This window comes from Schistocerca cancellata, chromosome 1 (genome assembly GCF_023864275.1).
Source record: "Schistocerca cancellata isolate TAMUIC-IGC-003103 chromosome 1, iqSchCanc2.1, whole genome shotgun sequence".
Classification (NCBI taxonomy): Eukaryota; Metazoa; Arthropoda; class Insecta; order Orthoptera; family Acrididae; genus Schistocerca; species Schistocerca cancellata.
In genome coordinates, this window is record NC_064626.1 from 301,145,506 (window position 1) to 301,404,731 (window position 259,226).

General features: G+C 39.0%; 2 protein-coding genes across 3 annotated transcripts; one reads left to right on the forward strand and one right to left on the reverse strand.

Moving 5' to 3' along the window:
* Positions 1–15,101: 15,101 nt before the first annotated feature.
* On the reverse strand, positions 15,102–15,539 carry LOC126172040 (NADH dehydrogenase [ubiquinone] 1 beta subcomplex subunit 11, mitochondrial). The gene has a single exon (XM_049920850.1). It carries the CDS (start codon positions 15,537–15,539, stop codon positions 15,102–15,104), a length of 438 nt encoding a protein of 145 aa, XP_049776807.1.
* Positions 15,540–86,934: 71,395 nt separating this feature from the next.
* LOC126172228 (FACT complex subunit spt16) lies at positions 86,935–241,961 on the forward strand. Of its 2 annotated transcripts, XM_049920862.1 has the most exons (23): positions 86,935–87,193; positions 94,903–95,007; positions 104,811–104,972; positions 118,631–118,783; positions 126,695–126,841; positions 126,985–127,251; positions 140,703–140,851; positions 142,024–142,210; positions 142,631–142,798; positions 145,104–145,305; positions 160,279–160,477; positions 160,715–160,953; positions 167,443–167,585; positions 173,086–173,268; positions 173,480–173,611; positions 192,015–192,184; positions 196,827–197,010; positions 213,239–213,314; positions 213,426–213,615; positions 228,441–228,515; positions 237,200–237,244; positions 238,854–239,072; positions 241,301–241,961. In XM_049920862.1, the coding sequence occupies exons 1-23, from the start codon at positions 87,125–87,127 to the stop codon at positions 241,305–241,307; spliced, it is 3,471 nt and encodes a 1,156-aa protein (XP_049776819.1). In that variant the 5' UTR covers positions 86,935–87,124; the 3' UTR covers positions 241,308–241,961. The 2 variants fall into 2 exon arrangements, with proteins under 2 accessions (XP_049776819.1, XP_049776820.1); XM_049920863.1 differs by lacking the exon at positions 237,200–237,244 and having other exon boundaries at positions 86,936–87,193.
* The last annotated feature ends 17,265 nt before the right edge of the window (positions 241,962–259,226 follow it).

The following is a 259,226-nucleotide window of genomic DNA, read 5'->3' on the forward strand; positions in this document are numbered from 1 at the left end:
GCTGTTATTCTCTCTATCTCAGTCTGTCTGAACAGTAATAATGTTAGCATGTTCAAAGAACAGTAACTGGGCCGTGTCTAAAAAAATTTAAGTGTTACCAGTTATATTCCTAACCATGCCACTTTTCATAATGGGTTTACATTATATTTTAAAGCTTTATTTAAAATCACCATTTCACAGTTTTAAAAACAGTGCCAGTCAAATAAGCAACACTTACAAAAAAAATTTAAAAGTACATTCACCATTCAAGCACTGTGACGGAGTAGGTTCCTGTTGTCTACATAATTTACTAACTTTTGGAAATTTGTCGTAAGGTCTTATGGGACCAAACTGCTGAGGTCATCGGTCCCTAAGTTTACACAGTATTTAATTTAACTCAAACTAACTTACACTAAGGACGACACACACACTCATGCTCGAGGGAAGACTCGAACATCCGATGGGGGGAGCCGCACGGACTGTGATGACGCCTCAGACTGTGTGGCTACCCCACGTGGCAAATTTCTTAGAATGTCTTAACCATACAGATATGCTTATTAAATGTACTTAATCTTGAATAAGCTATTTGTCATTATTTTATCAAATTTTTCACATGCTCTCACCTGGTGTGCAAAACAATGGATAGATTTATACCAGCCATCACATGTATTTGGTTTTATAAAGCTGGGAGCTGTGTTTCAGTGTATCACAACTTTATGCTATTGAGAGTGTCCCATTATTCCATGTGAATAGCTTCAAATTTTCATTTTTAAATGTTTTTTAGTTTTGTAACCACAGTGTATTTTATTTTGTGATTGACTGCTTTTACAATGACTGAAAATGACCACGTGTTGAAACTGCAAGTGCAGTACATAATATTTTAACAGCCGAAAGTGATGTGACATTATTTTAAAAAGAACTCCACCCAACAATTTCCATCCCTCCCAATGTCACCTTCAGTGGGCACCATTCCACACTGGCTCCAACAACAATGCATTACTGCTAGAGCCTGTGCATTCGCCACCCCTCCTTCTCACAATTCTAGCTGGCAGATCAGCTGCCTCACTCCGAGCTACTAGCCATCCACCCCAAACCTCTCCCTGCCTCCTGCCTCTCTCTCCCTTTACCCATCCCACTCTATCTCACCTGTCAAAATGCAGCACTGACATTGTGTGCATTGAGCACCATGTTGTGGCATTGGAATTTGTATGTATGTGTGAGTGCACGTTTACATTTTCTGTGTGTATTTCACTCTAGCTCCAAAAAGGATTACGCCAAAAGCTTGCGAAACCTTTTTTCTTTTGTGTGTAGCTGTTGATAACTCATCGATTCTGTTTTTCAGTGAGTGATCTCTTTTACTCTTAAAATACTTTCATTCTAACAGAACAAAATTATTGATACATTAAAGTATTTTTGTGGGCTGGCTCGTGAACCAAAATCTTTACATTTCATAGGCAATGTGCTTACAAACTCAGCTATACAATCATGTCTCATGTACCATCACAAAGCATTAATCTCCTAGTATCTCCCTCTCCTACTCTTCCAAAATCTGCACTACCTCTTTTGCTGAAAAAGCACTTTTGTGAGGAAGTATAAAAGGCTTTTCCACAGTGCAGATGTAGTAGAATGCTGCAGATATGAAACTTGAATCATGGTCTGCACTGGAGTACTCTGTTGATGTGAGAGTTGGTGCAAAAGGCAAATAAAATACTTTTAATCTGTGATGAAGCTTAATGAGAGTGTAAACTCTGCTGCAAAGTGAAAGAATCATTCTGAAGACAGAGATGCTATTTCACATTTATGTGTCCTTAAGATTTTATTTACTGTCAATAGACAACTACTTTCATTCGTAAATATAAAATAACAATTTTTATTTATTTATTTATTTTTTACTTAAAAATACATTTTGTTGGTAGACTGCTCAGTTTCAGTTTCATGTGGTAAAGAATGACAGTTTAACTTATTTATTTACTATTCAAATTCTAGAAATGCTATCACCTGCATTGGCAAGGCTGTTGGTCATTAAGGAAACAAACCACACTTAGAAAGAAACGAGGGTGTATTTGTTCAATAATAGAAGTACACTTATTTGTCACCAAAGGTTGTCTTCAAAACCTATGATATGGGACAAGTTAATATTTGTGAACAAGACTAATGAATTAGTATTAACTTTTTAGTTGCTTTTCTTTACTCCATAGTTTTCACCCTGCCCTTTGGAGATGCAACCAAATCTCACACAATAAAGACACACTGATGGTTACATAACAATGAAAACTGCAAAAAAGAAGAAAGGTAAATGGAATTTTCAATAAAACAGTTGCTGTCAAATGGATTGCCATCTTGTAATGTGGTCTTTTTCTCCCCAATACAAGTTGTTGTTGTTGTGGTCTTCAGTCCTGAGACTGGTTTGATGCAGCTCTCCATGCTACCCTATCCTGTGCAAGTTTCTTCATCTCCCAGTACCTACTGCAACCTACATCCTTCTGAATCTGCTTAGTGTATTCTACAGCATGTGATCGTTGTGTCACCAAAGTGACTACTTCCAACAATTTAAAAGACAAAATAATACACAAAAAGCTTCATTTGTACAGGAATGGAGGGCTATGCACCACACTACAAAAGAAAATGAAATAATTCAAATAACAATATTATGTAAAGGGAAGTTCCCACTCACCATACAGCAAAGATGCTGAGTCGCAGATAGGCACAACAAAAAGACTGTCAGAAATAAGCTTTCGGCCAGCAAGGCCTTCATAAAAAATAGACCCCCCCCCACACACACACACAAACGCAACTCACATGCACATGACTGCAGTCTCTGGCAACTGAAGCCACACTGCAAGCAGCAGCACCAGTGCATGATGGGAGTGGAGTGGCGACTGAATGGGGGTAAGGAGGAGGCTGGGGTGGGGAGGGGGAGGGATAGTAGGGTGGGAGTGGGGGACAGTGAAGTGCTGCTGGGGAGTGCACAAGGATGATGTGGAGAGACAGTAGGTAGCTATGTGCAGTCAGGAGGTTAAACGGAAGGCAAGGGAGAGGTTGGGAGGGGGGGGGGGGGGATGGGTAATGGAAAAGGAGAGAAGTAAAATGACTGGGTGTGATGGTGGAATGAGGGCTGTGTAGTGCTGGAATGGGAACATGGAAGGAGCTGGATGAGTGAGGTCAATGACTAACAAAGGCTGAGGCCAGGAAAGTTAGGGTAACGTAGGACATATTGCAGGGAAAGTTCCCACCTCTGCAGTTCAGAAAAGCTGGTGTTGGTGGGAAGGAGCCATATGACACAGACTGTGAAGCAGTCATTAAAATGAAGGGTGTCGTGCTGGGCAGTGTGCTCAGCAATAGGGTAGTCCACTTGCTTCTTCACCATAGATTGTCAATGGCCATTCGCATGGACAGACAGTTTGTTGTTGTCATGCCCACATAAAATACAGCACAGTGGTTGCAACTTAGCTTGTAGATCACATGACTGGTTTCACAGGTAGCCCTGCCTTTGATGGGACAGGTGATGTTTGTGACCAGACTGGAGTAGATAGTGGTGGGAGGATGTATGGAACAGATCTTGCATCTATGTCTATTACATGGATATGAGCTATGAGATAAGGGGTAGGAGTAGGGGTTGTGTAGAGGTGGACAAGTATATTGTGTAGGTTCAGTGGATGGTGGAGTATCACTGTGGGAGCGGCGGGAAGGATAGCGGGGTGGGACACTTCTCACTTCAGGGCACAACAAAAGGTAGTTGAAAGCCAGGCGGAGAATGTAATTCAGTTTGGTGGTAGTGAGATATGAGGGGACTGTTCCTCTGTGGCTGGATGGTAAGAACTTGGAAGGTGGTGGGAGACTGGAAAGATAAGGCACTGTAGATTTGTTTTTGCACAAGGTTGGGAGGATAATTACGGTCTGTGAAGGCTTCAGTAAGGCCCTCGGTATATTTCAAGAGGGACCACTCGTCAGTGCAGAAGCGACGACCATACATATATGTACATGTATGGAAGGGAATTCTTGGCATGGAACATGTGGCAGCTGTCAAAGTGGAGATATTGCTAGTGGTTAGTGGGTCTGATATGAACAGAGGTACTGATGTAGCCATCTTTGAGGTGGAGGTTAGCACCTAGGAAGGTGGCTTGTTGGGTTGAGTAGGACCACCAGGTGAAGCAATGGGGGAGCAGCTGTTGAGGTTTTGAAGGAATGTGGATAGGATATATTTACCCTTGATTCAGATTGCGAAGATGTCTTAAACGAATCTGAATCAGATCGGGTGTTAAAGATTCTTAGTGTTTAGGAAGTATTCCTCTAGAGGCCCATGAATAGGTTAGTGTAGGATGATGTCATGCAGGTGCCCATAGCCAGGCCCCAGATTTGTTTGTAGGTAATATCTTCAAAGGAGAAGTAATTGTGGGTGAGGATATAGTTTCTCATGGTGACTAGGAAGAAGGTTGTCGAGCATTTGGAAAGGTAGTTTCTCATGGTGACTAGGAAGAAGGTTGTCGAGCATTGGGAAAGGTAGTGTTCAATAGCAGTAAGGCATGGGCAAAAGGAATGATAGTGCAAAGGGAGGTTGCACCAACTGTGATTTGGTAAAGGGACAGGGACTGTGGAGGGATGGTGGAGGAAATGGTTGGTATCTTTTATATAGGAGGGTAGGCACCAGGTAATAGGTTGAAAGTGTTGGTCTATGAGAGCAGAGATTCTCTTAGTGGGTGCACAGTAACCAGCCACAATGGGGCATCCTGGGTGGTTGAGTTTATGGACTTTAGGAAGCATGTGGAAGGTAGGAGTGCGGGGAGTGGTAGGAGTGAGCAGAGAGGTGGACTCTGGGGAGGTGATCTGGAATGGGCCTGAGGACTTGGGGAATGAGGGGAGATCCCGTTGGATCTCTGGAATGGGGTCATTGTGGCAAGGTTTGTTGTTGGATGTATCTGACAGCTAGTGGAGTCCTTCTGCCAGGTAATCCTTGCAGTTCAAAACAAAACTGGTAGGGCCTTTGTTCACAGGTAAGGTTATAAAGTCAGGATCAGGTTTTAGACGGTGGACTGCAAGTCTTTCTGCAGATGTAAAGTTAGTTTCCATGTTGAAAGATTCAGGGAATGATGATGAGGCAACATTTGAGATTAAGAAATTCTGGAAAGTTAGGAGGAGGTGATTTGGGGAGGATGTGGGGTGGATCACGGTTGGATGGAGGAGTCAAATGAGTCAGACAGGATTCAACATGGGTCTTTGGTTGAATCTGATTGGTAGGGTTGATGGCAAAAAAGTGTTTGCATTGTAGGGACCAGGAGAAGGAGAGAAGGTCTTTAACAAGTTCTGCACAATTGAATTTGGGATTGGGGCAAAGGAGGAAGCCTTTGGAAAGGACTGATATTTCTGTGGGGCTAAGACTTCTGGACGAAAGGTTCATGACTGTGTTTCAGGTCTGTTTAGATTCTGGATTCTGTGTGGTGGTGGGAGCGAGTTTTGGAGGGTAGAGTAAATGTAGCAGGTCTGCAAGACGTGTTTGACAGTTATGGGGGGATGTGGGGGAGGTTTGGAGACTGTTATAGAGGAGGTGGGCAGTGGTACTCCAAGGTGGGAGTAGGAAGTGAGCAGGGTGAAGAGTTTTTTGAGGTGGCATTGTGCTTATTGCTCCATTTCCTGGAGGGCAAGAGTTTCAGTGTGTGTTACGGATTCCAGGAATTTGGGATTGCATAGCAGGAGAATTTTGTGGATGGTGAGAAGGTACTGCAAGGAGGTTTGGGCTTGTTTGATATGGTTTTGCAGGACTATGCTGGTGAAGTCTAAGGATTGGCGGTATCTGAACAGATGGAGGTCATTGTGAAAGGAGGGGTGGCAGTTGGAGATGGGTAATTTAATGGTAAGGCCATTTGGGGGGCTTCCATGAGGCAAACAACAAAGCAGGACAGTATGAGGGATTGGGTTCTGGCTAGGGATAAGGAAACTTTTCTGTACTGATGCAAATGGTAGGAGCAAGGATCCATGGTGTTGGAAAAAAATGTGAAAAATTACATAAATAATGTAGAATTACATCCAAAAAATTCACAAAAATACACCCAAATATGTGGGAAAAATCACAAAGAGGATGAAATGGGGGAAACTCCTAGCCTCAACCTTTGTTAGTCATTGTCCCCACCCACCCATCCAGCCCCTTCTCTGTTCCCATTCCAGCACCAAACAGCTCTCATGTCACCATCGCACCCAGTCTTTTTACATGTGTTGTCATCTATTTTTGATGAAGGCCTTGCTGGCCAAAAGCTTATTTGTGACAGTCTTTTTTTTGTGCCTATCTCCGACTCAGCATCTCCGCTATATGGTGAGTGGCAACTTTCCTTTTCATAATATTGTTACATTCCGTCCTAGATTTTCCAGTGTTTGATTATTCAAATAACATTGTTATTTCACAACAGATTTCAAGATACAGGAATAATACAACTTTCTAGCAGCGAGACTCAGGAAGGAAGAAGACAATTACCATATTCCATTATTTTAACAAAAAAAAGATCAGAATGACTTTCACAGACAAAATATGTGCAAAGATGACATTTATCACCAGCGATACAATCTAAATTGCAAAAACTACAGTTCTGATTAAGGTAGGATATATTATCTAAAAAACATGTGAGAAAGTGCATATGTAAAGCTGAATGCTGAAAGTTTCTTTGTTTACATAGAGATGAGAACTCTGAATCAATATAATGTATTATATAGACATTCTTAGATGCCAAAGTTCTGCTCCCTTTGCTCTCTCTATGATTGTTGGTTTCGGATGATAGAACAGACAGGGATGGCACTTAAGACCTGCACTTGTGAACCCTTGCTCAACAAAGATAGCAAGAACTCATATAAGTCAACTTTTGTGAAACATCTCAAAATAGTGACACACATTCTGCCTTTTTTATCCTTACTTAACGAGGAAATTTTGCATATAGTTGACAAGGGCTGCAAAATGAACCTTTTAGAAGAATCTGAAATACATAAACATTCACACCTAAATTCAAACAATTTCTTAATGATCAACCTGCATTAAAAACACACTATTTTGATTGCATATCATTTCTTATAAAATGTGAAAACTAAACCATTCCTTTTCTACATTAGAACTACGTGCAAAGTTTTTTTAAAATGTATTGTATATCATTTCTTTATATACCTTGGCGTGTACATTTCTGGACATATCATGGCACTATCCTTCTATGAAGGAGATATTGAAATCTTCTGAACCAATACTTAGTAAGTTTCTGTAATATACTTCTTATACTTCACATAAATGTACAACCAAGGTGTAAAGATTTATAATATCCCTAATTTTGTAGGCTTCTGAAGATGGCAAATTAATTTGTCAAAACCAGTAAGGCACAATAAAAATACATTTGCATCTGACAACTGAATTTTATTGTGGAAAAAATGTGGATAAGTTACTGACTGTGTGAAAACATGAAATATCTACCACCATAAGTATTTTGTTGATAACTTTTTTATGCATATAGGCATAGTAACTGCAGCTTGAAAGCATAGTTCCTCCTGTGATAAATGGGTTACTATCAACTGTCCCTAATTTGAAAATTTTAGCAGTGTACATAAATTTAACATTTGAAATGAAAAAGACTTAACTTACTAAGGCACGGTAATGGATAAATTATGTAGTGATAAAATATTAACAACTTCTTTAATAAATTAAAGATGCTAATTGACAATAAGACCAACTGAAAATATGGAATTGAGTAACAATATGACCTGGATATATTGCTACTCACCATGTGGAGGAAGCAAACAGTGGCAGATAGGCGCACTTAAAACTAGGTTTTTGGATGAATTAGCTTTCTACAAACTCCTCTACACATGCCTGCACATGGCCACTGTCGGCTGTGTAGTCTATTCCACTCAAAGTGTTATTCAACTTGTGTTGTCGAGTAGATATGCCTACTGTCAAAAATTTGTGGATACTGCAAAATCTGTACAGAGATCACACCACTGTTTACAGTGACAGAAACCAACATTAAAACCAAGGAGTAATGTGATACAGTCAACTGTGACTACTGGCATGACACACAAAGGAGTTTACAAACTGGTCTGTGTGCGAAGATACTTCAGAACTAAATTGTAGTCACTGCATCGTACAAAAATGATTGACAGGCTATGCAAAGTCAATAACTTAGAGGTGAGGCCTGATTTGAGGGATATGTTATATCTATTTGAAGCTAATGAAGGTTTCTCCCAACTCCCTCTACTGATTTGGTGATGCGGTAGATGGACTGCTGTTTCATATTTTTCTCCATGTTTAAGAGGCAGGGTTCAACACAAACTCATGCACACCTTTTTGTCAGCAAGTCAACTAATGAGTAAATGGGTGTTGTCCCCAGTCCCACATCCTCCATAAAGTCGTACACATCTCACACTCTCTGATTTTAACCAGATTGGTCCAATGGAGGGCAATGTTTAGGAGCAACAATTTGATGTACCGGACAAGATGAAAAGGAAAGATGATTTGACTTTTAACATCTCATCAACAACATCATTAGAAACAGAGTGCATGCTCAGATCATCAAAGGAAATCAGCACTGTCCTTTCAAAGTATTTACTTTAAGGAGTTCAAAGAAATCGTGAAAAACATAAATTTCGATGGCCAGATGGGGATTTGGACTGCCATCTTCTTGAATACGAGTCCAGTACCTTACTACTGAGACAGCTCACTCAGTGGCTGTGAAATAATGGATCAAGAGCGCAAGGATTTATAAAAAGATTGCTCATTGCAGTATAAATACATTGTTATTAATGTTAAAGTAATGACTTTATTGAGGTGGAGTTCAACTACACATGCAGTTTGAACAATCAACATTACTTAAAAACTTTTGACCATATTTTGCACTTACTTTAATACACTCACTTCAAAAAGAGGTAAAGGAAGTAAGGCTGGGTTTAATATCCTGTCACCATAAAGACCATTAGAGGCAGAGCACAAGCTTGGATAGCACCAAGGATGGTGATGGAAATCTGCCATGCCCTTTCAAAGGAACCATCTTAACTCTTGCCTGGAGTGATTTAGGGAAATCATGGAAAACTTAAAGCTGGATGGCCAGATGTGTGTTTGAACTGTTGTCTTCCAGAATGCGAATCCAGTATGCTAACCATTGTGCCACCTTGCTCAGGTAAATGGTCAGATTGTAATCCTATTTTCACTAAAAAAATTATTTTTGTACATTTGTCAGCAGATTCTTATTAATTATAAAACATCACAAATATTATTCATGAGACATAAAATAACTAAGCAATTAACTACCTAATAGTAGACAGTTATGTGAAGCTTGCTTCCTTTGGCTGCATCAACACTAACACTTGCATGATTCTATACTGCAGGAGCTTGATTTAATTGCTAGACTTGTATTCAGGGACATTTATGTTTAATTCCATATCCAACCATCCACATTTATATTTTCAATGGTTTCTCTAAATTAATAAGACAAATGTGAGGATGGTTCTCCAAAAAAGGATTCAGCCAAATTGAAGCTTTAGCTGTGTCTCTAATGAACATGTGCACCATGGAGCACTAAACTTTACTCTCACTTCTTTTCTTCAGTTGAATTTAGGTAGCAAAATCAAACATGATCAGAAATTGGTTGTTCCATATTTTGGCTGATGAAAGACGACTAACAAAGTAACCACAGAGCTTTTAAATTGATAAAGTTTATGTAAAATATAGAAAAGGTTGGTGTTATTTTGTTAAAAACTAGTATGTGAGAAACTCTGAAGGTATCGTACTGCTATGGAAAGTAGCATTTCATCAATGCACGTCTTAGCACAATACCTAGCTGTAAAAGTGGCCAAAGCACTTGCTGCAGGTGAGCACCTTTCAAATTTAATATATTCTATAAAAATGATTCACATAATAGTGAAACAAAGACTATTTTTTTCTCCTCAACGCATATTCACTTACTATCAGGATATGATTCTTCTATTTAGAGCTAGTCCCCTTATGTACTTAAGTTTATGTACGTTGTTAAAGCGATAGTGTTTACCTAGGAACTGAAGCAGAAAAATATCTTTATTTTATTTATTTTCATTCATGAATATGTGAAGTAGCAAATCTGTATCACTGGTATCAGTCTGCTGCATTTATTTGTTCACTCACAATGTTCCACAACTTCATAATTAAGGAGAACCTTCAGGGATGAGAAATGCGTAAAATTATACCTTGATGTCAGTTGTGGATTTTTTAATAGCAAGAGCTATCAGAATTGTGCAAGGATATAACAGTTACAAGACTACATGCAAAATAGGCCTCATCTGAGCCCTGTAGATACCAAACTGTTTGCAATGGATGATGATTTATGGAAATGTATCACTGCACAAAAAGGAAGTTTTTCAGATTGGTTGTTGTCTCTCCAAACCATTGCAGTCTTACTGTTTCCTCAAATGTTTTATTATTATTACACCTATATAACAGTACTTTACTTCACCACAATGATCTTCCATACTTCATCACCAAAGCTGTAATAACTACTTGGATCTCAAAAAATGTTCTCTCTTCAACCCCACATTTGAGAATAATCTTTCCAATCCATTTGCAACTTAACATGTGATATATTTTCCTATACTACATTGATAATTCATACTAAATGGACAAGTTAACCCTTCTACGTAGAAGATCAGTATCATGTCATCTAGCACTCATTTTAATGTGTATCTATTGTTAATATACTATTTCTGGGGAATTATGCAAATTCTTGGGTAGGATGACAATCCGTGGAATACTTACGCCGTATCTGGCAAGTATTTCCTCTTAAGTCACCTTGCCTGCCATTACATGCTGAAGATGCACAACATCCCTCAATATGACTCACCACATGCACAATACAAATAAAACCAATGCACATTTATGTTAAACATATTTTGTTATTTTATACTTCATAAACTATTTTTTTGCGAGTATCATTCGTCAGTCAGAAGACATAGAGACACACCTCAGTCCCATGTAGGGATATGTATCACTATACTATATGATAACTGCATCTTGATACTAATCCATAGAAACTGGGTCAGATCAGTGATGGGTATACTGCAGAAGCAAGTGCAACACATCGTTCTCCAGTGGTTAGTAACATATTTGGCCACAGAAAGGCATGTGAAACAGCAAAATTGGATTGAAGTATGGACTAATAAATAAAGACTGTACAGGTAACATCAAAAAGAACACTGACGAAAAATTCGTACAGACGAGACAGTATACTGTGATACATCTAGAGGAACTGCATCTTTCAGTGCACAATCCATCATAGACTCATCCCAGTTGAGCTGGAGGTGCAGAATGGAGGCAGAATAAATTGATGACATTCCTATATTATGATTCGTATCTAATAAACTGAAAAGTGATAAAACCATACGTGTATTTACCGTTGTAAGGATACAGATACTGAAGTACACATTTGGTTCCTGGCCCATTACATTTAAAAAATTTTACTTTTTGGGGTTATTTTACAAGTTTGAAAGTCACCTCCAATGGATGTTGCAGTGGTATTGATCTATTAGCACATCCCTTGTAAAATGGGACAGCCAATATGCAGTTACCAGCTCCTGCAAGTCAACCTGTCTAGAAGAATCACAAAGAAGAAATATGTGTTATGTGAGCTTCTGTGTAGTGACATCATAATACAAATGGCTTACTGAACTTGCTAGAGAAGCAATACTAATTGAGTTCTTGAGTTGGTAAAAGCTCTTGGGGCTCAATTCGTGTACTTCTTGTAATTGCTGTTGTGGTTAATAAATACAACAGTCATGTTAACGGTGGTGAAAACCATTGCCTCTTGAATAATCATGCTGAATTTTCAAAGTGTTGGGGTATTTAAATGCTGTAGTAAAATCTTCAACCTTCATATATTCGTTCTCTTAGTACTACAGTTCCATACAAAGTTTGATTCAATGAATAATATTAATGTTCTAGTCAGTTAAACCACATAAACCTACCTCTATGTGAGGATAATGAGTTTCCTCCTATCAGACTGTCTATGGACTGACTGCAGCATAAATGTTCATATTTCTACGTAGATCTGACTTACTGCACAAGCCACATCATTATTTTCCAGGAGCACAAATACTATGGTGTTGAATCACAGGATAACTAGTTTACTTCATGTTTATCTTTGCAAGTAACAGTGTTTTTCTTTTTTTTCCAAGTTACATTTATAGTTTACTTCATGTTCATCTGATTGCAAATGAGCAGCCTAAGAACCATCACTTCCGTGCATTAAAATTGTGACACCAGGAGGGATAGCACATAAATTTTCTTAATATGCATATGCAGTATAGTAGGAATAAAACATTATTAAAATTTTAGGTGATTTGAATCTGTGCTGGGTGTAAAATTTAGTGCACTGAGCCACCATATCTGGCTGTAGCAAAGGCTGTAAGCCATCTGGGCATCAGACAGAGCTTGGAGAGCAGACATGGGTCTGATGTTCCATGCTGCTTAAACTCTATGCCAAGGCATGGCTAGCAAGTGGAGCCTGTCACTTTCCTGGCAACAAGTGAACAGATGTTATCAAATGAATGAGAGATCTTGAAAATGGGCTGGGCAGGGCAACAGCCGAACACCATCCATATTGAGAGAGGTTGTGACATGTGGTCTTGTCTATTGCTGAGAGATAACAGCATCAAGATCTCCACGAAAGTGCATAGACACTGGCCTTGCAACCATAAGAAAATGTTCAAGCATGATTTCAGCCAAAATCTCTGACAGTGCTCATGCGCTTTAGCTTAGGTGGCTTCGTAGGCTACTTTGAGTCTGTTTCCTGGCTTGATAGATCACAAGTGTCCTGTATCAATCAGGCAGTCTCTACTTCACCTACCCCACTGTGCTTTGTTGTAAACAACTATTGTATGCACTCTGTATAGTTCAAGCAGATGGCATAGAGTTAGTTATTTCTTGAGTTCTAGTGCCTCCTCACTGGAATCAAAAACTGTATGTTATTGATCAGATTATAGCTTACATTAACCAACATTTTCTATCTGATTCAGATGATGACAGTTTTCTTTGAATACAAAATTAAATGTGTCCACCCTAAAACCTTGTAAACAACTGTTTAAGAAAGAATGCACACTTAAAAAAATATATCGGCTCATTTATGAACTGTTTTAGTAACTACTAGTTACAACACAAAAATTAAAGCAGTGCATGTGTGATTTAACATGTTGACTGCCGCACACATAGTGACAGATGTTCCACTGCCAGGCTATGCACACAACATTAGGTAGCTATAAAGATCTGCTGTTGCCACCTTTGGGTACACATAATCAGGCTTGAGGATTTGTTGTGGCTGCCTCGTGACAATGAACATGTTAACAAATCTAAGTTCAGTACAAATGATTCCTAAAAATGGGCAATATAAAGCTATACTTCACTGACACTAGTAATAGTCTCAGCGACTGCTGCTGTGAACGGCACTGAAGAGTAGCAGCATCAATGTCGTTTACTCCAATCAGAAAGTTCTGCTGCTGAGTGCGACGGAAACAAAAACTGCAGTGGAACAAAATAGATTGTAAACTGAAGTACTGATATTCCCCACATTCCCTTGGGTAATACAACTGAAATACACAAAAAGATTCATGCCTTACAGTCTGCTTTCTCTCTCTGCTTACCCTAACAGTCTTCTATGTGACTAGACAAAAACAGTCATCCTTCCCAACAGCAACTGTGTTTTAACAATAATACTTTGATCTCCAGACTCTGCACTATGCAGACAAATATTTAGAGCATTCTGGTGTCAACTATATTACAAGAATTAGCCTACACGCAACGAAAATCTGGGACTGTGCCAATTTTTCAAATGATAAGTTATCGTACATAACTAGATAGAAGTAATTAAAATAGGTAATTACCATGGAAAAGCACTTTTTTTTTCCAGGCCAGAGCTGCTGTTTAGTCACACATCATTGGTGGAATATTGGAAATTTGTAGATGAAAATTCAGCTGAAGGGCGATACTGGATCCCACAAGCTGGTCAGGCCAATGAATGTGAATGCCAAATAAACGTTTTGGTAACAGACTGACCTACAGTGTAGCCTAATTTTTAAACTTGCACCATACTTAATGCAATTTTCGTCATAAAAACTAAAGCTGCAAGATATATTCAGAAAATGTTTATTAGGTAACAGACAATGCATATTCATAAATTATTAGAAATGCACAAGGGTGAGCCCCACAACATACTTTTATCATATATTCCACACTATTTCATTTTGATGTCCTTTAGTTAAGCAAACTTAAATAACTAAATACCATAATCGAAAAAAGGCAAGAAGCAGCTTAATATCCTGCTGATGTAACATTAGACATGTTTCATAGCCTTAAACAAAACATTGTCATCTGCTCAAAGTGATTTGTAGAAATTACAGAAAGCCTAAACCACAATAACTGTACAGAGCCCAAAAACCAACAAAAGGGTACAAACAAGAGAAAAAATTCGCTTCCTGGTGTTTCCATAACTTAGCATACCTGAATAACTCTTTGTATGGCTGTGTCCATAATATTGAGCTGGGACTTCGAAATTAAATGCATAAAAGAAGTCATTATTAGGCTACTCAAATGTTTGTGTTACTGAATCAATGACAAGTTTACAAACAATATGCGTATTTTGTTTGAAACTGTAAAGTTTACGTGAGTAACAAATTATAAAATATTATCAGAGACAATATACTATCATGCTACTGCTGCTGAATATGCTGGTAGGCCTATTTAAAAATCTCCACGAGTCTCACTTGAAAATGGATGGCATAAACTGATGAATACCCGTAGTTAGAAGCACTCAAAATTTCAGCTGCAGTTATAAACATTTCAGGGTGCTAGTTTACTGGTTCCACTAGGTCATCGTATAGTACACTTTGAGGTATGAAAATTATGTTAGCATTTAAACACACAAAGTACTGCTGTTTTACGAGAGACATTACTCAAATTCCAAATACTATTTTATTTCAATCAAAATCTTCATATGAATATTATCGACACAGTGAACAATTATATAAACATTCGTTACAGAATACGTGTTAATTTTCACTAATCACACCACATCGACAGCAACTATTACATGTTTGACGTCCATGCAATAACTTCTTATTTCTGCACTTGCGTCCAAACATCCTGTTCATATTATAATTTCTGTATCACCTAATTCTTCGTCTGTAGGAAGAATAACCTTGTCAGGATCTATCAAATTTGGATCGATGTGAGGTAGACCCAGTGCTTCTCGCCTTCGGAGTTCCAAAAACGCTTCTCTCTGTGCCCAGTCACGGTTCTGGTAATCCGGACTATACGCCCATATGAAAGAGCCTACAACGAGGCACAATGTAACAGAAAAAAACATTGTCGAATGCATTGCGTTTCTGTCCTCTTCCTTATCCTTCATATCGAAACCATAGCTAATCCAGTTCTTTTCTTCTCGTTTGGGGTGTAACTGCTCCACTGGTTCAGACACAGTAGCAGTTTCTCTGTTATTTTTTGAAGTAGAAATCAAGCGAGTTTGTCCATAAATATTGGACATAAGCCTCCGATAGTTGTACACCCGGCCCAAAGCAGACGCCATAGCGAAACTGCGAAATTTCTTCTTCGTCAACGATAAGTGTAGCAGTTGCTGCGTATAATATATACGATGGACTGGGTTTACACTAGCAAGTCGCTTGCAGAAGTTATTGCTGCAGAAGTTATTGCTGCAAGTTATTGCTAGCCACTTGCAGCTGTGTTTACACAGCAGCACGAGAATTAAGCAAGATACTTCCGCAAGTTCTTCGGCAAGAAACTTGCGTCAACAACTTGCTGATACTGTTTACATATGCTTTCAGTACCACTACGTGTCAGCCGAAATGTAAAATGACAAATAGGCAGGTGAGATATGCTGCAGCTCTTGTAATTGTAATGCAAAACGTGAAAAAGAAAAAGAGTAGATGATGAGAAGATCGCAAAATGGTGCCTATAATAACCTTTTGCAAGAACTTAGTATCGAGAGCATGAATGCTTTTGAAAACTTTTGCAGAATGTCCTCAAATGATCTGGAGTATTTGTTGATGTTAATAGCGCCCGTCATATCCAAACGAGACACAAACTTCCGTACTGCTATTTCAGCAAAGGAACGTTTGCTAGACACTCTACGATTTATAGCTACCGGTGAGCTACGAATAAAATAGGCATTTCATTTATTTATGTGAAACATACAACCAAAAAATGTTTGAATTTTGAAATCTCTTCTTTGTAGGAGACTCATACAAGTCCCTAATGTACTTGTTTCATATTCACATCAGCACGATTGCTCTGATCGTACCCAATGTATGTAGAGCCATTCTTAACATCTTGAAAAGGGAAAAATTATTTGAAGGTATGTGAAAACACAACAATGAAATTAAATGTTTATGAAATAAACTGCATTTTACAGAATGATATGCTTATAAAAATGTTTTTTTTTCTAATGCTCTTAAAATGGAAAGTATCAAGCTAATTAAATAGAACATGTAATCATTACACACCGTCTTTTTCTAGACTCCTGAAACAACAAGCGAGTGGATGCACGTGGTAAAGGGGTTGTGTCTTCAAGTTATGCTACTGTCTCTGTACTTCTTTCACAGATGTGTCGAATATCGACGAGATTTCGTTTAATGCGCTCATCTTCTTCACTCTATCCTTAAAGCCTCGGTTATGCACGTTCCATATTTTGTGGTAGCTCTCCAGGGCCTCAATAAAATGTTCTGTATCCTGCTTCATCCATTCCCGTTCCTCCTCCATTTCTGCAATTTGTTTGCATAAAATACGTAAGATGCTTGCTTAAAATTAAGCCACCACATTAAGTAAAATGTTAAATATGAGTGTTATGCAGACGACATACTATAACTTGCGCTTCCTACTTGCAGGAAATAGAACTAAATCCTAAAAGCTGCAAGTTACTTGCAGATACTTATTGCGTGTTGTTCACACTGGAAGTGTAAAACGTCCAGAAAGTCACTTCCGCAATAAATTGCTACGGTCGCAAGTCGACTTGGCGATATGTTTACACTCGCAAATCGCGCTGCAAGTTCCTCCACGCAAGTAAATTGCTGCGATAACTTGCTAGTATAAACCGAGCATTACACAAGAATATTCCACACAATGCGGTGCAAATCAACGCGCGAACTTGTTTAAATACTTTGAATCTGCCCTCCAAGGATAACAGTTATTGAAATTGCACCAAATACTGACCACAGCAAAACAAATTTTATCAAAAATTTAACCAGCAGCAGATTCCCCTGCTGACAACCATTATAGTGATATTAATTAAGAATGATTTTAGGTATTATCACATAATTGGAGCATATCTCAAAGATACAGACATTAACATTTCATTATAGTGGACCAGAATGGTTATGGAAGTACATCTATGCCTGTACCACATCAATGTATAATTTCAGTATTCTTATGGATAACTATATCAAAATACACTGAACAGATAAAGAAACTGGTACATCCTCTTAATATCGTGTAGGGGCCCTGCGAGCACGCAAAAATGCCGCAACACGACTTGGCATAGACTCGACTAATGTCTGAACTAGTGCTGTAGGGAACCAACACCATGAATCCTGCAGGGCTGCCCATAAATCCGTAAGAGTACGAGAAGGAGGTGATCTCTTCGAACAGTACGTTGCAAGGCATCTCAGATATGCTCAATAATGTTCACGTCTGGCGAGTTTGGTGGGCTGCAGAAGTGTTTAAACTCAGAAGAGTGTTCCCAGAGCCTTTCTGTAGCAATTCTGGACGTGTGGGGTGTCGCATTCTCCTGCTGGAATTGCCCAACTCTGTACCTAAGGCATTAGATTGAATCCCATTTAACGCCCTGCTCGCTAAGCTAAAATAATATGATATTGTAGGATCTGTTCTTCGAACTGTCGAATCCTACCTAAATGAGAAATGAAGGATTATATCCGTTGTAACAGCGACCGGAACAGTCGCGGGGTTGAAGTGACGGAAAACGAGGCGGGACGCGCCGAGCGGCCCGCAAATAACAACATACCGGGGAGGACGGACACGACCAACTAAGGACTTTACGACAACAACAAGAACGAAACAACAGAGTCAAGAAAACCTAACTAGACAACCACGTCCACTCGTAAACAAAACACGAAAGTAAAGAAGCTGTCTGGGGCGAGGCAATAAGTCCTGAGACGCAGGCAGGGTAGACTGGATGGCTGAGCGAGGAGCAGGCGCTTAAGTACTCTATCGGGGACGCCGCTATTGGCCGCTGCAACCACGTGTTCCACTGTGGGACCCTCACTCTAAAGGCGGGCCAGGAGACGCGCACCGCCACACCTTACAGCGCGATGGTGCAGAGACCTTTAGGGGTCTTCGACGTCCATGACGTCTGGCGGGGATCCAAATTCCACGGCGCGCGGTACCAGATCCCTCCCCCCTGAAACTTGCGCGTAGGGCCAGAAACGCCCCAGACAGTGCCAAGGTGGGCGGCAGTGGGAAGAGGGGGCGGAGTCATCAACCAGTATTGGCAGGGAGGAAGGGACGTCCAAGGTATCCATGACAGCCCATCCAGAGTCCAGGGCGGGGGGAGGGAGCCGCCAGTCCACCTGGAGGTGGAGAGGGACGGCGGCTTGCACTCAGGGAGACAGCAACCAGGGGCAGGGACAGTGACTTGAGGACCACATCCGTACCTGAAGGATGTACGGAAAGAGGTAGGGAAAAAGGTGGGTAAAGAGGCGGCAGCGCGAGTCCCGTGGGGGCACGCGGGCGGAGCTGATTATGATGGCGGTGCTCCAACCCTTTCAGCGTCTGCACCGACGACACACGCCGCCCATGGGCCGCGACGACTGTTGTGGGTGTCCAACCAGCCTTGCACCCGTACTCGTGGGCCCACACGGCCTTGCCAGGGGAATACCACTGCGAGGGCTGGGAGGGGGGCTGGAAGGAGGATGGCATCAGCAAATGGAGCAGGGTCGCAGCCCATGAAGGAGCTCTGCCGGACTGCATCCATCAATTGGCGTAGTGCGATAGGTGCTCAAAAACAGGGTGAGGGCCGACATGGTTGGAAATATGTCGACCGCCTTAGTCAACTGTTGTTTAAAATTACGGACAAGCCTCCCTCCCACGCAATTGGATGAAGGGTGGAAAGGGGGGCTATGGATATGTTTGATACCGTTGGCCTGACAGAAGTTGCGGAAGGAGGACGCTGTGAGTTGGGGACCATTATCAGAGACCAATGTGTGTGGCAGACCCTTGATGGCTAGAACCTGGGCCAGGGCTGTGAGTGTAGCCTTTGTGGTGGTGGATGCCATTCGGACAAGATATGGGTATTTGGAGTAGGCTTCAACGACGAGTAACCACATGAACCCCAAAAACGGACTCGCAAAATCGATATGGATGCGATCCCAGGGCCAGTGAGGCACAGGCCAGGGTGCAAATGACTGAGGGGTCTCGCCTGCTGAAAACGATGCCCAGAGCTGGAGACATTGAGCCGTCCACTCTAGAAGGTGAGAGTGGGGACCGAAAAGTGTCACCAAGGGTTTATGGTCCGTCTGGGGAGTGAACTTTGCCCCAAAGAGATAGGTGTGAAATTTTTGGATAGCGAACACGATCGCCAGAGCCTCCTTTTCAATCTGGGAGTAGTTTCGTTGTGCTGGGGTCAACGTCTTAGAAGCATAAGCGATGGGCTGTTTGGAGCCTTTGGCATCCTGGTATGCATGGATGGTCCCAATGCCGTATGCTAACGCATCAAGCGCTACAACCAATGGGCAGTTCAGAGAACAGGGAGTAAGGCAAGGGGTGGACTTCAGCATCGCCTTTGAATGGAGAAAAGCCTGGTCACAGGTAGGAGTCCAATCAAAATGTACCCCTTTGCGGCACAAGTGATTGAGGGGTTGAGCAACGGAGGCAGCCTGGGGGCAAGAACTTTAAGTAATAAGTAACCTTGCCCAAAAATACCTGGATTTGAGATAAGTCTTTGGGACGAGGAAGAGCCTCAATGGCCATGACATTATGACCTGAAGGGCGAATGCCATCTTTGCTAAGCCAGTGGCCTAAGTATTCCACTTCCGGTTGAAAAAAACAACACTTGTACAGCCGACAGCGTATACCAGCAGACTGCAGAGAGTGAAATAAGGCGCTGAGGTTTTGGAAATGTTCCTGGCGGGAACGCCCACTGACCATGGAATGGGGTAAGTGTCAACGAGGGACTGAGCATTGACTGTAGTGCGGACGTCCCCACACAGCCGAAGGGACCCATTGCATTTCCGTATGACCACCAGTGGTGTCACCCATGCACTGTAAGTTACAGGCTCCAGCAAGCCAGCGGCCTGGAGACGATCACGTTCCTGCTTGACCGCTGGTCGTATGGCCGCCGGAAGGGACCGGGCCCGGAAAAAGCAAGGCTGTGCATCCAGCCGTAGGGTGATGTGCTCCTGAAAGCTGGAAGCACATCCGAGATCCGGTGCAAACAACGACGCAAAAGTGGAGCACAGATCGTCCAAGTCCTGAAAGGGAACAGCCATGGAAACGACCGAAACTTCGTCGGAAATTGAAAAGCCAAACAGTTGAAACACATCCAGGCAAAAAATATTCGAAGCCGTCAGATGGTTGACGACAAAGAGGGTAAGGAGCGGGGAACACACTTGTACGTCACCTGTACGATGAACTGCCTGCGAAGGGGAATGAAACCGTCTCCGTAGGCGACCAAATGGTGAGAGGGATGCGATAACACAGGAGAGCCTAGCTGGGTATATGTCGCCATATTAATCAGGGAGACGGTGGCCCCAGTGTCAACCTGCAAACTGACATCCTCAGTGAAAATGCAGAGCGTGAGGAAAAGCTTCCACGGTGACGAGTCATCCTGTGGGACGACCAATTGCAGAGCAAGAACTGTATCTTGAAGCCCAGGAGGGGCAGGACTGGAGCGAGTCGAGCAACTATGACAAACCGATCGGATGTGGCCCTCCTTGTTACACAGCGTGCACGTTTTCCAGTGGAGGGGACAATCAGCCCGCGAATGTGCAGTAAAGCACTGTGGGCAAGATGGAAGTGGCCCGCGCGACTGGCGACAAGGGGCGACTGAAGGCGCCGATGCCATAGAGACATCTGACAACGAGGAGTCCCGACGACGCTGGCCTCTGTCCGTCGGGCCACGTCGACGTCGCGAGGGCGGAACCCACCGTGACGCCGCGATCGCCGCCACCTACGGTCGCGCCATAACACTATCGTTAGCCGTTTGAGCAATTTCAAAGGAGTGGGCAATGCGGAGAATCTCTTCCAAGGAGGGGTTGTCGAGTTGCAACGCCGCAGTACGGACCTCAGGATCGGGAGCCAGCTGAACCATCACATCCTGAATCAAGCAGTCTGCATCCGAAGCCTTACAGTGCTGATCTGTGCACGGAAAATCGCATCGATGGCTGAGACCCTGCAAGTCCATTACCCAGGAACGATACGATTGACCAGGCTGTTTATGGTACTGGTGGAATTCCAGCCGAGAGGCGACCACATGGTAGCGTTGGGAATAATATTTTGTCAGAAAATGGCAGATCTCCTGGAAAGAGAGAGCCACAGGATCGGACAATGGTGCCAACTTGCGGAGAAGAAAGAACGTGTCCGGGGAGGCCCAAGACAAAAGCAACGACCACTGCAAGGAGTCGTCCGTGACTTGAAAGGCCATGAAATGTTGTTTCAGCCGATGTAAGTAGGCTTCCCAGTCCTCGTTAGCGTCATTAAAGGGTGGAAACGACGGCGGAGTGGAAAAGCATCGGACACCGGAGGACTCTAAAGCTGTTGTGGTAACACATCCCGGGCATCGACTTTGTCCGTTGGCAACTACAGCGACTTTTGTAAGACTTCTAACTGGAGCTGCTGCCACTGCATGAGCTGCTGCTGTTGCTCCAGCAGACAGACCAACTTCGCCCCCATACCAACAACGATCACCGTTTACCTCGTCGCCAAAATGTTGTAACAACGACCGGAACAGTCGCTGGGTTGAAGTGACGGAAAACGTGGCGGGACCCGAGGAGCGGCCCGCGAACAACAACACAACGGGAGAGGACGGACACGACCAATGAAGGACCTTACAACAACAACAAGAACGAAACAACAGAGCCAAGAAAACCTAACTAGACAATCACGTCCACTCGTAAACAAAACACGAAAGTAAATACGCTGTCTAAGGCGAGGCGATATGTCCTGAGACGTACACAAGGTAGACTGGCTAGCTGAGCGAGAGGCAGGCGCTTAAGTACTCTATCGGGGACGCCGCTATTGGCCGCTGCAACCACATGTCCCACTGTGGCGCCGTCACTCTAAATGCGGGCCAGGAGGCGCGCACCGCCACAGCTTACAGTGCGATGGTGCAGAGACCTCTAGGGGTCTTCGACGTCCATGATGTCTGGCAGGGATTCAAATTCCGCGGCGCGCGGTACCAGAATATCACTGCAAGAAGCAGACTTAGGTAAAAAGAAGTTACAACACGCTGTGTCACAGAAATCCATGACAGAGCATCTTTTATTCCTGATTTTCGTTGACAACATAGGTTCCAATGGGCACACCTTGCAGTTCAGAGATGATACATTCTTGTTCTCAAGAGGAGAGATTGTTGTTCTGGAAGTTCAACAAGCAGAAGTAGTAACAGTGAAGCCAAGATCTAGTGTATCATGAACAAGACGAAAATTAATGAATATGAAACACAGAGGAAGATACGCGGCCTCAGTGATAGTGGAACATTGGGTGACACAGCAGCTGTTAAACTTCTGGGATTTTTAATTGATACCAAGTTAACCTGGCAACAGAGCCCTGAACATGATGTTCTAAATTAACAGTGTACTATATAATGTCCCACACCCTCGTCTGTTAAGGGCTATTACTGTGGGGCCATTTTTAAAGCTGCAAGAATGTGCTTCTGTTGGAAAAGAAAGCAATGAGGATCATTACCTCAAGCAAAAAAACTGACCACTGTATACCAATTTTTTCCAGATTAGGAGTTCCGAGTGTTTTCAGCCAGTAGCTGTTCAACTGTCTCATTCCCATAAACATGCATCATGTGACTTAGAGAAAAAGAAATCCAGGTCATCGACACTGCACTCATAATAAAGACAGTATAGACACTCCAAGATGTAGATTAACAAAGACACAAAACGGTTTCCCAATGGTGGCCCTAAAAATATTTACTATACTACCTAAGGATATCCAGTCCTTACCAACAAAAAAATGGTTCAAATGGCTCTGAACACTATGGGACTTAACTGCTGTGGTCATCAGTCCCCTAGAACTTAGAACTACTTAAACCTAACTAACCTAAGTACATCACACACATCCATGCCCGAGGCAGGATTCGAACCTGCGACTGTAGCAGTCGCGCGGTTCCATACTGAGCACCTAGAACCGCAAGACCACCGCGGCCGGCCCTTACCAACAAAGCAATTTAGAACTAACATTATATAAATGGTAGGTGTTGATAAAATTAAACATTTTTAGTTTACTAAGTATTGGAAAAAAAACTTGATGCAATATTATATCTATTACATATGCAACACCTAGTTTGACACCTTGGTAACATTTTGTACAAGTTTTATTGTCATGCAATTATTATCAGAGGAGTAATAAAAGTTTTCCTAAAACGTAATTTTGCCAACTCTTAGCCCATTCTGTGAGGTTAGAGTACGTGACTTGGGGCAAGAGTATGCAGTGTGTACTTTGACTCCTAGCTGGACAAAACGAAAAGGATTACATATGAATGTAACATTCCTTGTTCTTCCTCCAGTGAAAAAAATTCTGCGAGGGAGAGAGAGTGTGGGGCCTCTGCATGGGAACCCAGCACAAAAAATAGTGTAATTGCGTTGAGTTTACAACAAAATAACGCCAGCCCTCTAACCCCAAGCAGCGACCAAAGTATGTGTATCTTATAAAAGGGTAGACACCATGCCTAGGTTGGAGGCATGTATCAGAATTGGAGGGTAAAAAAGAAATAGTCGACCACACCTAGTAAGCAATAAGAGCATAAGCTTATGGAAAATAGAGACAGCAGCAGAAGGAGAAATCAGCTATGTAAACAGGTCGTCTCCCTGTTGCAGCTCCATACATGGTGGAGGGGGAATCAAGTCAACATGCAGAACTGTTTCCAGACTTCGAGTTTCCATCAATGGCACCGCAACATGAGTCTGCAAAGACTAAAGGGTTTCCACTCTGTCCTCTGCATACAGCACTCGTCAAGTCTCATATATCTGCGAAACGAGGGTTACTACGCTTTCAGCTATCTAATTCGATTACTTTCATGCTTGTCCTGACCGAAATGCATGCATGTTGATCATCAGAAAGAGGGAAATTCGCAATATTTTTTTAGTAGGTTGATGAACATTGCCCACATACTATACTACACTAACCTGTTTGTGTTAACGATATGAGCATACACATTTCGAAAAAAAAGTGGAGAAAAGGTCTTAAAATCAGTAAAATTGCAAAAATTGACGGAGAAAACGTAAAAAATTGAGGAAGAATACGATCAAATGCGGAAAAGTGAGGAAGAATGAAAGAGCACTTACATGTCTGCTTGATGCATGAAAATTCTTGTAGATGGGAACATATGTGTGACAGCTAGAGGAATAGAATAAAAAGTTTACAGGGAAGCGCTGGGAACCAGGGAAACAGAAATTGATCGAGGACAGCGATAGCACAGCTGGAATAGACCTGGATGACCACCGAATGTAAAGTAATAAATTTATATACGTCGGATCACAAGCCCAGCTGTGACACCAAAATTATCAGCAACCACCTTATAGATTTTTATAAAGTGTCTGGACATGTGACTTTGACAAACTTTACATCCTCCTTAGCTAAAGAGCATTGGATAACCGGCTTTGGGACTGCAATATGCAGGTACAGAGTGGATCAGATGTTTCACTCTGTGCAAGACTTCTTAAGCGTTTTAAACTCTAACAAACAGTATTTACAATGTGCCTCTCTGTAGCCCCTATCAGTCACAACTATGTGGTGTCAGCTAACAAATACCTTACTCAACAGTTGCTGCATGGTTTTTAACAACATTCTGCTGTATGTCTGTTGTGGTAATAGTGATACATGTAAGTTGACTGCTGTCTTTGATGTTTTCCTGGAAAAGAGAACCACCTGCCTCTAAATTAACGTGGATCTGATTAAAGGATGATATAAAGTAGATGGGGTAATCGGTTGAGGGAGGTTGTAAAGAGGTAGACTGATGCATTCTAGAGAGATGGAGTGTTATGGCATGCCATTTATTGGACATTTGACCTTTTTTTCCATTGTTCTCTCAGGCTGTAACAGTTGTATGGTATAACCTGTGTTCAACTCATACACAACTGCGTGTTCTGGCTGTCTACCTTTAATCGTTAATAGGAAACTTCACCATTTTGCATTCAGCAGAGGAATTCCAATGCATGTGTGATGAACCATTTTCACCAAACTGATGGAATACCTATTTCGGCACCCTCCTCTGGGTGAACGAAGATGCATGGGAGGTACTTCATATCCCTGCCACATCTCGGACACAAATTGAGTCTTCATTTTGATAAGTGCAGTGATTCTAAGTCAGTGACAGGGGTTAGTGACATACTGAAATCCATGAGTATATATTTGCTTGACAGTGGTGTGTGGAAGAGAAATGTTCTGTTAGTGTTGTAATGGGATGGCCGGAGCGAGTGACGTTGTCGGGGTTGTAAGGCGTGGCTGGGTAGAAGAAGGTGGTTGTTTTTAGCAATCTTCCTCTTTATTGTTGGTTCTCCTAATACATTTTCCGGTAGATCAGCCCCACCGGTCGTGTCGTGGTGGAGACGAGCTGATGTTCGCAGTCCGGGGAACGCGACGCCATCTCGGTCAGCGGCTGCGCAGGCGGTAGGAGGTTTGCGACACGAGACGCGGCCCAGCTCACAGACGCGGCGGCTCGTGACGACGCCAGGAGTCGCCGATGCAGCAGCGGGCAAAGCCCCCCGTCGACCGGTCCTCGGAGACAGTGTCAATGATGACGACGACGTGACAGCGACCGAACGCCTAGTCGGTCGAACCGCATGCTGACGCCCACCTCTGATGCCCTTAAATAGTTCAGACCGCTGCTGAATCCGCCGGTTACGCGGCACTGTGTTTATTAGAACGTTCTCGATGAGTTGGCTAACGCAACCGCGCCACACGCGCCCCGCGCCTGCTTAATTCTGCTAATGCTGCGTTCTGATGGCTGCCGCACACGTACACACATACCGACGCTCGTTGCAAAACTGTGTCACCTGCATAATGCGCTGGCCGGCCTTCGTCCGCCGTTTGCCCTGAGGCTGGCGCATCGCGCAGTGAAACACACTAAATCACAATTTCGCACCGTATTTCCTAAAAATAACCCCTTGTCCTCTACAATTCCTCCCTCGTACGAAAAGAATTCGTCCCTGAATTCAAGCAAAAAGTCAAAACAACTACAGTTCACTTCACAAACACCACAAAATGCGATTTATTCACTATTTACACTGTGTTCATTCACTTCTATCCTCAATCTAATCTTGGTCCATAAACATTACTCAGTGTTCTGCTGCAGTGCCTCACAACTGTTCAGTGATTTTGTCTGGACCCTTAGGTTAAAGGTGGGAAGGGGCGGGATTTGGGCTACCTTCCTCTTGAGCCGATAGTACACTAATCCTACGACAAAGATAAAAATACAGGTGGCGGTGGTTGATGAGCCTATAACTAGTAAGCGTTGCTTATGCTCATTACGGTACTCATGCAGTTGTTGAAAAAGATGTTCCATAGTTATATGTTCATCCTGAGCTGCTAGCATCTGTTCCAAAGAGGCGAGCAAAGTCGGGTCTAATGTGCTATTCAAAAGAGTGAGATTTTCTTTCGTGACGAATTGCATCGGTTGGTCTGGTACATAGATCAATGTGCGTGTTATGTTCATGATTGTAGCTCCAGTAATCAAGGCTGGTAAACAGAAAGTTGGCCCTGAAATGTCACACTGTGTGCCGTTAATTAACAGTCCCTGCCCCTGCAATTCTATTCTTTGTGTACTCCCTTGCTTACCCTGCTCATAACAAACGCAAATAACGACTGTGTTTTCCATTGCTGAAAATACCCTATGTGGACCCACTTGCTGAAAGAACTGCACCGTGCCTACTATGACTTCCTTAGGGCAATCCACGACTGTTTCTTGAGTGGACCGATGACTTCAGCAGTTTGGTGGACATAGTACTTACCACAAATTTCCAATTCATGACCTACTTCACAAAATATGTACCTACAAAAAAAGTCATCTCATGAACTTTCCTCAAAAATAAAACAGTACTATGTCTGGTAAAGATAAAGAAAAATGTACATCACAAATTACCACAAGACACAAGAAATTTCATTATATCTACAAATTATCGTCCTAAATAAAAAAAATGAGTGCCTTAGATCCTCAAAACCAAGTCTACTCTGCTATACCAAGATCTCAAAAGAAAAGTTCTAAACTCATCAAATCAGATAACAGTGTTACATTTCAATCAGACACTTCTCTAGTAAACTCAGAATAATACGATCTGAATACAAATTGTTCACAGATGGCTCACCATTGCAAATTGTAATAGTGCAAATATAGATGGAAAAAATGTCTGTTTCCACTATATTATCTCCTTGCCAGACTATGCTTAGAAAATACGCAGAAGTTTTCTTCACGCAACACAAATCATAGATCGTAACTATTCATTAAAATTCCCTATTAAGTAGATTGACAGTAAGAGATACATTAACAGTTACACAGATTAGTTGAAGAGTATGAAACAATGCTGAAAGTTAAAGTAAGAAAGTGCACATCAACAGCTGGGGCACCTATGCTCGCCACTACATTTGTTTACCAAAGAACAGTAAACCCCCTAGGGTACCATTGTTTGTACACTTTGATGTTCGATACATGATGAAGACCTCATGATTTATGTGTGTATATGGTTTGAAGTTCCATAGTATTTGCATGTGCAATTCCCTGTATGCGAGAAGGACCTTCATACACCAAGAAAAACTTGTTCCATAAGACCTTACTTTATGAGATAAACAATGTGATTTCAGTAACAATTTCTGACGTACTTGTAAACTCTTGATGTTCACTAGTGGAGTCTGTAGCTTATTCCTTTCCTCTGCGGCTTTCTTAATGTATTCCAATGCTAAATTCATTATTTCACAGTGTCTTAAACCTTATTGTGTAAGGAAGGCTACACACTGTTTTACGTGATCTGGTAGTGGTTTATTCTTTAATACAAGGAGTGGAGGCAAAGCTGTAGAATCATTCGGTAGTATGTTAATGATGTATTGAAAATCAGATAGGTGTAAATCCCAGTTTCCGTTTTGACGATAGGAATACGGCCTGCAACCTAATCCTTTCATAATACGTTCTGAAGGGTTACAAGACGGCATAAAACGTGATATAAATGTTGATTTATTTCTTGTATGGCTCAAAGTTTTTAGCCATGTATTAGAACGAAATTGTGGGCCATTATCAGAAATTACTTTGTCAGCGTGCCCCACTTCTTTCAAAAAATTCTTTACGAATGCAAGAGAAACAGATTTTGCAGTAGCTTTCTGTAAAGATGTAAATAGCACAAATTCAGAGTAAGCTCAACAGCTAAAAAAAAAAAAAAAAAAAAAAAACAAATGAATGACCATGTTTAGATTTCTTAACCGGGCTGGAAATGTCAATATAAGCTAACTGTCTTAGTTCCACAGGAATGATCGGAAATAGTCGTGTTCAGTGCGAATTTGTATGATTTTTACCTTTTGACACAGTTTGCATTTTGTCAAGACAGTACCAATTCCCTATTCCATATTGTTGAAGTAACATGTATCCCATAATTTCTGAAAACATTTCCTAGCACCAAAGAGTGCATAACTGAGATATGTGTACCAAATGAATTTGTTGATGAGTTTGCCTGGCAAGCATAATACCCAAATAAGACTGTCAGGACATCTACATCTGAATAAAATGTTATTACATATAAGGTAGAACTGTCTTATCCCAATATATTTTTTTTGCCATTTCTCCTTTATGTCTTTCCAGATTGGATCCTTCTCCAGTTAATGAGCAATATCACATAACATAGACAAAATAAAAAAAATGCATATATTACAAACTGAAATTATATTCTCTGCAATCTTCCTCATTACTCTGAACTAAACCAACAGGTGTATCAGTAATAATGTTTTCTGAACCCAGAATGTAAATCACAGTGAAACTGAATTCCTGAAGGAACAAAGCCCAACATGATGAATGATCATGATTTAGTTTAGCTGTCATAAGAAACTGAAATGCTCAATGACCAGTGTATACCTTGATATGTTTGCAGAAAGTAACGAAATTTATAAAATGCCCAAAATTTGGCTAATGGTTCAATCTCAGCGACAGAATAGTTACATTCAGCTTTGGTTAAGACTCGACTTGTAAAACTTTTACTGTATAAGAATACAATTTTCTACAATTTCTTGAAACAAGTAGACACCAAGACCAGCTTTTGAACTATCTGCCGAAAGATAAAAATCAAGAGATAAATCAGGATGTGATAATATGGGTGCAGTTTTCAGATCATCGTATTTGGTCTGGGTGACATCACCCCAGTCCCAAACTGTATTCTTACCTGTCAGTTGACACAGTCTAAGTGTAAATAAGGTCTCTAAGCTGATCGAACGTCGATAAAAATTCACAGCACCTAATAATCCTCTAAGCTATCGTTTTTTTATAGACACAGGCAATCCTCCAATAGCTTTCAGTTCTTCTGGATCGAGTAATATACCTTTCGTAGAAACAATGTGGCCAAGAAATTTAATTTGTGTTTTACCAAATTCTGATTTTTGTAAATTGGCTGTAATACCATGCTCAAGAAATGTCTGTAATAGTTCGCTCAGTGGCCGATTGTGTTCTGCCCACGAATTTTGCACAACAAAAATCTCGCCAACATATGCTAGGTGGTGATCCCGTCTTTTAAATGCTTAGGTAAGATAGTATTCACACCTCAATAAGTGCGGCAGATGAAAATTGAGAACAAATGATAATTTTCGAAATTGGTAGCAGTTTCCAAAATAGGGAAAGACCACATGTTTCCTACATTCAAGATGTAATTCGATTTGCCAAAAACTATATCGTAAATCAAGAGAAGACATTACCTTTACACCATGAAATTTCTGTAATAATTCGTCTAGTGTTTGTGGTCGATCTGTTTCTTGTTGTATTATAGTGCTGATCCATCTGGAATCGAAAACAAGTCTAATAGAATCGTCTTTCTTTTCAACAACATGTAATGGGCTGTTGTATGAACTCACAGCATGCTTAATTATTCCCTGAACTAGCATCGATTGTATTTCCTCCTTAATCTTTTCTGTGTATGTCAACGGAATAACGTAAGGTAGCACAAAAAATTTATTATCTCCCTTAACCTTTTATTCACAAAGAAAATTTTGTAAAGTTCCTACCTTGTGGGATAAAACTTCAGAATATCACTAAAATTTCTAATCAGTCATGTGTGTCTGCATCAGAATCTACTTCATCTCCAAATACTTTCTCTTTAATTAACTGTTCTGTGGCAATAGATTGTTCAGCTTCACAATGAAATGTTGTAATACCGTCCATGCAATTGTCAGACAGATTCAGTGATTGGTGTGCCTCAAGTGGCAAGAGAAAAATCAAACAATTCAAATCTTCATCTTCCTTTGTCAACCGACTCTGAAATTTACTTGTAACATTACTTCACCATTGCGAAATTTAACATCGCTTTGTATTCACGTAGGAATTCTACACTGAAAATTGCTTCTGTTGACAAAAGACGAACTATCAGAAAATTCGCAGAAAACTTGTGTCCCTGACAAATGAAAACTAACAAAGTTTGATTAAGTACATCTACACTCTTTCCTTGAATCACTCACACTAATTTAATTCCTAATAGAGGCAAATTTGGACAAACAGGGTTACCAGGATCAAGAAAGCGAGACGTTTGCTATGGAAATATTTATAATAGGATGTAAAAATGTATTTTCACAGTCGTTATTTTCTTGTAACAAAGTGTCTCTAATGTCATCAGAAACTACAAAATTAATATGGCCCATTTGCAGGCTGTCAGCAACTGCAAACTGTTCATGTGCAGGCGTGGCTATTAGATATTGTTGTGTCGTCTCGTTTGGTCTGGAGTTGAAGCGTGGGTTGGACAGTCTTACTTCTGCAGTTGCACCACACTCAAACTCTGAATTTCTAGTATCGCGGAAATTTTGGTTTAATCTGTCATCATAATTATTTCGTCTTGCGCAACTATTGTTAATATTATTGTTCTGTAGGCTCGTTCTCTGATTTCTACAACCTGAGCACCAAGTTCGGAATCAAAATTTATGCGGTCACGCCAATTTCGATTTACTCTGTCATTACCATTACGTCTGAAATTGTCTACATTGCTAACACGACTATGTTCATGCGATATCTGTTCCCTCATTGATAATTCCTACGGTCAAGAGAATCATTTCTGGAACGTCTTTAATCTGTACTGTACGGTTTATGCCTCATTCACTATGTGATCAAAAGTATCTGGGAACCCCCAAAAACATACGTTTTTCATATTAAGTGCATTGTGCTGCCACCTACCGACAGGTACTCCATATCAGCGGCCTCAGTAGCCATTAGACATTATGAGAGAGCAGAAAGGGGCACTCCGCAGAACTCACAGACTTCGAACGTGGTCAGGTGATTGGGTGTTACTTGTGTTATACGTCTGTAAGAGAGATTTCCATTCTCCTAAACAACCCTAGGTCCATTGTTTCCGACGTGATAGTCAAGTGCAAACGTGAAGGGACACATACAGCACAAAAGCGTACAGGCGGACCTCGTCTGTTGACTGACAGAGACCGCCGACAGTTGAAGAAGGTCGTAATGTGTAATAGGCAGACATCTATCCAGACCATCACACAGGAATTCCAGACTGCATCAGGATCCACTGTAAGTAATATGACAGGCGGGAAGTGAGAAAACTTGGCTTTCATAGTCGAGCAGCTACTCGTAAGCCACACATCACGCCGGTAAATGCCAAAAGACGCCTCGCTTGGTGTAAGGAGCATAAACATTGGAGGATTGAACAATGGAAAAACGTTGTGTGGAGTGACGAATCACGTTATACAACGTGGCGATCAGATGGCAGGGTGTAGGTACAGCGAATGACCGGTGAATGTCATCTGCCAGCGTGTGTAGTGCCAACAGTAAAATTCGGAGGCTATGGTGTTATGGTGTGACCGTGTTTTTCATGGAGAAGGCTTGCGCCTCTTGTTATTTTGCTTGGCACTATCCGAGCACAGGCCTACATTGATGTTTTAAGCACCTTCTTGCTTCCCACTGTTGAAGAACAAATCGGGGATGACGACTGCATGTTTTAACACGATAAGGCACCTGTTCATAATGCACGGTCTGTGGTGGAGTGGTGACACGACAATAACATCCCTGTAATGTACTGGACTGCATAGAGTCCTGACCTGAATCCTGTAGAGCACCTTTGGGATGTTTTGAAACGCCGATTTCGTGCCAGGTCTCACTGACCGACATTGATACCTCTCCTTAGAGTAGCACTCCCTGAAGAATGGGCTGCTATTCCCCAAGAAACTTTTCAGCACCTGAATGAACGTATGCCTGCGAGAATGGAAGCTGTCATCAAGGTTAAGGGTGGGCAACACCATACTGAATTCCAGCATTACCGATGGAGTTCGCCACGAACTTGTAAGTAATTTTCAACCAGATGTCTGGAAACGTTTGATCACATAGTGTATCATGCCTGTTTTCGTCATGTCTATCAAGGTATCGTCACGAGAATTCCACTTGCGTTTTCGGTTAACCTGCTGACAGTAATTTTCCCAATACTGATTACTATTGTCTCTTTACGTTTTATCATTATTGTCAAATTCAAGTTCTTGCGAAAGAGTCTGAAAAGTTTCCAAGTGATTCTTACAACGTCCTGCCAAAGCTATGTGGCGCAATCAAAGAGGTAATTGAGTCAGTCAAATGCGGATTAATTCCGACAGACTGTACGGATTAGTTAAATATCTGTTCATGAGCATCAACTTTTCAAAGTAATACACTGTAGTTGAAATATTCGATTACTCATAATTTCGCATCATGGTAAAGTAATGTGCGGTCTTGAGATGTTTCAGATCAATAAGTGGACAAGAATGCGTCATAAAAATCACTGTACGTTTGACATTCAAGTGCAATCGATCTCATTCTTGTCGCAGGTACTCCTTCGAGATTCAAATGCAAATGAATTCAAGTTTGTGACGGATCGGCCATGGTACTGCTAAACAATAGTCAAATTGCTGTAACTACTCCTTAGAGTGAATTTCATTGCTAGCGTTGCGAAAAATCTTAAATTTCCTTACTATGAGAAAGTGTTTGTAAACAAAACCATCGTTTTTCTGAACTGATAAGGTTTCTCTCATACTGTAACTTACATTCCAGTCATTTTGTTCACGAAGGAATTGATTAGCATTTCCAGAATTAGTGCGTTATTGTGATTTCCAAAGTAATAATTATTGAACCTATGGTATTGTTATCACAACCGGTCTTTTCTTCGATATTGGCAAGTTGTATCTGTATCAGTCCTACATCACGTTTAGTTTGCTGATTACTCGTCACCTGCCCTTCTTTAAAACGTTGCAGAGACTGAAATTCTTTGGTATCAGTGAACAGAGCCGGCTGAGTATCATCTGACCTATTGTCTCAATAATTGTTAGCTTGCATCACTCTGTCGGACAATTCTTCGACACGTTTTGCAACAGTCATCAGCTGATTTTGGGTATTTGAAACTTTGGTGTTAGTCTGTAACTCTAATGACTCGAACTTTCATATTAATTCAACTATTTGCAATTTCTGTTGTGACATCTGTTGTCTCAATTCAACAATATCAACAGACTCCACATGATCAAGTCTGGACTCAAGATTATTAATATCAGACTTGAGTTCCTCACATACCTTCTGAGATTTCCTCGAATTTAAGATTTAAGTTATCATTAATCTCATCCTGAAACAATTTGAAGTTCTCTTCCTGTTTACTACTAGATTCCTTGATCTTGTCACGAAGTTCGTCATTAAATTTTTTAATTTTATCATATAATTCTCTTATTTCATTATTGAATTTGCTAAACTATTCATTATTGAATTTTCTCATCTCATCAGTTTGAGCTAGTATTAATTGTGAAACGTTATTGTTGAAAGAGGAGAAGACAAAATTACTTTGTTCTGTAGAAGTAAAGCAATACTCAAATATCTCATAACAAAATTGGACCGTTTTATATTATTTTCAAACTCTGAATTGTGTGTAGTTTCCTACAGTTCGTCACGCATGACTGGCAAATAATAGCCTGCACTCTGATTATTCACTGTATTGTACGAAAGATCCCTGACTTTATTATGCTGAGAAGAATTTTCTACAGTGTGTCTCAAATTTTCTGACACTTCATTTGAGGCTACCTCTACAGTCTTGCCCAATCCTGCTCGTGCTCCTGTTTTCATTGTTGTTGTAACAATAAAGAAAATAATACAAAATGCAAAACAACTATCTTATAGAAAACTGTAAACTTCACTGTTACAAAATAAATTCTAAGCTAGAAAATTGCTGAAATAAAAAGTTTTGAATTAATGTGAAGTAGTGTGCAGGCAACAAAAATACTATGCAACAACTACTGACCAAGTGCAGTTGCATAAAACTTTGTGAATGCAGTAGCAAGACGAAGCAACACTGATTGCGAAATCGTTCAACGAAACTAAATCCTGGCAGACAGGTCGACAGGTGAAACTGATTCATAATTATTTTATTTTATAACTCATGTATATTTGTAATTATTGTTTGTCCTGCTGCAAGACATATGTGACGTTGCATTTTTGACAGTAAAAGAATTCTGATTGAGAAACAAAAGAAACAGAAATAAATTACTCTTCTGGCAATTCATAAAGAAATCAGCTCTTAAGTATGTGACTGTGAGTTTTAAAATATTATCTAACAACTGTTCCGTAATGTTCCTGTATGCAACGAACAACTTACCTCATCTTGCCGCTGCAACTGCGTGATCAGCAACATGCGAAAAACATCTCAAAAGCAATACTGCGATCTATGTAGAGTGCAATGGATGGTCATAATAATCGCAGCTACTACCATATATTTTTTTATGCAGATACTGAATGGTTTGGCGCGGTGCGATCAACTAGCCTTAAATGGCGTAAAAAATGAAATAAACCATGAAAGACTTTAATTTACTATACTCGCAAAACAGATTATTTAAACACTGACAAACTTAACACATCCTTTAATTATTCCACAATGTCTATACTCAATAAACACGTTTATGGCCACAACAAAGATATGAATATTACTCTCAATGTATGCATACACAAATTGGACAAAATCCCTCGAGAGCACAAGCAAGCAATAACTACGTCAACAAGAAGACACGTTACCAAAAATTCCTCAATTAATACCAAAGTCTCCTCCGGCGCTAGTAGCGCAATCACGGCAGGCAACGACCTCTAATGTCATGTGGCTTCTCTCCACAGCATGCTGTGTCCGACAACTTCCGAATCCTCTCAACAACTGTTTGCTCAATACTACTCGCGATAATAATATCTCAAACTCAGAGTTTGTGTATGCACACTAGCAGAATCATTGGTCAACTTTGCAAAGAAGTATTGATGTCCAACTTTCAACTCAATGTAAGAAAACTTTTGTGTAATTTTAATACATTCAGTTTATGTGTGTTTCCCATCATTGATCTGATTATGAAGAAGAACGTGGCACTCTAACATGGAAATAAAGCGTTTCTCTATCCATATCCACATATCATATTCTTTTCCTCTATGTTTCCTGAAAGTTAGCCGTACATCTTTGGTAAAACTTGCAGGGTAATGTCCTGACATCTGTATTACATAAGATGATATGCTAATTACCAGCCCAAAAACTTCTATCAGTCCAGACGGTCTGATTCACCATCCACTACCTACTGCCATCTTCCCACTGACTGCATCAACATAGTCACAGTCGATCAAAATATACACAGATGGTTCCAAAACAAATGAGAGGACTGGCTTCATATACTTCTGCAGGAAAACAATATCTTGTGCCACAGAAGCTACACCATCAACAATAACTACATCTCCGCCAAATGGAGAGAGGAGAACTACAGCAGAAGAAGCAATATCAAGTGTTGTGGATAAGTGGAAAATAGTGCCTCCTCTCTATCTACATGATTTTTAGTGGAACGCAGCAAGATGAAGAAGCCCATAAAATAGCTAGTGAAAAAGATATTATAGCTCCTAACCAAACTGTTCATTCTAAAGATAATAACAATTCTGATCTTAAAATTTGCTTCCTGAATATTCAAGGAGTAAAAGACAAAGAATGTATTGTAAATAATTTGGGACTAGAAAACAAATTTGATATTTTTTGTCTGAGTGAACATTGGGCAACAGAGAGTGAGCTTACAGCCATCAAATTTGATAACTATAAAATATCAAATGGTTACTGTAGAAAAGTGCATAAAAGTGGTGGTGTGGCATTGTATACTAACCAGTCACTCAGTCACTCCATCAATAGTTTGGATCTAGACTATTTGTGTGATAAACAGAACTATGAAGGAACTGGTATAGTTAGTGACAATTTTAAGTTAGTGATAATAGCCTTATACAGATCACCTAATCGTAACATTAGTGTATTTTTAGAAAAACTGGACATGCTGTTACATGTATTTAGAAAGACTAAATGGTTACATTATGACATTGTAATAGGTGGAGATTTGAATGCAGATTATGATGTAACAGCCAAAGATAATGTCACTGATCTCAAAATTCTTCTAAGACAGTACAATCTGCACTTTATCAATAATAGACCCACAAGAGATGAAGTATGTCGTGTCAATATCTTTGTTAGTTTCAATACTACAGAAGAATCATGTGATGTGACAGTATTTTCATTCTCAGAGCATGATTCTGTATCATTAAATTACATAATCAGGTTCCATGTTGATAGGAGTAACATTGATAAGCATGTGCCAAAAATGGTAATCACTAGATCGGTGGCAAATGATATAATTGACAGTTTTCGTAAGTCCCTTACTAACAGAGACTGGTTTGGCCAATGAACTGGTGACACAAATTATAGCTTATGTAAAGATCTATCAGCAAAACTAATATTTGAAAGGTTTTTCAAAGCATTTTTGACACACTTTAATGACTGCATTCTGATAAAGAAACGCAAAATAATCGACAAAGGTTCCAAAGGCAAGGGTATAAACAAACAAAACCCATGGTATACTGCACAACTAACAAATCTGAAAAACCAAGTTATGTTGTTGCATAGTATACATAAAAATTTGAAGACCAACCATGCCAGATCAGCTTATGTTCAATGTAGGAATAAGTACAAAAAAGCCATTGTGGAAGCCAAAAGCACACACAACTTCAGCAGTATTGAGAATTCCATGAATAAAGGCAAAGCTGCATGGAAACTTATAAATAGAGTTACTAGAGATAAAAGAAGTAAAAAGAAAAACAGTATATGCCCTCAGAAAGTCAATGATTTCTTTATTAAGTGAGTACAAGAAATAGGAAATGCTATCACCAAACCTGTTATTAGCCCATCTGAGATTCTTTCAAAAAATGTCTGTAAACAACTGGTAAATAAAAGAAAGTTTACCTTCTCTGAGGTCCCACCTAGTCTCATCCTAAAAATAGTTAAACATCTGAAATCATCTGAGAGCGTAGACATATATGACATTTTTTGTAACATTCTAAAAAAGTAATAGATTGTATTGTGTATTCTTTAACATAAGTGTATACAGGGTGTTACAAAAAGGTACGGCCAAACTTTCAGGAAACATTCCTCACACACAAATAAAAAAAAGATGTTATGTGGATATGTGTCCAGAAACGCTTAATTTCCATGTTAGAGCTCATTTTCGTTTCATCAGTATGTACTTTACTTCCTCGATTCACCGCCAGTTGGCTCAATTGAAGGAAGGTAATGTTGACTTCGGTGCTTGTGTTGACATGCGACTCATTGCTCTACAGTACTAGCATCAAGCACATCAGTACGTAGCATCAACAGGTTAGTGTTCATCACGAACGTGGTTTTGCAGTCAGTGCAATGTTTACCCCAGATCACGTAAGAAACAAATTGCCCCATCGCTTGGTCTAGCAGACTACCTTTGTCAGGCAACAGCCACCAGGCGGCAATAGCGTCACACCCTTAATTGTGGAATCAACCACTAGCTGGCACTCCGTTCTGTGAAATATATGGCAACATTGGCCGAACGCGTGCAGCTTTCACTATTTGGCGTTTGTGAAGTACAACTGTTGCTGACATACTAGTAGTAGTGGATCGAGTCGTCAAGCCGAGGGCCTGCGATTATATCAACTGTGGAAGGAGTAGACGAACAAATACTGAATTGAAAATGTTCAGATGTCCCGTCAAAGATAAAGAAAGGTTATGAGAGTGGATTTTAAATTCAGGTAAATCAATAAATTAGTTACGAGTAAGAATTAGTAAAGAGCCCTAAGGATTCGATCCTATCTAAATTTTGTCGATCTTATATTCTGATATAACGTGGCAGCCCTTCCTGTACAAGAATCGTATTATATAATTTTTAAATGAAATCTTTGCTGCGATTTGAACTTTTTTAAACTGTTTATTCACTTCACTATCGTAATTTTAGCTGTAGAGGCATTTCTGTGTGCAATGTGAAAACTGAAACCAATATAAGATATGGATAACAAAACGCAATCATATTGTGGGAACATTTGGTGAACAATTTAAGAAGCATTACCTTACAAGACCTTTCCCTTGGTACTTGAAAATGGCTCTAGAGCTGAAATCGCAACAGTGAAATAATTAATAATAGCCGTCATCTAACTGCTAGGTCATCGGTCCCTCTAAATCCTGATATATACTAGAGCGAACGAAGTGAACGAGTGTAAAAGCTCGTTTACACTGCTGCAAATGAGTATTCATAGATAATTCGCCAATGTTCAATGCCATTCGTTTATACGTGTCAACAAGCGTTTATACTGGAATGAAGGGAGGAGAATAGAAGAGAACGAGCATAGCATGCAAACTATAGATGCTGCCTATTTTAATTTTTTTTTAATCTGTGCGCTAATAATCCTCACACAGCTTTCACTTGAAAACAGCACTACTTATAGTTACAGGTCTGCGCGAGTGCGGATATCCCCAGTAATAACTGCGTTGCAGATAAAAGCATACGTCTGTTGCGAATATTTGCGGGTTATCTTTAAACTGTACAAAGTAATTTTTTAACATAATTATGATTTGCCGTCTGTGGCTCTTCAAAGTTGACTCCGCCGAAATATGCTCGAAAAACACGCTTTCACTTGTATATTACCGCGTTTGCAGCCCCCTTTCAACAAAAATCCAAAATTCATCGTTTTGTGCCGCTCTTATATCATTTACGATAAGTTACATGCAAAGTAAAAGAATTTAAATTAGAAATGACTGTCACTGAAATATGTCCAGCCTTAATTCGCATCGTAACTGAGTGCTGGTAACGCCAAAGGAGAGACGACGCAAGCTTCTTTTGATGCTTTGCTCAAAAACCGACAACCAGCTGAACACTAACGAACACTGCCGAATGCGTACCGAAAAAGACTGAATGTTATTGTCTCGCAGTGGTGAATGGAATTGAACACTACAGAGTCAGCATTTCATCACGCAAAACACTTGCAAACATTGATGTCATGCTTTCGCTACTTAATTGTTTCTCACTGTGAAAAGCTAAGCACCAAAGGGGAAACAACATTATAGGCAATGTTTGTTTTAATTACGAAGCAAGCAATGTCACGCAGAAGAGGTTGGAAATCAAGTGTTTCTTAACTTTTGCAGGAACTTCAGAGGCACTGTGGGCACCGAAAAAAAACGGTTCAAATGGCTCTGAGCACTAAGGGACTCAACTTCTGAGGTCATTAGTCCCCTAGAACTTAGAACTACTTAAACCTAACTAACCTAAGAACATCACACACATCCATGCCCGAGGTAGGATTCGAACCTGTGACCGTAGCGGTCTCGCGGTTCCAGACTGCAGCGCCTAGAACTGCACGGCCACTTCGGCCGTCCGTGGGCACCGAGTAAAGTTTATGAACCAAACACGGCTGAATGTCGTTTGCTCAAATTCGTCTACACATATGAGAATGCAGTTTTTCCTGTTTTAGTTCGCTCAGTGTTGACCAGGCTTAAAACACCGTAGGACCACATTCCCAGAATTAATCATAATATTTAAAGTCCAAAAAAGATTGCACATAAAGATCCCTCTTAGCAAATATTTATTGAAAGATTCCTTTCTATCATGCTAATGTAGACTGAGCTACTAAATGTGTTAATGGTATATACATATATCGTATTTTTCTGATAGATAGTTATTGTTACAGGCAATGTCAAACTGCTGGATATGGACCCAGAAAAACTCCACAATAGAGTCCTGTGTGATGTCCATTTTGATGAAAAGTCATTCATGAACAGTACGAGACAACGGGTTATACACACAGCAGTTCCTGCAAAATTTACATCTGACACTGGTTCTTCAGCAGTATGTGAGGGAACTAGTGATAAGAATAGTTTGTCATCACCTGAACTGAAACTGAACATTCCAAGGAGAACATACAGTGCAGCTAGTCACCTTCTGGTAGAAACAAATGCAACACCACAAAAGTGTGAACCATTTCCAGACCTGAAAGAAATCATAGAAATGCCTGCGAGACAAGTTAAAAGAAAACTCTGTATGCTATGTCATGATGATGAGGATACTCCTGGAAAGCAAAAACTGAAACAGAAAATACATAATATGAACCGATCACTGAAAAACAAAACTTTCTACTTGTCAAAAGTTAAGAGTAGATTATTGCATTATAGGAGCTCAAATAATATTGCCCATGTGTTAAGCAGTTTCTGCTTCCCATCTGATTACTCCAGGGCACTGTCTGCAATGCATTACAAGAGCAAAAAACGTCCGAGGTCTTCTATCGAGAAAAATCTCTCTCTGATGTTGTTTTACAAATCTCCTCCAGCATATACATTTTTGCGAAAATTGGGTATCGTATTACCTGGACTGTCCACAATTAGACGATGGATTGGCGTCACAAAATTTTTACCAGGGTTTAACAAAAACCTTTTTAGTCAACTTAGCAAGAAATTTGAGGCACAAACTTATTTAGAAAAGGCATGTGTAGTATCTTTTGATGAGATGACGATAATGCGTCATCTGGAATATGCAAAAGATCTTGATTTAGTAGAAGGTCTAGAAGATTTGGGTGATAGGGGAAGGAAATCACTTCCTGCAAATTTTGCACTTGTTTTTACGATTAGAGGCATCTACAGTAACTGGAAATCGCCTGTTTCATATTTTTTGTCAAATTAAGGAATAAAACATGCGGATTTATTGGGATTCTTACAGGAACTAATTATTTTATTGCAAAATGCAAACCTAGAGTAAAAATTAGTCGTTTGTGATCAGGGAGCTAGTAATCGAAGTGTCGTGAAGCATTTACATGTTACGCCTGAAAAACCTTATTTTATTGTAAATGGACAGAAATTGTTTTATATTTATGATGTCCCACATTTATTCAAAAGCATACGAAACAATCTGATTAGTGGCGACTTCATTTTCAACAATGCTGTTGTTTCATTTGAAGATGTCAGGAAAACATATGACATTGATAAGAAGAACAAAAAAAGCAGAATGTTGGTAAAACTCACTGACAGTCATTTGCAACCTGATTCATTCCAGAAAATGAATGTAAAAATGGCAGTCCAGGTCCTCAGCCACTCTGTTGCTGCAGCTATCAGAACTTGTGTAGCGACTAAAGAATTGCAGAGTGATACAGCAGAGAGCACAGCTACTTTTGTAGAATTTATGAACAATTTGTTTGACGTTTTGAACAGCAGGACAGCATTTTCCGCTAATCCATATAGGTGTGCATTATCAGAACAATGCCTAGTAGTAATGGAAACGCTACAGAATGCAAAGGATGTCTTAAGTACCATATATAAAACTGAAAAAAAGACAGTTAAAATAACGACACCACCATGCATTACGGGTTTAATCCAGACTGTGAATGCTATTGCTCAGTTTTTTCTTGAGGAACAAACTGTCGGCATTAAATTTTTACTGACCAGCAGATTGAATCAAAATGCTATTGAGAATTTATTTTCTGTGTACCGTCAGAAAGGAGGCTACAACCGTAATCCAACAGTTAGAACACTAAGGTGCTTGTTCCGAACAAGCACTATTAACTCACTAATGAAGCCTTCTGACGCTTCAAATTGTGAGAATTCCGAACATCCCTTGTTGCTCTACGGATGAAGAAGGGAATATCATCGAGGCTGACGAGTATTTGTCTTCCTCACGGCAGGACCTTTCCTCTGAACAGTGTTCAGTAGCATATTTTGCTGGCTACATAGCACACATATGCATCGAAAGGTAAGGCTGTTTGAGATGTAAGGAGACACTTACTTGTAGCAGTGAGCTTCAAGAGAAGAGGGAATTATTTATTCTCCATAAAAATATGTTGTTGTTGTTGTTGTGGTTTTCAGTCCTGAGACTGGTTTGATGCAGCTCTCCATGCTACTCTATCCTGTGCAAGCTTCTTCATCTCCCAGTATCTACAGCATCCTACATCCTTCTGAATCTGCTTAGTGTATTCATCTCTGGGTCTCCCCCTACGATTTTTACCCTCCACGCTGCCCTCCAATACTAAATTGGTGATCCCTTGATGCCTCAGAACATGTCCTACCAACCGATCCCTTCTTCTGGTCAAGTTGTGCCACAAACTTCTCTTCTCCCCAATCCTATTCAATACTTCCTCATTAGTTACGTGATCTACCCATCTAATCTTCAGCATTCTTCTGTAGCACCACATTTCGAAAGCTTCTATTCTCTTCTTGTCCAAACTATTTACCGTCCATGTTTCGCTTCCATACATGGCTACACTCCATACAAATACTTTCAGAAATGACTTCCTGACACTTAAATCTATACTCGATGTTAACAAATTTCTCTTCTTCAGAAACGCTTTCCTTGCCATTGCCAGTCTACATTTTATATCCTCTCTACTTCGACCATCATCAGTTATTTTGCTCCCCAAATAGCAAAACTCATTTACTACTTTAAGTGTCTCATTTCCTAATCTAATACCCTCGACATCACCCGACTTAATTCGACTACATTCCATTATCCTCGTTTTGCTTTTGTTGATGTTCATCTTATATCCTCCTTTCAAGACACTGTCCATTCCGTTCAACTGCTCTTCCAAGTCCTTTGCTGTCTCTGACAGAATTACAATGTCATCGGCGAACCTCAAAGTTTTTATTTCTTCTCCATGGATTTTAATACCTACTCCGAATTTTTCTTTGGTTTCCTTTACTGCTTGCTCAATATCCAGATTGAATAACATCGGGGAGAGGCTACAACCCTGTCTTACTCCCTTCCCAACCACTGCTTCCCTTTCATGTCCCTCGACTCTTATAACTGCCATCTGGTTTCTGTACGAATTGTAAATAGCCTTTCGCTCCCTGTATTTTACCCCTGCCAGCTTTAGAATTGGAAAGAGAGTATTCCAGTCAACATTGTCAAAAGCTTTCTCTAAGTCTACAAATGCTAGAAACGTAGGTTTGCCTTTCCTTAATCTTTCTTCTAAGATAAGTCGTAAGGTCAGTATTGCCTCACGTGTTCCAGTATTTCTACGGAATCCAAACTGATCTTCCCCGAGGTCGGCTTCTACTAGTTTTTCCATTCGTCTGTAAAGAATTCGTGTTAGTATTTTGCAGCTGTGGCTTATTAAACTGATTGTTCGGTAATTTTCACATCTGTCAACACCTGCTTTCTTTGGGATTGGAATTATTATATTCTTCTTGAAGTCTGAGGGTATTTCGCCTGTTTCATACATCTTGCTCACCAGATGGTAGAGTTTCGTCAGGACTGGCTCTCCCAAGGCCGTCAGTAGTTCCAATGGAATGTTGTCTACTCCGGGGGCCTTGTTTCGACTCAGGTCTTTCAGTGCTCTGTCAAACTCTTCACGCAGTATCGTATCTCCCATTTCATCTTCATCTACATCCTCTTCCATTTCCATAATATTGTCCTCAAGTACATCGCCCTTGTATAGACCCTCTATATTCTCCTTCCACCTTTCTGCCTTCTCTTCTTTGCTGAGAACTGGGTTTCCATCTGAGCTCTTGATGTTCATACAAGTGGTTCTCTTATCTCCAAAGGTCTCTTTAATTTTCCTGTAGGCAGTATCTATCTTACCCCCATTGAGATAAGCATCTACATCCTTGCATTTGTCCTCTAGCCATTCCTGCTTAGCCATTTTGCACTTCCTGTCGATCTCATTTTTGAGACGTTTGTAATCCTTTTTGCCTGCTTCATTTACAGCATTTTTATATTTTCTCCTTTCATGAATTAAATTCAATATTTCTTCTGTTACCCGAGGATTTCTACTAGCCCTCGTCTTTTTACCTACTTGATCCTCTGCTGCCTTCACTACTTCATCCCTCAAAGCTACCCATTCTTATTCTACTGTATTTCTTTCCCCCAATCCTGTCAATTGTTCCCTTATGGTCTTCCTGAAACTCTGTACAACCTCTGGTTCTTTCAGTTTATCCAGGTCCCATCTCCTTAAATTCCCACCTTTTTGCAGTTTGTCTTGCCTCTCAACAGATACCCCTCTGTTGTGGTTGTACCTACGGTACGGCTATCTGTATCGCTGAGGCACGCAAGCCTCCCCACCAACGGCAAGGTCCATGGTTCATGGGGGGAGGATAAAAAAAAAATATACAACTGGGAATTTTTGTCATTCTTCAGTGGGACTCAGTGCTCCAAATGTTGAGTTTAGCAACATTATTGAAATGTCTTTACAGGCATATGAGTCCTGTTTTTTACAGTTTATTTATAAGAGAAATATAAAGTTTAGGATTGTTAATTACATCAAATCAAAACTTGAAAAATTTCACTGGTTGGACGATGAGGAATGTGGAGAACAAAGACTTTTCATTTTGAATCATCTTGTGAAATGTAAATTGTATTACAGTTGCAGAACAATGTTCAAAGACAAGTGTAGTAGAACTGTCTCAAAACTGAAAATTATAAAAAAATATTTGGTTTATTCATAATGTATTTAAGTATCAAATAAAGATTCTCCATTAGGCTGCACAAATATGTTTCATTGCCTTTCCTTCATCACTCTACCACGTTTAACTAGAAAGAAGTAATGTGTTAAATCTGAGCAAAACAGTACTGATTCTGACAATAGTAGATGTGCTGACCGCAAAGTTAAGATGTTTACCATCACAGATTTTTTTTTACTCACGATATTTAAAGTTTCACAATATTTATTTTTTTCGAAGATATCGTTGTTAAGTGCGTAGATGAAATTATATTCGTTTACAACTAACAGTAATCAAATGCAAAATGTGGTTATACTTAAGAACGCCTACAGAAATACTTAGAAAGGAAGCAAAATCTGTTTCTTAAACTTATTTACAGTCTCAATGTGAAAAACAGTAACTCACGAGAAATATTTGTGTGTTACTTTTCATTTATTTCATTTCGCATATGATTATGAGAAGTATCCCTACAGTAGAAATAAACTTGGTTTGTAGAATTACAGGAGCTAATCTACATTCTTCGATTGAAAACTCGGGAAAAACCATAGCCGATCATGGTCTACAGTCAGCTGTGTGACGAAAGCATTTCGCGCGCAATGCTCTAGCCGAACACAAATCAGCGTCATTCACGTCACCGAAGATACAGCGTTGCCAATTCCGCGACATGGATAGGTCAGTTAGCATTGTAGCGTCGCCTGCGACATGGGTCAATCTGTTTCTTACGTGATCTGGGTGTTTACAAATGCAGAGTTGGCAGATGCCCATTTGATGTATGGATTAGCACGGGGCAATAGCCGTGGCGCGGTACGTTTGTATCGAGACAGATTTCCAGGACGAAGGTGTCCCGACAGGAAGACGTTCGAAGCAATTGATCGGCGTCTTAGGGAGCACGGAACGTTCCAGCCTATGACTCGCGACTGGGGAAGACCTAGAACGACGAGGACACCTGCAATGGACGAGGCAATTCTTCGAGCAGTTGACAATAACCCTAATGTCAGCGTCAGAGAAGTTGCTGCTGTACAAGGTAACGTTGATCACGTCACTGTATGGAGAGTGCTACGGGAGAACCAGTTGTTTCCGTACCATGTACAGGCACTATCAGCAGCTGATTGGCCTCCACGGGTACACTTCTGCGAATGGTTCATCGAACAATGTGTCAATCCTCATTTCAGTGCAAATGTTCTCTTTACGGATGAGGCTTCATTCCAACGTGATCAAATTGTAAATTTTCACAATCAACATGTGTGGGCTGACGAGAACCCGCACGCAATTGTGCAATCACGTCATAAACACAGATTTTCGGTGAACGTTTGGGCAGGCATTGTTGGTGATGTCTTGATTGGGCCCCATGTTCTTCCACCTACGCTCAATGGAGCATGTTATCATGATATCATATGGGATACTCTACCTGTGCTGCTAGAACATGTGCCTTTACAAGTACGACAGAACATGTGGTTCATGCACGATGGAGCTCCTGCACATTTCAGTCAAAGTGTTCATACGCTTCTCAACAACAGATTCGGTGACCGATGGATTGGTAGCGGTGGACCAAGTCCATGGCCTCCACGTTCTCCTTACCTCAACCCTCTTGACTTTCATTTATGGGGGCATTTGAAAGCTCTTGTCTACGCAACCCCGGTACCAAATGTAGAGACTCTTCGTACTCGTATTGTGGACGGCTGTGATACAATACGCCATTCTCCAGGGCTGCATCAGCGCATCAGGGATTCCATGCGACGGAGGGTGGATGCATGTATCCTTCCTAACGGAGGACATTTTGAACATTTCCTGTAACAAAGTGTTTGAAGTCACGCTGGTACATTCTGTTGCTGTGTGTTTCCATTCCATGATTAATGTGATTTGAAGATAAATAATAAAATGAGCTCTAACATGGAAAGTAAGCGTTTCCGGACACATGTCCACATAACATATTTTCTTTCTTTGTGTGTGAGGAATGTTTCCTGAAAGTTTGGCCCTACCTTTTTGTAACACCCTGTATATGAGTGACATTTTCCTAATGAGCTAAAAGTGTCTAGGGTAGTCCCAATATATAAAAAAGGAGATACTGACTCACCTTTAAGTTACAGACCAATTTCCTATCCTGAAGTTGCACAATCCTAAAGTGTTTGAATGTGTAATATACTAACAAGTATCTGTGAAATTTGAAAATGCAGGAATAATTAGCGAATCACAGTATGGTTTTAGGAAAAACTTGTCAACTGTTGATGCTAGACTCAGTAGTCAAATACATACATCAAGTGTTTGAGGCTAAAGAATTTGCTCAAGTCACCTTTTGTGATCTACATAAGGCTTTTGACTGTGCAGAGCATAAAATACTCATAGAGAAAAGGAGTACTATGGCATTCGAGGTAACAACCTTAAACTATTAAAATAATACCTACAGGATCGCAAGCAAGCTGTTTGTGTAGGCAAAGAAAAGTCCAGTACTGAATTAGTTAAAATAAATGTACCACAGGCATCTGTACTGGGGCCTATTATACTCCTAATAACGATTAATGATCTGCCATCATTCATCAAAACCATGACAATACTACATGCAGATGATATAATTTTCCTTCATTGTAGTAATGATTTCAGTAGCCTCAAAGCTTGTGTCGCAGAGACAATGGCTGAAGCATCCTATTGGTTTAAAGCAAATGGCTTTCTACTGAATGATAACAAAATGCAGCAGATGGTTTTTAGTCTAAAAGACAAGCCTCAATCAGATGACCCTAGTTGTGCTAAGTTTTGGGGGGTATATATAGATGAAAAATTATCCTGGGGTCAACATGTGCAATATATTAGTGGTAAATTGTCTAAAATGATGTATTTCCTATAGCGACTTATGGACTGTCTACCTCAAAATTATGTTAGAACGTAGTATTTTGCATTTTTCCAAAGCCTCCTAACATATGGTATTATTTTATGAGGGAATTCCAGGTCAGTGGATCACGTCCTAATACTGCAAAAGAAAACCATTAGGATAATTACGGGTTCTCCATATAAAGCACATAGCAAACCATTGTTTGATGAACAAAAAATCATGACTGTAATAAACCTATATATTTACTATGTTTTACTCCACACAAAATAGAAGTTACTGGAAGCAAAACGTAGAGAAAATATGCATTTCTACAACACGAGAAGGAGCAGAAGCATTTATACTCCTTACCACAGACTGTAAAAGTCACTTAACAGCTATGAACTGTTGGGGTACAAATTATTTAATTAGCTTCCACAATATGTACAAGAACTACCAGAACAAGCATTCAAAAAAGAACTGTACGAATGGCTAGTTGCTCATCCATTTTATGACAAAAATGATTATTCCTAATGTAATCTAATTTTATAGTATTGATGATATGCCTCTTGTTTTCTTTGAATTAACAGTTATATTGTATTATATGACAGTCGTTGTCTATTGATGTAATGGTCGAATGACAATAAAATTACTATTATTATTATTATGTTTAAGCTCCCAGCAGCCAGCATCATCACTGCCAAAGTTCTTGCAATTAAGGAGGCACTTAGAAATGTGACAAATCTGTTAAACGACACCCTTATTATCACACATTCAAAGAATCCACTGGAAAACATAGAGAACCTGCAATGGGTCTCCAAAACTAACCTCCATGAGCTTGGTGTCCTTAAGTTAATCTACCAGTGAGAATACCAACGTAAACATATCCGATTACTGTAAATCAAGGGCCATTCTGGTATTTCACACATTGAGTTGGAGGATCGGCGAAACACTGATTAATGGCGAACTTTATATCACTTGCCTGCTGCATGCAGATTTCATTGCTGGTGTAAAGAAGCAAGACTTTCACGAATGGTTGCAGGTGTTTCAACTGTTTCAACAACCGAAAGGAAAACATTATGCAACAATACTGCCGAGCGTTCTGCAGAAAACTTGATTTTTCACTGATAAGGCTATCAAGCCGTCACACTACTACTACAACAGGTATCCGATTTGGTCATGGTTGTTTTTCTTCACATATTTAGAGGATGAAATTTCAGCCGTTTTCGAACTGTGAAGTGCATTCAGATGGGAATGCAGACCTCACCCGTGTGATACTTGGATGTTCATATTATGACGCAAGCTTCTCATGTCCTTGATTAGAGCAGGAATTCCCCTACCTAAGTCTGTAACAGGCCTCTTTTGGCATCTCCCCACGGCGGATTATGTCAGTCCTGCCCAGTTTATTCAAGAAACGATATACAGTCATCAATCAGGTGCAAAAAATTTAACTTCAGAAAATATGACACATGGACGGTCTTCAACAATCGGTGGTCAGCAAGAGGGATTTCAGTGAGGTGGTCTTGATGTTGTCGATACAGTCGTCACGGGAATTCATAAGTTAAAGATACTCAAATGCGATTTCAACAGGGTGCACACATTGGAACCAGCGTTGATGCCAACTGTGTTCTTCAAATGTGTGGAGCATTGGAGCATTGGATCCAACATTGACCCCAAGGCTGGCACGACTCCATTGCCTGCCGGTATTTCGATCAAATATTAAAGGATGTAGGGCCAATATAGATACGCCAACCACACATTGGCGCCAACATTGTTTGTTTTCTGTCGTTTCGAAAACGAATTCGTTTGTTTATTCATTCGTTCGTTGTAGTCTCAGGAACAATGGAATAATATTGTTCACGCGTAAAACCGCAAATGCATCGACCCGATCAGTGCGTCAGACATGTTTACATTGGCTTTATGCCAACAGTCGTCAAACTGTGGCCTGCGGGCCACATGCAGACCGAATCAGGTATTCATGTGGCCCACGGTCCTCAGCTGTATTTTATAATAATACGCATCTAGCAACTAACAGCCGAATGAAAAGACGTTAACTAAGTTCTAGAAGTATCTAAGAACGTAGTTTTCCTGCTCATTGTAAGTCTTTAATTTTAATTGATGTTGTTAAATTCGGCCATGAGCTAATTAAGAGAATTGGCTGCTTATGTCAGAGGCAGAGAGGTATGTAGCATAGTGTGTAGGTACATGATGAAAGGCCCCCAGGATATCGTTAAGTTAAAAATTTATTGAAAACAAAAAATGAAACACCGATCGACCATAAGAGTCGGCGAAGACATTAATTATGAATGCACGGTAAGTCAAAGACAAATGAAAAAACTCATCATTAATTTTCTTTGTACCTGATTTTGTTTCTGACTCTCTTGTATGTAGAAGTTCTGTTAAGAAATGCCATTCGGAATAAGACGGGCTACGAGCATTTTGTATCAGACATGTTTCGAAATAAGAAAAAATTTGATACCAATATTTAGTATTTATTTTTTCAAGTGAAGTGAAACCAAGTAAGGAGGATTTTCTTATTTACGACATGCAATGATGTACTTGAAATCCGTTGCCTGCAACTACAATTGAAATGTAAGAGAAGAAGTCTGATAGCCTAAAATTCGTACAAGCACAGAACAATTCGTCAGGCCGTTATAGAGTCACAACTTCACAGTAGTAGTAGGGAAACAGTGCCATCGACCCACATTGTTGGTTGCCTACATACAGGACCAAGACTGCATTCAGTGAGAAACCTATTGTTCTCTTTTCACTGACAGGTACTTAACCTATTATTCTGCTAAGAAGATTAGGACCCCCGGGGATAATCCATCCTTTTGATTGACAAGTTATGAGCCCCTGGGGATAATCATTCCTTTTGATTGACATCTCCTTAACCTATTGTTCCCCCATTCCTCCCGTCTCCTCCTCCCCCTCCATATGCTACTCCCCAATCCTACTGGAACCCCTCGCTGACACAAGCTCACTTCTGATATCAATTTGACTGACTAATTAATTACAACGATAGCTTAATTGCACTCCCAATCTGGGAAACCCCCACCCCTCATCCTCCCCCACCCTCCCCCTCCCGGAAATTGGCGGGAGAAAGACTGTTGATTGACCATTTGGATGGAAATCGATTGCAGTGTATGGAATACTGTTTAAACAAATTTAGACAGTGTGTAAAATAGAGTTTCTTCTGAACAATTTGTGGGATACAAGGTGGTGTTTGTAATGTAGTTTAGTTATTTAGTCAAAGAATTTGTCGGAAAATAGACTGCACTGTTATGGAATACTGTTTATTTAAACAGTTTGTGGCTGACAAGGCGGTGTGGTATATTTAAACGATTGCGGCGCTTTTTTATTCTGATCACGCATGGAACTCTGAATGGGCTCATTGCTGCTAGAATCAGGGATGTTAAAGCTCTTATTTTCTATTTTCTTCACTTTTCGAAGCACACTGGTGTCTGAGCACAGAGGGAAAATCAGAAAAATTATGTATTTAAAAGTTCATGACATATCGGAAAAGACCACCGATTTCTGCAGACGGACAAATTACGAGAATTGCAGCGGCAAACTATTTTGTATAGATCGAGAAACATACATACATATTACACTGACAGTTAAACCCTACAAAAGGGATCTGCAGATCATGACTGGAATGAAGTGTGATATAAAAAAAATGTGTGTGAAATCTTATGGGACTTAACTGCTAAGGTCAGTCCCTGAGATTACACACTACATAACCTAAATAATCCTAAGGACAAACACACACACCCATGCCCGAGGGAGGACTTGTACCTCTGCTGGGACCAGCCACACAGTCCATGACTGTAGCGAAGTGTGGTATAGCAGCCACTATTTGAGACCTCCCGTGTTTGTGTCTATCGTCAGGACGCCGCAACGAATGTCAAAACAGCACAGTGTCCTAATTTGATTAAAGATCACATTACTAAATACCATCGACCGTGCACTGTAACTGGCCTCCTTTGATCTCGCAATCCTCAAACAAAGCGTCAAGTGGCGGCGTTATGTTGAGTGGCAAATTATAGACTCACTTCATGTCTCTGTCTCTCTCAAGAGCCCACTCCCTGTTTCTCTGTGTGAACCCAACGTCTCCAAGCGCGAAGATGGAGATTTTCAACTCTCCTCCTGATGCATAACGCTAGAGACAAAGGAGAAGCTGTCGCAATTTCTTTATCAAAAGTAGAGTGAAATAATCCATTTGCACTACGCTGCCAACTTAATTTGGAAACTGTAGTAAGGTCTTAGGGGACCAAACTGCTGAGGTCATCGGTCCCTAAGCCTACTCATACTTAATCTAACTTAAATACACTTATACCAAGGACAACACACACACCCATGCCCGAGGGAGGACTCGAACCACAGACAGGGCGAACCGCGCAGACCATGAGAAGATGTCTCAGACCGCGCGACTACCCAGCGCGGCCAACTTAATTGTTTAACAATTTACAGGAATCAAATAGATGACTTAACACACTCACTCAATGAGGAAGTATTGAATAGGATTGGGGAGAAGAGATGTTTGTGGCACAACTTGACCAGAAGAAGGGATCGGTTGGGAGGACATGTTCTGAGGCATCAAGGGATCACCAATTTAGTATTGGAGGGCAGCGTGGAGGGTAAAAATCGTAGAGGGAGACCAAGAGATGAATACACTAAGCAGATTCAGAAGGATGAAGGTTGCAGTAGGTACTGGGAGATGAAGAAGCTTGCACAGGATAGAGTAGCATGGAGAGCTGCATCAAACCAGTCTCAGGACTGAAGACCACAACAACAACAACAACACACTCACCTACACCTTACAATGATCCTTCTTCAAAATAAAACATTTTTCAACGTTTGAGTATCACATGCAAACATAATGCAAACAAAGTAATGAAATTTCCGTTACAAATAGATCATAGTGCTAAATATATCCGAGGCCTTGTACATACTAACGTTTGGGAACACCGTCCTCCACCTCAACGTCTCCACTAAACATATCTGGTAAAAAACAATATCCTGTCTGTCAAACAAACTAGCGATCACGAAGCGCTCCGTCCGCCGACTGCAGGGTAGCCCGCACGCACCGCCCAGGAGAGAGAGACCCGCACCCGCGCCCGCCATGCCCGCCCGTACCGAACGGAAGCGTGTGAGCACTATAACTATCGGAAACACAATTGGGTTTTTAAAAGTACTATAGATTTCGTAAACTGGTTCTCTCCACTACATTTGGAAGGAGGGCGGAAGGTTCTGCTCCGTGACAGAGTAGACAAAACACCAAATACAACTGCAAGTCAGAGTCCACTGCAATGTACTGACAAGCACTAAACACGACACACTCAAACCATGATTCAGTCCATACTAATAAGTTTCATGGCTAGATGTCAGAGATCGCTATCAATCGGGAATACGACGCCGCGGATTTTTTTTTTTTTTTTAAGCAGTATAGAACTCCTGAATTAGTTCTCTTCCCTACATTCGGAAGGAGGAAGCCCTATTGCATGATAGGATAGAGACAACAGCAAATATCACTGCAAGACAGAGTCAACTGTGATATGTTGAGAATCGCTAAACATCACATACTTAAACCATGACCCAGTTCGTTGCAGTAGCTGTCGTAGGCATACGTCGAAGATCGCTGGAACAATTGCACATCCCGCGCACTCACCTCCCAGACGTCCACACACAGCGCGCCAGGCCGCACGGAGTGGCCGCGCGGTTAGAGGCGCCATGTTACTAATAGTGCAGCCCTTCCCCCCAGAGAGAGTCCTCCCTCGGGCATGGGTGTGTGTGTTGTCCTTAGCGTTATGTTAGTTTAAGTAGTGTGTAGGTCTAGGGACTGATGACCTCATTAGTTTTGTCCCTTAGGAAATCACACACACACACACACACACACACACACACACACAGCGCGCCTTACCCCTCAAACACCGCCGGCGCCAACGTTCAGAGGCCGGAGGAAACTAGAGCCACGGCTGGAGCCACAGTCATGGACGCCAGAGTGCACCACTCCTCGCCACGGAGGGCAAACGGAGACGATTGGAGCGGTAGGAATTCGGATGTTATCAATACGTCCAGTGCAAACACTCATCATTTTGAATCTTCTCTCACGCAACACGCACACACACATGTCCGGTTCTGTCGAGCTCACCCAGCACACTGGTCACTTCACCAGCCCTCAATGCCGTTGGCAAGATCAGATAGCTCGGCGCATTCTTTGTAGCCACCAAAGGTTGAGCTAATCCGTTATTTCCGTTTGCCAACTCTATGTGAGCGTCACTGCAGCCAGCCGCGGTGCATTACGAAATAAACTGCTGCAGCTAAGACGTATAAAGTAGTTCTAAGCAATTCCACGATGACCCGCTTTACCCAATCCGAGGCAGCGATCTTGTTGACCATACACCTCGAATTTCTCACGCGAAATCTAGCTTCCTCCTGTTTATACGAGTTATTTTCGAAGATAGAAGAAATCGGACAATACACACGTTTTCACATCGCTAAAGCATCGATACTTGTTGTGAAAATCCTGTACAGGACTATGGCATACGCTACATTCCCTCTAAGTATTCTTTCGTCAGGTAGAAAAATATTTTTTTCTTATCTGTCATGTCCTGCATCACAGGACTAGAAAATTAAATTCCTTTTTGACCTGTGATGGAGTGCTAAGATCTACCAATGTTACAGGACGCCTTCTCACTTTCGGACTCTCCATTAAGGTAACAGTACAGAGGAGTTGTAAACATAAGATACTATGTATCACTTTATAAATTCGATAATACATCTGATTTTATTGCGATGATCGTCTCTCTCTGTGTGGATGAGAGATTCAAATATTGTTAAAAGCTATCATCGCAACGCAAATTCATCAAGTTGAGAATCATATCCATGGTGCCCTAGCCATCGTGTACACCCGCTAGGTGGCATGTGATTGATATCAAATTGGTATGCCAATTAATTAAATCGATCATGAAAGTCACTTTGAACGGCGAGTAATTTTTCGTTTTCAGTAGTCGGGTTATACTCACCAGGTTGATAAAATGGGAATCCCTGGAGGGAAGACGGTGATCTTTTCGAGAAACACTATTGAGAACCGACATCGGAAGCTGACCACAGGAGGACTCTACAGCTGACAACTTACGTTTCACATAAGGATCGCGCTATTAGAAACATGATGACAACTACTATGTTACCATCACCCTGCATAAAAAGCGGTCTTGGTTCTATAGCCCCACACAAGAGTCTCTAATAGCGTTATGGTAGAAATGATGTCTGCGACTTGGAATCAAATCTATCCAGTCAACCCCATGCTTGTATTGGATCCTATGGAGATGTCTTTTAATGATTACAGCCACTGGTGAATCATATTCATACCAGTCTCCTATCTCGAAAGGAGTCACTTTTTTCAAACCTATCTGCTGCAGAAAAACTCCAACGTGACTTTAGACAGTCACTCTGCAACTTGTAACTAACTGTTCGTCAGCCACTGCCCTGACCTCCCTGCAACTCCGTCCATCTGATCATCCCAGTTTAAGTCGGAACTGAACACAGTTCGGAGAGCGCTATACCTACCATCTGCACACCGTGGAGAAACAGGTTGAGCTGCGTTAATGCGCAGGACCGTCTTTTTTGACCATACCATGGAAATGGGGATATTTTATCGTAGCTCCGCCAGCGTTGTACGACTTGTAAGGCCAGCGCTAAAACGAAGCTTTCTCCTGCAACACCAAATAGTATATAAGACAGTGTGGGAACTGAAAGAAATATGAGGATTTTGCTACTGCATTGCTATGCATCTCCAAACAATTTATAGGCACTATAGCCCAAAGGAGAACTACATTCCTGTGAGTGCATTCACGTCCGTCACCCAAACTTTCTCTCTATCGCCGTTATTTTGTACTACCCAACAGAGAAAAACTACGAACTATAAAATCTCCGCTAACTCCATCCGACAACTCAGTAAGATTTTATCATGTCCCTGTCTTCCGTTTCTGTGCTGGCATCGAGCATATGTGGTGATCCTATCAAATACACAGGTATTGATCCACTCAGTGATCAAAGTCGCTTGCACAGACCAGTGTAAATTTTCTTCATCTGTACTGTAGCAGAGCCATACACCACAGACAATCAGTCGGAAGAGAGTGTCCCTTTTTTGTTGTTTGATACATTGTTATTTTTTCTGCTGTAACATGTCCAAGCAGCATACGATACTGCTTTTAGATTGCCATATATTTTGATTTTTTCCGTCACGCCTTCGAAACCTGTGTCAGATTCTAAACTGACATTAATAAATTTCGATCCACTGGCTGGGACTGAAAGCTGGACATCGCATAGTGTAAATTATGCTGCTTCCACAACACACACACAGGGTGATTTTAAGTAAAAGACAGTCACAACACATGGAAACTGGAAGAGTTTTGATGCATTGCGGAGAGTTTTCAAAATACCGCTGTCTGAAGGTGACTGGCAGCCTCTACATCTAAACTCACGTTTCACTGTTACAAGATAGCAGATGCCTCGGTGTTCTGTTTAGATTAATTCCTCATATTGCAGTCATGTACCCAATCAATGTTTAGGAGCTGGCCATCCGTGGAAGGTGTTGCCGCCTTCCACGACTCTTTCTCCATTTCAAACAAGCGATGTCAGTCAATTATTATGCGGTAATCAATGGTGTACCAGTGAACAGTTGGGATGGAAAAAGACACCGTCGATATACTGTAATAAGCACCTCTGTTGATAGTGTGGTCAACTTTAGCAATTTTACCGTAATTTTAACGCTGACTAACGAAGCGACAACATACTTCCCAATTTCTGTATCATCACTAAAACCACCTGTCCACTACTTTGCGAGTACCACTGCGAATGCAGATAGATAACTATGCAATATGTCCATTCGTTGTTAATTCTCGACCATATACACTCCTGGAAATGGAAAAAAGAACACATTGACACCGGTGTGTCAGACCCACCATACTTGCTCCGGACACTGCGAGAGGGCTGTACAAGCAATGACCACACGCACGGCACTGCGGACACACCAGGAACCGCGGTGTTGGCCGTCAAATGGCGCTAGCTGCGCAGCATTTGTGCACCGCCGCCGTCAGTGTCAGCCAGTTTGCCGTGGCATACGGAGCTCCATCGCAGTCTTTAACACTGGTAGCATGCCGCGACAGCGTGGACGTGAACCGTATGTGCAGTTGACGGACTTTGAGCGAGGGCGTATAGTGGGCATGCGGGAGGCCGGGTGGACGTACCGCCGAATTGCTCAACACGTGGGGCGTGAGGTCTCCACAGTACATCGATGTTGTCGCCAGTGGTCGGCGGAAGGTGCACGTGCCCGTCGACCTGGGACCGGACCGCAGCGACGCACGGATGCACGCCAAGACTGTAGGATCCTACGCAGTGCCGTAGGGGACCGCACTGCCACTTCCCAGCAAATTAGGGACACTGTTGCTCCTGGGGTATCGGCGAGGACCATTCGCAACCGTCTCCATGAAGCTGGGCTACGGTCCCGCACACCGTTAGGCCGTCTTCCGCTCACGCCCCAACATCGTGCAGCCCGCCTCCAGTGGTGTCGCGACAGGCGTGAATGGAGGGACGAATGGAGACGTGTCGTCTTCAGCGATGAGAGTCGCTTCTGCCTTGGTGCCAATGATGGTCGTATGCGTGTTTGGCGCCGTGCAGGTGAGCGCCACAATCAGGACTGCATACGACCGAGGCACACAGGGCCAACACCCGGCATCATGGTGTGGGGAGCGATCTCCTACACTGGCCGTACACCACTGGTGATCGTCGAGGGGACACTGAATAGTGCACGGTACATCCAAACCGTCATCGAACCCATCGTTCTACCATTCCTAGACCGGCAAGGGAACTTGCTGTTCCAACAGGACAATGCACGTCCGCATGTATCCCGTGCCACCCAACGTGCTCTAGAAGGTGTAAGTCAACTACCCTGGCCAGCAAGATCTCTGGATCTGTCCCCCATTGAGCATGTTTGGGACTGGATGAAGCGTCGTCTCACGCGGTCTGCACGTCCAGCACGAACGCTGGTCCAACTGAGGCGCCAGGTGGAAATGGCATGGCAAGCCGTTCCACAGGACTACATCCAGCATCTCTACGATCGTCTCCATGGGAGAATAGCAGCCTGCATTGCTGCGAAAGGTGGATATACACTGTACTAGTGCCGACATTGTGCATGCTCTGTTGCCTGTGTCTATGTGCCTGTGGTTCTGTCAGTGTGATCATGTGATGTATCTGACCCCAGGAATGTGTCAATAAAGTTTCCCCTTCCTGGGACAATGAATTCACGGTGTTCTTATTTCAATTTCCAGGAGTGTATACCAAAGTATACCAGACAGCTTTGTACTTATTTCTATCACTTCAACCATAGGGCGTAATTTACGATTACAATTGCTGGTCTTTCCATATATGGATGAGAGGCTCATTCTTAGGATAACGTTAGAGGTTGAAAGATCTCTTCGCATTGTCTTTGACCAACCCTCCCTGCTACAATGTCACCGATTTACTCTACAGCTGACCAGATGTAGACTGCTACATTCTACGTCTCATGAAGGAGCAGAGCGAGCCGAGTCCGTAACTGCTGTTTCGCACCAATCTTACTCACGGCACCCATCCAAGTGATTTCTCTAGGTGCATACATGTCGAGGAGGTTAGCATCTCTTATCGGTGTATAGTACATATGAAAGTGTTGTGATGATATAAAAGACAATTAAGAAGAAGAAATGTGCTGGAACTCAAGATGGACGGCGTTTGAAGCATTTTACGTAAATCAACTGCCCTATCAATTCTAAAGTATTGTTCTAGTGTGTGGGGTCAGTACCAAGAAGGTATTGGTAAGAGAGAACATAATCACATGCATTCCTAACGCTACAAGGGTTTGCACTTAAAACAGGCTACAACATTACAGCCGTGCGGCTTCCGACCTATTAGTCGCGCTGAATACAACACTGTTAATATTACAATCAGTTTAATAAGCCACAGCTGCAAAATACTAACACGAATTCTTTACAGACGAATGGAAAAACTAGTAGAAGCCGACCTCGGGAAAGATCAGTTTGGATTCCGTAGAAATACTGGAACACGTGAGGCAATACTGACCTTACGACTTATCTTAGAAGAAAGATTAAGGAAAGGCAAACCTACGTTTCTAGCATTTGTAGACTTAGAGAAAGCTTTTGACAATGTTGACTGGAATACTCTCTTTCTAATTCTAAAGCTGGCAGGGGTAAAATACAGGGAGCGAAAGGCTATTTACAATTTGTATAGAAACCAGATGGCAGTTATAAGAGTCGAGGGACATGAAAGGGAAGCAGTTGTTGGGAAGGGAGTAAGACAGGGTTGTAGCCTCTCCCTGATGTTATTCAATCTGTATATTGAGCAAGCAGTAAAGGAAACAAAAGAAAAATTCGGAGTAGGTATTAAAATCCATGGAGAAGAAATAAAAACTTTGAGGTTCGCCGATGACATTGTAATTCTGTCAGAGACAGCAAAGGACTTGGAAGAGCAGTTGAATGGAATGGATAGCGTCTTGAAAGGAGGATATAAGATGAACATCAACAAAAGCAAAACGAGGATGATGGAATGTAGTCGGATTAACGGGTGCTGAGGGAATTAGATTAGGAAATGAGACACTTAAAGTAGTAAAGGAGTTTTGCTATTTGGGGAGCAAAATAACTGATGATGGTCGAAGTAGAGAGGATACAAAATGTAGACTGGCAATGGCAAGGAAAGTGTTTCTGAAGAAGAGAAATTTGTTAACATCGAGTATAGATTTGAGTGTCAGGAAGTCATTTCTGAAAGTATTTGTATGGAGTGTAGCCATGTATGGAAGTGAAACATGGACGATAAATAGTTTGGACAAGAAGAGAATAGAAGCTTTCGAAATGTGGTGCTACAGAATAATGCTGAAGATTAGATGGGTAGATTACATAACTAATGAGTAAGTATTGAATAGGATTGGGGAGAAGAGAAGTTTGTGGCACAACTTGACCAGAAGAAGGGATCTGTTGGTAGGACATGTTCTGAGGCATCAAGGGATCACCAGTTTAGTATTGGAAGGCAGCGTGGAGGGTAAAAATCGTAGAGAGAGACCGAGAGATGAATACACTAAGCAGATTCAGAAGGATGTAGGATGCAGTAGGTACTGGGAGACGAAGGAGCTTGCACAGGATAGAGTAGCATGGAGAGCTGCATCAAACCAGTCTTCGGACTGAAGACCACAACAACAACAACAATATTACAATGTACCAACTACATCCCTAGTTCATGACATTCATTCTCCACGCAAGTTTCTCTACGATAAACTATGGTCACAAACTGTAATGTGATAAAACTACTACCTTGCTCACCAAAGGAAATATCGACTCTTTGTAGCACAAACACTACTTAGGTTTTCAGAGGTGTATGACACCATCTGCTTACGAAGTTCTTGCCCGATTATGGTTCGGAAATTATGATCCCTATAAAAAGATCATTGACAGCCGAAAATGCATACGAAGAAACAGTGACATCTTAGGAGGAAAGAAACACTACGATCAGTAGCCAGAGAAGGTGTAACAATCTTACCCAGTTTACCACCCCTGGTAACCTGTCTCTTGCACACAGAATTCATGGTCTGATGTTTGGCTTTATTGCTCATGTGCGGGATAATATTACCGTTTCGCCTTGACGTCATGTCTCTAGAATGTCTTCTCTCTCAATTATTAAGATGTGTATATGTAGCATCAGTCTACTCTCCTCCGCCAGAACACGCAATTTTATTGATTTTGCTCAGTACTCTTTTAATAGTATTTTTCTCAAATTTTATATATTCTCAGTCAGTTTTCGTATATTTGCTAGGTTTGGCAGGGTAGTGCAAATGGACTATTTCACTCTGTCTTTGATATCGATATTGCGTCAGATTTTCCTTTGTCTCCAGTATCAGGCAACCAGAGGATAGATGAAAACCTCCATCTTCGCGCTTGGGGACGTTGGGTTCACAGCGAGAAGCAAGGAGTGGACTCTTGAGAAAGACAGAGACATGAAGTGAGTTTACTTGACGCTTTCTTTGGGGGTTGCGAGATCAAAGGAGGCCAGTTACAGTCCGCGGTCGATGGTATTTAGTAATGTGATCTTTAATGAAATTAGGACACTATGCTGTTTTGACATACGTTACGGCGTCCTGACGATAGACACAAACACGGGAGATCTCAAATGGTGGCTACTATACCACACTTCATTCCAATCATGATCTGTAGAACCCTTTTGCAGGGTTTAACAAATGTATGTATGTTTCTCGATCTGTACAAAATACGAGGGTGAGTCAAAAGAAAATCTTAAATATTTTTAAAAATATTATTTATTGCGCAGAAGTGGTACAAAGCTGTATCACTTTTCAACATAATCTCCCTCAAGCTCAGGGCAAGTCCTCCAGCGCTTGCAAAGTGCATGAATTGCTTTAGAAAAAAATTCATGCGCAGTGTGGCGTACCTCTTCATCAGAACGGAACTTCTTTCCTCCCATTGCCTCTTTGAGTGGTCCAAACATATGGAAATCACTTGGGGCAAGGTATGGTGAGTATGGTGGATGAGGAAGACACCCAAAATGCAGGTCTGTGATTGTTGCAACTGTTGTATGGGCAGTGTGGGGCCTTGCATTGTCATGTTGCAAAACGACACCTGATGACAGCAATCCACGTCATTTTGATGTGATTGCAGGACACAGATATTTTTTTAGGAGATCTGTTTATGATGCACTGGTGACAGTGGTTCCTCTAGGCATGTAATGCTCCAAAATGACGTCTTTTTCGTCCCAAAGAGAGTCAGCATAACCTTCCCTGTTGATAGTTCTGTTCGAAACTTCTTTGGTATGGTGATGAGGAATGACGCCATTCCTTGCTCGCTCTCTTCATTTGCAGTTGGTGGAAGTGAACCCAGGTTTCGTTCCCAGTAACGATTCTTGCAAGAACGACATCACCTTCTCGTTCATAGCGCCGAAGAAGTTCTTCACTAGCATCAACACGTTGTTCTCTCATTTCAGGAGTCAGCTGCTGTGGCACCCATCTTGCACACACTTTGTGAAACTGGAGCACATCAAGCACAATGTGGTGTGCTGAGCCATGACTAATCTGTAAACAGGCTGCAATGTCATTCAGTGTCACTCGGCGGTTTTCCTTGACTATGGCTTCAACTGCTGCAATGTTCTGTGGAGTCACAACACGTTGTGCCTAACCTGGATGAGGAGCATCTTCCACTGAAGTCACACCATTTGCGAACATCCTATTCCATTCATAGACTTGTTGCTGCAACAAACATGCATCACCATACTGACCCTTCATTAGTCAATGAATTTCAATAGATTTCACACCTTCACTACGCAAAAACTTAATAACAGAACGCTGTTCTTCCCTGGTGCAAGTCGCAAGTGGGGCGGCCATCTTAATACTGATACTGCGACGGAATGTATGCATCAGCACTATGCTGCCACCTACAGGCCGTTCTGCATGCTGTTTGTAACACACTTACCAACTTTCAGGATAACGGTGCGAAATTTTGATTTGTTATTACAAATTTAAGGTTTTCATTTGACTCACCCTTGTAATTCTCATAACCTTTCCGTCTCCAGAAATCGGCGATGTGTTCCGATATATGAGATGAACTTTTAGATACAGTACATAATTGCTCTGATTTTGCCGTATGTGTTCAGACACCAGTGTGCTTCGAAAAGTGAAGAAAATAAAAGATAAGAGCTTTAACATCCCTGATTCCAGCACCAAATATAAACTAAGCCCATTCAGTGTTCCATGCGCAATCAGAATAAAAAAGTGCTGCAATTGTTAAAGTATTCCAGGCTGCCTTGTCTGCGAAAAATTGTTTAAATAAACAATATTCCATACAGCGCAGTCAATTTTCTGACAAATTCTTTAACCAAATAAGTAAACTACAATACAAACTCCACCCTGTATCCCAAAAATTGTTTAAAAAAACAATATTTTACACATTGTTTAAATTTTTAAACTATATCCCATATGCAATTGATTTCACCCTAATTCTGTAAGTAAATAAATAAACTATAATCTTATCACTGCCATAAATAAATGAACAATATTCCATATATTGTCTAAATTGTTTAAACAATATTCTGTACCATCAGGTTATCTTCCATTCAGAAGGCTGTTGCATGCAGCGACTGTTATATTGAATTGTAAATAATGGTTTTCATCTATCAGTCATCCTTTTTAATTTTTTTTTAAAATTTTGTTGGCAGATCTAGATTTCATTGATTTCATTGAATGAACTGTGGATGAAGCCCAACCAACAGGCACTACTAGCACTGATCTAAAATGATAGTGCATTAAGAATGGCTTATTTCTAGTTGAAATCTAGATCTGCCAATAAAATTTTTAAAAAAATTTAAAAAGGACGACTGATAGCTGAAATCCATTATTTACAATTCAATATTCCATACAGTGCAATCGATTTCTGTCCAAATGGCCAATCAACACAGTCTTTTTCCCAACAATTTCTGGGAGGGGGAGGTCTAGGGGAGGGGGAGGGGAGGGGGTTTCCCAGAGGGGGTATTTAATTAACTTAATGATGTAATTAATTAGTCAACCACATTGATACAAAAGTCTGCTTGTATCGGCGAGGGAGGGGGGCTTCCAGAGAGATGGGTAAGTAGCAGATGGAGGGGGATTAAGAGGGGGAGGGATGGAGGAACAACAGGTTAAGGACCTGCCAGTCAAATGGGAGGATTATACCCAGGGGGTCATAACTTGTCAATCAAAAGGATGGATTATCCCCAGGGGTTCTTAATCCTCTTAGCAGAACATTAGGTTAAGGACCTGTCAATAAAAAGAAAAGAAAAGATTTGTCCATGAATGCATACTTGCCTCTGAATGAAGGCAACCCGCAATGTGGGAGAATGGCGCTGTTGCCATACTACTCAGTGACTGAGAGTGGCTGTAACCTGAAACAGAAAACAGTCAACATGAAGTGTTAGAAATGTTGCCGACTTTTAAAGATCTTTTCTTGGTCAGCGGTCATCTTACTGTACCCTCAGTACAGCAACTCTACTGCAGGCTCATAACACCACAATTTGTATATGTTACCAATTTATGATAAGGTCAGTATGCATCTGGCCTAAAGTGTCGACCCACTTTGTCTGTATTGGCTATTGAGCAAAAGAGTTTGACGTCCACTGCTCTACACGAATTTGACTCAATGTTGACTTCATTGTGTGGGTGTCATCCCATAAATATTAGCCAGCTCTAGCGTCAGCATTGATGGATGGAGTGTTACACAGAAGAGTGTCTACAGATTCTGTGAAGGTATATTCATCGTTGTTCTTGTCATATTCTTTTCAGTTGCAACTACACGAAGTTTAACCACAATCTGTGTAATTTAATATGTCGATGTTGTACATATGATACTGTATAAAAATTCTGTCAGTATTCATTTATCTTTCTAAATGCTTAATGCCAAATGCGAATTAATAAAAAGATCTATATTTTTGTCCTAGGTTGTTGTACTTTTATCCATAAAGATACGCGCCCGTTAAGTATGTGATGTTGTACAAAGAGCGAAGTGCCAAGGCAAGTTCGGTACCTTGCAACAGAACCACAAGGAAACATAGTTTCTGCCAGAAGCATCGACAAATGAGAGACGGTGGCTTTGACAGGCCCTGAGAAGTTTCCATACGCCTCCATGTCAGCTTGCTTACTTAAAAGCCAGCAGAATTCTGCACAGCCCACTCAGTAATTATCATCAAAGATTACAGCATTTTCTCTTTACCGAGCCAGCAGTGTGATAGTTGTGTTCGACAGAACTCTCCATAAAAGTTTATCTACAGTTGTATCTATAAGAAGAGACTAGAAACATGTTCTGAATAAAGTGATGTGTTAATGTTCAGTAACAGTAATAAATACTCAGGACTTGCCCGTGGACAAGGATTGCAATGAAGTTAAGTATTTCACCTTGTTCATGTTTTAATAAAGTGATCTAACATTTTATATGCTCTTAAGTCTTCAAAATTTTCCTCTTGATTTTCGGCGTATTGCTGCAGCAACTGCTTCTGACCTACGTCTGCCGACTGCTTTTGCAATACATGCGCCATCGGTAGCCTCCTAGTTTGAAAGAAATTTCCCACCCAGTGGCGCTTCACTATTTTTTGCATTGTCATGCCCATCCATGCGGACTGATGTTGTGCTGTTGAATACAGAGAATAATAATGCATATATGGTGATTCTTCACTACCTACAGCAGGAAGTTCCCTCTCTACTGCACCAAGGTCAATGGAACATAGTTCTCACAAAGCAGTTCGTCTGTCTCATAGTACTCAGCAGGGCACGGATGCTCTGACTGAGCAAATGACCTCTCATTGCAGTGTTTATGCAGAACATCACTTGGCTCTGTTGAAACGCTTTTTGAATGGCCATGTTTGTCAGGGACATTGCAATGCGTCGATATTGATTTTGCAGGTCCATTCTGAAACACATGATGGAAGTTAGTAGTAAACGCATACAATAAACGTCCTTTTGTTGTCCCCATGATATCCACCACTACTGCAAGTACAGTACTGGCTTTGTCGTCTTTTTTAAATGTTTTCCTGAGGTTATTGTCTCAGTTAATCGACTACAATTCATGTCAGCCAATTTCCAGCAGTTTTGTCCCGGCAGTGGCATACACCTAGTGACTACTGCTCTTTTTCATCCTTAGTCTAATGGTGAAGCTAAAGAGTTTGTTCGAATGTTCAAAAGTCACATCGAGAAACTATGTTCCTGCCACAGATAGGAGCAAACATTAAAAATTTTTCTTTCCTCCTACTACTCTTTTACATGTGATGGGAATTCGCCAGCAGAATTATTACAAAGGCGTTGCCACCATACCCCATTGCGTCTTGTGCAACTGCATGAAAGCAATTCGTTTCGCCAGGTCAGAGAAAATTTCAGGTGCAGAAAGAAGTCTTCCTTGAATTTTTGCCAAGGAGCAGTGTTGGGAGAGTGGTGTCATAACATAAGCCTTAGGATATTATTCTTACATTGTACAAGGATCCGCTGGACTACATCAGCATCACAAAAACCAACTGTGGCACTGTTATGAGTTTGTCAACGATTCTACTGCAGAATTTTTGCCTACAGATCCAGGAAGCCACTTGGGTCTACAACAGCTGTCATCTCCACTTTTCTGTTAGTTCTGGCAGGCACCAGACAGGGTGGTGCTAGTGGAGGTTGATGTCACACCACCACTGCCTAGGTCGTCTCTGCATCTCCGCTAGTTGTGGCCAGCACCATCCAAAGTGCTGGAAATCAAAGCCGTGCCACCACAGCTGCTGCAATCTTTGATAACGTTGGCTACATTGGTGCCCATTCTGCAACCTGTGCTGACTTCTGTGGAGCCGTCATCCCCGCTCCCCCCCCTCCCCGCAGACAGCTATCACGCTACTCCAGAAGATCCTCCGGTTGTCCCCCAACCACTGTGTCTATGTCTCTGAATGCTGGAGTGCACCCTGTTGCTGGTTCATAGGACAGTGTTCATGGTCGCTCACAAAGAGGATCAAAGTGGAAACTGGGGTACGGACAGGGAACTGCTATAATACTTCAAAACTACGAAAAGTCTTTTTAGAGCCAAACTTAAAGAATTCTGGAATATACACATGTGGTCTCATTAAGTTCAGTTATCTGGAAAAAAATAAACATATTTCGATGTAAGTCATTTCTTGTGACTGCTGTTGAAGACGTCGCATGCTGTCACCTTGCGTAGTGTCAGGAACACGTTGCAGTGAGGTAGGTAGTGCCTGGGCTGGAACAGGAGTTGGGCGTCGATCTCACGGCACCCAGCGCTGCGTCTGCATGGCTGCAAGCACCTCTGCCTGGCTCCGCTGGTGCCTCTTCATCTTGGGTTGTTCAGCCTGTTTTGACAGCTCCTCAGCAGTTAGTGAAATAACAGCAGCTTTACATTTCTATTTATTAGTGAGCGTTTTGCTGTAGGGAGAAGGCACCAAATGGTTCTGTAGAGATTTGTCACTTCATTTTCTAGGACAACTCTTGTTACACTTGTTGTGACTCTGCATAACCAGTTCGTCGCAGAGTTTGCTCTGCCTTTCGATTATGAACAGCCATAATTATGTCACTAATAAGTATTTGGTGAGTGTCTGTTTATCGGTGACTGACCTTTGACACACGCCATTCTAGTAACATTCGTCCCAGCGACTGTTTATGCCTCCGTTTATGCGTCTGTCGCTCATGTGAAATTCAAAATAGTGCTTGTGCATAACTACTATCCACCCTAAAAGTATTGACTATGGTATCTTCTCTTTTATGCCATTGGCCATACACTTTGGCTGTATCTGTTTTAAAGTTAGTTCACAGTTTTTAATGTTCACACTTTGTACACGAATATTACTGCACATTCTCTTAAAACTCTCACTATAAACCTCTGTGCTGATACTGACATTATTGTTGGAGGACGTTTATTGCCTACTAAACGTTCAGTATCGCACATTCCCTTTATCACCGTTCATAAACAGTCACAATTTTGTTCCTTCATTGTTTAACAGCTCATTTACGTGTCCATAGTAACGAGTATTTACATTTTCAGTTGTACTTATGTGTAGACTGTCTTTATTTGCATTGACATTTTCATATGTATCTACATTCTGAGATGATGGCTATACAGCCTTCCATAGCAAATTTTTGTCTCGAAGAGATCCTTATGACATTATGTGCAGACTATGACTTGACTTTATAATAGCATTTACATTTTATCTAAAATCTGAGCTCTCGCTTCGTAAATTTATTTCTCGTTTCTTTAGGACCACAGTACATGATCTCTCCAGAAAAACAAATCTCAAATATCGGTTCTAAAAATATGAAAAAAAACCAACTTTAATAAATGCTTCAAATAAGAAGCAGGCATTCCACAAAGGCACAAGTTCGGCTCTAATAATAAAATATTAATATCTCAATACAGGCTCTGGGAGCAAACAAGTTAGCTTGTGGTGTCCCGAAACTCTTTTCTTATTACTTCAAGAAGCTGTTTCCTACTATACTATGTCATATGACATTGAACTCATATTTGTCAATAACGAAATCAATCAATTCACTACACATTTAGCACAAACACTACAAGATATAAAATAACATCTTACTGTTTTAAAGTTTTTTCTAACATAGCTTTTAGTTTTTATGCAAGAATCTACTATGTTATTGCAAAATTTTAATAATTAAAACATTAAAACATCATAAGACTCCATTCCCTCTACAGGATATACTGACTGGTTTCTCTTTTAAGCAAAGTTATTCACTTACATTGTTTAGTGAAATAATTATTCAAGAATTTAAATACATACTAGACACAAATACCATATACATAAGAAATAAAAAACACTTATTGCTACTACATGCAAATACTAAGCTAATATTTATAAACAGTTCTCACTGGGTGTATTTTTTCAGATCCTTGTAATGATAGAGACCATACCAAATCCATGCTCTGTTTTTTCATATCACGTCTAGTAGTGCATCACTATTCATTACTTGGTCTGGCATAAATCGCCGGAAAAATGAATCTGAGCCAATGAAGGCTTTCAATTGCTTTTTAGTACACGGTCAGGGAAATTACTATATTGCAACCATTTTGTTAGTGTCAAGTACTATCCCATTGGGTGAAATAATGTGACCTAAGAATTTTATTCTATCACTGCCAAACTTGGATTTTTCTATTATACAATTTATATAGGCATGTGATCTCCCTTAATACATGCATACATAAGTTTTCATTCATAACAAAATGCTTGCTGTGACCGCTTTGTCCAATTATTGTCAGTCATTATCTACCCAGTGTTTAGCTTGCGAAGCATGAGCATGCAGCTCAAATGTCCATTACCATCCCAGCTCACTTTCACATGTTAAATATTAAGTCAGAGTGCCCACGTCCTGCGTTCACATAGTCTTCACTGCAAAAATTCGTGGAGCTCCTGTTCAGTGGCGTGATCATTTGTAAAATCTTCGATGTGGTGACAATTGGTTTTGATATCAGTGGTCAGAGGAATGTACTTCACATCATCACTCGCTCTTATTCAATGGGGCACCATTCGTACATTCGACATCCTTGACAAGGTAAGTTTTCTTTTTGCCACTTCTACGGCATTTTCAAGCACAGAAAATTCATGTTTTTACGACATTGCCTTGCACAGAAAATACATGTTACACGAAGTTTTCTCATTTTTATTTCATCAGGTGCACGCTCATATAACTCACAGGCACATTTAACACTTGCAGGCAGGTTTCGTATGTTTTTGTGCTTTGATTTTAAACGTCTTTCATACCGTTGCCTTATACAAAATTTTTGTAGTGTCCTTTCCACATACTATACACACAACAAAAAACTACAAAAATAAACTTATCTTGTTCATTTACTGACATGCCATTACCATTGCTTATATACATTATACTCTGATTGTCATTTTGTTTTATTAACTTTTGTTAAATTATGATTTTGTTACATTGTTCAATTCCAATTATACTAGGACACTCTTTACTCTCCCTTGATTTTACATTCGTTACAGAACAATTAATACAGTAATAGATTCTTTATTATTTTCTTTATGGTATAAATTGACATACATTTCATTCCAATTCACAGTGACTTCTTGTTGGAGCATACTTATCAATTTCAAAGAATTAAAGAAGTAAACAACAGTAGCTACAACAGATTCTAAACGCTGATCAAATAACTATGTGTGTCCTCAGCTCTCTAGCATTCTCCTGTATCGATCTACACACTACAGGGTTGAGGAAATTTCATGGAAAGGCATTTATGTGCTCAGTTATGTCTCGTTACTATACTTAATTGTGATCCCCAGAACAAAATAGTTTGTTGTTTATAAACACAACGCAAACGTGATGATACCAATTGTATCGAATACTTATTCAGTGTTTAAAGGGCAGATCAGTATTTATTTGTTATGTTCAATGTATAAAGGATAACAATTTCATATGCTGCGGTATACAGAGTTGTGTCATCAATACTATATGTTATGTACAATGTGCGTAAATAATGTTTATATGTGTAGCAAATGTGTATAAAAATTTCAGTGTAAAGCAGGTGCTTGACGCTTTTTGGTTAGTCACCACTCACATTAGTTGGCTTTCGACCCCTTGATTATTTGATAGTGCTCCACCTTAGTTCAGCATCATGATATGCAACATACAGCAACTGTATTCTTCTACAGATATTTTCACAGTATCACACTCACACATATCAGAAACTTACAACTATATTTACTTGTGGTGCGGTCCTTTCTAATGTTTATATGGTACCTAACACTCGACAAGCGTTTATTTTTCTTCACTTTAGAACATGTAGATGCATCGTTCCCTGGAAGAAAAAAGCTAAATACTAACTTAAACTAAATCTTCATACATAAGTGGACAATTGCTCGATGGTCACTAATACCTCATTCATACATTGAAAGGTGGCTACACTGAGTCACAGCGCCAGAGATTGCGCCAAAGATTATTATTCCGCCACCTCCACTGGTGCAGTAGTAGTTCAGAGGATGTCGAGTGAAGTTGTTGTTCTGTTGGACGAGAGAGTAGCTGCTGTTCGGTTGGTGTAATGTATAGATGGAAGATGTTTCAATTATCACAGTGTATTTGAGAAAGGAGATGGGCTTTGATTTATGATGCTGGTGTAATGGAAAATTTTTGTCAATATATAATGAGGTAAAATGGTATTATAGATTTCTTTAATGACAATGCCTCTTGGTCACAGGTACAGTCAACAAAGCATCTGGCTCGTGTTGATGTATTAGACTTGTAATTCTGGTTTCAATGTGCAATTATAGTATTTCTGGTTTTTCAATTAGTTCATTGTAAATGGTGTTTAAAATATTTTGTCGTTTTGAGAAAGAACCAAGCCAGATACATGTACGTTGAGTCACACTACCACACACAAAACAGAATTCGCTTTTCCATATTGTTAAAATAACAAGTCGTTCGAAGAATATGATAACATTTTCGTTGACCAAAATGTGCGTAGCTGAAATGAATGTACCAAATGAGCTTATTAACAAAATCGTCTGGAATGCAAAGTACCCATAGCTTGTCATCAACAGTGTAGCGTTTGAAGAGTATGTTGTTTCTAACCAGGTAATAATGCCGAATCTGAGTGTGTGTCTTTTCATGCCATTTACTTTTGATGTCTTTCCAAATCGGATCTTTATCTTGTTCATGAGCAATGTCCTTTAAAGATGTGGTGATGAAGTTTTCAAAGGCGACTTTCTGAATGTAAAGAATACTGAAATTTTTCTCAATGTTGCCTTCTGTGTTACTTTTCTCAAGCCCAGCCGGTGCGCGTGACAGCGCGTCCGCAACAATGTTCTCCTTGCCGGGAATGTAGACTATTGTGAAGCGGAATTCTTGCAGAAACAATGCCCAACGTTTTAACCTGTCATGATTTAATTTTGAAGACATAAGAAATTGTAATGCACGATGATCACTGTATACTTTTACGTGCTTACCAGAAAGAAAGAAACGGAATTTGTTAAATGCCCAAACGATAGCTAAAGCTTCTAATTCACTAACGGAATAATTTTTTTCAGATTTTGTTAGCACTCGGCTAGCAAAAGCAATGGTTTTCTGAACAGTACTGTCATTTTCTATGGCTTCTTGAAATAAATGGGCACCAAGACCGACATTAGAAGAATCCGTGCTAAGGCAGAAATCTTGTGACAGATCTGCATGAGCTAGTATTGGCGCGTGAAGTAACACTTCTTTCAAAGAATTGAATTCCAACTGTGCTTGTTCGTCCCAGTTCCAAATAGTATTTTTTCCAGTGAGAGAACAAAGTTTTAGTGTAACAAGAATTTGCATATTCAGAAAACGACGGTAAAAATTTACAAGACTAGAAAACTGCGGACTTGTCTTTTTGTGGATGGAACTGGAATGGCTCTGATTGCTTCTAACTTTTCAGGATCTGGCTGAATGCCTTCAGAAGAAATAATATGTCCCAAAAACTTCACCTTTGTCCTACCGAATTCAGACTTTTCCAAGTTAACTGTAATTCCAGATTCTGCAAAAATATGTAACACGCTGTTGAGGATGTGATTGTGTTGTTCCCATGAGGCTCCACTATCAGAATATCGTCCACAAATAAGGTGATGTGACGTTTTAAGAACTCAGGTAATATGGAATTTAGCCCGCGAATGAATGCTGCCGAAGAAATGTTCAAACCAAAAGGAAGCTTCCGAAACTGATAACAAACGCCGAAACAAAGAAAAGCTGTGTATTTTCTACATTCTAGATGAAGTTCGATCTGATAAAAGCTGGATCTGAGATCAATGGAAGAAAACACTTTTACACCATTAAAATTTTGAAGAAGTTCTTCCATCGTCTGCGGCCTGTCTGTTTCAGGAACAATGATAGTATTGATTTGTCTCGAATCTAAGACAAGCCTGATCGATCCATTTTTCTTCTCAACGACATGTAACGGATTGTTGTATGAGCTTACTGCAGGCTCAATAATGCCCTCGTCAAGCATGGATTGTATTTCTGTTCTAACACGGTCCCTATAATGTGCTGGAATTACGTATGGTCTAACACAAAATTTAGTATGCTCATGAACACGAAATTGGTATTGAAATCCCTTGATTGTTCCTGTTTGGTGAGTAAAAACTATGGAATGTGCTTGTAAAATCTCAAAAAGGTCCTGCCTATCAGTGTCATTACAGTTCTCAATTGTTTGAAATTTATTCTGAATTAACTCATTAGTTTCAAATATGCTGTCGATATCATCCCTGTCAGTACTTGCAGAGTGATTGTTAGTGTCTAGTTCCGTAGAAAATTCCGAACTGTTGTCTAACAGAAGGTAAAGCCGATTAATTTCCTCGTCATGGTTTGAGAGCCAGTCTTCAAATTTCAAAGCTATTGACTTACCTTCTTTCTCGAAACTTATTTCAGCATCGTGAAAGCTTAAGATTGCTTTGTATTCATTCAAAAAGTCTACTCCCAGTATAATTTCCGTCGACAATAATGGAACAATAAGAAAGTTCATAGAGAAGCTGTGGCTTTGACAAAAGTATGCTAAGTTGGTTTGTTGGCGTACATCTATACTTTTTCCAAAGATTGCACCTTGTAATTTAATCTTACGTAACGGAAGTGTGGGGCAATCGTTCGATTTGTTGCACTTGCTAAAAGCTGTTTCACTAATTACTGAAATGGGACTGCCAGAGTCAAGTACTGCCGTAAATTTTACGTCATTTACAGTAATGTGAATCACAGGATATGCAATGTTGTTAAGTTTTACGTCGTGTTCCTGGAGTAAGATGTCCCTAATGTCTTCCATTTTTACGTAATTACTAGCTACGGCAGCTGCGTCGTCAGTTTCATAAGTACGTTTTGTGGCTGCCAGTGGTGTGAGTCATTGCCTATTGTCTCTTTGTTGGCACGCGTCGTTATTGGGATTTGGAGACCTAACTTCTACAAATTCACCGTGACGAGAGGGCCCTGCCCAGTTTAAATCCCACCAATTCTGATGCAGTTCAGGTCTGTCGTTACGATCATATCGTCTGTCGTCATGTCGGTAGCTTCCATAGTTTCTTTCTTGTCGGTCACATGGTGGAGAATTTCTCCCTGAGTCGTAACTGCGCGCTGGACCGTTGCGTCTAAAGTTATTCTGTCTCCCTTGATAATAATTATTTTGGTTCCCATATTGTCTGTTTCTCTGATTGTCTCTGTGATAGTCATTACTGCGGAGAGGTGATCTTCCCCTGTAATTATTACTACTCTGCCAACGGTTGTCGTACGTGTGGTGTCTGTTTTGGTCACGATTTACGTTGTAAGAATAGCCTTGTTGTGTCCATTTATTATTTCTGTCATCGCAGAATTGTGACAGATGTGACCTGTAATTGTTGTACTTCTGTTTTCGCATTCCGCGATTGTCAGTGTCAATTTCCAGTTCTTGTAACAGTCCCTGAAAAGCTTCTATGTCGTCTTTGCAACGTCCTGCTAAAATAATATGTCGTAAATGTTCAGGCAGTTTGATTAAGCAAATGCGGATGAGTTCTGAGGGGCTGTATGGGTTTGAAAGATACTGATTCTTATGCAACATGTCTTCAAAATATTTCATAAGACTGGAAAATTCAGATTGTTCGAAACGTTTCATCATTATGTTGCTATGTTTTACTCGGTCTTGTGTAGCTTGAGACCAATACGCTAAGAGGAAGGCATGATAAAATTCTCCTTCACTGTGACAATCGTGAATGACCGATCGCATTCTTACAGCTGTTTCATTCTCCAAGTAGCCACACATAAATTCTAACCTGTGCTCCAATGACCAGTTGGGAGGAAACCAATGAGAAAATTGATGAATCCATGCTTGTGGATGAATGTCGTTGTCAGAATTCTTAAATGTTTTGAATTTACGTGTAGTAATGAACAGCTTATAGTCGAAATCATCGTGTCGGCGAGTCGCACATCGCTCATTGTTACTTCGTTTCGGCGGTTCCATCTCAAAATCCAATGCGCCTTGCCAATTTCTTTCATAATTTCCCAAGTGTCCTGTGTTATTATTTTGTGGTTGTTCCGTATTTCTATGTCCCTCTTCCCGTACTGGAGCGCGAGTGTCCTCTGAAATATGTAATTCTTGTATTACCTGCGTCAACTGATCTTGTACTTCCCGGATTTCTCTTTTGTACTGTGTATTGATTTGATTTTGATTTTGTTTGAATTTTCTAATTTGTTCATACTCTTCTGTGTCAGTGAAGGCTACGGGTCTTGTGTCATTCAGATCATCATCTACCTTTGTAGATAAGTTAGTTACCTGATGAAAGTTCAGCTACTTTCTCCGATAGTGAACACATTTCCTCAGTGTGTTTTTCTGAACCAAGTTTCAGAGTGTCCATTTGTGTTGAAATCGAATCTACTGTGTCCTTTAAGTTTTCCTGAGTTTTTGCAAGTTGCGTAACCGAATCGGTAGATGCAACTGAGTCAATTTTAGCCCACAAGGTCTCATGATTTTTATGAACAATGGTTTGCAGTTCTTTTATGGCTGCTTCGTGATTGTGTAATGCATTTTCATGCCACGAAAAAATAGGTTGAAAATGCTCACAAATTTGTGTTTTTACGTCATTACAGACTTTTTGACATTTCGATTCAATGTTATGTAACTCAGTAGTTAAATCTTCACGTGTCTGTTCAAGTGTGGTGTCTAACTTCCGAAGATTTTGTTCCATTGTGTCTAACTTTTGAAGCTTTTGCTGTGTTTGTCTCTGATTTTGTTACATTGTGTCTAACTTTTGAAGATTTTGTTCCATTGTGTCTAACTTTTGAAGCTTTTGCTGTGTTTGTCTCTAATTTTGTTCCATTGTGTCTAACTTTTGAAGATTTTTTCCCATTTGTCTCTGATTTTATTCCATTTGTTGCATTAATTGCAATAATAATGTATTAGTGTCTGGAATCTGTTTCTCTATGCTTTTTGGCAGTGCATTTTCACCGGCAACATTCACATTTTGACAAGCAGAAAATGTGTCTTGATTCATTTGAGAAAACGGTGAGGACCCAAAACCTAAGTCTACAGTATTTGCAATATTGTGTTCTGTCATTTCGGATTCCTGAGGCGAGCTGTTGCCGACCGATCGATCGATAATGCTTCAATGTTCACTACCTGTTTCACTGTCTACACCATTATTTGCCGTCCGCTCCATTTCCCTATGCACAATTACCAAATTACTACTTCGAATGTCTGTTAATTCACTACACAGTGGTGCTGATAAGCTACGCTCGTCGTCACTATTATTTCTCAGTTTACTTTGAAGCCTAGTGTTACGTTTTTCACACGCCATTATTGTCACAATATTTCACATGATAACACAGAAAAGCACAATTTGAAGAGCAAAAATAAGAGAACACATTAACATAGCACTGAAAATAATATCTAGTTAATTGCAAGCGCAGCTGCGAAATACTTGGTGCAAATCTACATGCATGCCACAACTGTTTTACTGTACAAGAATGAAAAACTACAACTACAAAGGAAATTCTCTCTACAATTACGCGCTAGCAATAAACAAAGGCTGCACTAATTGCACGAACTACAAGAAGAAATCAGAAGATTCCAGTGAGGTATCCTCGGCTAAGGGTCGACATATGAAACGTCCCCTTAGAACAATTATACATGACTGTGCTTAAACTGACACACAATATTTTTAGCGCAACGCAATCTGACTTTCAGAAATCCCTAGAAAAGAATGGCCCTGACTAACATTAACCTATGCGTTTCACAAATCGCTTACCTCACAAAAATCTTGGATACTCGAACTACTGCAATATAGCGAGCGCCACTACTGCCAGCTAAATAAAAGATTCAAACTACTGAAGGCACTAACTACTGATAGGCATAGTTAGCAAAGGAAAGATTTTGATAGAGAACAAACAATGTATTTACCTTAATATTCATAATTGACATCCAGTCTTACAAATTTCAAAACTCCGCCATCTCTCTCCCCACATCCACCACTGCTGGCGGCTCACCTCCAACTGCGCAACGCTACGCGCTGTTCACATCCAGCTGCCCAACACTACAATGGCAGACAACAATGCAAACTAGCCACAGACTGCACACAGCACAGCCAGTGATTTTCATACAGAGAGCGCTACGTGGCGGCGGCATTACCAATATAAGAACCTAAACAGCCTACTTACAATGACATATAAGAAAAAACACAGACAAAAATTTTCCTTGTCAACTAACAACATAAATTCAGGACTATGATTTTCCAACATTCTAAATCAAATATTATCATACATATGTACAACTTTAGAAGGTATACCTACGTTGATCGTATCTGATAAAGCAAGTGTTGGTCAAGCTCGTGCCCCAACTCCCTCCAAGGGTACAGAATGAGGGCCTACCATGACTGGTTCAAGTTTTCCGGTGTTGCGGTGGCATCGATCTCTGGGTTAGGTGTAACATCCACTATGTGGACTGTTGGTGTTCGATTACACCAATTAATATCCTGTGAGGCTCTCGATTGAAATTCTCTTTACCTCTGCGCGTTATTCGTCAAGTGTGTGTTACTTTGCTGGCCGAATTCCGCTGTCTGTGGGTTATTTGGTTGTCTGTTATTGTTTTGCGTTTGCCAAACGATCGACTGATTATTGCGGGTAGCTTGTGTCTGTACATATTGTACAGGCTGGCCATACGCTACTCGTCCATTGTAATTGTTTTTGCTAAATTTTTGCCCATTTCTTTTATATCCACCTTTGAATTTACGGCTTTCTCCATCGTCATTGTGATTACCGTTACCATTACCATAGGTCTGTGTGGGGTAAGACTGCATCCGTGTTGTGGGCAGGAAGACGGATCTTTAGAATTTTCAGTAGATCTACTTGAGATACCGGCTTTGTCCAGTATCTGGTTTTCTTCAAACAAATTTTAAAATAGCCTCTTCAGCTTCCATACTTGCTACTGAACGCAGCTGGGTTGTATACTTCACGTCCGAACCTGTCTTGTATGGCCTCAGACCAATACTTATCCAGAAATGCTCTCTCAAACTGTTGATAATAGTGGCAACGTTCGGCCATTTCCGTAGCCCATAGCAGAACGTCACCCTGTGTGTATCCAACAACAAATCTAATTTTCTAGGCTTCGGTCCAGGTATGAGGTGAAACATTTCGAAATGCTCTGATAAAGACCACATGGTGTGTTCTTTTCCCTTCAGAAGTAAATATCGGGAATTGTCGATGCCTAAGTAATCCCTCATCTGCAAGTAATGTTGACAAACACGCCACGCCATCGGTGACAGGCGTTTTTATGATCGCTCGTGGTGCAGCTCTTGGCAACTGCACTTGCTCGACAGGTACAACTGCCGGCAAGTGTTGTTGCATTGTGCAACCTTCGCTGTTTTCCTGCGACGGACTAAACCCTATTGTGGGTAACCAGTGAAGGTATCTAACTTCTCTAAAAACATGGATTTGTTTTCTGTCATATGTTGTTCCTCTGCTTCCTTTAAACCCGAATCTAATTTAGATAGAAGTTCACTTCCATTCTCTTTTAGAGCTTCTTCTACAGTATCTATATAATTTTGCATTCTGACATTACCTTTTCAGCAAGGGTACTCCCCTTATCCAGCATCTCGGCTTCAGCTTTTTCAGTTATTTCCTTTACATCTGCACATATCTCTCTGTTTTTTGGCAAATTCTGAGTATAACCTTAACTGATTTACTCTTGGACTCAACTTGTGTATTTCTGTAGGTAGGTTTCTGCATACGTCTTGCAGATCACTGACTGCATTCGTCACATTTTTTACTGACGCATTCACTTTGGATTGCGTCTCCTGAATTTGAGAATATGCTTCACTAAGGTTTTGTAACTCACCTGCTAGTTGTTCCTGTTTATAGCCTACGGATATTACTTTTTCCTTTAACATATTTATACTGCTTGTCAGTAACTATTTCTTGTTTTAGTTGTTTACCGAGCTCTGTCACTTTCGGTATAATTCGTAAGATAATTCAGTGCATATAGTTTAGCTCACCTCACTGAACTGTTGACTAATACTATTCTTGAAATCGTTAAATGCCTGATTTTGCTGTGTAAGCTGTTGTCCTATGTATTCCTGATGTTTTGTGAACCACTGTGTAAACTGTTGTCCTATGTTTTGCTGATGTCTGCTGTGTGAACTGTTGTATAATTATTTGCATGAGTAATGTCAAATTGTATGTCTCGCCAATATTAACATTGCTTTCATGAACTGTTTCCTGTTCTTGTGTTCACGACGTCATGAGCAAATAATCAAAGGAATTTTCGCTGTCGCGTGCTTCAGTGTCACTATTTGAAAAAAATTTCCCCAGGGAGATCTGAGAAATTGTCTCATCGATCGTCATAAAAGTGACATCATGATTAGTTATGTTTCCAATGTCATCATTTTTTAATGGTGGAACGCCAACCTGGTTGTTTTGGTACCCATCGGCCAGTTCACAAGTCAGCGCATTACGTTCAACTGTTGCCAAGCCCAGATTTCCGACATCTTGGCATATTACATTTTGCAATGAGTTTTCAACAACGGCCATTTCCTTTGACTCCATTGTGAACAGTGTTTAACAAAATTATGAAAAAAAGATTTTCAAAAACTAAATTTTGTATGTATTGGTACTTTTTAGTTAAAGAAGTTTTAAATGCATATTCATTAATGAACTTGATTACTTTCTGCTACAGTCTTATAGAATTTGAATGAATTATTTTGCAGTTTAAAGTTGACTTTACAAAAATGTTAGTCTTTCTTATAGAAATGCACTTCCATAAAGGATATTAATTGGCATGAAAAGAGATTATCTAGTGTGAGAGAGATGGCGCCAAGTGCGGCCATATAATCATACAGCATAGCAGCTTCCTATCTTTGTCACTGAAATAAGCATTCCCGGCGCGCTTTTTTTGTAGGTAGAATTTAATTTTGACTTGCTCCTTCAAGTTTTTATTGGTCCTAATCTCACAGACATGTAACAAACGCAACAAAGGTCTTATTGGTTTCTTGTAACAATAAAATTGATCATTTAACTCAAAAAAATTTTTATCTGAACAACTGAAAGGTCTGTTCATATTCCGCTTGGCGCCGTCCTTTGAATGTTCACAATTGAATAGTGTCTGGAGGGGGAGAGAATAGGGGGCATGCATAAAATAGAATACATAATAAAAACTGATTATAAGTTACTGTTTAAATAATTAAAAAAAGAAATTTTGAAAGAATAATGGAAAGAAATTGGGAAGTATTCATATCTTGAGTGAACTTTAGCTGGCATTAATATCAACAGACCTTCAATATTCAGTACGTTATTAGATTAACATATGTAAATGTTTGTATGTCCTTTTCTATTACCGCTATTGTGCAGGGAGATTGGTATGACAATACTGGTTCTGGATCACCCCTCTGCTGCTCTCGCAAATTCTTCTTCTTTTACTTCGATCCTCTTGATGCAGGAGTCTCAGCACAGGCAAAACGATGAACAGCTTTAATGTACCGTTTGGATACATGTTTTTTAACAGTATTGAAGCGACAGAACACGAAATACATCCTTCTGCTATCACTTATAGAGACGAACAGGTCAATAATAATCAATATAAGAGTGTATCTCTCCTTGTTTTGTTGAATAAAAAAGAAAAAATAATATGATTCCTTACAGGTACCACCTCTATATGTTATGTTTAGCTCTTGACTATCCCAGGATGCTCAGAAAATACATATATATAATTGGTTAGTAATTGAGTGAGATTCTTCTGTTGCTCTAGGGTTAAATATTCAGATCCCTTAATTTTGGAGCTAATCAGTTGTAACTTGGCAGGTAATTACTGTTCTGTGTCTGAGTAATAATATTCTCACTCATATAGTTCATGTGTGATATGCAATACCTTCAACCACGCATATTTTGCTTGGATCCTCGGGCGATATTTATTGTGGATTTCTTTTGTCCAAACCATTTCCGGAGGTACTCTCCTACTCTCATTCTCAGTGCTTAGTTCCCCAGTTGAGAGATCAATTTTTTCTTTCATATGCCACAAGAGTACACAACCAAATATGCAGGGTACCACAAGACCCTTAATATCCACTTGTACTTGATGTTTTATAAGTTATGACTGAGCACCAGTAGCATCGGTCGCTTTACAGTTGCTAAATGGAAAAGTCGGTGTTTTGTTACCTTGACTTTTCTTTTTTTAAGGATTGCATACCTATAATATTCAATGAGGCTCCTGTATCAAGAATTAAATTTACTGATGTATTTCTACCTCAGCCACCACTTGTTTCAATTTAGTGTTGAGTTGATTACATTTATGGTGTTCGATGAACAAATCCTGTTGTATTCCGACATCCACGTTGTAGCGCAACATACTAATTTCGTTTTCTGTGTAACAGCTGCCATTCTCACTCTGTTTCACTGCCAACAATGGAGAACAAATTGCGAGCATCTACAGTTTGTTTGATGCAAGGCTTCCTGCTGGTCGTCATCCCTTACCTCAGTGATCAGCGCATTATGATTTCGATTATATTATGGGTGCAGTCTGTTTTCTCCCGATTGTGCAGAATTATTGCTTTCAGTTCTTGTTATATTCTGGTTGTTAGGTGGTGGTATTTGTTTTCACTCCCACAGATGTGGTTATGCACCTTACCCTTGAATATGTGTTTTCTTACCTTTGCAATTGCAATTATAATTTGCATGATATCAGCCACCATGCCTATGCTTCCTGTTGTACGGGGATAGGTCATTCCCGTTCAGTGACCCATTGTTGTTATGGTTGTATCATTGCCTCTATGGTTACCATTATTATTACAGTTTGGTGAATTATGCCCATTTTCATGTCTGGACTGTGATTTACGACTATTTTCATGACGACTTTTTTGTTAGACATCCTAGTGTATTAGACTGGTTGAGTCTAACAATGACATAAAGTTTTCTAGGTCATATTCTGGTACATTAATTAATTTACCTTCATGTTATTCGAAGCAGGCTCATCCCAGTAACAGGTTGCATTTAAATACTTTTCAAAATATTTTTGCATGCTTCCTTGTTTTGGATTGTATGCTTTGGACTACAGACTTGTTTTCTCTGCCACTCTTGTGTACAAGACGACCAATATTTCATGAGAAACGCTTTCTCAGACTGCTCACAAGTACAACAGTTATAAGCAGTTTCCATTCTCCATAGGGCTGTGTCACCCTTTTTATGCGAAATAATAAATTGGATCTTTGATCCTTCCATCCATATCAATGGTAAAATGTTTCTGAATCATCTTATAAATATCACCATGTGAACTAACAATTTTTCGTCTGTGAACATCTGGAGTTGGCGATGCTTAATTAGGTTGTCCTCCAATCTTATGTCTGTTATGTTTGGCGCTGCTCCTACCATCTGTAATTTTTCTTTTGGAAATTTGTGGTAAGGTCTTATGGACCCAAACTGCTGAGGTCATCGGTCCCTAAGCTTACACACTATTTAATCTAACTTAAACTATCTTACGCTGAAGATGACACACACACCCATGCCCGAGGGAGGACTCGAACATCCAACGGGGGGAGCCGTGCAGACTGTGACAAGATGACTCAGACCGTGTGGCCTACCATCTGTGTTTGGTGTTCTGGAGTATTACTAAAATTACTCACGTCAGATGCATATGGTACTCAGGTGTGCCAACCACATGGCGAATATCTTCGATATTCCCACTGTTGCCTACTCATGCTTCGCCATTGACTTTGTCTAATGCATCTTTTACTACAGTGTCAACACGCTCATTTGTTTCACTATCCTTCCTTTCTGACCATAAAGTCATCTATTGTTCTACCGTTTTAGCCTGAGTTGCAAGATGCTGCTCAATTTTGTTATTAGCATCTAGCTGGAGGTTTGCTATTTTATCAGATAACTGCTGTATCTGATCTTCTGTTACCTCTTGTGCGGAATGTAGTGTCTGTAGATCCTGTGACAGGCTCTATGTTTTCATAGGCCTGTTTCATTTCTTTCACTTTGTTACTTATCTTTTCTAAATCACTTCTTGTCCGATTGGCCAAAGCTTCAGCACTTACAGTTAATTAAGTTACCTATTATGCTCTTCTAGTTTGAGTGCAAGTTGCCTATTGTACTCTTCTTGTTTAGGTGCGAGTTGTCTATCGCATTCTGCTCGCTTGAGTGCAAGCTGTCTATTTTTCTCTTCTTGCTTAAGTGCAAGCAGTCTGGCACATTAATCTAATTTGCGTAAACCTCTGAAAATGGATGTGGTACTGGTGAACACAATGGTACTCTATCTACTCTCTCAGAATAGGATTCTGTTTCTATTCTAGTAGGTGTTGTTTGCCCTAAACTTTCTGATGCTTGGTTATAGGATTCTATTTCATGAGCTATTTGACTTGAACCTCCTGCTTCCGGCTGTTTATTTTCCATATCAGTATCTATGTCATGAACACTTTCTCTTTCAGATAGTGCTGAACTCTCTCTGCTTTCCATTTTCCCTTGTTTCTTTACCGTAATGGACAACGTCAGCTTACAAATACTCCTCCTAATAACTCAGAGTTGATACAAGATTACAGTAAGACATAAAAATGCACAATAACACTACATGAAATTATTTTCAGATTCTTGTTTTCGCGTAATTTCAATCGTTCAACTAATTATTATGCACCACAAGTCATCAAGTGTGCTTTCTTCACTGCATGAAACGCGAAAGCAAAAGTCATGCACTGCAGACCTTACCTGATTTACTTTCTTCAATATTTGGTATCCTGACTGAGCACAGGATTCTTCTCAGAGTCAGATTTTACATTATTTTCTTCCATCATTGTAAATATTTTGTCATCTTATTCTCACACATATATGTATAGGAGAAATTGTGGTTGTATTTAATACAGGCAATATCAAATACATACCCCAGTATACTATAATAAATTCTACAAATTGATAGAAATTTTTATATTGAGATTGTTATATGTTCAGGCCCCATGCTATAGGGAGCCAGTTTATGTCATCTCTGCATTTAAATATTACTTTTTCTATAAAGTGATATTTGAAAATTGTTAATTTTTGTTGTAGATTGTCTTTAAAAATCGTAATGAAAAATTTCTGTCTATTTTTGTTTGGCCACAATAATGTAGTTGCGAATGAATATTATTATTTGCTGGCTAAGCTCAGTTACATTGGATTTAGTGTGCTACATATCACAATTTTTATGTTAGGTGGAGAGAGGCATAATGATTTGCATTGCCCTGCTTAGAACTTATTTAGCATCTGAAACGAAATTGAATGCGAGAGAAATACTTAATTGTTGTATTAGTTAATGCTTCCATTGACTTTATATAACAAAACTCTTTACTGTTCACAAAAACATTATAAATTCCTGTGTAAGTGCAGGCCAAGTGTCAAAATTCAGTAAGAAAATGTTTAGAAATTGTACCGTTCAGCTTCTCTGTTGTTCTGAAAGTGAAACAACTAAATTGAAATCGTTGCTGGACTTTCACCTTTTGCACAATTAGTTTAAATTCATATTTTTCGTGTAATGGCTGCATCTGGCGCTCGTCAGTGATGATGCCTGAACAGCTAAAAATGATAAATGCTGAAAAATCTTAATGAATTTATTTACAGTACTTAAATAATTCCAACAAGTGCTCTGTAATCATATATTGAAATATTTAACACACACACACACACACACACACACACACACACACACACACACATACCTGATTACTCAAACGTTCGACCACTAACATCGAAAGCAAATAATACAGAGAGCGAAATCTGTAATGGCGCTCTTTTTTTAATAACAAAAAATTAACAAAATCTCAGATATTATTATCATGTAACTCTAAGATACATCTTTTCTAACATATACTTTTTCTTTGATGCTTACGTTAATCACAAAAACAGTTTTTGGTAAACAAAATACACATTACATTTTCAACACACAATGATTCTCAGCGTTTTGTGAATGTTTGTTAGAAAAAGGTTTTTGTTATTGTTCGTTATTCATCGTTTGTAAGTCCATATTGTACTGCCATCAGCTTTTATTCCATTCACTGTCTCCTAAACTACATTTGCATTCCATCCTTCCCTAACCATAGTCACATTGCATGGCACTACACTATGGTAGTGCCGAGGTGGTGGTTTGGGGTGGGGGAAGGAATGTGGTGTTATCCGAAGAGGGAGGTGCCAAGGTGGGATTGGTACTTCACAATGGAATGACAAGGAAATAAGGTCACTGCCAGGAGCAACGACTAATAAGAGACAGTGGCTTAGACACGTCCAGAATAGTTTCCATAGGCCACCACATCCGCTCACTTACTTACATCCGAGCAGCAATCATTGCAAATGATAAATGGTATCATCTCACTGCTGAGCCAGAACTGTGACCGTTATGTTAGATAGAACTCCGCGTAAATGTTTATCATCAATTGTACTCTGTGAGAAGAGACTGGCATCATATTTTTATCAAGCGATACTTTAAGCCAGGTTCACACATGCAACTGAAGTGATGCCACAGCTTGTGGCTTTCTGTAGGGTATTGTGAGCTACTGTTCACACAGAACGCCACAAATTCTACATTGCACATCTTTCAGCATGGTGACAACTGAAATAATATGGGTGGCTATTAATGTTATAGTGGAGCTCATGGCTTTAGAGCTGTAAAATGTTAGACCCAATAACAGAAATGGCGCAGGGATAAATCAGGGGCCACAAACACACATATATATAAGAAATAACACTCGAAAACAAAAATGTTGTCAGTACTGGCAAACTAACCAAAAGTTGGCATGTAAATATCATCTGCAGGCTCGTCCCTCTTCCAGGATATTAGAACCTGCGAAGGTGTACCTGCTAACCACTGTGCACTATTTTGACTTTTTTCGGTATCAAAACGGAAACATACTGAAATAGATCGGAGTACAGCTGTGGAATGGAAAAAGAAGTGTTTCTTCAGCTGCACCACTGAAACTGGTCGTACACATATGCAATTTCCTTGCAAATGCAGCATGTAACTAGCTGTGGCGAAACTTTTGTTGTGAGTGTGAACCCAGGTTTAATGTTCAGAGTCAATAATAAATACTCAGGACATTCCTGCGGACATGGATTGTAACAAAGATAAGTATTTCATCTATTTCATGTTACAATAAAGTGATGTGGTCTAATATTTTACATGTTGTTGTATCAACAGGAGTAGTCGGGTTCATACAAGCAACGAAACTATCGCCATAGTTAGTGGCATACTGGAGTTGTAATGCAGTGGCGTGTGAAAATTCCTAGTTTTTAGTGGTGCACCTTAAGAGACGCAACTTTATTCATGCCACAAGAAAGTCAACTTGTTTGTACTTTGTTGCTACACTTTGTTTCCACCATTGCTCCACGGTGGTAATATTTCGAAACACGAGCATTCTGTCGTAGCCATCTTGGAGAAATTGCTGTTGTACTTCATTCGATTTCATTGTGTTTTATTTTTGTTACTGAGGGAAGTGCAAACAGTTGTCGCCAGTTACACTTTCGCACTTTCTGAAACTCAATAACAGCAGTGTGTGTGTGCGTGTGTGTGTGTGTGTGTGTGTGTGTGTGTGTGCGTGCGTAAATCAATGACGTATCTCACAATCTGAAAATATCTTTGAATGAATAAATAAATAAACTTAATAGATGTAGCCAAACAAACCAGTTGTATTAACTTCATGGTGTGCGAGATTAGCGTTGTATAAATGGTGGATTACATGCAGGAAATAGCTCCCGAGTGTGACGCGGCAGCTGTTAAACTAAAAATTAGTTATTCGAAATGCCTACACCAAAGAATAAATTTTGGAAGAGTGACGTGTCTGTAGATGATATTTCTATGCCAACATTCGGTTAATTTGTCACTGCAGACAGTATTTTCATCTCCGAGTGTTATGCCATTTATAAATGTGTTTGTGGCCCCTGATTTATCACTCTGCGTAATCTATTTTCGGATTCAACATTTAGGTTTCGTCTTCCTTGTATTTAACTCTTGTCATAGGTGTAATACCATCAACTGCAATATAACGTTCATACCCGCCCACGTGATTTGAATTGATGCCATAGTCAAAGCTGTGCAACAACGTAGAATTTGGAGCTTCCTTTGTGAACGGTGGCCCACGATGCTACTACAGAAAGCCACAAACTGTGGCACCACATTAATTGTGTCTGGGTACTCTGCTTAAAGCTAAGAACCTACCACGAGTGTTTTTCGTAGGCTACATCAAAGAACACAAAGAGATGCAACCTGAAATTCTCCGTTTCTAGAGTTGTTTATAACAATAATGAAAAAACACCTGCAAAGTACACTGTGTATTCGAGCTATTCTGTTTCATGTAGCTAATGTTGATGATTAATTCTGTACAGAATTAGTAAATAAAGTTTACAGTTGTTCTACCAAAAAGGATTATTTCGATACTAAAAGAAAAACTTTGTGAACTGTTGAAAATACTATAGTGCGTCGCGTACCGGTAGACAATTGATACTTCGGATATCCACAGATTTTATTTGTCAACCTCGCATCAGAGTTCAGACCAATGGAAAGCGCTTAGTTTGGAAAACTCCGCCAAAGCCATTTTGACTTAATGTTGACCAATAGTAGTGTGTGCGTTTGTTGTAGTCACATGTTGAAGCTTCGGAGATAATGTTTTTGATGACGTAGATTTCATTATATAAAATAAACACCACAATAAACTTTTCGTTTGTTATTGCATATAAACATGGCGAATATTACATTGGATAAAGAAGCGTTTTACAGGCGCATGAAACGACTTTATGCTGCTTGGAAGGTTTGTTTTTTATAGTATAACAAATATGTTAGCAAAAATATTATTCTCTGTATGTATTTTTTCCTTATTGCCTGAGTTTTGTTATATTCTGGTGGACTGTATGATTTGTTCATGTGTGTAGATTTATGTACTATTAGTATGTAGTCTACCAGAAACTAGTTACGCACATAACTATACTTTTAGTTCTTTGAAGATGGCATCTGTTTGACTTATGGCAAAAGTTAGTGTTATTAAAGGCGTACCATAGTACTGTTAATGTAGCCTGCAGAAGATTTTTTTTGAAATGATTAACTTCGCAATGGCTTGTTCAGAATGTAGTATGAATAAATAAATCTTAAGGATGTTAGTTTATCGTATCTTTAACTCTTATGTAGTTAAGCTGAGTGTGATTTGCTTACTTATAACGAGGAATAGAAAATAATTGAGACTTGCACGTAAGGAATTATTTTGGGCATTCATTTCTAGTCTCAGTAAGTCTATACGTAAATTATGCGCGGAACTTTCGAAAATCCTCGCCTCTTTATCTGTATTACTTTATGATTCATTAAATAAGCTACATAACACATACAAATTCAGTGATTGAATTATATTTCAATCTGAGGAGACATTGCTTTAACCATGTTTGTTTCCAAGTTTTCTTATGGTTTGTGTCATGTAGTCATATCACAATAATAGCAGGGCATCGTATCTTCCATCTCTCTTGTGGAGTTCATTTTCAAATTGGTGCTTTCTATCCATTCTCTATGGCTGAGCCATAATAGCTGGTGCATTTCTCTTGCATTTGTTGTGTAGCTGCCTTCCCATAATTTCTCTTATTGTATTATTCTGTACGTGATCCATCTTCAAAATTCTACAACTTCATCTTTAAATTAGATGATTTGCTTCTAGGCTAATGCTTTAGCTACACCGCTTTCCCAGAAAACAGTTGAGTTGCCTTATTGCTCTTTACCCTTGACTGATTGTGTTACTTATATTAACTGCACTTCTGTGATTAGATGACGTAGGTGTTTGAAGTACAGTAGCCTATATGAATTTGTCATATATTTTTTTGATTGTTCGATGTCTATTTTTCTTTTTTGTTATTTCTCGTACTGCTATATATTCCATTTCCTATATGTAAATTTTCAGTCTCTATAACTTGAATGTCAGTGGAGAACAAGGTGTCAAAATTTTATCTTCTGTCAGTGTTCCCATGCCATGGAACTTTTTCACCATCTCTTAAGGGCATTCTGTATGTGGATTTTAAATTAGTTAAGCCCTATAGAGCACTCTTATTTCAGGCCTTCAAAGACCAGAATGACTCGGAAAGTAAGTTTACTACTTTAACCTTTTTAGTGTAGAATATACGGGTCATTCCATGTCAATTCAACCAATTTGAGAAAATGTTCCAGCTGATAGTCTCAGATTTGGCTGAAATTTAGCACACCAATGCTACCAAGCGTGGAACACTCATGTACAAAAATTTTAAGTTCCCCTGCCAATTAGTTCCAGAATTATGGCTTGTGAAAGAATGTGGCGTGACCCGGAAATTGCAACCTGCACCTGGCAATCTATCTTCAAGCCCAACTTAAGGTTTTAATAACTTTGTTACTATTCCACACAGTCCAGTGAAATTTTTACAACCCAGTAACATCCACTTAGAGAACTCACTCTATGAATCAAAACACCAACATATTTCCGAGGGAAAATAAAAAATTCCAAAATGTGATTAAAAAAATGTAATATGTTAAAAGGTATGTATTGTAGGAGCCCCGTATGCCAAATATAATTCACTCAAAAAGGGTATAATTTTTTTGTGGTAAGCTTGATGTGGCCTAAACACACACAGAACTTATCTTGCCCATATCAGTCACACAAACAGAATTACATGCACACGAAAATACAAAAATTTGAAAAATTACTTGAAAAACATCGATTTTCGATGTGTGGTAGCACAAAAGGGACAAGTGATATCAAAGCCAAATTTCAAACACTGCATAAGTAGACCATAATGAGACATATCTCAAAATTTCAGCATGTTATTGCAAGACATTTGTATATGATGGAAGTTGACAGATGTATTTGGTGATGTAAAAACATATATCGTAAACTGTTCTGCCTCTTCTTATCCTTTCCCACAACTGTTTAATCACTAAGCAACAACATATAGATAGATGAACACAACCTATCATTAATGTTTACTGCACCTTAACTGCTAAAAACCAGTCGATTGTGCTTCGAACAGAAGTTCTCCCACACTTTAGCTGCTGTATTCTGTACATTGAGTGGCAAATTGTACTGTTTTCATGACACTGTGGTAGGAACTGTTACTGTCATAAGAATATGTTTAAAAGTATTTCAACAACTGTCTGCCAAACGTGACCTATAAAATGATCTTGCTGGTCCTGCTGGAGCCATGAAGTTCACAAATACATCACCTTCTGCTTCACAGCACTCTGCAACACATCCTAAGTACCATTTGTCATCATAAACAGCAATAACATAGCAACCTGCTTGTATGTTGCTGCTTTTGCTTCTGAATCCTGAGTCAGACACACTGTGAAGACACATATTGTGCATGAACCTGTAGTTATAACCTGACAGTCTGCCCATCTGCACATTGTCAGAGTCCACTGGAGAGAAGTGGTGATGGCTCCTTGTGCCGGCAACAATTTTAACATGTTCTAGTCTGCAAGATATTCTGCAGATTTTGGCCCTTCTCAAATGCCCTGTTCCACTACAATTCATGCTATCAGAGAGGGATTTCACCTACAGTGTCAAAGTCTGCACTGTGCATTGCTGTTTAGGTTGTTGCTTATGTATTGTCCTTCACTAGCTTGATTTGTTTTGAGAACCCAGGACACACAACCTACATTAGACTTGTTTTTTGTTACATCGCTTAAAAGTGTTTGTTGTGTGAAACTAAGGAAAAAACAATGAATGTAACACAAACTATTCCACAGCATAATAGAACAGAACATCTAGGGGGGGAAAATCCACAGAAACAGATTTAGCCACAATGGCAAAGGTTATTTTGCAGAGGTGTAGATTCTGTTTCATAGTATCCAACATTCCCATTCTGTACCATTGCGTCATCTTTGTCGTCTCAGTCCTTAGGTTAGTTGATGAAACTTCATTCCTGTTAGTGGCTGTACCGTATGTGTGAGCAGTCTTGTTTCTCAAAATTTCTGTAGAGATAGGAAGATAGCAAATTTGGAGGAGAAGTTTGGTTCCTTTCAGGTAGAACTAGATAAGGCGAAACAAGATCTGGAAAGGTTAAGGGGGGGGGGGAGAAGGGGAAAGGAGATGGGAAGTGACAAAAGGCTACAAAAGAAATAGGAATAGAACTTTCTGAGACAGTTTTGTTGTTAAAGTGGAAAACAGATTTGATGTATTGTCACAGTTGGAAACTGATGAGCACAACAAACTATCAAAAAGTGTTTGAGAAGTAAGAAGTCAGAAAAAGTTGTGAAGAAAAAGAAAATCTTGTTGTTAGGTAGTTGACTTGGCAGAGGTGGTGGCTAGCTGTTGCAGGGTGAACTAGGGTCCGGCGATAGAAGATATAGGTTCACTTGCAAAGACTTCACAAAGGAAGACACCATGGTAACAGTGGGTGGGGCAGGCAGCAGCATAGACAGGGACACTAATTATTCAGTTGAGGATGACCTTGTAAAGATAGCTTCAGCAATCAGACATACTGGTGTTCGGTTTGTGTCTTTTGTGAGTTGCCATGATAAGCTTCATTTAAACTCTTCTTATGATGCTGACATTTGGTTTGTGGAGCACTCAACTGCGCGGTTATCAGCGCCCGTACAAATTCCCAACCTTTGCTCAGTCCAATCTTGCCACTTTCATGAATGAGGATGAAATGATGAGGACAACACACACACCCAGTCATCACGAGGCAGGTGAAAATCCCTGACCCCGTGCTTGGGAAGCGAGAACGCGACCGCGAGGCCACGAGCTGTGGAATTAAACTCTATGTGGGGCATTACCTTCACCTCAGTAGAAACCAGGGGGTGGGAGGGCTGTCTGGGTTAATAGAAATATCTTAAGGGGGCCACTATCACATGTGGTAAAGTATCATTTGTTATAAGTGACAGAAAAACAGTTTTAGTAGGGTAGGGGGGCAGAAACAAAAGATATTCAGAGACAGATTGAAAATGACATTCACATTGGGGGAAAAAAAAGGGCAGCTAGAGAGCATATTTTAATATTCACAGTTCATGCACACAGTCCCTAACTGAAACTGGGTAGGTTCAGAAATTGACAGAAAAATTAGGTTCATTCAGTTGTAATTCAGCCAGTGCACAAAATCCTTATTACATCAGAATATCTGAGAAGTGAGGGGAAGATTAATGAGTTGCTTATTTGTGTTCAAGAATTAAGAGGTGAGCAAACTAGTTGATATAATCTACCTCTCTGAACATCATGCGACCACCAGTATTGTTATGTTAAATGCTACAGCATTTAAGCTAGCCTCTTACTTCTGTAGAGAAAATAGGAGGAGTTGCAACATTTGTCCAGAACTGTTTTAATTTTAAGAATACTGATATTGATAAACTCTGCTCAGAGCAGCATTTAGAAGGTTGTGCTACAGAAGTAGTATTTCATAATAAGTCTTTTATAATAGTAGATATATACACAGCATCTTCAGGGAACTTTAATTTCTTCATAAAATATTATGAACCTCTGTTGTCCCATAAGTTATTTTTACATTGTTATAATCACCAAAATGTTAGCCCAAAAACTATAGCTGATCTACAGTGGAACAAGAAATGCAAACACCTGAACAACACTCCCAGATCAATCACGATCAATATCTGCAGGCTATATCTGGCCGAAAAAAAACATAAAGGTGAGAAGTACTGGTTAGAATTTAAAATCAGGCTTCTTCACAAAAAGAAAGGCCTGCTTAACATGAAACTTAAGAACTCACACCTAGAATTAGCTAATTATTTTAACAATTATATCTTGCTTATAATGCCATGTGAAACCACTATTCTTGTAATATGATATATGAAGATCAACCGTAATCAGTTTAAAAAAAATTGAAATAGAGAAGCTACTACACAGTTAAAAGAATAGTAAAAATGGCACACACAAATTTTACAAGAATCAGCACTTAGATGATACGTTCCCAGACAGAGAAAACAACCCACTAAACAAAGGGCTGAAGTATAATGTACTACCTGAAATAAGCACCAAAACTATAAAAGTTATTGTTATTGCACCAAAATTAAAAAGTTTTCAGTTGAAACTTCCAGGCTGGGAGGCCAGAAGCTTCAACTGAAGACAACCCTGGCCCTGAGAGCCAACATAAATTATAAAAGTTATTATTATTGAAAAAAAAAATGCTGCAAATATAGCAAAGTTAGGCAGTAACGGAAAGACAGCTATAGCTCAGAAGGCTATGAAAGTCATAAACAATCAACTAACCAAACAAGAAGCAAGTTATGATGCTCACGAAGGGGACAGAAAAACACTTAAGATATAAACAGAAAGTTAATTAATTATAAAGCCATAATTATTAGGGCGGACAAAGGCAACACATTATGTATATTTAAAGAAGAAAAATACATAAGGAAAACATCAGATTTCTTTATTGAAAATGGCATTACTGAAAAATACAAAAAGACCTCACAAAACCATTTCAGACAAAAGTCAAATTGCTAATGAAAAAATATTTCTTGCTAACTGACCGGGAGAAGAAATATAGCTACATTTAAGAATCCTAGGGCACCATAGCTAAGAACGCAACTGAAGATAAACAAAGAGGTTGTTGTGTTCATCCAATTGTGAACTCAAGAAACAGCTCAGGTTATAAAATTACAAACTAACTTAACCAGACACTCACCTATACATATACATACACAAACAACTACTCCATCAGAAACAGTCAGCAGCTAACAGAAGAAATCAAAAACATCGTCTCCCATTCAGCCCCTAATATTATTTGACATCACAAACCTATACACTAAACACTCAAACCTCATAAAACTCCAGAAACTATAAATGGCAGAAATTATTGAGTTCATGGACCTTCTTGAACTAGTACTAAACTACAACAGTTTTACAATTAATAATAAAATGTACATGCATTGTAGAAGTTACAATTGCTAACACGTTATATCAACCACCTTGAGCAAAAAATTGCTGTAAACCAAGTTGAACGGATAACATTATTTACTGAAAACATTATCTTCATGATACATTGCTCCTGTTGGGTGTTGACACGAATGATATTAAAAACGTGCTAGATACATTCAATAAACAGGAGAGAAATATAGACGCTGCAGTGTAATATGAAAACAGTGATAGCATCAATTTCCTAAGACATTAACATCAGTAAAGGAGGCAAGTCACACACTTCCAGAGATTACAGAAAGACAACAGCATCATATACCATTATACACAGCTCATCTTGCTACCCCACAACACACAGGCATGCTGCATACAGAGCTTTAGTCAACAGAACCAGCAGTATACAATGGATAAATATGCAAAGCTCAATGAGTTGAGTACAATCGAACAAATTGCTACAGCAAATGGCTAATATGACACACTAATTGACAGCGTCACATGAAAAAGGAAAAACTGTATAAAACCAACTTCCACATAGAAAGTGAAAAAGAAAGTCACTGCTTTCATTCCTTTCAAATGCAAAGTCTCCTGCAAAATAGCAAATATCGTCAGACCTTACAACATTAACATTGTCTTCACAACACACAACAAACAGCTATGAACGCTGAGGACACAAGTTAACAAAAATACAGATAAATACTCACAAAGCCTACTACATTAACAACTATAACAAATCAGCAGTAGCCACCCACTTCAGAAACACAGACCACCCATTCCATGATGTTGCGCATGATCTCCATGTATTCCACAAAATGAACAAGGGCAACAAATGGACTTATATGAAGATAACTTGAAAGTAATGGCATTAAACTAATGTTTCATCTTCACTGTACACTGCTGGTTTAGCAATAGAAACTATTGTATCTTAGCATTTAAGAGTCTTTGGATTGATGTAAGCAAATAATAGTGAAAGTGTTAAGTTGTGATGTCCTTGTTACTGTGCTCTGTATGCCAGACAATGAAATTGCCAACAAAAATGTAAGGAACAGCCCTTACAAAATGACTAATCTTGCTTATCACATGACTTACACACTGTAACATATTGATTATCCTGAACAGGCATGTTTTTCAACACACAACATTAGTGGCACACACAGCAAAGGAAACTAACTGCACTACTATTTAATTACAATGTAAAAGTTACTGTAAATGCACCTGATTGTGGCAGCATGCTGCCGAAACATGTTGTGCCAATAAAATATAAGTAACAAGTGACTGTTCCAGTATATATTGCAACACAGTCACATTTTCTTGTCAGAGGTAATGGTGATGTATGCTGAACCTGATTGTGTTCTAACTCACAGATCTGCATTGGGAGTTGAATTGATTAAAACTGATGCACAAAAAATGAATTCCTTTCTCTCACAGAAATTATCACATATTGAAAGAGTAACTGGTCAATAAAAAGTACTTTTAAGTTAATCGGTGAAATTAATACTCAGTTCTTAATCTGAGATCTAGTTCGAGAGTCAGAACTGTCTATTTTCTGTATCTTGGTTCCTGATCACGTATTTGATAAGTAATACTTGCATGTGTCGTACAGGTATTGCAGTTGATGTGAGTATGTCTTTGTTGATTTCTAACAGGATTCTGATAATGGGATTGATGAAGTGTACAAGAAGATGGATGCTCTTGTGTCAGCTGTGGGTGTGGATGAAGAAATTGTGTACAGCAAGTCAACAGCAATACAGGTAAGGACTATATAAAGTTAAGAATTCCTCTCAAGTAATAAAAATTACTATTTGGAATAGAGCAAATGGAAACATAAAAGTTAAGTCTAATAAATTCTAGGATGTTGCTTAGCCAGCCTAGAAATAGGAAATGCGCTTGTGTTTTAAAGGCATGGAGGAGGTAGGTACAGGTAAGTACTTGGTTTTAATGACTTACAAAAGCTGAAACTCTAAAACTTTAGATCATCCTAATTCAATCTGACACTTGATGGGAGCAACTGACTGAGACAACCTATACTGCTAGGTTAGGGTCCCAGGGGGTTATAAGATACTCCAGAAGGTGATATGCGAATTTTGGAAAATTAGTTCAGGAATTCACAGCCTTACTATAACAGTTGCTTATTAGTATCCAGTCCGAAGGTAACACTGTTTATTGGAATATATTCTTATCAAATTTTGGTGGGTTGTCTATAAACAACAACGTACAGCGGGAGGTCACACAGGGATGGGATCGATTTTTTTGAAACCACATACAATGTGCTTTAAGTTAGGATTCCATGTCTCTCATCCTTCAGCCAGTCACTCTGGTGGCCCCTCATCTGTGGGTAATCAGTAAAAACAGAATTACAGAGTTTCTTATCAGGGCTGTTAGTGATAGTTTCCAGGCTCTAGTGCATCATGAGAAATTCTTTTTCTTGTCGATTACCCACAAATGATAGATCACCAGAGTGAATGGCTGCAGTGTGTGTTGCCTGGAACCGTCACCCTGCAGGTCCGGGGATTAGAATAGGCCCGAGGTATTCCTGCCTGTCGTAAGAGGCGACTAAAAGGAGCCCCTCCCCCTCAAGTGGGTAGTTAGCGCCTGCGTCCGAAGACGGACGGTTCCACGACCTATATTTGCGGTCATTTTGGTTTTTCACTTCTTCTCGTTTCTTCCTTCCTTTTGTTGGTTCCTTACTTTGTTCTTCTCCATCTCACTGTCTTCCTTACTCTTTCCCTTGCCTTCTTCTCCTTGCCCCCTGGTCTCCGCCTCGGCGTTTGAGACTCTGTCCTCTCTCTCCCCCTCTCTCTTCTTTTTCCTCTTCTTCCTTCCTCCCTGTGTGCGCCTGAAGGCCGACCCACGCGTTCGCACGCGTAGCCGGTGAGAGGGTAACGCGTAATTCCCCACCCTGGGTAGACAAGTAAGGCACGCACATACCCCCTGGTAAAGGCCAGGCCCAGGGAGGGGTGATTGCCTGAGCTGTTACCTTCTGACCATGCTGATTGGTCCCTCCGTCTGTTTCTCGGGAGGTGTGACCTGAGGTGTAAACATTCACCTAAAGCGGGAGTGCCCTCTGAGAGGGTCCCCACAAGGAAGGAGTGCGCCATCGGAGACGCTGGCAATCATGGGGGATTCCTCCGCAATGGATTACTCTTCTTCTCTCTCGACTTCTGCCCATAAATGGAAACTTGACCAGCCACCAGTGACAAAAGTACTACCGCCTGCCCCACTGTTCCTCGTAGTTTCTCGATCTGAGGACGGCAAGGATTTTTCCTCTGTCAACCCTTTCGTTATCCAGAAGGGCGTAGATGCCATAGCCGGAGCTGTCAAGTCGTGTACCAGGTTGCGTAATGGTACCTTCTTACTAGAAACTGAGAGCGCCTTTCAGGCACAAAAACTGCTTCGGGCCACACTCCTGTACACGTTCCCTGTCCGGGTGGAGGCTCACCGCACTTTGAATTCGTCTCGTGGTGTGGTATATACTCGATCACTCGACGGATTGGCTGACAAGGAGATTCAGTCTTTCCTTGCTGAGAAAGGCGTGACGGCTGTCCATAGGGTCATGAAAAAGGTCAACAATGACCTTGTACCGACCCGGACACTTTTGTTGACCTTTGATAGTGTTCAGCTGCCGTCGCGTATCAAAGCGGACTACGAGGTTATTTCTGTTCGCCCCTATGTCCTGACACCTGCGCGCTGCTACCAGTGTCAGCGTTTTAATCACACTCGCCAGTCTTGTCCCAATGCGGCTAAATGTGTCACTTGTGGCAGGGATGCCCATGAGGGTGACTGTTCACCTCCGTCTCCTCGTTGTGTGAACTGTCAGGGTGACCATGCAGCGTCCTCCCACGACTGTCCCATCTACAAGGAAGAACGCTGTATCCAAGAAATTCGGGTCAAAGAGAAAGTGTCCACCTCGGCTGCTCGCAAGCTATTTGCTAGTAGGAAGCCCACGCTGCTCCCAGTGGGAAAATACAGTACTGTCCTCGCCTCTCCTTGGACTGCCAGGGAGGTGGCGACACAGACATGCGATCTGACCTTCAGCACCACGGTCGTCCGTTCGGCCACTGCTAAGATGGCGCGGTCGACGTCTCCTCTTCCTCCCGTCACTCCTCAGACACAAGCACCTTCATCAGCTTCTGCTAAGACGAAGACCCAGAAGTCAGATGCACGGGCCTTCAAGAAGGAACCGTCCCGTGCAGACTTCCTACGTACCTCGAACTCCCAGCCATCGACCAGTACTTCCACTAAACGACCTTCCAAGAAGGCTCATAGGAAGCACAGTTCTCCTTCCCCGCCGCGGCACATTTCTTCTCCTGTGCCACCCAGCGGTTGCCGCCCCAGGCCGTCATCTGTTCCGCCTGGCCGCGCCACTGGTAGCCGAACATCTGGCCATCCACCGGCGGAGGAAGTTCCTCCTCCCGGCCATCTTCACGAGATAGCCGATGAACCTATAGTACCAATGGATGATGACTGTCCGCCTACTGATAGCGGCGGCAGTGCTCGCTCGAAGCCTGTCCCTCAGCGGCCTTCGAGGTGCCCCTTCTTTCATCTTCCTTTTCCTATCACGATGGCACTTATTCACTGAAATATTCGCAGCATTTGCTCCAACCGAGAGGACTTGAAGTTGCTGCTCCGCTTGCACCGTCCGCTCGTCGTAGCCCTCCAGAAAACGAAGCTACGCCCATGCGATCACATTGCCTTGGCACACTACACCTCTGTGAGTTTTGACCTACCCCCTGTGGTAGGTATTCCGGCTCATTGAGGGGTTATGTTGCTGGTCCCGGATGATATTTACTACGATCCCATCACATTGCACACCAGCCTGCAGGCAGTTGCCATCCGAATTACTCTCCCCATTTTTACATTTTCCATTTGTACCGTTTACACTCCATAGTCGTCTGCCGTTACCAGGGCAGACATGATGCAAATTATTGCTCAGCTACCTGCACCATTTTTGTTAAATGGAGACTTCAATGCCCACCATCCCCTTTGGGGCTCTCCAGCATCTTGCCCGAGGGGCTCTTGTTAGCAGACCTTTTCAACCAGCTCAATCATGTCTGCCTCAATACTGGCGCCCCTACTTTTCTTTCGGACACATCTCACACCTATTCCCATTTAGACCTCTCTATATGTACTACCCAACTTGCACGCCAGTTTGAGTGGTATGCCCTTTCTGATACATATTCGAGCGACCACTTCCTGTGTGTCATCCATCTCCTGCATCATACCCCCTCTCCGTGCTCAACTAGTTGGAACATCTCCAAAGCAGACTGGGGGCTCTTCTCTTCCAGGGCGACCTTTCAGGATCAAACCTTCACAAGCTGTGATAGTCAGGTCGCACACCTCACGGAAGTCATTCTCACTGCTGCTGAATATTCCATCCCTCATACTACTTCTTCTCCATGTCGCGTACCGGTCCCCTGGTGGACCGCAGCATGTAGAGACGCTTTACGTGCTCGTCGACGTGCTTTACGCACCTTTAAACGCCACCCTACAGTGGCGAATTGTATCACTTATAAACGATTACGTGCGCAGTGCCGTCGTATTATTAAAGAAAGCAAGAAAGCCAGCTGGGCTGCTTTCACAAGCACCTTCAACAGTTTTACTCTTTCTTCTGTTGTCTGGGGTAGCCTGCGCCGGCTATCTGGCACTAAGGTCCACTCACCAGTTTCTGGCTTGACAGTCGCGAATGGCGTCCTTGTGGCCCCTGAGGATGTCTCCAATGCCTTCGGCCGCTTTTTCGCAGAGGTTTCGAGCTCCGCTCATTACCACCCTGCCTTCCTCCCCAGAAAAGAGGCAGAGGAGGCTAGGCCACCAAACTTCCGCTCCTTGAATCGTGAAAGTTATAATGCCCCTTTCACCATGCGGGAACTTGAAAATGCACTTGCCCGGTCACGGTCCTCCGCTCCAGGGCTTGATTCTATTCATATTCAGACGCTGAAGAACCTTTCTGCTGCGGGTAAAGGTTTCCTTCTTCGTACTTATATACGCATCTGGATTGAGGGACATGTTCCCGTATGCTGGCGCGAGTCTATTGTTGTACCGATTCCTATGCCGGGGAAGGACAAGCACTTGCCTTCCAGTTATCGACCCATCTCGCTTACCAGCTGTGTCTGTAAGGTGATGGAGCGAATGGTTAACTCTCGTTTGGTTTGGCTGCTCGAATCTCGACGCCTACTTACCAATGTACAATGTGGATTTCGTAGGCGCCGCTCTGCTGTTGACCATCTGGTTACCTTGTCGACCTTCATTATGAATAACTTCTTGCGGAAGTGCCCGACTGCGGCTGTGTTCTTTGATTTGGAGAAGGCTTACGACACCTGTTGGAGGGCGGGCATTCTCCGCACCATGCATACATGGGGCCTTCGCGGTCGCCTCCCTCTTTTTATTCGTTCCTTTTTAATGGATCGACAGTTCAGGGTACGTGTGGGTTCTGTCCTGTCAGACACCTTTCGTCAGGAGAATGGGGTGCCACAGGGCTCAGTTTTGAGCGTCGCTCTCTTCGCCATAGCGATCAATCCAATAATGGATTGCCTCCCAGCTGATGTATCAGGCTCCCTTTTCGTGGACGATTTTACCATCTATTGCAGCGCGCAGCGTTCTCTTGACCATCTTTACTCCTGGAGTGTCGCCAATGGCTTCCGTTTTTCTGCCGAGAAGACGGTCTGTATTAACTTCTGGTGCTACAAAGAGTTTCTCCCACCGTCCTTACGACTCGGTCCCATTGCTCTCCCATTTGTGGAGACAACAAAATTTTTAGGTCTTACATTTGACAGGAAACTTAGCTGGTCTCCACATGTCATATTTGGCTGCCCGTTGTACCCGTTCTCTTAATGTCCTCCGTGTTCTCAGTGGTATGTCGTGGGGAACGGATCGAACCGTCCTACTTCGCCTATATCGGTCGATCGTCCGCTCAAAGCTGGATTATGGGAGCTTCGTATACTCCTCTGCACGGCCGTCCATCTTACGCCGCCTCAACTCCATACAACATCGGGGTTTACGTCTTGCGATCGGAGCATTTTATACTAGTCCCGTCGAGAGTCTTTATGCTGAAGCTGGTGAATTGCCACTGACCTACCGGCGCGATATACTGCTTTGTCGGTATGCCTGTCGGCTACTGTCAATGCCCGACCACCCGTCTTATCGTTCCTTTTTTGACGACTCTCTCGATCGTCAATATGGGCTGTATGTCTCTGCCCTGCTACCCCCTGGAGTTCACTTTCGTCGCCTCCTTCAACACCTTGATTTTTCACTCCCTGCGGCCAAGGCTGCGGTCCTCCAGCCTCGGACAACTTCTTATTGTGTCCCTTCATCAGATTGTAGTAGGGTCATTTGTCGGCGCATTTTATCGCTGTGGCATGCCGATTGGGCTACACTTACGGACAACAAGCTTCAGGCCTTGAAACCTCTTCCCGCGGCTTGGACGTCCTCCTCATGCCCTTCTCGGCGGGAGGAGGTAGTTTTGGCCCGGTACGAATTGGACACTGCCGGTTCAGCCATTGCCATCTGCTGATGGCTGCGCCGGCGCCGTTCTGCTCATGTGGGCAATTGCTGACGGTCCGCCACATTTTAACGTCCTGTCCGGATTTTACTACACTGCATCTTGATCTTGGCCTGCCATGTACTCTCGATGCCATTTTAGCGGATGACCCAGGAGCAGCTGCTCGTGTTCTTCGTTTTATCAACTTTACACACCTGTCTAAGGACATTTGATTATGCCTTTTTTTTAATCCTATGCCTGTCAATCTTTTATCGTGTTTTCCCTTTTAGTTGCTGTTTTAAACTTGTGCCTCGCGGTGCATTCCTAACGTAGTCTGGGCGCTAATGACCATTGAAGTTGGGCGCCCTAAAACCACAAAAAAACCTGGAACCGTGACAAGTCGATCCAACAACTGGGGGACCTCCCTTTGTAAGCTGATAGCCAACCCACCAAAGTTGATCAGAGTATTACCTTAATAGTATCACCTTGGTCGGGATCCTATTAATCAGCTCTAAGACAGGGATATGAATTTCAGGAAGTTATATTATCACCCTCTGTAGTACCTTACAGCCTCCTCCATCCTCTTATTTGTGTTAGCTGTGCTGTTCAAAAGTGTGCCTTCTGATCATTCCTTAGTCCACTGTTGTCAATACGTAAAATATGAACATCGGGAGAAATGCTCGCTTGAACATAAATGCAGATACTAGCCGAGACTGCAGGTGGTGATGTAGGATTTGATCACAAATGACCACCTGTGCAATGCCCTTGATATGTTTCAAATGTTGTTTGTGATCATAACAGCATTCTGTGTAATTGTGGGTATATTATGTCAGAGCTAAGTAATTTCTGATGCGGGCAAATTATTGATGCTTGTATGGTGGGTAGGCTAAGGGGGGTGTTTGGTGTTTGAAGAGGCACCATATTGAAGATTTATACCACATTCAGGGAAAGCAGAAAAAGTCATCTGCTAAGTCACAATGTGGATGTGTGTTGAATGATTTTGACAGATGGTCTTTGAAGAGGATTGTGACGAAAAATAAGAGAATGGCATCTGTAAAGTAACTGCAGAGCTGAATGTTGCACTTGCAAACGCTGTCAGCACCAAAACAACGTGAAGGGAGCTCCATAAGCTGGAAATTATAGGATGAGCTGGAATTCCAGTGGTGCAAACACCTGTAACAGGGAAGCAGGATGCCAAAGCCATAAAACCTGTCTATGGGGTAATGGAAGATAGTCATTTGATTAGGTGCGTCTTGTTACACACTGTTCCCAACTTCGGGCTGAGTTTGTCTGATTTCATTTCAAGCCTACAATGCAGACTGCTTGCTGCCAAGTGTGATCATTTCAAGCCTACAATGCAGACTGCTTGCTGCCTAGTGTGAAACATGATGGGGTGTTCGGTGATGATTTGGGCAACCATTCTGTCGTATTTCATGAGTCCCAGTTTACTGTGCAAGGTTACGTTACTGCCAAGGATTATGTGACCACTTTGGCTGATTGGATCCATCCATGGTCCAGCGTTTGTTCCCCAGTGGCGATAGTGTGATCCAAGACGATGGGACCGAGTGAGGTGGCACAGTGTTTAGCACACTGGACTCTCATTCGGGAGGACGACGGTTCAAATCCACATCTAGCCATCCTGATTTAGGTTTTCCATGATTTCCATGATTGCTTCAGGGAAATGCCGGGGTGGTTCCTTTGAAAGGGCACGGCCAATTTCCTTCCCTAATCCGAGCTTGTGCTCTGTCCCTAATGACCTCGTTGTTGATGTGACATTAAACACTGATCTTCTCCTCTCCTCAGGACGATGGGGCCACTGTTACACAATTTGCATTGTCTTCCAAGACTGGTTTTGTGAGATTGGGAGGAATTGTCTGTCGCATCTCCCCTGGCCTCCGCAGTAACCAGATCTCAAAATCATTGAGTCTGTGTGGTCTACTTTGGAGCGAATGGTGTGTGATCGCTATCCATCTCCCATCATTGTTACCTGAGCTGCCCACTACATTCCAGGAAGAATGATAGAAGATTTCTAATTTTAGATTACATGGTTGGAGATAAAACAGTGATCTATTGAAAATTATCCCTTAAGACTGCAAATAATCATTTATTTGCAGATGATGACTAGTTTCGGGGGTTTATGCTGGTTGTCTTCAGATCTACAGCACCATATGGCGAAAGTCAGTGGTGCATGGAGCGGATGCTTGATGCTATGGTCATTTATTGCTTATAACCACTGTGGGATCACACAGCTGTTCTGTGCACTGCTGACTTCAGTCATATGGTGCCATAGATTTGAAGACGGCCAGCATAAAGGCCGAAACTGTCATCATTTTTAAACACACAATTATTTACCATCTTGACTGTTTCATTGAGTGGTATAAGATTCCTTTGTAAATCATAAAGGATATGTGTTTATCCATTGAAAACTGACTGGAAGCTGTTTTGAATGCCGGCATGTTTTCTACACCATATTAGATGTGGTAATATGTTGTATTTTTGATGTTTCTGTATTTTTGTGCACCCCTTTTATGTGGAGCAGTCTGTAATTTCCCAGATTATATTTTGTTCATTTATCCCTTATCCCTCCCTTCTTTCCCTATTTTTTCTTGTCATTCTACTTCTGCCACAAAGGAGACAAGTTACTTTTCTGCACCTTGTCTCATTGATGTTCTAGGTTTCAGTGTGAATTAACCTTCTTTCCAGCATACTTTTTTTCTATACTTTTCCATACCGTTCTTTTCACCCTAATATGAGTAGACATTATGAATATTTTCCTACAAGCCATTTAGAGAGATAATTTGAAATTGGTGCCTGACATGACTTTATCCTTATTTATTCCTTGATCATGACATGGATTTTTCGTGGATTAGAAACTTTGTAATGTGCTTTATCACAGTGCACCCATAAAAAAACTAAATGCCACCTCCATTCAGCTGGAATTTGCAACCTGTAAGTATAGTCTGTTGAATTGTTGCTCTGGTACTAGCTATGATCACAATTGTAATTCATGTAGCGTTGGAGTGAAGACTATTGAAAATGCAGACAGGACAGGAGCATGTTGTTTACATAAGCCAAATGAAAATACTTGTTCCACTTAATTTCATATTCACACTTTATCCTTAACCAGTGAGTCCCAAAATGATGAAGCTGAGTTACGATTTGTATGTTGTCATCAGTCAAGTGCAGACACTGCAGAATTTATCACAGCAAGAATTTGTTTCACGGTGTCCTTTCATGAATTTAAGGGATAAACTATTTGTTAATATGTGGGTAATGTGATAACAGTATTTGGTATAAACTGTGCACCCAAAACAGCAGATTTTATCTATTAGAACTTAGAGAACACACTAGTCAAGATGATGCTGTGGCATATAATGTAAGAGGAAGTGTTGACCTAACCCCAGACATACTAAAGTGGCTTGTCTGTGGTTTACTTAATAGTTCTGTGATAGTTCTTTCAGGACTACTAATGCCAGCCTTGTTCAGTCCAAGCTGTTGTGCTGTATTTTAAACTTCCACAGATTTTTTTTGTTGTGCATTCAGGCATATTGTTTGGGAAAAAGCGTGTAAGTTTGTCTTCTGCAGGGACAGTGTGTGTAAGTTTAGAGGTGGTAGTACTGAACTAAGCAAGATGGTTTTTACATGATATTTGTTTTTATTTGGTTTCAAATGTTAAGCTGTTGCTTTTGAAATGCTGGATTTAAATGCAAATCTTCAAACAGTTATGCTATAATAAACACTATATGCTTCTGGGCGTCTCTCCCAGCAAAGTGCTAGCAAATTAATGTTAATTTGATAAAATTTCATCATTTGAGGCTAAAGAATTTCCCCAAATGCATGTTTAATATTAAATTCATTGATGAACCTTCTTATTACCAAAAAGATACTTAAAGTAGTAGTGGTGCTACAGAAAAAGAATGTATTAAACAGGTTTCATACTAAGTGCAGAGAAACTTTTGTTTGCAGATTTCAAACTACTTTTTGTATTTGAGTGTGAACTGTTTCATTATTTCATGCAATATTGTCTTCTGTTGTGTTTTAGTTGTAATAACTCTTTGTTTTCTTTTTTTAATTTTGCAGACATGGCTGTTTGGGTATGAGCTTACAGACACCATTATGGTACTTGCTGAAAATGCAATTCATTTCCTGGCAAGCAAGAAAAAGATTGAGTTTTTGCGTAAAGTAGAAAATGGCAAAGATGAAAATAGTGTTCCACCAGTCAAATTGCATACTCGTGACAGAGTAAGTAACGTGAAAAGTTCTATATTTTCTTATGCATAATGTTAGAGCAACATGTTAATCCTCAACTGTGCTCTACAAGCTGGACTTGGTGATCTATTGTAGCCCTGCCAGTACAGTCAACAAATTGAACTCTGGCAGGACCACTGCCTTGCTGTGCATACTCTCTGAACTGCATTTGGGCTACCTGGCAACACTGTTTTCTTTGCTCTACAGATAGTGCTCAGGTCTGCGGTTGGCAACATTCAGCAGGCTGTACAAAATGTATTTAGAGTAATATATCAGTTGCAATGGTCACACTACCTAATGTAAGCAACATCTAACATCCATTGCTGGCATTTGTGATGTGTGGTGAAGAAAGCAATGACGAGGACATGAACTACAGTGATACAAATACACCAAGTGACAAATGTGATGTCAAAGGCATACTGACCACTGACTGGTTCTACAATAACATTGTCTGTCAACGGTAGAGTAGATAAGAGTGAATTTGCATTTACAGGGAACCAGATGTAAAAATTCATTTTACAGATCCTCCGAATCTACTTGAGATCTTCATGTTATCTTTTGATGATATGTTGTTAACAATAATTAATGAGACAAGCAAATATGCTGCACAGTTCACATGTGGACATACTAGAACTACAGTTGTGTTTGCAGAAATGGATTCTATTGAACAATGGAGAATTGTATATTTTGTTTGCAAAGTTCCTCCTACAAGGCATAGTTCAGAAACTAGATATTGAAATATATTACTCAAGGAACAAAATTCATGAAACACAGAATTTTCAAAAAGTAATGTGTATGTATGAGCTGCTTGAAGAAAACCCTTCATTAGATTTGGAAAATAAATCACAAGGGTCATGCTTATTTTCATAATGCAAAATGCTGCTCTCAAAAGCTTTCAGTAGTTAGGTACTTACAGTTGCATCCGTAATTTGATTTGAGCAATGTTTGCAGCAACAAATCAGATTACATTGCGGTACAAAAAAGTGCTGTGGGACTTGGGAATAATTATATAGGTGAGAAAAGATTAATGGTGTACCCAAATGCCAGAGGCAGGTGTGCCACAGGATCAGGTAATACCACAGCAGTGCAGCTTCTTAGTGCAAGAAATGGCCTGGTCAGGGTCAGAAGATGGGCCTTAGCTGCGTAGAGCAGAAATGAGACCAAAGTCATAAGCAGTATGACACACTCAGAGATAAACTTAAAATGACCATTGAATATCATTGTTAGTAGTGTTACATCTTTCGAAAAACACTTGTTGTGGTTTTCAGTCCGAAGACTGGTTTGATGCAGCACTCCATGCTAGTCTCTTCTGTGCAAACCTCATTATCTCTATATAACAGCTATAACCTGCACCCATTTCAACTTGCATAGTGTATTCAAGCCTTGGCCTGCTACAATATTTAACCCCCACATTTCCCTCCATTAACAAATTCACTATCCCTTGATGTTTGAGGGTGTGTCCTATCAACCAATCTTTACTAAAAGAAATGGTTGGCTACAAATTTCTTTTTTCTTCAATATGCTTCAGAACTATTCATTAATTATTTGATCTACCCATCTAATCTCCAACATTCTTTTATAACACCAACTTTCAAATGCTTATATGCTCTTCTTCTCTACGCTGTTTTTAAATCACCTTTCACTTTTGTACAAGGCTACACACTATATAGAAACCTTCAGAAAAGACTACCTATCATATTAATTTATATTTGAAGTTCTAAAATTTCTATTTCAGAAACTCTTTTTTTGCCATTGCCAATATGTGTTTCTGATTTGGTCTGTAGGTTTGGGGTTACTGAGATAGAATAGAAAGAAAATAAGGACATCTGGTCACATGAGTATATCAATGAGTGGATAATATCAACAGCAACAGAAAGTGGTGTAACAGAAGTAAGATCCATCATGAATAGGAAGCTAGGCCAGAGAGAGAGTTACTATGCACTGTACAATGATAAGATTATTCTCATCAAAATTGACAACAAACTTGTGCCAACAATAGTAATAGAAATTATATATGTCTAAGTTGTTACCAAAAGATGAAGATGTAGTATATTATGATATTCAAAGTGTAATTCAGTATTCAAAGGGAGATGAAAGTGTGATAATGATGGATGATTGGAACACAGTAGCAGGGGAGGGAATAGAAGACTTATGGGAGAGTTTTGGCTTGACGGTAGAAATGAGACAGGAGAAAGACCATTCGAGTTCTGCAATTAATATTGGCTAGTACACAGAAAGATTCCAGCTGGACTACAGAAGCTGGATGGACAAAGGTAGACAGAATGAAGGAAACTTGGGTAACAAAGGAAATCCGTGAAAGGAGGAAGTAAAAGATGGTCAGAAAAATAAAGGAATACAATAATTGAAGTCAATTAGGAGTGTAATGAACAGGAAGTGCAGGGAACTCGTGGTGAAATGGTTGCGGGAAAGATGTGAAGAAACCAAAAAGAAATATTTGTTAGTAGGGCTGACTCATTATATAGGAAAATCTGAACACCCTGTGGGAAAATTAAAAGCAAAGCCAGTTATTATTGGTATTAAAAGCAAAGTGTTCAAAATAAAGAGTGCAAGAGGAATTCCATTGTTAAACACAATGAAGAAAAGGTGTAGGTGGAAATAATATGTTAAGGGCACTACGAGAGGGAAGAACTGTATGGTGACATGTTAGAAGAAGAACGGGGAGTCTGAATGGGATTCAATACTGGAGTCAGAGTTTAACAAAGCTTTGCAAAACTTGCAGTTAAATAGAGCAGGAGGCACGGATAACATTCCTTTGGAAGTTCTAAAATTATTGGGGAAAGTCGCAACCAACCAACTGTTCATGTTAGTTTGTAGTACTTGTGAGTCTGTACATGGGGAAAAATATCATCCAAGCAGCCCCAAAGAAGCAAACAGATAATTGCGAGGACTGTCACTCAGTCAGCTCAGCAGCTCATGCGTCCAATTATTGATAAGGTTTATGTACAGAAGAATGGAAAAGAAAATTGAGAATGCTTAAGATTACTTTGTATTTAAGAAAGATAAAAGTACCAGAGAGGCAGTTCCTTTGTTGAATTTGATAATGAAAGCAAAACTTGAGTAAAAGTGAAGACACCTTCATAGGATTTGTTGAACTAGAAAATTGTTCAGCAATGTTTAACAATTGAAGGTACTCAAAATCTCAGAAAAATTAGAGTGAGCTTATAGAAAAAGGCAGGCAAAATACAACTTGTAAAAGAACCAAGAAGGAACAATAAGAGTGGGGACAAGGAACAAAAGTGCCCACATTGAAAAGGCTGTGAAACAAGGAAGAAGTTTTTCTCCCTCTACTTTTAAAGCTCTACATCGAAGAAGCAATGATAGAAATAAAAAAAAAAAATTCTGATTACATTTCTATCCCCAGTGAAAGCAAGGAAGATTGGTGGACAGACTGAATGGGATGAAGAATCTACTGAACACAAAATATGGATTGAAAGTACACCAAAGAAAGCCAAAAGAATTGGGAACCATGAGTTTGAAGAAGTGAAGAAATTGTGCTACCTATGAAGCAATATAACTTGTGCTGGATGTAGCAAGGATTGTGTAAAAAGCAGACTAGCACAGGAAATGAATGAAATCCTGGGCAGATAAAGCTAGTATTCAACATAGGCTTTAATTTGAGGAAGAAATTTTTGAGAATGTATGTTTGGAGCACAACATTTTGTGGTAGCAAAACATGGACTGTGGGTAAACTGGTAAAAAGAGAATCAAAGAATTTGAGATGTGTTGCTGTAGAAAAATGTTGCAAATTAAGTAGCCTGATAAGATAGGGGATGAGGATGTTCTGTGCTAAATCAGCAAAGAAAGGAACATATGGATAACACTGACAAGGAAGGATAGGATGATAGGATGTCTGATAAGACATCAGAGAATAACTTCCGTAGTACTAGAGGGGCCTGTAGTTAATGAAAACTGTAGGAAATGACAGCCATTTGAATATATCCAATAAGTAATTGAGGACATTGTGTGCAAGTGCTGCTCTGACGTGACAGGTATGGCACAGAAGAGTAATTCTTGAACTTTGGTCATTGTTGGCTGTTTTGCTGACCAAATAGCAAAACTCGTCTACTACTTACAGTGTCTCATTTCCCAGTGTAATTGTATCTATGTTACCTGATTTAATTACAGCTGCTCGTTTAACTGTTGTTGGTGTTGTCTCGCCACCTCTTTTCAAGACATTTCATTCAACTGATTTCCAAGTCTTTTGCTGCCTCTTGACAGACTTACAATATCATCTGCAGACTACAAGATTTTTACTTATTCTAAAAGATTTTAATTTATTCTTCCTGAACTGCAGTTCCCTTTCCAAATATATCGTGGTTTCCTTTCTGCTTGCTCCATATACAGACTAACTAACTTCGAGAAGAGACTGTGACCCTGTCTTGCTTTCATCTTAGCTGCTGCATTCTCTTCATGGCCTTTGACTCTTATAACTACAGTGTGGTTTCAGTACAAGTAGTAGGTAATTTTAGCTCTGTATTTTATCCCTACTATATTCAGAACTTCAGTGACTGTATTCCAGTTAACATTGTCAAAATCCTTCTCTGTTTTATTTATTTATTTATTTGTTTATTCATCATATGGTGCACATTGTGATACATTTATATTTATATAACAATAGAGTTAACATAGTTTATATTATGTACCCAACTTAGTTACAAATTGACATCCAAGTATCTGATATACTCCATTGCCTCATTTGTTGGTGCAAGGAAATCGGTAAGGGTCCTTCTTAGGCTAAATTTGGATAGTCTTCCTCTATGGGTCAGGTTGTTTGGTTTTCAACTTAGCACTTACAGTTTGGAAATGATGTAATTCCCCATTTATGGAGGGCATTGGTACTTCTGTCGTAACAATTATGTGTTTAATTTAATGCCATCCGCTCTTTCCATGATTAGTTGAAAGCAGAGAGCTTCTCTGTGACCATGAAACATTTGATATTGTGGACTGTGCTCTTGTCAGCATTATGAACATCAAAATTTTGAGTGTATCAGTTCCTCAGCAGTGATTAGTGCTCCTCTTATTTATGTCAGTTGTCTACAATCTAGGTCAGTGCCTTTGTGTATGGGTAGCTGAGGGTTATTATTGAACTTGTGACACTCCCATTGGGGGAAGGGGTGACTGTGGTAGACACAGGACCCAAGCTATTGCAGCTCCTACTTCTTTTCCTGTGCTGCAAATCTCTCTCCTCCAACTTTACTTTCTTCTCTTACACTCTTGCTCATAGTGGGAGCTGTTGATGTCGAACCAGCTCATTCCTTCCTTAATTGATGTAATATTTGGTCCCTTTCTGTGTTTCACCTCCATTACCCAAATTTTTCTATAATGTGGAGAAACTGGGGAAGAACACCTTAAATAGTGCCTTCTGCATGCAATGTTGAAGGTCACACGTGCACAATATCTGTTTAAGCTCTTACAAACCCTTTAAAGTTAATATGGTAGCCAGTCTGACGTGGTGAGCTCATTATGTACACTTTTGGTTGAGTGTTGTGACAACACAGGGATCACATTACTGATGATTGAGCTACTAGCTCCTTACAAGTGCCATGGACGAGATACCAAACTCTTGGAGCATCAGAACTCCCGGCAACAACCATTGTTCCAGGTGACCTTTACTACGGATAAGTGACACCCATGACGAGAGTCCTTAATCAGACTAGGTGGGATCAGGGCAGGTGTTATGAACATCAAATGTATTTAATTACATGAAAACAGTTACCTTTCTAATCTGGCCATCTTGTTCAGGCAGGTTTAGAAATTTCAATTTAGTGGTCTCCCAGTGCTTAGCCATGCCAAGAGAAACTGCTCCTTGCATTTTATCCCTACTGTCCCAATTAAGGTCGAAGACAGCTACAGAGTAAAGAATGCCTTCTAACAAGAGATCCAGAACAGTAAAAGGGAAAAGGCTAAATATTTAATGGACATTAGTTGTACCGTCAATTACAAAATGGTATGAGAGAATTAGTTAAGGCTACATGTGGCTGTCCCCCAGGGTTCTGTATGTGAAGGGGTCATGGGGCCCACAGCTGTTCATCACAGGCAATGAGGATAGCACCCACTAATGAACAGAGTACTACTCCTGAAATGGGATTGAGGGTGCAGCATAAAAAGAAGCAAACTGCCTAAAAAGCAGTTAAAGCAGAGGAACAGAGAGATGGCAGAGGCAGCAGGCAAAGGGGCAGATCCAGGGTCCCAGTGACCCAGTGTGTGGTAGGAGATGCACCCAACCCCAACCATGCAGCCCCCACCCCGAAGGTTGTTCAAAATGTTATATGTGAGGCTAAAAGCAACTTTCATAGAGAAACAGGGAACCTGTTCAGTTGTCCATGTGTCATCGCCAACATTAGAGACCAAGAATTTGGAGGACCATGCTTAACATGGAAAACTACGAGACGAAATTTGACTAGCATATGACTAACTGTCACTAAGGCTTCACAACTACTGTGTTGATGAACAGACACTGAAATGTCATGGGGTCTACTAGGTCTTTGAAATAGAGCAGTCCTAATTCGTGCCCTGGGTACCAACCAAGGGAGGGTGCGCAAGAAAGCACAGGGAGTACATTCTAAGTAGGGTAGATAGAGGTCCTGACAGAGACCACAGGTACAAAGTAGAATAAACTAGGCAGGCTGCTTTCTTACCATCTTGTTCACGGAAGGTGCAGCTTGCAAGGGTAGGCTCTGGGCTGTCAGTGTTTCCTGGTGGCTGGTGAAAGCAGCGCCTGCCCTTGCAAGCTGTCTTCCATGCCTGTTTGAGATGGCAAGAAAGCAGCCTGTGTAGCTTGTTCTACGTTGTATTTATGGTGTTGCACCATTCCCACCATTAACTACGGTATTAGCTATTATCTTAGAAATCGGTTTTAGCCTTCAGCACTGTTTCTTTTTCTTGTAGATACTTACACATGCAACGAATAACCAATATATTGGTTCAATCTACCTGGCAACATTAGTAGGGGATATTAAGTGAACAACCTTACCAAGTAGCATTTGTTTGTCTAGATGTTTTATATATTGACTGTATTCTCAGAATGGCAGTACCATGACTAAGAACATTGGGTTCACCTGTGAGAATTAATGTAATAGTTTTGTGGTTACAGTTGTAAACTGTGAAACCAGTAGTGTAATTTAAACCAAGTTTTAATAACTGTCACTGGTGTTTTCATTCATCATGACCTTCAGCAGCTGTGGCTGCCATGCATATAAAATTGTATGTGACTGTTAGTGTTATTTGTTTGTGTACTTACTGGCTACATTAACTCAATCGTCTCTGCAGCTGATTTTGAAAATGAAACATATTAGATCTATATTTACTGCATATCTATTTTATTGAAATCACTCATTTTGCTCCATTTCACTTGATGCTCGTTGTCTACTCTTCCATTATTTGTGGTAGTTTATATATTTATCTCCTAATAAAGGGCAATCAATGCAGAAGATAAGAAAGAGGGAGAAAACGGGCAGTATAGTTTATTAAGGGATGCAACCCATTTAAAAGGAGTCATTCCAACTCCGGTAAGGAGAATCTCAGTGTGTTTACAACTGGTCATGCTCTTTCAGTAGTAGTACAGAACTGGTATGTAGATACATGACAGCTGTTGACAACAGATATCAAAGAAATTTCAGAAGATTATTCCTGAAAAGGAGCAAAAGGCTATTTACAATTTGTACAGAAACCAGATGGCAGTTATAAGAGTCGAGGGGCATGAAAGGGAAGCAGTGGTTGGGAAAGGAGTGAGACAGGGTTGTAGACTATCCCCGATGTTATTCAATCCGTATATTGAGCAAGCAGTAAAGGAAACAAAAGAAAAATTCGGAGTAGGTATTAAAATCCATGGAGAAGAAATAAAAAGTTTGAGGTTCACTGATGACATTGTAATTCTGTCAGAGACAGCAAAGGACTTGAAAGAGCAGTTGAACGGAATGGACAGTGTCTTGAAAGGAGGATATAAGATGAACATCAACAAAAGCAAAACGAGGAAGAAAAATTTGTTAACATCGAGTATAGATTTACATGTCAGGAAGTCGTTTCTGAAAGTATTTGTATGGAGTGTAGCCATGTATGGAAGTGAAACGTGGACGATAAATAGTTAAGACAAGAAGAGAATAGAAGCTTTTGGAATGTGGTTCCACAGAAGAATGCAGAAGATTAGATGGGTAGATCACGTAACTAATGAGGAGGTACTGAATAGAATTGGGGAGAAGAGAAGTTTGTGGCACAACTTGACCAGAAGAAGGGATCGGTTGGTAGGACATGTTCTGAGACATCGAGGGATCACCAATTTAGTATTGGAGGGCAGAGTGGAGGGTAAAAATCGAAGAGGGAGTCAAAGAGGTGAATACACTAAGCAGATTCAGAAGGATGTAGGCTGCAGTAGGTACTGGGAGATGAAGAAGCTTGCACAGGATAGAGTGGCATGGAGAGCTGCATCAAACCAGTCTCAGGACTGAAAACCACAACAACAACATTCCTGAAAAGCTAAACAAAACTAAGGGTATTTAAGCAAATAAACAGGATAAATGTTACAGTCATTGATGCTAATGTATCAGTCAGTTATTCGAATAAGCCATTGGCACTTACGAGTGAATCAACTCTAAAGAAAAATTCCTCATTTACAATCTTATGCTAGAAAGAAATTAGGAAAAATTATAACTGTTCTGGAAACCAAATTAATATCCACTGTTCAAAACTACAGAATTCAAATATTCAAGTTGAGGCAGACAGTGGATCTGAAATCTATTGTAAACTCAAAGAAAAGTTACTTTTTATGAAAATCAGAGTTAGAAAAATGGAACTGTATCTCTTACCAGTGATTTGAACTGCTAATAAAATGCAACAGGTGTTTGAAGTTTTGATCTGTATGGCCAGAACAGCTAAGAAATTAGTTATGAAAAAGTTTGTTGTGAGTAGTCTGGATGCGAGGCATGGTAAGATATAATGTTGAAACCAACTGAATGATGCCAGGGAGAAAGAATCTATGTATCAGTTGGTGACAGTGGCAATTAAGTTGAAATTCAGAACATTTTATCTTGTGTGTGTGTGTGTGTGTGTGTGTGTGTGTGTGTGTGTGTGTGTGTGTGTGTGTGTGTTGCACAAAACATTGATCATGATTGGTACTGGCAGGCAAACTTTTGCTGTGGCCAATGATACTGAGCCATTCATTTATCATCATGGTTGTTGTGCATGCAAACCCGCAGCAATAGGATGTCACGTGAATGAATGTAAAGTATGCCAAGGAGTGAATGTGCTTAAAGAAGCATTAATAACCAAATTTAATAGAGAGAAGATTGATCAGGTAAGCAAGTGGTCAAAAATAATCTTGACAGTGATCACAAGAACACTGAGTTTATTAATGCAAGTTGTGATATTTTGATCTGATGTTTCTTGCATTACTTACATATCAAGAGACATTATTTTACCCTAGCTTCCTTCACAGTTTCATTATAAAAGTATCTTAGTTCTTTAAAATATTGTTACATTTTTAATTTCGTTCCTCAAGAGCTCATTTTTTAATTACTACATTAACATGACATACATGTTGTTTCTATGGAAAAGTACAAATCAAATTTATTTGGACATCAGTAAAATCAGTCAGAGATCAATCTGCAACACCAACAGTGTAATCACCCAATAAATGTATTTTAAACTGGAAATTCTAGAGATTCCGATGATACCCTTGTTAAATTAAAGAGCAAAGCTGGTCAATAAAACATACTGAGAGTGACTTGTGGCCGTCCTGATAAAATCAGTTTCAACTATTACTGTTTCTCCAGCAGTCAGTGCCTGCTCCCGCTATCTTTGAAACCACTTTCATTAGAAAGAGCATGTTTTAAACCATATACAAACAATTTAGTTTCTCAATGTGAGCATATATGGCCCCAAGAGTTACAAAATGAAGGTAAAGCGGAAATATGCACTTGCTGGCATTCAAATTGTGACATTAGTTTGTCCTAATGAATAGAAAGTTAGCTTGAATCAGAAAAAAGGAAAAAACCCTTTTTTAGTTTCTTGATTTTTTTTTTCCCAGTTGTAAAGCCTTCAGCTTTGTAAAATTTCATTTTACAAAAAAGTAAAGGACACAAAGAATCCAATAATACAGACAGCATACTGTATTTTGTGCCTTGGTGTACCAGTCGAACATAAAACTCATCTTTCACTTAGTCTTCATCACCATTCGTAGCTGCCTACACATACTAGAGTGATTTCGAAGAAGTGGGCCTTCATTCTCACAGTGGCTTAGCATGCACTCTTTAAATTGCAGATTGCAAACTGCCATACTGAGAAGCTCATGAGACTACCTCCATTTCTGTGTTCACATGTACAGTAACATTTATTTACATTTGGTTTATGTTAGATTTCAGTACATTACATTATGTCAGTTTCATTGCACAGTGTTATATTTCACAAATTCTGCTGTGCGTGACAAATGTTGAAGCAGGAAATGGCACACAGTTTTGTATTGCCGTCCTTACAACAAAACTGAGGAGCTAAACACGTCAACACAGAACTGAAACAAGGCGGGAAATCAGTAGTGCAACAGAAGCTGAAACTGTACTTGAAGCTTGAATGCAGCTGCCATCTGGTGACTCCACTGCTAAGCACTGTCTTCCAACACAGCTACTAGATGGTTCATAGGTCAAACTTACCCAGAAGTCGAGCATAGTGAAGAGTTAATTGGAACATGATAAAGAATGTTTTAGAGAGATGTGAGAAGGCACATGAAAAACCATGTGAGAGAAAGAAATCAAAACAATAAAAAAAAAACAAAAAACAGAAATGCTATTAGGGTGGACTTCATATTTTAGCGGTTTCAGTGGCAGATGACTTGGTATCCAGTGTCAGAAATGAAAGTATGTAAGCAATCAAAGATGTCTTGAAAGATTTGCGTAATTCAAGAGGTCAATCAGAAACACAGCCAGTTAATGAAAATAATGGATTTTTGGAAATGCTGCTTCTTGAGATGTGTAGAGTCATTCAAACTAAAAACAAAGGAGACAACTGAAGATAATTTTGTTTCAGTGGAAACATTGAAAGCCGGAGAAAACTGTTTAAACATGTATAAAAAATTATTTTGCAAAGTATCATTTGCAGTATGTTGAGAGGAAAACAGTTTCACAGTTGTTTGTCTCCACAGGAAAGCTAACGGACAAATACACCTACAGACTTACTATTTGCCTCTTCCTAATGTCCAAGATCTTACTTCACTTACCACTATTTGCATTAGATACATACATACATACATACATACATACATAGAGAGAGAGAGAGAGAGAGAGAGAGAGAGAGAGAGAGAGAGAGAGATTTCAGTCAGGAACAAAACGAGCTGGTCTTAGTAGTTGTTATCCAACACATTGGCCATCTTGTAAGTAGTGAGTGAAAGTATTGAATTAAACAGTGAGAATTAGCTACCATAAAGTGCATTAAAACAAGGAGGCCTTGGGCCTGTGAACAGAATTTGTACATTTATTTCACAAGTATTACCCAGCCCTGTTGAGGCACTTGTCCCACTGCGACAAAAGGGTGTATGACTCTCTCGTAAAATTCTTGTGGCTGCATTATGAACCAGTTCCGAACGTGCCACTCTCTTATTGGCTATCATAGTCTTCTTTCACTCACTAAAAATGGCATAATTATGGGGAGACAGGTGTGGATGGCATGGAAGGTGACTGAGGACTTCCTTTTTGAAAGACTGCAAGACAACCTTGGCTCTATTTGCTGTCACTGAACTGAAGGATCCCACGGGTGGACATGCCCTGGTTATTTTGATTTAATTGCCTTGTGAAAGGCGGTCACTGTTAGTATTGTTGCGCATTCGCTGTTACCCCATTTTGTTGGAAGTTAATAAGCAGGAGCAATTTTGGTCAAAGAAGATGATGAGCATAACATTTCCCACATGTGTGGATGGCCTTGGATTTTTTGAGTGGTGGTAACCCTGCATGCTTTCATTGGAGACGTTCTGACCTGGGTTTGAAGTTATGACACCATGTCTCGTCTCCAGTGACCACTCGTGATGGACTCATCCTTAGCATAGAGCTTCAGATGGTCAAGGGAGAGCATTATTCAACATGCTTCCTGTGCTAGTCGAAGACTGAGGCACCCATTGGGTGCACATTTGAAATTTCAGTCGGTCCTTAATGATGGCATGAACACGTCCTTCGCTAAATTCAACTTTTGTGGCAATGGCTGCTATCATGAAATGCAGTTCTTGAGTTATGGGCATACTACAGTTGGATAATGGCATCAGTAATGCGGTGTGGTATTCCAGCCCATGCATAATTGGCCGACAATATCTGTCCTCTGAATCACTTATCATGCCCTGAATCTTGCAATGGATGTGTAGTCTCTATGCCCTTCCCTGCCATTATTTGATGAATTCCTTTTCCTCGCACTCCTTGCTGTCCAGAAATGCATTACTGATCTTTTTTTATCTCCTTTCGAAGCTTTTAATTCGCTGTTTTCAGCATGACTGAGAGCAGTGGTGCTTGATCAGTTTTCACATGGGTGTGTGCCTGTGTACCATCTTATTGATTCTGTTTCACTCAAAGTCCATATTAACCATCCCAATTGGTACCTAGAGGAATATGTACCAGCTGCTGCTACATCATCATCCAATAGACTTTATCAGCATAATGGGAAGTGAAGAGTAAGACTTGTTCATGCATGTATGTGGATATTACTGTTTTGAGTAAGTATTCCCCAGTTCAAAAGCTGCCCATTTTGCTCACCGTTTGAGATAGTATCAAATGTGATTTCACTTAGGTTTATGACAACAATTGTGATGTTCTGAGTACTAGTTTGATTTAAATTAACTTTTTACATATCACTTCAATTTGTACTATGGTGAGGCAAAATAATATCAATGACACCTAGAAATTCCATCCCCCAGGCACGCATAGGAGCAACAGTATTTAATTTTCCGATATTTTGGCTCTTAACCGTACATCCGTTCAGTCACTGACTCTCCTTGAAGCAACCAAAATATCAGAAAATGAAATGCTGCTATCCTGGATCCATGTTCAAAAGGTGATGGAATGTATTATCAGCCAAGAAAACTTCAATAAAAATCTAGGAATTGTTGAAAAAGTATCTTAAGAGGTGTAACATTATTATAGTCTTGTAACTTTCTATTTGGAGGCTTGTTAAATTTTGGAAAAAGAAGTATCCCCCCCTCTCTCTCTCTCTCTCTCTCTCTCTCTCTCTCTCTCTCTCTTTCTTTTTCTGAAAGAATCCACTACAGCTAATTCAAATCACTTGCCATTTACTCACATTCCAAATAAAAATGAAACTGGAAAATTAATTGCTCTTTCTTCTTGTTATCTTACAGCAAAAGTATGTAATTGTGTTCTTTATTTAGTTTGTGGAAGGAATCGTGTTTGATCTTAATAACTTCTGTAGTCTGTGATTTACAGGTTGTAGTTGATATATTTGTGTGAAATTATATTCAATCAAAAGCTAAATTTATCAGTTATTTGTCAATCTGAAAATAATCTCCAAATGGTGCCTCCAAAAATTTTGTAGAACTCAATTGGGAAAATACTGCATAGAGCTAGTATATGTGGTTTGCTTGCTTAATATTTTATTTATAAATTATCCTGCTGTGTCAAGTCATTACATTTTTCTAATTTATTAATTCTTAGAGTGACGAGGATAAAGCAAATTTTGAGAAGCTAATCAATGCCATAAAAGGTAGTCGAAAAGGAAAGACGCTGGGAGTATTTCCAAAGGAAAACTATCCAGGTCCTTTTATGGATGCATGGAGAAATGCCTTGAAAAAAGAACAGTTTGATACTGTAAGTATTGCTCTTATCAAATTAATTTTTTCTCTCTCTTGTGTTTACAGATTACTGAAATATTGTTGAGAAGATTGTGTATTAATTGTGTGGTTTTGTTTGTTTGTAAATAGATAAGTGTGTATGAGGGGGAGAGGTGAAGTTCGTATTACATGCATTTGGTTATCATGTCTTACCCTCATTTGCTTCTTTGTGCTCCCTTTGAAACTAATAAGTACTGTTGCAATGTGCTTTAAAGAAGTCACATTTAATCCTTTTATTATGTTGTGTTAAGCAAGCATTGCATTGATTGTCAGAAAGTAACACATTAAGATTTCGTAAGAGCGACTATCCTGGAATCCAGTACTACTTAATAAATTAGAATTAATAGCTTCCAGAGGCAACAAAGATTTGATTTTCAAAATTTCACATTATTATTAACAGAACTTAAAAATTTAAAATCCTGTTGTATTCTGCTTATCAAGAGTAAAACACTGTTTTAAAAATTTAACACAATAAGACAACAAATATTACAGCGAGAAACTGTTTGACTTGAGAGAGAGTAATTGACAGCTCGCAGATACCCAGACTTTGTTCATCCAATATTTGAGAATGAGAGCACTTTGCGACTTCAAACTAACTTTACATATAATTTCAAATCTTTATGAAACTTCTCTCGCTTACAACCCCCACAAAATGACAGAATCAGAAAAGTGTTAATGCAAATATTTTTGCTGTTCATGTAGGAAAATTTCAGTATCAGACATGTTTAAATGTATTACTTCATTACTACCAACTCTGTTTGCAACACACTTCTCAAATGGTATTCATGTACAGGATGATTCACGAAGATATGCAAATATTTTAATACATTATTTTACAAATAAAAGTAAACAAAAAAGTTCATATAAACATGGGGCTGCAGATGTTTGGTTGCAGAGTTATGGCTAAAAAAAGATTTTGCTTGAAATTTAGCAACATTGCTAATATGAAGCCATTGCCAAACTGTACGAGGTTAAAGTAAAGCACAATTTCCATTTATTTTGTTGGTATTGGTCTGGTGAATCTAATAAAACATGTCCCAGATGTGTACCTGCAGTAGTTTTCCAGAACATCCAGAGAAGCAAAGATTATTATACAAGTAAATTTGTTTACTTTCCATTAAGAATGTAGAAACGTTTATGTCATTGGTGGCAACCGTTAGTGAGTTAAATACTAATTGGCAGTTACACAAATACATTGTATTTACTGATGAGGCACAGTTTACTTGAGATGGTATAAATCGTTTACATAACGGGCATGCATGGCCTGAAACAAATCCACATGCAGCAGTGCCATGCAATTTCCAGCACCAATTTAGCATAAATGTGTGGTGTGATATAATCAACACTCTCTTTATTGGACCATTCATTTTCCCAGGACGTCTAATTGGCAAGACGTACTTACAATTCCTTCAAGAAGAAATGCCCCGCTTGCTCGAAGATGTTCCACTTGCTATGCGATTGCAAATGTATTTTCAACATGATGACGTGCGTTCACATTTCACCAGCGCCGTTACTACACATTTAAATGAACATTTTCCCCAGAAATGGATTGGTCGTGGTGCTACACGTCTGTGACCACCTAGATTGTCTGATTTAATACCAATAGATTTTTGTGTATGGGGATGGATTAAAGACATAGTTTATGAGGACAGAGTCAATACACGTGAGGTATTACTTGCTTGCATTATGAATGCAATAGACAAAATTGAGAACAACCCTGTGAAACTGAAACAAGCAAAAAAATCTGTTCATACACATGCAGCTAAATGCATTGGACTTGATGGAGACATTTTTGAACATTTATTATGTATGTATTGTGAAACCGTATGTACAATTTCCTTAACACTGAGCTTTTTTTCCTTCTGGTTTAACATGAATTCATGTGTGCTGTGGTATTAATAAAAGCAGATTATCTGACACATTCATACAGTTTCAGTTAACGTTATCACCATTATTTTTCCAAAATGATATTCTTTACAACTTCTATTGAAAACTTTGTGCAATTATCTGGAATTTAAAAAAACAAATTTGGTCAAGTAGTTAATAAATTAAAAATTTTACAAAATTATTTCTTTACTACTCTGGATGTTCTGGAAAACTGCTGCAGTTACACATCTGGGACATGTTTTATTAGATTCACCAGATCAATAACAACAAAATTAATGGAAATCGTGCTTTACTTTAACCTTGTACAGTTTTGCGATGGCTTTATATTAGCGAAGTTGCTAAATTTCAGGCAAAATCTTTTATTAGCTGTAACTCCATAACTAAACATTTGTCAACATATGTTTATATAAACTCTTTTTCTTTAGTTTTACTTATAGAATAACATATTAAAATATTTACATATCTTCATGAATCCCTCTGTATGCCTCTGAATGTACCTGCAAAATTAATCATTGTATGAAACGTTGTTCAGGATATACAATGTCATAGACATTTAGATGTGTGAAAAATAAGCTTCTGCTAAAAATGCTGCACAGTAAAACTCAATCAGGCATGATTTTTTAATTTACTATTTCTTTAGACTATTAACTATAATCACAATACATTTTGCAAACAGTATCTACATATATCACTGAATGTACCTGCAAAATTAAATCATTGTACGACATACAGTTCAAGAGAGATGACATCATAAACATTGTGATAAAAGAAAAAACTTGCTTGTGCTTAAAATGTATTCAGATTACCCCGACTACATTCATCCAGTGTTTCATAATGAGAGCACTCAGCGACTTTCAACAAACTTTAAATATAATTTCAAACCTTTTACCGTATTTACTCAAATCTAAGCCGCACTTTTTTTCCGGTTTTTGTAATCCAAAAAACCGCCTGCGGCTTAGAATCAAGTGCAAAATAAGCGGAAGTTCTGAGAGATGTTGGTAGGTGCCGCCACAGCTAACTTCTGCCGTCGAATATATGTAGCGCTACCAACGAGTTGAGCGCTACACAGGCATGATTTGCAGACACAAAGATAAATACTGGCGCCAAAACCTCTGCGTCAGTAAATAAATTAAAAAAAGGTGGAAGACGAGCTTTTTTCTCCGCCCCGAGTTTCGACCACTGCATTTTCATACATTATCCAAGGAAGTAAATACAAATTCCGTATTGTTCATTTTCGAATGTTGCAGCGTTTCAATGTACTATGAAATTCTGACTGGCAAGACTGTTTGGGATATTTGTCAATATGGCCAACTCTACATTCTGAATTTTTTCCTACCTGTGAGAAGCGGTGGTTGCTAATAGGAACTTTTACGAATTGTGAATCACATGCAGTATTCTCTCAACATAAGAATAATATGAAAATAAACATTTTGCCATGTATTCTTTTGTGTTTGCTGCTATCTCATTTAAATCCTGTCTGCCTAATAAACTACAAAACTAGAGTGAGACAACAGCAAACGCGGAAGAATATACATATCATGCCATGTTTATATTCGTATTCTTCTTATGCCTAATAGTGATACAGTCAGAAATGGACTAGATTTTTAAATCTAAGATGACTCTAATTTCTGTGCAGAATATAATGTACTAAAGAGGCGTCTGCAAAGATTTTCAAACTGAGAAAAATTTTCGCTAAACTCTTGTTCAGAACATCTTCTATCATACGCAGTCTATCATTTGGTTCTTGTTGATCATTATCAAAGAAAGCAGCTGTGTAAGTAACGACAAATAGCAGTCTCTTGCCATTGTTTTGCTAATGACAGGATTCCTCTCTTTTTTTTTTTTAAATTGTGAGTGGCGATAACGCGCACAAAAGCAAGCCATGCCGCGAGCGGCGACAGGTAGTAAACACTCATTATCAGAATGAGACAGACAATGCATGACACAGTACAGTAATGCATTTTTCAGCTTAGAGTGATGTAAACACCTATAAGAAAAAGAACGGCACTTATCAGGTCAAAGAAAAATAAGCAATTAATTCAAACCAGACGAAGCACGTGATAAAGGAAGGGTACCCGTATAAATATGGCTGGAGTGCCTTACGCATAGCAATGGCTACCTGGTAAAGCTTAACTGCTAAGCTTACGACTCGAACCAAACTACTGTAGCTGTATCGTCATTCATTCGACCTAAATTGTGTCTCATATTACAATGGACCAACTTTGTTTCGATTTGGAGGTGCGGCCTAAAACTTTTCTCTCGCCTTGAATTTTGACTCTCAAATTTCAGGTGTGGCTTAGATTCGGGAATTTTTTTTTTTCCTTGATTTCGAGTCTCATTTTTCAGATGCGGCTTAGATTCGAGTGCGGCTTAGATTCGAGTAAATACGGTATATATTTTTTCTTGCTTATGTTTTTAATGTCGTATATTCAATACAGTAACTCATTTGTAAAGCGATCAGATGTTTGAAGCTGTTGTATACTTAGGAATTTGATTCTTTGAAGAGTTGGGGGTTTACAGGTTTTACGCTAATTGTGTTCATACCTCAGAGGGCCTCACTACATCCTTTGTAAACATATGCGTAATGAATACAAGACCCGTGCTGTTGCAGCACTCCTTCTTTTCCATTATTGCAATCTTACACTGTGACTGATATTTTTTTTTTTTTTTTCTTCTTCGCACTCTTTATGTTACAAGATGGTATTCACATCTATCGCTGTGATGTGAAACTGTATGAACCATCCTCCCATGCAATATTTTACACTCCTTTGCCCCATTGCAGTGCTTTAAGTGTTTAAAATTGTGTTACGTATCTTCTCTCCTTGTCCATGACCGTATCTGTACGAATTCCAGACAGAGACTGCTCAGAGGCACAACCCACATCCAACCACCAACTCACTTCAACTGCGGTGAGCATCATCCCGCTTATTCACCATTTTGCCCTGATACAAAGAATGGAAGAAAGAAATGTTACAATATAGGACTACTTCTGATATTTCAAAGCCAAAAATAAGTAAAAATGCTTGGTCTTGGCCCACTTGACAACTAAGTATCAGTGGTATGATTAAGGTTCTGTTGTAGTGAGGGTAAGTGTGCTCTCACCTCTGTCAGTGTTAGTCATTAGCAGCCATCCTGATACACCCATTCATGTTTTGTGTGTGTGAGGGGGGGTGGGGGGGGGGGAACTCAGATTTCCGCTGCCCTGTTGTCAGAGTCCAGCCAGCAGCTAAAAGAAGTACAGGCTGAGTGGCACAGAGCTACCTGTTTACTGTATATTCCAGACTGTCGACACAGACAATCCCTACCTAAAACTAAAGCCGGACACAAGAAAGTATCCAAAGTCAAAACAAATACAGTGTCTTTTGTCATGCTTTCCACTGCCTCCCTTCTTTCTCCACCATTTCCAAACTTTTGCTTGTTGACACCTTTTCTCCTCAAAAGGTGGTGCAAGCAGTAACTGAAATCTTATCTATTCTTTTGACTTCTTTCGGTCACTCACAGTGAGCCATATAGATGTCCTGCAATAAAATTTTAAGCTGCTATCACTTCATGCAGCAGTATGTATTGTTCTTCAGGACACACTGTTCCCTGAAACCCATATCCTCTCCTTTCCAATTATTCTGTGCTGTTGACCTCGAAGAGCATCAGACAAATTCTGTTTGTTGGTATTTGTGTAGGTCTTCAGTGAACAAGTACTGTCCGAATGCATGTAGGGGGTGTGGTTGTTTACGTTTGGTTCTCTCCTGATGTTTATCCTGTGTGACATGTGTGCCCCTCGTGGTAGGGAGAGGGCACACTATGAGATAATTACCTTGCTTAGTCAGCTGGCTTTGCCTTTCCTCTTAATGAAACAGTCGTGCTCCAGCTTCAAGCTATAAGTGGTAAGTATCGGTGTTTCCATACACTTCTGTGCTGTGATCTATAACTACTGATTAACAGTGGTCCCGTACACTTTAACATGATGCATGGAACTTATTAGGCCATTAATTTCTGTGTGTAGCCTCAGCTTTTTTTTTCTGTCTAATGTAGAGTACACATTTATCTCTGAGGTAGTGATTACTTTCTGACTGTTGTCGCCTTGTCAGGCAGACATCCAGCAGAATGTTGTTCATGATGTGCTCTCAAGAAAGCTAGATGGTACATTTTTAACACCACTCTAACTTTTGGTGCTACCCCCAAGGAAATATTAATGGCATCCTGTGGGGTATGTCTGTCACAGTACTAGAGGCCACAGAGTTGATGATTCTGTTTTCCTTGGGATCCAAAAACTCAGGAGAGGTGGACAAAATGTTGCTATAGCTGTTTTAAGATTGCGGGTGAGTGCTCCAGCATCATAATGTCACCCATCAGTAGCTGTAACACTTTAAAATTTTTTATGCGCAAGTGTTTTTTTGCAGTGTCACAAGAAGGAATGCTAGTAATGATGCGTATGTCATAAGCATGCATTGTTCTTTGTAGGTATGGGCCAAATTGCACTGTATTTCTCTCCGACATTTGTCGAATGGTGCCCTGCATATCTGTGGAAGGCGCTGTTTGCATTTATTTTATTGTTTGTGCTAAGCACTTCGATAAACCTCTACATCTGACAACTGCCATCGCAGCCACCACCAAAATTCGAAAAATGCATTACTGTTAGTTTATGAAGTATGTATCCAACCATTTACAGTTTCCTGCAATGTAGACCATTTTTTAAAAGTCCTTAAAGTGTAAAATAGGGATTTTCCTGTAGTAAAGAGTAAGAGGAGAGAGAAATGATAACTGTTTAAATATAACACTATAACACCGTAGTAAAAGATTTTAAATGAGAAGCTTCCTCTTGCTATACAGTCTTAAGTGAGTGCACGTCATTTATTTCCTTCCATCCCTTGTTACCAGGTAGAATTTTAGAGGAGGTCCAAAGAAGAGTGATGCATTTCATCATTAGTTGATTTAGTAGGTGTCAAAGTGTTTATGGAGATACTCATCAAACACTTAGTGGTAGATACTGCATTGTGCATCATGGAGAGGTTTACTGTCAAAATTTTGAGTGTGTACATTCCAAGCAGATTCCAGCAACATACTTCAGCATCACAAATTTATATGATGAAATGTGCAACGTGTTTGAAAGAAATTTAAACTTATACAGTGATGTTCTTTCCACACACCATTCTGAAGGGTGGGAAGTTGTAGTGCTACTTAAAATACTCTGCCCACTCACCTTAAAATGGTTTGCAGGGTGTAGATGTACAAATTCCAAAATTTGTTGTATTTCTTTTCCTCATTATCATAATTTTGTACTGTTCATCATATAAAGAAAGATGATGAGACTTACCAAACAAAAGCGCTGGACAAAATTCTAGCTTTCGCAACCAACAGTTGCCTCGTCAGGAAAGAGGGAAGGAGAAGGAAAGACAAAAGGATATGGGTTTTAAGGGAGAGGGTAAGGAGTCATTCCAATCCCGGGAGCGGAAAGACTTACCTTAGGGGGAAAAAAGGACAGGTATACACTCGCGCGCGCACACACACACACATATCCATCCACACATACACAGACACAAGCAGACATTTGTAAAGTTGCTTTACAAATGTCTGCTTGTGTCTGTGTATGTGTGGATGGATGTGTGTGTGTGTGTGTGTGTGTGTGTGTGTGTGTGTGTGCGCGCGAGTGTATACCTGTCCTTTTTTCCCCCTAAGGTAAGTCTTTCCGCTCCCGGGATTGGAATGACTCCTTACCCTCTCCCTTAAAACCCATATCCTTTTGTCTTTCCTTCTCCTTCCCTCTTTCCTGACGAGGCAACCGTTGGTTGCGAAAGCTAGAATTTTGTGTGTATGTTTGTGTTTGTTTGTGTGTCTATCGACCTGCCAGCGCTTTTGTTTGGTAAGTCTCATCATCTTTCTTTTTAAATATATTTTTCCCACGTGGAATGTTTCCCTCTATTTTATATATATATATATATATCTCAAGCATATATTTGCCATGGAGGAATAAAAATTATTTTAGAAATATTTAATCATCTTGCAGGTTGATGTCAGTGCTGCAGTGGCATATATAATGGCTCCAAAGGAAGACTCAGAACTAGTTACCATGAAGAAGGCTTGTCTTGTGTCAGTTGATGTTTTCAATAAGTACCTGAAAGATCAAATTATGGAAATCATTGATGCTGACAAGGTTTGTATATGCATGCTATTTATTGGAATGTCTTTTATCTTATCATTGACTGCAGTAAATGATATATGCCTGTCAAATAAGTATTGATATTTGGTTTTTTGAAAGTTGTAGAGAGATATTATTGTATTCCTCTTTTCTTTCAGAAAGTGAAGCATTCAAAACTTGCTGAGGGTGTGGAAGCAGCAATTACAGACAAGAAGTATGTCACTGGTGTCGACACTAGTCAAGTGGATATGTGCTATCCTGCCATTATTCAGAGTGGTGGCAATTACAACTTGAAGTTCAGTGTTGTCAGTGATAAAAACACACTGCATTTTGGTGCAATTGTTTGTTCCTTGGGAGCACGGTATCGCAGTTACTGTTCAAATATTGTGCGGACTTTGCTTGTCAATCCAAGTGAAACTGTACAGGTATGTTCTACTGTAGGTGTGAATATTGAAAGCAGAAATGACAGAATGTTTTCATAACTTGTAAATGTTAATTTTAGTGCAGAACAGTTCAAATAGATAAATTTCCTTTATTGACTTTAGTCAGTACCAACAGATATGGAGGAGAAGTGCCTTTTTCTAGATTTTAAGCAAACAGTGTGAAAGTGAACCAGTAGTAGAAGAGAGAACAGACTGGATGACACTGACTGAGGAGAGGTGCCAGCAGAATCATAAAAGAACCTGAGAATACAACAGTGTAATTTCAAATTCTAAGAGCATTTACAGTGCTGACTGTGGGAAAGCTACTCAACCATTATTGATAAATGCGATGGTGTTGGGAGAAAACAATGGTGTGGCCAATAAAATGTAAATAGAAGAAAAAGTTAGTGAGGTTTGTAGATGGTTATCTTAAATATGTAAAATTAAAAATAATGTATTTACTCAGTGGAAAACCCAAGAGGATAGATGGGGCATAAAGCATGAAATGCAAAAAAGGAGAAAATGAAGGAGTAAACTGTACTTGTTAAGGTAAGACTTTCCTCAACCCGAATGGTGCTTTGAACTCTACATGGATTTAGTGGGCAAGGCCTGACTGAAGATAATGTGTGGTTGCTTTCCTGCAACCTTTGAACTGTTCAACGAGTGAGTTATGAGAGGCTGAATGGTGGATGTATAGCAGTTGGGTGAAGAGGTAGATACTGTAACCTAAATAGTCCTTAAATATAATTTTCATTTTTTAAAATTTATACTCTATTATTTTGTCATCATATTAAAACACAGAAAGCAGATTTCACAATAATTACACGTGTAGTTTAGTCTCAATAGGCCTTTCTACTGGAAGGATTGCTGGATAATGACTACATTTTCAACCAATTTTACAACACAATAGAATTTGCATGGAAAGACACAAAACATGATATGTGGAGAGCTATATCGTGCTTGAGGCATTTAATGGTAATTTTCTTCTTCCACATTCTGCATTGCAGTTTTTTTTTCCTGTACTGGTGAGTCACAAATGTAATCATCTTTTGATCATAACATATTCAGTTTTATTTGCTTTGTTATGTTGTCCTTGTTGTCCTCTACTTTGGGCAATCCTCTTATTTTCTTCAGGTATGGTGCCTAAATGTGAGATCATCCATTGGCCTCTCATTACATGTGTACAGATCCCAAGCATTCTGTTCAGCAACACCGCTTAGATGTGCTGTTATAGGAAAATACCCCTTTTTCCTCTTATGAATATTCTGTATAAGGATATACTTTGATTTGCGTGATCTACTCCAATATAATTATTATATATTTGGAACAGCATTGTTGAGGCACTGCAACTTTGTTTCTTCTCCCCGGAGAATTGGCCTACTTGTCTCCATGGCAGAGCTTGGTCATATTGGCAACCAGAGTAACAACATTGTTATGATTCTAGATGAAGATTGATATTCCTGAAACAATAAAAAAAAAATAACATGTAGATTTATTTCCTTGTCTGGGTGGATTTTTACCAGTATTTTTATTTGAACAGGACTCATGTGTTCCTCTTTCCTCCTCCTTCATTTTTTTCTTGTGGAGACAAAATGCAGCTTTTGGGTATTCTGTCCTGACGGATTGTTCCTGAAGCTTCAGTGCCTCTTTTCTTGAGATCTTAAAGAAACTGAGTATTGGTAACCAGTTGTCACAGAAAAATCAGTATGGAACATTTTGCAGCAGGTGATAGGCATATGTAAAATATAACTCCATACACCAGATCCTTGCCCTCATACTTTTTGATGCAGGTTCCAGCTTCCTGATAAGGTTCCAAACATATTAGATTTTACTGATATAACGGAAGTATGACCACAGAAGCAGAAACGGAAACAGATGGCAAAAGCCAGTTTTAGCAGAAGTGGATGCAGAAGTAGAGGTGCAAATATTAAGGAAAAAAATTACAATTCTTTTCAAAATTTATCGTTGTCATATGATATTAAATAAAATGTAGTTTTGCTGCTTTTTCACAATGCAGTCTGTTTCAGTGTTCTTTGCACGAGGGCTATTCAGAAAGTAGGGAACGTTTTGGCATTAAAAAAAAACTAAGTACAAGAAATACGTTTTCTTATATACATATGAAAGAGTGACTGACATACTACTTTTCCACATAGTCACCAAAAACATTGAGGCACTTATCATAGCGGTGGACAAGATTTGAAAAACGTTCATCGTAAAATTCTGCCAGTGAGTCATTCCTGCCAGGAGTTCCGCATCATCATCAAAGCGCTGCGTTACAAGCCACTTCTTGATCTTGGGAAACAAGTGGAAGTCACTTGGTGCAAGATTGGGGCTGAAGAGAGAATTTCCATTTTAGTATGGTTTGCCATGTGAGGTTGGGCATTGTCGTACAAAAACAAAATTTTGGATGTCAGCATTCCTCGGCGTTTGTTTTGTACAGCTCTTCTAAGGCTGTGCAAAGTTTGACAGTATTGGGTAGAATTTATGGTTGCTCCACATTCGAGAAAATCAATAAGAAGCACACCTTGCCTATCCCAAAACACTGTTGCCATCAACTTCCTTGCTGACAAGGTTTGCAAACATTTTCTTGGTTTTTGGGAGGGATCTTGTGTGCCCCCACTCCATGGACTGTAATTTTGTCTCGCAATTGACTTGTTTCACCCAAGTCTCGTCACCGGCTAAGATTCAATCCAGTAATGAATCACCATGTTTGTGGTAGGCCTCCAAAAATGTCAACGTTTGCCCCCATTCGCTGTTCTTTATGGTGCCATGTAAGCATTTTGGGCACCCATCGTGCACAAAATTTGTGGTAGTCTAGCTTTTGAGTGACAATTTCAAACAATGAAGTCTGTGAAACTTGTGAAAAGAAAGCGAAAGCTCCGCTATTGAAGCGACTGATTTCATGAATCGTTTCATCAACTTTAGCGACAAGATCGTCAGTCACAATGCTCAGGTGTCCACTCTTCTCTTCATCATGAATGTTGGTTCGGCCAGTTTTAAACCGAATGCACCATTTCTGGACAGAACATTCACTCATTATGTTGTTTTTGTACACCTCACACAGTTAACGATAAATTTCTATGGGTTTTAGGTTTTTTGCCAACAAAAACCGTATCACAGACCGCATCTCACAACTGGTGGGATTTTCGATTGCAGTGCACGTTTCAAATTGGAGTATCGAAAAAACCAGAAATGCAGAGATGTTCCTGCTGTCATGGATAGATGCCAACTGAGCTGCCGAGCACGCACATACCAAAATATACACGATCGGCGCGCGCCTAGCGGCGTCAGACGGAAACGTTCCCTACTTTCTGAATAGCACTTGTATATGATGGCAACTCCACTGAAAAATTGTTCACTGGCTATGCTACTGGGAGGAGCCGATAAATGCTAACGAGCTAGTGGCAGTAGATAGTACTTGTGTCCACTTGAGTTCCACTACGTTAGTGGATAATCTAGTTGAGAAAGCTTTTTTTTTTTACTCCAGTAGGTTTGATTGTAACATCACCCCAGATTGTCATTTTCGTTAGTTGTAGGCGGGTCTTGCTAACATTCATTCATTCATGAATTCTAACATGAATTCTAATGTTTGTAACGCTGTTTGTAATCGAGATTCTGTGATTAAGGCACAACTTTTTGAAGGCACCTTTTATAGCTAGTAGATATGCAGTCATCTTGAGATGAGTTTGGACCTCTGGCTTTCATCATCAGATTAAGTATTTGGGGCACAGCTTGCTGTGTGATGGTGCTGTTGAAAAATTTTGAGTTGTATTGCAGATCAAAATAAGTCACAATTGTGTGTTTACCATTTTTGGTCAGTTCGCCGAATCTTATGCTTGAATTCATCATGTAATTTTCTCATAACCTTTTATAATTGTTCTGAAGTATCTGTTTTTATGTCGTCTTACTGTAAAGTGCTCACACCTACTTGAATTAGCAATATGACTGATGAAATGCTCGCTTGAGAACTGCTTAAGTTTCTAGTAATTTGTTTGAATGGTTTCGTCATTTCTACAGTTTTTTTCAACATTTATCCAGTCTTTAAGTGGATATAATCATGACTGGATTTGAACATGAGCATAAAATTACCAAATCCTTGAGCTTTGAAAATCATTCATCATATAAAATTTGCTATTCCAGCTGGAAATAGAAGAAATTAAATTAACAGATAGGAATTTCATAAAAACAAAGCACATGATATTTACTCTACAGATATAACATAAAACTGAAATTCATTCATATATATTTAACAATATTTAACATGTTGGGCAGTCTTGGCTGATAGATATAGCAGATTGCTCAAGGCATTCCCTTCGAATTTTTGCCAGCTCGGTTTGTATGACAAAGAGATGATTGAAATGGATTGCAATTTTTTTCAGTTTAGCAAGCCACTCCTATGATTCCACAGCAGCTCTGATACAAAGTTGTATCTGATGTAGTGCACAATTCACATAATCAAAGTCAGACAATTGCAAAGCTTCAGTTATGTTAGATCCATGATGAGAAACAATACAATGCTCTGCTTGGTGATTTTTATCCTATTCTTGAAGTATCATTTCCAATTTTGTCAATATTAGATCACTTGTATGATGATGCCCAGTCCTGACTAAAAGTTTCAAAATTATAGACATCCTATGAAAATTTTTTGAAGTACCAAGAAAAGTCAAACTTAGTAATGAAATTACAGAATATAGGTCAGACCATTTGACATATGTCAGCTGTGGAAAGATATTTTTTCAAATTCTTCAAGTGAAATTTTTGATTTTTCATGCCATCTTATTGTACCTGTTATCGCACAAATACAAAATTTAAAAAAATTATTAAAAAAAAAAATCCACGACCTTTCAACTTAATGTTTGGAAGAGCAACATTCATTACACTGCGGAAGCTGGTACCCACGACAATAAATGATTCATTTCAGCAATCACACGATCCATTTGTTGAGACCTTAGGTGTGAGGAATCCCGATAATAATTTACTTGCAGACTTTGGTGCAGTGTAAAATGTTGTTTAGTGTCTTAGGCCTGAGTAAAAGAAACCTGTAACAACAACGCAATAAAAATAGTAAAATACCCCAAGAAACGAAATACATAAAAAGTAATATAAAAATAAAATTCCAAGTTGTTAAGTAGAGCATGTCAATAATTTGCACATGCCCAGCTAAAGCAACAGTTGTAAAAGAAATATTTCTGAACCAATTTATAAATCATGCTGCAGTTTCTCAGTAGGGTGTTAATTTGTAATATTGGATTTTATTCCTCATATTGCGTACTAGTTTTTGGTAACTTATTTAACATCATTAGTGATTCATTGAGAACTGATGATGGTAAAGAAGTTACCCGGAATCCAATATAGAGAATAAAATGCAATAAATAAATTAACATTCGACTGAGTAAGTGCAATGTGATTGGTGGTATAAACAGTTACATAAGTAGCATTACTTGTCTACAGAAAAATTGAAGATAAAATTCTTAGAAACATTTTTATATAAAGTGCAATAACTCTTTTTAAAGTGCTCGCCTCAGATTGGATGAGGGGTAGGGACATAAAACCAGTTTTAATTTCATGCCGTGCTACCAACATACTCTTGTGCTCAGCTCATGAACCACGATGGTATGTTTATTCCGTGCCACAGACTGTTATATGCTTACATCATTATCACTGCATAGTAATTCAATAAATGCAACAATTGCTATGGCCACGTGTCTGCTTGCTACACACTCCACCCAACGAATTCCCATGTGCACAGCAGCAGGCTCATTGACCCAGTATGCACGCACATAAATGACCTCGTCATGTTGAAAGTTCTGATAAACTTCTGATATAAAAATGTGCGGAACTTCCACAGTTGCACAAGTGGAAGCAGAGGTCTGTCACATCAGTATTAGGTATCCATATCCGGCACCTTCATACCAGAACTTATATCCATATTGAATTATTTTTTGTGAAATATATTACATTATGAATATGTTTGAAATTATTTGAACGTAATGTACTCTTTTAAAAGTGAGTTATTTACCTTTATGAACTGAACTGTTTGCATTCATGCCATCCAAAATATAGCACCAATGACTAATCGGTTGAATCATGTCACTCATGCGGTGCCAGTGTTATGAAACTCTCATTGAGCATGGATAAAAATCTTACGTTTTTTTCAGCTCTATTATTTTGATCCAGTTTATCATTGATGTAAACATGAAGATTGTTCAGTTCATTCCCTTGATGTGACAATGGAGACAAGTTCATTATGGCTGTCAATTTCTTCTTGCCAGTACATCTGTCTACCCAGGACCACAATGTACCCACTGAGAAGAGGACAACTAAGAAAATCCACATTTCATTTTCAGTGCAGTCTCCCAATATCTCCCTCACGCTCACCCCCACCCCCCCTCTTCCCCCAAGGGACCGACAGCTCCCGTTCTTGGTGTCCTTATTTACGTCAGCCCGGCTATCCTCTTGACTTTGTTCTATCTTGCAGTTTTGTTTTGCTTGCTTTTTGCCCTCTTTTTTGGCTTTTCTGTTTTGGTCCCCTTAGGTGTTTGATCTCCATTTCTAAATTTGAAATCTGTAGTGTTAGCCGGATGGGGAAGAACTCCCTCCTTAGCATCTTTGGTGTGGGTTGCTCTCCTCCTCCTCCTCCTCCTCCTCCTTTCCCTCTCCCTTTACCCCCTTCTCCGCCACAGCCCATTCGCCTCCTTGCCAGGTCACAAGCTCGGTAGCCAGTCCATGTGGTGGGTCTGTTACGTACTTATATGGTTGAGCTCCCTCACACCACATGGATGACATTGCTGGTCGTGAGAGTCCAGGTTAGACATAAAGAAACCGAAGGGAAGTCATGTCACTGGGTCATGGTCAGCACTGATGAGGATGGGATGGCATCCATAAAAGCTGGGTCTGATTCACAGAGAGGAGGAGGGAGGGAGGAGATGTTATCAGTAAGGGAATAGGTGGGACCGCAATTGGAATGGATATTACAGTCACCTACCAGAACATCAATGTCTTTCCTCTTGCTCTGCAATTTGTCTTGCTCTTCAAGAAATGCGCTTCAGTGATGATCACTCTTCAACATTTCTTGGTTATCAAGCATTCTGTCGGAACCGTGACGCTACCAAGATAGCATCTGGAGGGATCTGAACTTTGGTTCACACAGATCTCATTAGTGACTGGATCTCTGTTTGTACCAACCCGGAAGCAATAGCAGTATGAGTGCGAACGTCCAGCATTCACCATTTGCAATGTCTACCTCCCTCCAGGTAGCCCACTTCCTTATGTTGAACTGCCTACCTTAATACAGAAACTCCCATCCCTGCAATCCCCTCTTCGGGGACTTCAGTGCGCACCACCGTCTGTGGGGGGAGTGCCGTTTTGATGGGTAGGAGCTTTCTAATTGACCAGCTTATTACAGAATTTGATTTGTGTCTCCTCAGTGACAGTTCCCGCTCCCACTTTGGTGCTGCTCATGGCACCTTTCCTGCTATTGATCTCGTGATCTTCTCCCCTGCTCTTGTGGCTTCAATAAATTAGCCATCCCGTGATGATCTTTGTAACAATGACCACTTTCCAGTGATTCTATCGTTCCCCTGCCATCATCAGGTAAACAGGTCCCCATGTTGGGGATTCCGCAGAGCCAGTTGGCCTTTATGTATACGACTGCTGTGCACTTTGACACCTCTCTGTCGGATTGTATTGATGCAGTCATGCAAGACATCTCTGACACTATTCTTCATGCTGCTGGCACTGCTATCCCCCTATCCGCAGATTGCCTTTGTTGTCTGGCCCTGTGGCGGACCAAGGACATAGCAGTCGCTATCCAGGACCACCGATGGGCGTTCCAATGATTTAAATGACACCCTTCACAGACCAGCCTTATCACTTTTAAGCATCTCCATGCTAAGGCTCGCTGCCTTATTAAGCAGAGTATAAAGGAATGCTGGGAATGCAATGGGGGGCATGTGCCTCTTCATCCCAGGTTTGGTCCGAGCTCCATAGCCTTCGGGGCTGTCAGAGGCAACCAACTGTCCATGGTCTTATTCTTCAGGGTTTACTGAACCATCAGTCCTTGCAGAACATTTAGTGACACACTTTGCAACAGCATTGGTGTCCTCTTCATAACGTGCTACCTCTCTCTGGCAGAAATGATGAGTTGAGAAAACAGCTCTTGCAGTTTTTGGAATTGTGTGGATTATATTTTTTCGAAAGTCAGATGATATGTCACCAGACTCGTACATTCAACACACCAACGTGAATAGTCATTTTGTTGCCACTTCCCCCAATGATTATAGAAATTCTGATGGAATGTTATCTACACCTTCTGCCTTATTTGTTCTTAAGTTCTCAAAAGCTCTCCTAAATTCTGATTCCAATAATGGATCCCCTCTCTCCTCTAAGCAGACTCTTGTTTCTTTTTCTATCATGTCAGACAAATCTTCCCCCTCATATAGGCCTTCAGTGTACGCTTTCTACCTATCAGCTCCCTCCTCCACATTTAATAGTGGAATTCCCGTTGCACTCTTAATGCTACCACCCTTGCTTTTAATTTTGCCGAAGGTCATTCTGACTTTCCTATTTGCTGAGTCAGTCCTGCTGACAAGCATTTCTTTTTCGATGTCTCCACATTTTTCATTCAGCCATTTCATCGTAGCTACCCTGCACTTCCCATTTATTTTATTCTTCAGTGATTTGTATTTCTGTATTCCTGAATTTCCCTGAACATTTTTGTACTTCGTTCTTTCATTGATCAACTGAAGTATTTCTTCTGTTACCAGTGGTTTCTTCGTAGTTACCACCTTCGTTGTACCTATGTTTTTCTTTCCAACTTCTGTGATTGTCCTTTTTAGAGAAAACTTCAACCTGCTTTTCATCACTACTAAATTCTGATCTGAGTTAATATCTGCCCCTGCATAAGCCTTATAATCCAGTATCTGATTTCGGAATCTGTGCCCGATTATGATGTAATTGAACTGAAATCTTCCCGTATCACTTGTCTCTCTTCCAAGTATATCTTGTTCTCATGTGATTCTTGAACAGAGTATTTGCTACTGCTAGCTGAAATGTATTACAGAACTCAGTCTTTCTCCTCTTGCATTCCTTGTTCCAAGCCCATGTTCTCCTGTACCTTTTCTGCTACTTCTTCCCCTACAACTGCATTCCAGTCCCCCATGACTATTAGATTTTCATCTTCTTTTATGTACTGTATTACCTTTTCAATATTGTCATAGACTCTCTCTCTCTCTCTCTCTCTCTCTCTCTCTCTCTTCATATGTTCAACTTGCGAATCAGTATGTATACTCGTACTATCGCTGTCAGTGTTGATTTGCTGTCAATTCTGATACGAACTATCCTACCACTGAACTGTTCACAGTAACTCACTCTCTGCCCTACCTCCTATTCATAATGAATCCTACTCCTATTATATCATATACTGCTGCTGTTGATATTACCCTATACTCATCCGACCAGAAATCCTTGTCTTCTTTCCATTTGACTTTACTGATCCCCACTGTATCTAGATTGAGCCTTTGCATTTCCCTTTTCAGATTTTCTAGCTTCTTTATCACGTTCAATCTTCTGACATTCCACGCACTGACTCGTATAAAGTTATCCTTCCATTGATTATTCAATCTTTTTCTTATGGTCACCTCCCCCTTGGCAGTCCCCTCCCAGAGATCCGAATGGTGGACTATTTCAGAATCTTTGGCCACTGGAGAGATTATCATGATACTTTTTCAGTTACAAGTCAACATGTCCTGTGGATACACTGTATGTGTCTGTAATGCAATGGTTTCCATTGCCTTCTGCATTCTCATGCTGTTGATCATTGCTGATTCTTCTGCCTTTAGGAGCAGTTTCCCACCCCAAGGACAAGAGTGTGCCCTGAACTTCTCTCCACTCCTACACCCTCTTTGACAAGGCCGCTGACAGAGTGAGAGTGACTTCTTATGCCATAAGTCTTTGGCCGCCAATGTTGATTGTTAATCAAAATTTAAGCAGTGGCAGGTTACGAACCCTGGACTAAAGAAGTTTCGATTTCTAATCAAAGACACTACCCCTAAACCACGTGGTTGTACTGACTGTAATTGTTGCCATGACCACTGTAACCAGCCATTACTGTCTTCTTTACTGTCTTCTTTAATTTACTTTGAAATTTAGATCAAAACTGTTTGGGAGTAGGTGTAGAGCATTCAGTGCCAAATCTCCTCATATTGTTTAGTAACGTTTTCCTCCTGAGCCATTTCTCATAAGGCACCTCATCACAATTACACGGACAGGATTTAATATATAGACTGGCATGTTGACAGTTTCTGCCCAAAGTGACTGGAAGACCAGAGTCAATAAGCATAGGGCGAGCACTTGCAACTATAATTCCTATATCACACTCAACTTTACTGTTCTGTTCTGGTGTATATGGTGAACTGCCACCACGGACGATACCAATCTTCTTTAAATAATTATGAAGTTGATCACTAACAAACTCTGCCCCATCATCAGTCCTAATAACTTCAAGCTTATTCCTTGTCTGCCGTTTCACCAGCTGTTGAAACCATGAGAACACAGAAGCAACATCACATTTGTTTTTGAGAAAGTGTACAAACATCTGTCCGAACAGACCTCGAAAGGCCCAGTGGTAGGCCCAGTGGTGCCAACCGACCGCCATGGCATCCTCAGCCAATAGGTGTCATTGGATGTGGATACAGAGGGGTGCGTGGTCAACACACCACTCTCCCAGCTGTTGTCAGTTTTTGTGACTTCTGAATCAAGTAGCTTCTCAGTTGACCTCACAAGGGCTGAGTGCACCCAGCTTACCAACAGTGCTAGGTAGACCCGGATGGTCACCCATCCAAGTGCTAGCCAAGCCTGTCAGTCTTAACTTCGGTGATCTGATGGGAACCGGTGCTAAGACTGCGGCAAAGCTGTTGCTATTTATAGTTAGCTCCAACCTTTCACATACATCAGCATGAACAAATTTCCTGGGAGCTCAGGCAAGAGTGTGAAAACCTGATCTAAATCCCTTCCTATGCAGTCTACCATACTAACATGACTTACAGAAGAAGTTATTTAGAGCATCTGATTTTATTTCTGCAATCAAACCACAGACTGCCACATCTTCAATTTTTCAAAATTTACTTGTCACACCACCCGCATCGTAACAGAGCTAAGTCAAGTGAAGAACAACTTGTTTGTTCCATATTGCCTGTACAAAATGACATTTCATAACATTGCTTCTCAGATTTTACACCCCTTACCACTAGCCTCTCACTAAAGACTTCAGTCTTGTTATTGTTAAATGTGAATTCCAAAAGTGACTGCCTTTGCTCCCATTCAAAACTCCCCCCCCCCCCCCCTCCCCCTCCCAAAAAACCAGTTACATACATTATGTCCTCCAGTGTACGAAGTTTTCACACCATTTACTAGGTAGTCAAGTTTAACTTGACTGATCCAGCACCTTCAGCACAGAAAACTGAATTATCTCTTAACTGAACAGGAACTCCGAACTTCTCTAGTGATTTAAGTGTTAAAAACCATTCTGTGTGTGACATCAATCATGTGATGCAGTACTATCAGCAAGCCAAACATTGTCACAATTGGTAGCCAAAATGTTCCTAATTTCTGCACTCAGAGCTTGATGTTTATTCTCTTGAGGATTTCATGAGTCTTTTCTTCAACTCAGCTTTATAATGACCTTCCTTATGACAATAATAGCACTCGGCATTCTACTTATTAACAGAACAATTGCTTAAACTGCTTTATAAGAATAACAGCAGCAAATGCAGCTGCCATTCCTTCATTATGTGACAAACATTGCTAGTCTTTTAGAAACCTTTCTGGTAAGTTATCGTAAGTCTACCTGCTTTCATCACACAAGTCCCATGCCATAACCAACAAACTACATTTTGCCTGATGTCCATCCTGAAACTTTGGCAATCTTGTCTTATCTCCAACTGTTTCATGAAGATCTGCAAGAGACTGTGCTAATGCATCAGTATCGCAGAGTGACATATTATAACAAAATAACTGTTGTTTCAGTGCTACTTTATTTATTGCAGATTGCTGCCTGTGAATTATCTTCAGCTGATTCCACATACCATTTGTTGTAGCACACACAATGACAACTTGCAGCTGGTCGGATTCCATACCAGTCTAAATAAAAAAAACATTGCTTTTGCATCAAGCTCATCCCACAAGTTCTGTTCATCTATGCCTTTAACTGTTCTTGCTTTACTTCCATCAACGGCGCCTAGCAATTTCTCAGGTCGAAAGATAATTTCCTGTAAATTACCTTCGTCAATTTTTGGGTACTGAAGAGCTTCATTCAATCTATCTTTTACTTATTCACTTTACAAATAAATCCTTGATGTAATTCAATGACTTTGGAGACTTGATTTACAAGAAGAAAATAAAATGTTGTACGTGTAAATTAACATGTTTCTGGGCCCATAACCTGTTCGGCATTCTATAATTATATTATTACTGCATATGATGAAAGAGTTTTACTTCTTGAATCAAACGAAGGCAGTTAAAAACTCGAGACACAGAACATTTACTTCGGTGGTGGTGGTGGTGGTGGTGGTGGTGGTGGTGGGGGGAGGGGGGACTATGCAAAAGAACGAAAGGCCGTGTGCTGGTCAGAAGCAGCATAGATAGTAAAACATCAGATATACAAAGACATTATGTCTGCACAGAAGCTACACTGTGCGAAAAAGAATGATGTTTTTTGTAACTTTATTGGTGGTTTGTGGCTAAAATATTACTGTACATCATTAAGCATTAACTGTACACCGTTCCCTTAAATCATTGACTGTGACATGTCCTTGTAATCAATCGATTATTTTGCGTACAGTGCTTTGCAAATGTACCACTTTTGTTGATTTCGGTTCATCTTGGAATATCCAAAACACTTCTTCATTACTTAGTTTCTGGCTCGTACAAATATATCCAGATTTTAATTCTTTCCTGACTCACATTTTTTTAGCATTTCATTATGCTAATGGACAACATCTGAATATTCAAACAAAATCAAATCATTGATACACCTAAGGCTACCTCTGTCTAACAGTAAGTTGCATGCCAATCGTCTTCAATCACTTGTGCACAAAATCAGTTTTTGTTTTTTTTGCCTAAAAATCAATTTTAGTCATACAAAAAATACATTGCTTGCAGAAGCACAACTACAAAGAAATTTTGCAAACCAATTGCAAACAGTTTAACAACATTCGACAGAGTTTTAAACAATAGTGATATCCCACATCAGTTGCAGTGGTTGTTTATAAAAATATAAAGGCTACACTTGTACTTAGATTAATCCAGACAAATAAGCCGTTAATGTAGTTATTCAGTAGTGTTTAATACTACTCAGCAAATCAACCTTATGTTAAAGTTTTCCATTAACATTTTAATTATGCAAATGATTGTTTTCCTGTTCCCTGCTCTGATTGTTTATTTTCTCTACTCTTTAGGATAATTACAATTTCCTGCTGGCGTTAGAAGAAGAACTCCTGAAGCTAATGACAGCTGGAACCAAGATAAGTGCAGTTTATGAAGCTGGTGTGGAGTATGTAAAACGAGAAAAACCGGCTGTTCTTGATCATCTGACAAAAAATTTTGGGTATGGATTTGTTTAATTGTTTCTGAAATGGAGAGCAGGCAAATTCCATGTTTAATGTGTTATAACGTTATTTGTAATTTTGTTTTATCATCTGTTTATCCTCCGCCCCTCAGTAATTCTCTTTTTCCATACTGACATTAAATGAAGCTATCTTCAAGGTTTATTTTATAATAACTGGATAACATACTGAGCATCATTAATACTTATGTGTGAGGTTTCAACCGACATACTGAGAGCTTCATAATATTAATGATGGTTTCTTTTCCCCTCCACAAATTCAAAATTCCCTAAATGTAATTTATAACAATGACAACAACCAATTTACAACAAAAACGATTTAATTGGAAAGATAAAATTCTACTCAACAGGCGACGGGAGAACACGCACGTTAAAGGAGGTCATAATTATGCAAGCTTTCGGAGTCAGTGGCTTCTTCTTCCAGCAGAAGGGCTGATGGGATAGGAACGGTAGGGGGGAGGACAGGAGAGGTAGAGTTCGGAAAAATCACCCAGAACTGGTAGACTTACTGGACAGGATGAGAAGGAAATGCTTTAAAAAGTTATTTGTAATTTCCTTCTCATCCCATCCAGTAAGTCTCCTCTGACCTGCAGCTCTGGGTGACTTTTCCAGAATCCACCCGTTTCCCTAGACCTCTCCAGTCCTTTTCCTTCACCCCTCTTCCTTCCCTTTCAACCCTTCTGGCAGAAGAAGGAGCCACTGGCTCCGAAAGCTTGCATAATTATAATCCTCTTTTACGTGTGTGTTTTGCAGTCGCTTGGTGAATAAGTGTAATTTAGTTAGAACTTTATGATGAGAATATACTGGCCACCCTCTTCCGCCCTCCCTCCCCCCTGCACTTCCGCCTCCTCTGCGATTCCACCCCCTGCACTTCCACCACCGTCCCCCGGTGCTCGCGGCGCCTACGATCGCAGTACCTGCGCTCGCTCCCCCCCCCCCCCCCCCCCCCCCGCCCCCTCCCCCCCATCCTTATCCTGTCTCCACCTCTAAAATGTTGTGTTACCAGTTGTCATATAGTTTCACTGTGTTTTTATTTGTTTTTTGTTGTTCCATTTTTGAAGACACTTCTTATTGTGACATTTTAAAACTATTAAAATAGTCTTCGGATGTTTTTAATTGTTGAGTTTATTTTTCCTATTGAATGTTTGTTTCAGGTTTGCCACAGGCATAGAGTTTCGGGAGAGTTCACTTTTGATTGGCCCAAAAACAACAACAGTATTAAAGAAAGGAATGATTTTTAATGTAAATGTTGGTCTTTCTGGATTAGAGAATAAAGATGCTCAAGACAAGGAAGGGAAAGTATATGCACTCTTCATTGGAGACACAGTTCTTATAAATGATGTGAGTATTTCACGTAAATGCTTGAAATTTTGGAGCATTGACTTTCTCATTGGCTTCATTGTAACTGTCATTTGCTGAAATCTTTAGAGTATATGAAAACCAGAGATGGTAATTACTTTAGAAAAATATCATGACATACTCTTGAATTGTCGTTTAGATTACACTATTTGCTGCTTTTTGTTAATTTATTATTACTCGAATAATTAGTTACAATTTTCGTTTCTCAAACGAACACACAATAAAATATTGTATCAACATACAAATAACTAATAATTACAATAATAGAAACACAACATGCCTTATGCTCGTGATTCTTTCTTGGCAGAAACATTAGTTTGTTTATATGTTCAGATTGTTTCAAATTAGTTTTTGCTATCTAGTTGAACAGATTTATATGCAATATTCTTGTTGTGCATCTAGGGCCAGCCAGCAACAGTTTTGACAGCATCAAAGAAAAAAATTAAAAATGTAGGTATATTTGTCAAAGATGAAGAAGAAGAGGAAGAGGAAGAAGAGAAAGAAGAAGATAAGAAACCTGAAATACTGGACCGTGCTAGACGCACAGCTGTACTTGATTCAAAACTTAGAGTAAGTTGCATATTTATGTCTTTCGCTTATGTTATGCAGGGTGTTTCAGAAAGGACTTTAAAACTTTGAAAATTCGTATAAATTAATTCGTGGTACCTAAAGAGATGATTTTAGTGTCAATTTGTAGGGAAATACCTCAAGTTTTGTCTCGCGTAGTTTGCTAGTGCCGAATCGCCCCATAAGGAGTGCTAGCAACAGTTGCATTAAAGATGGCTGCCTTCACTGGACCCAATCCTGCTAGCTGTGTGTTTAGGTTTGAAAAATCGAAGTCGGGGACAACAGTTCAGTGTAATTTCTGTACTAAATACGCTAAAGATCTTCCTAGTAAGCCTACCATTTGAGTCGCATAAATGTTTTATAGAAATGGAATGCTCGGTAAGACATCTAAGACCTGGGAAATCATCAGGTTGTTCAAGCACATCTGACGACATTTTTGAGGGAGTGAGACAACATTTTGTCAACAGCCCTATGAAACAGCAAATCCCACATACGTCTATTTGGCAAGGTTAACACACACAACTGTAGGATTTGGGGCAGTGAAAATCCACATCAAACATTACAAGTTGTTCATGATAGCCTCAAAACTGAATGTTTTATGTGCATTGAGCGAGGACACAGTGTACGGCTCCTGTTTTTTCCCCATGAGAGAACTATCAATGGGATAGTGTACTGGGATATGTTACAACAATTTTTGATACCACAGGTCGATGAGGGTGACCAAGAATGAAATGTTTACTTCACCCAAGATGGTGCTCCACCCCACTACCTGGCTGACATTTGGGATTTTCTCACTGACTGCATTCCAGGTCAATGGATTTGGTATTGTGTGCCAATTGTATGGCCCCCACATTCCCCAGACATGACTCCACTCAATTTTTTTTTTAAAATGGGAATTCATCAAGTATATCGTGTTTGTATCTCCTGTGCCAGCTTCTCTACTTGAACTCGGAGCAAGAATTTATGCCACCACGGAGAAAGTTACACCTGCAATGCTACAGCAAGTTTGGGAAGAAATTGACTGCTGATGTGATGTGTGCAGGATAACCAATAGAAGCCATATACAAACCAGATCTATATCTTCCTTCAATAAATTTTGAAACCCACTGTATATGCCTTAAGTTGTTATCTCTTGTACAAACAATACATAATGCAGCACAGTGAAATTTAGTGGTATGAATAATATTGCAGAATAGTGATACCATACCAGTTTTACTTTTATGGTGTTTTCAACAGCTTTTTTCTGTTTTTCATTTAAAGTGACACAAGTTTTCGTTATTTAAATAAGTAAGAGATTACTTACAAATCTGAAATGCAAATCTTATTTAAAAAAAAAAAAAGTCTAAGATTTTGGAAATTATAGCATAGTCAAACTATCCAGATGAAGTGTAAAAATGACAACAGAAAAATTTAAAGATGATTACAACATATTTGCTGATTGGTGATTGTGTTTGGTGCTGATAACCTATATATTTGCCAAGTCTAGGCCTATATAGTGTATTTTGCTACCATATTTTTGTTTTGTCTCTAATTTAGTTTCTAAAATATTTACGTCAACATACAAGCTAATCAGTGATACCAGTTGTTTGATCCTAATTGGTGTCAGTATTTTAAAAAGAAAGAAACTACAGTGGAGCAGAATGCAACATGTTAGTGTCAGTCATATTTTCAATACGGCTCATTGAATCCTTAAAAATTGTCCTGGCATGAATACTAATTCATCATAATACTGTATAGGTAGCTTGGTCACAAAACACTATCACCACATTTGCATTTACTCCAGTCAGGCAATTCAGACTTAAATTTTATTATCTAAATGAAGGAGGCATTGAGTTAATAAAACGATGATAAAGTCCTTGTCTTTGGTCCTAACATAGCTCATATTTTATCTGTGATTATAACAGTACCATTAAGATACTAAACAGTAACAAAAAACTAAAAATTCTATATTGAAAGTGATGTTTTTAATGGGATTGCTCCATGTGTCCAAAATATTTTGGACTTTGAGAAATCTCTATTCTTCCTCCTTTCTTTGCTCATTTTAGATGCTGTGGAAACCAATGAAAGTGACAGTATACTCAGAGTATATCTACACAAACACAAGGGAAATAAACTAATATTTATTTTAATTACATGTAAATTATGCCTATAATGGTATTTCTTATTTAATTCTTGTTAACAAAGTACCACTCTAAGTATAAGAATTTGAGAATAAATTTGTGGAAAATTGTATAAGGCACTACATTAAAGTTATTTTTGACAGTATTATTATTTCCTTTCTGAAAATTTTATCTATTTATTGTTACAGTCTGAGCAAAGTTCAGAAGAAAAACGTAGAGAGCATCAGAAAGAACTTGCATTACAGTTGAATGAAGCGGCTAGAGCTCGTCTTGCTCAACAGTCGGGTGGCAAGGAACAGGAGAAAGTACGAAAGTCAACAGTATCTTATAAAAGCCATAGTCAGTTGCCCCGTACAGAGCCTGAAGTGAAGGAACTGAAGATTTTTGTTGGTAGGTATTCAACATACATAAACGATAGAGATAACCTGTTAATCATCAAGGTATATTTAGTGCTGAATTAAATGCAGTTCTGATTTTTGGGGTTCCATACCTCAGTCAGTTAAAAAAAAACACAGAACCCTTATAGGATCACTTCATTGTCCGTAGGTCTCCTGCCCGCCCACTCAAAACCTGCCCGCCCACTCAAAACTCTTCTCAGGAACTGGTAGACTTATCCTGTTGAAATTTATGTAACATATTAAGGTTTATGGTCCCTTGGTGATGTAAAAAGTGAAGCTTTAGTCGGTGGAACCAAAAGATACAGCCATACGTTCACACATTTTGATGCTCGCAAACGCGCTCATCAAAACTTACAGTATACGTCCTGTTGACCTGGTATAATGACATTTGGTAAGAAGCCAGGTTTCACAGTACAACCAAAGGAAAAAATCTGAAAATTATTTATTTTTGATTATATCAGACGAAAAAAATTTTTTTGATCATTTGTCTGTCTGTCTGTCTTTCTGTCCGTTCATCCATCTGTCCATTAAAAGATTGTACTGTGTTGTGACGATATGCTATGCTAACCTGTCAATAAGACTCCAGCCCTGCCTTTAAGTTTAGCAACATCCTGTCCCAGTACAAATAGGAAGTTAAATTTTAATCCAGGATTTTTATTGCTTTTATGTCCTTGTGGCTGCATGAAACTAACACATTTGCTCTAGCAATACAGAACAACACAGGCATATACCACCAGTACGTGCGTAAAATGTCAAACTACTGTGAATGGAATTAACTGTTCTTGTCGGTAAAGTTGTTGCTTGTTTGAAATGTAAATAGGTACTACGCATCTGAACAAATACATTCTCTGATAATAAATATGAATTAAACAAACTTTATACCCCTGCCGCTTGTTAAAAGAGTCTTAATCATGGACTCTTAATTCTGTTATACAGGGCATTGCTGTGATAATCGTCATTCAGCAAATTGTATTGGTATAATTTTCACACAATATCGTGCACACTATGACACTATCATTAATTTCTCTGTGCAAGATAAGTTTGGCTACTGTTGATCTTTTATCACAAATAAATGCTGTTGATTGGTGAGATACTCTAAAAATTTGCGCGTTAAATTATGTTATTAAACTTGGCACACATTAATACATTTATAAATATTAATTGTTGTTGCTACTAATATTACTTGCTGTTACAAGTGTTGAAATATAATTCTCAAACATCAATTTCAAAACTCGTGTCTTATTATGTGAATTCCAATTGATGCAGTCAGTGTTTAAATTCTACTATGGATAGAGCATCAGCTACCTCTGAGATAATATTTACTCCTATGATCTCTAGTGTCTTTTATATTTTTACACTTATTATCTTTATTTCTTTAAACTTTTCAAATAACCTTTTATGTAGGGGACTTAGTATTATTATTTTTAATGTTGCTTATTGAAATTATTATTAAAAATATTTTCAGTATTGAAGTAAATTTATCTGTAATTGATGAATAACTTTAATTTGTTATCTTTGACACTACTAAAAATGAATTATCTTTGAGACTGTCGCTTTTGAATGTCTTGTAAATAAAATGATATATTTTCCTTTCAAAACTACTTGCATAAATAACTTAAGTGGGGATTCTATCCTTTCCACTAAATGAATGTTCATAACACAAATTTTATTTTTACTTCTTTCCTTATTTACTTTAGTTCAATAAATTCAATATGAGTTTGAAGTTTTAGTGAAACAGAAATAGCAGAGACAAAAAAATTAAAAACAAAAAATCTACAAGTCACCACCCCACTTGTATCCTGAATTAAATTACATTATTAGCCAAAATTCTTCAGGTGTTGGCTCATATGTTCTCACTAACAGTCTCTATTTGAAATGTCATTCTTCACTTTAATAAACAATGGTATGTTGTCAGCTTTTGTGTTTGTTGGTTCCACTAGGATGCTAAACTGTCCACACTATTTGCAGTCGCACATTTGCAGGCAACAGTAGCTGTATTACCCCAACACATATGCTGTTTAAATTCTGTCTCCTGGCTATTACCAATCACTGATTGAGACCCTTGCTAAAAAAAACATACCCCATATATGTTATACCAGAAACCGAGTAGTGCATATTAAAATCTCAAAACACACTATCCACAAAATCTTCACAAACATTCAATTACTTTAGGGCCTCAAAAACCTCCAAATACAGCCACAACAATTTTCATTGTCTTGTGCACACCAAAATAACGATGAATTGCAACTAATAGTCCAGTTGTGTGACTGACTAGGACAGTTCTACATAACCAGCTTCTACAGTTTGTGCATGAACATTTGCTCAGCATGTCAGCCCATCACTTATTACTTCTATGACCACTAACGATGAATATTACGCCGGTCACAGCAACAACTATCACATCTACCACATAAAATATTTTAACTAAATTTTTCAAAAACTTTTGACCAGAAAATCTAAAATTTACTGCCCTCAACCTATCCTGATCGTCTCTTACAGAACAAAATCTATTATAGGCACACACAGCAAAACTCGTATTCAATAACCAATCACACCAACAAAGTGATAAAAATTCCCCACAGCATCTAATTCTATATCTTAAATAAAACCAGTTCATCAACAATGTTCCAAACAAATTAACTGTTCTAGAACTCACCTACATCACCAATCATCTGTCTTACCCAGCAACTGTTATACACAATATCTAAATGGGACTTTCCTCTTCGCCATCTGATATTGACTATCTAACCCATAGTAATCATAGGGGAACAACTTTTTTACACTCATATTAAGACTCCATTGCTTTTAACAATTAAATACTTATTCTTCAGCTGCCATTGCAACTAGATGAGATGGGATCTATGGTACAGTTAGCTGTTGGCTTCTGCTGCTGGCGCATGGAGAGTCCTTGTCGCAACTTGCTCGTACTTTAAAGTGCAACCATTTGCTCCCTTTTCTAAATCATATTGACATGTAGCGAAAATAGTTTTGAACATTTGTAAAGTAAAAACAAATCTTCAAGGTTTTAACATCTCTCCAGCCACTAAATTAATATGTTGAAATGATAAAAAATCCGTGACGACACTTACAGTCTATTGTCCCGTCACAAGCTCCTTTTCTCAGGAATGAGTAGATATATAAAGTTAAAATTTATGTTGCTCTCTAAGGTTGTGGTCCCTTGCTCGGCAATATAATAAACATTAGCTTCTAAGTCAATGCAGTCAAAAGATATGGTCATTTGTGTCCCATACTTTGAGACTTGCAAACTCACTCATAAAAACCTACAGGGTACTTCCCCTTGATGTAGAGTCATGTAATTTGGCAAGGAAAAAATTTTCACAGTGCAAGCAACGGGAAAAAAATAGAAAATTATTAATTTGTAATTATATCAGACAAAATAATTTTTCTTTTGTCATTTGTTATCAGACTTAGAGCTTGAAATTAAAACACCCTCGAAAATCTTGCAGTCCATGGGACCAATATCTTGACAGTATCAGTATTGATAACAGACAAAAATCTTCGAAATCCTGAAATGGATGAACACACTGTCAATGCTGGTCGTGGCGTACCAAACCACACTTGAACCACATGTCCAGACTGTGGGCGAGCCAAACCTTGGCCTGTCTCAGGTTTGCTTGGTTCTACTCGGAAGTACCCAGTATAGAGCAATATTTTATTTAGTATTGCAGTGTGGTTTTTCTCAGTCAACACAGCTGTTTTCAATTTGGCACAAACATGGTGTCAGCATTTGTGCCCTTTGCTGTTTGTTTGTTGTTTGATGGACGTTCACAGACGCAGTAGGAAATCGTATAAAGAGAGGCAGTCTAGTGATCTATTGTCAACAACCTTTAAAAATGAATGTGGATGACTGAAGACAGGGACGAGGATTCTCAATCTTATCACGCAATTGCATGATTGACTTGTACTGCAATTTTGCTATGAACCTATAACACCATATAGAAGGAGTTAAGACATTTGACAGTGAAAGAGCAAAAAAATTACAATTGACAGAATTGGTTTGATGTTCTGTATGTCAAGAAGTACTTTGTGCTAATTTTGCAGACATGGAGCACCTAAAGAAAATGAATTGAATTTCTGAAGTTGCATGCGTTGCAACAGTTCTTGTTGGAATAGAATGGAGAGCATGGAGACTTCATATATCACTGCAATGTATGTTGGTTAAGTCGTGTGGCACGCTTGGAAAGATTTCTCGATTTAAAGCCCACTATTGTTGAGTTATGAGGGGAAAACAGTACTGTGGGAAGGAAAATTAAAACATCCGGAATGGACTGCAGGCCTCACATTTTAGCTGAACTTGATTGCACCCTGTCCACATTAAGACACTGCATTGTGAGAAAAAAATTATTTCTGATGTTTAAAGGCCTTAGAGAAGGGACAAACTCTGGTCAGAAACGTCCATTCCCTTAAGCTCACAGGCATTAAAGTCCGTCCCCGGTAGCTGAGTGGCCAGCGCGAATGTCAATCCTAAGAGCCCGGGTTCGATTTCCGGCTGGTCCAGAGATTTTCTCCACTCAGGGACTGGGTGTTGTGTTGTCCTAATCATCATTATTTCATCTCCACCGACGTGCAACTCGGCGAAGTGGCGTCAAATCGAAAGACTTGCACCAGGCGAACGGTCTACCTGATGGGAGGCCCTAGTCACACGACATTTTATTTCTTACAGGCAATAAAGAAAACATGGGTTTTGTAGTATTCTGTGTGGTCTTGAAAGAATTACAAGGATAGTTTTTGGAACATTTTTGAGGACACTGCGACCTTATACATGTTTTCGGGGCTGTTTGTCATTTCAATTGAAATCTCCCCTGCATGTCTGCAGATGTAACTGATGGATCTGCAGTGTAATTTCAGTTTTAAAGACAAAACCTTCTGAGTTAAAACTGTCCAGGATGTCTACATTGTTTTCTTCAGGGGCGTTTATACATCTCCAGAATGAATTCGCAATTGCGATAAAACATTTTGATCAGCATATATGTGTAAAAGGCTTTTTTCCGGTTATGAAACCAAATAAGTCACAATTACGTGGTAGCCAGAGGCCAAAATCACCTGCATATGTCTGTATGCAGATACTTTGTACCAGGTAAAAATTACGTTTTCAGCATGAAAAGTAATTAAGTAATTCTGGAAATTTGTTTCGTTTGTTATCTATGTTGTTGAGACATATGAAATGTGAAATTAAGTCGTATGCAGTATGACTGCATTGCCATTTAAATACTTTGCATTAGCAGTTTATCACCCTTACCTCTGACATTGTGACATGGCGATGTGGAAAATGTACAGTCTGCGTGAACACTGTGGTGTGCAGGCCAGGACATGGATTGCGATCTGAATTCCTGGCCACCCCTGTTTCATGTAGATAATTAAGTTTGTTCGGAACCCACAGCTCACAGGTCCTACTCACACCTGGACCATTTTTGAATTATTGCCTCGGACACCCTTGTAGTTTGTTTAGAGATACATTACATAAAAGAAAAAACTGTATATTTTATCATTACATAAAAGAAAAAACTGCAGATTTTATGATAAGTAAAATGGAGTTATTAGTGAGTTTTATTCCGATATGTTTACTACAAGAAATAGGTCAGTATAGCAAAGGGTTATCTGTAGCAAACAAAATGAATGTTGATGGTTATACTGAATAGAAGTCTGATAGATATTGTAATACAAGTCAATCAAAGAAGCATTTGTCAAAGAAATTGAACAGCTGTTTGATAATATTAATGAACTTTTAAAATCTACCACAGGAAATGAGAATTCTATTATAATGGAAGATGGGACTGCAATTGTTGAGGATAGGGAAGTTAGTTAGTTCTTCAGTGAAAAGAAAGGGGAGAAATGTCAATAGAATTATATGCATTACATGAGTTAGTTATTGTGAATACACATTTCGAGAACCTCTTAAGGGGGAAGTATACATAGACAGTCTTGGAATGCCTTGGTTGAACATGGGGCAAAAAAAATAATGCCACTTCAATGAGTTGTTGATGTGGAAAATAATTGGAGCACCTTTAAGAGGTGCTGTAAATGAAGCTGGAAAAGGTACTTGAAATGAAATGGCAGAAAAGAGGTAGCCATGGACAGCAGATGAAGTAGTGAAATTAATAAGAAAAATATGAGAATGTAAAATGTTGAAAGTAAAACAGCAACAATGTAGGTCACTTAGAAATGAAATTCTTTGGAAATGTAGAACAGCTAAAGACAATATCATGAAAAGGATAGATTGCTACACAGCAGATAGTGGAGATGTCGAGTCACAGACAGGCACAACAGAAAGGCCTTCTTCTGAATTAGACACATCACGATTGTGTGTATGTGGATTGAAATAGTGTGAATTTGGGTGTGTGTGTGTTGTCTAAAATAAAAAAAGTCAGTGGAGGAAGTAGACAGTCTCGAACTGGAAGTTTGTCGTGGACAGAAAATTGGCATGACATGATCCACTGGTGACTGCTGAAGATCAGGTTTGTTGATTAAGGCATGAAGGCTGCATACAATGGACCAATGAGACAAATGCTTAATAATAAAGAGTTAAGGGGGCAAAATATAACAATGCGGGTTTTTGCTGAAAACTAGTGGAGGGGAAAGAACCACAGTTCCAGGTCTGAATCAGCAAAACTCAGAAAGTTAACACTAACATTGTGAGAGCTGTTTTTGAATTGAGATACTTTTACAGCAACATTCAGGATGACATCGTGCTAAATGCTGTTTTCAATACATTCAAGCTTAAATGTTATCAAAGTGAGCAACTTGAATATTTGTCACAGATTATTTACACATTAAACCTTCTAACTACCATCAGGCCTCAGAGGCCCATCTGTGATTTTTATTATCTTCTGTATCAGTAACTATACATTTAATTTTAATGAAACGTTAGGGCTTTTCCTAATTTGTCTTCTTAATCAAAATTTTGGAAAAAATTATAAAAAATTTATCTGTAGCTTTGTGTTAAAGTGTTGGTTCATGCTCCCACCCGTAGGGGACTCACAAACCTGTGTTGTTAAAGCAGTTTCTAGGCAACCAGATGCCTGTTACATCATTTGCTATTTTTGGCTCGCTTTCTTGTTCTGTCAGTGTTTAAAAGTTCGCTTTATGATAAACACTTGTTGATTCTGGTATGTTATTTTGCTGAGTTCTACAAACTAAAAATTTTATGGAGGAGAGGACTATCAGATACGGAGGTGGCGGGAATTGTTGGAGCAGTCTTCTGGTACTGAAAATCCACCTAGTGAATTTGAATTTTCCAGTGGTGGTGATAATGAGGTAGACATGGCTGAAAACTGGTGATGGTCATGAATAATCCCTTTACAAAGAAGGAGAACAACAGTTTAGTGCAAATACTGTTGAGTGTGACTTGTTTCCTCCTCGTAATGGGAATAAAATATGGGCTATAGCCTCGCAGGCTGGATTTTCTTGTAGACGGAGTGAAAAGGGTGTATTGAGAGAAAGCCAGGAAGCTACAATGTATTCAATTAGGAACTGTCTTAATGAAGAGTCTTGTATTTTGTTGTTATTGTGTGTGCCCCTCATTGAGAAGGTGTATGTTTGAAATGAACATAGTCGTGTTTAGAGGTAACTGCCCATTTCAGTCCAGGCTATTTGGGAAATTTGTTTCAGTGCAATAAGCTACTGCTGAAAGATGGAAGTTTATTTGGTGAAGGAGAAAGAAACAAGAGCTGTGCGACTTTCAGAGAATTTTGTGAAAATCCTGGTGACTAAACTTGAATGAAAAGTTTGGATATAATGTGAACTGTGATAATTTTTTTACATTTCTGATTTTTGTCATTCGTTGTCAAAAGACCTGACACTTGTTAGTACCATCTGAAAAAATGAAGGTGAACTGCATACTGATTTTATTACACCTTAAAGAGGTGAATTAAGGTGTACATTATTTGATTTTAACAAGATGTGATGATACTCTCTTATGTCCTAAGAAGAACGAAGTTGTTGCTATCGTAGCTGTATTTATGACCAGCCAACAGTATTACCATCAGAAGTAAAGAAGCCTGGAATTATCATGATTTAGAATGCCACAGAAGGTGACATTGGCACCATGGACCAGAAGGTGCAGTGCTGCAGTGTGGAGACAAAACCAGGTTTCCTCCAACATAATTAGTGTTAGCGTAATGAATGAATGACTATGTAATTTTGATAGTACCAATACAGGAATGAGATGTTGGGCTTTAATCCTCAATTTGGGAAACCAACTAGCAGAGGTAAAGAAGTTATGAATTTATTAGTAGCACTGGATCCAAGAAGGGCAGCAAAATCTCCAGCTAGGAAAAGGAAATGTGCATATTGTTCAGAGTTCAATAAAAATAGAAAAAGTCAAATTACATATTATAAGTGCACCAATCCTTTGTGCTTGGAACACTCTGCTTTTGTCTGTGGACTCCGCATAAATTGCAATAAGTATCACACAGGGCATATCAAAAAGAATCATCTGATTTAAAAAAAAAAACCATGACTATTTTATTATTTGAGATACATGTGTGAACAATGTACTGTTGGAAAGAGCAAACACTAGAGTTTCACATGGTTCCTGCTAGGTAGCAGCAGTGTACACCCTTTTCACTTTCAGGAAAAATGGTGTCTGGACAACAGAAAGCATTTTGTGTTCTACGTTTTTTAGTGCGGGTAAATAATAACTGTTCAGCGTGACTTTTGTACTAGGTATGGTGTGGATCCTCCTGCAGCATAGAGCATTAGACGATGGCATGAACAATTCTAAGAAACAGGTTGCCAGTCTAAAGGCAAATTGCTGGGCCATCCCCGATTGTCTGACACAGGCATTGAACGCATCTGCCATGGTTTCACAAGGAGTTTGCAGAAATCTGTTCACCATGCAGTTCAACAGCTCAACATGCCCCCAATGTCCATCTGACGTGTGTTGTGTCAACCATACAAAATTCAGCTATGGCAAGCTATTCATGAAGGTGATGAAAACCAACGTGTGGAGTTGTGTAATTTTGTTCTTGGCAAGATGAAGGATACATGGTCCATTTTTCTTTGCCGCGAACAATGTTACAGGAAGTGCATATCTCAATATGCTTGAGAACTTTCTTTTCCCACAATTGGAGACTGATCCGAACAACTTAATTTACCAATAGGATGGGGCACTGCCACACTGGCATCTGGAAGTGTGGGAATTTTTAAATCTAAGGATTACTGAAGAATGGATCGGTTGCAGCCTTACGTTACTGGTCTCTAAGGTCACCAGACCTAACTATGTATGATTGTTTCTTGTGGGGGTTTATAAAAGACTCAGTTTATTTGCCTCCATTGCCAACAACAATGAAGGATTTGAGACATTGCATAACAGCAGCTGAGGAAGCTGTAACTCAAGACATGCTCACTGCAGTGTGGGAACAGTTTGAATACTGCATTGACATATGTCGTGCATCTCAAGGGGGGCATATTAAACGCCTACAAAAATGTATGAAAAAAGCTTTTTGAGTTGCCTGTTCATCAAAAAACAAAATTCATTGTATATGTTTATTAGTTTCAGAAATGTAGACATGCCAAATCAGATGATTCTTTTGGATACTCCCTGTATTACAAAAGCAATTGGTGTAGAATGAGTGTAAACTGTTTGTCATTAAAAAGCCACCAGTTAAAGTATAAAAACTGTGGTTTTAAAATGTATACTTAAAATGAATAAAATTATTTTAAAAGTATTTATACTGCAAATGTTGTTCATGTCGTAAGCAGTCAAAATAGTGTCAATTTATGTCAGTGTAAAGATCACAGGCCTGATGGGCTCGACTGGTGGGTAACATTATACAGATTTTCTGGTAAGCAGAATGTTAATACCCAAATTGTAAGTGCAGTGTTATTTATATTAGAGAGTCTTGATTCTCTTATACTAATGCAATGTCTCTCATTGCAGATCTCAGAAAGACTGTCATGTTTACAAAATGAATTGCTAGCAGAGTTTGCTGAACTGGCATTTGGCAGGAGTTTGGTTCACAATCTTCTTGGGCTATTATTATTTCATAAGTTTTCTATGGTTTCCTAAAAACAGTACATGTTAATTCTGGGTTTTTTCTTCTTCAGTTTTCTCTAGATGTGTTGGTGTTTCACTTCTGAATAGCCTATGCCAACAAGACATTACACTGAAATAACAGAAATATGCAAATTATCTTATTGGAAAAGTTATTAAGAAAAGGATGCATTATAATTTTTAATTGTAATTATATAAATGGTAAGAGTAATTTTCATGGTGATACTGTATATTCCCTTCATGTCTTCTCTAGATCTGTTACTGAGGTGAGAATCATTGTTTCACTCAGTTGTTGTTGAAAAAGAAAATAAAATACTCAGCTGGCATTTTATCTTGATTTAGCAAAAACTGTGTATCACGATCTCTCGCTATCTCTGTATTAATAGAATTATTAAATTTTATAGTGCTGAAATAGCTCTGTATATAGCACTACATAACCAGTACACTTTCTGTAGTTCACCAGGGTCACCCTTGTGTGCAGATATACTGTCTGCCCACATTCTTTCACCCTGGGAGAGAAATTGGACCGCACAGACTTTTCCTTCCATCTTAAAGGACAGATGTGGAGGTTTGGTTAGGTGCATACATATGTTTGAAGGCAGAAAAACCTGATATAATTCTCTCTCTCTCTCCCTCCCCCTCCTGTGTGTGTTGGGGGGGGCGGGGTTCAGTAGACCATTAAGTTGAGTGCTAAAGTATGAAAGTATATGTATACTGCCCTGGAAGGTGTAATACTTTTCAGTGAAGTTAACTGATGACACATGATGGTGATACAAATGTTTCTTATTCATTGTATCAAATATTTACATGTATTATTACCAAAACATTTTGCAGTATGACCTTAGTATTAAACAGTGCAGATGAATGTGAAGATATACAAATGTTTCTTATTCATTGTGTCAAATATTTACATGTATTATTACTAAAACATTTTGCAGTATGACCTTAGTATTAAACAGTGCAGATGAATGTGAAGATGGTATGCATGTATTAGACAACAGTGAAACTAGGAGTAGCAAAATATCAGAATTGCTGTCAGAATCTCCAAACTTTCCACAATGCTGTATTTTCACATACATTCTGGCACAAATCACCTGTGGTCTTCAGCGCTGTTCCGTATTCACCACCACCATTAACAGCTACTATTAAATCAATATTTTATAAATTTGCAGAGAGACAGACTGGTAGGGCAGTACTTCTCTTCAGGAGGTGAAATTCTAATACTGCCAATAGACACAATTAAAAGTGGGGAAGAAAGAAAGAAAGAAAACCTATTTGTTGCTTTCAGAACTATTAGTTCTTTTTTCAGGCAGGAAAGAGGGATACATTGGGGAAGCGTAGAAAAGGAGGAGCATGCAATACAGACTGCAGGATGGGAGGGAACCATCTGCTGTGGGAATGAAGTACATTCTATTGCTTCTACTTTCATAATAATCTGGCAGATTATTTGCTGCTGAGCAATGCTGGCCCTGAGGTGCAGTGGAGGAACTGTGTGTCAGATTATTTGCTACTGAACAATTCTTGGATTATGTCAGTAAGGTTTAGTGCAGGGCAACAGCCATTGCAGTTCTGCATCTATCTGTTCCACAGCATACTCAACAATATAAGGTTTACCCTTGTCCTCCTTGTGAGCAAGTCCCTGTCTTGGGACCTGAATGGCCTGTCCCTCCTTTTTAGTCTTCCCCAACCTGTACCTCTTTTCTACCTGAGAGTGGAACTAATAGTTTCGAAATGTAGGAACAGTTTCTTTTCCACGTTTTTAATTGTATGTATTGGCAGTACTAAAATTCCATCTTGTGAAAGTACTGTCCAACATTCTGTCTCTTAGCGATGTTCCTCCTCACCTGGTGGCTTATTGTTCATTTGTGAGTAGGGAGTTGACAAATATTTCTCAGTTTTTGTGGTACTAGTTCTATTTTCATGTTGCAAGTATTGACTACTTTTTTTCCTTTTAAATACCTTGCTCATGTGGTGTTGGGGTTTAGCCTGCAGTTGTGCCTGCCTCTCATAAGAGACAACTGAAAGAAGTGCTATTCCTAGGTGAGATTTTACAAAGGTGGCTTGGCTATAATCGGGACAGCCCTTACTTGTTATTGGCTGTCCTCAGATACTTGTGGTCCCTTGCTGGGATTTGATTTCCACTTTTCTAAATTTTTCAGAAGTGTGGACCATTTAAGAATGTGTGCCTTACATGGTACTTAACCTTTCTGCTGTGCATGAGCATCCTATGCACCTCTCGTCCAAATGGTTTTATGTACACATCTGAAATCCTGCATGGTATCAGATCTGTTGTGGTGGGACATGTGTACCATCTTGGTTGAATCCATCTGGCAATGCAGGGACCACACTGCAGATGCTTGAACTGCAAACTCCCGATGTATTCTGAGGAACAAGTGCAACCCCCTCCCTCTCCCTTGCCCCATGGGTTTTGTTGCTCTTGAAGAGGGGTAGATAACAAGAAGGTGCTGAGGGCACTGAGATTTAGGGGAGAAATGAAGGGACCATCTCTTGTGACAGTGTATGCCCAAAAGGGGGGCCTCAGCTTTGTTCTACTTACACACTACTGTACACAAGATTATTATTATTATTATTATTATTATTATTATTGTACTCTTGAAGGTAACAGCTCCTCTAGTTTCTACGAGTCTTAAGTTTTTCACCCCATTTTAGACAAAAGGAACAGAGTTACCCATCTTAATTTGGATTTACCTGACTATGACATGGTTTTTTTCCCCCAAAAATCGTAGTTCAAAAAAATACATGGTAGTCTTGTATCCACAGATAGAGCTGTGGTTGCAGAGGTCAACAATTTTCCATTGTGTATTAGCTTAATTTTGGTGTTGTTTTACATTCGGAGAGGAAGCTTTGGTAGTTGGAGTCATCTGCAAATTTAATTTGATTATTTCAGAATGATGGGATTGGGTACAGTGGCACCAGCATGGCTGAGGTTGATGTGGGTAGTGGTAAGATGGCAACAAATTTTGTTGTACTGCCAACAATGGGAATGCATCCCACATGCTTTACTTATTATGAACATTTACCTTGTTTAAGTTGCAGTTCTTCTAAATGTAAATGTAATCAGAACTGAATGGACATTACAAATGGATAAATGAAAAGACAATATACATTTCTACTGGAGACAAATTATCATAATAAATTTATACAGGAGACAATTTATTTCTAATGGAAATATGTTCACACACAACAATCGAAGTCCAGAACAATAAATGAAACGCTAGGTTCAATAATGGTGCTAGAGTAACTGCTGATAGATAGCACTGTTGATTCTCAATGTTGGCAACCTAAGGTGAAGTCCACTATTGACCGAAGTGGTCAGATTTTTGCCAGTTCAGGACTAAGAACCCGAGAAGATAACGTATTGTTGTTATTTAGTTAGTTTATTGCAGTAAGAATTGTAAATGTAGTGATTGATAATGGGTGTAGGTCACAGCCTTGACTTGAGAAACGTAGATCTAAGAGTTTGGACTTCATAATTGGTTCACGCAAACAATATAAAACTGTTTTAAGTTAATGGTTACTCTGGTGCAGAGGCCACAAATAACTGTGTAGCAGGAAGAAAATTTGATATAACAGGAGTGAGTGTTTGTTGGTGTCATCAGATGAATGACAAATAGCCAGTTCGAAATGGCAAATGTTCAGGGCATCAAATTGAGAAAGGTATGATAAATTGGAGCAGCAAGTTGTTCAGTATGTGGGTGAGAAACACAATTAAGGCTCCTTGATTACTTGAGAAATTATACAAATGAAGCTGTTGGAGATAAAGAGTACTTCTCCAACCCCGTGCATTGTGAAATACCAAGAAGGTAAGAGCTGGTGGTTGACACTGATAAAGGGGGCAGGGCTTATGTTGTTACACAGAACAACATTGCCTCAGCGACTTCTGTGGCTTTTAACGGAAAACTACTTGTGTGTCAGCATTTCTCGGTATAAGAAAACACAACAACTAATAACAATGGATGGTGTTAATTCTTCTTGTGCAGATCTTAACATACTTTATATCAGTAACAAAACAGTGGAAACTCCAGGTTGGAATATCAACAAAGTAGGAAAAGATAAATTGCTACTTACTGTGAAGATGACACGTTAAGTTGTAGACAGGCACAATTAAGACACTTATGCATAAGCTTTCTATCACAGCCTTTGTCAGAAAAAGAAAGAGAATTACGCACCATTCATTCACACAAGCAAGCTGCTGGAGTTGACAGTCAAGTATGCGTGAGGTGTGCTTGCTTGTGTGAATGACTGGTATGTGTTTCTCTTTCTTTTTCTGATGAAGGCTATGGCTGATAGCTTATGTGTGAGTGTCTGTTAATTGTGCTGGTCTGCAATCTAACGAGTCATCTTTATGGTAAGTAGCAAACTATCTTTTGCTACGTTGTTTATATCAGTTATACAGTTTGTTAATTTGATACATCAAAATTGAAAATTTCCCAAGGAGCCTCTTCATAAAAGGGGATCATTTTATATTTGTGATAGTCTTATTGTCAGGTAAATACAGTATATCCTCCATTGGTGTCGGTGTTAGGTCAAAGACAGAGGGATGTGCCACCTGCCGCACATATTTATCCCACGGGCCTTATCCCGCCACCCTCTACTAGTTTCTGTTTTTTAGTTCCTCTCATTGTGCTGACATTTCTAGTTACCTTGAGTTTTCTTTTAATCGTCTCATTTAAAGTACTGTTCTGCAAATTTTAGTTTGGATGACATTAAGGCCTAGGAGCAGACAGTTCTTGCATCCTCATTTCACATCATTATTTTACATGAACATCCTGAGGATGGAAGGACTGATAGCCATTTAAATAAACAATAATAGGTTGAAATTATTGTTATTATTATTATTATTATTATTATTATTTTATTTTTTATAAAAACAATTACTCAGTAAGGTTTGGTTTTTGAGAAATTATTGTTTACTGCATACTTTTTCAGATCGAAAATACGAAACTGTCATACTACCTGTATTTGGAATTCCTGTACCTTTTCATATCTCAACAATCAAGAATATTTCACAGTCAGTTGAAGGAGACTACACTTACCTGCGAATAAATTTTTTCCATCCTGGTGCAACTATGGGCCGTAATGAGGGTGGCACTTACCCACAACCTGATGCTACATTTGTGAAAGAAGTGTAAGTTTTTGTAATTACTTATTTGTGATCAACATCAGTAAAAGTACTCAAGTTTCCCAGTCCAGAAACAATCTTCTGCAGATTCCAATGGGAATTTGTATCAATTTTCATTTTCACTTGTTTCTTGAGAAATATAGAAAATTCACTAGTTCTACTATTGGTACACCAACCAATATTAACTATTTGGGAGTAATACTACATTGAAAGTAATATACATTTTTTGTTTTTGTATTGCAGGACATACCGTAGCACCAATGTCAAAGAAGCTGGAGAGCTGTCAGCACCATCTTCGAATCTCAGCACTGCTTTTAGGTTAATAAAAGAAGTTCAGAAAAAGTTCAAAAATCGTGAGGCTGAAGAACGTGAGAAGGAAGACCTTGTAAAGCAGGATACACTTATTCTGTCCCAGAATAAGGGCAATCCGAAACTGAAGGACTTGTACATACGACCCAACATTGTTGCTAAAAGAATGACAGGTATTACAATTGTTTAATTACTTCTTAACAGCCAGTGATCCATGACTTATTGAATTCATTGTTCACAACTTGTGTGCCTAATCGATTTTAATCTTGCTTATGTCATGATGTAGATATTATTATGTTGTTTAACTTACAAAGTGTTCTGAGTCATTGATAAGGACATAAACAAGCTTGAGATCATTGCTATCTTTCTTATATAAATCCTCCTTCAGAGCTATAGATTTTACACACACACACACACACACACACACACACACACACACACACACACACACACACCTGATGGCTGGGATGGAGAAGCAACAGGTGTAAGAGATAGACATGTGGTGCCACTTAGCTCATTCTAACCCCGAGTAAGGAGAATTGTGGGCAGCACCTTATGATGTGGTACTTGAATTGGAAGGAGGAGATTGGACAGATGCAGAGGAAGACTGGAGGAGAAGGTGTGAATCTAGGATAAGTGAAGGTAGGGTCATGGGGAGGGCAGAGGTGGAGATGGATGTGCAGCAGTGGCTCAAGGGGGATTAAAGGATTTAGGGTTGCATTGCAAGGATAACCCTCATATTTGTAACTCTGTGAGGCTGTTGTAGTTGGAAGGATTCAAATGTCACAGATGTGAAGCAATCACTGTAATAAAGCTAGTGTGCTCGGCAGGAATTTCTGACACTGGGTGTTGAACTCCACTCTTGGTCACAGTTTAACAGTGACCATTCATTTGTTGTTGGTGACAGCTGGTTTGTGGTCATATCCACATAAAATACTGTACAGAAATTACAGTGGAGTGGTTATATGATATAACCGCATTTACAGATGGCTCAGCCTGTGCTATATGATGAGATAATCCTGTGACGAGGCTGGAGTAAGATGTGCTGGTTGTATGTAAGTTGTGGCTATAAAATAACAGGAATGATGCTATCACAGAGTAAGTGCACATGCACCAAAGATGAATGGGATGACCAGTAGATGTGAAGCATGAAGTCGACTCAGTTGAATGTGGCATATCTGGTGTCTGTATACAGATCAGTGTTGCCATGGCCTTTGTTTGTGTAAGAGCTGCTATTTTGTTTTGCTGTAAAAATAAATGTAATAATAGAGCAATGAATTGTCATGAAGTTTCACATGAAGCTAGGAAGAACAGCTACTGAATCCTGTCTTTTATGGAAGGAAGAGTGTGCCAAAGATGCTTTATCATGTACATCAGTTTCTGAATGGTTCAGGCGTTTCCAAGACGTTGAAGCTGATGATGTCCAGGTGATCCTGCAACATTGAATACTAGTGCAAATATTGGAAAAGTAGTATGATTTGATCTGGCCTTTGATGAGTAAATTGATTGCCAAACCTGTAGAAATTGACAAAGAGTGAGTAAGGCAAATTTTACATAGCCAATTTAATATGAGGAAAGTGTGTGAGAAACAAGTGCTAAAAATTCTCATCACACAAAAAGTAGTTCATGAAAATGTTTGTACTGACACTTTAAATACCATTGGAAATGATCCTGATTTCTTGGAAAGAGTGACAACATGTGACAAATCTTGGTTATTAACTTATGACCCAGGAACTGTTAGTCAGCCCATGCCTTGAAAGAGCCCAACTTCACCTAGAGTGAAAAAAGCTCGAATGACTAAATCAGGATTCAAGGGGATGATGGGAATTGTATATCTTCACTGGGTTCCTGAAGGTCAGCCTGTTGAACAACATTACCACCTTGAGGTTCTTGTTAACTCTGTGAGAAAATAAGACCTGAATTGTGGAAGAATAAGTCATGGGTTCTGCATCAAAACAATGCGCAGGCTGATATAACATTGTCTGATATGAGGTTTCCATCTGAAACCTCGACAGGAAGAGAGCAGTTAAAATAAGACGAACAACAAAGGTGTCCGACATAATGGAAAGAGTGAATACATTGAAATGAAATGGCAGTGGGCTGGTCATGTCCCTTGAACAAAAGATGGTTCATGGTCCAAACAAGACCTAGCCTGGAGCCCAATTTACCAAAAAAGACCTAGAGGAAGACTACCAGACAGATGGGATGGAGACATATATAATTTCAGAAATACATATTTCACTTTAAAAAAATACATTTTTATAAAATTTATAGATTAAACTGATTAAATACTTCATTTGTTTTCACAGTATCATTCCTGGGAATGTGATACATTCTTCTTGCTTGTATTACTGGGTTTCTTTCGCAAAGAACATCTTCTATAGACACCCATAATATGTCAGGTTTAATAGGGTAAACATAAGACAATGATGGTCCAGTTGGGTGAAGGAAAGTAACTTCAACTTCATCAAGACCTTTGTCTTTTGTTAAAAACTAAGCTAGCTGATATTTCTTGTTGTAGATGGCAATAACATAATGCATGAATAACTCTCAACGTCAGTTTTTCTGGCTATTTTGTGACTGTTACAACAGTGGATTCTGTTTTATGTGATAAAGTCTTCAATATTATTGATGTGCTTAATGCTTCAGTCCCTCTGTTGGTAACAGGTTAACTAAAGTTCTCTTCTAGAAATCTTTCATGTTCAGGGTACTCTTCTCGTGCCAAAAATTTAAAGTGTATGGATGTAAGGTTTTTAACTGCCCAATCAAAAAGTACAGGGTTATTACAAATGATTGAAGCGATTTCACAGCTCTACAATAACTTTATTATTTGAGATATTTTCACAATGCTTTGCACACACATACAAAAACTCAAAAAGTTTTTTTAGGCCTTCACAAATGTTCAGTATGTGCCCCTTTAGTGATTTGGCAGACATCAAGCCGATAATCAAGTTCCTCCCACACTCGGCGCAGCATGTCCCCATCAATGAGTTCGAAAGCATCGTTGATGTGAGCTCGCAGTTCTGGCACGTTTCTTGGTAGAGGAGGTTTAAACACTGAATCTTTCACATAACCCCACAGAAAAAAATCGCATGGGGTTAAGTCGGGAGAGCGTGGAGGCCATGACATGAATTGCTGATGATGATCTCCACCACGACCGATCCATCGGTTTTCCAATCTCCTATTTAAGAAATGCCGAACATCATGATGGAAGTGCGGTGGAGCACCATCCTGTTGAAAGATGAAGTCGGTGCTGTCGGTCTCCAGTTGTGGCATGAGCAAATTTTCCAGCATGTCCAGATACACGTGTCCTGTAACGTTTTTTTCGCAGAAGAAAAAGGGGCCATAACTTTAAACCGTGAGATTGCACAAAACACGTTAACTTTCGGTGAATTGCGAATTTGCTGCACGAATGCGTGAGGATTCTCTACCGCCCAGATTCGCACATTGTGTCTGTTTACTTCACCATTAAGAAAAAATGTTGCTTCATCACTGAAAACAAGTTTCGCACTGAACGCATCCTCTTCCATGAGCTGTTGCAACCACGCCGAAAATTCAAAGCGTTTGACTTTTTCATCGGGTGTCAGGGCTTGTAGCAATTGTAAACAGTAAGGCTTCTGCTTTAGCCTTTTCCGTAAGATTTTCCAAACCGTCGGCTGTGGTACGTTTAGCTCCCTGGTTGCTTTATTCGTCGACTTCCATGGGCTACGCGTGAAACTTGCCTGCACGCGTTCAACCGTTTCTTCGCTCACTGCAGGCCGACCCGTTGATTTCCCCTTACGGAGGCATCCAGAAGCTTTAAACAGCGCATACCATCGCCGAATGGAGTTATAAGTTGGTGGATCTTTGTTGAACTTCGTCCTGAAGTGTCGTTGCACTGTTATGACTGACTGATGTGAGTGCATTTCAAGCACAACATACGCTTTCTCGGCTCCTGTCGCCATTTTGTCTCACTGCGCTCTCGAGCGCTCTGGCAGCAGAAACCTGAAGTGCGGCTTCAGCCGAACAAAACTATATGAGTTTTTCTACGTATCTGTAGTGTGTCGTGACCATATGTCAATGAATGGAGCTACAGTGAATTTATGAAATCGCTTCAATCATTTGTAATAGCCCTGTAGTTGTGGAGTAAGGAAGTTGGCTGTCATACAATATCTGTAGCATTGCTTTTGTTGCTGATGTCTTTAACAGTGCCACTGACACCATCACAAGGTACTTCACCATGAACAGGGGCAAAAAAATACCATTTATCTTTGTGGAAACATAAGTGTATGATTTTTTACTGTGCTGCACTGTCATCTGAAACATGGTATATCTTCCGTATATCTGTTTGAAATTTGCTTTTAAAAAATTGAATTGCCATTTTTTGAAAATTGTACACTGCTGTGGTGTTACGGTGTAAAAATGACATAGCTCATATGCTCTGTTTTCTTATCTCTCGTGTAACACACTACAAAGTAGTGCACAACTGCTTTATCACTTGACCAGTGATAACTCTGAGCCTCGTCTTGGATTATGAAAGTATAATTCTCAGAGAAGGCACATATAACAACACATTCACCCTCATTCAAGTTTTCCTTGACATCATTTACAAAAGAGCTCTGCTGCTTAGCCTGAAAATCATGCAGTACCAGTGTGATCAAATTTTCAGAAAATAATTCAATGAACTCTGATCAGGCGGTCTTCGTTGTTTCTAAGTTACATTTGTTTACTGAAACCTACTGTCAAAAAAGGGAGATTTTCAACGATATTATTATCAAATCCATGTTATAGTGTACTTTTTATTGGGTCACTGTCAGATTGCAATTGTATTTAAAAACTTATATTTTTAGTAGTTCTAATGAAATAGTTACCTATCATAGTCACTAGTTACATTTTTAAACATATTACAGATAAGTTTATGAAAAAAATGAAAATTTGTTTATGGATAAGTTACATTATATTTCTGCGTACACCTATAAATTGTACAAAATGTTATTTTTGTAGTGAAATACGTATTTTTGAAATTATATAAAGTTACATTTTTGGTGACTTTTTACATATCACATTACTGTATTTTCAAACTGGACCAAGTATCTATTTTAATGAAATTGGTTATTTAATATAGGCTACCTCTGTTCTAAGTTCCATCAAAATCTGAATGGTTAGTTAAAATTTGTACTAAAATCATGTTGATTTGACATGGAGTGTCCTCAGTGTGAAGAACTCCACTTGTATTTGGTTAGCATATACTCACTGGTGCCACATGTCTGTCACGTGTGTGTGATTACTCTCCCTCCCAGCCATCAGCAACCCTCTCCTAACCCCCCCCCCTCTGTCCTCTTCCTCCCCCCCCCCCCCCTCTTCATGCTTTACAGCAGGCTTCCTTTTTCTCACTTCATAAGTATGTATTAATGGAGTGTCATGTTTGCTTACATTCAAAAGAGAACTCTGTAATCCTTCAGAAATCATACTGAGCGAAGTGTAACAAAGAAGTTTGTGAATCCTGTTGACATGTTTTATTCAAAGTATTTGAGAAACAGTATTGTAGGTGAGAAAAATTAAATATAAAATTCGTCATGTTCTGTTTGATGGTTAAAAGAACATAGATAAGATTTATAAAAATGTCATGATGAATTAAACCATGGCTCTGTATTTGTGGTATTTATATAAAAAAATAAAGGTTTTAGGTTTTCTTATGGAAGAGGGAAACGATGAAAAAAATGTTGATAAAAAGGTTAAATTAGAAGAAAAGTGATAAACCCAATAAATTTGTTTGCATAGTAATTTATTTCTGAAGAGTGCATGGTAGTTTGAAAGATTATTTAATTTAGTAGTGTGCAGCCCACACTCCATTGCATTGATAATGTCTCATACATTTCATGCGTGCCCCATTTAATAACAAGAACTTGAATGCCGAGAGAACAAGACATACTTTTCTGCACATCATGATATGCTCTTTTTCTAGTTATAAAACTATGCCCCCTATTTAGCAATAACAAATGGTTACATTGTAGATCAGGGTTTTATACACGTGAACCAGGAATGACAATCACAGTTTGGAAGAGTAGATTGTCACTGTAAATTCTACTAGTAAAATGCTTGTAATATATGTCATCTTCCCATTCATTACTGTTTGTTGTGAATAGTTTACACAAGAGAAATTATACGTGATCACTGGACCTTGCATCTTATTTTTTCAAATCATTATGTGATGTTGAATGTCAGTCTCATTCCATCTGAAATGTGTGTGTACAAACCCTACACTAATCTCTTTAGAGGTAGTGGTGTAAATCAGCAGGAGAGATTCCATAGAGTTTGCAAGAATAAGGGCATGCAGTGACAGATAGAAGCTTTGCATTGTTTAAGGTTCTTCTTTTGCTTTTGTTTTTTCTTCCTTGACGTGTCCTGAATCTTCACAGGATCGAAATGTTGATCTGGATTTGACCATGTCAGCAAGAAAGCCAATATTATCAAGAGTCTATTGACAAATGTGAATTAAGAACATGCAGTTCTATACCCATTTTATTCTACACCTGTCAACATCTGTTAAAATGTCATAATTGTAAACTTGTACTTATGTATTTGGTGGTGGTGGTGGTGGTGGTGGTGGTAATGATGATGTTGTGTCTTTTGTAACATAAAAATGGGTGTGCAATATATTAGGTTAAAAATCTTCTCTCCAGGTTCATTAGAGGCTCATGTGAATGGCTTCAGATACACTTCCGTTCGTGGTGATAAGGTGGATATCTTGTATAACAACATTAAGAATGCCTTCTTTCAACCCTGTGACGGTGAAATGATCATCTTACTCCACTTTCATCTCAAGGTACAGTACCAGTAAATTATAATAATCTCTCTCTATTGTAGCCAGTTACATTCGGAAATGGTAGATGTTTATTTAACATTTCAGCCTAATTAAGAGTTTTGCTGATCTCAGCATAGACATGAATTAAACATCCTTTTGTAATTCATTCAGGTTTGGTTAAGAAAGCTCTGGCCTAAAGTAAATCATTTAGGAGTCGAGGAGATAACACACTGAATAGCAAATGCTTGGGGTTGTTGCCAGGCACACAAAAAGGAATGAAAACTTTGCCAGCTTTCAGATTAATTCTTTAATGACTTAGAGCGCACCTCGCTCTGCCCCAACCCCCCCAAAAAACACACACACACACACACACACACACACACACACACACACACACACACACACACCACACATTCATACACAGACAAGCAAGCGCACCTCATGCACAAATGACTACCACCTCAAGCATCCCAGGTTGCAATGCAACTATCACCCCCCCCCCCCCCCCTCCCCCAGCGCGCGCCCACACACACACACACACACACACACACACACACACACGAGAGAGAGAGAGAGAGAGAGAGAGAGAGATTTTTTATTTATGTATTAGTTGCTATGGCTACGTATGACTTGCGCTCTAGAAGATATTGCAGTCTGTGTTTTGCACTTGCTTAAGCACAGCACTGGAGAAGGGTTGGAGGGGGAACAGTGATATCAGCTTGGCTGAGACCCAGATGAGTTGAGAGAGGGAATGGTGAGAGGGCAGGAAATTTAGCTATTTAAGAACATCTATCACGTTTAAACTACGATTTGCCTGAGTCCATTTGTAGTCTGATTTGAATCGACTTTGAAATTTGACAAACATTCGACAAAATAGTATTCATTTCTGCAGTAGACTGTAAAGTCTAATTTGGGTCACTGATGTACTTAAGTGTTTCATGCTACATTGTTGTCAACAATCACCGTGATGCATGACAGGAACAAAAGGGGTGCATCAACAGCTGGTTCTGTGCAGCCAATGAGAGAGCAATGGACAGATGATAAGTTTGAAAGCAAGAGACATTGCAGTGTCCTTACATCAGCAGAGAAGTGAAATCCTATATATATATATATATATATATATATATATATATATATATATATACAGGGTGTTTCAAAAATGACCGGTATATTTGAAACAGCAATAAAAACTAAACGAGCAGCGATAGAAATACACCGTTTGTTGCAATATGCTTGGGACAACAGTACATTTTCAGGCAGACAAACTTTCGAAATTACAGTAGTTACAATTTTCAACAACAGATGGCGCTGCGGTCTGGGAAACTCTATAGTATGATATTTTCCACATATCCACCATGCGTAGCAATAATATGGCGTAGTCTCTGAATGAAATTACCCGAAACCTTTGACAACATGTCTGGCGGAATGGCTTCACATGCAGACGAGATGTACTGCTTCAGCTGTTCAATTGTTTCTGGATTCTGGCGGTACACCTGGTCTTTCAAGTGTCCCCACAGAAAGAAGTCACAGGGGTTCATGTCTGGCGAATAGGGAGGCCAATCCACGCCGCCTCCTGTATGTTTCGGATAGCGCAAAACAATCACACGATCATAGAAATATTCATTCAGGAAATTAAAGACGTCGGCCGTGCGATGTGGCCGGGCACCATCTTGCATAAACCACGAGGTGTTCACAGTGTCGTCTAAGGCAGTTTGTACCGCCACAAATTCATGAAGAATGTCCAGATAGCGTGATGCAGTAATCATTTCGGATCTGAAAAATGGGCCAATGATTCCTTTGGAAGAAATGGCGGCCCATACCAGTACTTTTTGAGGATGCAGGGACGATGGGACTGCAACATGGGGCTTTTCGGTTCCCCATATGCGCCAGTTCTGTTTATTGACGAAGCCGTCCAGGTAAAAATAAGCTTCGTCAGTAAACCAAATGCTGCCCACATGCATATCGCCGTCATCAATCCTGTGCACTATATCGTTAGCGAATGTCTCTCGTGCAGCAATGGTAGCGGCGCTGAGGGGTTGCCGTGTTTGAATTTTGTATGGATAGAGGTGTAAACTCTGGCGCATGAGACGATACGTGGACGTTGGCGTCATTTGGACCGCAGCTGCAACACGGCGAACGGAAACCCGAGGCCGCTGTTGAATCACCTGCTGCACTAGCTGCGTGTTGCCCTCTGTGGTTGCCGTACGCGGTCGCCCTACCTTTCCAGCACGTTCATCCGTCACGTTCCCAGTCCGTTGAAATTTTTCAAACAGATCCTTTATTGTATCGCTTTCCGGTCCTTTGGTTACATTAAACCTCCGTTGAACACTTCGTCTTGTTGCAACAACACTGTGTTCTAGGCGGTGGAATTCCAACACCAGAAAAATCCTCTGTTCTAAGGAATAAACCATGTTGTCTACAGCACACTTGCACGTTGTGAACAGCACACGCTTACAGCAGAAAGACGACGTACAGAATGGCGCACCCACAGACTGCGTTGTCATCTATATCTTTCACATCACTTGCAGCGCCATCTGTTGTTGAAAATTGTAACTACTGTAATTTCGAAAGTTTGTCCGCCAGAAAATGTACTGTTGTCCCAAGCATATTGCAACAAACGGTGTGTTTCTATCGCTGCTCGTTTAGTTTTTATTGCCGTTTCAAATATACCGGTCATTTTTGAAACACCCTATATATATATATATATATTAGGATAAAAAAGACTGTGTTCGCAGGTCCCATGTTAATCACAACCTCAAAAATTGTAACATATTTGGAAGAAACAACCAAATATTGCAACAATAAAGATATAAATTTCACAGTTGTGTTGTTAGGATGGTTAAAAATAATGATACCACAGACCATGCTCCTCCACTCTGCTGAAACATTATAATAAGAGTTCCATCATAATCATGGTGCTGAAATGGAGACCATTAAAACATTTCAAGAAATGATTAAGAACGTCTAATCCATGTGCCCTAAACATGACTGCATTGTCAGTGTATTTGAAGTCACAAATTGTCTTTATATTTCTGCCAAAACAACTGCTCTTGTTAAGCCACTGCACAGAGTGTTTTCTCAGAGTGACCAGTTAGTAGAGAAAAGTTCCTACTTGGTGTTATCATATGATGGCACTATGTATACACATAGGGTGATTTGTTAAGTCTGGTAAAACAGCAAGGAAAAAGTCTGTGTTTCCTAAACAAGTCACCTTATTTTTTGACATAATCTCCTTTGAGGCATTACACTTTGGTCCAGCAGTCCTCCAGCTTTTTCATCCCATCGGAAAAAGAGATTCTGTCACACTCTGCAAAATACTGGATGACTGCAACTGTCATTCCTCATTTAATGGAAATTTCTTCCCAGCAAGCCAAAGTTTCAAGTTAGGGAACACGAAGAAGTCACTTGGGGGCTAAGTATGGTGAATAGGGTCAATGAGGAACAAATTAAAAGCCCAATTCATGCACTTTCGCCATTGTTATCGCCGATGTGAGAATTGGGGCATCATGCTGGTGAAAGAGCACTTTTTTCATGCTGACCTGCTCTTTTTTCAGCCAACACAAGTTTCAAATGATCCAACAATGAAGCATAATAGGGACTAGTCATGATACTGCCTGTTTCAAACCTGTCTGTGAGGATTATTCCATATGGAAGTGGCCATCACCTTAGCAGCTGACAAAATAGTCTTTGCCTTCTTCGGTGCACCAGCCATTGTCCATTGCTTGGACTGCTGTTTTGACTCAAGTGTTTAATGATGCAGCCAGGTTTCATCAGCAGTCACAAATTGGAGCAAAAAGTCTTACTTATTGTAATTAATCATAGCCAACCATTGTGTTGAAATGTTGTGCCAGATGCACTGTTGGTGGACTGTGAGCAATTGCAGCACCCGCTTCGCATACAGCTCCTTCATAGGCAATTCTCCATGCAGGACAAGATGATATGCACCCCCTCAGTTTAGATGCCTAAAGTATCAGCAATCTAATGAATTTTTATTCGGAAGTCTTGCATTACTAGATCATGAATTTTGTCAATGGTTTCCATTGTGGTGATCCCAATTATGTGCGTCATTTTCAGTGCTTGTACGACCATGTTTAAATTCGCTAATCCAGAAGTAAATGGTCTTTAATGATGGTGCAGAGTCCTTGTCAACTCTATCCGATTTTGTTAGTCCAACCCTTCAAATCAAATCATTTAATTACAGCATGAATCTCGGTTTTCTCCATTTTCAATTGCAGTCGACACACTAATCAATTCAGATGGCCTTCAACAATGTACTGTATGTGGTACATTGTTGAAATTTGTGATATGAGCCTTGAGATACCATGAAGGCACAACAAAAATGTTCCATTCTTTCATGCAAAATTTACCAGACTTATCGAACCACCTATGCAGATGGGGGCAGCATATTTTGGCACATGTACCGTACATTTCCTGCAGCTTGTGTGAGACTGTATTTAGTGTAGCCAATGTTAGGCAACAGCATTTCATCCGAAGATAAAAGCCAGATGAACTGGTGATTTTAGGGTCAGGCAGCAATTCTGAGAATAATGCATCTGATGCTAGTTTGCATCAAGTGTTGAATGACATCAATGCGTCACACTTTATGTTCCATAAGAAGATTTGTCTGCCGATGGCAAATTAGGTTTTCTGATGTACAGGTTTAGTTTAAGTTACCCCACAAAAATAAAAAAAAGTCTACTGATTGTGGTAATTTTTGATTTAGAAAAAAAAAAGATTAATGAAATATTATAATAATGGATCCATTCAGCAAGAGCATATTGCATTGGTGAGAATAGAATATTTCTGTGGGTAGGAGACTGGTTTATAAAGGTGACGGGATTTTGTGGTTTCTCTATTTTAGTTTGAGGACAAACTTGTATTTTATTAGAAAAATAAATTGATTTGCTTTGAGCGTTTTTCCAAAATGTGTTTCCTTCTGATGCAAGTAACAGTATAAAAAATCAGTGGTTTCTATCTCAATGGGTTTATCTACTGAGACTGCTCTTGATATTGGGATTTCTTCCAGAAAATTCAGAAATATAAAATTAGCAAATTAGGTGTCATGTTGCATTTAAGAAAATTTTTACTTTGATTTGCAAATTTTCTCAGCTGTTTATAATTAGCCTTGAAAACTGTCTTTGTACTTACTATTTTACAGAATACTTTGCTCTCTGATGTGCTGAACCTTCAGTGCCTTTTAGTATGAATGAAATGTATAGAGAATTTTCATTGTAGGATTACTCATCAGAATTTAGTATCTGCTCACTAGTGAGACTGTTGTCTGACCAGTTTTAAAGTGTATTTGTCTTCAGTTGAATTACATGGTTTTTGTATGTGACAACTTTTGTAATTATTTCCATTCTACCACATCAGATTTTGGTGTTGAATATCTTCAAAGCATTATAGATTACAGCTGCCCTGTATGATACACATTGTGTGCTGTATATATTTAATATGTGGGGGTGCAGGGGGAGGAGATCACTGTATTTATTGTTCAACATTTCTTGTTACTTTTGTACAGCATGCCATTATGTTTGGAAAGAAGAAACATGTGGATGTTCAGTTTTACACAGAAGTTGGAGAAATCACAACAGATTTGGGGAAGCATCAACACATGCATGATCGTGATGATCTTGCAGCTGAACAGTCTGAACGGGAGTTAAGACATAAACTGAAGACAGCATTCAGGAGTTTTTGTGAAAAGGTAACTACTAGAACACAGTTAAACAGTGTTGCGGAACAAAAGAACATTTATTGTATTCACTGTCTAATGTTCTTCGCATCTGATATAAAAAAAATCTTTGATGTATCACTAAAATAAAAAGGATAAACATTAGTACTAAGATTGTTTTTGTCAGTAGAATCTTAACATTTGTCTTTATTGTAACTGAAAATGTAGTTATGCTTTTGTTTAGGTGGAGGCAATGACAAAACAAGAAATAGAATTTGATACTCCATTCCGAGAGCTAGGCTTTCCTGGTGCACCTTTCCGAAGTTCTGTACTACTGCAGCCAACGAGTGGCTGTCTTGTAAACCTTACTGAGTGGGTGAGTTACGTATTTATCATGGTTTCGTAAAATATTAAGAGAAGACTTTCAACACAGTTTGTGAGTATTGCTTACTGTTAAAATACGAAGAAGGAATATATTTTAATCACAACTTCACAGCATTCACATTACTTTGCCAAGATGTTCTGTGACAATACTGAAGTGTAAAATATTACAGACAAAACAACAACTCACCTTGTTATCCTGTGATCAGAAATAGATTTTTTTCCTTTTTTTCCCCCAGGAAGTGTCCTTGCTATCTGCTGTGTAACATTTTTACCGATTATTGCAGATTTGTTGTATACATAGAAGAACCCTGGAGATACTAAAAGGTATCAGATAGATTATATAATGGTAAGACAGAGATTTAGGAACCAGGTTTTAAACTGTAAGACATTTCCAGGGGCAGATGTGGACTCTGACCACAATCTTGGTTATGAACTGTAGATTAAACCTGAAGAAACTGCAAAAAGGTGGGAATTTAAGGAGATGGGACCTGGACAAACTGAAAGAACCAGAGGTTGTACAGAGTTTCAGGGAGAGCATAAGGGAACAATTGACAGGAATGGGGGGAAAGAAATACAGTAGAAGAAGAATGGGTAGCTTTGAGGGATGAAGTAGTGAAGGCAGCAGAGGATCAAGTAGGTAAAAAGACGAGGGCTAGTAGAAATCCTTGGGTAACAGAAGAAATATTGAATTTAATTGATGAAAGGAGAAAATATAAAAATGCAGTAAGTGAAGCAGGCAAAAAGGAATACAAACGTCTCAAAAATGAGATCGACAGGAAGTGCAAAATGGCTAAGCAGGGATGGCTAGAGGACAAATGTAAGGATGTAGAGGCTTATCTCACTAGGGGTAAGATAGATACTGCCTACAGGAAAATTAAAGAGACCTTTGGAGATAAGAGAAACACTTGTATGAACATCAAGAGCTCAGATGGAAACCCAGTTCTAAGCAAAGAAGGGAAAGCAGAAAGGTGGAAGGAGTATATAGAGGATCTATACAAGGGCGATGAACTTGAGGACAATATTATGGAAATGGAAGAGGATGAAGACGAAATGGGACATACGATACTGCGTGAAGAGTTTGACGGAGCACTGAAAGACCTGAGTCGAAACAAGGCCCCCGGAGTAGACAACATTCCATTGGAACTACTGACGGCCTTGGGAGAGCCAGTCCTGACAAAACTCTACCATCTGGTGAGCAAGATGTATGAAACAGGCGAAATACCCTCAGACTTCAAGAAGAATATAATAATTCCAATCCCAAAGAAAGCAGGTGTTGACAGATGTGAAAATTACCGAACAATCAGTTTAATAAGCCACAGCTGCAAAATACTAACATGAATCCTTTACAGACGAATGGAAAAACTGGTAGAAGCCGACCTCGGGGAAGATCAGTTTGGATTCCGTAGAAATGTTGGAACACGTGAGGCAATACTGACCTTACGACTTATCTTAGAAGAAAGATTAAGGAAAGGCAAACCTACGTTTCTAGCATTTGTAGACTTAGAGAAAGCTTTTGACAATGTTGACTGGAATACTCTCTTTCAAATTCTAAAGGTGGCAGGGGTAAAATACAGGGAGCGAAAGGCTATTTACAATTTGTACAGGAACCAGATGGCAGTTGTAAGAGTCGAGGGACATGAAAGGGAAGCAGTGGTTAAGAAGGGAGTAAGACAGGGTTGTAGCCTCTCCCCGATGTTATTCAATCTGTATATTGAGCAAGCAGTAAAGGAAACAAAAGAAAAATTCGGAGTATGTATTAAAATCCATGGAGAAGAAATAAAAATGTTGAGGTTCGCCGATGACATTGTAATTCTGTCAGAGACAGCAAAGGGCTTGGAAGAGCAGTTGAATGGAATGGATGGTGTCTTGAAGGGAGGATATAAGATGAACATCAACAAAAGCAAAACGAGGATAATGGAATGTAGTCGAATTAAGTCGGGTGATGTTGAGGGAATTAGATTAGGAAATGAGACACTTAAAGTAGTAAAGGAGTTTTGCTATTTGGGGAGCAAAATAACTGATGATGGTCGAAGTAGAGAGGATATAAAATGTAGACTGGCAATGGCAAGGAAAGCGTTTCTGAAGAATAGAAATTTGTTAACATCGAGTATAGATTTAAGTGTCAGGAAGTCATTTCTGAAAGTATTTGTATGGAGTGTAGCCATGTATGGAAGTGAAACATGGACGGTAAATAGTTTGGACAAGAAGAGAATAGAAGCTTTCGAAATGTGGTGCTACAGAAGAATGCTGAAGATTAGATGGGTAGATCACATAACTAATGAGGAAGTATTGAATAGGATTGGGGAGAAGAGAAGTTTGTGGCACAACTTGACCAGAAGAAGGGATCGGTTGGTAGGACATGTTCTGAGGCATCAAGGGATCACCAATTTAGTATTGGAGGGCAGCGTGGAGGGTAAAAATTGTAGGGGGAGACCAAGAGATGAATACACTAAGCAGATTCAGAAGGATGTAGGTTGCAGTAGGTACTGGGAGATGAAGAAGCTTGCACAGGATAGAGTAGCATGGAGAGCTGCATCAAACCAGTCTCAGGACTGAAGACCATAACAACAACATAACATTGCAGATTTGTTGCTTATTGCCTTCTGCAGTGTGTTCATATTGTGTGCGCCAGCTGTTCCTATAAGCATTAACGAACACTACCATACCTTCACATTTTTCAGTAAAAGATTATCACAAAACAGTTGCTAAGTTTATTACAGTTGAATTGTGCAAATCCATGGATCCAGTTTTTTTGTTTTTTATAGGTGCATATGGTTGACTGAAAATCTTTCGTAGGTTTTTAAGTATGCCCATAAGTATAGTAGCTGCAAGACAAATGCCAGCTCTAGGTCAATTAAAAGTTACTATTTGCCCATGGGCTCAAAACTTGACACTTCGCTACAGATAGCGCAATAGAACGCCCGGTAGACACGGCGGGAGATCACTGCTTGTAAATGGTCAGTTGACTCTCTTGTTCACTGCATGGAAGTGTAGACACGAACTTATTCCCAGGCATCTGACATTTGCCACTCAGTGAGATGATGCTGTGGTGGCCCACTAAATTGGACTGCAAAATTCAACAATTGTGGTAATTTTATACAAAGGACTGTATAGCTCCCGTAAGTAATCCAGTAAAATAATTACCATTTCTTTCGCTCATCCTCGTTTTACATCAGCTGGACTCAACTGTAGTTGACCTCAATGATGATATATAGTCATTAATCTACATCAACATCTCCATATATTTACATACATTGCAAGCTGCCATATGGTGTGTGGCAGAAAGTACTTTGTACCACTACTAGTCATTACCTTTCCTGTTCCACTTGCAAATAGAGCGAGGGAAAAAATTACTGTCTGCCTCCGTACGAGCAGTAATTTCTCTTATCTTCATGGTGGCAAAATGTACATTATATAATCATTCTGCAGTCAGCTTCAAATGCCGGTTCTACAAGTTTTCTCAATAGTGTTGCTTGAAAAAAAGTTGCCTTCCCTCCAGGGATTTCCCCCAAACTCTTTAGCAGTACTCAAGAATTTGTTTCACTAGTGTTCTATAAGGGGTGTTCAAAAGAAAATGTACGAAATAACACTGTGACTATAAATGAAGTCATCATTGAAAAGTAATTACTATAGACCTGAACACAGGTATCCAACTGTTTCCCAAAATTTCTGTGGCTGTGACAGGGGCCAGTTCCCAACTATGACATTCAGTTTGTCATCAGTGTTGAAGCGCTTTCCTTTGAGTTTTTTTTACCAAACATGTGAAAGTCGCAGGGCATCATATCTGGGCTGTAGGGCAGATGCTCAGTTTGCTCCCACTTGAGCTTGGTCATTACACTTTGTGCGGGCTTGCATAGGCTACTGAGTGTCTCACTGTATACGACATCGTTAATGGTTTTTCTCTGGTAACCACCTTGTCGGTTGAGGGCATAACTTTGTGAATTTTTTAACGGATGGTGATGTCACTAATTTTGTGTCCCTATATGTCTCACTATGTTATCTGAAATTCAGCAAATACAAATTTCAACTGGTTTGGCTGGTATGACATTTTGTGTCTTTTCATTTTTACATTTTTTATGTATGTGGTCACCTTTACAGAGGCACCAATAAACTGCTGTCGACCATTTGCTTTCCCTCCTACAATCCGTACATGGTCATTTCATTTCACATCACTTTGCAATGTTACTCCTAGGTATTTAGTTGACTTGACTGTATTAAGCAGCACATGTCTGTATCATTCTCCTGTCACTCGACGACATCATCTTCCCGTACACCACAACATTATCAGAAAATGGCTCCAGAGTGCTGCTCACACTGTCCATCAGATTTAGAGAATAAGATCAGTCCTATCACACTTCCTTGGAGCACTCCTGACAATACCCTTGTCCCTGATGAACATCAAGGACAACATACTATGTCCTACTACTTAAGAAGTCTTCAAGCCATTCGCGTATGTGGGAACCTATTCCACATGCTCGTACCTTCATTAACAGTCCCCAGTGGAGCACCATGTCAAACACCTTTTGGAAAGCTAGTATATGGAATCTGCCTGTTGCCTTTCATCTATGTTTTGCAGGATATCATGTGAGGAAAGGGCAAGCTGAGTTTCACACAAGTGATGCTTTCTGCTAAGTCATGCTGATTTGTGCAATTAATGGTGATTAGTGGTTTGAAGAGATCAACACAGAGCAGTCTCCCCACGCCCCCTCCCCCCTTTAATTTGCTTGAATTGACTGTCTTTATACTCAGATGACAATAACTTAATGATTGATTGACGTTTCAGCAAATCGAATGATAGGAGACCAGGCACCAGCAAACTGCAGTTCTTTCTCAGGTTCTGCATGCTAGCAGTGTTGTCTGTTTTGTGTATAGTATTTGCAGACCCTTGACGGGTGAGGAAGGTTACATAGAGTGTAGGGGGTTGAGTTAGACACTCAGTAATTTATTCTGAATGTGTGAGCATATGGCATGCTGTGTACCACCTAGCATCACTGCACTAGCTACGGGAATGCCCAAGATTTGTGTTGGCCAATTCAGACGAGATCAGTTGGAGAGGCCAAATACTTCCTTGCTTTGATGAATGTTCAAGGAAATACTTGTCTATAATGTCAGAAATAAAAATTGAGTACCACAACTATTTTTGTTGAAAAGCAGACTGCAAAAAGTTCCTGCACTTTGTGCATAGATAGTGGCAGAAAATATGTGAACAGTATTTTTAATAATCTATTTCAGACAAGAAAGGATCTGACATCAGCCTACAGCAGAATACACACAAAAACAAAATGGAGTAACTAAGAGTTAACCTTTTTGCAGTCACCCGATTTGGAGTGGTGTGTGCTAAAAATGTCATGCGTATTTGTAATGTTATGCTACATTGTATTTAAATTGCCATATATCATTCAGTATTCACTTTAAAAATATGAAAAAATTACCACTTATCCATAAAAGTATGTAGAATATTATGGCTTGCACATATTATAATGTTTCAAATGAATTTGTTTGAGACAGTCCAAATAAAATATATATATTTTTAATATTATAAATTTGACTTTGATTTCATATATCCAACACTGTACTTTAATTTAAGAAGACTAACTACAGTCCGTAGAATCTACACACATTTGTGAGTAAAATGACATGAGGGATATCATATTTGTGTTATTATTTAGAAAGATAACAATTTACTTGAAGAGAACATTACAGAATTTCCGTGTCTACAGTATGACTTAGCATTTGTGTTTAGGAAAACATTCATCATGCAACCCCTTATTACATCTATTGCAAGCAGTTCTTGACCTTCTTTTCCTTCCCTCACTAGTACACACACAGCATCTTGATTCTTTCTTCTCTGGAAGTTTTCTCAAACCCGGAGAACCATGAGGATCATCAGTTGCAAATACTGTAATAGGGAAGTGTGACATTTAGTGGTAACTAGACTCTCATCAATACCAAGTTGTTCATGAGGTGTGTAATGATGTCTAAATATATTATTAGAATGATCTACCAATGGCTGGTACCTGATACGTGGGTGATAATCAGGTTAGCCTGGTGCTGGACATTTCTCACTATCCACAAGATGAAAGAATTTCATAAGATGCATAAATCGGTGGGCAGAAAATATTTTACCAAACCATGGAAATGCCTGTGATGGTTTTGTGCTCCAGTATGAGAGCATTGTGGGCCTTTTATTGAGTCCTATATTTAGTAAGTAAGTAAGCAAGCAATAAAACCTCTTACCTCGGTACTTCTCACATTCTTCCATTTCTTATATGGTTTGGACAATGTAGCATGTTTAGTTACAAACTGTTAGGCTGAGCGATTTGTTGAAGCAACGTTGTAGTAAAGAATAGATTGAAATATTCTATCACAGGAGATCCTGCTGGCGGCATATATTTTGGGCCAGGCAGCTCTTGAAATGGATGTAGTAATGGCTGTAGTGTTTCAGGTGCAATTACTTCAGTGTATTGTACATCTTCCATTTCATCTTCACTTTCGTTCACAATATTGTCAACTACATCACTGTCATGGGAGATACGATACTGCGTGAAGAGTTTGACAGAGCACTGAAAGACCTGAGTCGAAACAAGGCCCCGGGAGTAGACAACATTCCATTAGAACTACTGACGGCCTTGGGAGAGCCAGTCCTGACAAAACTCTACCATCTGGTGAGCAAGATGTACAAGAAAGGCGAAATACCCTCAGACTTCAAGAAGAATATAATAATTCCAATCCCAAAGAAAGCAGGTGTTGACAGATGTGATAATTACCGAACAATCAGTTTAATAAGCCACAACTGCAAAATACTAACACGAATCCTTTACAGACGAATGGAAAAACTGGTAGAAGCCGATCTCGGGGAAGATCAGTTTGGATTCCGTAGAAATGTTGGAACATGTGAGGCAATACTGACCTTACGACTTATCTTAGAAGAAAGATTAAGGAAAGGCAAACCTACGTTTCTAGCATTTGTAGACATAGAGAAAGCTTTTGACAATGTTGACTGGAATACTCTCTTTCAAATTCTAAAGGTGGCAGGGGTAAAATACAGGGAGCGAAAGGCTATTTACAGTTTGTACAGAAACCAGATGGCAGTTATAAGAGTCGAGGGGCATGAATGGGAAGCAGTGGATGGGAAGGGAGTGAGACAGGGTTGTAGCCTCTCCCCGATGTTATTCAATCTGTATATTGAGCAAGCAGTAAAGGAAACAAAAGAAAAATTCGAAGTAGGTATTAAAATCCAGGGAGAAGAAATAAAAACTTGAGATTTGCGGATGACATTGTAATTCTGTCAGACAGCAAAGGACTTGGAAGTGCAATTGAACGGAATGGACAGTGTCTTGAAAGAAGGATATAAGATGAACATCAACAAAAGTAAAACGAGGATAATGGAATGTAGTCGAATTAAGTCTGGTGATGCTGAGGAATTAGATTAGGAAATGAGACACTTAAAGTAGTAAAGGAGCTTTGCTATTTGGGGAGCAAAATAACTGATGATGGTCGAAGTAGAGAGGATATAAAATGTTTGACTGTCAATGGCAAGGAAAGCGTTTCTGAAGAAGAGAAATTTGTTAACATCGAGTATAGATTTAAGTGTCAGGAAGTCGTTTCTGAAAGTATTTGTATGGAGTGTAGCCATGTATGGAAGTGAAACATGGACAATGAATCGTTTGAACAAGAAGAGAATAGAAGCTTTCGAAATGTGGTGCTACAGAAGAATGTTGAAGATTAGGTGGGTAGATCACGTAAATAATGAGGAGGTATTGAATAGGATTGGGGAGAAGAGAAGTTTGTGGCGCAACTTGACTAGAAGAAGGGATCGGTTGGTAGGACATGTCCTGAGGCATCAAGGGATCACAAATTTAGCATAGGAGGGCAGCGTGGAGGGTAAAAATCGTAGAGGGAGACCAAGAGATGAATACACTAAGCAGATTCAGAAGGATGTAGGTTGCAGTAGGTGCTGGGAGATGGAGCTTGCACAGGATAGATGAGCATGGAGAGCTGCATCAAACCAGTCTCAGGACTGAAGACCACAACAACAACATCACTGTCACTTTCTGAACTGTTGCTACTTTCGCTAAAACACTCTATATCACTAGTACAATCTAAAAGTTCACAAATTTATTCGTCTGTAAGTCCTCTGTTGTGGCTTTGTGTAGATTACATTTTTCACAAAAAGCGGATAAAATAAACAAACTGTAAATGCTTAACGTGAAGAAAAACACACAGAAACAATGATAAATAACAGTACTGCGCAAAAACAAGAACATAGAATGCAATAACAGAATGTAAACATGTACCGCGAAACACGATGTCAATAAACATGTGATGCAAAAGCAGAATAATCGAATGCTAATATTTCACCGAAACGATGCTCAATTGTCGATAGCTATCAACCTACACATAGCTCGAGTCAAAGAGCATCTGTAATCAGCATGCCAACACCATCTAGTGCCCGATTCTGTAAGATAAATAAGAAGAAGCAGAGTACCAACAAATCGGCACCCTGACAGTATTAGCGTCAGTAGGGGGTGACGATAGATCGTTACCTTGACATTCAAAGGGTTAATGATGATGATGATGATGATGATGATGATGATGATGATGATGATGATGATGATGATGATGATGGAAGAAGCAAGATGCTTGTTCTCCGAAGCAAACTTGCCATATGAATTCCGTGCAGAATCAGTCTCCACTGCAGTCTGCTTAAATTAACAGATCTCTAATTAAGACACTAAAAACAAGACTCCAGAAGCAGCTTGGAGAAGCAAGAAGCTTTACCATCAACGTCTCAAAATGTTTGGGTAGGATACTGCAAAGAATAAACAGCATACAGGCCTTTTGGAAAAAATGTTCAGAGAATTGTAAAAATAAGACATTTTTTGATGAAGGTGCTTCTGAACGGTACAAAAAGAAACTGAGTGACAGGAGTAAAGTTTATTGTTCATCTTATTCATGGAACGAAATGAAATAACAGTTACTGAACTTGAAAAAACTGAGCTCAAACCTGAAACTATCACGTCAAGCAGTAGTTTGGTGGGTATCTGGCTGCAATTAGAAATTAAGTTCAGACAATGCAAATAATAATAATAACAAGCAACCATAGCAATTTGAGCCAATACAAAAGTCTTAAAGAATTCCGAAGCCAAAGAAGTTGAATGGCAGTTACCCTCTCACAAAGAGAAGTCTGTTAGTTTACCGCCAGACAAGAAAGCAATAAATGCCAAATGGGTCTGTAAAACTAAGAAAGACCTTAAAGGCCACATTGCGCATTATAAAGCACGACTTGTGATACATAGTTATGCTCAGAAGCAAGACTTAGACTATTATCAAACATATAAAGTGGCTACACTGCATAATTCTTTAAGGGATTTATTTGCTCTGGCTGCTAAACATTATATAGAGTTTGATCACTTAAACGATGTCACGGCTTTTTTACAAGGTGTCTCACATGAAGAGATCTATCTGAAAGTTCTGGAAGTAGATCCATTTATGAGGACAGTGTCAGATTCTGATATTAAAAGACTAAAAAGGTGGCATATGGATTGAAGCAAGGCAGTTGCTGCAGTAACTATACATTAGACAGTAGACTGTTGAATTTAAAATTCAGAAGGTCAATAGCTGACATGTATTTCTATTGCAAAAATCAAGGTTCATACATTTTAATATCTGGAGATTATGTAAATATTATGCTGATCTTTAGTAGCAGCCCGTGGGAGACAGATGTTTTCAAAAGCAAACTAGGAGAAAAGTTCAAGCTGAGAGACATTGGTTAAGTTACTAACTGCTTAGATACCTTAGTTACTATGAACCACAAAGAAGGTTGGTTATGGATACACCAGACACACTGTGTGAAGCACATTCTCAATGGATTCAATAGGAAAGATTGTAACATGATATCTGTGCCACTGAACAATAAACAGCTGGTCACTGGTGACAACACCAAAATCAGGATAAGGAAAAGAAACTATGGTAAACATATCCTATTGGGAAGCAATGGAAGTCTAATGCATGTACAATCAGAACAGGTCCAGACCCAACTTAACTCGACAGGAAGTGTTCACCACATTTCTAATAATCCAGGCAGCACCTCTGGCAGGCAGTCAAAAGGGTCTTTAGATGTCTTAAATGTACCAAGGATAAGAAAGTATTATATTCTGAAGCTGAGGAATACCACATAATAGGTTACTGCAAAGTAGTCTGGACTGGAGGTGCAGAGGATAGAAGACTGACATTATGATTTCAGTTTAAATCCCAAGGAGAAATGATATCCTGGCAGAGTAAGAAATAGCCTACGGCAGCCTTATCACCAACTGAGGTGGAAAATGTGCCCCTAACCTCAGCATATCACGCTCTTGGCTTCAAAGGTTAGGCAAGTCTCGAGAAGGAGGCAGTGAAACTTCTATTACTAGTGGCTACAGGATCTGAACAAAAAATATACACACAAAACTGTACTTCATAAGAGAAAAATATAGTGTCAGCCCAAGTCACTGTGGCATATGTGTCTTCAGACTAATAGCAGGCATTGTGACAAAACCTCTGGAAAAGCATTGCCATCATATGCTGCTACAAGATTTTGGACTGAAAATGTAGTTTCCTGTTTTCCAATTTTTTGCATGTATGGCTAATGGAGATGTGATAATTTATAGTGTTTGACTAGCTTGTTAAAGCATTCATTACATTGCTCTAGTGTGTCTATTGGAGCCTGGAGCTTTTTATCTGTGCAATATCATATTGTACAATAATTTCATGTTAGTCTTAGCTTGTTATGTGTGTGTGCAGTAAATGTGTTCATTTTAATTGATACCACATAGCAGTTACTACAGTTCACACATTTTGCTTATCCCCCTATACCAGCTCCAATGTATCCATTTCTCTTTTTAAGTTGTCTGTTGTATTTATATGATTAAGGGATCTAACTTTCCAATCTCCACCCTATACACAGACAGTTTCGTTTCAAAAACAGGCAACTACATCCTCCTCTATACTCCCTAGATATCTGAATGGGATACTATTTTATCTCTGGACTATTTTATCTGAGTTGATGCCATCATTAATAAACAATACAATAGAGCTGCATGCCCTCATTAAATATAACAGTTGTAGTTTCCCATTGCTTTCAGCAGTTTGCATTATTGACATAGCAAGGCCATGTTGGCTAATGTTACAAGGAGAGGTCAATCAGTAATACAGGCCGTGCATTTGCTACTATTGAAGACGCCTCTGTTCACGAACAATATTGTGTTAGTAAAAATATAAGCCACATGTGAATATAGGCCGCATATAAACTTTTGATACGAGATTATAGTAAAAAGTAAATTTTGAATATAGGCCACACTAGAAAATTTACCTCCTATTACAAAGTACTACTACTACTATGTATGTGATGCAGACACTAAAGTATCGTGGCAATCCTGTATAACAATTGAGTAATGTCAAGTTACCAGCTATGCATTATGCAAAGGAACACAGAAAATGGAAGCTGGATGTAGAGTTCATGTGTATGAAAAAAATGTTCATTGTCAGTGGGCAAGTGATGAGAAACTCTTAATTAGTTTGAAAAGTCTATGTTCATTTCAAGAATAAATTCCAAATATACAGATGTGGAAAGACACTCACTTGATTTCTGTAGATATGCTGCTATAATGGAACGATTGAAATTGAAGACTGCAAAACAGCACGTAAAAGAAACACTTTGCCAATCAAATTAAAAGTTTTGTGTGAATGAGTCATTTTTAATTGACACCCCTAGGTAGGGACTGCAGGCCAAACACTGGTATAGTTTGATATGCCAGATAGCTCTACAATAAATAATTTAGCGGAACATAGTATGCAAATACGTGTATATTGTGCTTAAAAAGGCAGTGTTGCAGTGGTTTCTTTTGTCAACAACAGCTTCTATATTTGCAAACTAGGTATAGGTTTTTCTACTATTTTCTTCCAAGTCTTCGGTGGTTTACGAAAGTAACTGCAGTAACTTGCAATTTTATTAATTTCAAACCACAAGGTATTTGTACATGTCATTTTGACTCTGACTATTCGTCATATGAGGGTAAATTTAGATTCCAGGCTGCACCATGATTTTTCAAGCTAAGAGTTAGGAAAAAAGTGCAGCCTGTATTCACACAAATACAGTATGTTAGTTTGGCAACACCATAAATACCTCTCCAATGTGATTGCACCTTTAATATGGCTATCTGCATCATTGAGTCACAGTCAGGCCACCCTGCTGTGGTAAGTTCAATGCTTTGTGGAGAGGGAGACTTTCATTAATCTTTATTAACATTAAGTTTAGCTTTTGTACATATTTGATCACTTACCTAGTGATACGAAATGTCAGACACATAGCTAATCTGAATTTGACTTCTTTCCATGTGAAATCAACCAATGGTCTGGGTCTTTACATCTCAGATTTTGATAATTTTTTGTAAATCAGTAGAAGGATTTGTTTGCTTGCAGAATCTCAAATTAAAATTTTGTTTGGACCATTTGTTTTTAAGTTACTAATTTTTGAAGTAAACACAACATGCTCAAAAAAAGGCAACAAATAATTTATGTAACTATAATTGTATTGCACAAATACGTTCACATTAATTAATATTAGTAATTAAACATTGGCGCAGCTGTAAGTATTTATCGGTGAGTTGTTTAAATGCCTTTAAGTGAGAAATTATCTGTTCACCTTCAACAAGAAAAGACTCAAGATTAAATATCACATTCTTCTTCTATATGCCATTACCTAGTCCTCTGAAGCAGAAGTAACAGATTATTGGTACAACCACACATTGTTTGACAGCATAATCTGTGAGGCTCTTCGCATCTCTGCATTTGATTGTCTGAACATTCTCCCAGTGGCAGTTGTAGGGCATAATTTACAAAGTATGAAGTTCTTTAGAACAATCAATTCATCCTATCTTCTTGGGTTTGAAAAAGGAGCACCTGGCCCACAAGGATGCATAAATAAAAGGTCAGCACACAACCCATCCACCATTTGTTGTCATAAGCTCAACCATCAAATCCAGTAATCTGTTGAAAAGGCGTGTCATCTACATCTGGACTCACTTAAATTTTATTGACATCAAAGTCGTCAATATCAGAAACAACTTTTATTTTAACCTTGTCTTCACTCAAAGTCCCTGTGACTGCTATGGCTTCATAAATTCATATATTTTTTTGCCAATATCTTTTCTTCTGCTGGCTGCTCACCATTTGAAATACAGAAAAAGTGACAGATGGGATGTTTGCTTTACCCCCTCAAACAATTGGGAGTTAATATTTTGTGACTGATAGGATTTCACAGACTGACTTTGGCTGAAAGATTTTTTACTGTGCCACCACCACCACCACCACCACCACCACCATCATCATCATCATCATCATCATCATTATCATCACACAAGTAGCGTAAAAATGCCATTCTTTTTAAAGTCCTTCAAAATCTTCAGTGTGGTGACATAAGTTAGTAAAGTTCTTTTGATTTTTGTGTTGTGCTGCTGAACCATCACTAAAGTAAAGGTTTTTTTTTTTTTTTTCAAATTATGGAGAAAATCCAGTTTTATAAAGTCAATAATTTCTTTCCAAAATTATTTAATTGGATAGATAAAAAGATCTACTCACCAAGTAGTGGCACAACTCACACATAAAAGATAGTTGTAACTGGCGAACTTTTGGAGCCAGAAGCTGCTCCTTCAGGCAGAAGGGTTGAAGGGGAAGGAGGAGGGGTGAAGGAAAAGGGCTGGGGAGGTCTAGGAAAAGGGGTAGATTTTGGGAAAGTCACTCAGAACTGTGGCTCAGGGGAGACTTACCATACGGGATGAGAAGGAAACACTGATTGTTGGGACTGCATCGAACAAGATTTGAAAACCTGAGAACTTAAAGGTGGGAGACAGGGTAATACGCAGACAGAGATTACTGCTTAAACATCATGCAAGAAATAATAAGAGTGAAAAGTTAAGTGCATTCTACATAACAGAGGTGGGAGGGGGGCAGTGAAAGATAGACGGGTAAGACAAAAAAGATGTAGGAAACTAAAACAGAATGAAGCAAAGAATAGTTCCAGTGAAGAAATGCTGAGACAGAAGAAATTAACGTAAATTAAGGCCAGGTGGGTGGCGAGAACCAAGGAAATGTTGTGTGCTAGTTCTCACCTGTGGAGTTCTGAGAAACTGGTGTCTGGGGAAAGAATCCAGATGGCGTGTGTGGTAAAACAGGTGCCGAGGTCACGATTGTCATGTTTTAGAGCATGCTCTGCAACAGAATATTGTAAGTTGCCAGTATACACCCTTTGTCTATGCCCATTCATCCTAATTGGGCGTATCATTGTCTGTCTCCAGTTTCAAGAAAATGGAGAATGAAATACTCATAAATCCCTCATATCTTGTGAACGGTCTGAGATATCGAAACAAGAGGTTGGCAAATGATGGTGGGCGAAACGGAGAATATTTTGCCTTACGATTAATATATGAATCTTCCATATCTACCGCAATATTCAAGCAACTACAGATCCTTTTCAATAAAATAATGTAATTTTTTAACAACCATCAACAGCTGCTGAAACGAGAATTGCTGTGTGTTTTGCAACAATATAAATGGAGAAATTACGCATTCATGTTTATTCTGAGAATAGGGTTCTTCATAAACTACTGTCCTGTCTTGCCCCAGTAGCTAGTTTAATAATGCACTGTTTCAGGATCCTGTCACAATTTCAGCTGCATTAGAATGTTAATGACATTAATATTTTTAAACTTTGCTGTGGACTATTATTGCTAATTTCCTGTGCAGATATGCTATACTGCTATTATCTTGTTCTCAATATGTGACGACTACAAAACACTTAAACCTCCTGAAAATACCACTTTTCAACTTTGCAACGTAGATACATTAAATGCATAACACCATGTGGTACTGTTTTCCGTGGCACGGCACAGTGTGAATTGATGGTGATGTGGTAAGGAAAGCTGGCTCGCCATTGGTGTTACCTGGAGAACGGTGTCATGTCCCCTCCAGTGTGGGAAACATCAGTAGTCACAACTAATTTTAAACACACTACAGTAGCAGCAATAGTGCCTGAGACATGCATAGCACAAAATCAGATTTATTTTAGTGTTCGCATTGGAATACTGTCATGAAAGTTGGCACACGCATTAACAAATTGTGTATAACAAACATTTTTTTTTCTTCAGAAAAAAACAGATTTTGAAATTTTAAGAATTTAAAAAAATTTGGTTGGAAGGTTAACGTTTTTATGAATGTAGTAATGTGACATATATTTTTAAACCGTATATGAAGCTGAATAAATTGGTACAAATTTAAGGTCTGTAAGTCAAGTAGTTCCTGAGATATAACAGCTTCAAGGTTTCAAAAGATGGCAAAAATCACACAATTTTGGGAAATTTAAAAACTAATAACTCCAAAACAAAACACCCAAAAAATCTTTTATTTGGGATTTTATCTTGTTTTGGTAGGTAGAATTAATGACAAAAAATTACAAAATTCTAATCATCAGGGTTCATTTTATTTTTTGATTTGTGGGTTTCCCATGGAATGACCCTGTAAAATAAATGAAAGTAGTTTGTTTTATGGAATTGCTTTGTTTGCATAAAAGAATCTTTATTTAAACTCTTGTACGAGTTATAAGGAATTACACCCTTACATCTGTGATTAGACTGTTCCATAAATTTATGTGTAAATAGCATGCAGCATTATATAAATAACTTTAAATAGCCTGTGAACCGTCTGCATCCCATATTATTACGGTATACTGTGGAAATAATTCATGCAGCAGTATAAATGTCCTAACAAAAGTATTTAGAAAACTTTTATCTACTTTCAGTCATTTACAGTAAAAATATTTTGAAAGTTGTTGAAAAGCTTATACACGTGAATAGCAGTAAAATGGAATGTAAATGGCCGTAAATGCACACTTCACGACTAACTTAATTTGCTCTGGAATATTTTTAACTATTGTAGCATTATAGTTGGAGACACATCTTATTCAAACCTTTAACAGTTAGAAGAACAGACATTTCGCAGGTACAAACATCAGATAAAAATCAGATTAATAAAGTGGATGAAATGATAATACAACTGTTGTCAAATATTCACTGTTGCGCATTTACTAATGTTCCATCAGAAAGTAGATTGTCATATCACTTTTCCCGTCACTTTTACTTTACCATGCCACTGGAATTCACTTGGATTATTCTTCCACCTAATCTCATAGACGTGTGAGACAGAAGAAACACTGTCATCCTTCAAGAAGAATGTAATAAGTAAGATTCCAAAGCAAACAGGTCCGAATATTACTGAACTATCATTTTAGTAACTCATAGTTGCAAAATACTGATAAGAATTATTTACGGAAAAATGGAAAAACTGACAGAAGTAGACCTCAAGGAAGACCAGTACAGGGTCCTTAGAAATGTAAGGACATATGAGGCAACACTTACCCTGTGACATATCTTAGGAGATAATATTAAAGAAAGGCTAAATCTTTATAGCATTTGTAGACTTAGAGAAAGTTTTTGACAATGTAGAATGGAATACAGTCTTGAAATTCTGAAGTTAGCAGAGAGAAAATGTTTGGAATGAAAAGGTTATATACAACTCTTATTGAAACCTGGCAGCAGTTATAACAATTGAAGCATGAAAGGAAAGTACTGATTGTGCAGGAAATGAGACAGGGTTGCAGAAGGAATTAAGGAATTAAAAGTTCAGGGAGAACTAAAATCTTTGAGGTTTGCTGATGACATTGCAATTCTGTCAAACAGCAAAGGACATGGAAGAGCAGCTGAATGGAATGGACAGTTTCTTGTAAGGAAGATACAAAATGAAGATCAGCAAATTAAAACAAAGATAATGGAATGGGGTTGAATAAAATCAAGTGATACTGAGGGAATTAGATTAGGAAATGAGTCACTAACAGTGTAGATGAGTTTTCCTGTTGGGGCAATAAAATAATTGATGATGGCTGAAGTGAATTGGAGAGAATCGAAAATTAAGATTGGCAGTGGTGAGAAAAGGGTTTCTGAAAGAGTAATTTGTTCACATCAAATATAAATTTAAATGTTAGGAAGTCATTTTTGGAGGTATTTGTACAGAGTTGCCTTGTATGGATGTGAAACATGGATGAAAAACAGCAAAGACAAGAAGAGAACATAAGCATTTGAAACTTGGTGCTATAGAAGAATGTTGATGACTAGATGGGTAGATCAGATAATTAATGAGGTGATCTGTATTGAATTAAAAATTATTGTACAATTTGACTTAAAGAAGGGATCATTCGTTAAGAACATTATGAGATATCAAGGGATCATCAGTTTAGTGTTGGAGGGAAGTGTGGGAAACAGAAATTGTAGAGGGAGACCGAGAGACAAATATAGTAAAAAGGTTCAAGTGAATGTATATTGCAGTTGTTATTCAGAGATGACTAGGCCTGCACAAATGCAGTAGCTTGGAGAGCTGCTTCGTACCAGTCTTCGGACTGAAGACCGAAAGAACAACATTCTTCAGTCTTCATAAACTCATTCAGTTACCAGTATGTCATTCGGTGAACTTGTTGTAACCATGCAATTAACAGCATTCACTGTTGTTCCCTCAAATATCATATTGTGGCTTGTGAGCATCAGTTACACCTGCAGCAACCTGTCTTATATTGAGGCCATGTTGCTGCAGAACTGTTTCTGATTATGTGCCAGCAATTTACTTCAATTAGTGTTTTAACTATTTCTTTATATTATTATGTCAAATTTGGCATATCTGTGGTTAAGGTCTTACGGTTTTGTGTCCTGTCCAATTTGTTGCCTCGGATTTTAGGGAGAGGATTTTAATGTGCTGCTGGGTGACTGGCTCACCCAGGCTTTAGGTAAGAGGTCCGCCAGTCACGATTACCTACTTGTTTCACTTCGATTTCTGTTCTCTTTTCGTTGTGTTTCCTTTCCTCTTTTAGTGCGTTTCTTCTCCTCTTGTTTTGCCTCTGTATGTGAGGATTTGTAACTGCGTCAGGTCTGTGACTTTTAGCCGTTCTCCTTGTTCGGTGTCCGTCTTCATCCCTTCACTGCATGTGTTCCTGTTTCTATGCGTTTGGGCGCTGATGACCACGCTGTTTATCGCCCGAAAACCTCAAACCACACACACACACACACTTTAACATTTCTGTGGTAATTCAGTCATGATTGCACATTTTCCACAAGTGTCAGTTTGCATAAGGAAACATTTTGGTGGTGATAGGAACAATATATCATCACTATTAAAAGCCACCATGGGGTTGTGACTTGTTGGAAAACAAATACCTGGAGAAAAATAGATTCTGATTAATCTTATTTCTTGAACTACATTTATTATTTTTCCATATGTCTACTGTGTGAACTAAAATGTAATTTTTTTTTTATTTCTAGCCACCATTTGTCATCACTTTGGAAGATGTGGAGCTGGTGCACTTCGAACGTGTACAATTCCACTTAAAAAATTTTGATATGATCTTTGTTTTCAAAGATTATCATCGAAAAGTAGCAATGGTAAATGCTATTCCTATGAATATGTTGGATCATGTGAAGGAGTGGCTAAAGTGAGTATTAATGAATTAATTGAAAAGAAAAAATCAAATTTAACAGTATTATGAGATGGAAAGTTGCTACTCACCATATAGTGGAGATGCTGAGTCGCAGATAGGCACAACAAAAAACATGTTGGCAGTGTGGTTTCAGTTGCCTGAGACTGCAGTCGTGTGTGTGAGTTGTGCTTGTGTGTATTGTTGACAAAGACCAATGGCCGAAAGCTTTAACTGTTAGGTTTTTTGTTGAGCCTATATGCGACTCAGAACCTCTGCTATATGGTGAGTAGCAGCTTTCTTTCTCATAATATTGTTACATTTCATCCTCGATTTTTCCATTGTTTGAAAAATCAAATGTCGTTTCTTATGAAATACTGTTTCAGGATTTGAAATTTTACCTGATTAATTTAAACACTCCAAACTGATGAAAGGCAGCTGCTTGTCTGTAACTAGTTGATAGGTGAACCATATGTACCACTACCGTATTTACTCGAATCTAAGCCGCACTCGAATCTAAGCCGCACCTGAAAAATGAGACTCGAAATCAAGGAAAAAAAATTTTCCCGAATCTAAGTCGCACCTAAAATATGAGACTCGAAATTCAAGGGGAGAGTAAAGTTTTAGGCCGCACCTCCAAATCGAAACAAAGTTGGTCCATTGTAATATGAGACACAATTTAGGTCGAATGAATGACGATACAGCTACAGTAGTTTGGTTCGCGTAGTAAGCTTAGCAGTTAGGCTTTACCAGGTAGCCATTGCTATGCGTCAGGCGCTCCGTCCATATTTATACGGGTACCCTTCCTTTTTCACGTGCTTCGTCTGGTTTGGATCGATTGCTTATTTTTCTTTGATCTGATAAGTGCCGTTTTCTTTGTTATAGGTGTTTACGTCACTCTTAAACTGAAAATGCATTACTGTACTGTGTCATGCACTGTTTGTCGCATTCTGATAATCAGTGTTTACGGCCTGTCGCCGGTCGCGGCGTGGCTTGCTTTTGTGCGCGCTACCGCCGCTTACAATTAAAAAAAGAAAAAGAGAGGAATCGTCTCATTAGCGAAACAATGGCAAGAGACTGCTATTTGTTGTTACTAACACTGCTGCTTTCTTTGGCGATGATCAACAAGAATCAAATAATAGACTGCGTATGATAGAAGATGTTCTGAACGAGAGTTTAGCGAAAATTTTTCTCTGTTCGAAAATCTTTGCAGACGTCTCTTTAGTACATAACATTCTGCACAGAAATTAGTCATCTTAGATTTAAAAATCTATTCAATTGACGTGCTTCATTTCTGACTGTATCACTATTAGGCACAAGAATAATACGAATATAAACATGAAATGATATGTATATTCTTCCGCGTTTGCTGTTGTCTCACTCTAGTTTCGTAGTTTATTAAGCAGACAGGATTTAAATGAGATAGCAGCAAACACGAAAGAATACATGGCAAAATGTTTATATACGTATTATTCTTATGGTGAAGAGAATACTGCATGTGATTCACGATTCATAAAAGTTCCTATTAGCAACCATATCTTCTCATAGGTAGAAAAAATTGAGAACGTAGAGTTGGCCATATTGACAAACATCCCAAACAGTCTTGCCAGTCGGATTTTCGTAGTACAGTACATTGAAATGTTGCTACATTCGAAGTCGAACAATACGGAATTTGTATTTACTTCGTTGGATAATGTATGAAAATGCAGTGGTCGAAACTCGGGGCGGAGAAAAAATTTCGTCTTCCACCGTTTTTTTTTTTTTTTATTTATTTACTGACGCAGAGGTTTTGGCGCCAGTATTTATCTTTGTGCCTGAAAAGCATGCATGTGAATCGCTACATATATTCGACGGCAGAAGTTAGTTGTGGCGGCACCTACCAACATTTTTCAGAACTTCCGCTTACTTTGCACTCGATTCTAAGCCGCAGGCGGTTTTTTGGATTACAAAAACCGGAAAAAAAGTGCGGCTTAGATTCGAGTAAATACGGTATATAAATATTGTTTATGAGCAGATGCCTCTGCTGACAGGTGTGGCAGCCAGGAGTGAAACATAGTGTGGGAGCCGGGTGAGTCTCAGGAGCAGCGGCAAAATGAGAATTGATTGTGGAAAAAATCATGATCGATAATATTAGAGAAGTGAAGCCCTTTAGCATACTTAATCAACAAAATGAATGACCATTCAAATACTGCCTATCAGCAGTCTGGGATGTCATTATAAAAATAAAGTTATTCTGTCAGGCACATTTTCGAGCACCATATATGCACATAATTTTACAGCTAAAGTAAAATGCCTTTGTAATAAAAAGATACGTCATACACATGTCTGAAGAAATTTACAAACTTGTTGGTTGCTCATCATTCTAAATGTCTTGTGTACAGGAAATAATAGAGGTGCATCCAGTAATTATTACTCAACAAAACATACTGGTAGCCTGGCCATGGTGGTAGCGTTGTCGATTTAGTGCCCAAGAAGCAGGGATGGCATACACTTCAGTACTCTTACAAATGGGAGAGCCATTGTCTTGTCTTTAAGTGCCACTGAATGAAGTACCTATCTAGAACCAGAACAGATACAGAACATATTATATTTCTCACATTAGCTGCCAACGATGGTTTTCTGGTAGTATCCATAAAACTACCTGTCACGTAATTTTGCTGTTTTCCATAATGGTGACTGATGATTTGTCGCCTGCTGTTTCAGTTGTTGATGAGTCAGCATGACTTTTTCTTAAAATTTGTGCTGAACAAACTATATTAGGAAGAGGATAGATTGGTATTCAATGTAAAGATGACCAACTGAGTTGTAGACAGGCACAACGAAAAGACTTGTCATACAGTTAGCTTTCAGCCAGCAAGGGTATCTCAAAATTCGACAACATACACACATGCACACACTCACCCAAATGCAACTCACACATGCATGACCGCAGTCTTTGGCCAGAGGCTGTGGTCATGTGTGTGAGTTGTGTTTGCTTGAGTGTGTGCGTGTGTGTATGTTGTCTAATTTTGAAATAGGCCTTGTTGGCCAAAAGCTAATTGTGCAACAGCCTTTTTGTTGTGCCTCTCTGCAACTCAGAATCTCTGCTATATGGTTAGTAGCAACTATCTTTTTCATTATATTGTTAAATATTTTATTATATATTCAGTTTTCCATCACCATCTCTCTCCTCCAGTAGTAGTCGCACACTTTTTTGTGCAGTACATGATCTATCAAGTTTTATAATGTTATAACACGACAAGCTAAACTGTATTTAATTCACCACATGGGATAGTGATTAGCATTTTTGGGTGGTAATGACAAGATCCTATTTTCAATCCTGAAGATATTTCTAATCTTTTTTGGGTGGAAAGGCCTGATACGAGGTCCATTCAGCCTTATGTACCAACTGTAAAGGTACTTGCATGTATAAAAGCAGTGATGTTGATGCGCAAGTCACCGAAGTAGTGTTGTAATGAAAGGATTGCACCAAGCAAGGTGATATACACTGTGTTTGTTTATTAGCAGTAAAAAGCATCAGCCATTATCTTTCTGAGTTAGAGAGTATTTGCTTGGTGTATTATGACTATGGATGTTATTTTTGCAAGATTCCATTCAAGTTTCAAAGTATGTAGGTTTTGATGGTATGGCAGCAGTAGGTAGGCAACCATCATATTGCAAAAGTTTGTCCTCGTATGTACATATTTTAAATTTTTTAATGTATATTTCTACATGATAGTATGTAGTTTACCTGTTGTAGTGATAGAGCAGAAGTTAATAAAATGAAACTGCCTTCACAACAATGAGACATTGCCTGACAGTGATATTTGACAATAGATGTGAGACTTGCCTGGCACTCTTATTTGACAGTACTAGTCAAACTCTGCCACTTTCAACACAGTGTAGTGTGTCTGAAAATCAAAAAATGAATTTATTCACACACCTTTTAAAGTAAAATCCCATAGATGGAGCAGTTACTTCTCTAAGTTTCCGTGCTAGCCTGGAAGTCCAGTTTTGTGCGACAAAAAGCCGCGAAGTTTCTACAAAGACAGTTTTCTTTGTATTGTTCATAATAGCAAAGAAGTTGCTCTCAAATTCTACACTGTCAATGAAATATTTATTGTGTGCATTTTATTTGTTCTGCTTTGGGGCAGATACTTGAATTCTGCTCAAATTGACATGGTGTCCTTCCTTCCGTAATTTGCACACCATTGATTTAACTCTTGTCAACATTTGCTTGCATCTTCTATTGCCTCTCTCATTATCATCAAAATTAGTGGTGGTAACAGCAATTCTCATGGCATCTCATGAAGGTGTTTTCCGTTATCACTTTGTACACTTGCACTCTGAAATAACAGTGCGCACTGCTTTGAATTAGAATGAGACTACCTGGTCACATGACCAAACTAGTTTCTACTGTACCCCAGTTACTACTACGTCATGCCAATCAATAGATTCTGCTTATTTACAACTCAGATAAAAACAATTTCATTTAGTGTGTAATCACAGCCAAGGGATGAGCATCTCCACCCCTTTCTCAAGTGTACACATTGAAGAAGTGACTGCATTTCCTACCTTATGCTTGTTGTTTTGATCGTGCAGTTTTCATTATCATAACAAACTCTGACCTTAAAGTTGTGACAGCAGTTGTTTGTTCAGCATGAATTTAATTTTTTTGCAGCTCATGTGATATAAGATACACTGAAGGTATTCAGTCTCTGAATTGGACAAAAATTATGAAGACAATAACAGATGATCCTGAGGGCTTCTTTGAGAGTGGTGGGTGGACATTTTTAGATCCAGAGAGTGATGATGAGAACAATGAAGATGATGTTGATGAGGAGGAGGAAGATGACCCATATGAGGTATTGCATAAAACTTCTGTCTGATACTCAAGTAACGTCTGTCTGTTATGAATCATAGTTATAGTACGTCATTAATACCTTTGATCTAGTATCCTGCCTTGTCACCAAATGCATTTAATTTGTAAGTTTTAGTACAACAGCAAAAACAAGTTCCAAGTCTCAGAAATACCTGTTTTCTGTGAAGGGTAGAAATATCACACTACACAAATTAATACATTGGCATTTGGTCACTTACAAATTTTATAACTACTAACATACTTCCAGCAGGCATAATCAGTATGTAGTACTCAATAAAGCCTCTCAAACTTATAACTTAAAACAGTTTTGTGTGACCAATAAGGCATTTGAAAAAAAAGACTTCCAAATGGTATAAGATGAAAGATACTCAGAGAAGAACTGGGTTATAGTTGCTAGAGATGGACAAACACTTTTCTCTGTGGAAACTTTTTATTTTTACTTGTTCATTGTTCCATTTTTATCTGATTGTGCACGCTGTATGGATTTTAGATAAATTTCCTAAAAAAAAAATAGTGTTTCTGCATGATAAATTCATTGATACATAATGTAGGTTGGTTAGATCTCCTTATCTGCATTCATTCTCAGAAAGCATTACATAATTAGGTGATGTAACGGGCTAGTGACTGACTGTAGGACAGGTAGAGAGAGGATGAAGATTTATACGGAAAACACATAATTTCCTAAACAAGAATTGAGGAACTGCACACAAAAATATAAGCTTTGTATCAGCAATGGCAGCAACACCGTAAATATGCTGAGAGTGTGTCACTTCATAAGTGAAAAGAAATAAGTGCTTTCAAGGTCTTTACAATCAAAAAAGATGGTCAGTTTTAAATCAGTCAATAGTTGAAAGGGACTCCAAAGTTTATGCATGTATCAGTTGTCAATTATTTGAGAAAAAGATTTTTTGGGTTAACATAGGCACCCATTAACAGATGAGAGTCAAACAAATATGAAATTCAACAATTCAGTAAATTGCTTATTGATGTACTTAGAATATATTTTGTACACATATGTTTTAGAAAATAGAAAGAAAAGAAAAATCCACCACTATTTCAATGCTGATAATTTTATGCATATTTTGGTTGTTTAACAGCTAAGGAAAACGGTTGGAAAAAGTCACAACAGCATAAAATATGACAACTGTGAGATGTACGTTTGCTGTGTTTAAAAACATTTTAGAAAGAAATCTGTATTTGCCTTGCAGGCCGAAGTATATGAGAGGATTATATGGTTTTTTTTATATTAACTGTGAACTTTCTTCTTGAAAAACTCTCTCATGGAGTATCTTTCCTTGCCCCAATGGGATCCATCATGCAAGGTGGGTGGCGAAAGTCATTTGTGTATTGAAAAAAAATCTATGTTCCTTGATGAAGTTGAATTACAACAAAAAGAACAGAATTTAGTTTGTTCTACAGTAAAAGTCCATTAATCTGGCATCCGACAGTCCAGCATGTCCAATAATTGGGCACCGCTTCGTACAAACTGAATATTTTGGACTCATTCAAGAGTTTGATCACGTAGAGCCAACAGTTGTTTCAGTCACCTGTCAGCCAGCTTGTTTTGTGCACCAGTTGTCTACAGTAATTTAAAAAGTAGTTCTTTAAAAGAATAACCATGATTAGAGCTGTTCTATATTACATTTACAGTAATGCTGAGTGTTGTTGTGGGAATGTTTTTTCAAACACCTCCCAAGACAAAAGTGAAAATGAGATGTAAAGAAATTATGCTTACGATACATCAAAAGCTTGAGATCATTAACCGGTTTGAAAAAGATGAGAATAGAATTAAGATTATGGAAGAATGTAAAGCTGTTTCTTCAACAATTAATGATATTAAGAGAATTAAAGTTCAGCTTCAAAAATTTGCCTCACAGACTGTAGAATTAAATGACACAATCACAAAACCTTTATAAAAGTCCAAACTCTATCAGTTGAACGTAATTTTGTAGAAATGGTTCTGTGGCAAAAAGTCTGAAGGAAAACCTGCAACTGGGCCTATGATTATAAAAAAAGTAAACAGTTCTATAATGATTTGGGGTAATCAGCAACTGAAAATGTATTTTCTTATGATTGTCTATACCTATTCAGAACTAGTAATGGAATTTGGAAGCTGGGCGTGGGTGGGAAGTTATGATCAGCTTATCCAAATGCAGCTGAAGAATACAAAGTAACTTCTGCAATTTAACACCATAACTTAACTGCTAGTCATATCTATAATGGTGTTGAAATGTGCCAACTTTGGCATTGTGTTGATTCCGTATGTTATTGGCAAGTACAAAAAGTCCAGAGCTTTTAAAGGAATTTTAAATTTGTCTGTAATTTATGGAGCTCATTCCACTTCGCCCCACCCCCCTCCGTGAGGGTGCTTCAGTGAGTGTCCATCTGTCAGCAGTTCTACCGTTGGACTGAGCATGGATGTTATGCAAAACATCTGGTACTGTGCTGGCCCAAGTTCAGCCACTGTCTTGTCAAAGTACCAATACTGTACATCATTTGAAAGGCACTTAACATAGAACATTCAGAAAAATATTTTGAAAAACAAGTTTTCCTCTCAATAAAATTGTTCACTACTCCCTGCACACATCTCCTCCCTCTCCCATGGGACCATTTTATGGGCCCTAAGAGTGAGTTACAAATTATAAAACTGAATACAAGTTTAAAAGGTTACCACACAAAGTTCTGCTGACATTTACAGTAATAAGGGACCCTAGAAACATTTGGCGATTGGATTATAGCAAATCATTTAAAAGGGGCCTGGTTTACATATGATTTGTGATAACCGTTAAAATTAATTTAAAGGTTTTGACATTTGTGAAAGTCAAAGGCCATATAGAACTTGTTACAAAATTAAGCAAAACTACAGAGAAGTGGCCCTGTAAGTTGGGTCTGGATGCGAGATTGCTGATGTGACATCGTCAGAATGAGGGCGATGTCAGGAGGATGACTGCTGTCAAAGCCAGTGGATGGCACAGTGATGTGGTCCAGACGGTCAGCCAGACAATGGCTGAGCTACGCATGGCAGGGCTCAGGCACCGAGGTGTAGGGGTGCGGTCGAAACAGACAATGCTGGTCCTACCATTGGCTGAAAGGCAGGCTTGGTGAATAGGCCTCACAAATTACAGGCGACTGCAACACACAAGGACAAGTCTCACATTGGTGGAGGGCCCAGGGAGGTATTCAGTGTATGGGGCCATTGACAGGTAACTATCACAATTATTATTAACATAAATATCACATAATGGGCTTTGTCACACAAACAAAGATAACTAGGCAATACCCTTGACTGTTGTTTACAAAAATGTAGACTGTGTCTCCAAAGACGTTATTCCAGTGTATTGTGCTAGCATTCTCTTGTTCAAAAGTTCGATTAAACCCGACGTGTTTGTCCAGTAGGGGCTGCATAGGTCCAGCGCACAGGGGGCAGGCTCATTGCGAGCCCAAAGTTTGTAAAATGTCTCCAGAATCATGCTTTCTGCCAGTAGATCCGGTGTAGGTGTAAGCATATTAAGAAGGAATGTCACATCACTTGCTTGATAATTGTGCATGGTGACTAATATTAACGAAGTTTTTAAAATCTATTGTACTGGGTCACTAGTGCGCTATACAGCACCTGGCTCGTGGTGCAGTTTGTACGTGCCTACTTAGCAGGGTCAGATTGCGTTTTCACCCAGGCTGCTTGTGTTTTTACGTCACAGCGGCTTCACAGGCAGCTACTTTGAAGAATATTCATAGCAACATTGGCATTGGGGTTCGCGGTACATGCAGAAGGCTGACGTGAAATTTCTTTTTATGCTATTGCAGAAAGGTGTTTAGTCAATATTTAGTACTTTTCAAGATGATAATAGATAGCCTTAGTGGCTTCGTAGGATGAATACATAAAGTCAGATTTGGAAGTTCAGAGTTTTAGCTGGGAACTAATAAATAAATAATCAATCTATTTCACCTTGATCTGTTCACAAAGTTACAGACAGTAGTAAGGGATAAGTATTTTTCAGATTGCAGCTTGAATAAGATTTCATTGTAACAGCAATTTTATTTGCAATGCTGTTAAGGGTGGACTGTTTCATTGGTTCAGATGTTTGATTACCTTCATCATTGTGGACGAATCGTGAAGAAGCACACAGTCGCAGGGCCCTTGCTAATATATGGCCCTCCATTAGTCACCTACACCATGACGATACATAAGACAGTCAAAGCCAACTGGAGGGATTGCAGTCGGGTGTCTTAGCAGGGCAGACAAAATTCTGTTTAGCCAACAACTAAATTGACCACAGTATTATTTCACAGGAATTAAATGGTGAAATTAAATTATTTGTGGAACCCAACAAAATCTTTCCAAAGAGCCGTGAATAGCGAACGTTATTTTGCAGAAGGCTTACAAGAAAATCTCGCAAGAGTTCTTAACATTCCAAGAAATGAGCTATGAATAGATTATTTGGTATACAGCTTTAGTACAGGGCGTTAATTTGGTAGCTACCTGTCGGCCTTTACTCCAAATGGCAGTCAGTTCATCACTAAATCTTTGCATTTTACTGTTTATTTTTCCACTATTTTAGAAGGACGTAACAATGCAACAACAGTGGGATCAAAATTGTGTTTTTCCTGCTGTGTGATTGCATTAGAAATGGATGACAAGTTGAATTGAAGGTTGCATCTCAGTTTGTTTTCCTCGTAATTGTCAAATGTGCAGTCTTAGGGTGTGGCTGAACAAAGGCATGCGGCATTCATTGTGGTGGGATTGGCTACGTTTTGTGTAGCCTTCACGCTTTTCATGATGGCAGCTATACAATGGAGAAGGGGAAAACCTGGGCAATATAAATTCACACTCAGTGTGACACATCTGTGTGGCATTCCTCATGAAATGTATTGGAATACTCAACTTCCTTTGCTGTGTCCTAACAGGAAAATGTTATGGAGTTATATAGACAATCCATGGCTGCCTAGTGCAAACATATTTCCCATAATAGTCCTTGTGGCACTGTACTACATCTCTCGGCACTGGCGAAAAAATAAACTTTACCTTGCTTGGCTCTGTAGTTCAGAAACAGGTTCCTATTATTGCAAAAACATGGATTACTGAGTGTGGAAAATTTAATAGAGACTAATTTGTTGCAAAACGGTTCATTAAAGGCATGTAAAATGGATGACAATTATGTCTTCAGAATCAGTTTCCTAAATAATTTGAGCAAATGCAGTTATTTTATGTAATATTAGTTGTTTCAGTGATTGTACTTCAACTACTTGTAAGTCTTCTTAACTGATATTGCTATTTAAATGTGACACTGTACCTATTTAATGAATGAAACATACCAATTTGACAATGTAATTCCACTTTCTCTATGTTTAGTGTATCCAGTAGGTCATTGTTTAGCTTTGTAGTAGACTGACTGAGAATGACTAGTTAATTGTTTCTTGGTACAGTATCAAACTTGCTGTACCATATATGTCAGCAGAACCATTGTGAAAGGTCAGCACCATATCTTCCTAGATGAGTCTTATTCAACCAGCATGTTATATAAAGTTTGTTGAGTGTCGCTGAGAGTTGCATGAAAAGATAAAATTGGTAGACTTTCTTCCAGGAAGTAATTCATATCCTTTGCGAGCAAGGCTCATTTAGAACAGAATTGTTCCTGTGAAATTAATTACAGGCGAGCGTATGAGAGGCAGACAGCAACCTTGCCGCAGAGGTAACACAGCCTGTTAGATCACCAATGTTAAGCACTGTCAGGCTTAGCTAGCACTTGGACTTGCACTCTCCAGATCAGCCGAGTGACTGTTGGCAAGTGGGGTGCACTCAGCCCTTCTGAGGCCAATTCAGGAGCTACTTGACTGAGAAGTAGCAGCTCCAGTCACGAAAACTGATGAGAACGATGTGCTGACCACATACCCTTCCATAGCTACATCCAGTTACACCTGTTACCTAAGGATGACACACCAGTTGGTCGGAACCATTAGGTATTCCAATACCTCTTCGGATAGACTTTAGTTTTTTTATATGAGAGGCACTCCATTATATTTGAATAGATAATCTGTTGTATTCATGTTTGTTCATCAACTCTGTTTAATATTTGTGTTTGTTTCAAAGTCATTGAGACCAAACAGCAAAAATGCAGTAAAATTTGTAAAAACCTTTCTTCCTTAGTACATAGCTTTGCTAAATACAATCTAGGTCATTCGTAGCTTAGCAGTTGCTATTCGCTTGACTCGATAGATAATGTTAGGCCTAATAATACCTTCACAGTTTTTCCTCAATTAGTTGGCACAAATTGCCACAATTGTAACAGCTTTTTTCTGTTCAGTAGATTACCACTTCACTCATTTTTAAATCAACACGGTTCATTTTCCACTGCTCTAGTTATTGATCCTTAACAATACAATTTATTCTATAGCAGAGTGTGCTTATGTGTGATAAAAGTGGAGCAAGCATCATCTTTTATCATTTTAAGGGGAAGCATACATCTCTATTGCAGTTAAATTTGTCCATCTGATACATGTTTATACACACAGTTCAAACAACAAAGTAGATTGGTATTTCAGACTTTCTCATACTTGTACGTAAATTAATCCTCACATTTTTGTACTCTACCATTTTCTTTTCTGTTAAAGAACACACTTAGTCCATAGATCTTAGGGCACAGGGGTGGTTATTTCTTAAGGTGTAGCGAGGATGTGCGGGCAGTGTCTTTGCTTTCTTTGCAGTACACTTTTGCTTTTGCTTGGAGCAGAGGTTTGTAATGTAGTACAGCTGTCGGCAGAACAGCTGGGCCATGGTACAGCTTAAGCTGGGCAAAATACACTATCACAGTACGATCAGATAAATGAATCGTTTACTGTGGCGTTCACCCATAAAACAGGGCAAGGGCTCTCGTACTAAGGAGTGAGGAGTGAACTTTTTAGTACTTCCCTTTCTTTCTATGGGATTCTGGAGCAGCACAAGATCACTGCTGGGTTTATGCTGCGGAATTGTAGCTGGTTTGTCACTGTGCCACAAATGTCTTTGAGTAGTTTCGGTATTGTTCTGCTTAACCTCTTTCCAAAGTACAGTGAGTCAGTCTTTTTATTTCACTCATTTATACTCCAGGTCATAGCTTATAGAGTTCAAACAGCGAGTTCATGGGCCTTCCATAAATTGCCATGCAGGACGTATACCCGATTGATTCTTGCATACGGCTATTATATGCCAAAGCAACTTGGTGTCATATCTTTCCCAATTCTCCACATAATAAGACTGAGTTCTTACGGATGTGTTCGATGCAGCCATTAGCCTGCAGGTGAAAGGGTGTTGTGCACCATTTCTTGATTCTTAACAGTTCACATACTTGTACAAAAAGGTCAGGCATGAAATTGGAACCTGGTTAGTTAATATAGTATCAGGACTTCAGAATGGGAGAACCATGTGATTGACAAAGGTGCAAGTGATCATTTCAGCAGTCCCGTACGCGAATGTTACTCGAATGAAGTAACGATGAAAAAGTGGTCAAGAGTAGACAAGATGCACTTATTATTTTGGGCACTTTGTGGAAAGGAGCCGTTGGTGTCTAATGTTAGGGTTTGAAATGGTTTTGTAGCTTCTGGGAGGGTCTGTAAAGGGATTCCTTGGAGGGGGCACTCCTTGTCTACTTTGGAGGGACCACTCCCTGTGCACAAGGCAACAGTTTTGAATATTCACACAGCTGTTTGTCTGCCTTTCTACTAAAAGCGAGAGGTTATCCTAGCATTTGTGGCACATCACCTATTATGACATGCATGCAAACTATCATCACATTCTGCCATAAGGCACTGCTGTAATTCTTTAGGTATTACCGCTCTGTCACTCAAGGGGGTCGCAATATAGAATACCAACATCAGTGTGACAAACTCTGGGTGACATTCTACATCTCTCTCTTTTCCTTCCTTTATCTCCTCTATTGAAACATCATGTCTGAACAATTCTGACTTTGTTGCTCAAGGCGTCTGCATTTTGGTGGTGATGGCCTGGCTTGTGACAAACTGTGCAGTCATACTCTGCCAGCTGCATTGCCCAAGTTCAGTGACTAAAGGGGTCCTTTAAACTTGACATCCATACAAAGGCATCATGGTCAGCGAACACACTGAATGTGTGTCCTTATAATTAGCATTTAAAATAATTGCCCCCAAACATAAGGATTAAAAGCTCTTTCTCACTGGTGCTGTCATTAATCACAGCTGAATTCATCTGCTTAGAGGCATAACCTATAGGTCTTTCCTCACCATTGTATTCCTAAGAAAGAGTCATGCCCGCAGTGTAATCAGCTGCATCTGTGGAAAGAGTAAATGGTTTTTGAAAATCTGGGTAGATTAACAAAGGTGAACTCGTTAAATCGTCCTTAATTTTTTTCATAGCTACCTCACATTCCTATGTCCACTCAAATGCAAACCCGTCTTTAACAACTTCGTCAAAGACTTGACTATCGTAGTATAATTCTCTACAAAACAGCATTAATAATTTGCTAGGCCCAGAAATGATTGCAACTGCTTAATGTTTGTAGGTACTGGAAAATTGTCTACAGCTTCTGTAAAAATAGTGTCTCATTGAACTCCATCTGCACTAATAATATGTTCCAGGTACTGGACCTGTGACTTAGCAAATGAACACTTCTCTATCATCAAACTTATGACACACGTAGTAAGTTTCAAATCTCCCAATAGTAAGTCAGCAGACCATTGAAAAGTGGCAGGCACATTCCTTAGACCAAAAGGCATACAGAGAAACACACACAATCCAGTAGGAACCACAAAAGCAGTTTTGGGTTGATCTTTGATCTTGTGGTGCAGTCGAAATTTGGTGGTAGCCTAGCACATATCAAGGGTGATAAAGTGCTTAAAATTCCCTAATCAGCCCAATGTTCCATCAATATGGGGTGAGGGTAAGTGTCAGGGGTGGTGACTGTTTACTGCTCTCATATTGACGTATAGACAACAGGATTTTTCTCAATTTATTATTTTTTTAGGACCATGACTATATGTAACAATCATTGGCTTGCAGAGGGTTGACATATCTCTGCAGCCATCTGCTGTTGAATAGTTTCTTCAACAATAGATTGTAAATGAAATGGTTTCAGAGTGATCAGTCTAGTATCTACCATGGGGATTTGTGCTGTACAAGGTCAGTTGCTGGCAAATACTGCTATTCCTCGACTAGCCATGCATATTCCTCCAGAACTGGGTACAGAAGATTTTGATCAGACTTAGGCAAATGTGCAAACTTCTCTCGCAACTGATTCCTTAACAGAGGCATAATCGCATGAACCTTTCTTACTGTCAAATTCTTCTTCCTACTTTGCTTAAACTGATCTTCACACTGAACTGTTTCTATAACCTCTTCTCCACCTGTCAGTATCATTCCATGTAGGATCTCGATATCTTGTTGACTGAAATTGTCAGCACAAACTACTACTCCAAACTTCTGGTTTACTTATACGTCTCATAACATTTGATTTGCAATCAGTCGAGAATGTCATTCTGCCAGAGCAGATCGATCAGGAAGTCCGATCTCGGCAGTATTGGAGTTTTCACATCAATCCAGATAATTTTTCCTGTACCTCCACTGATTCTGATAGTGGTGGTAGTTTTTAACGCCCACATAAGTGATTCTGTTGGAGCTTGTGGGAAAGACCTCATACCACAAGTCCCTCATGGCTGAGGTGCGCTCTTACTGCCGAAACTTTGGGTTGCCTCATGGAATTGAACAGAACACATCTAGTAATCTGTCATCACCTGAAGACGGTGCAGGAAATCATTCCCTATAGTATTCAAAATCTCGTCTGCATCGCCTCACTACTTCCATGTCAAACCCATATTGTATCCCTGTAATTTGCTGATCAACAAAACTAGTTTCAGGCGGTATTATTGTCTCCTTACCTCAGCCACTTATAATATACTGTGGCATGAGTGCATGCTGTCAGCTGGGACACAAATAAAACACTTACATGAGCTCAGATATCAACTAACATATGGACATTTTTCCCTCTGAGCATACCTTCTAACACTGCATTCACCACGTGGCAGAGCCTGCCCCTCACTTGATTCCCCATTTTGTGTTGTTCCCCTGGGACCTCCCACTTTTTATATCATTTTGCAGAGGAGCCCTTTGTGGAAAACTTTCTCTTGTGTTGTGAAAATTTATCACTGGGATACCCGATAGTGTGGCATTTTGTGCAACAAGAAGTGTGACAACGCTCTAAAGTGTTATTTGGCTTTCCACACCACTGGCAGTTGTTTCATTGATAGAAACTCTGTGCACGCAGGAGTCAAAACAAACCATCTTGCTTTCTGGCATCGAACTGCCTCATGCAGAGAGATGGTGGAGGCTACTTTTATCTCACTCCAGATCTGCAGATTAAGTCTCCATACGAATCCATCAATTGCTTTGGCTTTCGGTTCGGCTTCCTCGATTAGTGCATCATTGTGGGTTTGTTTCTTTCTTAAGACATAAATGTGACAAGAGACAGTTATGATGTGATCTGCAAATGCTTCGAAATCTTTTCCATTCAACTGTTTGTCAGAGTAACACTGTGCAAACCCCAGGACACCGAAAGTGACTGTGTCGTGCAATATTTCAGCGTACTCCATGTATGTGTGTACTCCATGTATGTGCATGCATCAAAAGAAAGTCTTTAATTTTGATATGTTCAAAGAAAGTTGTTGGGCCAAGAACTTATTTGCCCCTACATCATGGACATTTTGGAGGCATTTAGTGACATTTTCACCTAGTTTCCCAGAAAATGAAGGTGCAAAAGTAACTTCTGGGGGAGTACTGGCAACATTAGCCAAATACATGATGGGATCCACTGCAGGGGCTCTGGAGGAGCTTGCAACAGTCTGTATTGATGCCTGCAGGGTTTCACGGCATGTATCGTGTGAAGCTTTATCAAGCTTTCTCTGTAATTTCTCAAGTGTCATTTGATTAAGCTATGTTTGTAAGAGCATGAGAAGATATACCTCATCATTTAAAGAAGCAGGGGCTACAGGAGCCATTTCTGGCAAAGTACGCAAATGCGCATAAGGCATAGTTACAGTATTAGGGCTAGGATTTATGTAGACTGGCAGTGTTACAACAGAGGGTCTAAACAGTTACCTACACTAGATTAAGGAATGAGTTCCTGTGGCAGAAGGTTGCAGTGATGAGAAGTAAGGGTACATTGCAGCGACCAAAAATAGATTAACATCCCACATCGATGGAGGCAGGGGGAAAGGCGGTGGCGTTGATGGACCAGTGGTACGGTGGCACTAGGTGCCGAGAGGGCAAGGATGGCGGTAGCATCTTCATGCCGCAGCGATGCAGCATGGACCGTTGGCAGCACAGCAAGAAGGCACAGCTATGAAGGTGTGGCATGGTTTGCAGCATGCACCAGACTGTACCCGCACTGACACGAAGACTGCAGCAGCAATGTGGCATAGTCCAGATAAGTAAAGCCATACAGCAAAGAGGCTGTATACAGCCTAATTTGATGATACAGGGTGTATACGTCCTGGGAAATTCGGGAAAAACCTGGGAATTTTTTCATCCGGGTGAAAACTGGGAATAAATACGGGAATTATTTGGAATTTTGGGAATTTTTCATAGTTTTAGTTTTCAGTTAAATTTTTGTAATTTTGAATGGTAAGAATTAATACTCTAACAGAGAATACTACTATATCCCACTATTGCAAAATAATACTGCAGCAATAAAACATAAACAAGAGAAAAATACCAAAAGAAGACTTTAGTTGCAAAGGAAATGCGCTGTTTACAACAAGACATCTTGCAAACTCAAACGTGTGCAAACAACAAAATGTGTTGAAGGCCTTAGGATGAAGACTATGCAATACTTCGTAGCAACAAATTGCTTCCGATGAGCATAACGTCGTAACTGTTGACATTAGGTTCATTTGAGCAGTTGCCAGAGGGATCATGCGCATGTGCAGTTCCGTCGCATAAGAGCAGTACCTTTCCCGCTACTTGAAGCCTGATGCTAACTGGAATTTTTTTTTTCTGGCGCACCCAAGCTGCCAGATTAGCACATGCGCAGAGCAGTCGGAGTTGTATGGGGAAGTGGGTAGTCTCCACATGACCTGTGTTTATGTTTAGTGATTTTGCTGTTTCCTATTATGGTACAGCTCCACATCACATGAAATCAGAACGGATTTCTGTGGCCGAGAGCTGTCAAGTGAATTAAAATATATTCACATAATTATGGAAGCCTGAAATATATTACTCGTTTCAGTTTTCTGATTTTTTTTTCCTCCACGTTTTTGGCGGTCAAGCAATAATTGCCTTGCAGAACAATGAAGCTACTTTTGATGATTTGCTAGAGAAATTTGGCTTTTATTAATGTTTTCCGCTGAGGCAGTCAATTTATTTGAAACTAAGCATTTCATTCCACAGTATAGGCTGGTTCGCTGAATTTCAAGTGCACATTTTCATCTTCTGGCACATGTGGCATTTTGCCACAATAAAGAACCAAACTTGAGTTAGTACAGTACAGGTACTCTGAGAAAATATACATCCCAAAAACCACCTGGAAAGTGTAATATGAGGTTGGGTCCTACTTCTTTGTGAATCTGGACATATGAATGTGCACTTCAAGCCAAATTATACATTTTAGTATGGTTTACGAACTTTTGATGCTCTTGAAGCATCCTCTGATGCCCTGTTTCTTTTATAACATAATGTAAGTTATCTTAATGCTTCATACGTATGAACATACGCGTTTCCTACACTATTGTAGGTGCGCAAGCACAGTAATGCCTGTTTTCTGGTACACTCTGGTAACTGCTGAGATGAACCTATTTCTAACAGGTCTCAGGAAAATGGTGGTTTGAAAAGCATTACTTTCAAAGTAAATTTCCTTTTATGCAAGATGAATTACATTACGTGTGAGAGAGTGCGGTGAATTTCTTAAATCACAGAGCGTTTGACTCTTGTTTACGACTTCACATTTTGAGGACTGGTCAGAAGAATTTCGAGCCCAGAAGACCAGATATTTATGTCATTATTTTAAATTTTACTGGCACATTTTTGCTGTTTCTTAAAGTGGAACACACGCAAAAAGACCAGTATTACACGTGAAAGCTTAGCTTCTCTTGTAGCTTATTAATCTAAACCATCAACTTTTCCTTCCTGTGTGTTCGCGTCACTTGACAGTGATGTTGCTATTGGCTGACTACATCACGTGTGCTATGCTCTGAATATTGGCTGGCGAGATCACGCAACATGAACTATGATTGGCTTACAAAAGGGCATCGCAATCTCAATTTCAATGCTTTGGAAACTAATGTGCTGTCTTGGGTGGAATTCAAATTTACACTTTCGTAATTACAGAAACATGTAGCGTACAAGTTCTGCACACCATCCAAGATCTCTTTTTTGCTGGATTTCATTTTCTAAAGTGGTGGTGGGAAGTTCTACGCCAAAGACATATAAAACGTTAACCATTCAAAGTATTGATAAGTTTTACAGTTCCATGAGAAAGTATACAGTCTCTTAACATGGAAAAGGTATATTTTCACCCAGTAAAAAGTGTATTTTCACCCAGTAAAAGCGTATTTTTTAACTGGGAAAAATTGGGGAATTTTTTTCCTTGTCCAAGTATACACCCTGTTGATAATGTGCACTGCTTGTGTTGACATGCAGTGAGTGCACAGTGTGTATGTCCAAGTGCAAACAGGTTATGGAAGTTTCCTGCCATTGCCCAGGATACTTGGTAACTACCGTACAAACAGGCTGTGCCAACTCATATCCATCAAATTAAAGCAGCAACAACTTGTGAAGGAAATGTCAACCATTGCTAATAATGAGCTTATCCCTCTTCAGCTGACACCACTTTGTACATGCTGAACCTGGTCAGGATAAGAAATAAGTGGGAAGTGGGGTGTTTGGTAATGTTCGGACAAAACCTTTAATAGAAAAGACTGATTCCAGTTAGCAGTGAAAGTTTTATTGCTCACAAAGCCTATGCTTGAGGGATACGCTAAACTCAAACTCACTACGGCAACAGGAGGCTGCTGCAGTTAAATTGAGAGACACTGTGCCCCGAAAGGGAGGAACTAGTGGACATATCTGGTCGTGGACCAAGCTGGCAGTCAAGAGTGCCTTCCAAATACTGACACACTCTTGCCAACCCATCCAGCATGCTCCGCATATCCCCGCCCAATCCTCCTATTGGTGGGCCGATTGTGTTTCAATGACTGTCCATCCATGAGTGGTACTCACACATAGCGCTCCTAGTCAACGGTACTACCATGGGGCGATGTTAACATGGACTGACTGTGGGTGTTATGCAAAACATCCAGTACTATACCAGCCCAGGCTCAACCTCTGTTTTACCAAAGAGGCGATACCGTATATCTACCAAAGACAATTAAAATGGAAAATTCGGGGAAAAAAAAATGGAAAAAGGTTTTCCTGTCAGTTAAACTGCTCACCATTCACACTAACGAGTTGGACAAAAAAAGGGCCTGAGGTCTTATTTCAAATGAGTAAAATATAGAAATACTTTAGTTTAAAACATACTTAGTGCAGTACTACAATGTAATACTGCACTGATCTTGACATAAAATCTTAAAATAATATTACATGATGCACGCAGTAAAGGTTTTTCATTTTTTGTCTAAAATGTCTTATACAATACAGTTTTACACTTTAATGGAAAGAGAGAACGTGCAATAAATAAAGGCGAGTTGCCTATTGTGTACCTTGTGTTTCACACCCTGTACACTGCTACTTTTAAATGACACTCATAAATCTGGCATTTTTGGTAGCCTGACACGATCAAGGTACCAAAGACAACTCATTATCAGGTTTCTACTGTCTTTGTATTTTCCTTATCACTACTTATGTTGAAGCATGATCCTGCACCACTTCAGAAGCCAAAGCACCATATTTTTTTCAAAACATATATTCTGCATGCAGCTTTACAAAAACTGAAGAAGCCTGTATGGTTCCTGTTGGTGAAACCATTCACTACAGTGAACTGTGAAGCAGATCCAGCAGACAAAACTCTATAAGAATTCAAGTAGGGATCAATCAAATCCCAAATATTATGACAGTTCATTTCTGATATGATGAGACTGTCTCCAAACAGATATGCTTTGACTGACAAGTTCCTTAAAACTGATTCTTCTCAGTGGCATGAAAAGGAAGATATCAACACTACATCTTGTCATTTAATTAAAATTCGTAAATTATCCAGGTGTCGTGCTCGTGGAACACTTTTGATGGCGGGGAGGGATGATGCCGAAAAAGCTAGCTATATATTCTTCATGTTCTGTCTGAGTATCTCCATAAGGTTCTAGGTAAAAAAAGGAGACTTCATCAAAGAATAACTATGCTTAAAAGAAAATGTGATTTTGTCATGATAATTATCTCACATACTAAGTGGATACTAGGATTATAGGTTGTATTGATAATGAAGCAATAGGGTATTAATAATTAAGTTGAAAGTAATAAAGTTTTTGGTTAAAAAAACTTCTTCTGAATAGCATTTTTTGAGATAAAAAGTAAACGCTATTTTATGTCATTCTCAGATTTTTGAAGTGGAGAGGAACATCTCTCTCTACTGAGCTGAAATCACACACAACCTTTTTTTTTTCATTAAATCAAGCAGAAAAAAAACAAAAAAAAGTATGAATAATAATTTTTAAAATAATCTTACGTTGTGATAAGAATCTGTTCTACAGTTAACCAAAATGACGTGGAGGTTAGAAGATTTCTCTTTTTGTTACCTGAAAAACGTATCTATTATATTCAACTTAATTTTTATTGAGTTATTAATTATGAAAAAGTTGAACTGGAATGATGAACTAGTGACTACTCGCAAAAGATTGAGACTGAGGTGGGAATGGGCAATAAGAACATGTGAAGGGAAAGGGTAATGACTGTTCTGGAAACAGCATCAGCAGTGACCAAAGTGAATGACCATTCCTAAACAGTCAGCGCTCAGTCCTTCCATTCACTTTAGTTAACTGTTATTTTGGACCCATTCTGTTGCAAACGACCCACTTATAGTAGTTGCGTCACAGTAATTATAGCGCACGCGCGCGCGCGCGCGCACACACACACACACACACACACACACACACACACACACACACACACACACGCACACTCTCTCTCTCTCTCTCTCTCTCTCTCTCTCTCTCTCTCTCTCTCTCATGTTCTTTGTCATTTTAAATCATTTTCTTACCTTTTTCCGTTTTTATGATTTTAGCCGACTGACATTGACTCAGAAGAATCGGAGGATGACTCAGAGTATTCTGAATATTCAGAAGACAGTGGGTCTGAAGGTAACATATTATTTATAATCGCATGTGGTTGTGGTACTTGAGATAAGAGATTTAAAAATGAAACAGATTTTGTGACACCAGTAATTATCAAAAACAATTTTCCCCTTTCAGAAGAGGAATTGGGTAGTTCGGAGGAGTCTGGAAAAGACTGGTCTGACCTTGAACGTGAAGCAGAAGAAGCAGACAAAGAGCACAGAGATTTTCAGGATGAATATACGGACAAAAAAGGGAAGAAGAGATCTGGCGGTTCTTACAATGACCGCAACAGCAAACATGCTAAAACATCACCTGAAAAAGACAGGTAATATATTTTTATTTCTTAAATATGATGCGACATAATACAGAAAATTTGTTAAGTGAAATGTGGAAGAGTAAATGAGGTATTTGAATTGATGAAAATAGTGGGATGACAGTGTAAGTGCAAATAACAGCTGCTGGTATCAACACTTTAGCTCATCAAATATGATACGTGATGTACAAGATTTATTGTGCTGATATATTCATAAATGTCCTATCTGCTAAACTGTATGAATAAACGGCTATAATGGGCACCCGATCCCAGTTGCCTATTTACTTAGTTCCAGGGGCACCAAAAATTTGACTTTCTGTATTTCATGTAATTATACCCGGGCCGCTGAAACATGTCACTTCCCAAGCGCCGTAGAGTTGGTAGTGTATCAAACAAAAAAGTGAGGAACGGGAGGCGCCGCGTCTTCTGAACCAATAACAGGGTGTGTACGACCCGGGACAACCGGGAGATCCAGGAAAAACACGGGAATTTTTTCATCAGGGAGAAAACTGGGAAAAACCCGGGAATTTTTTGGAATTCCGGGAATTTTTCATTATTTTAGGTGTCAGTTAAATTTTTGTAAACTTGACTGGTAAGAATCGATACTCTAACAAAGGATATTACTCTATCCCGCTACTGCAGAATAATACTACAACAATAAAACGTGAACGAGAAAAAAATATGAAAATAAAACATAAATTGCAAAGGAAATGTGCCATATACAACAACAAAACACAGTGCTCATACAAACGTTTGCCAACAGCAAAATGTGTCAAAGGCGTTAGGAAGACTATGCAATGCTTCATAAGAACAAAATGTCTCCGATGAGCGTGATGTCACAACTGTTTAACCATATTCGTTAAAGCAGTTACGAGCGGGCTCATGCGCATGCGCAGTTGAGTGGCAGGGCAAACCGATGTATCTGACTCGAATGACAATTGCGGGGAGAGGAGGGGGCGCCAAATTCATATTCTTGAGAAGAAAAAAATCATGTTTCACAAAGAGTGTAGCATCCATCGCACGCTGGTCTACCGATTACTCATGATTTTGAAACGCATCCCTGCTGGTTTTTGAACACACTCTGAAAGTTGATTTCTGAATGAATCATAAGTTAATTTTTGAATGCATGCCTAGTGTACATGATGTCTGTCAGGGGAATCCTCGTCTCATCTAGAAATAAACTTTCCTGCAAGCAAAAGGGGACCGGGTTATACGAGCTGAGCGGAGTAAAGCCGAACGAGTGAACGCCAACCGCTGTCTGATTATGTGGTTGATTGGGTTTGGAATGATCAGCGTTGTTATAATTACTAGCGAAATCCATAGTCAGACTACCAGAGTGGAAATAAACGACTAACAGGAATAACAGGTAAGAAAGATTACGTATTATCTTCTCGGTGTATCCAAGAAAATGAAATTTTGTGAGCAAATTTTTGGCCAGATCGCTACACTAGTAAGGACCAGTTGTACAGTCCCCGTCTAGCAGCCGCTTAACTTATATTCTGGAAGTAGCGCAGAAAGTAGTTTGTACGAACATAACAACGCCTAACCGGAGAATAATCAGGGATAACTAAACCGGTGATTCTGGCAGGGTTAGTGAAGTTAACCAGCGAGTAAATTTTGACAAAGGCAGGAATAGTTCCAGAATTAGTCATGACAAGATTGTTTGTGAGAACGAGGAAGGAGAAGAAACGGGGACATCAAAGCAATTAGGGAAGAATATGACGATTTCGATCTCATGCTCGAGAAACTGGGGCGTATGAATGAAATGTGAAACTATTTTCTAACATTAAATTATTTACTTGTAGTAGGCCTAATAGGCATTTTATGTTGGTCTTCATGAATTCTATTCTGTTGTGTTATAAAAATGACCATTTGTGCCAAAACAGTCTCGTTTATTTGGTGTGTGTTACAATTTCTGCAGTGTTAGAAAGACCTATTTTGTTTTATCTAGCCGACAGTGACAAAATAAACGTAATCAGATCAAGAAACCACACCAGTCATGGGTACTATTTGTATTAACAGCTTACGCAGCATTAGACAACGATATTTCGGTCTCTTTTCTTTTATGACATAGTGTAAGATCTTTTAATGTCTTACACATACAAACATACGGGCTTCCTGCGTCATCGTAGCTGCCAAAGTGCGGTGGCGCCTGTTATCTGGCGCTCTCTGACGACTGCTGAAACGAACCTGTTTCTAACAGGTCGCGGGAAAAATTGCGAATGGTGGTTTGAAAAACATTACTTTCAAAGTAAATATCCTTTTTCGCAAGTGGAACTATGTGTGAGAATGTACAATGAATGCCTTAAATCACAGAGCATTTGATGACGAGCCATTAGAAGTATTTCGAGCCCAGATCAGACAATCGTGTCGTTATTATGAGCAAATTGATGCAGTGCTACAGGAAGATCTCACTCTTCTACGGTAGCTAATTTATTTGTGGAAAATTTTGATAAGAATTCACTGGACTCGGCTAAAAATTTTACTGGCACATTTGTGTGATGTATCTTAAAGTGTAACACGGGCAAGAAAAATCAACATTATATGTGAAAGTTTAGCTTCTGTTGCAGCTTATTAACCTTAGAGACCAATTTTATACGTGAAAGCTTTGCTTTTCTTGTAGCAACACTATGTATATTAATTTAAAACATTAACTTTTCCTGTGTATCCGCCCTACTCAACAATGATGTTGCTATTAGCGGACTACATCACGTGTCCTACGCTCTGAATATCCGCTGTCCCGGCTGGCGTGATCACGTGACATGAGCAATGACTCGCTTACAAAAGCGTATCGCAATCGAAATTCTACGCCCATGTATAAAAACATAACCATTCAAAGAATTGATAAGTTTTACAGTTCCGAGGGAAAATATACTGTCACTTAATAACACGGAAAAAGTGTGTTTTCATCCGGGAGAAAATGTATTTTTAATCGAGAATTCTGGGAAAAATCCGGGAATTTTTTTTCCTTGTCCATGTATACACCCTGAATAAAAGCACCGAACAAAAGCGAGTTGCGGCGTCGACGCTGCCACGTTGCCAGCTTCAGTGTAAACATTGTATGTTAGTGCGCAAACGTCTCCTGTTGTGTTGTGTTGTGTTACCGCCCCAACTACAGTTTTCGTTTGTTAAACGATGTCACCAAAACGATATCGTTCGCCACGCAACAATCCGTTGCGCTGTGGAGTGCCATTAAATAGTCAGGCTTTGAAATTGCTACGGAGGACGCGAGAGTTTTACAAGCAAGAAAAAGAATTTGTTTCTGTTCATGGGCATGCATCGATTCCTGCCAATAAAGTTTTGGAGCATACCTCGAAAACTCTAGGACTCGGTGAAAGAACAGAAATAATGAAAGAGGTGCTACTTCAAGACTTAAAAGACAATGAAATAAACAGTGTGGAAGAAAGCCCCTGTGGAAGAAACAGTCTGTTTTTAAGTACTCTGGGCAAGAAAAAGAAGCAGCCTCGGCCTATTACAGATATTGAGTCTTTCCAATCCTATGCAATTCGTTGGCACATATATGAATACTATAAAAAGGGAAAGAACACCCCACAATAGCGAAGTTGCTAATTTCTTTAAAAGAAAGTGAACTTTTCTCAGGGGAGAAAACGTCACTTAAGATGATATTAAAAAGTATGGGCTTCCATTTTAAAAAGTTCAATGGGCGAAAACTGTTAATAGAAAAAGCTCATGTCATTGCAGCTCATACCATTTTCTTACACAAAATTGTAGGAAGGGACATACACTCAGTCATACGGTTAGACGAAACCTGGGTCAACGCTGGAGAATCAGTTGAGAAATACTGGACAGATGATACTCCGAATAGCAGCAGTCATCAGCCAACAGGAAGAGGATCACGATTAATTGTGGTCCATGCAGGATCTTCAAACGGCTTTGTGCCTGAAGGACTTCTAGTTTTTCGATCGAAAAAAACCGGTGGCTATCATGAGGATATGGACCACCCACAGTTTCTACAGCGGTTTAAAAATTTGTTGCTCCAGTTTAGTGTTCTGACAGTTTTTATGATGGACAATGCACCGTACCATTCTGTGATTTTAGATAAACCTCCCACCACTAGTGACCGTAAAGAAACTATGGCGCAGTGGTTGCAGGCGAGACACATTGCTGCAGACATGAGCATGACAAAGCTGCTGCTATACTCACTCGCGAAACAAAATAAGTCTGTGACGCCTACATACATTGTAGATGAAATTGCAAGCAGACAGGGTCACTTGGTAATTAGGCTACTGCCTTATCACTGTCATTTTAATCCAATTGAATTGGTTTGGAGTCAAGTCAAGGCGTACATTAGAAGTAACAACAAGACCTTTACCATAACAGAAGTGGAAAGACTGTTAGATGAAGGTCTTGCTACTGTAGACACTATCTCATGGAGGGAAAAAAGTAGACCCTGTTGCTAAACTGATAAGAGAAGCATAGACTATAGATGGCATTATAAATGAAAACGAACAGTTAATGATTTCTCTTAATGATGATGATGATGATGATGATGACAAAGACAACAGTTTTGGCACCGATTCCGATGACAGTGAAGGAGAACTGGATGGAATTCCACCATTGACATCATAAATTGGTGAGTGTAAATGTATACAGAATTAATTCTTTTTCTCTATTCTATCGGGTAGTCTGTGCATGTTTTGTTTTATTTCTTCTTAAGAGTGTGGATAGCGTGTTATTTGGTATGCTTAGATTTACATTATTATACGACATTTTACATGCAGCTATTACTGTAACAATTTGGAATGACTTTTATAGATATTGTCATTAACTTTGGGTGATTTTATTTCCCGGTTTAATATACTGTCAAATGCTTAGTCTTCGTCCTCGTTCTCTCCACTGTTAGAAAAACGTACTTTGTTGCACTTACATATAAACGTTGATTGTAGCTTATATTTACAAAATGTACTTCAGAGTTGTGGGCATGTGCGGTGGCAGCTATTGCAACCTCGCAATCGCAGTGTAGCCAACCTCACGCAAGCTGTCAAGTGACATGTTTCACTGGCATGGGTATATTGACCAAGTTTAAAATTTATAAATGTTGACATAATCTACTCATTAAGAGGTACAATCTTACATTAATGGTTTGACACAATAATTCGGATATTAAGTTTTAAACTGTTTATACATAATCAGGCACACAATTTACTCAGAATATATTTGGCCAGTATTTCAGAATGAGGACGCTTAGCAACTTTCAACAAACATTGCATACAATTTCAACCTTTTCAGAGCTCGTGCTTGTGAACATCATCACAAGATAAAGAAAGGAAGAAGGTTTATCCCTTACTAGATGTTGGTTATTCATGTGGTAAAACTTCAGCTTCAAGCATAACTTTTAATGTATAGTTTTTTACTACTATCTCTTACTCACAACCAATTTTGCAGACAGTATCCACATATGCCATTGAAGATACCAGCAAAATATACACTATGTGATCAAAAGTATCTGGACACCCCCAAAAACATACACTTTTCTTATTAGGTGCCACATACTGCCATGCACTCCGTATTAGCAACCCCAGTAGTCATCATGAGAGTGCAGAATGGGGCACTCCACGGATCTCGTAGACTTGGAATGGGGTCAGATGATTGGGTGTCACTTGTTTCATACATCTGTATGTGAGATTTCCACACTCCTAAACATCCCTTGATCCACTGTTTCCTGTGTGATAGCAAAGTGGAAACGTGAAGGGACACGTATAGCACTAAAGCGTACAGGCCAACCTCGTCTGTTTACTGGCAGACACCGCCGACAGTTGAAGAGGGTCGTAATGTGTACTAGGCAGACATCTCTCCAGACCATCACACAAGAATTCCATACTGCATCAGAATCCACTGCAATTACTACGGCAGTTCGGTGGGAGGTGAGAAAACTTAAATTTCATGGTCAAGCAGCTGCTCATAAGCCGCACATCATGCTGGGAAATGACAAACGACGCCTCGCTTGGTGTAAGGAGCGTAAACATTGGATGACTGAACAGTGGAAAATCTTTTGTGGGGTGACGAATGATGGTACACATTGTGGTAGTTCGATGGCAGGGTGTGGGTATGGCGAATGCCTGGTGAACGTCATCTGCCAGCATGTTTAGTGCCAACAATAAAATTCAGAGGTGGTGGTGTTACGGTGTGGTTGTGTTTTTCATTGAGGGGCTTGCACTCCTTGTTGTTTTGCGTGGCACTATTTCCAGCACAGGCCTACATTGGCATTTTAAGCACCTTCTTGCTTCCCACTGTTGAAGAGCAATTTGAGGATGGCGATTGCGATTGGGATTGGCTTGCACAGAGTCCTGACCTAAATCCTCTAGAATACGTTTGGGATGTTTGGAATGCCGACTTTGTGCCAGGCCTCACCGACCGACAATGATACCTCTCCTCAGTGCAGCACTCTGTGAAGAATGGGCTTCAATTCCCCAAGAAACCTTCCAGCACCTACAAGAGTGGAAGCTGTCATCGAGGCTAAGTGTTGGCCAGCACCATATTGAATTCCAGAATTACCGATGGAGGGCGCCATGAATTTGCAAGTCATTTTCAGCTAGGTGTCTGGATACTTTTGATCACAGTGTATCATTGTGCAACACAAAGTTTAGGAGAAGTTTTTGTTTTCAGAAAAGTTTAAATGGTTAGTAATATCATTTGTCTTAAACAGTAAAAGTTTTGCATGCTTGAAAGTCAAATATTTAACACAATAACTCATTTGTGAAGTAATCAGACATTTGAAGGTGTTTTATACAGGGAAGTTAAATTCTCTAATGAATTAGGGACAGGCTACTGGTAGTCTATGATTTCTGTATCTGATAGTAAGATATAGAGGAGATGCTGATTCGCAGAAATTCACAAAAAAAGACTGTTGGAAAGTTAGCTTACAGCCAACAAGGCCTTTGTCAAAAATACACACACACACGCACGCGACCATAGTCTCTGGCAGCTGACTGGTGTGTGTGTGTGTGTGTGTGTGTGTGTGTGTGTGTGTGTATGTGTGTGTGTGTTGATGTAATATAGGAGGCCTCCATCATGAGTTTTTTTAAATGTGAGGTTGTTGGGAAACATTCACAGTTGTGATACACAAAACATTAGTTTTTTTGCTACTTAGTATTATGATAGGTGTTATAAAGATGATGTGGCAGCGGATCTGGTTAAACTGGAAAATTTGTACAGAAGTTAGGCATTTGACTGAAATATGTCGTTTAAGGTTGCATAGATGGTTTCTGAAGAAGCTGAGCATTCATACACTATCAGACAATATGCACAATCTTGATTGCATGGGCCTATTATAAGGAATTGCTACATCCATTCACTCAATTAGTAGGGACAGGAAAAGTCGTCCCCCCTCCCTCCCCCCTTCGATTCAGTGTTGTTGTTTTTCCACAGTTTTTTGTTGTTTTCTCTACAATTCAGTGTTGTTTTTACCCAATTCAGGTTTCTCTCTCCCTCCCCCCCCCCCCCCCCTCTCTCTCTCTCTCTCTCTCTCTCTCTCTCTCTCTCTCTCTCTTTGAAAGTAAATTACTAAAAGTAATTTTCCCATAGTAACGGATCTATCTTTTTTTTTTTTTATCTGATGATGCCACATTTCTGGTGCTTTTGCATGACAAACTGTACTAAAAACAATGCATTTTGGAGAGGTCTTTAATGGGCCATTCCGTGCCAAATGGTCTAATATCGAGAAATGTTCCCACATGACCATCATGGATTTTGATGAAATTTTGTATGAACATTCACACATGTTCTCAATGAACACTGGTAAAGTTTCAGTTTCAGAAATTCAGTACTTTCAGAGATACAGCCTCTTGTTTAAGACCATAGCACAGCTTTCTATCGTGCGTCCTTGAATTTTCAGCAACTTTGAGATGAGATATCTCTGTAAGTATTTGCATGAAAGAAACAAAACTTGGCCATCTTATACAACTTTTAGAGCTATTTAAAGTAAAATATTAAGAAAATGATTTCTGAGCAATTTTCATATAGATAATTTGAAGCAAAGTTGGGGGAAAAAATAGCTGTTTAAAAAAAATGCGAACTTTAGTTTTTTATATCTCCAAAAGTAATTGTGGGATGCACATAAAACTTTGCACACCATAACTCACCAACACAAGGTCGTAGAATATAAAATTTCATTCTCCTATTGCTTTCCATTATTTCACAAATCTAGGGTGAAGTTGACGATTTTTCAAAAAGTGCTAAAAATGGGTATTTTTAGTCAAATGTTTCGAAAAAGTGTTTTCTCCAAACTCTTCTAAACTATGGTCATTAGAAAGAGCTTATTCTAAACTATCTAGAAAAGTGGATTTGGTTTTGCAATGCAAGCATATAAAGCCCTAAAAAGTAGCACCATCAAAGAGGTGCACTGCAAGTTTGAACACATTTTTCTAGCACTCAAATTATACCGGAAACCTTTTATTATGCCTAAGAAATGTTTATTAGTGCCTTGAATAATTGAAATAAAAAGATCTGGTAAATAGGCAATGAGACTGTCAGAAAAACTTGAAAACTATGAGAAGTAGCCCTTCTGCTTTTATCGTAAGTGTTCATCTGCATTAAACTCTTCTCATTTGAAAAGAAAGAGAGAGAGAGAGAGAGAGAGAGAATTTTTGGTACTTCTCAAAATTGTGAATATTTACAAGTGGAAAATGAAGACCTAATTTTTGGATTCAATTGTATAAAACATTTTTCCAAAAAAGAATCGGTTTGTTTCAATCATGCAAGTGATGTAAATTTTCCAATCAATATTGCAGAGATTTTAATACCTAGGTGTTGTAACCTGCGAATTTTTGTCGTAAAGTTATTAGGGAAACATGTGAAATAGGTTGGTTAAACACCTAAGAGTTTTAATTTTGTATTTAATCACACTTAAATGTAGCCTACTACCTTGGTAAATACGTAACCACTAGTTTCACAGAGAAAATTCACAAGATTAACTGTTTATAGAAAATGTAATGGCAACAATTACTTTAACAATCAGATTGTTTCATTATTGTGAGCCTTGTTTGAACAATCAGTATTTCAGTGGTGTGTTTGCAGCATAGTGAGTGGATTCTCTTGACTGAGTGTGGCTTGTTAAGTGATTCGTAAGACCATCAAAGTTTGTAATCTAATTTACAAAAAATTGTTTTGATTGTGTCTTTTATAGCATATATCTCTTATTAGATTTTTTCATTGGTATTATACGTTTGTATAACTTCATTCAGTAGCAATTTGTCTGAAATTTAAGCAGATTATAATTTGCACTCAGAGGCAAAATACATTATTTAGTTACTGATTAGAGATGGATGCAGAAGGGAACAGCATACCTTCCTGCTCAACTGCGTAAGGAGATAGTGGAACAAAGTGTCATGTCACTTTCTTTGCCAAAAAAGCTGCTTTAAAATGGTTTGCGGATTTTAGTGATGAGGAAAAAAGAGTTGTTGGTCCGACGTTCTGAAGCAAAGCTGGACAATATCTCTCAAGTTTGCCTACACCATGAAACCCTGTTATTGACACAATATGAGAGGTTACAAAAAAATGCTTCAATCCCTTTGGGAAAGTTAATCATAATGTTAAGGCAGGATAATAAGGCTTCCGATATGTTGAAGAAGCAGTTTGTTAATAACATAAAGCCAGGTCAGAAAATTTGTCCGAGGACTACCTTAAATAAACACTTGGACGAAGTCTTATCAGCCTCACCATCACATTCTGATGAGGACTTTAAACCAAAAGAAGAATTAAATAGTAGCTTGTTGTCTATTGGTATTTCACCCCTGAAGAGAACAGTAAGCTAGAGATAAGCCCCAATATGTGAAGAAGAAAATTCAAAAGGCTCAAAATGTGATTAAAAACAGAATTGTAAATGCAGTGGGAGTAAACCGACAAATTGAAGATGCTAGTGAAATTAAGGAATGTGGAAACTGTGCCGACTATGCACATTTGCTGACTGAACTGAAAGCCAAGATGCAGAATGCAATTCATAAAGAACAGTTGCAAATTTTAACCTTGGCACCTGTAAGTTGGACAGTCACACAAACAGCAGCTCAGTTCGGCGTGTCCAAAAGAATGGTGAAGAAGCTTAACGCAGAGAAGGGCATTCTGGCACTTCCCGAAAATAGGCAACACAGGAAATTACCAGCAGAATTTGCTAGTAGAGTGCGAAATTTTTTTGAAGATGATGAGTATAGTAGCGTGTGCCCTGGAAAGAAAGATAGTATTTCAGTTAGACTTTTAGATAGAAAGACATACATGCAGAAAAGATTGTTACTTTGCAATTTACGGGAAATGTATGTTATCTATAAGAATATAAATGGTACAGAAATAGGGTTCTCAAAGTTTTGTGAACTTAGACCCAAATGGTGTGTAACATTAGGATCAGCTGGAATGCATGCAGTTTGCATCTGTGCAATTTACCAAAATGTTAAGCTTATGCTTAGCGGAGCTGGTATACATGAAAATTATAAGGAGATTCCTAGCAAGGCAGTTTGCAGTTTAAACTCTAAACAGTGCATGCTACATCGCTGTGAAAGGTGTCCTGGGCCCGAAGCTATAGCATCTGAAATTGCCAGGAAGTTATTGTGTTTAAGCAATGGATACATACAGATCGGGCCACACTGGACATGAAGCAAATGGTAGTGGATGAATTTATTGGAGATGTAAAAAATAAAATATGGAGTCCATCATGCCATCATTACATTGCCAAGCATCAAAGCTTGCATCTTAAAGGCCTTAAATGTCATCTGAAAGATGAAGAGCTTGTTGTCCTAATGGATTTTGCAGAAAATTATTCTTTTATCATTCAGGATGCTGTGCAAGGCTTCCACTGGGACAATAGTCAAGCAACAATTCATCCATTTGTTATCTACTTTCGTCAAAATGAGAAGGTAGAATCTTTAAATTTTTGCATTATCAGTGATTGTTTGTGGCATGACACTATTACAGTTCACGTTTTTGTCAAGGACTTCATTTGATATATAAAAGCACGGTTTGCATAGATATCCCACATTCATTATTTCAGTGATGGCTCCAGTGCTCAATATAAAAATTTCGAGAATTTCCTAAATTTGTGCTATCATAAGAGTGATTTTGGAATGACAGCCGAATGGAATTTTTTTGCTACTAGTCACGGGAAATCACCTTGTGATGGGATTGGAGGTACAACAAAGCAGTTAGCAGCAAGAGCAAGCTTGCAACAGCCACTTAATGGACAAATTCTTACTCTCATAGATCTGTTTCTGAAAACATTAATGGAATTAAATTTGTTTTAGTCAGTAAAGATGAAATTGAAAAAAATATTTTGTCACAAGAAGAGAGGTTTAAACTTGGGCAAACTGTAGCAGGCACTAGAGAAAATCATCACTTTTTACCTATTGATGAAACAACAATTCAGGTCAGCAAAGTTTCAAATGATTGTTCATCTTTTCTAGCTAAAATGGGTCACAGTAATGAAGGAGGCATATTAATGTCTGCTCTCCAACCAGGACAATATGTTGCATGCATCAATGAAAACGTGTGGTGGATTGGGAATATCTGTGAGACCTCCACAGAGCAAAGGGATGCATTATAAACTTTATGCACCCACATGGTCCAGCAAAGTCATTTTATTGGCCACCAAGAAGTGACAAGTGCTGGGTTCCGGAACACCACATTATTGCAGTTATTCCAGCTCCATCAGTAAATTCGTCTGGCTGGCAATACACCATTCCTCTTGATATTCATCAGAAAATTAATGTAGCATATCAAAAATTGAAATAGATTAGAGGAAACAATCTAAGGAACCGAAGAGTGCCTTCTAACTTTACACAGGGCACTTATATAATTTTATTATCAGGCTTGGGAACTTGTGTAAAGAAACCCTTATCAGGCTTGGGATCCTGTGGTAAAGAAACCCACCTGTGGCTGTTGTTGTTAAGCTATTGGGCGTGGCAATGGGAATGCTGGTTTTCTCAGGTGAAATGAAACTAGCAGTGGTTAAGCCACCATGGACCATAGCAACTCATTTATACACTTCTTTTCCATCAGTAAGTTGGTGTTGTTCATTAAACAGGCAACTAATAATTAGATGATTATGCAAATAAATTTTACCATTTACATTCATTCTTAATAATAATTGTGTGTGTGTGTGTGTGTGTGTGTGTGTGTGTGTGTGTGTGTGTGTGTGTGTGTGTGAGAGAGAGAGAGAGAGAGAGAGAGAGAGAGAGAGTGGGGGGGTGACAATTAAGAAATGACATTGTTTCTATTTTTATTCTTTTGCTATTCAGACTTAAGCTAGGTCCTATTCATCAGGACTTCTTATTTACTTATCCCAGACATTAATAAACATGTATAAGGCAAAATAAAAGATTTCAGGTATAATTTGAGTGCCACAGAAATGTGTTCAAACTTGCAGTGCACCTCTTTGATGATGCTACTTTTTAGGGCTTTATATGCTTGCATTGCAAAACCAAATCCACTTTTCTAGATAGTTTAGAATAAGCTCTTTCTAATGACCATAGTTTAGAAGAGTTTGGAGAAAACACTTTTTCGAAACATTTGACTAAAAATACCCATTTTTAGCACTTTTTGAAAAATCGTCAACTTCACCCTAGATTTGTGAAATAATGGAAAGCAATAGGAGAATGAAATTTTATATTCTAAGACCTTGTGTTGGTGAGTTATGGTGTGCAAAGTTTTATGTACATCCCACAATTACTTTTGGAGATATAAAAAACTAAAGTTCGCATTTTTTTTAAACAGCTATTTTTTTCGCCCAACTTTGCTTCAAATTATCTATATGAAAATTGCTCAGAAATCCTTTTCTTAATATTTTACTTTAAATAGCTCTAAAAGTTGTATAAGATGGCCAAGTTTTGTTTCTTTCATGCAAATAGTTACAGAGATATCTCATCTCAAAGTTGCTGAAAATTCAAGGACGCACTATAGAAAGCTGTGATATGGTCTTCAACAAGTGACTGTATCTCCAAAAGTATTGAATTTCTGAAACTGAAACTTTACCAGTGTTCATTGAGAACATGTGTGAATGTTCATACAAAATTTCATCAAAATCCATGAGGGTCATGTGGGAGCCTCTAGACCACTTGGCATGGAATGACCCTAATGCAAGGCATCAGTTAAAAAAAACTTAAAATCACAATATCTTTTTTGTCCGATGTCTAGTTTTGATTAAATAAAACCTATACACTGTTGCAAGTTATGTGTGAAAAGTCATCAAAATTTGTTGTAGTTTTGGAGATAAGGGTATTTAGGCAGACATGACAGTTTTAAGGTTTTAGTACTAGTATTATTAGTATAGATTTTGTGCATTACCTTAGTTCCCATGTTAGTAATGGAAAGCAGTTATTTCCTCAGAAAATTAAGATAGTTTTACAATGCTTGATATATATACTGCCTAACAAAAAAAGCAAAGAACCCAGAAGACAAGCACGCATGTTATGTAACTTCATACATGTGCACACCATTGGTGGTGGTGGTGGTGGTGGTGGTGGTGGTGTGTGTGTGTGTGTGTGTGTGTGTTAAGAGTTGCAGTTCTCTCTGATGGATGGAATGGCCACCAAAGTGCATTAATGTTGTTCAGGTTTATTGCCTGGTAGGCAGGATATCACTGTGGAGGACACAGAGATGCACATACTTACATGAGACAGCATTATCAGTATGACAGTATTTGGAAGGAGTCTCCTGTTGTGTTTCCATTTGACCAACTGGTTGAATCGTGCAATATCCAGATCTGTGGGGTATTCGGAAGTGTCGGTGGCCTGATGTTGGACTACATAGGAACATGAGGGCAGGCATACCCACATCAAGGTTCCAGTCAACCATGTCTGATCTCCAGGGAGGATCATTGTATTGTGTGCCAAGCACACCGTGACACTTCGCATCTGTGCCTGCCATTATAGAAAAGGTAATGGACTAGCAAATATCTTGGGCAGCTACCATACCATACCATACATATGCTGCCATTAATGCCACAACACGAACGGCTGCATTTGGAGTGGTGCCACAGTGGGAAGCATGGACTCCAGATTAATAGTGTCACAAGGCTGCCAGTAATGCCACAACACCAATGGCTGCATTTGGAGTGGTCCCATGATGGGAAGCATGGACTGCTGATGAATGTTGTCACCTTGTGCTTTAGGGATGTATCATGATTCTGCACTACCCCGGATGGCCTTCGTTGGTGAGTATGACAACGGTCTGGGGACAGGTTCAATTTTTCCAATGTTTTTGAGAGCCACAGTGGTGCTACTCTTGGTGTCAATGTGTGGTGAGCCATTGGGTATAACTCCCGGTCAAGGCAGGTAGTGATTGGGAGAACTCTGATGGCACAGTGGTATGTCACAGACATCCTGCATTCTTCTCATGTTTGACTTCTATGCAACAGTATCATGGTGCAAATTCAACACAGCAGTGCTCATTCGCACAGGGCACGTCTCTCTGTGATGCTGAGGTACTCCCGTGGTCAAAAATATCCCTAAGTTTGCTCGTGGTAGAACATTTGGGTGATCAGTTGAGATGTAAACTCTCTTCCAGTGCCACTATTCAGGATATCGAGGACCAGTTACAACAGTTTTGAGTTGGCTTCCCTCAGGAGAGGACACAGCGGCTTCATGGCACCCTTCTCAAAGGAATTGGTGCGTGCATTCAGGCCATAAGTGATGCAACATCATACTGATATGTGGGCTCATACTTCCAAGTTTCTTGTAAATTTCGTCATTTCATTACCTCCTTCATCTGGGTGTTTCACTTGTTTCGTCAGGCAGTGTATATGCTTAAATGATTTTGTCACATATGTATGTCATCTCTTAAGTAAATTTGTACAGGTGGTCTCGATTGCTTAATAAAACAATCGTTTTTTGTTTTAGGCATTCATCGAAACATAAGAAGCACAGTTCAAACCACAAGGACAACCACAAAAACAAATCTTCAGATAAAAGCAGGTGAGTTAATCCTCCTTGATTCTGGCGTTGATATTGAATCCCCAAAATTTACTTTTTTCATCTCCTTTATTCATTTAATCAATTTAGATTCTTTCTAATTAAGCTGTTACCACATTTGTTGGCAAATTTGACTTCTTATAGTTCTAGAACAACAAATGTGTCTGATGCCTTAAACATTATGGTTGCTAGTATGTCAGTGCCTGACAGATTGAGTAAGGCAATCATTGTGTATACATACTAAACATTTTGCCAACAAATATAATTGTGCAGGGCTTTGATCTCTTTTTTACATGTTTTGTTTCCTTTTATGAATTTGCATTTAATGTGTTGTACATGTACAAGTTTGTCCAAAGATATGAAGGGTTGTGATTGTTTTCAGGACTTTGATGGGATTATTAGAGCATGAAATATTGCACTAATTGTACAAAGTCCAACAAAAAGACCTCCCTTATGTCAAAAGGTAGTTACAAACAAACAAAGAGACAGAAAAATACTTTTATTTTTGAACAGCAAATACTATGCTATTTTCCATTAATTGGTTTTAAAAATTATGTCCAGTAAGTGGTGCCCTCCATTGTTTACACGTTGACGAAGCCATTCCCATAAGTCGGTGATAGTTCTTCGTGTCATGGGCGGTGAAATGGCAGCCACTTCCTTGGTGATCACCTTCTTAGGTACTTGCAGTGTTGTCAGGCAATGTTTGTACATGGGAGCTCTTAAGTGTTTCCAAAAGAAAAACTCATAAAGTGATAAAACTGGTGACCTTGGGGGCCAGGTGTAGTCTTCTCATGAAGAGAGAAGATATCCCGGAAACAACTGTTTCAAAAAATTGTAGAGAATGCCGATAGGTATGACCTGGGGGCTTCGTATTGTTGAAACCAGACTTCTCCCTCTTCATAGTCCCCAGCTAACTAATTTAACTTAAGTCTCTATTGTGCAACAGTAACAATTTGAATTAACCATTACCATTACAATATCTTCTTCAAAGAAATATAGACTCCACACACCTAATTCAGCAACAGTGCACCAAACTGTCACATGATGGCTGTGAAGTGGTGATTGCCCTGAGAGTTTTCTGCTACCCAGCAGAGGAACTGTTGTTTACTGACAGTATCTGACTAGTGGAAGTGGGCCTTGTCAGAGAAATCTCAACAGCATCAGGTGGATGTTCTGAAGAATTTCGTGACACGCACCTTTGCGAGTTTCAAAATCTCTCTCACTTCGTTATTGAGTAATTATCATTTTGTAGGATTGCGTGCAAAGATCTCTGTGCAGATGGCCATATCAGACATTCCACGGCAGTTGCATGTTTAAGCACTAAACACTTTGGAGATTGCTTGATGGACGCTATCACATACAACACATTTCCAGACTCAGAATATTAAAAATTAATTTTTTTGAATTTTCTTATTTTTATTGTATTAATAGATGTACATTGAGACAGGAAGTATGAAAACCAAGTGTTACATACATTAATTGAACACATACAGGATGGTTTCAAATGGAGCCACCATGCATGAATTGTCGTTACGTTAGGTGATAAGGAATAACACAGTTCCTTTGTGCTGTTAGGCATAGTACTACTTGACAAGAGAGAACACTTCCATCTGTTTCTGCGATGTTCCTTCTTTATTATATATATATTTAAGAGTCATTCTTTGCTCTCTGTCTCTGAAATAACGCAAGACAACACTGATCATTTTTTCCCAAAAATAATCACTATCTTCACCAAACTTGTTCCAATTTCACTGCTTCCGTTGATCTGAGTCAAAACCAAAAGAAATCGCTTCTGAAAGGCACAGCAGAATTTCCTCTTCCTTTAATCTGCAGAGCACATCATGAGAAACTGAAAAAAACAACAACGCAGCTACTCATTTTGCCCTTAGGGATGCAGTGGATTCAAAAGGAACTACCACAATAATTGTGAAAGGAAATACATAAATTTAATTTTTATTGGTATGCACAGAGTAAAAATTGGAGCAGGACAATTTAATGTACTTAAGGTGATCAACTCGATGGGCCAAAAAAAAAAAAATAGGGCTGAAAATTTGTTTCAAAACATATCTTCGCATGCTGAATTAAGTGGGTAAATCCATTTTGCTGAACAGAAGCTTTTCTCATACCTTTGTATTTTTGCATTTTGAAAAAAAAAAAAAAATCGTTTTCAAATCTATACATGGAGTTGTTGATTTTAATGGAATGTATTTACAAAAAAATTTAATTAAAAATATTTAAAATTGGCACATTTCAGCCATGTTGATCGTTTTTCAAAAAACTTAAATATTATGTCATTTTTAACATACATAAAAACGTCCAAAAAGTGTAGAAACATTTAAACAATACTGTTTTTACAATACATTGCAAGAATTTAGTGTAAAATAGAATTACTACGACATTATACAATGTTTGGCCTAGTAGTATTAAGGAGAAATAAGTAAAAGATGACTTCATTCACTTGAAAATCGTGTTCTTTATTTTCAGTGTACATAGTACTTCACATAGGCAGTGTACATGTGTGAATAATATGCATTTACATCAAAACGACATGGCATCTTAGGTTACACAATCACATTCGAATCTAGCTTCTTCTCTTTGATGTTTGGCAAAATCAATTTTTTTGAAGTTTTCACTTTGGCTTGCTGCTATACTACTTCATCCTTTTTTTGCTGATGCTTTTGCCATTTGATAAGGATATTTGAGCCCTAATTTTGTCATTATTTCTGAAATAACTCTGTGAGAGCCAACATTATATTCACAAACACTGACAGAAGCCACTGCTTTTACTCTCATTGCGGAAACATATCTCTCTTTGGTACACACATTCCATATAATGCTGTGTAAATACTCATTAGCACTTCGTGTTAGACATCAAGCACAACTTAGTAGTAGTGATTCATCAGTCAGGCAATTACAAAAAGGCAGTATTTTATCCAAACAGAATTGATGTATGGTTGTTTGTATATTAGAAACATGAGATCCAGGCTCAGGTTCTTTTGCCAATGCTGACTGATAAAAACACCATGATGACTCTCCTTTCGGGCAGTGAGAAAGCTGAGAATTTTTATCCATAGAAGCCCATTGATGTATTGATTTATATATTGCATCTCTCATATTCTTTAAGTAATAAATTAGTTGGCATCTTTGTAACTGTAAAATGTCAATCATACTGAAAACTACGTTATATGTACCTTTATATCACCTTTATTTCTAAATATTGCTTTTTATAATATTCTGTAAGCTTTTTTATCATAGTGTCCTTCAATTGCGACTCATGTCACCCACTGTAACTTTTTTGCTTCTTTCACAATTTGTATTATACATGGTAAGGCCCTGCACAAAGTATGACTTGCAAATGTATCCTGTCCAAATTTTGTGATATAAATATTGAAAATAAAAGTTTGTGAAGTAGATATGTGTACACTTTAGTGTATACACAAGAGATTTTTTTGTAGATATGCTGACATACAGTACCTTTTTGCAACATGTCTCAAACATTCTTCCTTTCATATTTCATGATTATCTCCATAAATATTCAGTTGAGGCGGCACATTGAAAACTTTTGAGTCACCACCTGAAAGCATTTTGTTGTATAGAAATCCATAGCTTTCAGATAGATTCCGTCAGACCAGAGGATCCCGAATGATTCGCAGGACATTGAATGGCATCCCCTTCCGACCAAAAATGAAATTCGATTGAATCTTCACCTAACTGAGTTGTAGAAGCCATGCAAGTGTGACGAAACTTTGGTACAATATCAGAATTGATAATGTGTTCTGTGAATAAATCAACAAGCTGCCAAAACCAACTTTGGAAACCCCTAGTTGGCTATGAACCATTGTAACTGGCATCTGAATCTGTTTTGTCATCTAAACTTTTCATTATCATATCATTGTTGGTGATATTAACATCACTAAGCTCACAGTCAGAATCCATGTGTCAATTGTCCTCACAATCTTTACCAATTAGCTCATCTGAATCCAATTTTGCATTTTCCTCAAGATTTATGAATAAGCTCATTCTCAAAATGCAATGTTAAATCTTCATCAATGTCAGTTTCTATAGGCTTGCAATGAAGTTCTAACCCTTTATATGTATTTTTTACTATTATGCAACATTAATAAAAAACGACTTTTATAGGTTATCAACAGCAATTCCCGTATGTTGCACGTGTTCTTGAAAAGTATCACAGGAGAAAAATTGCATATTTGTAATCATCACAAAATGTTGAATGCTCATATATCCTCTTCCTGCATAAATAAATGCTAAGCGCAGACTCATATTTACATCAAAAGAAACTTTGCTTGTATTTTGTTTGAAGCATCATCTCGATGTACAAAATGTGATTTGGAAGGTTCATTTCCACTGAATTCGCGTTAAACATTTTAGCTTGATTCTACACGGAAACCCCTTGCACGTTGTATCCAACTCAAAATTCAAGGTACTTTGGTTGTAATTTGGGCACCTCATTTTTTATCATGATTATGATAACAATGAAAAGCCAATTCAGATTCATCTGTCTTTCCTTAATTGTATTTTTTTTTTTTTTTCATCACTAATACTAGCAACATTGTGTTTCTCAATGCTATTCCTAGCAATATTCTCAAATTGCATTTGTTTTTGTATGTTTTTCTCTTTCAATATATTTTTATTGACATTTTCACTGACACTTTCATTTTCTTCACCTTTCACATTTTTCCTCTCTTCTTCACTATCTCACAACGATTCACCAACTGTCTCTTATATTGAGACATGTTTGATACTATTCGTTGCTTGTATTTCAAGATATTAAAGAATGTGCCAGAGAGTGATGAGGTAGTGCATGTGAATACTCAACCTCCACTGCAGAGAGCACAATCTCATGTCTGCTACATCCACATGGGTGGGTCATCAGCCAAGGGTATAGCTGGCCACGCGGAATAACACTGGGTCTTTTATAGCTGCCAGGTGTCGTGTTCTCAGTAATTGCCGGACTTCCCCATCCCTTTAAGAGATGGTAGACTGACTTTTAGGATGTTGACTGCTAGAGTTTATGCATGTATCATGATATGAATAAAGTTATGTAAACTAACCGGACTGTGTTCCAATGTTGATCACCTGCTCACCCTAAGAACCTCACACCCCATCACAATGCATCGTGGACCAGAAACCTTTATATATATTTATTGAGTCCACCACAAATGTAAATCTGCATGTCTGGAAATTGCAAGAAAAGTGTACGTGTAGATTAGGCACATAAACATACACGATTACTGATTTCATACGGATTGTGCACATATGCAGACATTCATTTAATGTTTCAATTAAATTTTTGCACTGTCCATATCCGTTTAGTGATAGGAACCTAACTGTACTAATTTCAACTCTTTTGAAAAAAATCAAAATGGCGACAATAAAAACATGCTGATTCTCCATCAATTTTCAACAATTTTGGCTCAAATTTTTTTTGTAAATACATTCCGTGATAAACAACTACTCCATGCATGCGTTTGAAAAAATAGTGATTGTTTCAAGACTAAAAAATCCAAAGGTATGAAAAAATTTTTGTTTAGCAAATTGGATTTACCCAGTTAATTCACATGCCAAGATATCATTTTTCAGCCTCATGGTGTTTTTTTTTTTTTTCCCCCAATCGGTTTAAAGTTTCATCAGTACCCACCTTAATCCATGTGCAAAACATGGCTTGTAGAGACAATTCAATCACAGTTCGAAGACAAAGACATTCATGCACTGCATACAAAAATGTCTGCTACCTTTGTTCATGTAACTGCTAAGATTCAAAATTTATAGAGTTGGTCAAGCTGCAGCTGCTACAGGGCTACATCCACTGTGGATGTAAACGGTGGCTACTATGTACCTATGGTTTGTATGCCACAAAATGATAAAAATCCTATGTGGCTTCAAACGGAACCACAACATCCGAAAGGGTTAAAGTTCGAGATCGGTCAGTAGATTTCCTTGTCAGTGGAGAACCTGATGCTCTAAAATTTGATCCTCAGAATTGAATAGTTTTTCTATCAGGGGCAAAATCATGTCGGCCAAGTTTGAACCAAATGCGGAGTGCTCGCTGAGGAGTAATTACAGAACCACAATTATGAATGTACTCCTCCACAATGATGGCATGTGTACTATTGTTACTTTGTGGCACCATCTAATGAGCTCTTATGACTGGGAAATGGCGACCCATGTTATTGACTAGGTAGTGTTTCTTGTATAAAGCAAACAGCGTTGCAATTGTGTCATGTCATAAGTTGGTTAGACCATCAGGATCATGGAGAACAGGTATATGGAGCGTAAATGTAATACAGGCTTATAATAGGCAAGCAGATCTATTGAACATTGTCTTGGCAGAAGTCGTTCTATCAAATATAACACAGAGATACTACTAGCCTGTTCTCCCAGCTATTTCAATAGTGTTACTAAGGAAGCAGTTGAGATTAAATTAGCATGTGAGCTCTGAAATAGATGGGGAGGCTTATGCTTGGAATCTTGCTCCCTCCCTAGTCAAAGAACAGCAGGGCAGAGTTAATGCTACTTGCTTATCCATTGATAATTCATACTTCGCATGCGTGACACTCTTCACATTGCATTTGTGCCTTCAGATTGACAGACTGTGCACTGGGCTGTAATCCTGCAATTTGTTTGATGCTGAGTGAAGCTCAAGTTTCACAGTGTTAGTGCTGTTAATACTGTCAATCAGTGGCTTATCATCAGACAGTATTTTAGGCAGTGGGAACATGTACCTCAAGGTAGTACCAAATGGTATCAATCACATGCTGAACTCTGGTCTAGAGGTGTTGGCTTCTTGATTGCTTTATTTTTGGCATACAATACTCCCATCTTCCCCAGGAGCCTCAAGATATTTATGTTGGGTAATCTCTTCTACAGTTGGTTGTTCTGATCGTGGATTGGGTTCCTTCTGATTATAGTTGAGTTTCTTGAATGATGCTCCAGAGAGAATTTTTCAAAGCAATATAAACAAGAGTTAAAAGATTTAGGAAGTTGAAATACAAAATTATTATGGGTTAGAAATTTCGAAATTTTTTGTTTTGTAGGGACTGAGAGTCTGGAGAGCCACATTGTCCCTCAGTATTTTAGTTATACTTCTACATCTACATCCATACTCCGCAAGCCACCTGACGGTGTGTGGCGGAGGGTACCTTGACTACCTCTATCGGTTTTCCCTTCTATTCCACTCTCGTATTGTTCGTGGAAAGAAAGATTGACGGTATGCCTCTGTGTGGGCTCTAATCTCTCTAATTTTATCCTCATGGTCTCTTCACGAGATATACGTAGGAGGGAGCAATATACTGCTTGACTCCTTGGTGAAGGTATGTTCTCGAAACTTCAACAAAAGCCCGTACCGAGCTACTGAGCGTCTCTTGCAGTGTCTTCCACTGTAGTTTATCATCTCCGTAACGCTTTCACAATTACTAAATGATCCTGTAATGAAGCACGCTGCACTCCTTTGGATCTTCTATCTCTTCTATCAACCCAATCTGGTACAGATCCCACACCGGTGAGCAGTACTCAAGCAGTGGGCGAACACGTGTACTGTAACCTACTTTCTTTGTTTTTGGACTGCATTCCTTTGCTGTATTTTTGTTGATGCTAAACTCTTACCAACCAACCTTCCATCTTCAGCATCTATATTAATCATCTCTACAGGCTCATTATCAGTAACTGGGAATTATGCATTGCCAGCATTATGTGTTGATACCTGTTTTCAAGTTCATTAATATTACTTGCTGAGTTTAAATGTTATCTGATACTGCCGTCATCTTCAGGATTCAGCAAATTATTCATTAATCACTTTGGGATGTTTTGTTGAAATGTTGTCCACGCTCCAGCTGCGCTGTATGTAGCTTGCTTGACATTGATCGCCAATACATCTTGCAAAGGAGGCATTATCTTAATTAAGTTCTTCAGTTCTTGAAGGAGCAGTTCCCAGTGTCTTAAACCATTGACTGAAATAGGCTTGCAACACTGGTTACGAGAAACTTTCCAATTATTTACGGAGTTTCCAATGCTTGAGATGGATTATTGTCCAGTAAGAGAAGAGCAGTCATTGATCACTCTATAAACACAAATTATTGTTCAGCTTTCAGGACAAATAGAGCATGAAACCAACCAGTTACAAAACAGATAAACACCCACCTGCTTCAATCACTTTTGAAGTGGCCAGGAAGAATTTTGGGAACATTGTGTGTACAGTTGCGCGTGGGTATGGGCGTGGGTGTGGGTGGACGTGTGTGCGCAGGTGTTTGAAAAAGGTGGTGTTCCATGTGGTGAAACAAGCAATGACGTGAACATATTTCTCTTGGAGGATAGGGCAGAGCAGGGCAGGCTGTGCATGTACTTTCTTAGATTTGCCTCCCCATACAGTCAGATCAGTTTCTTTACAGAATTTGCAGGCTTGTGTGGATCTGGGCATGTGTCTGTATTCAATTGTTAAATGGTGCAGTGTCATTGAAATGATCTAATGTTTTCACAAGTAGACAATCAGATCAGATAGGGTAACTGTGTATGGAATTTGGGTTCAGTCAGGGACTTTGTTACATATCAAGTCACTTTAAATGTCAGAATAATCTCATTAATAGTAGTAAAACTTTTTTGAGATGTATTTGGTTTTCAGTGAAAGCTGTCAAAATCATGGAACTAATATTTCTTATTTTTTATGCAACTAGGAAGCTGCATGGGAATAAGAAAGCCTCAGCTTCTTCAAAACACAGGTACTTTTGTAGGCTTGTGTGAATCCACACAGACACGCATTGTAGTTGTTGTAGATGTGCTAACTTCAGAATGGTATGCTCATTTTACCAAACGCTGAACCATTTGCATGACCACGGAGAGCACTTCTATTTGTTTCTGTTTTAATTGGTTGTTTAAAATGAAAAAAAAAAAAAAAATCTTTTCCTGCTGCTGAAGATGTTAAAATATTGATGTTCTATCGTATGACATTATGGCAACCAAATTAAATAATGTATCCTGCAAAATAACGATCCCAGCTCAGCTTATTGAAGTTTATTTCCTCAGTTTGTTATTGCTTAGCTTATCATCATACTGTTGGATAGTGTTGGTGCACATATGTTTTCACTTGATAAAATAGGCAAGCAGCCAAGAAAAAAGAAAACTTTTTACTCTGTACAAAGAGAGAAACTGGCATAATACAGACCATTTGGAATTGTCTTGCTGGTGCATGACATGAAAGAATATCCATGAAATGCAAGTGCAGTCGACTAGTAATACTAGCCGGGTTTAAAAATGACCTGTTTTTCATTTGCTGTAGTATATTTACTAGTGATGCTTTGCAACCATGTGTCAGGTTCAGATACCATCTTTCTGCAGTTGGGGGCAATCTCCAAGTGTTATGAAGTTGTTATGAAGTTAAGTGGTACATTCCAGCACAATTTTGAGCACCATGCACATAAATAATGCTGCTGCCAAACTGGTTTTTTGTGGCAATTATTATAGAAGAATATGTCACACATGTGGATGAAGAACTCTACAAAATTAGTGACTAATTGTTACTTTTAAACTTTCAAAAAGACATTTATGTTTATTCTAAATACATGGAAAGACTTAAAAGTCCAGTCTGTGTAGAATGAGTGTGCATGGGATTAGTTAATCTGTTTCCAATGTGATCCACTGGTAGAGAACTCACAAATGTATTCATGTTCTTGTACCCTTCATTTCATAGTATTAAAAAAAATTTACTCCCCTAATATCATTAAACTACTTATTGACTGCATAGAAGTTTGTTAAAATCCATCAAAAGCACTATGAAAGCCTTAACAGTATTCATTACATTAACCAAAGTGCCCTTGCATGAACACTAGAAATTTAGCAATGGTTTACTCCAAAAACAGTACTGTTTGTTGGGGCAGTTTATTGTCCATTAGGTTAGGTGCTTACATTTGAGTGCTGTAATAAAAAAAAGCAAATTTTTGTGTTGTTTTCCATAGAATGTGTAAAAATGTAGTTGAAGAATGCTGCAATGATTTCATCAGTGTCATCAACGTTAAGAGGTCTCTGCTGCTAATTTTTCCATCATTGCATGAAACATCTCTCTATATGTGCATATGAGGGGGGAATTGTTCATAAATTTCTTTTCTGAACCGACTTGGTAATAGTGTGAGCTGTAATTGATGATGATTGGCATTATAATATATTGTTTTAAATGTATTATATGTGTACAGCAATTTAAATTGTGATAGGCCGGTAAGTTAATGTACTCATAAACATGTCTAGCTTTTGCTGTTGAACATCTGTTGGTGTACTAAATATTTTCTGTTTGTCTCACTTTTCAAGCTATATTACAGTTATTTTTGCACATTTCAGCCCATCTAAAAACAAACACAGTGACAAACATAGTGACAAGCACAAGTCGTCTTCAGACTCTAAGCACAAGTCATCATCAGACTCTAAGCATAAGTCGTCATCTGATTCTAAACACAAGTCATCATCGTCTGATTCTAAGCATAAATCCTCATCAGACTCTAAAGACAAAAAGCGACCTCGAGATGATAGTGGTAGTCGTGATCACTCGAGCAAGAAGAAGTGAGTATCTTTTAATAAGTTGTGTTGCATTTATCCAATAAGTTGGGTTACTTATTTCTATCACTATTTATATACTAAACAAAAAAGTTATATGATGATGTAAACTGTTGTTGTACTATTCTATACAAAGCTAATTGCAAAAACAACTGTCATGGTTAGGATTCAGAAGCTTTTCAGTTTTATTTTTGTGTATTGGTAAATATAATGAATCATATAGGTGTAACTTATTTACTTCAAATTGAATTTATATGAATATTGAGCATCAAGTGGGCTTACACTGTTACCCATGTCCCTTTTCTCTCTGTCAGGTCCTAAAGTGACATCACTAAGGCAACTCTAAGGGAGGGTTTTGACCAAGTTAGTGTGAGGTTAAGGCTGCAGTTGGTGGGAAAGGAGACACATGAAAGAAATCTAAAATTTCTAATGTTAATAATAAATCCATAAATTTTGGTATCCCTAGGCTGATTGGTGTTGGTCCCAGTGACATTTTTCGCCTAGAATGTTGGGGTAGATTGAAAACTTAAAAACCCTAAACAGCCCTCAATATTGAATTTGTAATTTTTGTTGGTGCGAGTGTGATTCATTGAAGTCCTGAGGTCACTCGTGTCCAAGGATTGGGAAAAAGAACAAATACACTGATGAGCCAAAACACTGTGACTGCCTGCCTAATAGCTTGTTTGTCCGTCTTTGAAATGAAATGCATTACTTATTCTGTGTATCATGGATTCAACAGTTTGTTGGTGGGTTTGTGGAGGTATGTGGCATTAAATGTCTGCACACAGGTCATGTAATTCGTGTAAATAATGGGCCGCTAATTTGTACACATGGGGATGGTGCCCGGTAGCAATGCAGATGGGTTCGATATGATTTACATCAGGTGAATTTTGTCACTGACATATCAATGTGGGTTCATTATAATGCTCCTCAAACCACTGTAGCACAGTTCTGGCTCTGAGACACGGACATTTATACTGCTGAAAGATGAATTCGTTGTTGGGGAAGGCATCAAGCATGATGCGATGAAGTTGGTTCACAGCTGTCGGTGTGCCTTCAATTACTACCACAGGTCCCATGCAAGTGCAGAAGAATGCCTTCGATAGCATAATACTGCTGCCATCAGCCTGTGTTCATGGCACACTGCACGTTTTGAGCCATCGTTCATCTCAATTATGGCAACCATCGACCTGGTGTAGCAAAAATGTGATTCATCCAAAGAGCTGACACATTTCCATTGATCCTGATGGTCCTATGCCCACTGCAATCATAATTGATGATGACGTTGGGTCAACATGTGAACATGAACATGCAGAGGTGGTCTGCTGCGGAGCTCCATGTTCAACCATGTACGATGAAAGGTATGCTCCGAAACACTTGTGCATGCACTGGCATTATGTTCTTTCAGCAGAGATGCCATAGATAACTATGTATCCTAGTTTACAGAGCACACAAGTCTCTAAACCCCATGTTCTGTGAAATGTCTTGGATATCCAACCATTTAGTGCCTAGTGGTAGTTCCACTGTCCTCCTACCTATTTTCATAGATGCTCACAACAGTAGCATGTGAACATTTGACCAGCCTTGCCATTTGTCAAGCTACTCGTTCATAGGTTTTGTAATAATAATCCGTCCTTCGACAAAGTCGCTTATCTCAGTGGATTTCCCCAATTGCAGCTCATATCTTCGCTAGGGCGATCCCCATCAGTGTCTACTGAGCATATATACTTTTCATAGCATTTCACGTGCCCGCAACATCACCATGCGGCATCCAGCCTCACAGCAGTCAGGGGGCCATAATCTTTTGGCTTATAAGTGTAGATCTCCGGACAACCTACAGAAAGGAAGGAAGGAAACATCTAAGAAATATCTTTTCCTCACTTCCATATAATGAAAAATTAGGATAAATGGTTGTAAGATAGTATTTGTGAGTGCAGAGGTAGCCATTTACATTGTGTATTGTAAGCTTCAGAATTTATTCAAAAAGTAACTATCTATTGCATTTCATACACATAAGACTGTAGCCATTATGGTACATTGGAGCAACATGCTTTTCTTCTTCTGAATCCTTGCCTTCACAGAGCAAGGTGAAGAATATAAATTGAACATGCCAGAAGTATTAATACATTCATTTGCTGTATGGTGTTCTTAAGTATACCATAAAAGCATTGCAAAAAATTGAAAATGTGGGAGTACGGTCTTATTCTACTGTGTTCTGTTTTCATATGTTGCAGGAAATGAACAACAAATTTGACATGAAGAGCAGTTCCAGTATTGTTCAGCATTCCATTGTCATCTCACCGTGTGTATATGGACAAGATGGGATACCTAGGAAGAGACATCACCGCCTTAGCCGCCTTTGTGAAATAAATTCATACAAACTACAAACACAGTTCTGCATAATGCTGTGAAAGTAATTTATTTCAGTGTTAGGGTGCTGAAGGCAAACTGAAAATGTGAATGAAATACAGTGTTGTTTGATTTATTTTGATGTGAAGAAACAAAAAAAACAGAAAAAAAGAAATGAGTATTTTGTATTGCAACTGAGAAACTAGTACAACAACCTGTTCTACCATTCATTACTTAAGTTGAGAGTTGGTGAGAACTTGTTTTATATTGTTTGACTGTGGGCAGTGCTCTACAATTAGGCATATTGTCTCATTTTTATATTTGTCAGGCTTACATGTGGCATCACAGTCAAGACAAGAGAACTGAAATTTTTAGTAAGTTATCTGCCCCTCCACTTTCATGTGTTTAGCTATTGCAGTAGACCCACTGTGATAAAATGTGTAAATTTCTAGGGTGAAGCACTCAAAACTTGTTCTATTTTAATGTTAGTGACATTTTTATCTGTGTCTGCTATTGACTCAAATAAATTTCTTTTTGTATGTATAATTTTTTTATCATTGAAGAAATACTTGTTAGTGAACTTCAGTTGTTCATTTTGTTCTAATTTTGAGGAATTGGATTAATTTAACAAGTCACATGACAGAGGATTAATGTTCCCTTTGAACTTTTTTTTGTACACTCCTACTTCACTGACATCAAATCCCGTAAGCATGAAGAAAATCAATGTAATGTTGTAATTTTATTTGAGGGAAATGAATTAATTTGAAATTTAGTAATTGTTCATAACAGGATTGTTTACTATGATATAGAGTTCATCAGCTCAGCGCTGGGAAATGCATAAGTCTTGTACATGATTCAGTATGGTATATTGTGCATACTTTGAACAACTTAGTTTGGTAAGATGTTATGGCTTGGTTATGGTGTTTCCAAAAATGAGTTGTGCATGCACGACATACATTTGTAGATGAGTTCAGGACGATGACCATGCTGCCACACCTCTGTTAATCCTCTATATCTTCCATACTGTCTGTCTGAAAAACTGAAGTAGGCATCTCGTAATGAGCAAAATGTTGAGTGTCATTAAGTGTTAAGCACTACAGATCATTGGTATACGATTCTCCTGTGAAATCCCGCATGCTGTGAACCTATATTATAAAGTGACAGAAGAGTTTTCTTTAAGTAATTAACCCCTATTTTTGAGTTCTCCCAGTAACATTTAGGTGTGTGGTGTGCTTTATTTAAGAGGTATACTTTGACTGTCTATTTAAATAAATGTAGTTAAGTTTCATCCCCATGAGCAATTTATTATACAATTTTAATCCTTGGCAGGAAATTCTATTTTTTCTATTTTAAGTTTTTCATTTGCTTTTTGTTGTCATTCAATCTGGCTCTTCTTCCATGATTATGTACAGACATATTTGTGATGTTAAGTACTAGTATTTTTTCCTGGGATACACAACAGATTGCTAGATGAACTCACTTGGTGCTCTAAGGTTGGTCAGTTTTTTTGTATATTTCCTTATAATGTGCTTAATTATTTACATGGCCCATGTCTACAGTTAAAAAGTTGTGAACATCTTTTGTGCATTTGTTCTGCATAAGAGAAGCCACTGGCTGTTAGACGCTGATGATAGGAGTTAAGTTGAAGAAAGTGCTAACCCGCGAGAGCGTATTTGAGTTATTACATGTTATAATTCAGCTAAATTAAAAGGTAAGCACATAATTACAAGACAACAACTCAGTTTTTATAGTGGATAATGCTTTATAGCAGTATATGAAGCTGCTTGTTGACAGCGTGTAGTGAATTCAAAAACAAAATATACAGGGTGATGAAAAAAGAGTTGCAGAGGAATGTGTACCCCTCAGGTTTGTAATTAGTTTGATGATGATATCTATCATGTTTTCAAGTGTAAGTAGTTCTATACCCTGTCTTATATACGAATTGTTTAATCTTATTGTATTTATGTTATAATCTTTGAATTTAAGCTAACATATCACATGCAGTAACTCAAAATATGTTGTTGTGGATTAGCACTTTCTTCCAGTAACCCCTTCATTTGTCTTCTCAACTAAAAATTCTCTTGTTCTATCACTGACCACAATGCTGCTGTCTGGAGCAAATAGAATTTTTTTCTCTTTATCTTATATTGTCTGTAAAGTGTTATATATTAAGAACAGAATTGGCCATAATATACTCCATTCATGACCACCCTGGCTAATATGTTCTGGGTCTGACAGCTGTTTCAGTTAGGATCCTTTGAAATGCGGGCTTATCTCTGAGTTTTGTACCCTATTACTAGGGACCAGAAAAATACACATTTTGTGATAAATGTGAGATAGATGCAAATTCTGCCTCAAAATGCAAAATTACTTAATAGATGCTAGTTCAAAGCTAATTGTATCCATACAAACTATTTTATCAAAGATAGCTTGAAATAGCTGTATTTTCTGCTATAAATATCCAAAATGAAAGCAATTTTCAGTTCCTGGTACTGTACATCATCTGGCAAAGCCCAATTTTAAAAGGATAATGTGTGTAAGAATCTGTTTGCAAATAAAAAGGGTACAAACGCAACAATGTATCAGTGCGCACAATGATATAGCTCCATGCCAATTGTGGATAGTTGAATGCTCTATTTAAGATGTATGCCACATAATGCAACTTAGTAGTACTCAGCCGTTTACAACTAAGAAATGTGTACCTTTTTTTACTAGCCAAAACTCTAAACATAGTATAATGTAGAAACTTTTAACATGGTGAATTAGGTGGCGAATGTATGTATTGAATTGTGGCCACGTCGAATACTGCTAGAGGTCGGGCCTGAATTATGTCATTAACAATACTCCGCTAAACTGAACAAGCAATTGCACGGTAGCTGTCCTTGAATGCCTTGTGTTGAACGTTCCTCGTTGTTTTCCTTTCTTATTTTGATAAAAAGTGAAGTGACTAAACCTTGTCTATCACAGATTTTGACTACCACCTGTACAACACCAAAAGAGATTGGTGATCCCTGTAACAATGTGTCAGTCCTGCCGTAGGCAACTGTGTTGCAATAGGGAGGCAGGGCTTGTTTCTGTGCACGTCTCCCGTGCTGTCTGGCCGTCAAAATTCTAATTTGTTTACACTCGCAACTATCTGCCACTATAGCCAATAGTGTCCACACCGTGTGCTATAGCGACTGGAAAACAAAATCTGTAACTTTTTCTCGACTTCGCTGAAATCCTTCCCCTAACATAAAAATCGAATAACCGTACGTTTGATTCTGCTTCTATGTTAAGTACCTTGTCAGTTCAGTATGTAGCATTGTGTAGCATTGTCAAGCATGGGTCGCACAGCTATGAATGCCTATGAAAGGTCGAAATTAATAGTCTGAAGATTTTGTAATCATCAAACTGGGTGGGAAAAGACAAGTATTGCCCAAAAACATCTTAATTTGGCGATGCTTTCAGGTCCCTGGTAGAAAATGCTGCTGCTTTTCAACAGAACATACATTCTTGAAAGCTGAAATACTGCTAAACCGAGAAGACAAAGGCCATTTCGGAACAAAAAGTGTTGAAGTTTTTGCAAAAGCAAACAGTCCAGTCGAAATGTTCCAAATCCCCATTTTTGCCAAAAACAGATGTGAATTCAGTCACAAATAGATGCGAATCTTGCCAAGAATAGATGCTATATTTTCCGGTCCCTACCTGTTACGTATTAACGCTGGCTGGGACCACTCGTTAGCTATTCTCCATATACCTAGTGTTTCTAGTTTGTTTAGTAATATTGTACTGTCAAAAGCCTTGGTCGGGCATAAAATATGCTTGCAACACAGACACCATGTTGAAAATTTGTGGTACCACTTTTGTAAATTCCGTTGTAGCCAATATTGCCGCCATAAGTTGTGCTGCATACATTGTACCATACCAGTTGGCGTCGTTTCCTGGCATGCTGCAAGTAGCCAGTTCAAACCCAACCATCTGCAGTTATTTGTCAATGATACTATTTATCCTTTTGTGGAAGATTCTTGAAATTCCTTATCACATATTCTTGAATTATCAATGTTTATATAAATAATGGTGCGTGCCCCCTCCACACACACACACACACACACACACACACACACACACACACACACACACAGTAACCACACTGTTAAAATTGTTAGAAGCTTAGTCAGCTGGAGCCATAATTTTGGAATGAGGGTTATTATGAATGTTACGTAATAAGTATTTAACGTGAAGCACCGTTGCAATGCAGGCAAATGTCAATTGTGGAAACTAAGCCATTGAATATTATAAATAACGTTATTAAAGAATACACCCAACTGACTACACAAAATAAGAGGGCGTGTGCAGTCACCAAGTGAGAGGTTCAAAATAAGAATTAATACCATAAAGGAAATGGATCATAAGTATAGTTACGTTGGTACACACTCAGTTGTGTGTGAACGTACAATCAGGATAGAGGCACGTACGTTCTAAATACTTTCTTTCCCCGTGGCCTGGGTAAAAATAATTGTTGTTAAAATGCATTTATTCATCTGAGAAAGAAAATAATCTGATTTCATAATTAAATGAAAAGAAAGATTGCAGGTTCTGAATGTCACGGCAAATATATTGAAAATGACATTGGCAGCCACAAAGGGAAAGAGATAAACACATTTACATAACTCTATTGTTCAGCAGCGCCGTCGTGAAGATCGTTGCCTACATCTAAATTCTCCATACAAAATTAAAATAATAATCTTCCAGAGTTACAGGAGCTGGGGTCCATGGTATCGTAAGTGAGAAAGTTGTTCTGTTTCATAAATTGCTTTCATTGTATAACACTATTTCACTCTAAAATTACACAACACCTCCTATGACCAGGACATGAGAGCGACCGAAGGTAACTAATACTAAAACTAATAAACAAAGAGTGTAAAGCTTCTTTTGTCAGTGAGTGTTAAATGCTTTTCAAGTGGATCTGTGGCGTGATTATTAAGTTCCTTTACAACACACACACACACACACACACACACACACACACACACACACACACACACACACACACACACACACACTGTCCAGGAGCTGTTTTGTTCTGGCTGTACATCGTTGTTTGTAATAAACATTCTTTCAGTGCAGTGTGTTGTTCATTGGTGGAGACACTGGGTACTTCAAAATACCTAGATCACTATGTCTCCAACTAAGCCACATAAAAGCAATCGTCTGCATTGACAGGAACCAGGTTACAAGCAATACAGCATTCCAAAGATCAGTGTATTCAGGAGAGATGGATTCTGAAATCGCAAAAAGTCAGCTGTGCATCACACATTCATCGGTGTTTTGTGGAGATCAGGAACTGATTAAATGGCTGAAAGGATTTGACTGAGTCACCAAATACAACATGTGGGATGATATGATGTGTTTAACAAATGTGTTGTTCTATTTGGATTGAACAGCCCAGCAGTGGTTCAAGAACAACTAAGAACAGCTCAGCAGCTGGGATAAATTCCACACTGAAATGAAGAAAATGGTTGGTGAATTCCAGACTGAACTGAAGAAAACAGTTGGTGACAATCTGCAGCAAGTCCACTTGACAGAACAGTTTAAGAACAGGACCCAGCGTCATTGGGAATACAATGTCACAGTGGTATACAAAAATGGACACTGACTGCCTTTTAAGGACTAGTGTGGCAGAATACACCAGTGATGACAAAATTTGTTATCGCTGCATTAAATGACAGTAGTGATGAACATGGGGAAGATCCAGTATGAAAACCATAGATACCGTGAAGAATGAGGACCCTACCAAAGAAAAAATCCAGTTAATAAATGGAATGTTGTATAAGAGGAAATATAATCCGATGGGGTAGAGATGGTTACTCATCATTCCAACCGATCTACAGCTAGCTATCTTAAGTATTTCCACCGTGCTTCATCATATGGTCAGTTGAGATTTGTGAAGACTCCAGACATAATCAGATGCAGGAATCACTGGCCAGATGTCTACAGATGTGATACACACTAAGTGAGCCACTGTATGGAATGTCTGTGACAAAATCATGTGTCACAATTATCTCTGTAGCATTTGGTAGCAATTCCGCCTGAAGCAGCACCATTGCACCGAATTGGAATTGACATCTTGGGGATATTCCTGAAGTAAACAAATGGGAATTGATGGGTAACAATCTGCATTGACTTCCTCACCAACTGCACCAGGGCTGTACCAACTACCGAAGCTCCAGAAATTGCAAGATTCTGGTAGAAGACATTTTTTAAGTGTGGAGCACTCCGTATGATATGTGACTGTGGGAGAGTTGTCTAGTCGAGACTAGTATCACAGGTAATTTCATGTTGCAACATCACAGACAAGTGGCCTCAAAGAATGCTTTAATAAGACATTGGTAGGAACACCTGAGGAAAATGGACCATCCAGAAGCAATTTATATGAAGACAACTGCAATACTTGATCCAGGACTGCTCAACAAACTGCAGTCCCACACAGACAGATAGTCTTGTTCCAGTAAAATGCCTGAAAGCGTTTATGTAGACCCAAAAGTGGCATCATATAACTAGCTGCTGTACGTGCATGGCTGCAATGACAGATAACCAGCTGACACAGAACTCAAGAGGAATTTGGATGTGTATTCATAGCTATAAAATTGATGCACTTTTCCTCATTTTGATCCTTCAGTTAACCATATGCACTAAATAAACTATCAAGTACGCTATAATGGCTGGCTGCTATTAAAGGGGAAAATATGGTGTTAAATACGAGAGTAAGTCAATTATTATCCGCAAAGTAGTTATAAAATTTTATTTTAATCAAATAGGAAACTTACAGCATCATCATTTTACGACATAGTGTCCTTGTGAAACTTCCTGGCAGATTAAAACTGTGTGCCGGACTGAGGCTCGAATTAGAGACCTTTGCAAAGGTGATTCGTGCTTGGGTAGCTCAGTTGGTAGAGCACTTGCCCGTGAAAGGCAAAGGTCCCGAGTTCGAGTCTTGGTCTGGCACACAGTTTTAATCTGCCAGGAAGTTTCATATCAGCTCATAGTCTCCTTGTGTTTCAGCGCACTTGGTCCATCATTGTTTCTCTTTCTTCTTCTTTTTTTTTTTTTTTTTGTCAAAGTGCGTTTGTTTATGCAACTGTTTGATTTGTTTTTGGACCCATCTTGCACAAACTTTGTGAAACCCTAGTCTGTTCTGGATGATTTCGTACGCAGAGCTGTGACTAATTTGCAAACAATGTGCCACTTCATCAATAGTTAATCGTCTGTCTAAGAGAATCATTTCACATGAACACTCAATGGTTTCTTCATTTGTGGCAGTAAACAGTTGTCCGGCTCCTTCATTGTGTGTAACACTTGTGCGACCATTTTGGAATTTTTAAATCCATTCGTAGACACTCTGTTGCCGCAAAACATGGTTCACACACTGTACTGAAAGTCATTGATGAATTTCAGCCCCCGATACGCCTTCTGACCACAAAAAACGGATCACTGAACATTGCTCTTTGGTGCAAATAGACAGCGGAGCAGCCATGATTAACAGCACGGCAGTGCTAATGAAACTAATATAGCAGCTTGAAAATTGCAAAGATATAACAACAAATAAACAGAGCATGCATCATCAACTTAAAATGACAGTACTACCAAAATATAACTAAATTGCGGATAATAATTGACTTACCCTCGTACATTTCGATTGTGTTCAAGATCTTTTGCCTGACAGAAAGAAAGCATGTGATTGCTGTTTTTGAAGACTTGTATTAGACCCTGTTTTAGAAGAAGACTCCAGATTAAAAAGTAATCAACATTTGTTGTAATGTATTTGGTCAAGTTAATTTTCACTGAACATTAACTATAGAGAAAAGTATTATGATCTTGTAGCCTTCCTCAGAAAAAGAACGTCATACTGTAGGCCACTAGCATGTTGGGGATTACTTTAAATACATTTATACAGAGATTTTTATGTAATTATTGCTCTATGCCCATAAGTTACTTTAATGTTGTGTAATTGTTCGTCTTAACTAAGGAAACAACCTTTAAATTTCATAAAAACTTATCTGTTAGCGCTTGGTGTATGACACAAAACTCTCATATTTTTCTCCTGTGTACATCAGGTCTTTCTAATGACGACTCACCCAACTTTTGTTTGCTTTTGGAATAAGGCATTTTTTTAGCATATAATGGTAACACAATTAATGTTTTAAATCACTGATAAGGGTGGCCAGTATGATTCAGTCATGTATTCAATATTCCTTTGATAGCTCCAGTTATTTTCTTTAGTCACATGAATACTGTCAGTTTACAGTTCAGTGAAACTAATACAAAGAAGAAAATTTTAACAGAAGAAATTGTAGTATGTAAGCAACTGTGTTTCACTTACAATAGTTATAATTTGTGAAGGATGAAAACACGCCGGCCGCGGTGGTCTAGCAGTTGTAGGCGCTCAGTCCAGAACCGCGCGACTGCTACGGTCGCAGGTTCGATTCCTGCCTCGGGCATGGATGTGTGTGATGTCCTTAGGTTAGTTAGGTTTAAGTAGTTCTAAGTTCTAGGGGACTGATGACCACAGATGTTAAGTCCCATAGTGCTCAGAGCCATTTGAACCATTTTTGATGAAATCACTTTTAGGAGCTTGCTGTATACTGGCTGAGTCTATGCCTACCATATCAATTTGAGATCAAGGTGTATGACCCAAGTTTGTGATGGAATGTTATTTAAAATGTGGATATCATGTTAAAAACAATTAAAATTATATATTACGCCTACTTTCTTTCCCACCTTAAATATGGGGATAGATTCTAGGGTAATTTGGCAGCAGCTAACTAGAATACAAAAAAGGCCATTAGAATCATAAACATTGTGAACCTAGAAACTCCTGTGAGCCCCTGTTTAATAGTTTAGGTACTCTACACGTACTGTGTATTTACAGTATGGTGACACTTATTTTTTAAAACTAACGTAAAGGATAAGGAATAACAGACTATTTAAACAGTGACATTCCTCACCATAGTAATGTTGTTATTTTCAGTCTGAAGACTGGTTTGATGCAGCTCTCCACACTACTCTATACAGTGCAAGTCACTTCATCTCCAAATAACTACTGCAACTGTTATTCTGAACCTGTGTACTGTATCCATCTCTTTAATAGCATAAACTATATAAAAGTAAGTAAATCCAACAGCAAATATAAAAAATCAAAGAAAAATCAACAAAGAAAGCAAATGAAATGAGAATAAGCAAGCGATTTGGGACTAGGCAAGCATAGCACACATCTGAGTGGCTACTTTCTGAACTGTAGAACGTGCACAACCAGGTGTTCTCTGTAGCCAGGTGAACATGGCCACTTGATGTCAATTTCTGATCTGAAATATCAGTGCAGCCAGGTGTTTTACTGGCACAAGACACTCCTCACGTGGACGTGTGTAACAATAGGTACAACATGATTGTGTCAATGCCAGCTGTTTCTGTCTCTCAACTGACATGAACAAGGTCATGAAAGTAGCAAGACTTGTTCAGATGTACATTAAATGGTGAAGCACTTAAGAGAGACTACAAGAGTTATTTTACGTACTTCTGCATGCTTAAAAAAAGAGACTTGTAATATAATCATTTCTGCACATACTTTGATCTGTCTGAAAATTAAGTAACTTTAGCACTACAATGGTGGAAATTAAGATGTTTTCACTTACTTTCATGTAGTATGACTTCAGGCCAGCATATACTGCTTTGCATATCCCTGAAATAATAGTGTATAGTGATGGCACTGAACGTCCTGTGCTAAATTTCAAGTGCTCAAAAGAGTGACCAGTTTCTAATAACCTAAGTGCGGCTGTTAAATATTCCTCAGATGAACTGCTGTTTTCATTACTGTATATGGCTTGCTAATTTTATCCCTAATCATGTACAGTAAAATGTGAAACAACGCACATCCAACTGTGAATACATTTTATAATTGCCTCAAAAATTATTGTGCCGTTTACTGATTCTTTTAACCAAAGAGACTGCTTTTATTTCTTTCAGCTTCCCATAACTACTAAGCGCATTCCAGCTGCAGCAACTGTATGAACGCAGTTTATCTGTACTTGCAACATGCTGACCTGGCAAAGCACCACACGGAACTGGTGGATTGCCCAAAACATCAAGAACTACACATCTTCGTGGGAGACAGTTTGACACTTCACTCAGAAAACCACAGTTTTGTCAATGCTATTATGAATATTTTTACATATTAGACACAGGCTCAACAGTTGATTGATTCCATTCACTGTCTACCATTTCCCGAGTGGAATAATAGGCTCCTATTACGCTGGTAAATGCAAAAATAAAAGAATAGCATGAAAGCAATTCACAAATTTGTTAAAACATAAACTCGTTCCATCAGAACTAATGTATGCACTGCACTTTCTCAAAACTGTGAAAATGGTTTACATTAATAATGCTGACAGATGTTTAGTGCCTCCTGTAGCCATGGTAAATAAAGTTTCCTCATTTGTGTACTCCATTCTACATCATTTGTACAAGAACTTGTGGTAGAAGTGATGTGTTTCGCATTAGCAAAGATGAGCAAGTACTCACAGCTTGTAAGATATGCATCTTATAGAACACATGTTTATTGGATGTCTTTGTCTTGTTTGGTCCATACTACCACCTCTTAAAATATGGAATACTTTTTTTTTAAAACACCTAGAATACACTGCAATTTTTTCTGTGGATATCTGTAAATCAACGCTCGAAAACTAATGTTGCATATTTGGTTATCCTTTAACAGGGTGTAGTGTTCTCAAATACATTTCTTTACTCTTGCTAATTCACTACTCTTGCATGTTCACTAAATCAGGCTCAGAATCATCTTCCACAATAAACAATTAATTGTTTAAACTATTCTTGCATACTAACACACATCTCTATATAGCTTTACAGTCCCTCTACATTTATAAATACTGAAAAATTCTAAGTCATGAAAATTTCCATGCCCCACGCTTCCACCATGTAGCCACCTGTCACCAAAAACCTATCGCAAAACAATTACCGAACTCAGGATATGGAGACAGAGCTCTTAATTCTTTTGACGCCAAACTCCAGTCATTCTCTCCTTTAAATCTACCCTGCAAGTTCTTTTTTTGTCTTAACATGCAAGCCCAGTTTCCTACTGACTTGCTCCCTACCATTCTCTGTTTGCTTCCCATTGGTTGTCACTATCATCTCCTCTTTGCCGTGCTATTCCTGCCTAGTGACCTATTATTACAATATTTCTCACAACTTAGAATCAATTGGCCAACATTAATTAAAAAGAGTTATGTAATATACCACTCTCCAATGTGGAGCAAAAATATATAAAACACTACATATTTAAAATGAACACCACCTCATAAAATATTACACTAACATTATTTTCTTCTTAAGCCGATACATAGACGTCATTAACATTCAAAACTGTCATTTGAGCTTGGAAGATAAATTGAATTACATTTACATGCGCTGGTGCTGCATTAAATGTTTGTAAATGTAAATCTGGTGAGAATTCCACCCCAGTCATTCGTGGTGCACTTTTCGTGTGGAGACACTTGTGCGCACTTGCTAGGCCATGTGGTGCTTGCCCAGATTACCGCTGCCTGTCTGCATCGTCTCTTGTTAAGTGTCTTGTCCGGCTTGAATGACAGACTAGAGCATGTCCAAACAATAGGAATATTTTCAACTTTCCAAACTGCAAATATCTTGTTTTATTTACATTCAAGAATGTCTCATCCTGAAATGTTTCTAAAGGACTGCCCTAAAATATTTCTGTAGCCTGACTGTGAACTCATGGCTAAAATATGCCCTTTTCAAGAGCCAAATTATTCAGAACCTCATTCACCACACTGTAAATAACAGTCCATTCAAAATGACCATGGGTGTCCACTCTGTATAGACATATCATCCATATGACTATTGGCTCCAAACACACCTTTTTCACCTCAAGCACCGTGGCTGCATCCTACCTAAGGACAGATGTAAAATAAATAACTTAATTACTAGTGTGTCACTGTGGAACATTTGCCTGTCAACACACCCCATTTGCATAACAAAATTTATACCTAGCTGCAGAATTACTAATTTCGAATTAAAAACCAAAATCATAGAAATGAAAAAAGAAAAATGTTCAAATATTATCAATATTACCTAATTCAAAGACTTGATTTCTAACAGGTGGCAAATCAAATGAAAATAAAATAAGCCTAACTCTCTTCATTGCTCAGGGGATAAGATAAGAAAAATTTTACAAAGCAAACATTTAAAAATGTTCTGAATTTGTGTTTTTCCTTAATGATCACTATATATAACTGTTTTAAACTGCAAAATTGTGTTTCAGCAGTGGTGTACTATTTAGTGTTTCCTTCTGTTCTGTTTATCTGATTGCCCATAAAATCGTCACCAAACTTAAAAATAAAAAAATAAACATTTAGCTCACTGTAAATACTTTTTCTTGTATGCTGTATAAAATCCAATACAATTCACACTGCTGTGTCTTGCCTTCTTCTTGACCAGTACTGGCAAAGGAATATCACCAACTTTAGACTCTTGCAGAGACAAGCGCACCTGCAAGATATCTGCCCCAGCAACCGATACTTCGTGAAAGTTTGGGACATAATTTTGAAAGTGCACAGTTACAACCTTCTGAAAGTACATCTTTGAAACTTTTGCACACACCATTTGTCTGTCACTTGCTTGACCCCACCACAGCCGCCTAATGCCTGAGCGCAAAGCGCAGTGGAGTGAGTAAGATGTTGTGGATTACTGTCTTGAGCTTCCTTCTCATTCTTGGCAGCTAATGTTTTTGAAGCAAGCATCTTGTAAAAGAGTCCTGTTTCATCAGCATTTATGCAAAGCATCAGCAGTTAAATCTTCTTCCTCTATTATCTTTCATATCTTGCTTAGAAACTCATCAGCATCCTTATCGTTAGTTGAGCGACTTTCCCCGGTGACAGTCAACTGCCGAATTCCATGTCGGTTTTCCCAGTTTGATAGCCAACCTTCACTCGCTGCAAACAAATTACTACCACCAAGTTGTTTGTTAAATGTAGCTGCTTTTTCCTGTATAATCGGGCCACTGACTGGAATTCCTTTACTGCATTGTTATATGAACCATCTATAAACAGCTACATAAATTTCTTCATTCTCACTCTTTCGCATAACTTTCCGTTTTCTCAACTCACTATCCATTTGTGTTGAGTACTGTCAAATAATGTCTTCTTTCCTTTTGGTGTAATAAATAGTTGCTCGCCCAACAGTTAACTCAGCAGCAATGGTTTTTGCGAAGAACCTCGATTTATCTAAAATTTGAAGTTCCTGCTTGAGGTCTAACGTAATGTGATTCCTTTTAGAAGACATGATTCCGAACTGTAGAGAAAGCTACAATTTCAAATACAGTATATGAGGCATTGTTGCACACGATAATTCATTGAGCACATGTTTTTGGATGTGTGCCAGATTACTGAGAGGCCGGACTACTGAGGGCCGGATTAGCAGGAGTCTAGTGTAGTCTGTCATGGAAGTAGGAGTGTAGTGCTATTTAGTTATGAACATTGTTGTGTCACTTTCATTGGTTAAAGTGAAGTACATTTAAGAGCTTTACTATTCTTCAATTTGATTGACATGTTTAAATTGTAGATCAAAAATCAGTAACTTCACTTCGTAATGTTTACTTGGTTGCTGGCGTTTATTCATTCTCATTTTGAGACCAATACCTGAATATTGTTAAAATAATATTGAGCGTGTATTATGTACGCATATTACTTACTCTTTTTCATGTATAACTATATGTTCTTGAACATCATTTCAGAACAAGTTGGGCAAATGTGTCCACCTCCTCCCTCCTTCTCGCTCGCCCTCACCGTCAAAATCAGGCAAGTAAGAGGGCTCTGGTTGTCATTCTGCCATGCAATACTTCAGACTTGAGTATTAATAGGGGCTGCAGTGAGGTGGATTGAGTGGCAAACAAACATTGTGCTTAAAAATTTAAAAGCTGTACTTTCAGATGGTCATAACTGCATACATAATTGTGGCCCAAATTTTCTGGCAGGATTGAGTGCTGGGGCTAATATCTTGCAAGTGTGCTTTTCTTTCCTCAAAAAGTGAGGTCAAGTTTCTGATGTTTTCTTGTAAGATGCAAAGTACCATTTCATTGTAACTCCATTCATTCCAGCCAAATCCCCAACAACAGATGAAACAAATACCACGACTGAGAATTCATACTTTTAATCCCCTTGTGACCAATGATTAAGGTATTTGTACCATTTCTTTGCTCTCCAAATTGTGCATAGTCAAAAACATCCAAAGAAATCCATAAGATAGTAGGACTGCAATGTTTCCAACAAGAAGTAGCACACACTTTCTTTTTCTGCAGTGTACTTGTGACCTGTAGTTCAGGCTCTCAAGCCCACTGGAGTGTGTATACTACAGAATTCACTGCTCTGAAATCAGCTGTTACATGAAATGAAATGTAAGTGAGAGACTAGAGAAACTGATACACAATTAATTAAAAATAAGCCTCCCCAAATTATCAGTTCATTTGTCATTAAACTTTATAATTATAGTTATGTCCAGTCATACAGCCACAAATATACATACACATACTTCACTCACACTTCATTCATGCAACAAAAGTTCGTCAAAAAATAGAAGCAAACCATGAAATAACTGTATTAGAAAATGTAGGAACCAATTAAATAAACAACCCACATGATGTCCCCTGCCCCAAATAATTGTTACCATACCACAAAAATGGAATTCATCTACATGTATTATAAACCCCAAATTATCTTTGTTGCAATTCATTTGTCAACCATCACCTGACTCAGTTTGCAACCATAAAGCGGTACTCCACCTCCAAGCAACAAGACTTTGCTACACTCTCCAATGAATATGTATACATGTAAGTAGAACTGTAACCAACCAAAATTCTCTCTCATGTGTGCATCATTCACTCCAATTACTCTCGCTGTCATGGAAGACACTGTTGTGTTTTATATATAATTTGCTCACTCTATGTGCAAATTATCATCTGTATCTTTTACTGCTTACACTCCAGATAATGTATTATATCCAGATAACACTCTCTTAAATCAGACCCTCTTCATGTTTGACTCACAGTCAAACTCTTTTTCTTTTAAAGTCGATAGTCGATCCTTTTTCGTCAGGAACTCCGTCGCAAGCATTAAATTTATAATTAAACATGGTATCACCAGGAAATTCTCCTCATATTACTCCCCATGTACAACAGCCTCAAGCACAACCTCTCTCTTCATTAGCTTATGGTATTGGCCAGTCTCGTTATTAACAACTAGAAACTCCACAACTTTCTCATCATATAATCTCTATTAGGTTCATAGTGTACAGGATGTCTGAAAAGTCTTTCCCTGATTACATAAACTGATAACTCGGGCTAGAAGTAAGATACAAATATGAAACTTGTGTCAAATTGTTTACAACTATCAAAGTTTTTTTTTTTCTGCTTTAGGTTCGTAGTACGTAAGTAGTGGATGAGGTGCAGCGCCCAAGAAGCCATGTTAACCAATCACGAGAAGGCACAGTGTGTCCTGTGGTACCATGAGACACGATCACCAACCACAGTGCAGAGACACTTCCAGGCAACATTTGTAAGGAATCCACCTGATATCAAGAGCATTAAAGCCTGGTATGAGAGGTTCAAGAACACAGGATTGGTTGGTGACCTTCTGAGGTCTGGTTGACCAAGAACCTCAGCAGACACTGTGGAAGCTGTAAGGCAGTCTTTTCTGCAAAGTCCGAAGAAATCGGTGCGCAGGGCCTCACGTGAATTACAGATGCCAAAAAGCTCTCACCATGACATTTTACACAAATGTTTATTGTTTCGTGCATACAAAATGCAAATCGTTCAGGCCTTGTTGCCCAATGAGAGTACACGTCAGTATGACTTTGCGGTCGAAATGCTATCACGTATTGAGGACGATGATTGTTATCTTACACGAATTGCCTTTTCTGACGAAGCGATCTTTTTTGTCAGTGGAGTGGTAAATCACCATAATGTGCGCATTTGGGGTTCACAACCCCCTGGTGAGGTCATGGAGTGCACCAGAGGCAGTCCAAAGGTGAATGTTTGGTGCGCGCTATTGCACAATCGAATTATCGGGCCATTCTTCTCCGCTGAGGCTACCATCACATCTGCAGTGTATCTGGACATGTTGCAACTGTATGCTGTTCCTCAGCTGCTTTGGCCTCCACACTCTCCTGACGTAACCCCATTAGACTTCTTTTTTTGGGGTTATGTAAAGGACGTGTACCAGATCTTGAAACCCTGCGGCAATGGATAACCACAGTCGTTGAATCGATCCCTCCAGTGATGCTGGCTAATGTGTGGACGGAAATTGAATATCGCCTAGATGTGCTATGTGCTACCAAAGGTGCTCATGTGGAAGTTTACTGATGTGTGAAAAAAACTTTGATAGTTTGTAAACAATTAGACACCAGTTTCTTGTTTGTATGTGCGGACGGAAATTGAATATTGCCTAGATCTGCTACGTGCTACCAAGGGTGCTCATGTGGAAGTTTACTGATGTGTGAAAAAAAACTTTGATAGTTTGTAAACAATTAGTTTCATATTTGTATCTTACTTCTAGCCTGAGTTATCAATTTATGTAATCAGGGAATGACTTTTCAGACACCCTTTATTTTATTTAACCTACATATATTACTTCTGCTGTCAGCAAGAGCTTCCAATCATGCATAATACATATTGATATCAATAATTGGCTGTACTTAATTCTTTCTCGCTAATTTTGTTTCATATAGTAAATCATTCTCCACATCTTTCGTACATTCACTCTACATGGTGTCCACATTCATGCAACATACAGGCTCTATGTCTTTGTCATCATCAAAAACTTTCATAAAGGCCATGTTTTCATTTTAAGGTCAACTGCCAATCTTTAATATTCCCTAGTAAACTTAATTTCTCAACTTCCTCATACTCTTTAACATTACTACACTTCTAAATTTTGGCTTTGTCCATTCAATAATTACACAAATCAGTATTGAATATCATGTGGTTTCCTTCTTCCATAAACAGATGTCTGTTCTTCCTCATATATGCCATAAGCAACAACAAATAATAAATCCTCACATATACTGGACTCCATAGAGTCCACGATACCAATTTGTGCTTTCTCTGGCACCTCTAAAACATCAACTTTACAGGTATATGTGACATTTTGCACAACCCCATAATTATTATAAAAAGTGTCTAAATTTAGTCTCCAGATCACTTTCCTTTATTTCCATATGACCGATTTTGTGCGGGCTGCCCATCTTCATATCTACTACAAAAATTCATTTTATAATTACAAATGGTTCAAATTTTTATGATTTACATTTAGAAAGCTTGAAGATTCTCAAGAAATTAATTACGATAAAAAGTTGTGCTACATACTATTTGTTACAGTTATAGATTGACCTGTGGAACATGGAACTAAAAGTTCACTGTCATGACTAGCTAAACACTAGCCTGCTGGACCTTTATAAATTTTTTTAAAAGAAACCTGACTGGCGCAACACTTATGGACCTGAAAAGTGTCCTCTATTTGTAGAGAGGAGCTGATGTAATTCATAAGAATGCTCCTAAATATAGCATGAAACACTGATGTGGAATTTGATAGTATTGCCTTTATTTTAAAAGAAATTTAAAATATATTTTTATAAGGATCCTTACTGGTGCAAAGTTTGTAGCACTTGAAAGTACCCTCCATGTCATGCTGAAATTTATTCTGCCATGTCTAATTAATCGATGTTTCATATTTTACATTTAGGAACATCTTT

What these genes read in the sequence shown, in the direction of transcription:
- LOC126172228 (XM_049920862.1), top strand. Translation starts at nt 87,125, where the DNA reads ATGGCGAATATTACATTGGATAAAGAAGCGTTTTACAGGCGCATGAAA. An exon ending in GACTTTATGCTGCTTGGAAG is followed by an intron (nt 87,194 to 94,902) that starts GTTTGTTTTTTA and finishes GATTTCTAACAG; the next exon opens with GATTCTGATAATGGGATTGA. An exon ending in AGGAAGATGACCCATATGAG is followed by an intron (nt 197,011 to 213,238) that starts GTATTGCATAAA and finishes TTATGATTTTAG; the next exon opens with CCGACTGACATTGACTCAGA.
- LOC126172040 (XM_049920850.1), bottom strand. Translation starts at nt 15,539, where the DNA reads ATGGCGTCTGCTTTGGGCCGGGTGTACAACTATCGGAGGCTTATGTCC.